The 288358-nt window shown below is 45.7% G+C and overlaps 6 protein-coding genes across 17 annotated transcripts in view; all 6 read left to right on the top strand.

Annotated features, from left to right (window-relative positions):
* The window catches only part of LOC129811300 (synaptojanin-2-binding protein-like), a 12392-nt gene extending 1337 nt beyond the window's left edge, over positions 1-11055 (top strand). Inside the window, exons 2-4 of the mRNA XM_055862495.1 lie at positions 5587-5723; positions 6063-6158; positions 6407-11055. Of these exons, the coding sequence (XP_055718470.1) occupies positions 5587-5723; positions 6063-6158; positions 6407-6559 (386 nt within the window). The 3' untranslated portion in view covers positions 6560-11055. The remainder of the gene's footprint in view (positions 1-5586; positions 5724-6062; positions 6159-6406) is intronic.
* Positions 11056-12260: 1205 nt separating this feature from the next.
* Positions 12261-40590, top strand: LOC129811299 (deubiquitinase DESI2-like). The gene is made up of 5 exons (XM_055862494.1): positions 12261-13598; positions 28577-28649; positions 31713-31806; positions 37691-37832; positions 38057-40590. Exons 1-5 carry the CDS (start codon positions 13560-13562, stop codon positions 38306-38308), a joined length of 600 nt encoding a protein of 199 aa, XP_055718469.1. The 5' UTR covers positions 12261-13559; the 3' UTR covers positions 38309-40590.
* An 836-nt stretch (positions 40591-41426) lies between these two features.
* LOC129811298 (serine/arginine-rich splicing factor 5-like) lies at positions 41427-47510 on the top strand. Its single transcript, XM_055862493.1, has 8 exons — positions 41427-41552; positions 42059-42193; positions 42654-42724; positions 43448-43594; positions 43944-44016; positions 45579-45652; positions 45925-46032; positions 46324-47510. Exons 2-8 carry the CDS (start codon positions 42068-42070, stop codon positions 46649-46651), a joined length of 927 nt encoding a protein of 308 aa, XP_055718468.1. The 5' UTR covers positions 41427-41552; positions 42059-42067; the 3' UTR covers positions 46652-47510.
* A 9329-nt stretch (positions 47511-56839) lies between these two features.
* Positions 56840-183938, top strand: pacs2 (phosphofurin acidic cluster sorting protein 2). Of its 10 annotated transcripts, none has more exons than XM_055862484.1 (25): positions 56840-57438; positions 130253-130340; positions 134917-135006; positions 136933-137058; positions 142619-142781; positions 145849-145922; positions 148689-148769; positions 149470-149526; positions 151960-152111; positions 152305-152395; positions 155551-155622; positions 156589-156722; positions 160135-160267; positions 161858-161980; positions 168772-168878; positions 169284-169438; positions 169908-170018; positions 170772-170880; positions 174130-174162; positions 177595-177637; positions 178058-178100; positions 178248-178380; positions 178599-178819; positions 180260-180373; positions 180741-183938. In XM_055862484.1, exons 1-25 carry the CDS (start codon positions 57323-57325, stop codon positions 180857-180859), a joined length of 2688 nt encoding a protein of 895 aa, XP_055718459.1. In that variant the 5' UTR covers positions 56840-57322; the 3' UTR covers positions 180860-183938. The 10 variants fall into 10 exon arrangements, with proteins under 10 accessions (XP_055718459.1, XP_055718457.1, XP_055718456.1 ...); XM_055862482.1 differs by having other exon boundaries at positions 56841-57438; positions 149467-149526; positions 156589-156719; XM_055862481.1 differs by having other exon boundaries at positions 56841-57438; positions 149467-149526.
* Positions 183939-184169: 231 nt separating this feature from the next.
* On the top strand, positions 184170-203761 carry LOC129811297 (DDB1- and CUL4-associated factor 5-like). Its single transcript, XM_055862492.1, has 10 exons — positions 184170-184656; positions 185353-185499; positions 186771-186807; positions 187643-187782; positions 190170-190299; positions 193053-193266; positions 196595-196661; positions 196757-196884; positions 200582-200728; positions 201059-203761. The coding sequence occupies exons 1-10, from the start codon at positions 184449-184451 to the stop codon at positions 202379-202381; spliced, it is 2541 nt and encodes an 846-aa protein (XP_055718467.1). The 5' UTR covers positions 184170-184448; the 3' UTR covers positions 202382-203761.
* A 32825-nt stretch (positions 203762-236586) lies between these two features.
* The window catches only part of actn1 (actinin, alpha 1), a gene marked incomplete in the record, with an annotated part of 133230 nt that continues 81458 nt past the window's right edge, over positions 236587-288358 (top strand). For all 3 annotated transcript variants that reach the window (XM_055862479.1, XM_055862478.1, XM_055862480.1), the window contains 3 exon segments: positions 236587-237023; positions 270886-271000; positions 280339-280458. In XM_055862479.1, the coding sequence (XP_055718454.1) occupies positions 236907-237023; positions 270886-271000; positions 280339-280458 (352 nt within the window).

Here is a 288358-nt window from a genome sequence, read left to right as displayed (position 1 = left end):
AGAAGAGACTTGCTTGGGCCAAGAAACACGAGCAATGGACATTAGACCGGTGGACATCTGTCCTTTGGTCTGATGAGTACAAATTTGAGATTTTTGGTTCCAACCGCCATGTGTTTACGAGACGCGGAGGTGGTGAATGGGTGATCTCTGCATTTATGGTTCCCACTGTGAAGCATGGAGGCGGAGGTGTGATGGTGTTGGGGTGCTTTGCTGGTGACACGGTCAGTGATTTATTTAGAATTCAAGGCACACTTAACAGGCATGTCTACCACAGCATTCTGCAGAGATATCCCATACCACTATCATTTGTTTTTCAACTGGACAATTACCCAACACACCTCCAGGCTGTGTAAAGGCTATTTGACAAAGAAGGAGAGTGATGGAGTGCTGCATCAGATGACCTGGCCTCCACATTCACCCAACCTCAACTCAATTGAGATGGTTTGGGATGAGTTGGACCGCAAAGTGAAGGAAAAAGCAGCCAACAAGTGCTCAGCGTATGTGGAACTCCTTCAAGACTGTTGGAAAAGCATTCCAGGTGAAGCTGGTTGAGAGAATGTCAAGAGTGCAAAGCTGTCATCAAGGCAAAGGATGGCTACTTTAAAGAATCTAAAATATATTTTGATTTTACACCTTTTAGGGGGGGGGGGGTTACTACATGTTTCCATATGTTATTTCATATGCCTTCACTATTATTCTACAATGTAGAAAATTGCAGAAATTAAGAAAAACCCTTGAATGATTAGGTGTGTCCAAACTTATAACTTGTACTATTATTATGCTATTATTTGTTAATTTTCTTTTTCTCTGCGTGGTTGGGAAGGGCGGGTTAGTATACACTTGTTGTTTATGAAGCATGTGACAAATACAAATTAGGTTTTTCTAGTCACCTCCAATGAGAATACCTTTATGTAGCTAGCTAGCTCGCCTCAATCTAAATGTATTGGTCACATACACATGGTTAGCAGATGTTGATGCGAGTGTAACGAAATGCTTGTGCTTCTAGTTTCGACCATGTAGTAATATAATAATAATATCTAACAAGTAATATCTAACAATTTCACAACTACCTTATTCACACAAGTGTAAATGAATGAATAAGAATATGTACATATAAATATTAGAGGTTGACCGATTATGATTTTTCAACGCCAATACCGATTATTGGAGGACCAAAAAAAGCCAACACCGATTAATCAGACGATTTAAAAAAAATACAATAATAATATAATAAAAAATAATAATAATAAAAAGAAAATAATAATTGTAATAATGACAATTACAGCAATACTGAATGAACACTTATTTTAACTTAATATAATACATAAATAAATTTAGCCTCAAATAAATGAAACATGTTCAATTTGGTTTAAATAATGCAAAAACAAACTGTTGGAGAAGAAAGTAAAAGTGCAATATGTGCCATGTAAAAAAGCTAACGTTTAAGTTCCTTGCTCAGAACATGAGAACATATGAAAGCTGGTGGTTCTTTTTAACATGAGTCTTCAATATTCCCAGGTAAGAAGTTTTAGGTTGTAGTTATTATAGGAATTATAGGACTATTTCTCTCTATACGATTTGTATTTCATATATCTTTGACTATTGGATGTTCTTATAGGCACTTTAGTATTGCCAGTAACAGTATAGCTTCCGTCCCTCTCCTCGCCCCTACCTGGGCTCGAACCAGGAACACAACGAGAACAGCCACCCTCGAAGCAGCATTACCCATGCAGAGCAAGGGGAACAACTACTCCAAGTCTCAGAGCGAGTGACGTTTGAAACGCTATTAGCGCGAACCCCGCTAACTAGCTAGCCATTTCACATTGGTTACACCAGCCGAATCCCGGGAGTTGATAGGCTTGAATTCAGAAACAGCAGAACTGCTGGCAAAACGCAGGAAAGTGCTGTTTGAATGAATGCTTACGAGCCTGCTGGTGCCTACCATCGCTCAGTCAGACTGCTCTATCAAATCATAGACTTAATTATAACATAATAACACACAGAAATATGAGCCTTAGGTCATTGATATGGTCAAATCCGGAAACTATCATCTCAAAAACAAAACATTTATTCTTTCAGTGAAATACGGAACCGTTCTGTATTTTATCTAACGGGTGGCATCCATCAGTCTAAATATTCCTGTTACATTGCACAACCTTCAATGTTATGTCATAATTACGTAAAATTCTGGCAAATTAGTTCACAATGAGCCAGGCGGCCCAAACTGTTGCATATACCCTGACTCTGCGTGCAATGAACGCAAGAGAAGTGACACAATTTGACCTGGTTAATATTGCCTGCTAACCTGGAATTATTTTAGCTAAATATGCAGGTTTAAAAATATATACTTCTGTGTATTGATTTTAAGAAAGGCATTGATGTTTATGTTTAGGTACAGGTTGGAGCAACGACAGTCCTTTTTCGCAAATGCGCACTGCATCGATTATATACAACGCAGAACACGCTAGATAAACTAGTAATATCATCAACCATGTGTACTTATAACTAGTGATTATAATTGATTGTTTTTTATAAGATAAGTTTAATGCTAGCTAGCAACTTACCGTGGCTTCTTACTGCATTCGCGTGACAGGCGGGCTCCTCGTGAGGCAGGTGGTTAGAGCGTTGGACTAGTTAACCGTAAGGTTGCAAGTTCAAATCCCCGAGCTGACAAGGTACAAATCTGTCGTTCTGCCCCTGAACAAGGCAGTTAACCCACCGTTCCTAGTCATTGAAAATAAGAATGTGTTCTTAACTGACTTGCCTAGTTAAATAAAGGTGTATAAAAATATTTTAAAAATCAGCGTCCAAAATTACCGATTTCCCATTGTTATGAAAACTTGAAATCGGCCCTAATTAATCGGCCATTCCGATTAATCGGTCAACCTCTAATAAATATATGGATGAGTGATGGCCGAACGGCATAGGCAGGATGCAGTAGATGGTATAGAGTACAGTATATACAAATGAGATGAGTAATTTAGGGTATGTAAACATTATATAAAGTGCATTGTTTAAAGTGACTAGTGATACATTTATTACATCCAATTTTTTATTATTAAAGTGGCTAGAGATTTGAGTCGGTATGTTGGCAGCAGTCACTCAATGTTAGGGATGGCTGTTTAACAGTATGATGGCCTTGAGATAGAAGCTGTTTTTCAGTCTCTCGGTCCTAGCTTTGATGCACCTGTACTGACCTCGCCTTCTAGGTGATAGCGGGGTGAACAGTCAGTGGCTCGGGTGGTTGTTGACCTATTTGTCCTTCCTGTGACATCGGGTGCTGTAGGTGTCCTGGAGGGCAGGTAGTTTGCCCCCGGTGATGCGTTGTGCAGACCTCACTACCCTCTGGAGAGCCTTACGGTTGTGAGCGGAGCAGTTGCCGTACCAGGCGGTGATACAGCCCGACAGGATGCTCTCGATTGTGCATCTGTAAAAGTTTGAGTGTTTTTGGTGACAAGCCAAATTTCTTCAGCCTCCTGAGGTTGAAGAGCACAACATGCTGTCTGTGTGGGCGGACCATTGTAGTTTGTCTGTGATGTGTACGTCGAGGAACTTAAAGCTTTCCACCTTCTCCACTACTGTCCTGTCGATGTGGATAGGGGGGTGCTCCCTCTGCTGTGTCCGGAAGTCCACGATTATCTCCTTTGTTTTGTGGACGTTGAGTGAGAGGTTATTTTCCTGACACCACACTCCGAGGGCCCTCACCTCCTCCCTGTAGGCCGTCTCGTCGTTGTTGGTATTCAAGCCCACCACTGTAGTGTCGTCTGCAAACTTGATGATTGAGTTGGAGGCGTGCATGGCCACGCAGTCATGGGTGAACAGGGAATACAGGAGAGGGCTGAGAACGCACCCTTGTGGAGCCCCAGTGTTGAGGATCAGCGGGGTAGAGATGTTGTTACCTACCCTCACCACCTGCGTGCGGCCCGTCAGAAAGTCCAGGACCCAGTTGCACAGGGCGGGGTCGAGAGCCAGGTTTTCGAGCTTAATGACAAGTTTGGAGGGCACTGTGGTGTTAAATGCTGAGCTTTATTCAATGGACAGCATTCTCACATAGGTATTCCTCTTGTCCAGATGGATTAGGGCAGTGTGCAGTGTGATGAAGATTGCGTCATCTGTTGACCTATTGGGGCGGTAAGCAAATTGTAGTGGGTCTAGGGTGTCAGGTAGGGTGGAATTGATATGGTCCTTGACTAGTCTCTCAAAGCACTTCATGATGACTGAAGTGAGTGCAACGGGGCGGTAGTCGTTTAGCTCAGTTACCTTAGCTTTCTTGGGTACAGGAACAATGGTGGCCCTCTTGAAGCATGTGGGAACAGCAGACTGGGATAAGGATTGATTGAATATGTCTGTAAACACACCAGCCAACTGGTCTGCGCATGCTCTGAGGTGGCGGCTAGGGATGCCGTCTGGGCCGGCAGCCTTGCGAGGGTTAACACGTTTAAATGTTTTACTCACGTTGGCTGCGGTGATGGAGAGTCCGCAGGTTTTGGTAGCGGGCCATGTTGGTGGCACTGTATTGTCCTCAAAGCGAGCAAAGAAGTTGTTTAGTTTTGTCTGGTAGCAAGACATTGGGAACCGCAACGGGGCTGGTAATTACAAGACGAGTTGAGTTAAACTAGCATTTCCATGACTTTTCCATTTTTTTCTTTTTTTTTGTGTGAGAAGTTGACCGCTCTACCGCACCTGCAATATTATTTTATGACAAGACTGACCGCGTGGAAGGGAATTTATAGGCTACTTCTGGAATGGTTCTGCTTGTACCTTGTCCCACATACATAACATTCTAATCAGCAAACTTCTCCTTCAGTCCACACCTCTCCTGACCTGTCTCCAACTAATACTAGCTGCGCTACCATAGTTACATAACTTACTCCATAGAGATAGAACACTTTATATTTCTCTATGGTCTTTTCCTCTTTGAATATCCAGACGGTAAATCATTTTATTTATTTATTTCACCTATATTTAACCAGGTAGGCTAGTTGAGAACAAGTTCTCATTTACAACAACACCTAGGTGTATATGTCCACATATTCTAAGTCAGAACCATCCAGAGTAGTGATGCTGTCAGGCAACAAATGTCCATATACTTAGTATGGAGTTCTCATTACCTCACCTGAGAACTTTCCCTTTCATTTCCTGTTCACTCTCTCTCTCCCCCACCCCCTCCCCACCTCTCTCTCACGGCCCCTTTCCCTCTCTCTCTCTCCCCCACCCCCTCCCCACCTCTCTCTCTCACTGCCCCTTTCCCTCCCCCTCTCTCTCTCTCCCACACCCCCTCTCCACCTCTCTCTCTCACTGCCCCTTTCCCTCCCCCTCTCTCTCTCTCCCCCACCCCCTCTCCACCTCCCTCTCTCACGGCCCCTATTCCCCCCCAACACCCCTCCCCACCTCTCTCTCACGGCCCCTTTCCCTCTCTCTCTCTCTCCCCCACCCCCTCCCCACCTCTCTCTCTCACTGCCCCTTTCCCTCCCCCCCTCTCTCTCTCCCCCACCCCCTCTCCACCTCCCTCTCTCACGGCCCCTATTCCCCCCCAACACCCCTCCCCACCCCCTCCCCTCTCTCTCACGGCCCGTTTCTCTCCAGGTCTGGGGTTTAACATCGTTGGGGGTCTGGACCAGCAGTATGTCCTGAATGACACTGGGATCTATGTGGCTAAAATCAAAGACAATGGCGCTGCAGCCCTGGATGGAAGATTACAAGAGGGAGACAAGATATTGGCGGTAAACATTGACTTTCACTTATTTTATTTTTTTTAGGTTTAGAGAAGATAATCTTGTCCCCACCGGCTCAATTGCTAGAGAGCCGACTGGTGGACTAGATTAGGGAGCAGAGGGTAAGAAGGGGGAATGTAAAATGTGATGTTTGAATCGACCAATCAATCGTCTATCTGGGAAATTTGTATTAGGCTTGAGATTCCAGCTATCTACTGTAGAAATTGTGGCTTTAATTACATGAGCCTTTTCTCTGCAAGGGCTATCCTAAATGATCATGGTACTGTCAATTATAGTCCTCGCAAATGTATCGAGCTCCATGATGTTATTTTCCTCTGTGTTATGTAGATTAACGGCCACAAGCTGGAGAACCTGTCACACAGTGCAGCGGTGGAGCTCTTCACGTCAGCAGGAGAGGACGTGCAGCTACGCGTACAGCAGAGGGTGTGTGGGACAACCGCAGGCTCTTTTATCACTTATCTGGGACTTCTCAATCAGCTGTCTTGGGGCAGGGCGGGTCATGTTCACTAGGGCACATTGTAGCAAAGTGTTTGGCAACTGATAACAAAAAGAAGCATTTCTTATTGGACACATTCAGATATACTATAGCCTAGCACTGAACACAACTCAGATATGGAATAAGATGTGTTATTTTGTTGCCCCTGAAGATTTCTCTCTCTCTGTCCCAACAGCCCACCATGGTCATGAATGTTCCCACCAGTTCCAGACCTGACGCTGACTCTTCTGTCTCCTCCTTGGGAATACTTGTGGCTGTCCTGGGAGCTGCTGCAGCCGTTACGTTCCTCTACATGCGCTTCCAGCCACAACTGAGGAGGCACTTTTAACACACTAACTTTCTCCTCAAAGCATTTTTTTTAAGAGCAAAAGCTGGGACTGAACTTTGCTGAAGGCAAAAAAAAAAGAGGAAGAAACAAACTAGGAAAGAAAAGTAAGCCACGTTTCCAATTTATAATTGTTCATATGGTTATAATTATAATTATTCACCCCCCCCCCCTGTGTATTTTGTGATTTATCATAGTTGCTTAATTAACCCAAATGCTAAAAGTACTTTGTTCTCTTGCCACAGGGATAACGCTCATGACGAGTTAACTTTGTCGTTGAATAACAAAGAAAGATGTAGGCTTCACAATAAACATGGCCATCCTACTGCTGAGCTGTGCTCTTCAGACAGAAGGACTTGGCGGTTAAAAAGCGTGTTTATTCCAAATTTATATAATTTTATATCCGTCAAGAGGGGAGAGATTTATTTGTAGAGTTTCTAGGCAGAGTTTGAGCCCTGACTCACTCTACCCGGCTCATTAGTCTCGTGTTCTCACAGGGAGTTTTTTTTGGAAAGACCATGTTGTGTTCAGTCAGAGGACCTTTGTAACTGAGTGGCTGATCTGTTTTGGGGGAGCGCGGCTATGAGAACTCACTCACTGTATTTTGATTTAGCTAGTCTGTTTATACAGATGCATATTAGCTATGTGTTTTTGTTTTCATATTTCTGTTTGTTTATGTTTTGTCCCCCCTGTCGTAAAACCGTCTCTAATGTAGCAAAAATACTTCCAGGTGCAGTAGCTGTAAATGTGTGAAGGTAACGTTTGGGCTCCTGGCGTTGGGAGGTGATTCAAACTGGTCACAATGACAAGGTGGATGTTCAATCAGTGATGTGCTGTGAACATAGTAGCCTGGTCCCAGATCTGGTGCCTCCTCCTGTAGCCTGGTCCCAGATCTGGTGCCTCCTCCTGTAGCCTGGTCCCAGATCTGGTGCCTCCTCCTGTAGCCTGGTCCCAGACCTGGTGTCTCCTCCTGTAGCCTGGTCCCAGACCTGGTGTCTCCTCCTGTAGCCTGGTCCCATACCTGGTGTCTCCTCCTGTAGCCTGGTCCCAGATCTGGTGTCTCCTCCTGTAGCCTGGTCCCAGATCTGGTGCCTCCTCCTGTAGCCTGGTCCCAGATCTGGTGTCTCCTCCTGTAGCCTGGTCCCAGATCTGGTGCCTCCTCCTGTAGCCTGGTCCCAGACCTGGTGTCTCCTCCTGTAGCCTGGTCCCAGACCTGGTGTCTCCTCCTGTAGCCTGGTCCCAGACCTGGTGTCTCCTCCTGTAGCCTGGTCCCAGACCTGGTGTCTCCTCCTGTAGCCTGGTCCCAGACCTGGTGTCTCTTCTTGTAGCCTGGTCCCAGACCTGGTGCCGCCTCCTGTAGCCTGGTCCCAGACCTGGTGCCGCCTCCTGTAGCCTGGTCCCAGATCTGGTGTCTCCTCCTGTAGCCTGGTCCCAGACCTGGTGTCTCCTCCTGTAGCCTGGTCCCAGATCTGGTTGTTCTCTTGCCTATTCCATTGCTGTCCCTATCAAGCCAAGGGGTTAGCATGATGGCACAAATAGACTGGCACTGAGGTTGATGTAAACCAGGCATCTCTTTAGAGTGTATGCCACGTTGTTGAGCATGTCACCTCCCACGTGTTATGTGTCTGAACGAGAGATGGCATTTTAAATGCTTCCAGGTTCACATTGAGGCTTAGGTTATTGTTAAAAGTATTGAAAGTATTTTCTGTTAATCTAATCCAGATGTGTGCATCACGTAAACAGTAATGGCCGTAGGCTACATGTTTTATGGAAAGGGACATATATGTTCGCTTAATCTATTGCTTTCGTTTGTTTGCAACTGGAAAAACTAAATATTGTGACTTTCAAAGGAATGACGAAAGGTCAAAGAACTCTATGGGAAGCCATTCTGTTGATCCAGTGCTCTGATAACGGCCTGATGCTGCCACCTAGTGAACGTTTAGCATTTCTGCAGCTCATCCAATCACTGTAACAGACACTGGACTAACTAGGTGTCATAGGGTGTGCAGCAGGCCCTGTTTGTCATAGTGTCTCCTCCTGTAGCCTGGTCCCAGATCTGGTGTCTCCTCCTGTAGCCTGGTCCCAGACCTGGTGTCTCCTCCTGTAGCCTGGTCCCAGACCTGGTGTCTCCTCCTGTAGCCTGGTCCCAGACCTAGTGTCTCCTCCTGTAGCCTGGTCCCAGACCTGGTGTCTCCTCCTGTAGCCTGGTCCCAGACCTGGTGTCTCCTCCTGTAGCCTGGTCCCAGACCTGGTGTCTCCTCCTGTAGCCTGGTCCCAGACCTGGTGTCTCCTCCTGTAGCCTGGTCCCAGACCTGGTGTCCTAAATGGCGCCATATTCCCTATCTAGTGCATTGCTTTTGACCAGGACCCAATAGGTAGTGCTGCTGGAGCGCGAGGGAGCAGCGCTCTTTTCAATTTGAGAATACACATAGCTGGTAAAAAATATTTCTGTAAAGTTACAACTGATAAATACTAAATATTTCAAATTTAATTACCGCAGAAATTACATGAAAAACCAAATAAATATATCAGCCTAAAGGTAACCAACTCGCTTAGTGCGCTGCCGAACTGCGGCAAAAAAATAGGGCGGGTATTGAGAACGGGCTAGGTGGCGTGTTCTTTCCTGGTCCAACACGCTCTGCGCTCACTTCGAGCGGGCCAAAACATAACAAGAACAGACAGAAAACTAGAGGTGGTTACTAAAACGACTGTCCTCAAAACCCTTGTAATGAACTCACCTTGTCTGAGTGTAGCCGATGTCTTGCAATATCACATAGGCCTAATGATTTAACTAGTATTTTATGTAAAATAACCAAATATAATAGCGTAGGCTATAGCATAGAAGAAGGCCTATATTACTGTAACACTAAAAAAAAAACTTAATTATACGCTTTTAGGATCCACATTAAAGCTGAGCAGTCACATTTCTTTCCGTCGTGCGCTGTTGAGTTTTGACCGCGTGTACCACTAGGCAGTATATAGCCTACGCTTTCTATGATCGAAAACAAAACACACGAAAGACTAATAGTTTAACACCGCCTGTTCTAATTCGCTCACGAAACAGTAATTCCTGAATATCTAAATGCCTATGGTATTGGGTTTCACCTGTATGTAGGTGTGTGACTCTGCTGAATTATAGAAAGTTCATGAGTTCAATAAGTAAGTGTGTCACTTGGACAGCGATAATATAGCGGCAATGTCAATGCTGTGTGTTTTTTTTTTGATGACGTTAGGGCACCTATTAAATTCATGTTGAATTTGCGTGCACCAGCATGAGTCATTTGTAATGTAAATTTAGACTGTTCTTGTGTCACCTTGGACTGGAGTCAGGACACTCAACTGGGCCTCAACCAGACTTGAGTACAGAATATCACCTCTCCAAACGGATTGTTTGTTTCAAATGGCATGAATGATTATTGGTGTAACAAATGAATTGCTGTGGAGTTTTAACCTAGTTTGGTTGCCAGATCTCTACACTTTGTCCATGCAACAAAAATCAAGCTAGTATGAAGATAGATGACATGTATACTAAAAAAAAAGCTGCCCTCTCTATGTTTATTCTGCTTCTATGTTGTCCACCAGTTTGGTGCAGTATAGTTCCCCTTTTGATCGAATGAAACCTTGCCGTAAATTGTATTTAATTTGGTTAGTGAACTTATGTGGAGCAGAAGACATTGTTGCCCTATTCTCACTTGACTTGACACTAAACGTTAGGGAACTAGAATGAACATTGGAATTGGACTTGTGATGTGGTGTAATGATTTTTATGGGAATATAAGATGAAAGATCAAATTTAAAAGCCTAACAAGTTATGTTTTGTACTAGATATTTTCTAGACAAGGAGGATGAATTTGTAGCTGCTTTTAGGGCAGCTAAGTGGGGTTAAACCTGAGTGACAGTGTCTCTGTGCTATCTTATCGTTCCATTGGCTCGACATCGCGCAATGGGATGCCATCGAGTAGAAGTATTGTGTATTTACTGTGGGCACTGACAAAACACTCGTAGAGCCCGTGGTGGGCAAGAATCTAAAGGGAAATAATGGTATTGTATGGAGTCACAGGGGTGACACTAACAATGACTAATCTAGGCTGTGTCCCAAATGGCTATGTGCCAAATGTGACCCTATTCCCTATGTAGTGCCTACATAAGCCTCTGATCAAAAGTAGTGCAGTAGATAGGGAATAGGGTGCCATTTGGGACGATACTATGTATTTGTTTTAATTTAAAACACATTAGGTGTCTGAAATAATGCGGCTTGAAATAACTCACTTCCATTATCTTCCCTTTTTTATTAATTTTCTGTAAGAGACATACTGAATGCAGTATTCAAGTTCACAATTCATGTACGTTTTGCCCTATATCGTTGTTAGCCAGTACTATATTTTTTTGGATTATCAATGTTATGCATTGTATAATTTTTTTGCCTTAAAATAAAGCAGTATTTTGTTTTCAAATTGAATAAAACAATCAAATAAATAAACCTCTTATGGTCAGCATAATGTTTCTCCTTTTTTCTTCTTGCAAGTACTTGTATGTCCTTGTCTCCTACTGTATATGTCCTTGTCTCCTACTGTATATGTCCTTCAAGCAAGTATTCATTTGTGTTGTAATGCACTGTACCTGGGGCGGCAGGTATCCTAGTGGTTAGAGCGTTGGGCCAGTAACCAAAAGGTTGCAGATCGAATCCCCAAGCTGACAAGGTAAACATCTGTCATTCTGCCTCTGAACAAGGCAGTTTAACCCACCGTTCCCAGGTAGGCTGTCATTGTAAATAAGAATTTGTTCTTAACTGACTTGCCTAGTTAAATAATTACCCTAATGCATGGCTCTCCCCTATGCTGATGTTCTGCACAATATAACATTGCTACTGATTCTGCTGTAAAGATTCCACCCTTGGCTTTGGATGATAAAACATTTTTAAAATGATCTCTTGGTAAAAGCTTTGTCGACTTCTGTAACCCCCACTCTTTCCCCATTTATGCAGCCCTTAATCAATTTGTGGTGGTGCATCTAGAGGCAGCACGATGATGGAATCAAACATTCACGCTTGATCCGAAAATGATGTTCGGAGGCGCCGAATTTGATGTGACTCAATTGCGGAGCCTCGGATGGCATGCAGAGGCCAGATTGAGCTCATTTTGTAACAACGCTGAGAGCTTCATATAGCTCAGCATTGACATAATTAGTGGCGGAAGGTCCTCTATAAACACAAATTCACTTCCTTGACAACAGCTCTGCACCCCCGAAGAGCAAGACGTATTAATATGTCCTGTCTTCTGCAAAGGCCGTATCGCCGTAAATGCGGCACGGACAATGCAGACACCAGGTTGACAATGCAGCGCCTTTACTCGTTCCCATTCGCAGAGAAGCATGCCCCCCCCCGGGCCGTACACAGGACGAGCTGCGACGCGCAGCACAGGTCATGGCTAGAAGGGATACAGCGTTTGTTAAATTAACATAAAAGTTTTAGCTTGTTTTCCTAATTATCTGAACCTGCTACGAAGGGCCAAATCTAACAAATACTGTATCAAATCTAGTCATAACCCGCACCACACGGTTCGGATGATTTCATTCACTTTCTTTTGAGCAGTTTCTCGAGACCGGAGGACACCTTTTTTTGTTGCGGCGAGAGATAATGCTGTGATGGGGAGGATATCATCGAACAGAGGACAGTAGCTAACTACAGCAAAACGACTCGACTCTCGATATGTCTGTGTGATGAAAGGGCCACACCATCCGCGACTGTTGTTAACGAACTCAACTACTTCACCAGCTACAATTCTCATGGTTTGGCTACGTCCTATTCCTGCGCTATTGCTAGCTTTTACCACCACAGCTGACAAGACAAAAATTAACCTTAAAACAATACGGAAATATATTGCCAGCTATCTATTTTTTTTTTGCATTATCGCCGCCTTTGAGATAAGTGATATTCCGCGGTTGATATCCCGGATTCATCACACAGATTAACCAGATACTCGAGTGATTAACCAGATACTCGAGTGATGCTCTGTTAAAAAGACTTGTCTTCAAAATGGAAATCAGTCGGTAGGAGGCAAGATGAGGTGGGACCATTCTAGCCAATGAGAGGACAGATCTCCGATATAAAGTTATTTTCTTCTCTCAAATGTTTCCGCGATGTCACGTGTCCTACTTATACCGGTACACTCTTTTAACAACTTAAGCAATACGAAACTTCTATTCGATCAAATAAGCCACACGTAGCAAATAAACCATTACTTTTTTTTGTTAACCAAATTCCACACTCATTGTAGGCCGTCATTGTAAATAAGAATTTGTTCTTAAACTGACTTGCCTAGTTAAATAAAGGTTTAAAATAAACTTTCAAAAACGCCACCTGCTGGATAAGACAGATTTTGGGCCCATTTCTCCATCTCGCTTCGCCTCAGCCTCTGATTATCATCATCCTCCCAGGCCAGCTGTGCTGTTTTTCCAACTGCTGTTTTAGCTTGTCAATGTACAGTCGATTGATCGCAGTTTATGCGATAACAGAGGCAACCGAAGGTTTGGTTTCCAGAGCCCTTATTTTTCTTGCTTGGTAATGGAAATGGACCGTGTTTAACAGTTCTGCTAGTTCGAGCTAGCTAGTGAGCTAACTAAACGGAATTGTGTGTGTGTGTGCCTGTGGTCTTTACAGCCAGAAAGCGAAATATAACGTTTCCCCCCCTTGATATTTAATACCTTTTTTTCGACCTCTAAAGTCTAGATAATCGTGGCTTTGGAACGGACAGAATTATTGGACATAATGTATTATTTTGGCTGAGGCCAGAGCATGACAGACTTTATATCCATCAATCATCTGACCTGGTGCTTCTTCCAGTCCAATACGCCGCGGTGTGAGTAGCCCATCCGGGAAGCGCACATTAAGCAGAGCACCATTCTATGCGCCTCTTGGGTGTCGGGGCGAGAGGTGCTAAGTAGTCCCAGAGCGATTACGTCGGAGGGAGAGGACGACGTTGCCTTGCCATCTCAGGATTAAACCATGGCTAATGAACCTGTCATCCTTAATGTGTATGATATGGTAAGATTGTGTGTTTTCACTCAGTGCCATTATTTTGCATGGGAATCATTGTAACATATTTAACCTACTATTGTCACACACACAATATATACAATATTTAGTCTCTTTGCTAACACACACACGATTTGTTCTATTTTTTGTGCGAACCTAAAATTAATTTCCGTTCAAAATCCTATTTTTCGTAACCCTAAACCTAACCACAAACCCCTAACCCTAATTCTAACCCCTTTGTCCTCAAGGGGATGTAGGAAATGTCACCACGACGGATTATTTTTCTTGTTTTACTATCCTTGTGGGGACTTTTGGGTGATTTTAGGTCCCCACAAGGATAGAAGAACCAACCAACACACACACACACACATATATACACACACACACATATATACACACACACACATATATACACACACACACATATATATATATATACACACACACACACACACACACATATAGATATATATACACACACACACACACACACATATATACACACACACACATATATATACACTGCTCAAAAAAATAAAGGGAACACTTAAACAGCACAATGTGACTCCAAGTCAATCACACTTCTGTGAAATCAAACTGTCCACTTAGGAAGCAACAATGATTGACAATAAATTGCACATGCTGTTGTGCAAATGGAATAGACAAAAGGTGGAAATTATAGGCAATTAGCAAGACACCCCCAAAAAAGGAGTAATTCTGCAGGTGGTGACCACAGACCACTTCTCAGTTCCTATGCTTCCTGGCTGATGTTTTGGTCACTTTTGAATGCTGGCGGTGCTCTCACTCTAGTGGTAGCATGAGACGGAGTCTACAACCCACACAAGTGGCTCAGGTAGTGCAGTTCATCCAGGATGGCACATCAATGCGAGCTGTGGCAAAAAGGTTTGCTGTGTCTGTCAGCGTAGTGTCCAGAGCATGGAGGCGCTACCAGGAGACAGGCCAGTACATCAGGAGACGTGGAGGAGGCCGTAGGAGGGCAACAACCCAGCAGCAGGACCGCTACCTCCGCCTTTGTGCAAGGAGGTGCACTGCCAGCGCCCTGCAAAATGACCTCCAGCAGGCCACAAATGTGCATGTGTCTGCTCAAACGGTCAGAAACAGACTCCATGAGGGTGGTATGAGGGCCCGACATCCACAGGTGGGGGTTGTGCTTACAGCCCAACACCGTGCAGGACGTTTGGCATTTGCCAGAGAACACCAAGATTGGCAAATTCGCCACTGGCGCCCTGTGCTCTTCACAGATGAAAGCAGGTTCACACTGAGCACATGCGCACATGTGACAGACGTGACAGAGTCTGGAGACGCCGTGGAGAACGTTCTGCTGCCTGCAACATCCTCCAGCATGACCGGTTTGGCGATGGGTCAGTCATGGTGTGGGGTGGCATTTCTTTGTGGGGCCGCACAGCCCTCCATGTGCTCGCCAGAGGTAGCCTGACTGCCATTAGGTACCGAGATGAGATCCTCAGACCCCTTGTGAGACCATATGCTGACACATGCACATTTGTGGCCTGCTGGAGGTCATTTTGCAGGCCGCTGGCAGTGCACCTCCTTGCACAAAGGCGGAGGTAGCGGTCCTGCTGTTGTGGAGGAGGCCGTAGGAGGGCAACAACCCGTCTCCTGATGTACTGGCCTGTCTCCTGGTAGCGCCTCCATGCTCTGGACACTACGCTGACAGACACAGCAAACCTTCTTGCCACAGCTCGCATTGATGTGCCATCCTGGATGAACTGCACTACCTGAGCCACTTGTGTGGGTTGTAGACCCCGTCTCATGCTACCACTAGAGTGAGAGCACCACCAGCATTCAAAAGTGACCAAAACATCAGCCAGGAAGCATAGGAAATGAGAAGTGGTCTGTGGTCACCACCTGCAGAACCAGTCCTTTATTGGGGGTGTCTTGCTAATTGCCTATAATTTCCACCTTTTGTCTATTCCATTTGCACAACAGCATGTGAAATTTATTGTCAATCAGTGTTGCTTCCTAAGTGGACAGTTTGATTTCACAGAAGTGTGATTGACTTGGAGTTACATTGTGTTGTTTAAGTGTTCCCTTTTATTTTTTTGAGCAGTGTATATATACACACACACAGGGATGGATTTGACAACCAGGAAGGTGCATAGTCCTCTGATGTCTCCAGGCCAGCAGTCACAGATGAGGACCCCGGTGGAGCTGGAAGTCACAGCTGCTCAAAGCGCCTGATTAAATCCCAGTGTTGCTCTGCTTTGCTGGGAGTAGGGACAGACTGGGACCATAAATCAGCCCGGGCAATTCTACCACACCGGCCTATTGTGATAACAGTATTTTGCTTGAAACCCCACAATTTAGACCGGCCCACTGGGCTAAAGATGTACCGGCCCATCTGGCATTTTCCCGGACTGCTCTATGTCTGAGACCCTCTGGTTGGCACACTACAGGTCATACAGAGGCTGCTGGAGAAGGGTGTGACCCCAGAGAGAGAGAGAGAAGGGTGCGACCCCTGAGAGAGAGAGAGAAGGGTGCGACCCCAGAGAGAGAGAGAAGGGTGCGACCCCAGAGAGAGAGAGAGAGAAGGGTGCGACCCCAGAGAGAGAGAGAGAGAGAAGGGTGCGACCCCAGAGAGAGAGAGAGAGAAGGGTGCGACCCCTGAGAGAGAGAGAGAGAAGGGTGCGACCCCTGAGAGAGAGAGAGAAGGGTGCGACCCCTGAGAGAGAGAGAGAAGGGTGCGACCCCTGAGAGAGAGAGAGAGAGAGAAGGGTGCGACCCCTGAGAGAGAGAGAGAGAAGGGTGCGACCCCTGAGAGAGAGAGAGAAGGGTGCGACCCCAGAGAGAGAGAGAGAAGGGTGCGACCCCTGAGAGAGAGAGAGAAGGGTGCGACCCCAGAGAGAGAGAAGGGTGCGACCCCAGAGAGAGAGAAGGGGTCGACCCCAGAGAGAGAGAGAGAAGGGTGCGACCCCTGAGAGAGAGAGAGAGAAGGGTGCGACCCCTGAGAGAGAGAGAGAGAGAAGGGTGCGACCCCAGTGAGAGAGAGAGAGAGAAGGGTGCGACCCCAGAGAGAGAGAGAGAAGGGTGCGACCCCAGAGAGAGAGAGAGAAGGGTGCGACCCCTGAGAGAGAGAGAGAGAAGGGTGCGACCCCAGAGAGAGAGAGAAGGGTGCGACCCCAGAGAGAGAGAGAGAGAAGGGTGCGACCCCAGAGAGAGAGAGAGAGAAGGGTGCGACCCCTGAGAGAGAGAGAGAGAAGGGTGCGACCCCTGAGAGAGAGAGAGAAGGGTGCGACCCCTGAGAGAGAGAGAGAAGGGTGCGACCCCTGAGAGAGAGAGAGAAGGGTGCGACCCCTGAGAGAGAGAGAGAGAGAGAGAAGGGTGCGACCCCTGAGAGAGAGAGAGAGAAGGGTGCGACCCCTGAGAGAGAGAGAGAAGGGTGCGACCCCAGAGAGAGAGAGAGAAGGGTGCGACCCCTGAGAGAGAGAGAGAAGGGTGCGACCCCAGAGAGAGAGAAGGGGTCGACCCCAGAGAGAGAGAGAGAAGGGTGCGACCCCTGAGAGAGAGAGAGAGAAGGGTGCGACCCCTGAGAGAGAGAGAGAGAGAAGGGTGCGACCCCAGTGAGAGAGAGAGAGAGAAGGGTGCGACCCCAGAGAGAGAGAGAGAAGGGTGCGACCCCAGAGAGAGAGAGAGAAGGGTGCGACCCCAGAGAGAGAGAGAGAAGGGTGCGACCCCAGAGAGAGGGAGAGAAGGGTGCGACCCCAGAGAGAGAGAGAGAGAGAAGGGTGCGACCCCAGAGAGAGAGAGAGAGAAGGGTGCGACCCCAGAGAGAGAGAGAGAAGGGTGCGACCCCAGAGAGAGAGAGAGAAGGGTGCGACCCCAGAGAGAGAGAGAGAAGGGTGCGACCCCAGAGAGAGAGAAGGGGTCGACCCCAGAGAGAGAGAGAGAAGGGTGCGACCCCAGAGAGAGAAAGAGAGGGTGTGACCCCAGAGAGAGAGAAAGAAGGGTGCGACCCCAGAGAGAGAGAGAGAAGGGTGCGACCCCAGAGAGAGAGAGAGAGAGAGAGAGAAGGGTGCGACCCCAGAGAGAGAGAGAGAGAAGGGTGCGACCCCAGAGAGAGAGAGAGAGAGAAGGGTGCGACCCGAGAGAGAGAGAGAGAGAGAAGGGTGCGACCCCAGAGAGAGAGAGAAGGGTGCGACCCCAGAGAGAGAGAGAGAAGGGTGCGACCCCAGAGAGAGAGAGAGAAGGGTGCGACCCCAGAGAGAGAGAGAAGGGTGAGACCCCAGAGAGAGAGAGAGAAGGGTGCGACCCCAGAGAGAGAGAGAGAGAAGGGTGCGACCCCAGAGAGAGAGAGAGAGAAGGGTGCGACCCCAGAGAGAGAGAGAGAAGGGTGCGACCCCAGAGAGAGAGAGAGAGAGAGAAGGGTGCGACCCCAGAGAGAGAGAGAGAGAGAGAGAAGGGTGCGACCCCAGAGAGAGAGAGAGAGAGAAGGGTGCGACCCCAGAGAGAGAGAGAAGGGTGCGACCCCAGAGAGAGAGAGAGAGAAGGGTGCGACCCCAGAGAGAGAGAGAGAGAAGGGTGCGACCCCAGAGAGAGAGAGAGAAGGGTGCGACCCCAGAGAAAGAGAGAGAGAGAAGGGTGCGACCCCAGAGAGAGAGAGAGAGAGAAGGGTGCGACCCCAGAGAGAGAGAGAAGGGTGCGACCCCAGAGAGAGAGAGAGAGAGAAGGGTGCGACCCCAGAGAGAGAGAGAAGGGTGCGACCCCAGAGAGAGAGAGAGAGAAGGGTGCGACCCCAGAGAGAGAGAGAGAAGGGTGCGACCCCAGAGAGAAAGAGAGAGAGAGAAGGGTGCGACCCCAGAGAGAGAGAGAGAGAGAGAAGAGTGCGACCCCAGAGAGAGAGAGAAGGGTGCGACCCCAGAGAGAGAGAGAGAGAGAAGGGTGCGACCCCAGAGAGAGAGAGAAGGGTGCGACCCCAGAGAGAGAGAGAGAGAAGGGTGCGACCCCAGAGAGAGAGAGAGAAGGGTGCGACCCCAGAGAGAGAGAGAAGGGTGCGACCCCAGAGAGAGAGAGAGAGAGAAGGGTGCGACCCCAGAGAGAGAGAGAGAGAGAAGGGTGCGACCCCAGAGAGAGAGAGAAGGGTGCGACCCCTGAGAGAGAGAGAGAGAAGGGTGCGACCCCAGAGAGAGAGAGAGAAGGGTGCGACCCCAGAGAGATAGAGAGAAGGGTGCGACCCCAGAGAGAGAGAGAAGGGTGCGACCCCAGAGAGAGAGAGAGAGAGAGAAGGGTGCGACCCCAGAGAGAGAGAGAGAGAAGGGTGCGACCCCAGAGAGAGAGAGAGAAGGGTGAGACCCCAGAGAGAGAAAGAGAGAGAAGGGGTGCGACCCCAGAGAGAGAGAGGGAGAGAGAAGGGGTGCGACCCCAGAGAGGGAGAGAAGGGTGCGACCCCAGAGAGTGAACGAGAGAAGGGATCATGGGTTGGGACTCGGGAGCACCTCATTGAAAAGCAATGAGTTGAATTGAAATGTAATTCACCCCAACCCTGGTTCGTAGAGCCCTAGTCCTAAACACTGTTTGAATAACAGCAATAAGGTTCAGACAACTGAAGACAGGAATACATTTGAATTACTGTACTCTGTGCCTGTGCATTGAGAGAACTGAAGGAGTGATTGGTTGATTTCTAAAAGACAGTGAGAGAGAGAGAGAGACAGAGAGATTGGAGGATGGGTCTGAAATGAGGCATGATATTTCTGCATGGAAAGACAGACAAATTGAATGTAATGTGGGAGTTCCTCAGAGACTGCGAGCATCATTCCAACTTTAGACTGCGTTTAGATGCAAGACACGGTTTTACCAAATACTAAGGGTGATTTTTTTCAGTGGTGTGCAGATGTCAAATTTAAAGACCAATAGCATAGCACTCCAGAACTCTAGTCCACAAAATAAAGTTCTCGTCTTTGCATTATCAGTTCACCAATTCGAATTAAGACCAAATAGTTGGCTGGATACCGTATGTGAGAGCTTGCAACAGTAAGCTTATAGATAGTGTTTCACTAGCACTGTGTCAGTCAGGAAAGTCTCTATTATTAATGGAGGGTCCAGCTGGTGGGCTGTGAATGTATTTTACCCCGCACAAGGGTACAAGAGGAGGTCTGATTGCTAGCACAGACTGGAATATGTTCCGGGATTTATCCGATGGCATTGAGAAGTTTACCACATCAGTCACAGGCTTCATTAATAAGTGCATCGACGACGTCGTCCCCACAGTGACCGTACGTACATATCCCAATCAGAAGCCATGGATTACAGGCAACATCCGCACAGAGCTAAAGGCTAGAGCTGCCATTTCCAAGGAGTGGGATGCTAATCCAGACTTTTGTGAGTAATCTCGCTACGCCCTTCGATGAACCATCAAACAGGCAAAGCGTCAATACAGGACCAAGATCGAGTCTTACGACACCGGCTCTGACACTCGTCGGGTGTGGTAGGGCTCGCAAACTATCACGGATTACAAAGGGAAACCCAGCCGTGAGCTGTCCAGTGACGCAAGCCTACCAGACGAGCTACGTACAGTCTATGCTCGCTTCAAGGTGAACCATGCATAAGACCACCAGCTGTTCTGGACGACTGTGTGATCATGCTCTCTGTAGCTGATGTAAGACCTTTAAACAGGTTAACGTTCACAAAGCCGCAGGGCCAGATGGAGCGTGCGTTGACCACCTGCCAAGTGTCTTCACTAACATTTCCAACCTCTCTCTGATCTAGTCTGTAATACCTACATGTTTCAAATAGACAACCATAGTCCCTTTGCCCAAGAACGCCAAGGTAACCTGTCTAAATGGCTATTGGCCCGAAGCACTCACATCTGTAGCCATGAAATGCTTTGAAAGGCTGGTCATGGCTCACATCAACACCATCATCCCAGACACCTTGGACCCACCCCAAATGCATATCGCCCCAACAGATTCACAGATGATGTAATCTCTATTGCACTCCACACTGTCCTTTCCCACCTGGACAGAAGGAACACCTACGTGAGAATGCTATTCATTGACTACAGCTCAGCATTCAATACCATAGTGCTCTCCAAGCTCATCACTAAGCTAAGGACCCTGGGCTTAAACACCTCCCTCTGCAACTGGATCCTGGACTTCCTGCTGGGCCGCCCTCAGGTGGTTAGAGTAGGCAACAACCTGCTGACCATCGGCATGGGGGCCCGTCAAGGGTGCGTGATTAGTACTCGCTGTTAACCCACGACTGCATGGCCACACATGACTCGGTGGTAGGCCTGATCACCGACGATGATGAGTTAGCCTACAGCAAGGAGGTCCAAGACCTGGCAGTGTGGTGCTAGGACAACAACATCTCCCTCAAAGTCAGCAAGACAATGGAGCTGATCGTGGACAACAGGAAATGGAGGGTCGAGCACGTTCACATCGACCGGGCTGTCGTGGAGCAGGTTTGAGAGCTTCAAGTTCATCGGTGTGTCCACATCACTAAGGAATTATCATGGTCCTACCACACCAACACAGTCGTGAAGAGGGCACAACAACACATTTTCCCCCTCCGGAGGCTGAAAAGATTCAGCATGGGCCCTTAGATCCTCAAAAAGTTATACAGCTGCAAGGATGAGAGTATCTAGACTACCTGCATCACCGCTTGGTATGGCAACTGCTTGGCACCCGACCACTAGGCGCTACAGAGGATATTGCATACCGCCCAGTCACTGGGGCCGAGCTCCCCGCCATCCAGGACCTCTACACTAGGCAGTGTCAGAGGAAGGCCCTAACAGTTGTAAAAGACTCCAGTCACCTAAGTGATAGACTGTTCTCTCTGCTGCTGCAGTAACAATGCACCAGGTCTGCAACCAACAGGACCCTGAACAGCTTATACCCCCAAGCGAAATACAGTGCATTCGGGAAGGATTCAGACCCATTGACTTTTTCCACAATTTGTTACGTTAGTCTTATTCTAAAATGTATTCAATTATATTTTCCACTCAACAATCTACACACAATACCCCATAATGACAAAGCAAAAACTGATTTTTAGAAATGTATGCACATTTATTAAGCATAAGAAACTGATATCACATTTACATAAGTATTCAGACCTTTTACTCAGTACTTTGTTGAAGCACCTTTGGCAGCGATTACAGCCTCGAGTCTTCTTGGGTATGACGCTACAAGCTTTTCACACCTGTATTTGGGGAGTTTCTCCCATTCTTCCCTGCAGATCCTCTCAAGCTCTGTCAGGTTGGATGGGGAGCATCGCTGCACAGCTATTTTCAATCTCTTAAGAGATGTTCAATCGGGTTGAAGTCGGGGCTCTGGCTGGGCCACTCAAGGACATTGAGACTTGTCCTGAAGCTGCTCTTGCATTGTCTTCGCTCTGTGCTTAGGTCCGTTGTCCTGTTGGAATGTGAACCTGCGCACCCCAGTCTGAGGTCCTGAGCACTCTGGAGCAGGTTTTCATCAAGGATCTCTCTGTACGTTTCTCCGTTCATCTTTGCCTCGATCCTGACTAGTCTCCCAGTCCCTGCCACTGAAAAACATCCCCACAGCATGATGCTGCCACCACCATGCTTCATCGTAGGGATGGTGCCTGATTTCCTGCAGACGTGACGCTTGGCATTCAGGCCAAAGAGTTCAATCTTGGTTTCATCAGACAATAACATCTCTGTTTCTCATGGTCTGAGAGTCCTTTAGGTGCCTTTTGGCAAACTCCAAGCGGGCTGTCATGTGCCTATTACTAAGGAATGGCTTCCGTCTGGCTACTCTACCATAAAGGCCAGATTGGTGGAGTGCTGCAGAGATGGTTGCCCTTCTAGAAGGTTCTCCCAACTCTGGAATTCTGTCAGTGACCATCGGGTTCTCGGTCTCCTCCTTGACCAAGGCCCTTCTCTCCCGATTGCTCAGCTTGGCCGGGCGGCCAAATCTAGGATGAGTTGGTGGTTCCAAATGTCTTCCCTTTAAGAATGATGGAGGCCACTGTGTTGCAGACATTTTTTGGTACCCTTCCCCAGATCTGTGCCTCGACACAATCCTGTGTCGGAGCTCTGGCAATTCCTTTGACCTCGTGGCTTGGCTTTTGCTCTGACATGCACTGTCAACTGTGGGATCTTATATAGACAGGTGTGTGCTTTTCCAAATCATGTCCAATCAATTGAATTTACCACAGGTGGACTCCAATCAAGTTGTAGAAACTCAAGGATGATCAGTGGAAACAGGATATATCTGAGCTCAATTTCGAGTCTCAAAGCAAAGGGTCTGAATACCTGTTTATTAATAAAAAATAAAAAATAAAGGTACTTTTTTTAACCCTTTTTTCTCCCCAATTTCATAGTATCCAATTGGTTGTTAGTCTGGTCCCATCGCTGCAACTCCCATACGGACTCGGGAGAGGCGAAGGTCGAGAGCCGGTGTCCTCCGTAACACAACCCAACCAAGCCTCACTGCTTCTTGACACAACGCCCACTTAACCCGGAAGCCAGCTGCACCAATGTGTCGGAGGAAAGACCATGCATTGCGCCCGGCCCGCCACAGGAGTCACTAGTGCATGATGGGTCCGGAACATCCCTGCCGGCCAAGCCCTCCCCTAACCCGGACGACGCTGGGCCAATTGTGCTCCGCCCCATGGGTCTCCCGGTCATCTTTAGTGACACAGGTAGCACTGCGATGCAGTACCTTAGACCACTGCCATGCAGTACCTTAGACCACTGCCATGCAGTACCTTAGACCACTGCGATGCAGTACCTTAGACCACTGCGATGCAGTACCTTAGACCATTGCGATGCAGTACCTTAGACCACTGCGATGCAGTACCTTAGACCACTGCGATGCAGTACCTTAGACCACTGCGATGCAGTACCTTAGACCACTGCGATGCAGCACCTTAGACCACTGCGATGCAGTACCTTAGACCACTGCGCCACTCGGGAGGCCGGCCTGAATGTTTTTATTTGTAATAAATTTGCACACATTTCTAAAAACCTGTTTTCGCTTTGTCATTATGGGAACCCCGGGTATATAGCCATGTTATTACCTGGTACTTTCTGTATATAGCCATGTTATTACCTGGTACTTTCTGTATATAGCCATGTTATTACCTGGTACCGTGGGTATATAGCCATGTTATTACCTGGTACTTTCTGTATATAGCCATGTTATTACCTGGTACCGCGGGTATATAGCAATGTTATTATCTGGTACCCCGGGTATATAGCCATGTTATTACCTGGTACCCCGTGTATATAGCTATGTTATTATCTGGTACCCCGGGTATATAGCCATGTTATTACCTGGTACCCCGGGTATATAGCCATGTTATTATCTGGTACCCCGGGTATATAGCCATGTTATTACCTGGTACCCCGGGTATATAGCCATGGTATTACCTGGTACCCCGTGTATATAGCTATGTTATTATCTGGTACCCCGGGTATATAGCCATGTTATTATCTGGTACCCCGGGTATATAGCCATGTTATTACCTGGTACCCCGGGTATATAGCCATGTTATTATCTGGTACCCCGGGTATATAGCCATGTTATTACCTGGTACCCCGGGTATATAGCCATGTCATTACCTGGTACCCCGGGTATATAGCCATGTTATTACCTGGTACCCCGGGTATATAGCCATGTTATTATCTGGTACCCCGGGTATATAGCCATGGTATTACCTGGTACCCCGGGTATATAGCCATGTTATTACCTGGTACCCCGGGTATATAGCCATGTTATTACCTGGTACCGCAGGTATATAGCCATGTTATTACCTGGTACCGCAGGTATATAGCCATGTTATTATCTGGTACCCCGGGTATATAGCCATGTTATTACCTGGTACCGCAGGTATATAGCCATGTTATTACCTGGTACCCCGGGTATATAGCCATGTTATTGTCTGGTACCCGGGTATATAGCCATGTTATTACCTGGTACCCCGGGTATATAGCCATGTTATTACCTGGTACCCCGGGTATATAGCCATGTTATTACCTGGTACCCCGGGTATTTAGCCATGTTATTATCTGGTACCCCGGCTATATAGCCATGTTATTACCTGGTACCCCGGCTATATAGCCATGTTATTACCTGGTACCCCGGCTAAATAGCCATGTTATTACCTGGTACCCCGGGTATATAGCCATGTCATTACCTGGTACCCCGGGTATATAATCATGTTATTACCTGGTACCCCGGGTATATAATCATGTTATTACCTGGTACCCCGGGTATATAGCCATGTTATTACCTGGTACCCCGGGTATATAGCCATGTTATTACCTGGTACCCCGGGTATATAGCCATGTTATTACCTGGTACCCCGGGTATATAGCCATGTTATTACCTGGTACCGCAGGTATATAGCCATGTTATTATCTGGTACCCCGGGTATATAGCCATGTTATTACCTGGTACCGCAGGTATATAGCCATGTTATTACCTGGTACGGCAGGTATATAGCCATGTTATTACCTGGTACAGCAGGTATATAGCCATATTATTACCTGGTACCGCAGGTATATAGCCATGTTATTATCTGGTACCCCGGCTATATAGCCATGTTATTACCTGGTACCCCGGGTATATAGCCATGTCATTACCTGGTACCCCGGGTATATAATCATGTTATTACCTGGTACCCCGGGTATATAGCCATGTTATTACCTGGTACCCCGGGTATATAGCCATGTCATTACCTGGTACCCCGGGTATATAATCATGTTATTACCTGGTACCCCGGGTATATAGCCATGTTATTACCTGGTACCCCGGGTATATAGCCATGTTATTACCTGGTACCCCGGGTATATAGCCATGGTATTACCTGGTACCCCGGGTATATAGCCATGTTATTACCTGGTACCCCGGGTATATAGCCATGTTATTATCTGGTACCCCGGGTATATAGCCATGTTATTATCTGGTACCCCGGGTATATAGCCATGTTATTACCTGGTACCCCGGGTATATAATCATGTTATTACCTGGTACCCCGGGTATATAGCCATGTTATTACCTGGTACCCCGGGTATATAGCCATGTTATTACCTGGTACCCCGGGTATATAGCCATGGTATTACCTGGTACCCCGGGTATATAGCCATGTTATTACCTGGTACCCCGGGTATATAGCCATGTTATTATCTGGTACCCCGGGTATATAGCCATGTTATTATCTGGTACCCCGGGTATATAGCCATGTTATTACCTGGTACCCCGGGTATATAGCCATGTTATTATCTGGTACCCCGGGTATATAGCCATGTTATTATCTGGTACCCCGGCTATATAGCCATGTTATTACCTGGTACCCCGGCTATATAGCCATGTTATTACCTGGTACCCCGGCTAAATAGCCATGTTATTACCTGGTACCCCGGGTATATAGCCATGTCATTACCTGGTACCCCGGGTATATAATCATGTTATTACCTGGTACCCCGGGTATATAATCATGTTATTACCTGGTACCCCGGGTATATAGCCATGTTATTACCTGGTACCCCGGGTATATAGCCATGTTATTACCTGGTACCCCGGGTATATAGCCATGTTATTACCTGGTACCCCGGGTATATAGCCATGTTATTACCTGGTACCGCAGGTATATAGCCATGTTATTATCTGGTACCCCGGGTATATAGCCATGTTATTACCTGGTACCGCAGGTATATAGCCATGTTATTACCTGGTACGGCAGGTATATAGCCATGTTATTACCTGGTACAGCAGGTATATAGCCATATTATTACCTGGTACCGCAGGTATATAGCCATGTTATTATCTGGTACCCCGGCTATATAGCCATGTTATTACCTGGTACCCCGGGTATATAGCCATGTCATTACCTGGTACCCCGGGTATATAATCATGTTATTACCTGGTACCCCGGGTATATAGCCATGTTATTACCTGGTACCCCGGGTATATAGCCATGTCATTACCTGGTACCCCGGGTATATAATCATGTTATTACCTGGTACCCCGGGTATATAGCCATGTTATTACCTGGTACCCCGGGTATATAGCCATGTTATTACCTGGTACCCCGGGTATATAGCCATGGTATTACCTGGTACCCCGGGTATATAGCCATGTTATTACCTGGTACCCCGGGTATATAGCCATGTTATTATCTGGTACCCCGGGTATATAGCCATGTTATTATCTGGTACCCCGGGTATATAGCCATGTTATTACCTGGTACCCCGGGTATATAATCATGTTATTACCTGGTACCCCGGGTATATAGCCATGTTATTACCTGGTACCCCGGGTATATAGCCATGTTATTACCTGGTACCCCGGGTATATAGCCATGGTATTACCTGGTACCCCGGGTATATAGCCATGTTATTACCTGGTACCCCGGGTATATAGCCATGTTATTATCTGGTACCCCGGGTATATAGCCATGTTATTATCTGGTACCCCGGGTATATAGCCATGTTATTACCTGGTACCCCGGGTATATAGCCATGTTATTATCTGGTACCCCGGGTATATAGCCATGTTATTATCTGGTACCCCGGCTATATAGCCATGTTATTATCTGGTACCCCGGGTATATAGCCATGTTATTACCTGGTACCGCAGGTATATAGCCATGTTATTACCTGGTACCGCAGGTATATAGCCATGTTATTATCTGGTACCCCGGGTATATAGCCATGTTATTATCTGGTACCCCGGCTATATAGCCATGTTATTATCTGGTACCCCGGGTATATAGCCATGTTATTACCTGGTACCGCAGGTATATAGCCATGTTATTACCTGGTACCGCAGGTATATAGCCATGTTATTATCTGGTACCCCGGGTATATAGCCATGTTATTATCTGGTACCCCGGGTATATAGCCATGTTATTATCTGGTACCGCAGGTATATAGCCATGTTATTATCTGGTACCGCAGGTATATAGCCATGTTATTATCTGGTACCCCGGGTATATAGCCATGTTATTATCTGGTACCCCGGGTATATAGCCATGTTATTATCTGGTACCCCGGGTATATAGCCATGTTATTATCTGGTACCGCAGGTATATAGCCATGTTATTATCTGGTACCCCGGGTATATAGCCATGTTATTATCTGGTACCCCGGGTATATAGCCATGTTATTATCTGGTACCGCAGGTATATAGCCATGTTATTATCTGGTACCCCGGGTATATAGCCATGTTATTATCTGGTACCCCGGGTATATAGCCATGTTATTATCTGGTACCCCGGGTATATAGCCATGTTATTACCTGGTACCCCGGTGTATATAGCCATGTTATTTTCTGGTACTAATTATGTATTTATTCCATGTGTTATTATTTTTCTGTAATTTTTCAATTTTTCTCTCTGCGTTGTTGGAAAAGTAAGCAGTTCACTGTTAGTCTACACCTGTTTTGTTTACGAAGCACGACAAATAAAAATGTATTTGATTTTTGTGGGAGGAGATAGGATCTGTGGTGATGGGGGTATTACCAAAGGTCAGGGTCCATATGTATAAAGTTGATCTCGGATCAGGTCTTCCCTGTCCCATGTAACCATATTAACTCTGATCTAAAAGGCTAAACTGAAAACAGCACTTCTAATCTGAGTCACTTGATTAGCCTTATTACAGGCCCCTGATTGGGAAGAGAGGGTTTCTGTAAGGGTGGGTAGGGAATAGGAGTGTTACCGCCACCGCATGTGTAGAGGAAATTATGAGTAGCATCCCTTAACTTTCCCCGTGCTTCTGTGAACATGTACTTGGTGGTCAGACATGCTTCTATTAACACCTTGATTACAATTTGACTGTGCATTTTAAATTTCAGGATTTGAAATTCAAAATCCAAAACGTACAATAATTTTTTTTTAAACACGCAAACTCACTCTCATATTTCAGTTTAAGGAGGATGATTTGAAGGGGGGAGAAAATGGCATTCCAACCGTTCCAGGACATCTAACTGTTGAATATCTCTCTCTCTCTCGCTCTCTCGCTCTCTCTCTCTCTCTCTCTCTAGTACTGGATCAACGAATACACTTCCACTCTGGGTGTTGGAGTCTACCACTCAGGCATTGAGATCTATGGCCGAGGTACAGAGGAAGACCTTCACTACTTTTTCATTCATCCAGCCATTCACTCACTCACTCATTCAGTCAGTGAGCTGTTGGCTAAATGGAATGTTCGATGTGGAATGTCTCTCCACAGCTTCTATCCCATTGAGATTCTGTCATTTTGTTGTTCTTTTCTCCTGAGTTACTCACCATTGAATCATAATGTGTGGAGAGAGAGAGTTTTAGCATCAACCCACAGACAGACAGACAGACAGACAGATGGGTCTTATTCATAATGCCCTCAGTCACAGGCTGTACCTAGAAGATAAGGTGGCTGCTACATCATACACTTAAAAAAAAAAAAACCTATAAAAGTGACATGTAATTTTCCAGGAAGTAGCCTTGTAGTTTAAAAAAAAACTTTTGTAGGCTTTTTAAATAGTCTTCAATGGGCAAAAACGTAGAGCAATGTTCTTCAGCGCAAACACTTCATGAAAGACATCTGGCAGAGGTAAATATACCCATAAATGCACATGTGATTTTTGTGTACAGTCGTGGCCAAAAGTTTATAGAATGACACAAATATTATTTCCACAAAGTTTGCTGCTTCAGTGTCTTTAGATATTTTTGTCAGATGTTACTATGGAATACTGAAGTATAATTACAAGCATTTCATACGAGTCAAAGGCTTTTATTGACAATTACATGAAGTTGATGCAAAGAGTCAATATTTGCAGTGTTGACCCTTCTTTTTCAAGACCTCTGCAATCCGCTCTGGCATGCTGTCAATTAACTTCTGGGCCACATCCTGACTGATGGCAGCCCATTCTTGCATAATTAATGCTTGGAGTTTGTCAGAATTTGTGGGGTTTTGTTTGTCCACCCGTCTCTTGAGGATTGACCACAAATTCTCAATGGGATTAAGGTCTGGGGAGTTTCCTGGCAATGGACCCAAAATATCGATGTTTTGTTCGCCGAGCCACTTAGTTATCACTTTTGCCTTATGGCAAGGTGCTCCATCATGCTGGAAAAGGCATTGTTCGTCACCAAACTGTTCCTGGATGGTTGGGAGAAGTTGCTCTCGGAGGATGTTTTGGTACCATTCTTTATTCATGGCTGTGTTCTTAGGCAAAATTGTGAGTGAGCCCACTCCCTTGGCTGAGAAGCAACCCCACAGATGAATGGTCTCAGGATGCTTTACTGTTGGCATGACACAGGACTGATGGTAGCGCTCACCTTGTCTTCTCCGGACAAGCTTTTTTCCGGATGCCCCAAACAATCGGAAAGGGGATTCATCAGAGAAAATGACTTTACCCCAGTCCTCAGCAGTCCAATCCCTGTACCTTTTGCAGAATATCAGTCTGTCCCTGATGTTTTTCCTGGAGAGAAGTGGCTTCTTTGCTGCCCTTCTTGACACCAGGCCATCCTCCAAAAGTCTTTGCCTCACTGTGCGTGCAGATGCACTCACACCTGCCTGCTGCCATTCCTGAGCAAGCTCTGTACTGGTGGTGCCCCGATCCCGCAGCTGAATCAACTTTAGGAGACGTCCTGGCGCTTGCTGGACTTTCTTGGGCGCCCTGAAGCCTTCTTAACAACAATTGAACCGCTCTCCTTGAAGTTCTTGATGATCCGATAGATGGTTGATTTAGGTGCAATCTTACTGGCAGCAATATCCTTGCCTGTGAAGCCCTTTTTGTGCAAAGCAATGATGACGGCACATGTTTCCTTGCAGGTAACCATGATTGACAGAGGAAGAACAATCTGTTATTCGAACCCAATCAGCATGACAGAGTGATCTCCAGCCTTGTCCTCGTCAACACTCACACCTGTGTTAATGAGAGAATCACTGACATGTCAGCTGGTCCTTTTGTAGCAGGGCTGAAATGCAGTGGAAATATTTTGGGGGGATTCAGTTCATTTGCATGGCAAAGAGGGACTTTGCAATTAATTGCAATTCATCTGATAACTCTTCATAACATTCTGGAGTATATGCAAATTGCCATCATACAAACTGAGGCAGCAGACTTTATGAAAATTTATATTTGTGTCATTCTCAAAACTTTTGGCCACGACTGCATTTTCTCGAATTTGATGATATAATTGTCAAGCCCATTCAAAAGATTAGGGGACATGACCCAGAAGTAACGCGGAAGATCGCGTAACTTTCACAGGGTAATTCATTGTTTTTTTTATATGAGGATGTTTTTCTGTGTTATCTGAGTTATAATAGGCTCCTCATGTCTACTTAACAATCTATCAGCTAGGATGACACATTGATCGAACTCCACACAATATATTCTCACACCACACGATATCTTCTCCCACCACACGATATCTTCTCCCACCACACGATATCTTCTCACACCACACGATATCTTCTCACCACATGATATCTTCTCACACCACACGATATCTTCTCACACCACATGATATCTTCTCACACCACACGGTATCTTCTCACGATATCTTCTCCCACCACATGATATCTTCTCACGGTATCTTCTCACACCACATGATATCTTCTCACACCACACGATATCTTCTCACCACACGATATCTTCTCACCACACGATATCTTCTCACACCACATGATATCTTCACACGGTATCTTCTCACACCACATGATATCTTCTCACGGTATCTTCTCACACCACATGATATCTTCTCACGGTATCTTCTCACACCACATGATATCTTCTCACAGTATCTTCTCACACCACATGATATCTTCTCACGGTATCTTCTCACACCACATGATATCTTCACACAGTATCTTCTCACACCACATGATATCTTCACACGGTATCTTCTCACACCACATGATATCTTCTCACGGTATCTTCTCACACCACATGATATCTTCTCACATCACATGATATCTTCTCACACCACATGATATCTTCACACGGTATCTTCTCACACCACATTATATATTTTCACCACACACAGTATCTTCTCACTTTCAGCTTGCTACACAGTTCCTTTGTTGGAAGGCGAGATGGTGACAGCATTTCTTTTTCTCTTTTCATTCCTCACCTGTAATGTGAGCGACGATACATCACCGATGTTCAATGTGTTCCTTTCTTCTCGTCTTTATTACAGAGTTTGCGTATGGAGGTCATCCGTACCCATTTAGTGGTATATTTGAAATAAACCCTGGAAACACCCCTGAATTAGGAGAGACCTTCAAATTCAAGTGAGTTTACATTATCACAGACAAACACACACACACACACACACACACACACACACACACACACACACACACACAGGGTTCTACAAAGTGCCTAGTCACATAAAGAAGTGGTCAATGGCCGCTGTTTCACAACAGAAGCTCAGAATGCAGTTTATTAAGAGATGTCATCAGAACTGAACATTCGATCCCGGGTCCGATCCAAGTCCGGTGAGCTGAAGCCCGAGCCCAGGCCTGGTCTGACATCACAGAAATTAAATGAGCTCAAACCCGGAAAAAAAGCCAGATTTCTAAAATAAAATTGTTCATTATTCTAGTTTGCTTATACATTTGGCCAATCAGAACATTTTGCTGACATGTTATACAAGTGTATATTTGGTTAATTGATCTCTGGCTGGACAAGTGGAAGTGGTAGCAAGTGTATTTGTTTGCTCATCGATCACTGATCAGAAACATTTAGCTAGCAACAATGTAACCTAAATCAAGAGTATTATGTATCTATTGACTCACGTAATAGCCTTCTATAGAGTCTAGGCTATTTTTCTATCATCCCAATCGCTAAATTCTGACTCCTGTCTCGCATAAATTACTAACTGTATTCTGTAATCCATAGGTTGCATTATCAAAGCACGTCTCTTGCCAATCCATGTAAAAAAATACTGCTTTTAACATTTCACCCGCTTCTCTGCGCTGTCTCGTATTGCTGCCCCTATGAGAGCTTCGGTAGAGAATGTGTGATCAACAAACCGTATGGGAGTAGATATGAATACTTGTTTTTAACAGAGTTGGTGCCAGTTAAGATATCTTGATATTTAAACTATTTCCACTCTCCATCTCCCCTTTATCTGATCTGCTATCTGTATAATCATCAACTTGATTTTGACAAATAGGAGATATTCTGTCATTCGTTGGAGGTTATCTAGTAAGCTTAGCAACTTCGGTCATTTGCCTTTTGTTTAATTGCGGTTACAAGTTTGTATGATTGGACAGATCGAGATAGACTAGGCCTACTGCTGAAATGCACTGAATTAATTGAGGAACATAACGCTCTGAATGTATGACTGGCTTGTTGCGCAATTCACAACAATCGAAGTTACTGTTTCACTTGCTCTGAAATCGTTACATAGTGGCGCAGCCAAGTTGGTAATGTGGCGCAGCGACAATCTTATTTTGGGATAACCCTGGCATAGTGACCATATTTTGGTTTTAAACGCTTTAAATTTGCATTTTTGCGGTATTTTGAATGTTAATTTCTCTACGTCGTTTAAGAGAATTTGGTAGTACGTCAGAGCAGATTTACAACCACGGACCACGTGTATGGAATCGTGTGGGCGAGCGATTTGCTGATGTCAATGTTGTGAGCAGAGTGGCCCATGGTGGCGGTGGGGTTATGGTAAGGGCAGGCATAAACTACAGACAACGAAATCAATTGCGTTTTATCAATGGCAATTTGAATGCACAGAAATACCGTGAAGAGATCCTGAGGCCAATTCTGAGGACCATTTTGTTTGTTTCTTTTTTTACCCCTTTTTTCTCCCCAAGTATGATCTTGTCTCATTGCTGCAACTCCCCAACGGGCTCCGGAGGCGAAAGTCGAGTCATGCATCCTCAAAAATATGACCCGCCAAACCGCGCTTCTCAGCAGCCGCCCGCTTAACCCGGAAGCACCTTTCACCTGACGACCCGCGGTCAGCCTGCAGGCCCACGACCCGGCTCGCTAGAACGCAATGAGCCAAGTCATGTGAAATCCGTAGATTAGTGCCTGCCGTCACTCATTTAAATTAGATCATTAAATTGACTGATTTCCTCATATCAATTGTAACTCAGTAAAAATGTTGAAAGTGTTGCTTGTTGTGTTTTTATATTTTTGTTCAGTATAGTTTATGCTTACATTAGGCCTATACAGTGGTGGGAAAAGTACCCAATAGTCATATTTTAAAAGTAAAGATACCTTAATAGAAAATGACTCAAGTTAAAGTGAAAGTCACCCAGTAAAATACTACTTGAGTAAAAGTCTACAAGTATTTGGTTTTACTTAAGTATAAATAAGGAATTAGAAATGATTTATACTTGTACTTTTATATATATATAATATAATTAAGTAAAACCAAATACTTTTAGACTTTTACTCAAGTAGTATTTTACTGGGTGACTTTCACTTAAGTATCAAAAATTACAAGTATAAATAATTTCTAATTCCTTATTTTAAGCAAAGCAGACAGACACATTTTCTTATTTACAGATAGGGGCACATTCCAACACTCAGACATCCTTTACAAACGAAGCACGTGTTTAGTGAGTCCTCCAGACCAGAGGCAGTAGGGACGACCAGGGATGTTCTCTTGATAAGTGTGTAAATTAGACCTTTTGGGTAATTTTGGGTGTCAGGGAAAATGTATGGAGTAAAAAGTACATAATTTTCTTTAGGAATGTAGTGAAGTAAAAGTTATCAAAAATATTTAAGTAAAGTACAGATACCACAAAAAACGACTTAAGTAGTACTTGAAAGTTTTTTTTAACTTAATAAGTACTTTACACCATTGGGCCTATATGAACCCAACCATTTGAAGCACATCTCACGAGAAGCAAATCTTTTCTCGTTCCTCCTGGGCCAATCAAACAACATTGTTTGTTACCATGTTGCTAGGTAACATGACTGAACAACGTTGTTTGTTACCATGTTGCTAGGTAACATGACTGAACAACGTTGTTTGTTATCAAACCAATAACTATATAATATGCACTCGAATCCCAACATCATTTTTTTGTAAAGCCACCTTCGGTAATATGGGTCATATTTTTAACCGTTTAGGCTAGAGACAAGTAGTTTTCTTTGCTGTAAAGCTGCAAACATGCCTGCCGATAAGCTGTATTCCACACCCACCCCCCCACCCGACACTCAAGAGGCTACATGACGGTAAACTTGCAAAGTCTACTCAGACTGGTTCTTGGTTTTAACAGGCGATTAAATTATACAAATGTATCAACGTTGCTAGCTTTGCGCTCTGCTCCAATGTAACGTCGTCTAACAACAGACAACTCAACAGGGTCTTGGTCTGCATCCCCGCTCACCATTACCACCAAATGATATATGTTTTTTTAAACTGACAGAGGTAGAGCAGACTCAGAGAGAAGCAGGTGAGTGAGGGCTGTAAGGGGATGTGAATAGCGGACAGAGAGGTGAGTGAGGCCTGGTAGGGGATGTGAAGAGCGGAACCGAGAGCAGGTGCTGGTAGGGGATGTCGCTGGATGAGTACAGCCGCCACACGTGATATGAGTATAAAAGTGAAGTGGATATTATTGGACCTGCTCATACAAGAGACTAGTGGCTGTTCGCTTCAATTCAACTGAATCTATAAACACAACAGACTTTATAAACACTTTATAACAGGTCCTAGCAGGTTCTTTAGATCGACAGGGCTGAAAAAGTCGGTAGTATCATATGAAACGGTACTACGCTATTCTAAAACGTTGGTATCATCAGTATCATTTTTGGTACCGTGATATTACCGTGGCAACTCTACACTGTACAGCATGATTGTAGCGGGTTTACTAACATGTTAGTTCTTGTAACTATGTTGACCGTGACATTAATATGGTGACAACGATGTACGCTGTATGTAGCGGTTAGTGGTTATGATATGAAGGTTTGGCTTGGAAAGTTTTTATTTTTTTGCACCTGGTCACAGAAAGCTGATGTGTTGTGCACTGAAGTCCACAATCGATGGGAAAAGGTGAGAGGAGGAGAGTGTGTCGATGCTAGAAGGAATACAACGAACAACAGGATCATGCTGTTTGTATGTGGCTGCAAAAAAAGTGAACTGTGTTTGCGTGTGATCAGGAGTGTATTCGTTCTGCCGATTCTGTTGAAAAACACCTGAATTTGTCCATTAGAAACTCTCGTTTGCAACAGTTTGGAGTAATGATTACACCCTAGATGAGCTAGATGCAGGTAAGATTGTGCAAGGAGTTATTGAATATGTCAATGTCTGTCACCTTGATTACTCAAATTTCTCTCGATCGGTGCACCTACGTTGTAAACTTTCATTCATCGGCTAGTTTGTAGCAACCTCATGATGGACATAAGGAAACGTTGAGTATCATGTACCCAACACATACAATTATCTCTAAGGTCCCTCAGTCGAGCAGTGAATTTCAAACACAGATTCAACCACAAAGACCAGGGAGGTTTTCCAATGCCTCCCAAAGAAGGTAATCTATTGGTAATCTATTGGTAGATGGGTCAACATAAAAAAAAGCAGACATTGAATATGCCTTTGAGCATGGTGAAGTTATTAATGACACTTTGGATGATGTATCAAAACACCCAGTCACTACAAAGATACAGGCGTCCTTCCGAACTCAGTTGCCGGAGAGGAAAGAAACTTCTCAGGGATTTCACCATGAGGCCAGTGGTGACTTTAAAACAGTTACAGAGTTGAATGGCTGTGATAGGAGAAAACTGACGATGGATCAACAACATTGTAGTTACTCCACAATACTAACCTAAATGACAGAGTGAAAATTAGGAAGTCTGTACAGAATACAAATATTCCAAAACATGCATCCTGTTTCCAACAAGGCACTAAAGTAAAACTGAAGAAAATGTGGCAAAGCAATTCACTTTTTGTCCTGAATACAAAGTGTGATGTTTGGGGTAAATCCAATACAAACACATTACTGAGTACCACTCTCCATATTGGTGGCTGCATCATGTTGCATCATGTTATGGGTATGTTTGTAATCGTTAAGGACTGGGGAGTGTTTCAGGATAAAAAATAAACGGAATAGAGCTAAGCACAGGCAAAATCCTTCGAGGAAAACCTGGTTCAGTCTGCTTTCCACCAGTCACTGGGAGATTAATTCACCTTTCAGCAGGACAATAACCTAAAACACAAGGACACATCTACACCGGAGTTGTTTACCAAGAAGACAGTGAATGTTCCTGAGTGGCCAAGTTACAGCTTTGACTTAAATCTGCTTGAAAATCTATGGCAAGACTTGAAAAGGGTTGTCTAGCGATGATTTTGAAAATAATAATGGGCAAATATTGTAGAATCAATGTGTGCAAAGTTCTTAGAGACTTACCCAGAAAGCCTCACAGCTCTTAGAGACTTACCCAGAAATCCTCACAGCTGTAATCACTGTCAAAGGTGATTCTAACTCAGGGGTGTGAATATTTATGTAAATTAGATATTTCTGCATTTCATTTTCAGTAAATTTGCAAAAATGTTTTTTTTTAAAACATGTTTTTACCTTGTCATTATGGAGTATTGTGCGTAGAGGGGTGAGAACATATTACATTCAGGCTATAACACAATATGGAATAAGTCAAGGGGTATGAATACTTTCTGAAGGCACTGTATATATTAATCAGATGGCACTAAATGTTCTCTAAACACCAGACTGAGACGCTTGTAGGAAGTCACAACATCAGCTGCTACAGAATCACACAGTGTGACAGATACATTATCAGTGTGTCCCAGACACAGAATGGAGCCAAACTTTAACCATAACATTCAACACTGGTAGACTTGTTATAGGTAGGATCCTCAGTACTTATAGGTAGGATCCTCAGTACTTATAGGTAGGAACCTCAGTACTTATAGGTAGGATCCTCTGTACCTATAGGTAGGATCCTCAGTACTTATAGGTAGGATCCTCAGTACCTATAGGTAGGATCCTCAGTACTTATAGGTAGGATCCTCAGTACTTATAGGTAGGATCCTCAGTACTTATAGGTAGGATCCTCAGTACTTATAGGTAGGATCCTCAGTACTTAAAATACAGGAGAGGAATTAATAAAATAATTCCCCGTTACACCCAGCACCGTTTTTTCCAAGTTTTGGTATGTCCATATCAGCTTTGTTTTCTTCATTCTACACAGGGAGGCTATCGCTTTGGGCACAACAGACTTTGCAGAGGAAGATATGGATAAAATAATGGAGGACCTGGGGACAGATTTTAAGGGCAACTCCTACCATCTAATGCACAAGAACTGCAACCACTTCTCATCCTCGCTGTCTGAGGTCAGTAGAAGAAACATTCATGCAATTATTCAACGTTTGTTTGTTTGATCACACGTACAGTATCTGAAATATATCTACGTTATTGTCGAATAACTTGATAACTGGATAATTTTATAAGAGCAATACAACCATTTATTTTTTATAAAGGAGTAATGCCTATTGAATATAAAATACATTTTTTGGTGGAGTATTATTATTTTTTTGTTGTACTCGTTCTATTCCAGCTGTTGTGTGGGCGTGAGATCCCTCGCTGGGTGAACCGCCTGGCCTATTTCAGTTCCTGCGTGCCCTTTCTCCAGACCTGCCTCCCTAAGGAGTGGCTGACCCCCGCTGCCCTCCAGAGCCACATCAGCATGGGTCTCCACAAGGAGGAGCGGGAGGCCGGGGAGTCCAGCGACGACGACCCCAACTCAGCCTCCGGGACCGCCGGGGCGGGCAGCGGATCCTCACACAGCTGTCGCCATACACGAGTCTGAACCAATAACTGTAGGGTCTGAAGAGAATAGCCAATAGGACTCTCTTTCAATGACCTTTGACCTCTGAACTCTGGACCAGAAGGTCACCAGCTCACCCCTGCAGGGGATGTAGTGATATAATATCTGTGGGCCTGACTGAATAACCACCTGACCTCATAGTACCACCCCTGAGAACAGAGACGGGGGACGGATGATTAGTTAGCCTGCTAGTACTAACTCATGAAGCCGCCGGGGCCAGGGGACCTGCAAAATCCCCTTGGATCCTTTCTCTGGTTTTCTCCCTTGTTAGAGTACGGTAGAAATATTCTGAAGGATTTGTTATAGGTGTTGACAAACTAACTCAGAGCATGGCATGGCTCTCTCAGATTGACCAGAGGGCTGGGGTACTTTCTAGTATTTGTCTTTTTCCAGGAATTTGTAAACCTTTGTCAGCCTTCATCCCTGATGCTCTCCTTCCAGAGCAGCTTCTTCTGTAGACTAGATATCTGACACCACAGAGATGCACCCTATGCCAATTTTGGGATGCCGACTAAGTATCTCTCAGTCTAAGACTACTGGTATTGTGGCATTTAGCAGGATGTTACTCTCTGCTAGTTTCAAGAGGTTCAATAACTCCCTTTACTTGGCCTTCAGTTGTAATCATCAGCGATGTTTGTTTTGTTGATGTGTTAGGGGTAAGTTAATATGCTGGCTGTTTTTTAGAAGTTGAAGGAGCAGAACCCAATACGGCGATATATATATTCTCTGTTTAGGAGTAACTACCTGTGGGTTGTTTTGAAATAGGACCTTAAAACGACATTCTTAAGTGAAAACAATGGATTCGACAAGAAGTGAAGACATCTAAATTTAATCTCTGATCATATTAATTTTATCATATGAATATTTATATTAGGGTGTTATTTGTCCATAGCATGGTCTCGTGCATTGTTTAACAAGATGGTGTCTGCAACCCCATGTAATTTGCCAATTTACCACTATCATGAATAACACTGTCAGAGGACTCTGAAAGTTGCATTTACACTCGTTCTTCCATGGAAATCTTTCATGATGAAACTCATAGTAACTGTTGAATCGCAGGCCTTGGTTGACACTCCCAGCGGCCTTCCCTACTGCCTTCCCGGCTGATTCCACAGAGTGATTGAGTTGGTGTGTCGGGGCTGGCTTACAGTGGGAGCATTGTGTGAAGGAAAAGTTTTTTTTTCTTTTTTCTAAATGTCTTTTGAATTGATGTGGAAATGTCTCTGAATGAGTCTGATTTACACATGTGCTTCCTGAAACAAGGGGGAAGTGGTCCTACCAGTCAAATCCTGGACTAGTGTACTACACTGACTACTATTCCATTTAAAAAAAACATAAATAATACTGTTTCCAGACGAGACAGACATGAGGATACATGTTATTCACCCTTTTCTGTTCATGCGTTTATAATGCTGCTCTTGTAAATTCAATAGTATTGCCTTGTAAAACCCACTCCATTGTATTCCATACATATTTCTGGAGAATAATATTGTCCTTTCTCTTCTCCTTGATTTACTGTCTGTCTGTCTGCCTCCACCCTTCTGTACCCCATCCCCCTCTCAGGAAGGAAATCACATGACCTGTGGTTGTTACACAGGTGTCTCATTACCATACATCATCTCCATGACAACTGGGTGGGGGAAAAACTATTTATTTGTTTATACTTATATTTTTAAATAATCTATATTTGTATTTATTTTTTAATGCGTAACTCCTTTTTTTGTTGTTGGCATTATCAGGAAGATTTTTTTTCTTCTTGTTGAAATGGGTTTTATAGAGGTCAGTGAATTGAACCCATGGATTTGAAATGGGTTCTATAGAGGTCAGTGAATTGAACCCATGGATTTGAAATGGGTTCTATAGAGGTCAGTGAATTGAACCCATGGATTTGAAATGGGTTCTATAGAGGTCAGTGAATTGAACCCATGGATTTGAAATGGGTTCTATAGAGGTCAGTGAATTGAACCCATGGATTTGAAATGGGTTCTATAGAGGTCAGTGAATTGAACCCATGGATTTGAAAGGGGTTCTATAGAGGTCAGTGAATTGAACCCATGGATTTGAAATGTGTTCTGTAAAGGTCAGTATTCCATGCTTTACCATTGAAATCATTTGTTGACACTTTCTACCGAGAAGAACAGTCCGATAACTTTTTCTATTGTGTCAATTTTAACCTCAATTGGTAATGTGCTTTTCCATGAATTGAAAGACGATGCCACAATTTTAAGAATGGTAATGGAATAAAGATACAAGAATAACACCAATATTTTTTTCCTGTCCTGTTGCATTGCATACAATAAGGCCACACAGAGTCTGATGTAAACCACATTGAATGGGAGGAAAATCGAACTATTAATCTATTTTATTTAACCTTTTATTTAACTAGGCAAGTGGGAGTGGAGTTGCTGGGCTAGGGATAGAATGATGGTCAAAGATAAAAGTGTAAAAAATAAAGTCAAAATTAAACATCAAAAAGTACGTTTTGAATGACACTGAGGGGCAGTGTTGTACACATGCATATACACACTCATTCAGTGTGGGAATGAGAGTGTGTGTGTGTATATATATGGGGGGTCTTGGAGTGGAATGGAATTATTTTACGGGGGGACTGTGGGGATCTCGGATGGTTGAGGGGCAGCTCTTAGGGAACTGTGGGTGGATCATGGATGGCAGGTGGCCTGGCGGTTGGGAGCTTGGGCCGGTGGCTGATGGATCGCTGGTTCGGGTCCCTGTTTTTGACCTTGTCGGAGATCTGTCGAGGTGCCCTTGAGCAGGGCGTTGACTCTGGTTGCTTCTATGTGTCGCCCTGGATGGGAGTCTGTCAGAGGACTAATGTGATGTAGTTGTTGAGCGGCTTCACTGCAAATATATTGTATGTTTTAAATATTAGAATAAAAAATAAAGTCGGTTAAGAACAAAGGCCTCCTGCAGGGACTGGGTTTGTATCTTTTTTAATAAAAAGTATAGGACGAGGGGGTATGAGTCCATTGAGATGAGATGGACAGCGGGAAATGTGTCGTAAAGATTGAATATTTTTATATGCATTTTCGCTTCATTTTTGTTAATGTTGAGGTTGTTCATTTACAGATTAGGGGTTTTGTGGAACTTTTTTGATACGTCTAGAACTCACCCATTCACCTTGGTGATGAAGTACATCCGGTTACCTCTCGCCATTTTGTATACACACAAGCAAGCAAGCAAGAAGTAACGAAGAGACGACAGAAAGGTGAGCTCCACGTTTATAATCATTTAGCAGATTGGCACACATATTTGGCAAATACATAATGTAATAATTAACAGTTAATCTGAATGCCGAGCTAGTATTGCAGCTAAGCTAGCAGAAAGCTAACTGCACGACATACAGTAACTAACGACTTTCAGTTAGCTGGCTAGTAACGTTATCTAGCTAACGTGTACATACCCACTCCTTATCGGTTGGGATTTATTTAATATAGAACGGTATATAACTGGTGTTGCTTATGTACGTGTGGTTAAATATACTGTTAACGTGGCCGAACCTAGACTTAACTTGCTGACTATTTGGCTAATATTAACTAACACGACTAACGGCTGCTTAACTTGGCAACGTATTGTTAGCGCTTGGCTAGTTAGCAACCACACTGGTCTGGGCCTTCTCAGTTAATGTTAGTTAGCTACGTGTTTGGCGGTAACGTTACTGTTTATTGTTGAATAACTTTTCCCGTTCCAAACATTTGCATTTTTGTAATGCAGAGTATCATCATGAGTGGATGTCGTGTGTTTATCGGTCGTTTGAGCCCCCACGCCCGTGAGAGGGACGTGGAGAAATTCTTCAAGGGATATGGACGGATCCGAGAAGTAAATTTGAAGAACGGATTCGGCTTTGTGGTAAGTCGGTCTTGCCAGTTGGCATTGTTAGGGGCAGGGATGGACATTTAGCTAACCTATAACTCTTACTTTTAAGACCGGGCTAGTAGAAAATGTTCCTAATTTAGCCCGCTGATTAGTGAAATTTATTTCCCCAAATATTACACGGCACAGATTTCAGACCCTGGTTAGTAAAAAATGAAAGACTACAAGCTCGGCTGACGAGTGCCCCAAAGCCCTGTCTAGGCGTGGTCAGTGAACGTTTGGATTGTTATGCCCTGTTCAAACCAACTGGGAACTCGGAAAAATACGAGGTCAAATATGACGCCAGAAACCTTCAGGTCGGAGCTCGATGAAGAGGCCGGAGTTGGATGACCTGATTTCAAATCGATTTTCAGTTCAAAGCTCGGTCCCCCCCCCCCCCAGCGAAAACAGCTTTGAATGCAGCCTTAATTAGATAACCCCATTTGTCTTTCATCAGGAGTTTGATGACCACAGAGATGCGGATGATGCCGTATACGAGCTGAATGGCAAGGAACTCTGTAGTGAAAGGTAAAGATTTGGATGCATTCTTGAAATTATTAAGAAAGATCAATGTGAAATTAGTTTTTGGGCGTTTACTCCATATAGTGCCAGCAGCATACCACCCTGCATACCACTGCTGGCTTGCTTCTGAAGCTAAGCAGGGTTGGTCCTGGTCAGTCCCTGGATGGGAGACCAGATGCTGCTGGAAGTGGTGTTGGAGGGCCAGTAGGAGGCACTCTTTCCTCTGGTCTAAAAAATATCCCAATGCCCCAGGGCAGTGATTGGGGTCACTGTCCTGTATAGGGTGCCGTCTTTCGGATGGGACGTTAAACGGGTGTCCTGACTCTCTGAGGTCATTAAAGATCCCATGGCACTTATCGTAAGAGTAGGGGTGTTAACCCCGGTGTCCTGGCTAAATTCCCAATCTGGCCCTCAAACCATCATGGTCACCTAATAATCCCCAGTTTACAATTGGCTCATTCATCCCCCTCCTCTCCCCTGTAACTATTCCCCAGGTCGTTGCTGCAAATGAGAACGTGTTCTCAGTCAACTTACCTGGTAAAAAAAATAAAACAAATAGTGGTGGTATTTACACAGAACTGCTACTCCTTTTCTCCGACTTGGGCCTAGCTGCATTTAGTGTGTGAATTTAATTTACTTTATCAGTAATTTCTGTAGACTCTGTATTAACTGTCTTGTACTTTATCAGTCATTTCTGTAGCCTCAGTATGAACTGTTTTGTCTCTATAGGGTGACGATAGAGCATGCCCGCTCCAGAAGAGGGAGGGGTGGTGGACCAGGGATGGGGGGTGGTGGCGGTGGTGGAGGAAGCGGACGCTTCTCACCTCGTTTCAGCAGCTACCGCCAGGGTTCTGGTGGTCATAGTGGTGGCTCCAGGTATAGACTCCTCAGACTTTCACAACCTCTTCGCGTGCAGTTTGGCCTTCCAACATTACATAAACTTCCTTAACTCCTAGTTGGAGGAGATCTGAATATCCTGCTTATCCCCTTATAATTCCATCCCAATCTTGCATATATGAATTCGGGGAAAACCGGGCAATTTTAGGAGCTTGGAAGTTTATTTAGCAGTGAATGGAGTTTAGTCAATGTGATTAGAGTTTAGTGTTCACCAGGTAAAAGTAAATAGGTTTCTGTAATTTTCTGAGTGTGGTTTTAAAGTTCCTATGGTAACTATAAGACACTATCTCTTCCACGTTACATACTTCGTTCTCTTCCACCCATGCAGTAGGTATGGTCCCCCGGTGCGAACAGAGCACCGAATCATCGTGGAAAACCTGTCGTCACGAATCAGTTGGCAGGTGAGCGGTTACACCCATCGGGTTCAATGTTTATACAAACAAAATTTCGTTTTACTTGATCTGGTACTGCCTTTTTAGTCTGTGTGAAGCAGCATTTTTTTTTATAGAAACATTAACATTTTTCATTTATTATTTAAAAAAACGTAGCAATATGCTCAATAGCCCATTAGGTGTATAGAACGGCAAGGACCCGTTTCGATGTTATGAATTCAGAATTGTTTATTTCTTGACTTCGTTTTACTGTTATCTTTCAATAATACGCACCTCCTTAGACTTAAAGGTAAATGTAACCGAACACATCTTAAACCCCCCCCCCCCTTTTTTTAGTGAGCATATTCTTATTCTGGTTATTAGTTTATGAAGGAGTTGCATGCACTGCCTCCCCTGGAGGTGTCTGATGTGCATAGCGCCCTCTGCTGGTTGTGTTTTCAATAGTGTCCATTTGGTGCCTCTCCTTACACGCAGTTGCCGCTGGTCTATATCTTGGCTGGGCCCCGTAGCTGGTGAAAGGGGCTCTAGCGCAGGATAGCCTTAGGATGGTCCCTCGTAAGCCCCAGTCTGGAGGTGGTCTGGTCTGGTGGAAACCCCCCCCCGACTGCAGCCAGCCTGTAACCCCCTCAATCCACTCCACGTTCCCTACACTCTCCCGTTTGGTTCTTTTATCTGTTGCTGATGGAGCTGGGGGGTGTTGACAGTTGGGCACACTGCACACACCCCCCTTCCTTCGTTCCTTCCCCTACTTGCTCTCTGGTGGTCCCTTGTGGAGGCTGGCCGGATTCCGGGTCTGTCAAGGCTGAGGGAGGTCGTTTCTCAAGGGCTTAACACTGTGACTGCATTGGTTCCCATTGGTCCGCTATTTGGACAAGTGGCTCTTTGCTAATGTCTCCCTGGGTATGGAACGGTAAGTAACATATAACTCATGTGATTGGGTTTAAGGGTTGGGAGGAACAGGGAGTAGAATAATATACCCTAGTCTTACTGGAGAACGCTGTCTATAAGTTTGTAAGCCCTTATGGAATTATACTAGTCTACCTAATAGGTTAATGAAAGAACCCCTTGATTAAAGTAGGAGCTTAAGATAAAATAAAAATACATTGCATAGAATTATTTTTAAGCAATGCCCCCTTAAAACACCGATAGTTGACAAATCTCAAACATTTCCAAGCCACCTCAACCCGGAAGGGATTTGTCACGTCTCACTGCCTTAATATCTTCTGTTAAATGAAATGTGTAGTCTCCGTCAATCCTAGTTGTCAACAAACATGAAACAAATACAATACCAAGGAACCACGTAGTGTTAACATGTTTCTCCTTTGGGTAAGATAGTTAACCAAGTTGCTCTACCTGTGAGGTTATTTCAGTGGCTCATCACTTAAACGCCCTCGTCTGAAAAAGCTAAAACATCACATGATTAGCGTGTTTTGTTGGAAGTCAGTATTACGGGGTGGGTGGATGTTGCTGTCGTGGTTTACTGATTAGTCTTTCACAGGTTCACAGAAAAGCCTCTCAGCCACATTATATAGTCTTGTTTCCTCGTCACTGACTCGTATGCTTCATCGTAGGACCTGAAAGACCTGATGAGGAAAGCCGGAGAAGTCACCTTTGTGGATGCACACAGAACCAACAAGAATGAAGGGTGAGTTGTCTGTCCGGTCGGCCCGGGATCTGGGCTTTATTCATTGGTTATATTCCGTTCCAAAACTTTTGGTCTCGTTGCAAGATGACCCATGTTCGTTATGGACTGAGAAAGGGAGAGACTACCTCTGGCTTGTCCGATAATAAACCCACATGTTCTGTTTACAAAATTAAAATGTTGTGCTCTGCTTGAAAACAAACCAAATATACCTTCGGTTGAATGGTTGCTATTATGAAATGAGCCTGTTGACTGAATGTGATTTGATTCGACAGGGTGGTGGAGTTCGCATCACACAGTGATATGAAGAACGCCATTGATAAGCTGGACGGAACAGACTTGAATGGACGCAAGTTGAAACTGTCTGAGGATCGCAAGAGCCGGTTAGTATCTCCTTTTCCAATTGCAACTTATAGTTTCACTGAGACTAGACAAACACAGGAACTTGACTGTCATTTTCCAGCTAGTTGTAAACCAGTGCTCTCATTATTTATGTTATTTATATTTTTAGTTTTGACAATTCTGACGATAAGGAAATGAGATGGAGACATGTGGGTCAAAGTGGGGACTGGCAAGTGTCCAGGTGGAGTGTTAGTAATATATTATGGCTCTGCACTAACTAATGCTCTTGGTGGTGGGGGGAAACAAAACTATTCATTCTTCTGTTCCAACAGCCACAGCAGGAGTCGTTCCCGTGGCTCTCGTAGCTACTCCCGGTCCCGTAGCCGTTCCCCCCGCTCCAAGTCCCGTAGCAGGAGTCATAACCGCTCCAGGAGCCCCCGATCTCGCTCGGACAGCCGTACCCCGGAGAAGAAGCCTTCCTCTGGGGTAGGGGGTAGGGCTGCACATCGCTCTCAGTCCCGTTCCAGATCCCCTGCCCCTCGCTCCCGTACCCCTCCCCCACGCTCCCGTTCCCGCACGCCTCCTCCCGTTTCCCCTGTCCCGGCCCGGAAGCAGTCTCCGTCCCGGTCTCGCTCCCCCTCGGTTGAGAGCCAGCACTGAGCCCCACTAGGGATGTGTGTAGTGCAGTGGTGGCTGGAGGGAGGACCGTCTCATTGGAATGGCTGGAATGGAATGAGAGGATCAGAATACTTCATAGCGTTCCATTTATTCCATTCTGTCTATTCCAATAAGCCCGTCCTCTTATTTTTTAAAGTAACCACCAGCTTCAAGTGGTATAGTGGTATGGACTGAAGAGTTGGCGTGCTGAGACCATGGCGCCTGGCTTTGTGGCGGCCTGCTTGCTTGCTAGTGTGGAATGAATGGAGAGGCTTGCCTTTGGTGACACACTCCCACAATCTCTCTTTTTATTTTTAAATCAGAGATTTGGTCGTTGTGCCAGTATCTTGGATGCCCTGTAATGTTTTTCTCTATTTTGGGAGCCTTTGTGTTATAGGTCGGATTGTGCTTCCCCAATTCAACTTCTAATTGTTTATTTTTTTTGCCATATGAATAATTCAACATTTTCCTTGGTGAAAAACTGAACCGTTTAAGGAAATGTACAGTGTGATTTTGAGATCTTTTGATTGGGTCGCATTCCTGTTGAGTATCGTTCTCGCTGCAGATGGTACGTCTCATTGTGATTTTAATGACTTCTGTACCATTTGAAGTTAAACTTTCTGTCCCAAGTTTTCTGTTACGAGTCTAATCAATACAATGTTATATTTCCACCACCACTTTTGCCCTGTCAGTGATTCCAATCTACACCTCAGACAGACCACATGTAAATTAAACCCAACATTATAATTTACGGGTGGGTATTGCAAAGACATTTTCCACAAGGTTTAGTTTTTAACATTTGCTGAAAAATTCTGTATATGCACTTCACAAATTCTTATTAAATGGATACTTCTACTTTAAATTTGACTCAACAATTTAATATTTATTTTCTACCAAGAGAACAATACTTGCAAATGTATCTTTTTATTAAGAAAGCCATTGTACAGAAAATTCGATTTGAAATGTCACGTTCTTCTAGCCTGTTTACCAGTCTGTTTGTCAGCCATTATATTTGGCAAGGAGTTGAATGAAATGGCACAAAGATCTGGACCAGGCTAATGTTCTATAGACGATTAACAAAACATGCACTCAACGGAAATCATACCTTGGTTTGTGGTGAATGTGGATAAAAGTTTGGATAATGGTTTCATACACAACTTGTCCGTATTGAAGAGATAAGGGAGGAGGATGGTGAATGTGATCTGCATAACTTACCAATTAACATCTTTTGTATGCCTCATCTGTATACCTACAGACACAAAAGTGAGCAGTTCAGTCATCTGCACCCAGTACAGCTAGCCTTCAACATATTCTTATAGCCTACGGTGGCAGGTAGCCTAGTGGTTAGGGCATTGGGCCAGTAACTGAAAGGTTGCTGGATCAGATCCCTGAGCTGACAGGGTTTTTAAAAAAATCTGTCGTTCTACCCCTGAGCAAGGCAGTTAACCCACTGTTTCCCGAAGACGTGGATGTCGTTTATGGCAACCCCCTTCACCTTTCTGATTCAGAGGCGTTGGGTTAAACGCGGAAGAGGTATTCGGTAGTGAAACTGACCCCTTTATTTGTACATACCCTTAGCTCTATTGATTGATATCCATTGAATTGTGTCCATTTTTTGTTTTGGAAAGATTTGAATAAATATGTTAAGATGGATGGTATTACCATAAAACAATATCAATTTAATTATAGAAGGGACAAACCTTGCCTTATCTGAAAAATGTAAAGATGTCAATTTAGGTGTCTGCACCTGCTGTCCTTTCAAATCCAAATGTTTCAGTCGGCCAGTTAGGTTCCCACAAGAACCCCCCCACCAACTAAGGAGGTTCCTCGATGAGCCCCAGCTCCTATGGGGTTGGGGTTCTAAGAACCTTAGAACCATAAGGTTCTTCAAAGAACTTTGAGGATCTTAGAACAACCATTGTTGAAATACATTTTTAGAGTGTAGTTATATTTAACGGTCTGACAACACGTTCTGATGAGAAGGCTTGACTTGAATTTTGTAATAACCCAGAGAGTGCATGATAACTGAATTTTAGAAAAGATTTTGGTTCCTTTCTCAACATAGCAATGTGAATGCAAAGAGGACTTGGACCCACAAAATAGGTGAAGTGAACAAAGGTCTTTAGCTTTTTTTATTTTTTCTTCCCAGAGTTCACTTTAAAGAGGACTGTGATCGGATCTTTTAAAGACGACAGATCGGATCTTTTATAAATGGACTATATGTGAGAACACTCGTAGTTAAACATTTCAAATATGGACAATCCAGGGATATTTTACCCCCCCCCCCCCCCGATCTTGATAAAATGTCTGGTTTGGTCATTTATTTTAAAGACGCTTTTCTTACTGGACACAAATAGGAAATAGATCAAATAGGCTACACCAACACTGTTTTCCATTCATACAAAGGGTTGGGTAAATTGCTACCGAAGATTTGCCGTGGCAACGAAAGGAAATCCATGATTTGTTCCAAGGTTTGCTGATAGTCCAAGTCATGTGAAATCCATAGATTAGAGCCTAATGAATATTTAAATTGACTGATTTCCTCATACGACTTGTAACTCAGGGAAATTATTGCATGTTGCGTTTATATTTTTTGTTCAGTATATCTTACAAGACTTTGGTTGCAAACAGAACGAAGAGAGGTAATGAGGTGACCAAGAATGGTTGCAAATCATTCTATAGGCTACCAGTTAGCCTATCCATTGTCACATAATGAAAGGTGTGAAAACGGATAATAGCCTACTGTTTGAGTTTCCCCCCGGCTCAGTTGATTGACAGATGTGGGCCGACTATAGAACGATCAACTTTACTCCAGTATGGACGCGCTCGTCTACGTTTTAAACTGTGGTTGACGCTGTTACTTCGGTAGTCTCTAAGTAAACTCCACATAACTAGAGGACTGGAAAATAAAGCATTACCATATATACTTGATATTGTCTATTTAACTAGGCAAGTCAGTTAAGAACAAATTCTTATTTTCAATGACGGCCTAGGAACAGTGGGTTAACTGTCTTGTTCAAGAGGCAGAACGACAGGTTTTTTTCCTTGTCAGCTCGGGGATTCGATCTTGCAACCTTCCGGTTACTAGTCCAACACTCTAACCACTAGGCTACCTGCCACTGTTCTATATCATAGTAACATTAACGTGCGTGATATGAGTGTAATGTGTTTAAAACGAAACACGTTTTTTTATGCATTGTCAGGTCTTTTAGATGAACTTGCTGAAGAGGAAGAGTGAAGGTGTGTTTTGAAATAATACCTAAAACAATGAAACCAAACACTACAGATCAATAGGGAGCTCTACGTCACAGAGGTCACAGGTCAATACAGAACATGAGGTAAGACAGATATGAGGCATCATCTAGAAGACCAGCGACATAAGAAACGTCAATCAAATGCATCGACATCTTGAAGCTTTTACCCGGACTAGACAAACAATCAGAAATGTGCTGACAAAAGGAGTCGCTGGCATCTTTAAAACACTAGTGACGTTCCTTTTGGCTGAAGGAAGAGAAAACGACGTGAAATTGATATTCTCTTTTTGGGAGTTGAATTATAATATATATTTTTTAAAGGAAATACAGTTTATTGTAACTTTTTTTTTGATCACTTCTCTATGGAAACCAACTTTGACACGTACAACGCTCTGTGTGTCTTCGATGGTCTGGATGAGTGCCTACTTCCTCTAGACTTCCAGAACAACAAGAGCTGTTGTGACGTCACAAGGGGATTCTGCCTACCTCTCCTCTCTTGTGGATAATCTCCCATTCTGCAGCAGCCAATCAACACCCCCCCCCCCCCCCCCCCCGAGTGTTCATCGACCCACAGAAGGGGAAGTACTTTAGGAACAGAATCAGTGATGAGAACCTGACCAGCAGAATCATCACACACATAAAGACATCAAGGAGCCCCTACGTCATGTGCAATCTTTAGTTGGATCTCTACCACTGTTATAGAAATACTTTTGGGAGAAGCAGAGAGAGGTAGCGGGAGAGATGAACAACACTCTGACTGAGATGTACTCACACTTCTTGAACTACCAACGTATTACACAAAACTCAGAAATATTCATGGGGGGGACAAGAGAAAGCCGAGACGGATTCACACATGAAAATGGATGAAGAGATTCTAAAGCTGGGGGGAAACTGGCCTTCCAACAGCTGGAGAAAAGCAATCTGATCTTCTATGAGGAAGACCTAAGAGAGTGTGGCATTGATGTGAGAGAAGTGTCGGTGTTCAGCTTTGTTCATCTGAGCATCCAGGAGTTTCTTGCTGCTGTGTTTGTGTTTGTCACATTCACCAAAGATAATGTAAATCTATTAATCAAGCAAGAAAACCCACCACCCCCAACCAGAAAACTTCAGATGTCTGAAGACACACCGCCTCAAGACATGGCCTTACAGAGTAAGAATGGACACCTGGACCTTTTCTTCCGCTTCCTTCTGGGCCTCTCACTGGAGTCCAAACATACTCTATTACAAGGCCTATTGACACAGACAGGAAGCAGCTCACAGACCAATGAGGAAACAGTGAACTACATCAAGGAGAAGATCAGGGAGAATCCCCTGTCTCCAGCGAGGTGCATCAATCTGTTCTGTCTGAACGAGCTGAATGACCATATTCTCTAGTGGAGGAGATAAAAAAAGGTCCCTGAGCTTCTCTCAGAAGCCAAAGTGTCACCTGCATATTGGTCAGCTCTGGGGGCTTTTTGTGTTGCTGATTTCAGAAGGGGAAGCTGTACATGTTTGACCCGAAGATAAACTCCAGATCAGAGGAAATGTTTTCTGAGTCTCCAACCTTGTCAGTAACACATAACAAACCAAGCTGCTGGAGATTTCAAATTGTCATTATGCTCATTGGTATCGATATGCCTTGACATGCACATGTATGTTCCTGGATTCATACTCCAATAATTGACCATCATCAAGGTAAAGATAATTGATCTTAGAATTCTGCAAGTTACGGTAATTTCTAAACAGCATCATTTTATTTTGTAGGCCAATAGTTTGTGAGATTCTGATCTCAGTTTAAACATTCTCCATTAAGGCCATGCTGTAGCGCTTGACATTTCAAGGTCATTTCCCGAGTGAGCCGACATCGCTTGCGTTTAACGTTAAGTCAATCACGCAGGAGCAGCGCTCAATGGATTGTATCCTGATACAAATACACTATGAACTATTGTTTTATAACCCCACATTGTCTGGATGGAGGGAACCTTACATAGATAGAGATGCTGTGAAGCGTTTACCTCCGCTCTCGGGTTCAAACACCTCACAAGAACTAGAGCTGGACCTGAGTGACAATAACCTACAGGATTCAGGAGTGGAGCTGCTCTCTGCTGGACAGGAAGGTCCACACTGTAAACAGGAGACACTGAGGTCAGTACTTCTCCCGTGTGTTGTATTTGACATGAATGGATATTATTCGGGTTCAGAGAGTACCAATGGGTCTATTTCTAAGAGTGAACTTCTTCGTGCAGGTTGTCATTCTGTGGAGTCAGAGGAAGGCTGTGTTCCTCTGAGGTCAAACCCCTCCCACCCGAGAGAGCTCTAGACCTGAGCTACAATCACCCAGAAGACTCAGGAGTGGAGCTGCTCTCTGCTGTACTGACGAATCTAGATGGTAATTTGGAGAAACTCAGGTAGATACTTGTTGAATCAAAACCCGGTGAATGAATTTTGACTGAATCTCTTTTTTCGGGAAATTTCTGTATAAAATATTATCAACCACAAGCTGTGGTATTCAGTTTTGTGTTCATATCTTTCACAGCTATTTCAAATGTTCTGATGATGTAATAATAACTTTCTGGGATGATGTAATAATGACTTTCTGAGATGATGTAATAATGACTTTCTGAGATGATGTAATAATGACTTTCTGAGATGATGTAATAATGACTTTCTGGGATGATGTAATGATTACTTTCCGGGATGATGTAATAATGACTTTCTGGGATGATGTAATGATTACTTTCCGGGATGATGCAATAATGACTTTCTGGGATGATGTAATAATGACTTTCTGAGATGATGTAATAATGACTTTCTGAGATGATGTAATAATGACTTTCTGAGATGATGTAATAATGACTTTCTGGGATGATGTAATGATTACTTTCCGGGATGATGTAATAATGACTTTCTGGGATGATGTAATGATTACTTTCCGGGATGATGCAATAATGACTTTTTGGGATGATGTAATAATGACTTTCTGGGATGATGTAATAATGACTTTCTGAGATGATGTAATAATGACTTTCTGGGATGATGTAATAATGACTTTCTGAGATTATGTAGATGCCATGCAGTTACATTTAATATCTTAAGCCTGGTATCATGGTCTGCTAGTACAAGTCAGAGTAACATCCACATATTCAGGGACATTACAAGTTCTTCATGTATGATATCAGATCTATCTATTAGTCTTGGTGAACATGGTGGCTAGTCACCTACATGCAAAATCATATGCACACATTGATTTATTGATTTTAGTTCTGCTTTCAATACAACGCAAAAAAATATCTCCCCAATTTGGTGATATCCAATTGGTAGTTATAGTCTTGTCCCATCACTGCAACTACTTCCCTACGTAAGGACTCGGGAGAGGCGAAGGTCGAGAGCCATGCGTCCTCTGAAACACGACCTCTCTCTGAGGACACGTCCCTGTGTTCAGGTCAGTTCATATGATGAACTGACCTGTGTTCAGTTCATCAGAGAGACCTGAACACAAGGGCATCCCAGGGGTGTGTCCTCTCTCTGAACACAGGGGCACCTGAGGGGCGTGTCCTCTCTCTGAACACAGGGGCACCTGAGGGGCGTGTCCTCTCTCTGAACACAGGGGCACCCCAGGGGTGTGTCCTCTCTCTGAACACAGGGGCACCCGAGGGGCGTGTCCTCTCTCTGAACACAGGGGCACCCGAGGGGCGTGTCCTCTCTCTGAACACAGGGGCACCCGAGGGGCGTGTCCTCTCTCTGAACACAGGGGCACCCCAGGGGCGTGTCCTCTCTGAACACAGGGGCACCCCAGGGGCGTGTCCTCTCTCTGAACACAGGGGCACCTGAGGGGCGTGTCCTCTCTCTGAACACAGGGGCACCTGAGGGGTGTATCCTCTCTCTGAACACAGGGGCACCTGAGGGGCGTATCCTCTCTCTGAACACAGGGGCACCTGAGGGGCGTGTCCTCTCTCTGAACACAGGGGCACCCGAGGGGCGTGTCCTTGCACCGCAGTTGTTTCTTTATCTATGCTGACCGGATGAAGATCCAAGGAAACAACGTGAGGCTTTTCAAGTACGAGGATGACACGGATCTGATGGGACTCTTTATTAAAGATGCTACGTCAGATGGGGACAGCTGTTTTAAAACAGACCAACAACCTTCAAGAATGGTGTCGATCAAATGTCCTCCACATCCATGTGGACAAGACAAATGAGCTGATCAACAATGGCAACAACCTGCCAATGTCCCAACCACTCTCACTGAACGACCAATCAGTGGAGGCGGTTAAGTGTTTTAAATACCTAGGGACACAAATGGATGACAGAGAACACAGACTGTTTTTCTCTTCTTTTTTTTAAAGCAAGCCAGCGCCTGCTTTTAGTTAGGAAATTGAAGGGGTTCGGGGTCAAACCAGGATGTTCTGGAGAGGGAATACAGAAGTCTGGTGGAGAGCATCCTCACGTTCAATATGACAGTCTGGTATGGTAATCTGAGCGTGAGGGAGCAAAAGAAAACTGTCCAGAATAGTAAACACAGTCAGCAAAGTAATTGGTCGACCACAGGCACAGTTGAGCATTCTGTTCCACAAGGCAACCAAAAAGAAGGCCCTGATTGTCGTTGGCGACCCCGCCAACCCTCAGTCCGTGAGACTTTCCTCTGGCCGGCGCTTCAGAATGCCCAGGGTCAAGAAGAACGTGTTCAAACATTTGTTTGTTCCTTGTGCTGTTGTTGGACTACTAAATACAAAGTATCGGTATGTGTACTTATCTATCTAGTGCAGTTGGGGCAGCGGAAAATTGTGAGGGAATGTATTAACGTCCTCTATGGTGTTCGGTTATGCAGTATGGTGGAATGTTTGTGGTGTGAAAATGCATGTAATCTTTTTAATGTAAGGTGATGCCAAAGAAAAAATGTCCATTCTGGATGGACAATAACGTTTTATTCTATATGACTCCCTGTCAAAATAAAGGTTAAATTAAAAATGATCTGTGCCAAGTAATGTGAAGTATTTTGGGAATACAATCTGCAATTTGAAAAATAAATACTGTAATTTACAACTGCTTCACGATTTATAAACTGGGTGGTTCGAGCCCTGAATGCTGATTGGCTGACAGCCGTGGTATATCAGACCGTATACCACGGGTATGACAAAACATTTATTTTTACTGCTCTAATTACGTTGGTAACCAGTTTATAATAGTAATAAGGTACCTCGTGGGGTTTGTGATATATGGCCAATATTCCCACGGCTAAAGGCTGTGTCCTAGCACTCCGCAATGCATCATGCATAAGAATGGTATATTGGCCATATACCACAACCACCCCGTGCCTTATTGCTTAAATATACCACTAGGTGGCATAATTGAGCTGTAAATGTAGACTGAACGTCCAAATTAGATTACCACACATTGATCGCTCTGAAGTGGTAATGATGTCATGAAGCTGTCTCAAATCAATGCATTTACTGGAGTTGTGCCACTGTTACACACAATATAAATGAAGCATTGGTGAAATGATTTAGATTGTGTGTGTTTTTTTTACCTCATTTGAATTGGCCTGCATAAATATGAATGAGGTAACCCATTATTATGGGGAAAAGCCTCCTTTCTGTTTCTCTTGTTAGTAACTATCTTGTCAATGGCAAATAAACTCCCACAAAATTAGTGCCGATTTGTCAAGGTCATACAAAGAAAACTTGTAAATGATGTACCGGGGGAAAAAATAACTGTGACAGTCCCAATCAGTGGTGTAAATACAGTACATATGTCCAAAGTCAGACAGTCCAGCTTCTTCTTTTCTGTTTGTCTTGTAAACTTTACAGTTCTGCAACAAAGCACCCAGTAAATTAGAACGCTGAATCGTCAGGGTTAACCCCTAGTCCTTGATCTCCTTGATCATGACTCATTACACATAAATCATTGGACGAAGATGTCTTCTGTAGGGGGGGGGGGGGGGGGTTTGTTAAGAGCCGCGACGCTTGGTCTTGAACATTAACACACATCGCTTTGCGGTACCTGTTTTGGAAGCATAAGGACCTTATCTTTCATATTAGCGAGAAATCTTTTTCCCCCCAAAAAACAGAAGTTTAAATGGATACTCACCTTAATAGGGTTAAGGTTCCCACACAGCCATATCTCCATGTTACAGCGTTTGTTTACAGACAACAGACAAGGAAGACAGAGTGGACTACCTGTGCTGTACTAATTAGCGATCTGCGTCTACAAAACACCTGTGTTAAAAAAGGAAGACAGATGCCACAAACATGTTGTCACTGAAAAATATTGTCTGCTGCAACTGTGTTAAAACCAGTTGAAACCGTGTACAGCATTGGCGGCTGGTGGGGGGAGCTATAGGAGGACGGGCTCATTGTAATGGCTGGAATAGAATAAACGGAACGGTATCAAACACATCAAACATATGGAAACCACATATTATGACTCCGTTTCATTGATTCCATTCCAGCCATTACAATGAGCCCATCCTCCTATAACTCCCCCCACCAGCCTCCACTGGTGTATAGTAAGTGTTTATTTTTGGGGGGCATTTCTGAAATTATTTTGATGTGATATGAAAGTAGATGGTAACGAGATTGAGAATCGATTCACCTTTAGATGGACTATTTCGTTGTTTTTGGCTTCCAGAGCCATTTCGCCCTTTAAACAGAACACGGACGGAAGGTCCTTCGACAAAGATGTAACGTTAGACTCCTTTGGTCCGATATTGGTCGAGGTCACCCGAAGCAAACTTGTAACGATGTAATGGAGAAAAAACAAACATCTGTACGACAGTCCGAATGATGTTTATATCTGTAGAGACAATCCTCAATGATACATTTTTTTACACATTTCAATGGGCTGATTAATGGGTTAATGCAGAAAATATGTGCACTAATCTTGGAAGCAGCAAAAAAATAAACATTTTGTTGAGAAGGTGCACCTGCAGACCGCGCCTAGTCGGTTGCTTGGAGACGAGTGAAGATGTAGCATGTCTGTGTGCTTGTAGTAACTCCACTTGTTTCAGAGCCTTCAAGCGAGATAACAATACATCTATTCATATACATTGCAAATTCTACATTTTCTTGACATATTTTTGCATGTAGGTTGGGATGAACCGCGCGGTTCAAGGACATTGCTTGCATACCACTTCGCCAGCCTGTGTCCTGATCTGAACGAATGCTGCGTTCATGGCCAGCAATGACGTTATTTCCTGGGGGTGGCAGTGGGAGCAAAGTACTGCAGTTCTAGGGAACAGTGTATGCGAGTCTGACATAGGAGCATTTGGTCCGGAACAACCTGCTGCACTAACTTCACATTGTACGAATATAATCGCATGAAGAACTGTTTTTTTTTTTTTTTTTTACCAACGCACTTCAAGACAAATTCATTTGATTCAGATAGGTATATATTTTGTACCGCCTCGGTTCGTGTGGACGTTTAGGCAGACTCATAACGAACCATGGCGGAGAGAAGTGGCCGGCTGAGCTTCGGTGGCGGGGCGCTCAACAGACCCGTGCCGATGAACCTGTTCGCCACATGGGAAATAGATGGCTCGTCCCCGAGTTGCATCCCGAGGTAAGTCGTGTTCCTCGTCTTGTCGCCACAGCATCTATACGTTGACATACTTGATAGTGCTAAGACAAGCAGGCAGTTTGCTCTGATGGATAATACAGCTGCTGAGCTGCAGTGATGGTTGTACTGTAGCATCAGAAGAACAGCCAGCACCATTGCATTGACTGTGTGACTAAATGTTTGACAATTACTATCCTATTCAATTGGACTTGCAGAACGTTTCTTCCTTAGTTAAACGGCTAGCTAGCTAACCACTGCTGTAGGCCTACTCTCTCTCTGCCAAAGTTTAGGCATAGCTAAACTAGCCAGTAGCCTTGTCCCAGGACCAATGAGTTTCAAACAGAGATGGATGCCACTCATCCAATTGAGTTTAAAGGTTTGGACCTTAGTAAAGATCTCTATGGTTTGGACTCCCTCATCTCTCTAACGTCCAAGTCAAGTGCCAAAGATGCTGTCCACATCTGCTGATGGTCAGCCGGGTCTGATAAGTATTAACATGTTTCCATGTTTGGCTGACGTGACAACGACCACATGGCTGGCATTTCCAGGACCATGAGAGTTGGCTATTCTTCCACCACTTATGGTTGTTGTCATGCCAAACATGAAAACATCTTCTGAAGAGGAAGTCAGATGTTATTTAGGGTAGAGGGAAGCCTGGTGCTGAAACCAGCCTGACTGATGGCTGCCTGATTCCTCCAGGCTAGGGGTGGTAGCCCACTGGAGGGCCAAGACATCACAGACCACCAGCCAGGCTAGGGGTGGTAGCCCACTGGAGGGCCAAGACATCACAGACCTCCAGCCAGGCTAGGGGTGGTAGCCCACTGGAGGGCCAAGGTAACACAGGCCTCCAGCCAGGTTAGGGGTGGTAGCCCACTCGAGGGCCAAGGTAACACAGACCTCCAGCCAGGCTAGGGGTGGTAGCCCACTGGAGGGCCAAGGCATCACAGACCTCCAGCCAGGCTAAGGGTGGTAGCCCACTGGAGGGCCAAGGTAACACAGACCTCCAGCCAGGCTAGGGGTGGTAGCCCACTGGAGGGCCAAGGCAACACAGACCTCCAGCCAGGCTAAGGGTGGTAGCCCACTGGAGGGCCAAGACATCACAGACCACCAGCCAGGCTAGGGGTGGTAGCCCACTGCATTGCCAAGGCAACACAGACCTCCAGTCAGGCTAGGGGTGGTAGCCCACTGGAGGGCCAAGGTAACACAGACCTCCAGCCAGGCTAGGGGTGGTAGCCCACTGGAGGGCCAAGGTAACACAGACCTCCAGCCAGGCTAGGGGTGGTAGCCCACTGCAGTGCCAAGGCAACACAGACCTCCAGCCAGGCTAGGGGTGGTAGCACACTGCAGTGCCAAGGCAACACAGACCTCCAGCCAGGCTAGGGGTGGTAGCACACTGCAGTGCCAAGGCAACACAGACCTCCAGCCAGGCTAGGGGTGGTAGCCCACTGGAGGGCCAAGACATCACAGACCTCTGAAACATAAAGCCAGTGTCACATGACGTAATCTGGTGCTGCAACAAGGGAGAACATATCAAGGGATTCTGATTTCTTTCAGGCACCTTATTGTGTTATATAGGCCTAGTCCAATGGCAGAACAGGAATATAGGCCTAGTCCAATGGCAGAACAGGAATATAGGCCTAGTCCAATGGCAGAACAGGAATATAGGCCTAGTCCAATGTGTCATATAGGCCTAGTCCAATGGCAGAACAGGAATATAGGCCTAGTCCAATGGCAGAACAGGAATATAGGCCTAGTCCAATGGCAGAACAGGAATATAGGCCTAGTCCAATGTGTCATATAGGCCTAGTCCAATGGCAGAACAGGAATATAGGCCTAGTCCAATGGCAGAACAGGAATATAGGCCTAGTCCAATGTGTCATATAGGCCTAGTCCAATGGCAGAACAGGAATATAGGCCTAGTCCAATGTGTCATATAGGCCTAGTCCAATGGCAGAACAGGAATATAGGCCTAGTCCAATGGCAGAACAGGAATATAGGCCTAGTCCAATGTGTCATATAGGCCTAGTCCAATGTGTCATATAGGCCTAGTCCAATGGCAGAACAGGAATATAGGCCTAGTCCAATGTGTCATATAGGCCTAGTCCAATGGCAGAACAGGAATATAGGCCTAGTCCAATGGCAGAACAGGAATATAGGCCTAGTCCAATGGCAGAACAGGAATATAGGCCTTGTCCAATGGCAGAACAGGAATATGGATTCCAAAATCTCAATCTAAATATTGAAACAAACAGAATGATTTAGCAGAAATCTCTTGAACGCTGATCGCGTCCCAAATGGCAACCTAAGTATTCCCGACACAGTGCGCTACTTTTGACCGGATCCTAGGGTGAACAGTACTACACCGTAGGGAACTGGGTGCCATTTGGTTGGACAACACACTCTCGACAGTTTCTCTGATGAAGCTGGAATGACTTTCAGCAACACTTGGTGCTAGAAGCTGTTTTTAATCACGTCATGCATGGCTTTATCCAGGCAGGCCGGCACTGTACTAAAGTAGGACAGCTGCTAGATCCATTCTCAGGGTTGGAGTGTTGATCTAGGATCAGTTTTGTTGAAACCTTTTTTAGATCATAATATTATAATAGAACACAGAGGGACCTGAGCCTAGGTCAGAACTCTTACTCTGAGACACTTAATGAATACAGACACTTCACTGTATTCATCTGCTTACAGGACGTTATTCGCCCTGCGTGTGTTTAGGCTTGTATACTAGTAAACCCATGGCATCATTTTCAGAGTTCATTCTTGAAAATCTTATTATAATTTTTTTTTTTTTTACAGCCTTTGTAAATTTGATCTCCTATTGGTCTCTCTTCTCTGACCCATAACGTCTTCATGACAGTATATTGGGGGTCAATTGAGAGTTGTTTCTGTATGGCACATGACTTCCATTGGACATACATACCGTAGGCTAATCAATATCATGCTCTGTGAGACGTCGTTAACAAACATGTTGGTGAAATGTCATTGGTGTTCATTACACAGCTTTCTTTCAACCCGTTAAAGGTTCACCATGCAGAAATCTCTCTGCCATTTCCTGGATGCTAAAATTTATAATAGTTTGCCTCAGTTCAGTTTATGTGTCAAAACAAGCAGTCTTTGTGTTGAGAATCATTGCACCATCTAATCCGCTGTGGAAATATATTTTCCAAACCAGAAATATTGTATTTTCAACCGTTTTTGAAGCTGCTATATAAAACCGAAAGGAAAAGATGCAAAAATTAAACTTAAGAATGGGAAGTATAGAAATAGCTCACGTAGAACAGATCTACTGCTTCTTAGACTGACTTACAATACAAATGACAGATCTATAACTTACATTTCTATGTGAATTCTGTCAGGTTGCCCCCCCCCCCCCCCCAAAAAGTAACATATTATAGCTTTTAAACAATTTGATTTATTTTTCACTGATCTACAGCGACGTATTTTGTCGAAAAGAGGAAGCTATAGGTAGTGTCGTTTAGATTGCTTATCTGCACTAGATTTACTCAAATACAGTTACGGTAGACACTTGATTTAGAGTTAGATCGACACACGCGGGACTGGCTCAGTGTGACTCTGTATTGATCCCACCTCCCTTATGTTTCTCTCTCTGCACCTCAGCTTCTGCTCCTCTCTTCAAGCTAGGCCTCTTGTCGCAAATGGTATCCTGTTTCTTACATGGGGCTCGCTCTAGTCAAAAGTAGTGCGCTGTGGGCCCTGGTGAAAGGTGTAGAGAATAGGGAACTATTTGGGACTCTGGCTAGCACGGCAGTGTCCCATTTTTATAAACGTGTCCAGTCCTATTCACTGAGGTGTGAAATGGTTAGTTCTGATATAACCATTTGAAAGTGTCATCGGTATTTATAACAGTACCCTGACTCTATAGGCCTGTATAACATCACCCTGACTCTATAGGCCTGTATAACAGTATCCTGACTCTATAGGCCTGTATAACATCACCCTGACTCTATAGGCCTGTATAACAGTAACCTGACTCTATAGGCCTGTATAACAATACCCTGACTCTATAGGCCTGTATAACATCACCCTGACTCTATAGGCCTGTATAACATCACCCTGACTCTATAGGCCCGAATAACATCACCCTGACTCTATAGGCCTGTATAACATCACCCTGACTCTATAGGCCTGTATAACATCACCCTGACTCTATAGGCCCGTATAACATCACCCTGACTCTATAGGCCTGTATAACATCACCCTGACTCTATAGGCCTGTATAACATCACCCTGACTCTATAGGCCTGTATAACACCACCCTGACTCTATAGGCCTGTATAACACCACCCTGACTCTATAGGCCTGTATAACATCACCCTGACTATATAGGCCTGTATAACACCACCCTGACTCTATAGGCCTGTATAACACCACCCTGACTCTATAGGCCTGTATAACATCACCCTGACTATATAGGCCTGTATAACACCACCCTGACTCTATAGGCCTGTATAACACCACCCTGACTCTATAGGCCTGTATAACACCACCCTGACTCTATAGGCCTGTATAACACCACCCTGACTCTATAGGCCTGTATAACATCACCCTGACTATATAGGCCTGTATAACAATACCCTGACTCTATAGGCCTGTATAACACCACCCTGACTCTATAGGCCTGTATAACATCACCCTGACTCTATAGGCCTGTATAACACCACCCTGACTCTATAGGCCTGTATAACATCACCCTGACTCTATAGGCCCGTATAACATCACCCTGACTCTATAGGCCTGTATAACACCACCCTGACTCTATAGGCCTGTATAACATCACCCTGACTCTATAGGCCCGTATAACACCACCCTGACTCTATAGGCCTGTATAACATCACCCTGACTCTATAGGCCCGTATAACACCACCCTGACTCTATAGGCCTGTATAACATTGCACTGGGTCCTGTTTAATATAACAGAGATCTGAGGGACTCCTCTGCGTTTTGATTTTGAGGTCGTTGTGTTTATTACATTGGTTTTATTGGATGACATTTCATTCCAAGTCATCGTCTCATCTCTATAGAGCTGCTTGCTGCCTGTGCCGAATACCAACTGTCAATCATGCAACTGCTCTCCGTCCCTCACCGTCACGCTTTCTTTCACTCTTCTCTCCGTTTTTTGTGTCTGCTCCACACAGACCCGGACAAGTTGATGAGCAATGGATTATGGTCATTGTAGTTAATTACCTGCGACTAAACTATACTGAACAAAAAAATATAATCGGCAACATGCAAGAATTTAAAAGATTTTACCGAGTTACAGAGTTCATATAAGGAAAACAGTCAATTTAAATAAATCCATTAGACCCTAATTTATGGATTTCACATGACTTGGGAAAACAGATATGCATCTGTTCACAGATACCTTAAAATAGGTAGGGCCGTGGATAGGGCTGTTGGTAGGTAGGGCCGTGGATAGGGCTGTTGGTAGGTAGGGCCGTGGATAGGGCTGTTGGTAGGTAGGGCCGTGGATAGGGCTGTTGCAGTGACCGTATTACTGCCACATCAGCTGTCACGAGTCATGAAGACAGTCAAATTCCACGTGACCGTTTAGTCACGGTATTTAGGCTTCTCCAAGCTCTGATGCTGCTCATGATCATTAGTAGCCGACCAAACTTGCTTAATTAACTGCCTGATACTCAGCACTCTATTGTCCCTCTAATCACTCTGACATCAATACAAAATGTAATCGGAAATCTAATCAAACACTTCATGAGAGCCGATGAGCTCATGTTGCTCAACATTTCTATCGGCTCTGCAATTGCGTGAGAAAACAGAGTGATGGCCTCTATTAAAAAGAGGAGGATGCCATCAGCGTCCTACAGGCTAAGCCTACTATATTTATTTCTCAACTTTTCTAATATTAAGCACATTGCTTATCTTTACAACAGGAGTATAGCATACCAGGCTGGCATGAAAATAAACCACAGAAAAGCATCCTCCATTCGCTATTTAAGTGCATAGATGACATGTCTTTCCCCCCCTCTCCCTGTTTTGAGACAAGGACAGAGATAATGGTCCATTCTAAATCAAAACAAATTTCACACATAGATATTATTTAGTTCATGTAAAGACAAGATTACATCAAGAATAGTCTGATGGCCGTCATTGTAAACAATAATTTGTTCTTAACTTACTTGCCTAGTTAAATAAAAAGATGGGTGACAATATTAGCCTATCACTTGTGAATGATATATTATCCCATGTGAATGATGCCCAGCATAAGAAACAGCCTTTTTTTCCTTTACATTTTTTCCGAATCATAGTTGCACACCTCATGTAGCCTAACCCATAGGCCTATATGTTTTGACAAGGTTTGTATCACAACTAAAGTGGCCAAATAACTTCTTAAAATTAAGCACATTAATCCGCTTTACAAGGGGTGTAGAGCCTAACTGGCATACATAAGCAGCGTGTGAGTTTCAAGTTTAAAAATGCACCTTTTAAAATAAAAGCATTACATGCATAATGGCATTTGCGGCCACTTTTAATAATGGTGTTGTCCCGCTAATGGAACATTCACACTTATATCCTACTGCCATGTGCGCATTGCTGCGTTTATAATGTGAAGAAATAGCCTAATAGTTTATCAACGTTTTAAGCTAAATGTTCTGATCTGTTGCGTCAGCCATATTGCGTAAAAATGTTTATTTTTTTCATGCTAAAGGTTGTATTAATTTGGGGATCTATCGCATCCCACAACTGTCCCAGACTATGTTTGGAATATTTATTTCTCACACAGAATAGAATAGGTCAAATGTTGTACTATGGGCGATTGTAGATTGACATAGGCTAGTGCTTTTGCTGTTCGTTAGGTTCGACTCATCTTGTTAGCTGACTAAATGTATATGTGGACAGTTCTTCCAATATCTCCAATATGCAGCTCGGAATTGGATAATAGACGTGCGCAGTTGAGTGCCCGATGTGTCTGTCTTCACTTGTAGCCTGTGAGAAAGACCCGATCACGTGATGGAGAGCCATGTGAGTGAGAGGTGCTTCGGAGCGCGCAGCACTCAGGGAGAAGGGCACAACGGCCACTGGCCACAAAAGGCATGGATGTTTTTTTAGGGTAATAAAAAAATAGAAAGGATATTTTCTCCAAAGGATTTGAGGGAGTGCGGACATGCGGCTATTCTGTGTACATTGTAAGGCTGCATGATGTGACACAAAGGGGATGCCGCCGTGAAATTAGAGGCATTATCAAGTGCTTGGCAAATTGCGAATGAGAGACTGATGAAGTGTGTACAGCCTGAGCAAAAAAACAAAGCAGAGCTCATGCCTTTCAAGCAACTATTTTCAAATCATCATTTGAGTCACATCATGCAGCCTTACAATGTATTACAAATCAGCACATATAGCCCAACGTAGAACAACTAAAGTTACATTAATAACTCTAAATGAAGCATATAGGAGTAACTATCTCTTTGTTAACCGCTCAACACAGAATAGCCGTATGTCCGCACTCCCTCAAATCCTTTGGAGAAAATATCCTTTCTATTTTATTCAGCTTTGTTCAATTGTATTCTTCATACTATAAAATACTACCACGAAATGCTAAGCAAATGAATTGTAGCCCGCAGCCATTTGGCATAGCCAGATCAGGACCCTAACACAAGGACAACTCACAGTATGCTATTCTGTTCTTCTGTAATAGACTACATTTTCTTCATATCATGTTTCTTTAGACCTGTCCAAAATAAATAATGGATTTATTGTGACGGTGCAGACTATATTACATGGATTTATTGTGACGGAGCAGACTATATTACATGGATTTATTGTGATGGTGCAGACTATATTACATGGATTTATTGTGACGGAGCAGACTATATTACATGGATTTATTGTGACGGTGTAGACTATATTACATGGATTTATTGTGACGGAGCAGACTATATTACATGGATTTATTGTGACGGTGCAGACTATATTACATGGATTTATTGTGACGGAGCAGACTATATTACATGGATTTATTGTGACGGTGCAGACTATATTACATGGATTTATTGTGACGGAGCAGACTATATTACATGGATTTATTGTGACGGTGCAGACTATATTACATGGATTTATTGTGACGGTGTAGGCAGACTATATTACATGGATTTATTGTGACGGTGTAGGCAGACTATATTACATGGATTTATTGTGACGGTGTAGGCAGACTATATTACATGGATTTATTGTGACGGAGCAGACTATATTACATGGATTTATTGTGACGGAGCAGACTATATTACATGGATTTATTGTGACGGAGCAGACTATATTACATGGATTTATTGTGACGGTGTAGACTATATTACATGGATTTATTGTGACGGTGCAGACTATATTACATGGATTTATTGTGACGGTGCAGACTATATTACATGGATTTATTGTGACGGTGCAGACTATATTACATGGATTTATTGTGACGGAGCAGACTATATTACATGGATTTATTGTGACGGTGCAGACTATATTACATGGATTTATTGTGACGGTGTAGGCAGACTATATTACATGGATTTATTGTGACGGTGCAGACTATATTACATGGATTTATTGTGACGGAGCAGACTATATTACATGGATTTATTGTGACGGAGCAGACTATATTACATGGATTTATTGTGACGGAGCAGACTATATTACATGGATTTATTGTGACGGAGCAGACTATATTACATGGATTTATTGTGACGGTGTAGACTATATTACATGGATTTATTGTGACGGTGCAGACTATATTACATGGATTTATTGTGACGGTGCAGACTATATTACATGGATTTATTGTGACGGTGCAGACTATATTACATGGATTTATTGTGACGGTGCAGACTATATTACATGGATTTATTGTGACGGAGCAGACTATATTACATGGATTTATTGTGACGGAGCAGACTATATTACATGGATTTATTGTGACGGTGCAGACTATATTACATGGATTTATTGTGACGGTGTAGACTATATTACATGGATTTATTGTGACGGTGTAGACTATATTACATGGATTTATTGTGACGGTGCAGACTATATTACATGGATTTATTGTGACGGTGTAGACTATATTACATGGATTTATTGTGACGGAGCAGACTATATTACATGGATTTATTGTGACGGAGCAGACTATATTACATGGATTTATTGTGACGGAGCAGACTATATTACATGGATTTATTGTGACGGTGCAGACTATATTACATGGATTTATTGTGACGGAGCAGACTATATTACATGGATTTATTGTGACGGTGCAGACTATATTACATGGATTTATTGTGACGGAGCAGACTATATTACATGGATTTATTGTGACGGAGCAGACTATATTACATGGATTTATTGTGACGGTGCAGACTATATTACATGGATTTATTGTGACGGTGCAGACTATATTACATGGATTTATTGTGACGGTGCAGACTATATTACATGGATTTATTGTGACGGTGCAGACTATATTACATGGATTTATTGTGACGGAGCAGACTATATTACATGGATTTATTGTGACGGAGCAGACTATATTACATGGATTTATTGTGACGGTGCAGACTATATTACATGGATTTATTGTGACGGAGCAGACTATATTACATGGATTTATTGTGACGGTGCAGACTATATTACATGGATTTATTGTGACGGAGCAGACTATATTACATGGATTTATTGTGACGGTGCAGACTATATTACATGGATTTATTGTGACGGAGCAGACTATATTACATGGATTTATTGTGACGGTGTAGGTAGACTATATTACATGGATTTATTGTGACGGTGCAGACTATATTACATGGATTTATTGTGACGGAGCAGACTATATTACATGGATTTATTGTGACGGTGCAGACTATATTACATGGATTTATTGTGACGGTGTAGGTAGACTATATTACATGGATTTATTGTGACGGAGCAGACTATATTACATGGATTTATTGTGACGGTGCAGACTATATTACATGGATTTATTGTGACGGTGCAGACTATATTACATGGATTTATTGTGACGGTGCAGACTATATTACATGGATTTATTGTGACGGAGCAGACTATATTACATGGATTTATTGTGACGGAGCAGACTATATTACATGGATTTATTGGGACGGTGCAGACTATATTACATGGATTTATTGTGACGGTGCAGACTATATTACATGGATTTATTGTGACGGTGTAGGTAGACTATATTACATGGATTTATTGTGACGGTGCAGACTATATTACATGGATTTATTGTGACGGTGCAGACTATATTACATGGATTTATTGTGACGGAGCAGACTATATTACATGGATTTATTGTGACGGAGCAGACTATATTACATGGATTTATTGTGACGGAGCAGACTATATTACATGGATTTATTGTGACGGAGCAGACTATATTACATGGATTTATTGTGACGGTGCAGACTATATTACATGGATTTATTGTGACGGTGTAGGTAGACTATATTACATGGATTTATTGTGACGGTGCAGACTATATTACATGGATTTATTGTGACGGAGCAGACTATATTACATGGATTTATTGTGACGGTGCAGACTATATTACATGGATTTATTGTGACGGTGCAGACTATATTACATGGATTTATTGTGACGGAGCAGACTATATTACATGGATTTATTGTGACGGTGCAGACTATATTACATGGATTTATTGTGACGGAGCAGACTATATTACATGGATTTATTGTGACGGTGCAGACTATATTACATGGATTTATTGTGACGGAGCAGACTATATTACATGGATTTATTGTGACGGTGCAGACTATATTACATGGATTTATTGTGACGGTGCAGACTATATTACATGGATTTATTGTGACGGTGCAGACTATATTACATGGATTTATTGTGACGGAGCAGACTATATTACATGGATTTATTGTGACGGAGCAGACTATATTACATGGATTTATTGTGACGGTGCAGACTATATTACATGGATTTATTGTGACGGAGCAGACTATATTACATGGATTTATTGTGACGGAGCAGACTATATTACATGGATTTATTGTGACGGTGCAGACTATATTACATGGATTTATTGTGACGGAGCAGACTATATTACATGGATTTATTGTGACGGAGCAGACTATATTACATGGATTTATTGTGACGGAGCAGACTATATTACATGGATTTATTGTGACGGAGCAGACTATATTACATGGATTTATTGTGACGGAGCAGACTATATTACATGGATTTAGTGTGACGGAGCAGACTATATTACATGGATTTATTGTGACGGAGCAGACTATATTACATGGATTTATTGTTGCGGGGCAGACTATATTACATGGATTTATTGTGAAGGAGCAGACTATATTACATGGATTTATTGTGACGGTGCAGACTATATTACATGGATTTATTGTGACGGAGCAGACTATATTACATGGATTTATTGTGACGGTGCAGACTATATTACATGGATTTATTGTGACGGTGCAGACTATATTACATGGATTTATTGTGACGGAGCAGACTATATTACATGGATTTATTGTGACGGAGCAGACTATATTACATGGATTTATTGTGACGGTGCAGACTATATTACATGGATTTATTGTGACGGTGCAGACTATATTACATGGATTTATTGTGACGGAGCAGACTATATTACATGGATTTATTGTGACGGTGTAGACTATATTACATGGATTTATTGTGACGGAGCAGACTATATTACATGGATTTATTGTGACGGAGCAGACTATATTACATGGATTTATTGTGACGGAGCAGACTATATTCCATGGATTTATTTTACTTTTAAAAAATGTAGATGTTCCACATCAGTGGCTTGTAGGCTAGGTGTGAATTTAACGGTCAATTACAATGAGCCCTGCGGTTATTTGCTTGACAATCACAGGATGGTGAAATTTCGTGACCGCCACAGCATTAGGCGTGGATCAGAAAACCAGTCAGTATCTGGCGTGACCATCCGTTGCCTCATGCAACGCTGGATATGAAGTTGCTGGATATTGGCGGGAACTGGAACGCACTGTTGTACACGTCGATCCAGAGCATCCCAAACAGGCTCAAATGGGTCATATGTCTGGTGAGTATGCAGGCCATGGAAGAACTGGGACATTTTCAGCTTCCAGGAATTGTGTACAGATCCTTGCGACATGGGGGTCGTGCATTATCATGCTGAAACATGAGCGGATGAATGGCACGACAATGGGCCTCAGGTTCTCTTCATGGTATCTCTGTGCATTCAAATTGGGATATATAAAATACATTTGTTTTCGTTGTCCGTAGCTTATGCCTGCCCCATACCATTAACCTCACCGCCATCATGGGGCACTCTGTTCACAACGTTGACATCAGTAAACGGCTCACCCACACGGTGCCATACATGCGGTCTGCGGTTCTGTGTCCATTTGGACGTACTGCCAAATTCTTTAAAACAATGTTGGAGGCGGCTTATGGTAGAGAAATGAACATTCAATAATCTGGCAACATCTCTGGTGGACATTCCTGCAGTCAGCATGTCAATGTGGCACGCTCCCTCAACTTAAGACCTCTGAGGCATTGTTTTGTGACAAATCTGCACATTTTAGAGTGGCCTTTTATTGTCCCCCAGGACAAGGTGCACCTGTGTAATCACGCTGTTTAATCAGCTTCTTGATATACCACACCTGTCAGGTGTTTTAATTAGCTTGGCAAAGGAGAAATGCTCACTAACAGGGATGTATTCAAATTTATGCTCAACATTTTGAGGGAAGATTTTTGTGCATTGTGGAACATTTCTTGGATCTTTTTATTTCGGCTCATGAAACAACATGTGGGTGTATATTCAGGCTTCATCATTGGTTTACTCCGAGTGATTCTTAGCCTATAGGCAACAGGAGAATGGCTGACAGGGGAATTGTCACTTCTACAACATCTGGCTGTCACCACTTTCCACTGACCCGGTCACTTTGTCAGAAGAGGCTTTCGTTCAGTGGATGGTTCTCCTTAGGCCCTTGATTTCTCAACATTAAATATTGTTCTGTACTCCACTCTACTGCAGAGCTGTGTGTGTGTCTGAACTGTCTGTCTGAACTGTCTGTCTGAACAGTCTGTCTGTCTGAACAGTTTGTCTGTCTGAACAGTCTGTCTGTCTGAACAGTCTGTCTGTCTGAACAGTCTGTCTGTCTGAACAGTCTGTCTGTCTGAACTGTCTCTGTCTGTCTGAACAGTCTGTCTGTCTGAACTGTCTCTGTCTGTCTGAACTGTCTCTGTCTGTCTGAACAGTCTGTCTGAACAGTCTGTCTGAACAGTCTGTCTGAACAGTCTGTCTGTCTGAACAGTCTGTCTGTCTGAACAGTCTGTCTGTCTGAACTGTCTCTGTCTGTCTGAACTGTCTCTGTCTGTCTGAACTGTCTCTGTCTGTCTGAACTGTCTCTGTCTGTCTGAACTGTCTCTGTCTGTCTGAACTGTCTCTGTCTGTCTGAACTGTCTCTGTCTGAACTGTCTGAACAGTCTGTCTGAACAGTCTGTCTGAACAGTCTGTCTGTCTGAACAGTCTGTCTGTCTGAACTGTCTCTGTCTGTCTGAACTGTCTCTGTCTGTCTGAACTGTCGCTGTCTGTCTGAACTGTCTCTGTCTGTCTGAACTGTCTGTCTGAACAGTCTGTCTGTCTGAACAGTAGTGCTGTGCTGTCGTGAACCCTGTGTGTGTTTATTTGTATTTAACTAGGCAAGTCAGTTAAGAACAAATTCTTATTTACAATGAAGGCCTAGGAACAGTGGGTTAAACTGCCTTGTTCAGGGGCAGAACGACAGATTTTTACCTTGTCAGCTCGGGGATTCGATCTAGCAACCTTTTGGTTACTAGTGCAACGCTCTAACCGTGTGTGTGTGTGCTATCGTACACCCTGTGTGTGTGTGTGTGTGCTATCGTGAACCCTGTGTGTGTGTGTGTGCGTGTGTGCGTGCTATCGTGAACCCTGTGTGTGTGTGTGTGTGTGTGTGTGTGTGTGCGTGCTATCGTGAACCCTGTGTGTGTGTGTGTGCTATCGTGAACCCTGTGTGTGTGTGTGTGTGTGTGTGTGTGTGTGTGTGCGTGCGTGCTATCGTGAACCCTGTGTGTGTGTGTGTGTGTGTGTGTGTGTGCGTGCTATCGTGAACCCTGTGTGTGTGTGCGTGCTATCGTACACCCTGTGTGTGTGTGTGTGCTATCGTGAACCCTGTGTGTGTGTGTGTGTGTGTGTGTGTGTGTGTGTGTGCGTGCTATCGTGAACCCTGTGTGTGTGTGTGTGCTATCAGTGCTGTGCTGTAGTGAACCCTGTGTGACCCCCCTGACACACAGAGCAGGGTGTGTGTTGAGACAGAGGAGGGGTTGAGTGGGCCCTCGAACAGTAGCAGCTGGCCCCCAGTAGGCTGACTAACAGTCCTATTCTGTCCTGTGTGTTGGAGGTCTGAGAATGCTGAGATGTCACTTTACCACCGTACCAAATGGCACCCTGTTCCCGATGTAGTGCACTACTGTTGACCAGGGCCCTGGTTAAAAGTAGTGCACTAAATAGGGAATAAGGTGCCATTTGGGACACTAACTCTTGGAGTCCCTGGTATCTGAACACTCAGCTCTTTGTCCCCTTTTCCTGCAGCTCCCTCGCACCGATCGCACCGCACAGGGAATGTAGAGTAGGACGACTGGCAGTCTGATGGTGGTGGTGCTGGCAGCAGTCCGCTAAATGGGTAGCATTGTTGATGTTGGGAATCCACACATCAAAATGAAGGCTAACCAGCCCATAGATGTCCTGTAATTCATTGTTTTATTGAATAATGTGTGCTAGACATGATGTAGTATCCCCAAGCTGAGGAAGATGCTAGAACTAACTAGTATAATACTATGTATATCTAACTAGTATAATACTATGTATATATGTAACTAGTATAATACTATGTATATCTAACTACTATAATACTATGTATATCTAACTACTATAATACTATGTATATCTAACTACTATAATACTATGTATATCTAACTACTATAATACTATGTATATCTAACTACTACACTGCTCAAAAAAATAAAGGGAACACTAAAATAACACATCCTAGATCTGAATGAATGAAATATTCTTATTAAATACTTTTTTCTTTACATAGTTGAATGTGCTGACAACAAAATCACACAAAAAAGATCAATGTAAATCAAATTTATCAACCCATGGAGGTCTGGATTTGGAGTCACACTCAAAATTAAAGTGGAAAACCACACTACAGGCTGATCCAACTTTGATGTAATGTCCTGAAAACAAGTCAAAATGAGGCTCAGTAGTGTGTGTGGCCTCCACGTGCCTGTATGACCTCCCTACAACGCCTGGGCATGCTCCTGATGAGGTGGCGAATGGTCTCCTGAGGGATCTCCTCCCAGACCTTGACTAAAGCATCCGCCAACTCCTGGACAGTGGTGCAACGTGGCGTTGGTGGATGGAGCGAGACATGATGTCCCAGATGTGCTCAATTGGATTCAGGTCTGGTTAACGGGCGGGCCAGGCCATAGCATCAATGCCTTCCTCTTGCAGGAACTGCTGACACACTCCAGCCACATGAGGTCTAGCATTGTCTTGCATTAGGAGGAACCCAGGGCCAACCGCACCAGCATATGGTCTCACAAGGGGTCTGAGGATCTCATCTCTGTACCTAATGGCAGTCAGGCTGCCTCTGGCGAGCACATGGAGGGCTGTGCGTCCCCCCAAAGAAATGCCACCCCACACCATGACTGACCCACCCCCAAACCGGTCATGCTATAGGATGTTGCAGGCAGCAGAACGTTCTCCACGGCGTCTCCAGACTCTGTCACGTCTGTCACATGTGCTCATGTGCTCAGTGTGAACCTGCTTTCATCTGTGAAGAGCACAGGGTGCCAGTGGCGAATTTGCCAATCTTGGTGTTCTCTGGCAAATGCCAAACGTCCTGCACGGTGTTGGGCTGTAAGCACAACCCCCACATGTGGACGTCGGGCCCTCATACCACCCTCATGGAGTCTGTTTCTGACCGTTTGAGCAGACACATGCACATTTGTGGCCTGCTGGAGGTCATTTTGCAGGGCTCTGGCAGTGCTCCTCCTTGCACAAAGTCGGAGGTAGCGGTCCTGCTGCTGCGTTGTTGCCCTCCTACGGCCTCCTCCACGTCTCCTGATGTACTGGCCTGTCTCCTGGTAGCGCCTCCATCCTCTGGACACTACGCTGACAGACACAGCAAACCTTCTTGCCACAGCTCACATTCATGTGCCATCCTGGATGAACTGCACTACCTAAGCCACTTGTGTGGGTTGTAGACTCCATCTCATGCTACCACTAGAGTGAGAGCACCGCCAGCATTCAAAAGTGACCAAAACATCAGCCAGGAAGCATAGGAACTGAGAAGTGGTCTGTGGTCACCACCTGCAGAACCATTCCTTTATTGGGGGGTGTCTTGCTAATTGCCTATAATTTCCACCTTTTGTTTATCCATTTGCACAACAGCATGTGAAATGTATTGTCAATCAGTGTTGCTTCCTAAGTGGACAGTTTGATTTCACAGAAGTGTGATTGACTTGGAGTTACATTGTGTTGTTTAAGTGTTCCCTTTATTTTTTTGAGCAGTGTATATCTAACTACTATAATACTAAGTATATCTAACTACTATAATACTATGTATCTAACTACTATAATACTATGTGTATATAACTACTATAATACTATGTATATATAACTACTATAATACTATGTGAAGGATTACTAGACCGTGGAGATGTATGATGTCATGGTTTAGTGTCCAGAAGATGATGTAACTGCTGGAATGTGTCAGTCATTCACTAAGCGTTGCTGCTGTTATATAAGAGACATCCAACACCACCGTGAGTACACACACACACACACACACACACACACACACACACACACACACACACACACACACACACACACACACACACACACACACACACACACACACACACACACACACACACACACACACACACACACACACACACACACACACACACACACACACACACACACACACACCAGGTTGCTGAGACTGCAGGTCCTAGAGGGCAGGCAGGACAGGACTGGCGAGAGCAACCGTTACCTTACTAGTGTGCGTCCCAAATGGCTCCCTATTCCCTATATCGTGCACTACTTTAGACCAGAGCCCTATTCCCCATGTAGTGCACTACTTTAGACCAGAGTCCTATTCCCTATACAGTGCACTACTTTAGACCAGAGTCCTATTCCCTAATATAGTGCACTACTTTAGACCAGAGCCCTATTCCCTATATAGTGCACTACTTTAGACTAGAGCCCTATTCCCTATGTAGTACACTACTTTAGACCAGAGCCCTATTCCCTATTATAGTGCACTACTTTAGACCAGAGCCCTATTCCCTAAATAGGGAATAGGGCACTATATAGGGAATAGGGTTCCCTTTGGGATGTAGATGTCCACCCGTCACCTCCTGATGTGCTTTGATACCCTCTCTCTCTGCAGGCCGATCAATCCTGCTTTCAGCTGATTCTACTAAGCGTCACTGCACAACACCGCCACGCCTTATTGGCTGCCTGCCTCGCCGCCACGCCTTATTGGCTGCCTGCCTTCGTTCCATCTCCTTATTCACTCACTCTTCTCATTTTTATTTTCACCACTCGTATTTTACTGGTAGTTTATGTGCTGCCTCGAGACCTCACCACTCATATTATACTGGTAGTATGTGCTGCCTCGAGACCCCACCACTCGTATTATACTGGTAGTTTATGTGCTGCCTCGAGACCCCACCACTCGTATTATACTGGTAGTATGTGCTGCCTCGAGACCCCACCACTCGTATTATACTGGTAGTTTATGTGCTGCCTCGAGACCCCACCACTCGTATTATACTGGTAGTATGTGCTGCCTCGAGACCCCACCACTCGTATTATACTGGTAGTTTATGTGCTGCCTCGAGACCCCACCACTCGTATTATACTGGTAGTATGTGCTGCCTCGAGACCCCACCACTCGTATTATACTGGTAGTTTATGTGCTGCCTCGAGACCCCACCACTCGTATTATACTGGTAGTTTATGTGCTGCCTCGAGACCCCACCACTCGTATTATACTGGTAGTTTATGTGCTGCCTCGAGACCCCACCACTCGTATTATACTGGTAGTTTATGTGCTGCCTCGAGACCCCACCACTCGTATTATACTGGTAGTTTATGTGCTGCCTCGAGACCCCACCACTCGTATTATACTGGTAGTTTATGTGCTGCCTCGAGACCCCACCACTCGTATTATACTGGTAGTTTATGTGCTGCCTCGAGACCCCACCACTCGTATTATACTGGTAGTTTATGTGCTGCCTCGAGACCCCACCACTCGTATTATACTGGTAGTTTATGTGCTGCCTCGAGACCCCACCACTCGTATTATACTGGTAGTTTATGTGCTGCCTCGAGACCTCACCACTCGTATTATACTGGTAGTTTATGTGCATCACAGATCCCTGCTAGCCTGGTCCCAGTCTGTCTTCTGGCATCACAGACACCTGCTAGCCTGGTCCCAGTCTGTCTTCTGGCATCACATATCCCTGCTAGCCTGGTCCCAGTCTGTCTTCTGGCATCACATATCCCTGCTAGCCTGGTCCCAGTCTGTCTTCTGGCATCACAGACCCCTGCTAGCCTGGTCCCAGTCTGTCTTCTGGCATCACAGACCCCTGCTAGCCTGGTCCTGGTCTTCTGGCATCACAGACCCCTGCTAGCCTGGTCCCAGTCTGTCTTCTGGCATCACAGATCCCTGCTAGCCTGGTCCCAGTCTGCCTTCTGGCATCACAGACACCTGCTAACCCAGTCCCAGTCTGTCTTCTGGCATCACAGACCCCTGCTAGCCCAGTCCCAGTCTGTCTTCTGGCATCACATATCCCTGCTAGCCTGGTCCTGGTCTGTCTTCTGGCATCACATATCCCTGCTAGCCTGGTCCCGGTCTGTCTTCTGGCATCACATATCCCTGCTAGCCTGGTCCCGGTCTGTCTTCTGGCATCACAGACCCCTGCTAGCCTGGTCCCAGTCTGTCTTCTGGCATCACAGACCCCTGCTAGCCTGGTCCCAGTCTGTCTTCTGGCATCACATATTCCTGCTAGCCTGGTCCCAGTCTGTCTTCTGGCATCACATATCCCTGCTAGCCTGGTCCTGGTCTTCTGGCATCACAGACCCCTGCTAGCCTGGTCCCAGTCTGTCTTCTGGCATCACAGACCCCTGCTAGCCTGGTCCCAGTCTGTATTCTGGCATCACAGACCCCTGCTAGCCTGGTCCTGGTCTTCTGGCATCACAGACCCCTGCTAGCCTGGTCCCAGTCTGTCTTCTGGCATCACAGACCCCTGCTAGCCTGGTCCCAGTCTGTCTTCTGGCATCACAGACCCCTGCTAGCCTGGTCCTGGTCTTCTGGCATCACAGACCCCTGCTAGCCTGGTCCCAGTCTGTCTTCTGGCATCACAGATCCCTGCTAGCCTGGTCCTGGTCTTCTGGCATCACAGACCCCTGCTAGTCTGGTCCCAGTCTGTCTTCTGGCATCACAGATCCCTGCTAGCCTGGTCCCAGTCTGTCTTCTGGCATCACATATCCCTGCTAGCCTGGTCCCAGTCTGTCTTCTGGCATCACAGACCCCTGCTAGCCTGGTCCCAGTCTGTCTTCTGGCATCACATATCCCTGCTAGCCTGGTCCTGGTCTTCTGGCATCACAGATCCCTGCTAGCCTGGTCCTGGTCTGTCTTCTGGCATCACAGACCCCTGCTAGCCTGGTCCCAGTCTATTTGTGCTGTCTTGTCAAACTCCTGTTTGGCGTGTCAATGACCATAAGACATGAATCCAACAGATCTGAGACCAGGGCAGGCTAGAGAGTCTTCTGTAAGTGTCCCAAGTAAAAAATGTAATTGTATGTAAAAAAAAAAGAGTGATTTTTAGGGTTGAACTTTGAGAGAGCCTGGTTGCTTTTGGAAGGTTAATTTCACCAGTGTAATGTACTTGTTTGACTCTCACCAACTGTTATTATGCAACTCATTCACTTATCATCTGAGTATTTAACCATTTAACCACCATTCATACTCCAGAGTGACAAGCAATTAAGGATTAGCTGACATGAGGAGGAACCTTTTTGTCTGAAGGGGAATTACTGTTGGGAGCGTGATTTAGACATTTTGTGCGTCTCAAATGGCACCCTATTCCATATATATAGTGCACTAACAAGTAGTACATTATACAGAATAGGATGCCATTTGGCATGGGACCTTTGGTTCAACAATCTAATTAACTGTCATTTCGTCAGACTGATTAGGGTGCAACTCAAATAGAGAGTAATGTGTTTTTTACATTTTTTAAATGATTTCTTGATTTGAAAAAAATGCTAAGAAACAAAGCGGAAACAGGTTTTTAGAAATAAAAAAAAAGAAGACCTTATTTACCTAAGCATTCAGACCCTTTGCTAGGAGACTCGTGTTTCGATGTTTCTGCAACTTGATTGGAGTCCACTTGTGGTAAATTCAATTGATTGGACATGGATTTGGAAAGGCACACACCTGTCTATATAATGTCTCACAGTTTCTCACAAGAACCAAGCCATGAGGTCGAAGGAATTGTCCGTAGAGCTCCGAGACAGGATTGTGTCGAGGCACAGATCTGGGGAAGGGTACCCAAAACATTTTTGCAGCATTGAAGGTCCCCAAGAACACAGTGGCCTTCATTATTCTTAAATGGAAGAAGTTGGGAACCACCAAGACTCTTCCTAGAGCTGGCCGCTCGGCCAAACTGAGCAATCGGGGGAGAAGGGCCATGGTCAAGTGACCAAGAACCCAATGGTCACTCTGAGAGCTCCAGAGGTCCTCTGTGGAGATGGGAGAACCTTCCAGAAGGACAACCATCTCTGCAGTACTCCACCAATCAAATCGGGGCAGAAGGGCCTTGGTCAGGGAGGTGACCAATGAAAATGTGTTCCTTTACATGTTATTCAATGTATCATTTTTCTTTTAGTTAACATTGAAAAGGGTTCCCACAGGCCTGAACACCACACAAGGGTTAAATACACCACCGCACTAGAGTGCATAATAATGATAGGCCATTATTCACCTCTAAACAGATGACAGTGAATGATGCACTTCCAGGCACTCACACATTTTATTTATTTATTTATCATTATTATTTTAACTATTTCCTGTCAATGATGTACTAAGTGACTTGCAAAACATTTTATAAATATATATTTTTTAAATCCACTGCAGCTGATTCACTTGATCCCTTTCTTCTGCAGCTTACCCCCCCCCCCCCCCCCCCCCCCCCCCTCTAATTGTTTAACCTTATATTTAACAATTGCTTCTGGTGCTGTCCCTAAGACACCTGGTAGGTGTGTCCTCCCCCTTTAGGAAGGACGACTTCCTTCTGACCTGGAATAACTACCGCCAAATTTCTAATCTAGCTTGTCTTGCTAAAATATTAGAATCACTGGAAATCTCTCAGCTAAGAATTATATATATATTTTTTAAATTTCTCATTCTATTCTTAATGTGTACCAGTCTGCTTTTCGACCTGGACATAGGACTCTTTTAGCAGCTGCGCTCATAATATATAAAAGACGATATATAGGAGAGGGGCAGAGAGGTTCTCCTTCTGGGTGTCGTAGTAAATACACGAGGAGAGAGAGAGAGGTGGCAACTTCCTGTCCGTCGCGTGCTGCCAATGTGGTGCAGTGCTTTGTGTCTCAGCTCAGACACCGTGAGGTCCCGGTGCAGAGCAGAAGTCTGCCTAATAGCCCTCTATATTAATAAATGATAAGAAGTAAATTATTGAGCTGTCGGCATGACGACAGAGACCCGCCACCGAGGGGAGGGGAGGTTCGGCACGTGTTGTGAATTTCACGCTTCATTTTTATTAGAGGTGGTGGGGTCTCTCTCTCTCTCTGTTCCTCTCTCTCTGTTCCCAGGCCTTTTAGCCACAGTCCCAAGAGGACCCCTTTCAGTGACTCTCTCTAATACACACACAGCTGATACACATGCACACTCACACAGCTGATACACATGCACACTCACACAGCTGATACACATGCACACTCACACAGCTGATACACATGCACACATGCACACTCACACAGCTGATACACATGCACACTCACACAGTTGATACACATGCACACTCACACAGCTGATACACATGCACAAACACACAGCTGATACACATGCTCTCACACACACACACACACACACACGCACACTCACACAGCTGATGCACATGCTCTCACACACAGCTGATGCACACGCACACTCACACACACAGCTGATACACACGCACACTCACACACACAGCTGATACACACGCACACTCACACACACAGCTGATACACACGCACACTCACACACACACAGCTGATACACACGCACACTCACACACACAGCTGATACACACGCACACTCACACACACAGCTGATACACACGCACACTCACACAGCTGACGCACACTCACACACACACACACGCACACACACACACACACACACACACACACACACACACACACACACACACACACACACACAGCTGACACACACACACACAGCCTTTGTGCTAACCTTTTTTTCTCCACCTAAGCGATAAGTTATGGCCCGGGAGGGAGGAGTTATGGCCCGGGAGGGATGAGTTGTGGCCCGGGAGGGATGAGTTGTGGCCCGGGAGGGATGAGTTGTGGCCCGGGAGGGATGAGTTGTGGCCCGGGAGGGATGAGTTGTGGCCCGGGAGGGATGAGTTGTGGCCCGGGAGGGATGAGTCGTGGCCCGGGAGGGATGAGTCGTGGCCCGGGAGGGATGAGTCGTGGCCCGGGAGGGATGAGTCGTGGCCCGGGAGGGATGAGTCGTGGCCCGGGAGGGATGAGTCGTGGCCCGGGAGGGATGAGTCGTGGCCCGGGAGGGGGGAGTTACGGTCCTATGACGCCAGAAGAGGAATATTTAGTGGGGTTGTTCCTCATGGAGCAGCCTGATTGGCCCTCTGCTCTGCAGCTCACACATACGTTTGTTTTACTATCCTTGTGGGGACTTCTAACTTTCCCCACACGTATAGTAAAACCTCAAACACACACACACACACACACACACACACACACACACACACACACACACACACACTCCAAAGCTTAATGATCTACTGACCCATATTTAAGAGCTTGTAAGGAAGCATTTTACTAATGTTTACACCTGTTGTATTTGGCGACTGTGAAAAATTTGATTTGACATTTAGTGAGCTAGTTTCTATATGATTTATATGATTTATATGCAGAGGGCAGTCAGTGTGCTGGCTGGCTTCCTGGCTGGCAGGCAGTTAGACTTGGATGCTTTACACACAAACACACAGCCTTTGCTACTTCGTATTGTCTGTTTATGATGTAGAAGTACTATCAGAGGAAGGATTCTGGCTCGTCACTCCTGTCTCTTGGGGATATTGTGTGTATGTGGAAGGTGGGGGGGGGGTATTGTGTGTATGTGGAAGATGGGGGGGGATATTGTGTGTATGTGGAGGGGGGGGATATTGTGTGTATGTGGAAGGTGGTGGGGGGGGGGGTATTGTGTGTACGTGGAAGGTGGGGGGGATATTGTGTGTATGTGGAAGGTGGGGGGGGGGATATTGTGTGTATGTGGAAGGTGGGGGGGATATTGTGTGTATGTGGAAGGTGGGGGGGGGTATTGTGTGTATGTGGAAGGTGGGGGGGGATATTGTGTGTATGTGGAAGATGGGGGGGGATATTGTGTGTATGTGGAGGGGGATATTGTGTGTATGTGGAAGGTGGGGGGGGGGGTATTGTGTGTATGTGGAAGGTGGGGGGGATATTGTGTGTATGTGGAAGGTGGGGGGGGGGGGTATTGTGTGTATGTGGAAGGTGGGGGGGATATTGTGTGTATGTGGAAGGTGGAGGGGATATTGTGTGTATGTGGAAAGTGGGGGGGGATATTGTGTGTATGTGGAAGGTGGGGGGGGGAGGATATTGTGTGTATGTGGAAGGTGGGGGGGATATTGTGTGTATGTGGAAGGTGGAGGGGATATTGTGTGTATGTGGAAGGTGGGGGGGGTATTGTGTGTATGTGGAAGGTGGGGGGGGGATATTGTGTGTATGTGGAAGGTGGGGGGGGGGGTATTGTGTGTATGTGGAAGGTGGGGGGGATATTGTGTGTATGTGGAAGGTGGGGGGGGGGGGGATATTGTGTGTATGTGGAAGGTGGGGGGGGATATTGTGTGTATGTGGAAGGTGGGGGGGGGATATTGTGTGTATGTGGAAGGTGGGGGGGGATATTGTGTGTATGTGGAAGGTGGGGGGGGGATATTGTGTGTATGTGGAAGGTGGGGGGGGATATTGTGTGTATGTGGAAGGTGGAGGGGATATTGTGTGTATGTGGAAGGTGGGGGGGGGATATTGTGTGTATGTGGAAGGTGGGGGGGGGATATTGTGTGTATGTGGAAGGTGGGGGGGGGGGGGATATTGTGTGTATGTGGAAGGTGGGGGGGGGATATTGTGTGTATGTGGAAGGTGGGGGGGGGATATTGTGTGTATGTGGAAGGTGGGGGGGGGGGGGATATTGTGTGTATGTGGAAGGTGGGGGGGGGATATTGTGTGTATGTGGAAGGTGGGGGGGGATATTTTGGGTTGGGATGTCCTGACGCCTTCACTGGGTTTTCTAACAGGCATCAGTGTGTGTGTGTTTTTCTGGTTATGTTATATATTATACTCTGTCACATGGAGTCCCCATCTCCGACCGGGGTTATAATATTGTCTGAGATGCTAAGTGCCGGAGGAGAAGAGCTGGGGACTCCTGGAGCATCCTGCACGCAGACATCATTGTCAAACTGGACAGTTTTATCTCCATCTCTTCATTCAAAGACTCAATCATGGGACACTCTTACTGACAGTTGTGGCTGTTTCACGTGATGTATTGTTGTCTCTACCTTCTTGTCCTTTGTGCTGTTGTCTGTGCCAAGTAATGTTTGTACCATGTTTTGTGTTGCTACCATGTTGTGTTGCTGCCATGCTGTGTTGTTGTGTTGCTGCCATGCTGTGTTGTCATGTGTTGCTGCCATGCTGTGTTGTCATGTGTTGCTACCATGCTGTGTTGTCATGTTGTGTTGCTGCCATGCTGTGTTGTCATGTGTTGCTGCCATGCTGTGTTGTCATGTGTTGCTACCATGCTGTGTTGTCATGTGTTGCTACCATGCTGTGTTGTCATGTGTTGCTGCCATGCTGTGTTGTCATGTGTTGCTACCATGCTGTGTTGTTGTGTTGCTACCATGCTGTATTGTCATGTTGTGTTGCTACCATGCTGTGTTGTCATGTGTTGCTACCATGCTGTGTTGTCATGTGTTGCTGCCAGGCTGTGTTGTCATGTGTTGCTGCCAGGCTGTGTTGTCATGTGTTGCTGCCATGCTATGTTGTCATGTGTTGCTGCCATGCTGTGTTGTCATGTGTTGCTACCATGCTGTGTTGTCATGTGTTGCTGCCATGCTGTGTTGTCATGTGTTGCTGCCATGCTGTGTTGCTGCCATGCTGTGTTGTCATGTGTTGCTGCCATGTTGTGTTGTTGTCTTTGTTCTCTCTTTATGTAGTGTTGTGGTGTCTCTCTTGTCGTGATGTTTTGTCCTATATTTGTATTTTTAATCCCAGCCACCGTCCCCGCAGGATAATGTAGTCCACGCACGCAGACAGGAGCGTCATGAGTAATGTAGTCCACGCAGGCAGGGAGCATCCTGGGTAATGTAGTCCACGAATACAGGAGCATCCTGGGTAATGTATTCCGCGCAGACAGGAACATCCTGGGTAGTGTAGTCAAACGCAAACAGGAGTATCCTGGGTAGTGTAGTCCACGCAAGCGCACAAGCACGCCTGCACGCAGACAGGAGCCTCCTGAGGTCTGCTGACTTCCTGATTGGCTGTCTGGCACATCAGGGGTATGGTTATACTTGGTTAACCTTCTATCACGAGGTGGCTGTTAAATAACTGTCTGACAAACAGCATCAGTGGCAGTGCTGAGTTACTCTGGTCTAAAGTAGTGTACTACATAGGGCTCTGGTCTGAAGTAGTGCACTATATAGGGCTCTGGTCTAAAGTAGTGCACTATATAGGGCTCTGGTCTAAAGTAGTGCACTATATAGGGCTCTGGTCTAAAGTAGTGCACTATATAGGGCTCTGGTCTAAAGTAGTGCACTATATAGGGCTCTGGTCTAAAGTAGTGCACTATATAGGGCTCTGGTCTAAAGTAGTGCACTATATAGGGCTCTGGTCTAAAGTAGTGCACTATGCAGGGAATAGGGCTCTGGTCTAAAGTAGTGCACTATGCAGGGAATAGGGCTCTGGTCTAAAGTAGTGCACTATGCAGGGAATAGGGCTCTGGTCTAAAGTAGTGCACTATATAGGGAATAGGGCTCTGGTCTAAAGTCATGCACTATGCAGGGAATAGGGCTCTGGTCTAAAGTAGTGCACTATATAGGGAATAGGGCTCTGGTCTAAAGTAGTGCACTATGCAGGGAATAGGGCTCTGGTCTAAAGTAGTGCACTATGCAGGGAATAGGGCTCTGGTCTAAAGTAGTGCACTATGCAGGGAATAGGGCTCTGGTCTAAAGTAGTGCACTATATAGGGAATAGGGCTCTGGTCTAAAGTCGTGCACTATGCAGGGAATAGGGCTCTGGTCTAAAGTAGTGCACTATATAGGGAATAGGGCTCTGGTCTAAAGTAGTGCACTATGCAGGGAATAGGGCTCTGGTCTAAAGTAGTGCACTATGCAGGGAATAGGGCACCATTTGAGATGCAGTCAGATCTCCTCTCTTGCTGGGCGATGTTCAGTCAGAGGAGGGGCAGGAGACCAGCAGGATAACTCACTGCACAGCGGAGCTCTGCACAGCAGGGTGTCTGTCTGGGCTCTGGCCCAGACTGCTGCTACTTCTGACTGCCTTTCTGTCAGCTCTACTCTCCTCTCTCCAGTGCCTGCCTGCCTCTCTTTGTAACCAGAGACTGACAGCATCCATCCGGAGTAGAGGAGAATAACAGATGAAGGAGAAAGAGAGAGAGAGAGTCCGGAGAGAGTGTGGTGCCAGGACAACAACCTCTCCCTTAACGTGATCAAGACAAAGGAGATGATTGTGGACTACAGGAAAAAGGAGGACCGAGCACGCCCCCATTCTCATCAACGGGGCTGCAGTGGAGCAGGTTGAGAGCTTCAAGTTCCTTGGTGTCCACATCACCAACAAACTAGCATGGTCCAAACACACCAAGACAGTTGTGAAGAGGGCACGACAAAACCTATTCCCCCTCAGGAGACCGAAAAGATTTGGCATGGGTCCTCTGATCCTCAAAAGGTTCTACAGCTGCACCATCGAGAGCATCCTGACGATTTGCATCACTGCCTGGTATGGCGCAAGGCACTACAGAGATTTTCATACTAAGACCTCACTCGCACATTTTTACTGAACTAAGAATCATATTAGTAGTAACTATGAATCCCTACGGCAAATGCTCGGCTTCCGACCGCAAGGCACTACAGAGGGTAGTAAGTACAGCCAAGTACATCACCGGGGCCAAGCTTCCTGCCTTCCAGGACCTCTATACCAGGCGGTGTCAGAGGAAGGCCCTGTAAATGGTCAAATACTCCAGCCACCCCAGTCAGACTGTTCTCTCTGCTACCGCATGGCAAGCGGTACCGGAGCGCCAAGTCTAGGTCCAAGAGTCTTCTAAACAGCTTCTACCCCCCAGCCATAATAATTCCCGAACATCTAATGAAATGGCTACTTGCTATTTGCATTGCCGCCCCACCTCTTCTACACTGCTGCTACTCTCTGTTATTATCTATGCATAGTCACTTTAATAACTCTACCTACATGTACATATTACCTCAATTACCTAGACTAACCGGTGCCCCCACACTTTGACTCTGTACCGGTACCCCCCTGTATATAGCCTCCACATGGACTCTGTACCGGTACCCCCCTGTATATAGCCTCCACATGGACTCTGTACCGTAACACCCTGTATATAGCCTCCACATTGACTCTGTACCAGTACCCCCTGTATATATAGCCTCCAAACTGACTCTCTACCGGTACCCTCCGTATATAGCCTCCACATGGACTCTGTACCGGTAACCCCTGTATATAGCCTCCACATTGACTCTGTACCGGTACACCCCTGTATATAGCCTCCACATGGACTCTGTACTGGTACCCCTTGTATATATAGCCTCCAAACTGACTCTCTACCGGTACCCTCCGTATATAGCCTCCACATGGACTCTGTACCGGTAACCCCTGTATATAGCCTCCACATGGACTCTGTACCGGTACCCCCTGTATATAGCCTCCACATTGACTCTGTACCGTAACACCCTGTATATAGCCTCCACATTGACTCTGTACCATAACACCCTGTATATAGCCTCCACATTGACTCTGTACCATAACACCCTGTATATAGCCTCCACATTGACTCTATACCGTCACACCCTGTATATAGCCTCCACATTGACTCTGTACCGGTACCCCCTGTATATAGCCTCCACATTGACTCTGTACCGGTACCCCCTGTATATAGCCTTCACATTGACTCTGTACCGTAACACCCTGTATATAGCCTCCACATTGACTCTGTACCGTAACACCCTGTATATAGCCTCCACATTGACTCTGTACCGTCACACCCTGTATATAGCCTCCACATTGACTCTGTACCGTAACACCCTGTATATAGCCTCCACATTGACTCTGTACCGTAACACCCTGTATATAGCCTCCACATTGACTCTGTACCGTAACACCCTGTATATAGGTGTATAGGAGAGAGAGAGAGAGTGAGAGTTGTTCTAGAATTCAGTAGTAGTTCTAGTGCTCGACGCTCATTAGGAGGACCTTAATGTAACTTATTGTCATCTCACTAAATGTTGACTCTTTCCCCACATCTTACTTACTGGTTTATTGGGCATATCTATCAAAGTACCCACGAGCACCAACATGTAAAAGGACCCACGAGCACCAACATGTAAAAGGACCCACGAGCACCAACATGTAAAAGGACCCACGAGCACCAACATGTAAAAGGACCCCGAGCACCAACATGGTAAAGGACCCACGAGCACCAACATGGTAAAGGACCCACGAGCACCAACATGGTAAAGGACCCACGAGCACCAACATGGTAAAGGACCCACGAGCACTAACATGGTAAAGGACCCACGAGCACCAACATGGTAAAGGACCCACGAGCACTAACATGGTAAAGGACCCACGAGCACCAACATGGTAAAGGACCCACGAGCACTAACATGGTAAAGGACCCACGAGCACCAACATGTTAAAGGACCCACGAGCACCAACATGTAAAAGGACCCCGAGCACCAACATGTAAAAGGACCCACGAGCACCAACATGGTAAAGGACCCACGAGCACTAACATGGTAAAGGACCCACGAGCACCAACATGGTGAAGGACCCACGAGCACCAACATGTTAAAGGACCCACGAGCACCAACATGTTAAAGGACCCACGAGCACCAACATGTTAAAGGACCCACGAGCACCAACATGTAAAAGGACCCACGAGCACCAACATGTAAAAGGACCCACGAGCACCAACATGGTAAAGGACCCACGAGCACCAACATGGTAAAGGACCCACGAGCACCAACATGGTAAAGGACCCACGAGCACCAACATGGTAAAGGACCCACGAGCACCAACATGGTAAAGGACCCACGAGCACCAACATGGTAAAGGACCCACGAGCACCAACATGGTAAAGGACCCACGAGCACCAACATGGTAAAGGACCCACGAGCACCAACATGGTAAAGGACCAACATGTAAAAGGACCCACGAGCACCAACATGTTAAAGGACCAACATGTTAAAGGACCCACGAGCACCAACATGGTAAAGGACCCACGAGCACCAACATGGTAAAGGACCAACATGTAAAAGGACCCACAAGCACCAACATGTTAAAGGACCAACATGTTAAAGGACCCACGAGCACCAACATGGCAAAGGACCCACGAGCACCAACATGTTAAAGGACCCACGAGCACCAACATGTTAAAGGACCCACGAGCAGCAACATGTAAAAGGACCCACGAGCACCAACATGTAAAAGGACTCACGAGCACCAACATGTAAAAGGACCCACGAGCACCAACATGTTAAAGGACCCACGAGCACCAACATGTTAAAGGACCCACGAGCACCAACATGTAAAAGGACCTCGAGCACCAACATGTTAAAGGACCCACGAGCACCAACATGTTAAAGGACCCACGAGCACCAACATGTTAAAGGACCCACGAGCACCAACATGGTAAAGGACCCACGAGCACCAACACGTTAAAGGACCCACGAGCACCAACACGTTAAAGGACCCACGAGCACCAACACGTTAAAGGACCCACGAGCACCAACACGTTAAAGGACCCACGAGCACCAACACGTTAAAGGACCCACGAGCACCAACACGTTAAAGGACCCACGAGCACCAACACGTTAAAGGACCCACGAGCAGCAACACGTTAAAGGACCCACGAGCACCAACATGTTAAAGGACCCACGAGCACCAACATGGTAAAGGACCCACGAGCACCAACATGGTAAAGGACCCACGAGCACCAACATGGTAAAGGACCCACGAGCACCAACATGGTAAAGGACCCACGAGCACCAACATGTTAAAGGACCCACGAGCACCAACATGGTAAAGGACCCACGAGCACCAACATGGTAAAGGACCCACGAGCACCAACATGGTAAAGGACCAACATGTAAAAGGACCCACGAGCACCAACATGTTAAAGGACCCACGAGCACCAACATGTTAAAGGACCCACGAGCACCAACATGTAAAAGGACCCACGAGCACCAACATGTTAAAGGACCCACGAGCAGCAACATGTTAAAGGACCCACGAGCACCAACATGTTAAAGGACCCACGAGCACCAACATGTTAAAGGACCCACGAGCACCAACATGGTAAAGGACCCACGAGCACCAACATGGTAAAGGACCCACGAGCACCAACATGGTAAAGGACCCACGAGCACCAACATGTTAAAGGACCCACGAGCACCAACATGATAAAGGACCGACGAGCACCAACATGGTAAAGGACCCACGAGCACCAACATGGTAAAGGACCCACGAGCACCAACATGGTAAAGGACCCACGAGCACCAACATGTTAAACGACCCACGAGCACCAACATGTAAAAGGACCCACGAGCACCAACATGTTAAAGGACCCACGAGCACCAACATGTTAAAGGACCCACGAGCACCAACATGGTAAAGAAGCCACGAGCACCAACATGGTAAAGAAGCCACGAGCACCAACATGTAAAGTTAATAGGAGGATATTAAATTAGGTGTCAAAGTAAAGGTATTATGTGGAATGAAGACAGAGATACATTTTTCAACCATTTACCATCTTAAAAATGAGGCATAAAGTAAAATGCTTTGATTTCTGGGTAAATGGACGGAGAAGAGGTCTTACAGAACGTCTACCAGAAAAAGTCGTAAGGTATTAGAAATACAGAAACACAACGTTGACGTCAAGGCCAAATAATATCAACACTTATATTTAGTTTTGGAAGAACTGTTTATCTTCTGTCAGTTTATGACATGACCCTGTAATTACGTTACCAAAAACTATCTTCTAAGATATTTTCTAGTTTCTCTCCCTCATTAGGAGTGAGAATACTGAAAGTTTAGTAATGGACGTACCAATTTTGTTTATGATTTTATTAAGTGACTAAAACTCGTAGGGACAGAGAGAGGACCGGGGACAGAGAGAGGACCGGGGACAGAGAGAGGACCGGGGACAGAGAGAGGACCGGGGACAGAGAGAGGACCGGGGACAGAGAGAGGACCGGGGACAGAGAGAGGACCGGGGACAGAGAGAGGACCGGGGACAGAGAGAGGACCGGGGACAGAGAGAGGACCGGGGACAGAGAGAGGACCGGGGACAGAGAGAGGACCGGGGACAGAGAGAGGACCGGGGACAGAGAGAGGACCGGGGACAGAGAGAGGACCGGGGACAGAGAGAGGACCGGGGACAGAGAGAGGACCGGGGACAGAGAGAGGACCGGGGACAGAGAGAGGACCGGGGACAGAGAGAGGACCGGGGACAGAGAGAGGACCGGGGACAGAGAGAGGACCATTGACCAGGGACAGCACTCCGGCAGTACTGCTTGCCGTGCGGTAGCGGAGAGAACAGTCTATGACTATAGCTGTTGTCGTGCCCTCTTCACAACTGTCTTGGTGTGTTTGGACCATGTTAGTTTGTTGGTGATGTGGACACCAATAAACTTGAAGCTCTCAACCTGCTCCACTACAGCCCCTTCGATATCAATTGGGGCGTCCTCGGTCCTCCTTTTCCTGTAGTCCACAATCATCTCCTTTTGTCTTGATCACGTTGAGGAAGGGCTTGTTGTCCTGGCACCACACGGCCAGGTCTCTGACCTCCTTTCAAAAGGCTGTCTCATCATTGTCGGTGATCAGGCCTATCACTGTTGTGTCATTGGCAAATTGAATGACGGTGTTGGAGTCGTGCCTGGCCGTGCAGTCATGAGTGAACAGGGAGTACAGGAGGGGACTGAGCACGCACCCCTGAGGAGCCCCCGTGTTGAGGATCAGCATGGTGGCTGTGTTGTTACCTACCCTTACCACCTGGGGGCGGCCCGTCAGGAACTCCAGGATCCAGTTGCAGAGGGAGGGGTTTAGTCCCAGAGTCCATAGCTTAGTGATGAGCTTTGAGGGCACTATGGTGTTGAACGATTAGCTGTAGTCAATAAATAGCATTCTCACATAGGTGTTCCTTTGTCCAGGTGGGAAAGGGCGGTGTGGAGTGCAATAGAGATTGCATCATCTGTGGATCTGTTGGGGCGGTATGCATTTGGAGTGAGTCTCTAGGGTTTCTGGGATAGTGGTGTTGATGTGAGCCATGACCAGCTTTTCAAAGCATTTCATGGCTACATTCGTTAGTCATTTAGGCAGGTTACCTTAGTGATCTTGGGCACAGGGACTATGGTTGTCTGCTTGAAACATGTTGGTATTACAGACTCAGACAGGGAGAGGTTGAAAATATCAGTTAAGACACTTGCCAGTTGGTCAGCGCATGCTCGGAGTACACATCCTGGTAATCTGTCTGGGCCTGCGGCCTTGTGAATGTTGACCTGTTTAAAGGTCTTACTCACATGCCAACTGTACAGTTTGGTGGAGGAGGAATAATGGTCTGGAGTTGTTTGTCTGCGGAGAGCGTGATCACACAGTCGTCCGGAACAGCTGATGCTCTCATGCATGTCTCAGTGTTACTTGCCTCGAAGCGAGCATAGAAGTTATTTAGCTCGTCTGGTAGGCTCGTGTCACTGGGCAGCTCTCGGCTGTGCTTCCCTTTTGTAGTTTGTAATAGTTTGCCAGCCCTGCCACATCCGACGAGTGTCGAAGCCGGTGTAGTACGATTCGATCTTAGTCCTGTATTGATGCTTTGCCTGTTTTGATGGTTCGTCGGAGGGCATAGCGGGATTTCTTATACGCTTCTGGGTTAGAGTCCCGCTCCTTGAAAGCGGCAGCTCCACCCTTTAGCTCAGTGCTGATGTTGCCTGTAAATAATGGCTTCTGGTTGGGGTATGTATATTGACAGTCACTATGGGGATGACTTCATCAAGGAACTTATTGATGAAGTCAATGACTGATGTGGTGTACAACTCAATGCCATTGTAGGAATCCCAGAACATATTCCAGTCTGTACTAGCAAAACAGTCCTGTAGCTTAGCATCTGCTTCATCTGGCCACTTTTTTTATTGATCTAGTCACTGGTCCTTTCTGCTTTCATTTTTGCTTATAAGCAGGAATCAGGAGGATAGAATTAAGGTCAGAGTTGCCAAGTATGACCCTACGACCCTAAAATGGAGGGCGAGGGAGAGCTTTGTACACGTCTCTGTGTGTGGAGTAAAGGTGGTCTAAAGGTTTTTTTCTCTCGGGTTGCACACGTGACATGCTGATAGAAATGAGGTAAAACAGATTTAAGTTTTCCTGCGTTAAAGTCCCCGGCCACTAGGAGCGCCGCCTCTGGATGAGCGTTTTCCTGTTTGGTAATGGCCCTATACAGCTCATTAAGTGCTGTCTTAGTGCCAGCATCAGTCTGTGGTGAAATGTAGATAGCTACTAAAAATACAGATGAAAACTCTCTAGGTAGATCGTGTGGTCTACAGCTTATCATGAGATACTCTACCTCAGGCTCCCAAAACCTTGAGACTTCCTTAGATACCGTGCACCAGCTATTGTTTACATAAATGCATAGGACCCCACCCCGTGTCTTACCAGAGGCTGCTGTTCTATCCTGCCGATAGAGTGTATAACCAGCCAGCTGTATGTTCTCAATGTCGTTGTTCAGCCACGACTCCGTGAAACATAAGTTATTACAGTTTTTAATGTAATGTACGTGCTTTCAGTTCGTCCCATTTATTTTCCAACGATTGAACGTTAGCTAACGGTACGGATGGCAAAGGCAGATTATCCACTCGTTGCATGATCCTCACAAGGCACCCTGATCTCTTTCCGCGTAATCTCAGTTTTTTTCTCCAGCGAATGATGGGGATGAAGGCCTGTTCGAGTGTTTTGGAGTATATCCTTCCTGTCCAACTCATTAAAGAAACATTCTTTGTCCAATTCGAGGTGAGTAATCACTGTTCTGATGTCCAGAAGCTCTTTTCGGTCATAAGAGACGGTAGCAACAACATTATGTACAAACAATGTGAACAAACTTACAAAATAGCACAGTTGGTTAAGAGCCAGTAAATCTGCAGCCATCCCCTCCGGTGCCATCTCTCATATGTTTTTTAGTTTTTTAAAATTGAACCTTTATTTAACTAGGCAAGTCAGTTCAGAACAAATTCTTATTTACAATGACAGCCTACCTGGGAACAGTGGGTTAACTGCCTTGTTCAGGGGGCAGACCGACAGATGTTTACCTTGTCAGCTCTGGGATTCGATCTAGCAACTTTTTGGTTACTGGCCCAACGCTCTAACCACTAGGCTACGTGCCGCTCCCATGTGAGTTATAGATCTGTCATTCTTATTGAAGCAGTAGATCTGTTCTATATGTGCCATTTCTATGCTTCCCGATCTTAAGTTCTTGTATCCTTTTAGTTTCGGTTTTGTACACCAGCTGAAAAATACAATATTTTTGGTTATGGAAAATATATTCAAAAGCGGTTTAGATGGTGCAATGATTCTTTACTATTTTCTTTTCTTTAACCTTTTATTTTTGTAAATTGCTTGTTTTGTCAAATAAACTGAAATTAGGGTAAACTATTAGAATTTTAGCAACCAGGAAATGGTGGAGTGATTTCTGCATATTGCACCTTTTTAAGGGCTATACAGTAGAAAGAGTCTCTGGTCACCACGGAGACCTGATTCACTGAGTGAAGACTAGGAGAATACAGAAAAGGAACTACCAGATGTGTCATAATAGTCCGAGTCGATATTGAGGTTAGTTAAGAATAATCCCTCGACCACGCCCACAAATTGTGTAAAACAAACAATTCAATTCCCATTGACTCCCCCTGAAATAACAAAACATACTGAAAAGCTGCTGTTATTCAATGTACGTGTAACCAGGTCAAAAATCCCCGCCTACGGTTCACAAAGCTCCCACGTGGGAAATGTGTTTAAGTAGCTACAGCGCCTTCAGAAAGTATTCAAACACCTTGATTTTGTCCCCCCACATTTTGTTGTTACAGCCTGAATTTAAAATGTTTTTAATTGAGATTGTTTTGTCACTGGCCCTACACACAATACCCCATAATGTCAAAGTGGAATTATGTTTTTAGACATTTTTTTTTTTACAAATGAATTAAAAATGATCAGCTGAAATGTATTGAGTCAATCAGTATTCAACCCCTTTTGTTATGGCCTCAAGCCTAAATAAGTTCAGGAGTAAAAATGTGCTTAAGAAGTCACATAATAAGTTGCATCGATTCACTCTGTGTGTAACATGATTGTTTTATGAATACCTCATCTCTGTACCCCACACATACAATACAATGATATGTAAGGTCTCTCGGTTGAGCAGTGAATTTCAAACACAGATTCAACCACAAAGACCAGGGTATTTTTTCCAATGCCTCGCAAAGAAGTTGGTAGATGGGTAAAAAATAATGTTTTGAATATGCCTTTGAGCGAAGTGGTGAAGTTATTAATGACACTTTGGATGGTGTATCAAAACACCCAGTCACTACAATACAGGAATCCTTCCTAACTCAGTTGCCGGAGAGGAAGGAAACTGCTCAGGGATTTCACCATAAGGCCAAAGATGACTTCAACAACATTGTAGTTACTCCACAATACTAACATTGACTGAGTGAAAAGAAGGAAGCCTATACAGAATGCAAATATTTGAGAACATTCATTGTATTTTCAACAAGGCACTAAAGTATTACAGCAAAAAAAAAGGTGGCAAAGCAATTCACTTTTTGTCCTGAATACACATTTTTATGTTTGGGGAAATCCAATACAACACATTACTGAGCATAGTGGTAGCGGCATCATGTTATGGGTATGCTTGTTAATCGTATAGGACTGGGGAGTTTTTCAGGATAAAAATGGAATGGAGCTAAGCACAGGCAAGACGTGGATAGGTGAAATGTCTGGTTTCCACCCGTCACTGGGAGATGAATTCACCTTTCAGCAGGACAATAACCTAGAACACAAGGCCAAATCTACACTGGAGTTGCTTACCAAGAGCACAGTGAATGTTCCTGAGTGGCCGAGTTTTGATTATAAATCAACTTAAAAGTCTGTGGCAAGACCTGAAAATGTTTGTCTAACAATGGTCAACAACTATTTTGACAGAGCTTGAAGAATTTTGAAAAGAATAATGGGTAAATGTTGTACAATCCAGGTGTGGAAAGCACTTAGAGACTTACCCAGAAAGACCCACAGCTGTAATCACTCTTAGAGACTTACCCAGAAAGACTCACAGCTGTAATCACTCTTAGAGACTTACCCAGAAAGACTCACAGCTGTAATTGCTGCCAAAGGTGCTTCTACAAAGTATTGACTCAGGGGTGTGAATACTTATGTAAAATAGATATTTATGCATTTCATTTTCAATACATTTGCAAAAAAAAAATCTAAAAACATGTTTTCACTTTGTCATTATGGGGTAATGTGGAATAAGTCGAAGAGTATTAATATTTTCTGAAGACACTATGTGGAAAACATTTGAAGACAGGTAAGACATTTAACTTGTCCGTTTGTAATGCCACTCATTACTTTGTAGCTGTATAGTCTGTGTTGATGGTCTTGGCTAACTTCATATTCCGGTTGGTAACTAGTTAGCAATCACTCACATGGCTGCTAGCGCCTTCCTGAAAAGGGGCACGAGGGAAAACCTACAACACTCTGGAGCAGGCAATGTTGAAAAGTTATATTTTTTGTTTTTGACTAAAAGAAGCAGACACTGAGAACCAAATTTGAATTGGAATAACATTGGAGCAGGATGTAAACAATCACATTAAAACACGATTTAGAATGTATTTTCAGAAGGGCTGTGGTCACCATTCAATTAATACATTAAATATATAATATCTCATTGTCATGATGTGCCCTTGGAGGGAGGACCATAGGCGCCCCCCCCCCCCCCCCCCCTCTCTCGTGCGCCACAGTTTTATGATGGTCATAAATACCTGCAGGAAAACTCTCTCCTCGCTCTCAGAAATGGAAGTTAAATCCCTTTGTTACCACAGAGAGAGACGTTGCAGTACGGTAACATCAAAAGGTTGAATAATTAAACAGTATTTCTATATTCCAACCAGTTGGAATTGTCCATGGGTATTTAAAGAACAATCCTGTGGAATTTGTTCATAATTTGTGATATAACTAAAGATGGTAGGACAACATAACTGAATATCTTAATGTATATATTTCCCAGATGTCAGGATAACATCCAAATGTGGGTGAAACGTTTATGATTAAATATGAAACTATTTGTGAGAAGATGTGATGTTAGCCTTCTAAATGAGAGATTTGTTTTTCATATGAAGTCTTAACCATGTCAGTGGCCACGCCCTTGTGAGCACAGACATTACATCGGCGTCATGGAACGCCCCCTTTTCCCAGAAGGGTATAAAACCCACTTCTGACATGATGTACATTTAGACCAGTTACGTACAGCTGAATACGTTACAAATGGTTAAGAAATCTACCGCTCTAGCAGACTAAGGCGTGAGCAGGATGTTGCAAAATGGTTTAAAACTACCAAAGGACAAAACCAAAGAATGTGAGGGTCATCCCCGCGTTGAAATGGCTACCACTCTATAGACCAATATACGGACGGTGTGAACCGGACGTCACGAATGGTTAAGAAATCTGCAAAACTAAAGACTACACATTCAGTCTGCAGCTATTTAAGTACTTTCGTCTGGTAAACGCGATCGATCGGACGACCGAATGGCACTCTGAAAGATCCATTCTGGAGAACATTTCCCTATCAAACGACCATTGGTACGCCTGACGTAGCCATTATACCAGACACTTACAGAACAAAGGGAACAAGCTACAACTACAAAATACTTTGACCTCTGGTGGACAAATCAGAGACTTTCTGTTGACTGACTCTCCAGCAGACGGACCGGCGATCACAGAGAGAGACAACAAAGGCCTACACTCGTAAATATGTAAATTGCAATTCCTTTCGAATGAGCAGCTGTTCATGTGCAAAGTATTAGCATTTCCATGAGCATAGTTATCAGCTGTGTGTACGATAGTGAAGTTTTTTTCTCCCGCTCTCTCCCTTTTCATTTGGTGTAACGAGCCATCATATCGTTTTGGTCCACTTGGGACTTTTCATTGTTCATGTTAGTAACCAATGTATAACCTATCCTGTGTGTGTTTATGTACTTCTGTGTGTTTTGATTTAGTTAGTTAATAAATAGTTAAGCCAATTGTTATATCGCTAATTCATAATTTATGCTAGGGTTCATGCACATATCCAAGAGTTGGCAACATTCAGAATATGACTGAGGTGATAATACATTAATAAGTGACTGTAATCGATATGATATGAAAATATCTGAAGAGTTAAATTCGGGAAATAGTAACTCTCTTAAACAACATTTTCCCGTGGTGCCCCTACTTCCTAGTTAGTTATTGTTTACGTGATTAGTTTAATCAGGTAATAATTACACCTAGAGAATTGATTTGATAATATAAGTCTTCACATTAATGATAGTCCAAAAGACACGACGACATCATGGTAGTAGGGAGTTATTTTATATATTTTTTCACGGGTCCATTATTTTACAATTTGCGTCTTACAGTAACCCTATATTCGTTGGCAGCCCTGGTGTGAAAGGGAAGGAATGACAGAGCAGACCATCATACGACCCTAAATCCTTTTGATGTGTAACTTGGAATTAAGCCTGAAACACATAGAACATCTGACTGCTGATAGACTGCCGATAGGTAGTTTTGCTAGAACAAAAGTGATACCTACTGCTTGCCGTCACCGGTAGCGACGAACGTACCGATTCGAACGTACCGAATTTGATTTTGAGCCAATCATAGAGCACACACTCCACCCCCCCCCCCCCCCCCCCCCCCCCCCGTGTCGGTTCCAACAAAAAAATAAGGACAGAAAAGGGCATTTTCTCTGTACATCCACGGAGATCTGACCACGGATCAGCCAGTCACACTTCATATGCAAATGTAGGGATGGTAGCCGATGCAATGCACACAACATCAAGTACTTCCTCCGAGCTAGCTAACCACAGTAGCTAGATTTGACATTACAATTAAATCACAATGGATTAGTTTATATGAAACAGCTGCCTGTGTTAGCTGTTGAGTTACTGCAATGTCCCTAGCTAGCTAGCTACACTACGTGACCAAAAGTATGTAGACATCTGCTCATTGATCCGGGCGCCTATTTAAAAAAATACATATTTTTTTAATTTTTATTTTTATTTTAAATCGCCCAGATGATAATTGTTGTATTGATTACTTCAGTGTACCGCAGTCCTGCCGATAGACAGTCCTCAGTGTCACGGGGGAATACACTGAGCGCAGATTCATGACCGCCATGCCTGCAGCATTAACTACAAAGAAAACTGCTTGTTATCTAAACATGTTTTGGGAGCTTCTACATTTTTCATCTTAGTTGCTCTCTGTTCATCCATGTGCTCCTTGTAAAATAGAAAAGAATGGTATGTGTAGAGCCCTGCTGTTTTACGTTGACAGAGAGAGGAGCGTGAGGAACTGACCTGACAGGGAGAGGAGCGTGAGGAACTGGCCTGACAGGGAGAGGAGCGTGAGGAACTGGCCTGACGGAGAGAGGAGCGTGAGGAACTGGCCTGACGGAGAGAGGAGCGTGAGGAACTGGCCTGACGGAGAGAGGAGCGTGAGGAACTGGCCTGACGGAGAGAGGAGCGTGAGGAACTGGCCTGACGGAGAGAGGAGCGTGAGGAACTGGCCTGACGGAGAGAGGAGCGTGAGGAACTGGCCTGACGGAGAGAGGAGCGTGAGGAACTGGCCTGACGGAGAGAGGAGCGTGAGGAACTGGCCTGACGGAGAGAGGAGCGTGAGGAACTGGCCTGACGGAGAGAGGAGCGTGAGGAACTGGCCTGACGGAGAGGAGCGTGAGGAACTGGCCTGACAGAGAGAGGAGCGTGAGGAACTGGCCTGACAGAGAGAGGAGCGTGAGGAACTGGCCTGACGGGGAGAGGAGCGTGAGGAACTGGCCTGACGGAGAGAGGAGCGTGAGGAACTGGCCTGACAGAGAGAGGAGCGTGAGGAACTGGCCTGACGGAGAGAGGAGCGTGAGGAACTGGCCTGACGGAGAGAGGAGCGTGAGGAACTGGCCTGACGGAGAGAGGAGCGTGAGGAACTGGCCTGACGGAGAGAGGAGCGTGAGGAACTGGCCTGACGGAGAGAAGCGTGAGGAACTGGCCTGACAGAGAGAGGAGCGTGAGGAACTGGCCTGACAGAGAGAGGAGCGTGAGGAACTGGCCTGACGGGGAGAGGAGCGTGAGGAACTGGCCTGACGGGGAGAGGAGCGTGAGGAACTGGCCTGACGGGGAGAGGAGCGTGAGGAACTGGCCTGACGGGGAGAGGAGCGTGAGGAACTGGCCTGACGGGGAGAGGAGCGTGAGGAACTGGCCTGACGGGGAGAGGAGCGTGAGGAACTGGCCTGACGGGGAGAGGAGCGTGAGGAACTGGCCTGACGGGGAGAGGAGCGTGAGGAACTGGCCTGACGGGGAGAGGAGCGTGAGGAACTGGCCTGACGGGGAGAGGAGCGTGAGGAACTGGCCTGACGGGGAGAGGAGCGTGAGGAACTGGCCTGACAGAGAGAGGAGCGTGAGGAACTGGCCTGACAGAGAGAGGAGCGTGAGGAACTGGCCTGACAGGGAGAGGAGCGTGAGGAACTGGCCTGACAGGGAGAGGAGCGTGAGGAACTGGCCTGACAGGGAGAGGAGCGTGAGGAACCATTCCATACTGAATGAAGCAGTTACGGAGCCTCGTGGGCATCCTTCACTTTTTCCCCCCACTTCATTTAAGGTGGAACTTCGCCTTAAAATGTTTTGTGCAACGGACCGAAGTTACGGAAAAGATGAGGAGAAAATGTACTTAAGATGTTGGGAGGTGTGACGTTCGTCGTCGTAGTAATCATTGGACCAAGTGCGTTATGGTTTCCGCATATTTAATTAGTGAAACACACAAAAGAATAAACAAAACGTGACAACAATGGAGTGCTAACATGCAACTACACATAAACAATATCCCACAAAACACCGGTGGAAAAAATGCTACTTAAAATATGATCCCCAATTTAGAGACAACGATAGCCAGCTGCCTCTAATTGGGAATCATACCAAACACCAACGTAGAAAACAAAACTAGAACCACACATAGAAAATATAAACTAGACTAACCCCCCAGTCACACCCTGACCTACTCTACCATAGAAAATAAGGACTCTCTATGGTCAGGACGTGACAGGAGGTTGCTTCCTGAAGTTCCTGAAAACCATCTACAGGTTACTAAAGACCGATAGACCAGTTGTTCAGATAGACTCTCACTCAGTCCCCTTTTAGATTCTACTGAACGGCTTGTGGGATGGATATAGAGCTTCAGGAGCCAATTAGATTCCACTGAACGGCTTGTGGGATGGATATAGAGCTTCAGGAGCCAATTAGAATCCACTAAACGGCTTGTGGGATGGATATAGAGCTTCAGGAGCCAATTAGATTCCACTGAACGGCTTGTGGGATGGATATAGAGCTTCAGGAGCCAATTAGAATCCACTAAACGGCTTGTGGGATGGATATAGAGCTTCAGGAGCCAATTAGATTCCACTGAATGGCTTGTGGGATGGATATAGAGCTTCAGGAGCCAATTAGATTCCACTAAACGGCTTGTGGGATGGATATAGAGCTTCAGGAGCCAATTAGAATCCACTGAACGGCTTGTGGGATGGATATAGAGCTTCAGGAGCCAATTAGATTCCACTGAACGGCTTGTGGGATGGATATAGAGCTTCAGGAGCCAATTAGATTCCACTAAACGGCTTGTGGGATGGATATAGAGCTTCAGGAGCCAATTAGATTCCACTAAACGACTTGTGGGATGGATATAGAGCTTCAGGAGCCAATTAGATTCCACTAAACGGCTTGTGGGATGGATATAGAGCTTCAGGAGCCAAATCCTCCATCTCTCTCTAATGGACTCGGCAACCCTAGAAAACTGATGCTGAGGTCAAGATCTAGCCTAGCAGTTAGTTAGAGGAAACTCAGGCCGTGTCCCAAATCTGTCTTGCCTACTACTTACTAAAACTGCATACTGCATACTGTGTACAAATCGTACTATATACTACTTACTATTTAGAACGTACTGTTTACTAATGTACTACTATCCTTCCAGACTCACATTAAGCATCTCCAATCCAAGATTAAATATAGAATAGGCTTCCTATTTCGCTACAAAGACTCCTTCACTCATGCTGCCAAACATACCCTCGTAAAACGGACTATCCTACCGATCCTTGACTTCGGCGATGTCATCTATAAAATAGCCCCCAACACTCTACTCAGCAAATTGGATGCAGTCTATCACAGTGCCATCCGTTTTATCACCAAAGCCCCATATACTACCCACCACTGCGACCTGTACGCTCTCATTGGCTGGCCCTCGCTTCATATTCGTCGCCAAACCCATTGGCTCCAGGTCATCTATAAATCTTTGCTAAGTAAAGCCCCGCCTTATCTCAGCTCACTGGTCACCATAGCAACACCCACCCGTAGCACGCGCTCCAGCAGGTATATTTCACTAGTCACCCCCAAATCCAACACTTCGTTTGGCCACCTTTCCTTCCCGTTCTCTGCTGCCAATGACTGGAACGAATTGCAAAAATCACTGAAGTTGGAGTCTTATATCTCCCTCACTAACTTTAAACGTTCGGCTGTCAGAGCAGCTTACCGATCGCTGCAGCTGTACACAGCCCATCTGTAAATAGCCCATCAAACCAACCTCATCCCCATATTTTGTTTTTCTGCTCTTTTGCACACCAGTATTTCTACTTGCACATCCTCATCTGCATATCTATCACTCCAGCGTAAATTGCTAAATTGTAATTACTTCGCCACTATTGGTCTATTTATTGCCTTACTTCATTTGCACACACTGTATACAGACTTTTCTATTGTGTTATTGACTGTACGTTTGTTCATCCCATGTGTAACTCTGTGTTGTTGTTTGTGTCACACTGCTTTGCTTTATCTTGGCCAGGTCGCAGTTGTAAATGAGAATTTGTTCTCAACTGGCCTACCTGGTTAAATAAAGGTGTTCTCAACTGGCCTACCTGGTTAAATAAAGGTGAAATATAAAAATACATACTATTTAGAACATACTGTTTACTAATGTACTACTTACTAAAGCTGTTTACTAATGTACTACTTACTAAAGCTGTTTACTAATGTACTACTTACTAAAGCTGTTTACTAATGTACTACATACTAAAGCTGTTTACTAATGTACTACTTACTAAAGCTGTTTACTAATGTACTACTTACTAAAGCTGTTTACTAATGTACTACATACTAAAGCTGTTTACTAATGTACTACTTACTAAAGCTGTTTACTAATGTACTACATACTATTTAGAACATACTGTTTACTAATGTACTACTTACTAAAGCTGTTTACTAATGTACTACTTACTAAAGCTGTTTAATGTACTACTTACTAAAGCTGTTTACTAATGTACTACATACTAAAACTGTGTACTGATCGTTCTACACACTATTTAGAACAAACTATTCAGTACAAACGTAGGCAGTAAGCGACATATATCAACATACTACTCATCCATACAGAGAAGGCGTCATCAAACAGGCTGGTTCCCCCGCCATTCATTCATTTTTGTAGAGCGTGTGTGTTCTGACACACACACACACACACACACACACACACACACACACACACACACACACACACACACACACACACACACACACACAGTGTTGTTCCACACTGCTCGGTTGATTATTGTACAAAAGGTTGGTTGGTTCATGTCTGTCTCGAAGGACCAGTGTTTGTGAGATGGACTCAATTTGTTTTGTAGGATTATGTTAAATTCTGTACAGGATGGGCCTCCCGTGTGGCGCAGTGGTCTAAGGCTGTGCCACCAGAGAATCTGGGTTCGAGCACAGGCTCTGTCGTAGCCGGTCGCTACCGGGAGGCCCATGGGGCGAAGCACAATTGGCCCAGCGTCGTCCGGGTTAGGGAGGGTTTGGCCGGTAGGGATATCCTTGTCTCATCGCGCACTAGCGACTCCTGTGGCGGCCCGGGCGCAGTGCACGCTGACAACGTCGCCAGGTGTACGGTGTTAGCTATTCTGCTGAAGACCTTTTTTGGTACAGGGATGTGCGCCATCACTCAAACGTCTCTATAGGTTAGCGTTCAATGTCTCCTATAGGCTAGAGTTCAATGTCTCCTATAGGTTAGCGTTCAATGTCTCCTATAGGTTAGCGTTCAATGTCTCCTATAGGCTAGAGTTCAATGTCTCCTATAGGTTAGCGTTCAATGTCTCCTATAGGTTAGCGTTCAATGTCTCCTATAGGCTAGAGTTCAATGTCTCCTATAGGTTAGCGTTCAATGTCTCCTATAGGTTAGTGTTCAATGTCTCCTATAGGCTAGCGTTCAATGTCTCCTATAGGCTAGCGTTCAATGTCTCCTATAGGCTAGCGTTCAATGTCTCCTATAGGCTAGCGTTCAATGTCTCCTATAGGCTAGCGTTCAATGTCTCCTATAGGCTAGCGTTCAATGTCTCCTATAGGCTAGCGTTCAATGTCTCCTATAGGCTAGCGTTCAATGTCTCCTATAGGCTAGCGTTCAATGTCTCCTATAGGCTAGCGTTCAATGTTTGCAGCCTATGTGTTGAAAGAGATCCAGAGCATCATGTTCGATTTAGAAACGGCTAAAAGCTTCTCTATCCATGCCAGCTCCACTGCGTTACAAAGCCCTCTCCTCTCCCCACATCCCTCTCTCCTCATCCTTCTACCCTACCCTCATCCTTCTCCCCTCATCCCTCTCCTCTCCCCTCATCCCTCTCTCCTCATCCTTCTACCCTACCCTCATCCTTCTCCCCTCATCCTTCTCCACTCATCCCTCTCTCCTCATCACTCTCCTCTCCCCTCATCCTTCTCCCCTCATCCTTCTCCTCTCCCCTCATCCTTCTCCCCTCATCCTTCTCCTCTCCCCTCATCCCTCTCCTCTCCCCTCATCCCTCTCCTCTCCCCTCATCCCTCTCTCCTCATCCTTCTACCCTACCCTCATCCCTCTCCCCCATCCCTCTCCCCTCATCCTTCTCCTCTTCCCTCTCTTCTCCCCTCATCCCTCTCCTCTCCCCTCATCCCTCTCCTCTCTCTTCATCCCTCTCCTCTCCCCAGGAAGACACAGTCTGTGTCTCAAATGACACCCTATATACTACATAGTGCACTACTTTCTACCAGATCTCTATGGGCCCTGGTCTAAAGTAGTGTACTACATATGGAATAGGGTTCCATTTGGGATACTGTCACTGATCCTCACTTCCTATCCTAACCATGTTACCATGTTCACATTTTGTGAGGACAGAAACAGTGCATAGAGAGAGGGATAATATGATGCACACACACTACCAAGTGAGACAGAGGGATGTGAGGGGAGTGAAGAGAGAGCAGATCAGTTAAGACGGTGTGCAGTGTACTGAATTGATTTTCTTCTCTGTCTCGCACGCACTCACTCTGTCTCCCTCTGTGTCTGTCTCTCTCTCTCTCGCTCTGTCTCCCTCCCTTTCTCTCTCTCTCTCTCTCTCTGTCTCTCTCTCCCTCTCTTTCTCTCGCTCTCTGTCTCCCTCCCTTTCTCTCTGTCTCTCTGTGTGTGTGTTGAGCCTGAAATAATGACTCAGGATTTCTCTAGCCGTGTTTAACGTTTTCATTTTCAAGCTGTTCCCTTCAGTCTAGTGCCTGCTGGCTGCTGAATGTGCTTTTAGATAACACCTGTTTTCCCCTCTCCTGTACCGGGCATCTGACCAGAGGTGTCCTGCAAGCTAAACACTCACTAACGTATAATTAACTCCCCTCTCCTGTACCGGGCATCTGACCAGAGGTGTCCTGCAAGCTAAACACTCACTAACATATAATTAACTCCCCTCTCCTGTACCGGGCATCTGACCAGAGGTGTCCTGCAAGCTAAACACTCACTAACATATAATTAACTCCCCTCTCCTGTACCGGGCATCTGACCAGAGGTGGCCTGCAAGCTAAACACTCACGTATAACCAAGAGGAATATTATGTTATCCCAGGATGCTCTCTGTTCTGTTGAACACTCCATATGGATATTACTGAGTGTTGATATCCTCTTCGATATAAAAGCAAGACAAGACTTCCATAACAAATTCCGTTAATGTGTTCTCATCACCTCCACCTCCCGGATTTCACGGCAGGATTTACACAATAAAGATCCACTCCATCTGACTCATCAAATTAATGGCTGATCCAGGAAATGGAATATGTTTGTTGAATCACTTCTTATAGTTCTGCTCTATTTTCTCTGTGTGTTTTAGTGTCTCTGTGAAGGTATAGAGAGGAAGTGGGTGGCAGTGTAATGTGTTAGTAGACTAGTTAGTGCGGACGGACAGTCGGGACGGACAGTGCAGACGGACAGTCACAGTACACAGTGTCTCTTATTGTCGGCAGCAAATTCAGGAGTTGAAATCTAACCTCAGGAAGGTCTGCAGGGAGTGCTCTCCTATACTGCCTCCCAAATACCACCCTCGTCCCCATGGGCCCTGGTCAAAAGTAGTGCACTACATAGGGAATAGGGTTCCCTTTGGAATGCATGGCCCCAGCCAGCCTGCTCACAGCTCTGCAGCAGTACCATTGTGTTTGTGTCCTTGCATCTGTTTGGTGATGGAGTAGGGACACACACACACACACACTCACGCACGCACGCACACACACACACACACACACACACACACACACACACACACACACACACACCCACACACACACCCACACCCACACCCACACCCACACCCACACCCACACCCACACCCACACTCACACTCACACTCACACTCACACACAGACAGAGAGAACAGAACATTCAGAGAGATGTTGCTGTGCAGCTGGGGGGAAATATAAGCTGGCCTTTTGAGTGCGTAATATGGGTGTGTGTCTATACATACCTGAAGGGTGTGTGTGTGTCTGCATAATTCATGTTCGTACTGTATACGTGTGTGTGTTTGTATGTGAGTAAGTGTGCCTTCAAGTTGAGCTAAGGCGGTGAACAGATAGCGTCTGTTGACCAACACCTGAAGACTCACAATGTTCTCCAAATAATCACTCTATGAGAGCCAGGCTGTGTTTCTGTCGGACACTTCTAAACATTCTGAGGGTCCCAGCTCTGAGCATTCTGAACATTCTGAGGGTCCCAGCTCTGAGCATTCTGACCATTCTGAGGGTCCCAGCTCTGAGCATTCTGACCAGCATTCTAAACATTCTGAGGGTCCCAGCTCTGAGCATTCTAAACATTCTGAGGGTCCCAGCTCTGAGCATTCTAAACATTCTGAAGGTCCCAGCTCTGAGCATTCTAAACATTCTGAAGGTCCCAGCTCTGAGCATTCTGAACATTCTGAGGGTCCCAGCTCTGAGCATTCTGACCAGCATTCTAAACATTCTGAGGGTCCCAGCTCTGAGCATTCTGACCACTCTGAGGGTCCCAGCTCTGAGCATTCTGACCAGCATTCTAAACATTCTGAGGGTCCCAGCTCTGAGCATTCTCAACATTCTGAAGGTCCCAGCTCTGAGCATTCTAAACATTCTGAAGGTCCCAGCTCTGAGCATTCTGAACATTCTGAGGGTCCCAGCTCTGAGCATTCTGACCAGTATTCTAAACATTCTGAGGGTCCCAGCTCTGAGCATTCTCAACATTCTGAAGGTCCCAGCTCTGAGCATTCTAAACATTCTGAAGGTCCCAGCTCTGAGCATTCTAAACATTCTCAGGGTCCCAGCTCTGAGCATTCTAAACATTCTGAGGGTCCCAGCTCTTAGCATTCTAAACATTCTGAGGGTCCCAGCTCTGAGCATTCTAAACATTCTCAGGGTCCCAGCTCTGAGCATTCTAAACATTCTCAGGGTCCCAGCTCTGAGCATTCTAAACATTCTGAGGGTCCCAGCTCTGAGCATTCTAAACATTCTGAGGGTCCCAGCTCTGAGCATTCTAAACATTCTGAGGGTCCCAGCTCTGAGCATTCTAAACATTCTGAGGGTCCCAGCTCTGAGCATTCTAAACATTCTGAGGGTCCCAGCTCTGAGCATTCTAAACATTCTGAGGGTCCCAGCTCTGAGCATTCTGAACAGAATTCTAAACATTCTGAGGGTCCCAGCTCTGAGCATTCTAAACATTCTGAGGGTCCCAGCTCTGAGCATTCTAAACATTCTGAGGGTCCCAGCTCTGAGCATTCTGACCAGTATTCTAAACATTGAGGCTCCCAGCTCTGAGCATTCTGACCAGCATTCTAAACATTCTGAGGGTCCCAGCTCTGAGCATTCTGACCATTCTGAGGCTCCCAGCTCTGAGCATTCTGACCAGTATTCTAAACATTCTGAGGCTCCCAGCTCTGAGCATTCTGACCAGCATTCTAAACATTCTGAGGCTCCCAGCTCTGAGCATTCTGACCAGCATTCTAAACATTCTGAGGCTCCCAGCTCTGAGCATTCCAAACATTCTGAGGCTCCCAGCTCTGAGCATTCTAAACATTCTGAGGCTCCCAGCTCTGAGCATTCTAAACATTCTGAGGCTCCCAGCTCTGAGCATTCTGACCAGCATTCTAAACATTCTGAGGCTCCCAGCTCTGAGCATTCTAAACATTCTGAAGGTCCCAGCTCTGAGCGTTCTGACCAGCATTCTAAACATTCTGAGGCTCCCAGCTCTGAGCATTCTAAACATTCTGAGGCTCCCAGCTCTGAGCATTCTAAACATTCTGAGGCTCCCAGCTCTTGGCATTCTGACCAGCATTCTGACCAGCATTCTAAACATTCTGAGGGTCCCAGCTCTGAGCATTCTGACCAGCATTCTAAACATTCTGAGGGTCCCAGCTCTGAGCATTCTGACCAGCATTCTGAACATTCTGAGGCTCCCAGCTCTGAGCATTCTGACCAGCATTCTGACCACTCTGAGGGTTCCATGGTCTCCGGTTTAGTGTAGATTAGTAGTCACCTACTCTAGGGGAGTGTGTGTGTGTGTGTGTGTGGGGGGGGGGGGGGGGGGGGGGCATACCAGGGAAATGGGTCAACCCAGGTATTATTCATTTAATAAGAGGATCACATTTGTGTTTGGCACAGAGAGTATTTAATTGTGTATTTTACTTATAAGCCTTGCTGAGAGGGAAAACCGGAAACCTGAAATGATATTGGATGTGATGACAGGGCTTGACGTTCACTTTTTTTTTAGTCAAGTAGGACAGATTTTTTTTGTTTTGTTTTTTTGTTGCCTGAAAACTCAAGTCACTTTAATAACATATTATAATGCATCGTCATCATTATTACCATAGAAAATCTGACAAAAATGGAGGCTGCACTCTGTCTATTGGTTTCTTTGCCAAGTCAGGCCTGTCTCAAAAATACAACTCTGCCCCTTTTAAGGCTCTCCTGGAGGATGATTGGCTGACCTTAGTAGCCTATATAAATATGGCAACATTACAATTACAATCCAAATACTTTCTCTTTATAAAATAATTCCCTCATTCAATGAATCAGGGATCAAATGGCTAACGTAGGCTCTGGCTTCAAAGGTAACTAACTAGACATGTTTATCTATAATCATGTCAGGATAAAATACTCTGTGGGAATTGATAGCACTGAATTATGACCATTTTTGAATAATGTAGGCTAATGCAATCGAAAGGCATATATCAAATTGTTTCTTAATGAAAGTCACCCAACGGTTAATACATGACAGCAATAGTCACGTGTGGATGTTAAGGTTATACAAACCGGTACTGTAATGGCAGGTTATACAAACTGGTACTGTACCGGCAGGTTATACAAACCGGTACTGTACCGGCAGGTTATACAAACTGGTACTGTACCGGCAGGTTATACAAACTGGTACTGTACTGGCAGGTTATACAAACTGGTGCTGTACCGGCAGGTTATACAAACTGGTACTGTAATGGCAGGTTATACAAACTGGTGCTGTAATGGCAGGTTATACAAACTGGTACTGTAATGGCAGGTTATACAAACTGGTACTGTACTGGCAGGTTATACAAACTGGTACTGTACTGGCAGGTTATACAAACTGGTACTGTACTGGCAGGTTATACAAACTGGTGCTGTAATGGCAGGTTATACAAACTGGTACTGTAATGGCAGGTTATACAAACTGGTACTGTACCGGCAGGTTATACAAACTGGTACTGTACTGGCAGGTTATACAAACTGGTACTGTACTGGCAGGTTATACAAACTGGTACTGTACTGGCAGGTTATACAAACTGGTACTGTAATGGCAGGTTATACAAACTGGTACTGTACCGGCAGGTTATACAAACTGGTACTGTAATGGCAGGTTATACAAACTGATACTGTAATGGCAGGTTATACAAACTGGTACTGTACCGGCAGGTTATCCAAACTGGTACTGTAATGGCAGGTTATACAAACTGGTACTGTACCGGCAGGTTAAACAAACTGGTACTGTACCGGCAGGTTATACAAACTGGTGCTGTACCGGCAGGTTATACAAACTGGTGCTGTACCGGCAGGTTATACAAACTGGTGCTGTAATGGCAGGTTATACAAACTGGTACTGTAATGGCAGGTTATACAAACTGGTACTGTAATGGCAGGTTATACAAACTGGTACTGTAATGGCAGGTTATACAAACTGGTACTCTAATGGCAGGTTATACAAACTGGTACTGTAATGGCAGGTTATACAAACTGGTACTGTAATGGCAGGTTATACAAACTGGTACTGTAATGGCAGGTTATACAAACTGGTGCTGTAATGGCAGGTTATACAAACTGGTGCTGTAATGGCAGGTTATACAAACTGGTACTGTAATGGCAGGTAATACAAACTGGTACTGTACTGGCAGGTAATACAAACTGGTACTGTAATGGCAGCACCAAGAATCACCTTAAGCCAAAACTCACCAGAAGCGAGCGGCGCGGGCGAGCTGAGTGGACAGGACAGGCAGAACAGTGACTGTATGCTAGTAGGATAGTCCATATCTCCAATCATCTTTGCTGTGAATAACAACAACAATTTGTATTGTTTTCGTTAAAATAGAGACCTGTTCTAATTGTGCGAGGAGATAAAACACTAAAATAGAGACCTGTTCTAATTGTGCGAGGAGATAAAACACTAAAATAGAGACCTGTTCTAATTGTGCGAGGAGATAAAACACTAAAATAGAGACCTGTTCTAATTGTGCGAGGCGATAAAACGTTAAAATAGAGACCTGTTCTAATTGTGCGAGACGATAAAACGTTAAAATAGAGACCTGTTCTAATTGTGCGAGGAGATAAAACACTAAAATAGAGACCTGTTCTAATTGTGCGAGGCGATAAAACGTTAAAATAGAGACCTGTTCTAATTGTGCATCGGCGATAAAACGTTAAAATAGAGACCTGTTCTAATTGTGCGAGACGATAAAACGTTAAAATAGAGACCTGTTCTAATTGTGCGAGGCGATAAAACGTTAAAATAGAGACCTGTTCTAATTGTGCGAGGCGATAAAACGTTAAAATAGAGACCTGTTCTAATTGTGCGAGGAGATAAAACACTAAAATAGAGACCTGTTCTAATTGTGCGAGGAGATAAAACACTAAAATAGAGACCTGTTCTAATTGTGCATCGGCGATAAAACGTTAAAATAGAGACCTGTTCTAATTGTGCGAGACGATAAAACGTTAAAATAGAGACCTGTTCTAATTGTGCGAGGCGATAAAACGTTAAAATAGAGACCCGTTCTAATTGTGCGAGGCGATAAAACGTTAAAATAGAGACCTGTTCTAATTGTGCGAGGCGATAAAACGTTAAAATAGAGACCTGTTCTAATTGTGCGAGGAGATAAAACACTAAAATAGAGACCCGTTCTAATTGTGCGAGGCGATAAAACGTTAAAATAGAGACCTGTTCTAATTGTGCGAGGCGATAAAACACTAAATTAGAGACCCGTTCTAATTGTGCGAGGAGATAAAACACAAAAATAGAGACTCGTTCTAATTGTGTGAGGCGACTAAGCGGACAGCCCACCCGGCTTTGGTTGGGTTCTTTTTAATTCAACACATTCTGAAATAAATCACACACACACGCCCCCTTTCACACTCGACAAAATAACCGGTAACCAAAGTTCTGGAAATCCTGGTTGAAGGATTGAAGGATTTCCAGATGGCCTGTTTATACCCTACTAATTCCAGGAATCTTCTGGAACACTTGGACATTTTTGAGAATTACCAGAATTTTGCAACCCGAATCAGCTTGTTTCACAACGAGGATAAATGTAGGTTTGTGATCGGCATGCAACCGTGTCGGGAGACCGGTTTTAAGAATATAAAACAGTTAGATATAAGAACTAAGCCCATTGTTCCTCTGTGTGTGTGTGTGTGTGTGTGTGTGTGTGTGTGTGTGTGTGTGTGTGTGTGTGTGTGTGTGTGAGAGAGATGACAGTGACAGGACTGAGGATGATGCAGACAGGCAGGCAGCTGAATAGATGTCTTTCTCAACACTAACATTAAGCTGTGTTCCAAATCGAACCTCATCACCTATGTAGTGCACTATTTTGCCCAGGGCCTCATTTGAATGTTCCAAATGTCTCAGTATTTAAAAAGAAGATGGAGAATAAGCTATAGGATTAAAAATACCAGAGTTTTGGCACAAGGTGCAGCCAACTAGTACTATCTACCAATAATAAATATATTTGTTGTTTTGTTAATACAAATCTATACTTGGATCGCTATATTATCGTCCCAAAATATCACTATCACCCATGGTCAAAAGTAGTGCACTATATCGGGAATGGGGTGCCATTGGGTACGCAAACAATGTCTTTCTCTTCAACACAGCCTCAGGAACTACAGCAAGGCGCAATAGACAAACTACCCAAGAAAGGCTCACATTGTCTTAAACTCTACACTGCTCAACACACACACACACACACACACACACACACACACACACACACACACACACACACACACACACACACACACACACACACACACACACACACACACACACACACGTTTGTTTTCGTATCCTTGGGGGGACCAAACCAATTGATAACCATTCAAAATCCTATTTTCCCTAACCCTTGACCCCGAACTCCTAAACCTAGCCTGAACCCCTAAACCTAACCCGAACTCCTAAACCTAACCCCGAACTCCTAAACCTGACCCGAACTCCTAAACCGAACTCCTAAACCTAGCCTGAACCCCTAACCCTAACCCAAACTCCTAACCCCGAACTCCTCAACCGAACCCGAACTCCTCAACCTAACCCGAACTCCTAAACCTAACCCCTTAGCCTAAAATAGCCTTTTTCCTTGTGGGGACCAGCGAAATGTCCCCACTTGTCTGAATTGTCCTTATTTTGACTGTCCTTGTGAGGTCTTCTGGACTTCTGATCCCCACACGGATAGTAGAAACATACACATCCTCCAAGGTTGTCTATTTCAACAATGGCTGACTTGCTTGTTTAGCCTCCTCCTCTGTTGCCGTTAGAGACTGTCACTCAACCTAACGATGGGATTGAGCTTCAAAAGACTTTTGCGCCATTGACTACATTTAGTTAAGAATTTGTTTAACTGACTTGGCTGGGTTGAAGTTATATCAGCCCAACTACTTTATTACCTTGCTACTTTAGGCTGTTGTCTAAAGTCTAATCTTTTTTCTCTGTTATTAAAATAGTTGTTTTATTTATTTATTGCAGTGGTATTTCAAAAGGCTTTGAGCCAAGACTTCAATTTTTGTTCATAACGGACTTGGTGAAGTAAAAGTATAAATAATTTAAATCATATGTTCTCCTGTTATGTGTTACTGGAGTCTTTTTGACCTACTTCCTGTTTTTCAATATGGTTGTATTTATTGGTGTTATGTCCTGTCCTCCATCGGTTATTCTAGGAATCAACATCAATCCCAGTTAAAGGACAATTTGGTAACTGGACTCCCCGTGTGGTCTCTCCCGAGTCTCTAGGGTTCCCTAGTACCGGGCTATTTCTGCATCTGAAATGGAGACCTGATTCCTATATGACGTAGTGCACTACTTTTGGCCAGAGCACTATATAGAGAATAGGGTGCCATTGGGGACTCAGACGCTAGTTCTATTACTGTCCCCTGACAGCCCCCTCCCCCTTAGCCCACAGCTCTTTGTATCCCCCCCCCCCCTTAGCCCACAGCTCTCTGTATCCCCCCCCCCCCCCCCTTAGCCCACAGCTCTCTGTATCTCTCCCCCTTAGCCCACAGCTCTCTGGATCTCTCCCCCTCCCCCTTAGCCCACAGCTCTCTGTATCTCTCCCCCCCCTTAGCCCACAGCTCTCTGTATCCCCCCCCCCCCCCCCCTTAGCCCACAGCTCTCTGTATCTCCCCCCCCCCCCTTAGCCCACAGCTCTCTGTATCTCTCCCCCTTAGCCCACAGCTCTCTGTATCTCTCCCCCCCCTTAGCCCACAGCTCTCTGTATCTCTCCCCCCCCCCTTAGCCCACAGCTCTCTGTATCTCTCCCCCCCCCCCTTAGCCCACAGCTCTCTGTATCTCCCCCCCCCCCTTAGCCCACAGCTCTCTGTATCTCTCCCCCCCCCTTAGCCCACAGCTCTCTGTATCTCTCCCCCCCCCCCTTAGCCCACAGCTCTCTGTATCTCTCCCCCTTAGCCCACAGCTCTCTGTATCTCTCCCCCTCAGCCCACAGCTCTCTGGATCTCTCCCCCCCCCTTAGCCCACAGCTTTCTGTATCTCTCCCCCCCCATTAGCCCAAATCTCTGTATCTCTCCCCCCCCCTTAGCCCACAGCTCTCTGTATCTCCCCCCCCCCTTAGCCCACAGCTCTCTGGATCTCCCCCCCCCCCCCCCAGCCCACAGCCCTCTGTATCTCTCCCCCCTTACCCCACAGCTCTCTGGATCTCCCCCCCCCCCCCCTTAGCCCACAGCTCTCTGTATCTCTCCCCCCCTTAGCCCACAGCTCTCTGTATCTCTCCCCCCCTTAGCCCACAGGTCTCTGGATTTCTCCCCCCCTTAGCCCACAGCTCTCTGGATCTCTCCCCCCCTTAGCCCACAGCTCTCTGTATCTCTACCCCCCTTAGCCCACAGCTCTCTGGATTCTATGTCTATAGGGCAGCAGCCTCTAAGGTGCAGGGTTGAGTAACCGGCTAGTGATGGCTATTTAACAGTCTGAGGGCCTTGAGATAGAAGCTTTTGTTCAGTTTCTTGTCCCAGCTTTGATGCAACTCTACTGACCTCGCCTTCTGGATGATAGTGGGGTGAACAGGCAGTGGCTCGGGTGGTTCTTGTCCTGGATTATCTTTTTGGGTTGTTGTCCTTGATTATCTTTCTGGCCTTCCTGTGCCATCGGGTGCTGTAGGTGTCCTGGAGGGCAGGCAGTGTGCCCCGGTGATGCTTTGGGCCACCGTACCACCCTCTGGAGAGCCCTGTGGTTGCGGGCGGTGCAGTTGCCCTACCAGGCGGTGATACAGCCCGACAGGATGCTCTCAATTGTGCATCTGTAAAAGTTTGTGAGGGTCTTAGGGGCCAAGCCACATTTCTTCTGCATCCTGAGGTTGAAGAAGCACTGTTGCGTCTTCTTCACCACACTGTCTGTGTGGGTGGACCATTTCAGATTGTCAGTGATGTGTACACCGTGAAACTTGAAGCTTTTCACCTTCTCCACTACGGTCCCGTTGTGGATAGGGGGGTGCTCTCTCTGCTGTTTCCAGAAGTCCACGATCAGTTCTTTTGTTGTTGTTGAGGGAGAGGTTATTTTCCAGGCACCTCTCCGCCAGGGCCCTCACCTCCTCCCTGTAGGCTGTCTCATCATTGTTGGTAATCAGGTCTATAACTGTTGTGTCGTCTGCAAACTTGATGATTGAGTTGGAGGCGTGCGTGGCCACGCAGTTGTGGTTGAACAGGGGGTACAGGAGTGGGCTGAGAACGCACCCTTGTTGGGCCCCTGTGTTGAGGATCAGCGAAGTGGAGATGTTGTTTCCTACCCTCACCACCTGGGGGCGGCCCGTCAGGAAGTCCAGGACCCAGTTGCACAGGGCGGGGTTCAGACCCAGGGCCCCGAGCTTAATGATGAGCTTGGAGGGTACTATGGTGTTGAATGCTGAGCTGTAGTCAATGAACAGCATTCTGACATAGGTATTCCTCTTGTCCAGATGGGATAGGGCAGTACGCAGTGTGCAGTGCGATGGCGATTGCATCTTCTGTGGAACTATTGGGGTGGTAATCAAATTGAAGTGGGTCTAGGGTGTCGGGTAAGATGGAGAGGTGATATGATCCTTAACTAGCCTCTCAAATCACTTCATGATGACAGAAGTGAGTCCTACGGGGCGATAGTCATTTAGTTCAGTTACCTTTGCTTTCTTGGGGCGCATGAGTGGCGCAGTGGTCTAAGTCACTGCATATCAGTGCTAGAGGCATCACTACAAACACCCTGGGTTGATTCCAGGCTGTATCACAACCGGCTGTGATTGGGAGTCCCGTAGGACGGCGCACAATTGGTCCAGCGTCGTCCGGGTTTGGCCGGAGTAGGGCGTCATTGTAAAGTCAAATAAAGGTTAAATAAATGTAAAAAACAATGGTGGACATCTTGAAGCAAGTGGGAACAGCAGACTGGGATAGGGAGAGATTGAATATGTCCGTAAACAGCCAGCTGGTCTGCGCATGCTCTGAGGTGCTGTCTGCCTTGCGAGGGTTAACACGTTAAAATGTCTTATTCACATCGGCCACGAAGAATCAGAGCCCATAGTCCTTGGGAGCGGACCGCGTCGGTGGCACTGTGTTATCCTCAAAGTGGGCGAAGGTGTTCAGCTTGTCCGGGAGCAAGTTATCGGTGTAAGCTACGTGGCTGGTTTTTGGCAGCGTTTACAGCCTCGGGTCTTCTTAGGTATGATGCTACAAGCTTGGCACACCTGTATTTGGGGAGTTTCTCCCATTCTTCTCTGCAGATCCTCTCAAGCTCTGTCAGGTTGGATGGGGAGCGTCACTGCACAGCTATTTTCAGGTCTCTCCAGAGATGTTCGATTGGGTTCAAGTTCAGGCTCTGGCTGTGCCACTCAAGGACTTCAGAGACTTGTCCCGAAGCCACTCCTGCGTTGTATTGGCTGTGTGTTTGGGGTTGTTGTCCTGTTTGAAGGTGAACCTTCACCCCAGTCCGAGGTTCTAAGCTCTCTGGAGTAGGTTTTCATCAAGGATCTCTCTGTACTTTGCTCCGTTCATCTTTCCCTCGATCCTGACTAGTCTCCCAGTCACTGTCGCCGAAAAAACATCCCCACAGCATGATGCTGCCACCACCATGCTTCACCGTAGGGATGGTGCCAGGCTGCCTCCAGACGTGATGCTTGGCATTCAGGCTAAAGAGTTCAATCTTGGTTTCATCAGACCAGAGAATCTTGTTTCTCATGGTCTGAGAGTCCTTTAGGTACCTTTTGGCAAACTCCAAACGGGCTGTCATGTGCCTTTTACTGAGGAGTGGCTCCCGTCTGGCCACTCTACCATAAAGGCTTGATTGGTGGAGTGCTGCGGAGATGGTTATCCTTCTGGAAGGTTCTCCCATCTCCACAAAGGACCTCTGGAGCTCTGTCATTAGTGACCATTGGGTTCTCGGTCACATTCCTGACCAAGGCCCCTCTCCCCTAATTGCTCAGTTTGGCCGGACGGCCAGCTCTAGGAAGAGTCTTGGTGGTTCCAAACGTCTTCCATTTGCGAATAATTAAGGCCACTGTGTTCTTTGGGACCTTCAATGCTGTAGCCATTTTTTGGTACCCATCCCCAGATCTGTGCCTTGACACAATCCTGTTTCGGAGCTCTACGGACAATTCCTTCAACCTCATGGCTTGGTTTTTCCTCTGACATGCACTGTCACATGTGAGACATTATATAGACAGGTGTGTGCCTTTCCAAATCATGTCCAGTCAATTGAATTTACCATAAGTGGACTTCAATCAAGTTGTAGAAACATCTCAAGGATGATCAATGGAAACAGGATGCACCTGAGCTCAAATTTGAGTCTCATAGCAAATTCTTATGTATATAAGGTATTTAAGTTTTTTGTTTTTAATAAATTAGCAAACAAAATTAAAAACCTGTTTTTCGCTTTGTCATTGGGGGGTATTGGGGGGGGGTCGGCGAAGAGGTTCGCGAGGAATATCCAGAATATTTTGGTGTGTCATTCGTTACACCGGTGTAGACAGTTGTGGCTGGATCCACAGTGAATGAATGTTTGAGCATCTGTTGTTGTCGGCTTGATTTACAGCATGGTCTCGAGTGGATTTAACAGAGACAGCATCAAGGTAATGATTTTTGTGTTCATACCATTTTAGAAATGTTGATCCCAATGTCACACATTGGCCCCATTTTATTTACAGGAAGACCCACATTGAGATTCAAGCCTCTTTTTCAAATGAGCCTTGTATTGTTATGTGGAAACGTCCCCCCCCCCCCCCCCCCCCCTACCTAGAATGTGTACTGTACTTCAAAATATAACAAAGTTTAGAGTAGAATCATCACAGCTAGAAGGATTTTAAACGTACAGTTCCTTCAGAAAGTTTTCACGACCCTTGACCTTTTCCACATTTTGTTGTCACAGCCTGAAATTTACAATCGATTTAAATTGACCCCCCCCCCCCCCCCCCTTCACTGGTCTACACACAATTACCCCATAATGTCAAAGTGGAATTATGTTTTTCAAAAATGTTTACAAAATTTAATACAAAATGAAAAAAAAGGAGATGTCTTGAGTCAATAAGTTTTCAACCCCTTTCATTGTTCTATCCCAGAGCTGGAGTAAATGACACTACTAAGCTGCTCCCGAATGTACTACGCCAGGACTTCGCCAGAAATCGATTCTATCGTTGTTCATGTGGGTTTTAATGACATTATGAAGGGCAGCTCTGAACAGTTGAAGCTGGATTTTTAAAGAGCTGATTGACTCTCTGCTAGACACTAATATAAGACCCATCATATTCGGCCCTGTGTCCTCTCTGAATCGTGGCATTGAACGCTTTAGCAGGATTCTCTCTCTTAACAAATGGCTGAAGTAATTCTGCTTTCAACGTTGATGAACTTGTAACCTCTCTTTTGACAAAATGGCTCTGGAATGTTTTGGTACCTACTGGAGAGCTCTTCTTTGTCTACACCCATTCAAGCATCTCTCACACCCTGTTAAGATTTACCCCCACCCATCTCATTAAGGATTCACATGTGAGGCCGTGTACTAAACAACCACAGATGTCAAGTGTCTGGATAACATGTGTGAAATGCTTGATAACTTATGTGATATCAACAGAGAGGTATATTTTCTGGGTGATTTTTAAATATTGACTGGCTTTCATCAAGCTGCCCACTCAAGAAAAGGCTTCACACTGTAACCAGTGCCTGCAACGTGGTTCAGGTTATCAGCCAACCTACCAGGGTAGTTACAAACAGCACAGGAATGAAATCATCAATATGTATTGATTACATCTTTACTAATACAGCAGAAATGTGCTTGAAAGCAGTATCCAGATTCATCGGATGAAGTGATCACAATATAACAGCCATATCTAGAAAAACCAACGTTCCAAAGACTAATATAGCCTAATATAGTGTATACGAGGTCATACAATAAGTTCTGTAGTGATTCCTATGTTGTTGATGTAAATAATATTTGTTGGTCTGTGGTGTGTCATGAGGAGCAACCAGACGTGGCACTTGACACATTTATGCAATTGCTTATCCCATGTTACTAATAAGGCATGCACTCATTAAGAAAATGACTGTAAAAACTGTTAAATCCCCATGGATCGATGAGGAATTAAAAAAAGTATATATAGTTGAGAGGGATGAGGCAAAAGGAATGGCCAATAAATCAGGCTGGACAATCGACTGGCAAAACGTACTGCAAACTGAGAAATCATGTGACTAAACTAAAGAAGAAGAAACTACACTATGAAGCAAAGATAAATTATATAAAGAAGGATTGATGACATTTTGGGGAAAAAAGGCAAACTCAGCTCCATCATTCATTGAATCAGATGGCTCGTTCATTACAAAACCCACTGATAATGCCAACTACTTTTAATGATTTTTTTCATTGGCAAGATTAGCCGATTTAGGCATGACATGCCAGCGACGAACGCTGACACTACACATCCAAGTATATCTGACCAAATTATGAAAGACAAGCATTGTAAGTGAGTGTGGAAGAGGTGAAAATATTATTGTTGTCAATTAACAATGACAAGCAATCGGGGTCTGACAACTTGGATGGAAAATTACTAAGGATAATAGTGGACGATATTGCCACTCATATTTGCCATATTTTCAATTTAAGCCTACTAGAAAGTGTGTGCCCTCAGGCCTGGAGGGAAGCTAAAGTCATTCCGCTACCTCAGAATAGTAAAGCCCCCTTTACTGGCTCAAATAGTCGACCAATCAGCCTGTTACCAACCCTTAGAAAAGTTTGGTAAAAAAATGGTGTTAGACCAGATACAATGCTATTTTACAGTAAACAAATAATAGTGTTTAACATGAGTTTTGAATGACTACCTCATCTCTGTACCCCCACACATACAATTATCTGTAAGGTCCCTCATTCGAGTAGTGAATTTCAAACACAGATTCAACCACAAAGACCAGGGGAGGTTTTCCAATGCCTCGCAAAGAAGGGCACCGATTGGTAGATGGGTACATTTTTAAAACCAGACATTGAATATCCCTTTGAGTATGGTGAAGTTATTAATTACACTTTGGATGGTGTATCAATACACCCAGTCACTACAAAGATACAGGCGTCCTTCCTAACTCAGTTGCCGGAGAGGAAGGAAACCGCTCAGGGATTTCACCATGAGGCCAATGGTGACTTTAAAACAGCTACAGAGTTTAATGGCTGTGATAGGAAGAAACTGAGGATGGATCAACAACATTGTAGTTACCCCACAATACTAACCTAATTGACAGAGTGAAAAGAAGGAAGCCTGTACAGAATACAAATATTCCAAAACATGCATCCTGTTTGAAACAAGGCACTAAAGTAAAACTGAAGAAAATATGGCAAAGCAATTAATTGTCCTGAATAGAAAGTGTTATGTTTGGGGCAAATCCAATACAACACATCACTGAGTACCACTCTCCATATTTTCAAGCATAGTGGTGGTTGCATCATGTTATGAGTATGCTTGTAATCTTTAAGGACTGTGGAGTTTTTCAGGATGAAAAATAAATTGAATGGAGCTAAGTACAAGCAAAGCACATGGTTGAATAATCAAGATATAGTAGTCTTTTTTTCATTTATTCATTCATATTTTGTGTAGATCCATTTTAATCCCACTTTGTAACACGGTGGTGATGTTGACGTGGGGTCTTTCGAATAAAACTGCTAGCCCATTCTTATTTATATTTATAAACTGGTCATGTTGACTTGAAGGAAAACGCTTGGGGCGATAACCAAAAGGTTACGGGTTCAAATGCCGGAGCCGACAAAGTAATAAAAATAAAAAAAGACAATCTGTAACTATGCCCTTGAGCAAGGCACTTAACCCTGATTGCTTCAGGGGCGCTGTACAATGGTGACCCTGGCCGTGACCCCACTCCCTGCAGGTGTCTCAGGGGGTGTTGGGATATGGTGCCCCTGGCCGTGACACCACTCCCTGCTGGTGTCTCAGGGGGTGTTGGGATATGGTGACTCTGTCCGTGACCCCACTCCCTGTGGGTGTCTCAGGGGGAGTTGGGATATGGTGACCCTGGCCATGACCCCACTCCCTGCAGGTGTCTCAGGGGGTGTTGGGATATGGTGACCCTGGCCGTGACACCACTCCCTGCAGGTGTCTCAGGGGGTGTTGGGATATGGTGACCCTGGCCGTGACCCCACTCCCTGCAGGTGTCTCAGGGGGTGTTGGGATATGGTGACTCTGTCCGTGACCCCACTCCCTGCAGGTGTCTCAGGGGGAGTTGGGATATGGTGACCCTGGCCGTGACCCCACTCCCTGCAGGTGTCTCAGGGGGTGTTGGGATATGGTGACCCTGGCCGTGACCCCACTTCCTGCAGGTGTCTCAGGGGGTGTTGGGATATGGTGACCCTGGTCGTGACCCCACTCCCTGCAGGTGTCTCAGGGGGTGTTGGGATATGGTGACCCTGGTCGTGACCCCACTCCCTGCAGGTGTCTCAGGGGGTGTTGGGATATGGTGACTCTGGCCGTGACCCCACTCCCTGCAGGTGTCTCAGGGGGTGTTGGGATATGGTGACCCTGGTCGCGACACTGGCTGTGACCCCACTCCCTGCTGGTGTATCAGGGAGAGTTGGGATATGGTGACCCTGGTCGCGACCCTGGCTGTGACCCCACTCCCTGAGGGTGTCTCAGGGGGATATGCAAGAAACATTTTCATTACGCACTTGTGTGTAACAGGACAAATATAAACAACCCCCAAATTATTATTATTATTATTACATGGCAGGCAGTTGTTTAGGCTACAATCTACAACTAGGCACCGTGCTCTCAGTGTTACAACCTACAACTAGGCACCATGCCCTCAGTGTTACAACCTACAATCAGGCACCATGCCCTCAGTGTTACAACCTACAATCAGGCACCATGCCCTCAGTGTTACAACCTAAAACCAGGCACCATGCTCTCAGTGTTACCACCTCCAACCAGGCACCATGCTCTCAGTGGTACAACCTACAACCAGACACCATGCTTGCAGTGTTACAACCTACAACCAGACACCATGCCCTCAGTGTTACCACCTACAACCGGGCACCATGCCCTCAGTGTTACAACCTACAATCAGGCACCATGCTCTCAGTGTTACAACCTACAACCGGGCACCATACCAATCAATCAATCAATCAATTTTATTTTATATAGCCCTTCGTACATCAGATAATATCTCGAAGTGCTGTACAGAAACCCAGCCTAAAACCCCAAACAGCTAGAATGCAGGTGTAGAAGCACGAGAGCATGCCCTCAGTGTTACAACCTACAACCAGACACCATACCCTCAGTGTTACCACCTACAATCAGGCACCATGCCCTCAGTGTTACAACCTACAACCAGGCACCATGCCCTCAGTGTTACAACCAGACACCACACCCTCAGTGGTACAACCAGACACCATGCCCTCAGTATTACAGCTAACAACTAGGCATCATGCCCTCAGTGTTACAACCTACAACCAGGCACCATGCCCTCAGTGTTACAACCTACAACCAGGCACCATGCCCTCAGTGTTACAACCAGACACCATGCCCTCAGTGTTACAACCTACAACCAGACACCATGCCCTCAGTGTTACAACCAGACACCACGCCCTCAGTGTTACAACCAGACACCACGCCCTCAGTGTTACAACCAGGCACCATGCCCTCAGTGTTACAACCTACAACCGGGCACCATGCCCTCAGTGTTACAACCTACAACCAGACGCAATGCCCTCAGTGTTACAACCAGGCACCATGCCCTCAGTGTTACAACCTACAACCAGACACCACGCCCTCAGTGTTACAACCAGGCACCATGCCCTCAGTGTTACAACCTACAACCAGGCACCATGCCCTCAGTGTTACAACCTACAACCAGACACCATGCCCTCAGTGTTACAACCAGACACCACGCCCTCAGTGTTACAACCAGACACCACGCCCTCAGTGTTACAACCAGGCACCATGCCCTCAGTGTTACAACCTACAACCAGGCACCATGCTCTCAGTGTTACAACCTACAATCAGGCACCATGCCCTCAGTGTTACAACCTAAAACCAGGCACCATGCTCTCAGTGTTACCACCTCCAACCAGGCACCATGCTCTCAGTGGTACAACCTACAACCAGACACCATGCTTGCAGTGTTACAACCTACAACCAGACACCATGCCCTCAGTGTTACCACCTACAACCGGGCACCATGCCCTCAGTGTTACAACCTACAATCAGGCACCATGCTCTCAGTGTTACAACCTACAACCGGGCACCATACCAATCAATCAATCAATCAATTTTATTTTATATAGCCCTTCGTACATCAGATAATATCTCGAAGTGCTGTACAGAAACCCAGCCTAAAACCCCAAACAGCTAGAATGCAGGTGTAGAAGCACGAGAGCATGCCCTCAGTGTTACAACCTACAACCAGACACCATACCCTCAGTGTTACCACCTACAATCAGGCACCATGCCCTCAGTGTTACAACCTACAACCAGGCACCATGCCCTCAGTGTTACAACCAGACACCACACCCTCAGTGGTACAACCAGACACCATGCCCTCAGTATTACAGCTAACAACTAGGCATCATGCCCTCAGTGTTACAACCTACAACCAGGCACCATGCCCTCAGTGTTACAACCTACAACCAGGCACCATGCCCTCAGTGTTACAACCAGACACCACGCCCTCAGTGTTACAACCAGGCACCATGCCCTCAGTGTTACAACCTACAACCAGACACCATGCCCTCAGTGTTACAACCAGACACCACGCCCTCAGTGTTACAACCTGACACCACGCCCTCAGTGTTACAACCAGGCACCATGCCCTCAGTGTTACAACCTACAACCAGGCACCATGCCCTCAGTGTTACAACCTACAACCAGACGCAATGCCCTCAGTGTTACAACCAGGCACCATGCCCTCAGTGTTACAACCTACAACCAGACACCACGCCCTCAGTGTTACAACCAGGCACCATGCCCTCAGTGTTACAACCTACAACCAGACACCATGCCCTCAGTGTTACAACCAGACACCATGCCCTCAGTGTTACAACCAGACACCACGCCCTCAGTGTTACAACCAGACACCACGCCCTCAGTGTTACAACCAGGCACCATGCCCTCAGTGTTACAACCTACAACCAGGCACCATGCTCTCAGTGTTACAGCCTACAACCAGACACCATGCCCTCAGTGTTACAACCAGGCACCATGCCCTCAGTGTTACAACCTACAACCAGACACCATGCCCTCAGTGTTACAGCCTACAACCAGACGCAATGCCCTCAGTGTTACAACCTACAACCAGACGCAATGCCCTCAGTGTTACAGCCTACAACCAGGCACCATGCTCTCAGTGTTACAACCTACAACCAGGCACCATGCCCTCAGTGTTACAACATACAACCAGGCACCATGCTCTCAGTGTTACAACCTACAACCAGGCACCATGCCCTCAGTGTTACAACATACAACCAGACACCATGCCCTCAGTGTTACAACCTACAACCAGGCACCATGCCCTCAGTGTTACCACCTACAACCAGGCACCATGCCCTCAGTGTTACAACCTACAACCAGGCACCATGCCCTCAGTGTTACCACCTACAACCAGGCACCATGCCCTCAGTGTTACAACATACAACCAGACACCATGCCCTCAGTGTTACAGCCTACAACCAGGCACCATGCACTCAGTGTTACAACATACAACCAGACACCATGCCTTCAGTGTTACAACCAGACACCATGTCCTCAGTGTTACAGGCTATTAACATGTTACATGGCCCCTCAGTGTTACAGTCTGTTAACATGTTACATGGCCCCTCAGTGTTACAGCCTGTTAACATGTTACATGGCCCCCTCAGTGTTACAGTCTGTTAACATGTTACATGGCCCCTCAGTGTTACAGGCTGTTAACATGTTACATGGCCCCCCCAGTGTTACAGCCTGTTAACATGTTACATGGCCCCTCAGTGTTACAGCCTGTTAACATGTTACATGGCCCCCTCAGTGTTACAGCCTGTTAACATGTTACATGCCTCCAAACCTGGCACCATGCCGTCAGTGTTACAACCTACAACCAGACACCATGCTCTCAGTGTTACAACCTACAACCAGGCACCATGCTCTCAGTGTTACAACCTACAACCAGGCACCATGCTCTCAGTGTTACAACATACAACCAGGCACCATGCTCTCAGTGTTACAACCTACAACCAGGCACCATGCCCTCAGTGTTACAACCTACAATCAGGCACCATGCTCTCAGTGTTACAACCTACAACCAGACACCATGCCCTCAGTGTTACAACCTACAACCAGGCACCATGCCCTCAGTGTTACCACATACAACCAGGCACCATGCCCTCAGTGTTACAACCTACAACCAGACACCATGCCCTCAGTGTTACAACCTACAACCAGGCACCATGCCCTCAGACACTGAGTGTCTGAGGGCACCTAACTCTCGAAGTGCGCTCCTTGTACTCCATTTCATTGCGAAACACGACAAGAGTGACAAGGATTGGAATGATGACGCGTACAGACTGGATTTCTCTTTAAATCTCGGATTTCTGTTTGAAAGTTACTAGAATTGTGCCGCCCTGGAAGCCAGTTTGTTTCCCCAAGCAGCTTAAACTTCTCGTATTGGAGACGAAGATGTGGTGAAAAGTTAAACGGAGCAGTTCGTCACTTAGAAGGAACGATATCCTTTATTTTCCCAGGAAAAGTGAGTGAAAACACAGTGAGGGCCTTATTAAACCCCCCCTCCAGTAATAACAATGCCCGCCGCCCACTTCCCCTTTACCCCCTTTTTAGTCGGAGTCCCAAATGGCATCATATTCACTATATAGTGCACTATTTTTTTTATTTATTTTATACAAAAGCCCTATTGTGGAATATGGTGTCATTTGTGACAAAAAAAGGTATTAGTCTGCCCAGTCTGAGATGTTGGCAGCTTACCCTCTTCTCCTTCTCTAGCCAGAACTAGACAGAGTAGAGATAAGTGAAAGAGGATTTAGCCTTTTGTCTCAGACACCCTTAGTTAGTATCAAGTAACACTATCAAGTCCAGCTTTTTGAACAAGGTCTGTGTACTTTAGCCAATTTCTGTTGTTGTGTTTCTCTCTCTCAGAAAGACCAGTCTGGCATCTCTTTAGACAACTCAGTTTCTTAGTTTAAAAAAATTATAATTGTTGATCAAAAAATATATATATTTTTTCTCCATTTAACAGCTGTGGCTTTTGGATGTGAATTGGAGAGTTAGCCTATCGCAGTGAATTCATGCAATAAGTCGGATTCAAAAATGACTCACGAATCGAAGTCTTGTTAAGTAGAGAGTTGATAACACCAGACTACTTGTTAAGTAGAGAGTTGATAACACCAGACTACTTGTTAAGTAGAGAGTTGAGATAACACCAGACTACTTGTTAAGTACAGAGTTGATAACACCAGACTACTTGTTAAGTACAGAGTTGAGATAACACAGACTACTTGTTAAGTACAGAGTTGATAACACCAGACTACTTGTTAAGTACAGAGTTGAGATAACACAGACTACTTGTTAAGTAGAGAGTTGAGATAACACCAGACTACTTGTTAAGTCGAGAGTTGAGATAACACAGACTACTTGTTAAGTAGAGAGTTGAGAACACAGACTACTTGTTAAGTAGAGAGTTGAGATAACACCAGACTACTTGTTAAGTCGAGAGTTGAGATAACACCAGACTACTTGTTAAGTAGAGAGTTGAGATAACACAGACTACTTGTTAAGTAGAGAGTTGAGATAACACAGACTACTTGTTAAGTCGAGAGTTGAGATAACACCAGACTACTTGTTAAGTAGAGAGTTGAGATAACACCAGACTACTTGTTAAGTACAGAGTTGATAACACAGACTACTTGTTAAGTAGAGAGTTGAGATAACACAGACTACTTGTTAAGTAGAGAGTTGAGATAACACCAGACTACTTGTTAAGTACAGAGTTGAGATAACACCAGACTATTTGTTAAGTAGAGAGTTGATAACACCAGACTACTTGTTAAGTACAGAGTTGATATAACACCAGACTACTTGTTAAGTAGAGAGTTGAGATAACACCAGACTACTTGTTAAGTAGAGAGTTGAGATAACACCAGACTACTTGTTAAGTAGAGAGTTGATAACACCAGACTACTTGTTAAGTAGAGAGTTGAGATAACACCAGACTACTTGTTAAGTACAGAGTTGAGATAACACCAGACTACTTGTTAAGTAGAGAGTTGATAACACCAGACTACTTGTTAAGTACAGAGTTGATATAACACCAGACTACTTGTTAAGTAGAGAGTTGAGATAACACCAGACTACTTGTTAAGTCGAGAGTTGAGATAACACCAGACTACTTGTTAAGTAGAGAGTTGATAACACCAGACTACTTGTTAAGTAGAGAGTTGAGATAACACCAGACTACTTGTTAAGTATAGAGTTGATAACACCAGACTACTTGTTAAGTAGAGAGTTGAGATAACACCAGACTACTTGTTAAGTAGAGAGTTGAGATAACACCAGACTACTTGTTAAGTACAGAGTTGATAACACAGACTACTTGTTAAGTAGAGAGTTGAGATAACACAGACTACTTGTTAAGTCGAGAGTTGAGATAACACCAGACTACTTGTTAAGTAGAGAGTTGAGATAACACCAGACTACTTAGCCTTTTCCATGACGTGATCAGTATCAGCACAGAGTGACTTCTGAAGACTTGTGGGTTGAGATGTGACATCCTCTGATTCATGTCTTCTGGGTTATTGGTAAACACAGTTGATGACGGCATGATGGGTTACACAGGTTTACAGGGTTTGACTGTCAATCATCCCGTTACCCAACATGATAATATTAAATTATTTAGACAGCTTTCCCCATTACTGACAGACTAATAGACTTGATGAAGGTTTGGGTTTCTATGTTTATGGGCGGTAAACAGGGATGTGTTTTGACTGTGAGGCTAACAGGGATGTGTTTTGACTGTGAGGCTAACAGGGATGTGTTTTGACTTTGAGGCTAACAGGGATGTGTTTTGACTGTGAGGCTAACAGGGATGTGTTTTGACTGTGAGGCTAACAGGGATTTGTTTTGACTGTGAGGCTAACAGGGATTTGTTTTGTCTGTGAGGCTAACAGGGATGTGTTTTGACTGTGAGGCTAACAGGGATGTGTTTTGACTGAGGCTAACAGGGATGTGTTTTGACTGTGAGGCTAACAGGGATTTGTTTTGACTGTGAGGCTAACAGGGATTTGTTTTGACTGTGAGGCTAACAGGGATTTGTTTTGACTGTGAGGCTAACAGGGATTTGTTTTGACTGAGGCTAACAGGGATGTGTTTTGACTGTGAGGCTAACAGGGATTTGTTTTGACTGTGAGGCTAACAGGGATGTGTTTTGACTGTGAGGCTAACAGGAATGTGTTTTGACTGTGAGGCTAACAGGGATTTGTTTTGACTGTGAGGCTAACAGGGATTTGTTTTGTCTGTGAGGCTAACAGGGATGTGTTTTGACTGTGAGGCTAACAGGGATGTGTTTTGACTGAGGCTAACAGGGATGTGTTTTGACTGTGAGGCTAACAGGGATTTGTTTTGACTGTGAGGCTAACAGGGATTTGTTTTGACTGTGAGGCTAACAGGGATGTGTTTTGACTGAGGCTAACAGGGATGTGTTTTGACTGTGAGGCTAACAGGGATTTGTTTTGACTGTGAGGCTAACAGGGATGTGTTTTGACTGAGGCTAACAGGGATGTGTTTTGACTGTGAGGCTAACAGGGATTTGTTTTGACTGTGAGGCTAACAGGGATTTGTTTTGACTGTGAGGCTAACAGGGATTTGTTTTGACTGTGAGGCTAACAGGGATGTGTTTTGACTGTGAGGCTAACAGGGATTTGTTTTGACTGTGAGGCTAACAGGGATTTGTTTTGACTGTGAGGCTAACAGGGATGTGTTTTGACTGTGAGGCTAACAGGGATTTGTTTTGACTGTGAGGCTAACAGGGATGTGTTTTGACTGTGAGGCTAACAGGGATTTGTTTTGACTGTGAGGCTAACAGGGATGTGTTTTGACTGTGAGGCTAACAGGGATTTGTTTTGACTGTGAGGCTAACAGGGATGTGTTTTGACTGTGAGGCTAACAGGGATGTGTTTAGACTGTGAGGCTAACAGGGATTTGTTTTGACTGTGAGGCTAACAGGGATTTGTTTTGACTGTGAGGCTAACAGGGATTTGTTTTGACTGTGAGGCTAACAGGGATTTGTTTTGACTGTGAGGCTAACGGGGATGTGTTTTGACTGAGGCTAACAGGGATGTGTTTTGACACTGAGGCTAACAGGGATGTGTTTTGACTGTGAGGCTAACAGGGATGTGTTTTGACTGAGGCTAACAGGGATGTGTTTTGACTGTGAGGCTAACAGGGATTTGTTTTGACTGTGAGGCTAACAGGGATTTGTTTTGACTGTGAGGCTAACAGTGATTTGTTTTGACTGTGAGGCTAACAGGGATGTGTTTTGACTGTGAGGCTAACAGGGATGTGTTTTGACTGTGAGGCTAACAGGGATTTGTTTTGACTGTGAGGCTAACAGGGATGTGTTTTGACTGTGAGGCTAACAGGAATGTGTTTTGACTGTGAGGCTAACAGGGATTTGTTTTGACTGTGAGGCTAACAGGGATTTGTTTTGTCTGTGAGGCTAACAGGGATGTGTTTTGACTGTGAGGCTAACAGGGATGTGTTTTGACTGAGGCTAACAGGGATGTGTTTTGACTGTGAGGCTAACAGGGATTTGTTTTGACTGTGAGGCTAACAGGGATTTGTTTTGACTGTGAGGCTAACAGGGATGTGTTTTGACTGAGGCTAACAGGGATGTGTTTTGACTGTGAGGCTAACAGGGATTTGTTTTGACTGTGAGGCTAACAGGGATGTGTTTTGACTGAGGCTAACAGGGATGTGTTTTGACTGTGAGGCTAACAGGGATTTGTTTTGACTGTGAGGCTAACAGGGATTTGTTTTGACTGTGAGGCTAACAGGGATTTGTTTTGACTGTGAGGCTAACAGGGATGTGTTTTGACTGTGAGGCTAACAGGGATTTGTTTTGACTGTGAGGCTAACAGGGATTTGTTTTGACTGTGAGGCTAACAGGGATGTGTTTTGACTGTGAGGCTAACAGGGATTTGTTTTGACTGTGAGGCTAACAGGGATGTGTTTTGACTGTGAGGCTAACAGGGATTTGTTTTGACTGTGAGGCTAACAGGGATGTGTTTTGACTGTGAGGCTAACAGGGATTTGTTTTGACTGTGAGGCTAACAGGGATGTGTTTTGACTGTGAGGCTAACAGGGATGTGTTTAGACTGTGAGGCTAACAGGGATTTGTTTTGACTGTGAGGCTAACAGGGATTTGTTTTGACTGTGAGGCTAACAGGGATTTGTTTTGACTGTGAGGCTAACAGGGATTTGTTTTGACTGTGAGGCTAACGGGGATGTGTTTTGACTGAGGCTAACAGGGATGTGTTTTGACACTGAGGCTAACAGGGATGTGTTTTGACTGTGAGGCTAACAGGGATGTGTTTTGACTGAGGCTAACAGGGATGTGTTTTGACTGTGAGGCTAACAGGGATTTGTTTTGACTGTGAGGCTAACAGGGATTTGTTTTGACTGTGAGGCTAACAGTGATTTGTTTTGACTGTGAGGCTAACAGGGATGTGTTTTGACTGTGAGGCTAACAGGGATGTGTTTTGACTGTGAGGCTAACAGGGATTTGTTTTGACTGTGAGGCTAACAGGGATGTGTTTTGACTGTGAGGCTAACAGGGATGTGTTTTGACTGTGAGGCTAACAGGGATGTGTTTTGACTGTGAGGCTAACAGGGATGTGTTTTGACTGTGAGGCTAACAGGGATGTGTTTTGACTGTGAGGCTAACAGGGATTTGTTTTGACTGTGAGGCTAACAGGGATTTGTTTTGACTGTGAGGCTAACAGGGATTTGTTTTGACTGTGAGGCTAACAGGGATTTGTTTTGACTGTGAGGCTAACAGGGATTTGTTTTGACTGTGAGGCTTACAAGGATGTGTTTTGACTGTGAGGCTTACAAGGATGTGTTTTGACTGTGAATTATCTGTTTAATCAACATTGTAATATTATAAAGGTAGTTCTAGTAGTGTTGTTCTTTAAGTCTGTCTCTGTCTCTGTGTCTGTTATGTCTGTTCTGTCTGTCTTTTGTGGGGGTTCTGTGTGTGTGCATTAGACCAGTTGTAATTTATCTCCTGTCTTCTGTGTGCAGGTTGTGCAGTCTGACTCTGAAGAGGTTGGTGGTCCTGAGGGAGTTGGATAAGGAGCTCATCTCTGTGGTCATCGCTGTCAAGATCCAGGTATGACTATCGCGTTCCCCTTCAGAAACACCTCACATGGCTGGAGGTGCGACAGGAACACACCCGAATGCAATATCTACACATACTGTACACACAATCTAAATGCTGCATTCACACACAGCTTACACATACAGCGCATTCAGAAAGTAGTCAGACCCCTTGACTTTTCCCACATTTTGTTATGTTTTACAGCCTTTTCTGAAATGGATTAAATTGTTTTTTCCCCTTATCAATCTATACACAATACTCCATAATGACATCACAACACCCCATAATGACATCACAATAGCCCATAATGACATCACAATAGCCCATAATGACATCACGATACCCCATAATGACAAAGCAAAAACAGGTGTTTAGAAATGTTTTCAAATAAAAAAACAGAAATATCACATTTACATAAGTATTCAGAACCTTTACTCAGTACTTTGTTGAAGCAGCTTTGGCAGCGATTACAGCCTTGAGTCTTCTTGGGTATGACGCTACAAGCTTGGCACACCTGTATTTGGAGAGTTTCTCCCATTCTTCTCTGCAGATCCTCTCAAGCTCTGTCAGGTTGGATGGGGAGCGTCGCTGCACAGCTATTTTCAGGTCTCTCCAGAGATGTTTGATCTCTTGTCCCGAAGCCCTCATGCGTTGTCTTGGCTGTGTGCTTAGGGTCGTTGGAAATTGAACCTTCACCCCAATCTGAGGTGCTGGGCGCTTTGGAGCAGGTTTTCATCAAGGATCTCTCTGTACTTTGCTTCTTTCATCTTTCCTTCGATCCTGACTAGTCTCCCAGTCCCTGCTGCTGAAAAACATCCCCACAGCATGATGCTGCCACCACCATGCTTCACCGTAGGGATGGTGCCAGGTTTCCTCCAGACGTGACGCTTGGCATTCAGGCCAAAGAGTTCAATCTTGGTTTCATCAGACCAGAGAATCTTGTTTCTCATGGTCGGAGAGTCCTTTAGGTGCCTTTTCGCAAACTCCAAGCGGCCTGTCATGTGCTTTTTACTAAGGAGTGGCTTCTGTCTCGCCACTCTACCATAAAGGCCTGATTGGTGGAGTGCTGCAGAGATGGTTGTTCTTCTGGAAGGTTCTCCCATCTCCATAGAGAAACTCTGGAGCTCTGTCAGAGTGACCATTGGGTTCCAAACGTATTTAATTTAAGAATGATGGAGGCCACTGTGTTCTTGGGGACCTTCAATGCTGCAGACATTTTTTGGTACTCTTCCCCAGATTTGTGCTTCGACACAATCCTGTCTCGGAGCTCTACGGAGAATTCCTTCGACCTCATGGCTTGGTTTTTGCTCTGACATTCACTGTCAACTGTGGGACCTTTATATAGACAGGTGTGTGCCTTACCAAATTCATCACAGGTGGACTTCAATCAAGTTGTAGAAACATCTCAAGGATGATCAATGGAAGCAGGATGCACCTGACCTCAATTTGGAGTCTCATAGCAAAGGGTCTGAATACTTATGTCAATAAGGTATTTCTGTTTTTGAATTTTCGATACATTTGCAAACATTTCTAAAAACCTGTTGTCGCTTTGTCCTTATGAGGTATTGTGATGTCATTATGGGGTATTGTGATGTCATTATGGGGTATTGTGATGTCATTATGGGGTATTGTTATGTCATTATGGGGTATTGCGATGTCATTATGGGGTATTGTGATGTCATTATGAGGTATTGAGTGTTGATTGATGAGGATATCATTTAACTGAATCCATTTTAGAACAAGGCTGTAACGTAACAAAATGTGGAAAAAGTCCAGGGGTTCTGAAATACATTCTGAATGCGCTGTACTGTATATCCTGTATGTACACTGCACATCCTCTCAGACAAATGCTATTCAACCTGGCTCATGTTTTTTTCCCCGCGCATCATTTGCCCCCGCTTCCTCTACTGGTACCTGCTGGTTGAATATTGGAGCTTTGTAGAGCATTGCTTAATGTATAATGCAACCAGAGATAATACCGCTCAGATTTTTTTTTGAACATGACTTAAAAACGTAATCCTATGCAACATTAAGCTATTAAAACAAGTTCTGTAGCAGTGAGGTTTGTGCAGTAGGCTATAGGCCCAATACATTATCGCCGCATATTGTCTTTGCTTGAATTGCTCTGCCAATTCATTGCTGTTTGGAACCATTTAAAAAAAAAAAAAGAAGATATTAAAATATATGAGGGGGTGTAACGGCTTTCGTCGGTGGAAGAAGGAGAGGACCAAAGTGCAGCGGGATTAGTGTTCATCTTAATTTAACGATAATCAAAAACTAAACACTACAAATTACAAAACAACAAAAGTGAAAGCCGAAACAGTTCTATCTGGTGCAGACACACAAAGACTGAAGACAACCACCCACAAAACCCAACAGAAAACAGGATACCTAAATATGGTTCCCAATCAGGGATGCGACGACCCTCCCACTCTGTCTGCCGTATTCTCTCTTTGTTCTTGTCTCCTTATTAGGATGCCGGTGGGCGGAGTTGGGAGGGTCGTCAGCTACATGGGAAACACCTGGGCCTACTGTCATAGGATAAATGCACCACTACCCCATTCATGGGGAGACTCTCTCCAGGCAGACACCTTGATAGATTTGTTTGTGTTTCTTGGTGGTTTTTTGGTTGTTTGTTTTAGCATCTTTCAACACCTTGCCTTATCACATTCATGCATGCAAAACACTCACTTACACTACTGATTACACACACCATTGTATATTATACTTAGTTACTTTAGTTAATAAATATATATTTTGTTACTCCTTTTCTCCACGTTGTCTCCCTTTTGTTACGGGCTTTGAGCCGGTTCGTGACAGGGACAACGACTGACAGCTGCCTCTGATTGAGAACCATATCAGGCCAAACACAGAAAACCAAACACAGAAATAGAAAACATAGATTACCCACATAACTCACGCCCTGACCACACTAAAACAAAGAAAATACAAAAGAACTATGGTCAGAACGTGACAGGTAGGCTGTATTTTATTGTACGATCACACCGGTAGTCGATCAGTTGTTGTATTAGTGCAGGCACAGCTGAGTGAGCATACATATAAATATTTTACTGGGCTGTTGAAGCCTGCATCTGATGGTCAATCTCAGCGGTACCCGTCCACATCCCTCCGCTCTCACTTTCCTCTGCAGACACTGACCCAAAAGGGACACCGTCTTCCAGCTGATGGGCGAAACTCGACTTGGGCGAAACTCGAATTTGCCTCATGGACAAATTCATGTTGTTACTCTTATGAAAAGAGGAAGTGAAATATTTAGCGATATTAAAGAAGATCCAAGCCGCTAATACCAACGTAATTCTATAGATACACCTTCCTACTCATTCATTACTGCTGCAGTGCTGGTTGTAGTCATTCATTACTGCTGCAGTGCTTGTTGTAGTCATTCATTACTGCTGCAGTGCTGGTTGTAGTCATTCATTTACTGCTGCAGTGCTGGTTGTAGTCATTCATTACTGCTGCAGTGCTTGTTGTAGTCATTCATTACTGCTGCAGTGCTGGTTGTAGTCATTCATTACTGCTGCAGTGCTGGTTGTAGTCATTCATTACAGCTCCAGTGCTTGTTGTAGTCATTCATTACTGCTGCAGTGCTGGTTGTAGTCATTCATTACTGCTGCAGTGCTTGTTGTAGCGCTGAGTGGAAATAGGGAGAACACACATTTTGATGGTTTATTAAAGTGTTTGAATACAAAAGTGTTGACAGAGATGAGTGAGAACTTAAACATGAACTCACTCATAAAAACAGCAGCTCTTTGCCGTATTAGTTGACAGTCTCTCTTTAGTCAGGGTTTTAAACGTTTTTTTTTAAATCTCACCTTATCAACTTTGCTGTAGCTTTCTTTCACACCTACTGCAGACATGATCATCTGAGCCATCCGATTGGCCAGCGGTAGGCCTTATAGTGCACTTGATTTGCTCTCAGGGACCGCGGCGAAGGAAGGGGTTTCGTGCCTTCAGACACGTTAAATGGTTCAAAATGGGAACACTTAGCCTACTCGGCTTGCAGAGCAGAACCGGGTGCACCGACCGTCAACAGCGTGAGACGAATAAAAAAACAACAATAGGAATAGCAATAGCAATGCTTAATCATAGTTGTTTTTTGTTTTTTTAACAGAAATGTTTGGCGACTATGAATGCCTTGGAGATCGACCACGATCGCGATCGACCAGTTGGTGACTGACCACTGTTATAGAGCATTGATTATGTTGTAAAGTATTGCTAAATTTACTTTGTCAAGCATTTGCTTATTGCCGTCATGGTATCGCTGCCAAAATCATATCACTGACTTCTAAATCAATGCTCTGCAAAGAACCACACGGGGGTTGTTTACACCTGCTTTAGTTGAATGCACAGATTGCAAGTCACTGTGGATAACGGGCGTCTGCTAAACTAAATTATTTTAATCAGTCCTTCTAAGATTTTGCGATTTCTGCCATCGCAACGTCACAATTTTCCCGCGTTTTATGCGAGGGCATGCAAATGTGTCTCATCACTGCATTAAAACAGTCAAATCCTGGACTGGATAATGGAAATGAGTACTGGTCTGATGTGATGTGATTCATTTCCCTAGGGTTCCAAGAGGATCCTGAGGTCCCATGAGATAGTGCTGCCCCCTAGTGGCTCAGTGGAGACTGACCTGGCTCTCACCTTCTCACTGCAGGTAAACACTAGACAGACTGACCTGGCTCTCACCTTCTCACTGCAGGTAAACACTAGACAGACTGACCTGGCTCTCACCTTCTCACTGCAGGTAAACACTAGATAGACAGACCTGGCTCTCACCTTCTCACTGCAGGTAAACACTAGACAGACTGACCTGGCTCTCACCTTCTCACTGCTGGTAAACACTCTAGATAAACTTGTCTGTTGGCTTTTCTGCATGTTCAGTAGCAGTCAAAAGTTTGGACACACCTACTCATTCAAGGGTTTTTCTTTACTTTTACTATTTTCTACATTGTAGAATAATAGTGAAAACATCAAAACTATGAAATAAAACATATGGAATCATGTAGTAACCAAAAAAGTGTTAAACAAATCAAAAATGTTTTCATATTTTAGATTCTTCAAAGTAGCCACCCTTTACCTTGATGAAAGCTTTGCAAACTCTTGGCATTCTCTCAACCAGCTTCATGAGGTAGTCACCTGGAATGCATTTCAATTAACAGGTGTGCCCTGTTAAAAGTTCATTTGTGGAATTTATTTCCTTCTTAAGAGCCAATCAGTTGTGTTGTGACAGGGTAGGGTTGGTATACAGAAGATAGCCCTATTTGGTAAAAGACCAAGTCCATATTATGGCAAGAACAGCTCAAATAAGCAGAGAGAAACAACAGTCCATCATTACTTTAATACATGAAGGTCAGTCAATACGGAAAATGTCAAGAACTTTGAAAGTTTCTTCAAGTGCAGTCGCAAAAACCATCAAGCGCTATGATGAAACTGGCTCTCATGAGGACCGCCACAGGAAAGGAAGACCCAGAGTTACCTCTGCTGCAGAGGATACGTTAATTAGAGGTAACTGCACCTCAGTAATTGCAGCCCAAATAAATGCTTCACAGAGTTCAAGTAAAAGACACAACATCAACTGTTCAGAGGAGACACCAATAAGAAGAAGCAACTTGCTTGGGCCAAGAAACACGAGCAATGGACAATAGACCGGTGGAAATCTGTCCTTTTGGTCCAAATTTGAGATTTTTGGTTCCGTGTCTTTGTGAGACGCGGAGTAGGTGAACGGATCATCTCCGCATGAGTGGTTCCCACTGTGAAGCACGGAGGAGGTGGTGTGATGGCGTGGGGGTGCTTTGCTGGTGACACTGTCTATGATTTATTTAGAATTTAAGGCACACTTAACCAGCATGGCTACCACAGCATTCTGCAGCGATTCCATCTGGTTTGCGCTTAGTGGGACTATCATTTGTTTTTCAACAGGACAATGACCCAACACACCTCCAGGCTGTGTAAGGGCTATTTGACCAAGAAGGAAAGTGATGGAGTGCTGCAACAGATGACCTGGCATCCACAATCACCTGACCTCAACCCAATTTGAGATGGCTTGGGATGAGTTGGACTGCAGAGTGAAGGAACAGCAGCCAACAAGTGCTCAGCATATGTGGGAACTCCTTCCAGACTGTTGGAAAAGCATTCCTCGTGAAGCTGGTTGAGAGAATCCCAAGAGGTTGCAAAGCTCTCATCAAGGCAAAGGGTGGCTACTTTGAAGAATCTCAATTCTAAAAAGAAAATTGATTCAACACTTCTTTTGGTTGCTACATGTTTCCGTATGTGTTTTTTCATAGTTCTGATGTCTTCACTATTATTCTACAATGTAGAAAATAGTAAAAATAAAGAAAAACCCTTGAATAAGTAGGTGTGTCCAAACTTTTGACTGATACTGTATGTCAGAGTCAGCATGGGTTCGAATCCAGCCCACTGCCCTTTGACTCACCCTCACCCTCACCCTCACCCCTCACCCCTCACCCCTCACCCCTCACCCTCATCCTATCTTCCCTGTCATGCCAACACTGTTCTATGCTTCAAAAAAAATACCTGGCTAATTCTATTCTCTATTTTTTGTTTTTCCATCCATCCTCAGTACCCTCACTTCCTGAAGAGAGAGGGTAACAAGCTCCAGATCCTGCTGCAGAGGAGGAAGAGATACAAGAACAGGACTATCCTGGGATACAAGACCCTGGCTGTAGGAACCATCGATATGGCTGAGGTAGGAACACAATGAGACAGGACCCTGGCTGTAGGAACCATCGACATGGCTGAGGTAGGAACACAATGAGACAGGACCCTGGCTGTAGGAACACAATGAGACAGGACCCTGGCTGTAGGAACACAATGAGACAGGACCCTGGCTGTAGGAACACAATGAGACAGGACCCTGGCTGTAGGAACACAATGAGACAGGACCCTGGCTGTAGGAACCATCGATATGGCCGAGGTAGGAACACAATGAGACAGGACCCTGGCTGTAGGAACACAATGAGACAGGACCCTGGCTGTAGGAACCATCGACATGGCTGAGGTAGGAACACAATGAGACAGGACCCTGGCTGTAGGAACACAATGAGACAGGACCCTGGCTGTAGAGACCATCGACATGGCTGAGGTAGGAACACAATGAGACAGGACCCTGGCTGTAGGAACACAATGAGACAGGACCCTGGCTGTAGGAACACAATGAGACAGGACCCTGGCTGTAGGAACCATCGACATGGCTGAGGTAGGAACACAATGAGACAGGACCCTGGCTGTAGGAACCATCGACATGGCTGAGGTAGGAACACAATGAGACAGGACCCTGGCTGTAGGAACCATCGACATGGCTGAGGTAGGAACACAATGAGACAGGACCCTGGCTGTAGGAACCATCGACATGGCTGAGGTAGGAACACAATGAGACAGGACCCTGGCTGTAGGAACCATCGACATGGCTGAGGTAGGAACACAATGAGACAGGACCCTGGCTGTAGGAACCATCGACATGGCTGAGGTAGGAACACAGCCGTATTGGTAGTGCGTAGTCTCTTTGGCATCAATGTTGTTTGTTGTGTGTACTGGGGTGCATTTATGAATTAATTCTTCTCAGAAGTCTTTCTCCGTCCTCTCCTCATCCCCAGTCATCCTCTGGGGGACTGCGTCTGTGTCTGGCCTTCCCATTCCTCTGTAACTACCTCCTAACTCTCAGCTTAACGCCATCTGTCTGAACAAAACACACAGCTGCACGAAGCATTAAAATGGCCGCCGCCGGCTCTGTGTGTCTCTAACTTCAAACCATTCTAGACCATCTCTGTTTTTCACCCAGGTCCCATGGGGGGGGGGGGGGGGGGCTGAGAGTTGAACTGTTACATCAAGGAACAGAGAGACGGAGAGGGAGCGAGAGAGAGAGACACTTAATTGCCTCCACATGAGAGACGGAGAGGGAGCGAGAGAGAGAGACACTTAATTGCCTCCACATAATAGTGATAGTTACTCCGCGGGGGGGGGGAGCTGAACTACGAAGCGACCCAGAACCCCCCACCGTCAAAGAGAAAACACTCCCATTCATATTCTCTCCATCTGTATCTCTTGTATTTGGACATGTCGTATCTGCTTTGATAGTACATACTACGAGATGGAGAGTCAGGTTATATGTGCTATTATTATTACGACTAAAATAAACTCCCATTTCATTATCCTCATTGTATTGGATTTACTGAAATGATCTACCACTGTACTGCTTTGGCAATATCTACTAATTGTATTTCATGCCAATAAAGCAATTTGAGAGAGACACACACACACACACACACGCAGAGAGAGACACAGAGAGAGACACAAAAACACACAGAGAGGGAGAGAGACACAGAGAGAGACACAGAGAGAGACACAGAGAGAGAGAGAGAGACACTCTCTCTGCTCTTCTTCCTGAGGCCTTCAGTGCCCCCCCCTCTGAGTGCAAAGAACCTTGGCGTGACCCTGGACAACACCCTGTCGCTCCTGGACAACACCCTGTCGCTCCTGGTTCAACACCCTGTCGCTCCTGGTTCAACGCCCTGTCGCTCCTGGTTCAACGCCCTGTCGCTCCTGGTTCAACGCCCTGTCGCTCCTGGTTCAACGCCCTGTCGCTCCTGGTTCAACGCCCTGTCGCTCCTGGTTCAACGCCCTGTCGCTCCTGGTTCAACGCCCTGTCGCTCCTGGTTCAACACCCTGTCGCTCCTGGTTCAACACCCTGCCGCTCCTGGTTCAACACCCTGCCGCTCCTGGTTCAACACCCTGTCGCTCCTGGTTCAACACCCTGTCGCTCCTGGTTCAACACCCTGTCGCTCCTGGTTCAACACCCTGTCGCTCCTGGACAACACCCTGTCGCTCCTGGTTCAACACCCTGTCGCTCCTGGTTCAACACCCTGTCGCTCCTGGTTCAACACCCTGTCGCTCCTGGTTCAACACCCTGTCGCTCCTGGTTCAACGCCCTGTCGCTCCTGGTTCAACGCCCTGTCGCTCCTGGTTCAACGCCCTGTCGCTCCTGGTTCAACGCCCTGTCGCTCCTGGTTCAACGCCCTGTCTCTCCTGGTTCAACGCCCTGTCGCTCCTGGTTCAACGCCCTGTCGCTCCTGGTTCAACGCCCTGTCGCTCCTGGTTCAACGCCCTGTCGCTCCTGGTTCAACGCCCTGTCGCTCCTGGTTCAACGCCCTGTCGCTCCTGGTTCAACGCCCTGTCGCTCCTGGTTCAACGCCCTGTCGCTCCTGGTTCAACGCCCTGTCGCTCCTGGTTCAACGCCCTGTCGCTCCTGGTTCAACGCCCTGTCGCTCCTGGTTCAACGCCCTGTCGCTCCTGGTTCAACGCCCTGTCGCTCCTGGTTCAACGCCCTGTCGCTCCTGGTTCAACGCCCTGTCGCTCCTGGTTCAACGCCCTGTCGCTCCTGGTTCAACGCCCTGTCGCTCCTGGTTCAACGCCCTGTCGCTCCTGGTTCAACGCCCTGTCGCTCCTGGTTCAACGCCCTGTCGCTCCTGGTTCAACGCCCTGTCGCTCCTGGACGACACCCTGTCGCTCCTGGACGACACCCTGTCGCTCCTGGTTCGACACCCTGTCGCTCCTGGTTCGACACCCTGTCGCTCCTGGTTCGACACCCTGTCGCTCCTGGTTCGACACCCTGTCGCTCCTGGACGACACCCTGTCGCTCCTGCGGGTTCAGCCTCTACACCTGTGGTTCTCATCCTCTACACCAGGGGTTCTCATCCTCTACACCAGTGGTTCTCATCCTCTACACCAGTGGTTCTCATCCTCTACACCAGTGGTTCTCATCCTCTACACCAGTGGTTCTCATCCTCTACACCAGTGGTTCTCATCCTCTACACCTGTGGTTCTCATCCTCTACACCTGTGGTTCTCATCCTCTACACCTGTGGTTCTCATCCTCTACACCTGTGGTTCTCATCCTCTACACCTGTGGTTCTCATCCTCTACACCAGTGGTTCTCATCCTCTACACCTGTGGTTCTCATCCTCTACACCTGTGGTTCTCATCCTCTACACCAGTGGTTCTCATCCTCTACACCAGTGGTTCTCATCCTCTACACCAGGGGTTCTCATCCTCTACACCAGGGGTTCTCATCCTCTACACCAGTGGTTCTCATCCTCTACACCAGGGGTTCTCATCCTCTACACCTGTGGTTCTCATCCTCTACACCTGTGGTTCTCATCCTCTACACCTGTGGTTCTCATCCTCTACACCAGTGGTTCTCATCCTCTACACCAGTCCTTACTGTGCCTCCAATTGAATTTTGCTCTGTCCGGAGTATCCCTGAAGTACCCCCTCATATACATTTTACCAGGAGGCTTATAGTCTCATGAGTCTTCTCAAGTACCCCTTGTTGATAGGTCAGGTACCCCCAATGGTCCTTGTACCCCTGGTTGGGAACCACTGCTCTACAACATCTGTAGAGTACCACCTTTTCTGACACAGAAAGCAGGTTCTTAACCAGGCACTTGTCCTCTCCCGTCTGGACTACTGCACCTCTCTGTTGGCTGGGCTCCCTGCTTGTGCCATCAAACCTCTGCAACTTATACAGAACTCTGCAGCACGGCTGGTGTTCAATCTTTCCAAGTTCACTCATGTCACCCCCCCACCCGCCGGCTCCTCAGCACACTCCACTGGCTTCCAGTCAAAGCTTGCCTACGCACTACCCCCCCCCCCCCCCCCTACTTTCAGGCTATGCTCAAACCCTACTGCTCGTTTCTGCTGACGAAGAGAGACAGAGAGAGACAGGGAGGGAGAGAGAGAGACAGGGAGGGAGAGAGAGAGACAGGGAGGGAGAGAGAGGGACAGGGAGGGAGAGAGAGAGACAGGGAGGGAGAGAGAGAGACAGGGAGGGAGAGAGAGAGACAGGGAGGGAGAGAGAGAGACAGACAGGGAGGGAGAGAGAGAGACAGACAGGGAGGGAGAGAGAGAGACAGACAGGGAGGGAGAGAGAGAGACAGACAGGGAGGGAGAGAGAGAGACAGACAGGGAGGGAGAGAGAGAGACAGACAGGGAGGGAGAGAGAGAGACAGACAGGGAGGGAGAGAGAGAGACAGACAGGGAGGGAGAGAGAGAGACAGACAGGGAGGGAGAGAGAGAGACAGACAGGGAGGGAGAGAGAGAGACAGACAGGGAGGGAGAGAGAGAGACAGACAGGGAGGGAGAGAGAGAGACAGACAGGGAGGGAGAGAGAGAGACAGACAGGGAGGGAGAGAGAGAGACAGACAGGGAGGGAGGGAGGGAGAGAGAGAGACAGACAGGGAGGGAGAGAGAGAGACAGACAGGGAGGGAGAGAGAGAGACAGACAGGGAGGGAGAGAGAGAGACAGACAGGGAGGGAGAGAGAGAGACAGACAGGGAGGGAGAGAGAGAGACAGACAGGGAGGGAGAGAGAGAGACAGACAGGGAGGGAGAGAGAGAGACAGACAGGGAGGGAGAGAGAGAGACAGACAGGGAGGGAGAGAGAGAGAGAGACAGACAGGGAGGGAGAGAGAGAGACAGACAGGGAGGGAGAGAGAGAGACAGACAGGGAGGGAGAGAGAGAGACAGACAGGGAGGGAGAGAGAGAGACAGACAGGGAGGGAGAGAGAGAGACAGACAGGGAGCGAGAGAGAGAGACAGACAGGGAGCGAGAGAGAGAGACAGACAGGGAGCGAGAGAGAGAGACAGACAGGGAGCGAGAGAGAGAGACAGACAGGGAGGGAGAGAGAGAGACAGACAGGGAGGGAGAGAGAGAGACAGACAGGGAGGGAGAGAGAGAGACAGACAGGGAGGGAGAGAGAGAGACAGACAGGGAGGGAGAGAGACAGACAGGGAGGGAGAGAGACAGACAGGGAGGGAGAGAGACAGACAGGGAGGGAGAGAGACAGACAGGGAGGGAGAGAGACAGACAGGGAGGGAGAGAGACAGACAGGGAGGGAGAGAGACAGACAGGGAGGGAGAGAGACAGACAGGGAGGGAGAGAGACAGGGAGGGAGAGAGAGACAGGGAGAGAGAGAGAGAGAGAGGGAGAGAGAGAGAGAGAGAGGGAGAGAGAGAGAGGCGGTGGGAGAGAGAGGCGGTGGGAGAGAGAGGCGGTGGGAGAGAGAGGCGGTGGGAGAGAGAGACGGAGGGAGAGAGACGGAGGGAGAGAGACGGAGGGAGAGAGACGGAGGGAGAGAGACAGCGAGACGGAGGGAGAGAGAGGGAGAGAGACACAGACCGACAGACAGATTTAGAAACACATGCCAGAAAAATCTCCTTTTGGTCTTGCTCCCCCCCTCCCCCCTCCCACCAGGTGATGCAGCACCCTACGGAGGGGGGCCAGGTTCTGTCTCTGTGCAGTAACCAGAAGGAGATGCTGGGTAAAGTAGCTGAGATCTGGATCTTCTCACTGTCCAGTCAGCCGATAGACCACGAAGAGGCCGCTCTGCAGGAAGGAACCAAGATCAAATGTTCAGGTACGCTGTTACACAACATAGGGGGTTCTACTGAGGTATTCAGGTACGCTGTTACACAACATGGGGGTTCTACTGAGGTATTCAGGTACTCTGTTACACAACATGGGGGTTCTACTGAGGTATTCAGGTACGCTGTTACACAACATGGGGGTTCTACTGAGGTATTCAGGTACTCTGTTACACAACATGGGGGTTCTACTGAGGTATTCAGGTACGCTGTTACACAACATGGCGGTTCTACTGAGGTATTCAGGTACGCTGTTACACAAAGCTCTGCAGGGGGGGGGGGAGGGGGACTAGATTAAATGCACAGGTAGGCAGCTGTGACCCAATACGGTGCTTCTACCCGTGCATGGCTACTGAGGTAGGCAGCTGTGACCCAATACGGTGCTTCTACCCGGGCATGGCTACTGAGGTAGGCAGCTGTGACCCAATACGGTGCTTCTACCCGTGCATGGCTACTGAGGTAGGCAGCTGTGACCCAATACGGTGCTTCTACCCGTGCATGGCTACTGAGGTAGGCAGCTGTGACCCAATACGGTGCCTCTACCCGTGCATGGCTACTGAGGTAGGCAGCTGTGACCCAATACGGTGCTTCTACCCGTGCATGGCTACTGAGGTAGGTAGCTGTGACCCAATACGGTGCTTCTACCCAGGCATGGCTACTGAGGTAGGCAGTTGTGACCCAATACGGTGCTTCTACCCAGGCATGGCTACTGAGGTAGGCAGCTGTGACCCAATACGGTGCTTCTACCCAGGCATGGCTACTGAGGTAGGCAGCTGTGACCCAATACGGTGCTTCTACCCGTGCATGGCTACTGAGGTAGGCAGCTGTGACCCAATACGGTGCTTCTACCCGTGCATGGCTACTGAGGTAGGCAACTGTGACCCAATACGGTGCTTCTACCCAGGCATGGCTACTGAGGTAGGCAACTGTGACCCAATACGGTGCTTCTACCCAGGCATGGCTACTGAGGTAGGCAGCTGTGACCCAATACGGTGCTTCTACCCGTGCATGGCTACTGAGGTAGGCAACTGTGACCCAATACGGTGCCTCTACCCGGGCATGGCTACTGAGGTAGGCAGCTATGACCCAATACGGTGCTTCTACCCGTGCATGGCTACTGAGGTAGGCAACTGTGACCCAATACGGTGCTTCTACCCAGGCATGGCTACTGAGGTAGGCAGCTGTGACCCAATACGGTGCTTCTACCCAGGCATGGCTACTGAGGTAGGCAACTGTGACCCAATACGGTGCTTCTACCCAGGCATGGCTACTGAGGTAGGCAGCTGTGACCCAATACGGTGCTTCTACCCGGGCATGGCTACTGAGGTAGGCAACTGTGACCCAATACGGTGCTTCTACCCGTGCATGGCTACTGAGGTAGGCAACTGTGACCCAATACGGTGCTTCTACCCAGGCATGGCTACTGAGGTAGGCAACTGTGACCCAATACGGTGCTTCTACCCGGGCATGGCTACTGAGGTAGGCAACTGTGACCCAATACGGTGCTTCTACCCGGGCATGGCTACTGAGGTAGGCAGCTGTGACCCAATACGGTGCTTCTACCCAGGCATGGCTACTGAGGTAGGCAGCTGTGACCCAATACGGTGCTTCTACCCGGGCATGGCTACTGAGGTAGGCAACTGTGACCCAATACGGTGCCTCTACCCGGGCATGGCTACTGAGGTAGGCAACTGTGACCCAATACGGTGCCTCTACCCGGGCATGGCTACTGAGGTAGGCAGCTGTGACCCAATACGGTGCTTCTACCCGTGCATGGCTACTGAGGTAGGCAACTGTGACCCAATACGGTGCTTCTACCCAGGCATGGCTACTGAGGTAGGCAGCTGTGACCCAATACGGTGCTTCTACCCAGGCATGGCTACTGAGGTAGGCAGCTGTGACCCAATACGGTGCTTCTACCCGTGCATGGCTACTGAGGTAGGCAGCTGTGACCCAATACGGTGCTTCTACCCGTGCATGGCTACTGAGGTAGGCAACTGTGACCCAATACGGTGCTTCTACCCAGGCATGGCTACTGAGGTAGGCAACTGTGACCCAATACGGTGCTTCTACCCGGGCATGGCTACTGAGGTAGGCAACTGTGACCCAATACGGTGCTTCTACCCGTGCATGGCTACTGAGGTAGGCAGCTGTGACCCAATACGGTGCTTCTACCCGGGCATGGCTACTGAGGTAGGCAACTGTGACCCAATACGGTGCTTCTACCCGGGCATGGCTACTGAGGTAGGCAACTGTGACCCAATACGGTGCTTCTACCCGGGCATGGCTACTGAGGTAGGCAGCTGTGACCCAATACGGTGCTTCTACCCGGGCATGGTTACTGAGGTAGGCAACTGTGACCCAATACGGTGCCTCTACCCGGGCATGGCTACTGAGGTAGGCAGCTGTGACCCAATACGGTGCTTCTACCCGTGCATGGCTACTGAGGTAGGCAACTGTGACCCAATACGGTGCTTCTACCCAGGCATGGCTACTGAGGTAGGCAACTGTGACCCAATACGGTGCTTCTACCCGTGCATGGCTACTGAGGTAGGCTTTGACACAGTACAGCTCTCTGCTCTAGTTTGGGTTAACAGTTTGTAACACAGCATGGCTCCGTTCCATCAGAATCAGCCTTTTCTGGCAGCCTGGTAAAACGGTAGATGTAATGGTCAGATGCGTATCGACACAGTCTGAGACCATGGTTCCATCGGAATCCATTATTCGGCCAGCCGGGCAGAGCACTGAGCAGAGGGTATAAAAGAGGCTCGTAGTTAATCTTGTCAGGTACATTTTCTCTGCATAAAACAGGCGCCAATTATGATCAAATTGTATCAAAGAGCTCTTTACCAAAGTGCCATGTAGTATTCTGAACTGCATTACTGCTTGTGAAATCTGAAGACCACAATTTAAAAAAAAAAAAAAACGGATGAATGATTTAACAACCCTGGCAGCCTGTGATGTGATATTCTCCTGCTTTCAGCAGCATTAGGTTAATGTGTGTGTGTGTGGTGTGTGTGGTGTGTGGGGTGTGTGTGTGTGTGTGTGTGTGTTTTCTAGATACCTACTCGGAGGAGGAGTATGAGAGTTTCTCTTCAGAGCAGGAGGCCAGCGATGACGCTGTTCAGGGTCAGGTCAGTACAAATAAAGTCCAAGACATTGTCCTCGCTGAGGCCGAACAGACAGGAGAAACACATCAGGGGTGTGTATTCATTAGTTTTGCAACGTAACAAAACATTTAGCAACGGAAAAACCTTTTTGCAACAAAACCAAGTTTATATTAGACAAATTCAGGTAGTCCTTCCACATTTCATTATTTTTTGCTTCTGTTTGGTTCTGTTTGTTGGCTTCTGTTTGGTTCTGTTTGTTGGCTTCTGTTTGGTTCTGTTTGTTAGCTTCTGTTTGGTTCTGTTTGTTAGCTTCTGTTTGGTTCTGTTTGGTTCTGTTTGTTGGCTTCTGTTTGGTTCTGTTAGGTTCTGTTTGTTAGCTTCTGTTTGGTTCTGTTTGGTTCTGTTTGTTGGCTTCTGTTTGGTTCTGTTTGGTTCTGTTTGTTAGCTTCTGTTTGGTTCTGTTTGGTTCTGTTTGTTAGCTTCTGTTTGGTTCTGTTTGTTAGCTTCTGTTTGGTTCTGTTTGGTTCTGTTTGTTGGCTTCTGTTTGGTTCTGTTTGTTGGCTTCTGTTTGGTTCTGTTTGTTGGCTTCTGCTTGGTTCTGTTTGTTAGCTTCTGTTTGGTTCTGTTTGGTTCTGTTTGTTGGCTTCTGTTTGGTTCTGTTAGGTTCTGTTTGTTAGCTTCTGTTTGGTTCTGTTTGGTTCTGTTTGTTGGCTTCTGTTTGGTTCTGTTTGGTTCTGTTTGTTAGCTTCTGTTTGGTTCTGTTTGGTTCTGTTTGTTAGCTTCTGTTTGGTTCTGTTTGTTAGCTTCTGTTTGGTTCTGTTTGGTTCTGTTTGTTGGCTTCTGTTTGGTTCTGTTTGTTGGCTTCTGTTTGGTTCTGTTTGTTGGCTTCTGCTTGGTTCTGTTTGTTGGCTTCTGCTTGGTTCTGTTTGTTGGCTTCTGTTTGGTTCTGTTTGTTAGCTTCTGTTTGGTTCTGTTTGTTGGCTTCTGTTTGGTTCTGTTTGTTGGCTTCTGTTTGGTTCTGTTTGTTGGCTTCTGTTTGGTTCTGTTTGTTGTCTTCTGTTTGGTTCTGTTTGTTGACTTCTGTTTGGTTCTGTTTGTTGGCTTCTGTTTGGTTCTGTTTGTTGGCTTCTGTTTGGTTCTGTTTGTTGGCTTCTGCTTGGTTCTGTTTGTTGGCTTCTGTTTGGTTCCTAGTGAATACACCCCTGGAGTTGGTTGTTATACTGTACAGTCGTGGCCAAAAGTTTTGAGAATGACACAAATATAAATTTTCACCAAGTCTGCTGCCTCAGTTTGTATGATGGCAATTTGCATATACTCCAGAATGTTATGAAGAGTGATCAGATGAATTGCAATTAATTGCAAAGTCCCTCTTTGCCATGCAAATGAACTGAATCCCCAAAAAACATTTCCACTGCATTACAGCCCTGCCACAAAAGGACCAGCTGACATCATGTCAGGGATTCTCTCATTAACACAGGTGTGAGTGTTGACGAGGACAAGGCTGGAGATCACTCTGTCATGCTGATTGAGTTCGAATAACAGAATGGAAGCTTTAAAAGGAGGGTGGTGCTTGGAATTATTGTTCTTCCTCTGTCAACCATGGTTACCTGCAAGGAAACATGTGCCGTCATCATTGCTTTTTACAAAAAGGGCTTCACAGGGAAGGATATTGCTGCCAGTAAGATTGCACCTAAATCAACCATTTATCAGATCATCAAGAACTTCAAGAGGTTCAATTGTTGTGAAGAAGGCTTCGGGGTGCCCAAGAAAGTCCAGCAAGTTCCAGGACCGTCTCCTAAAGTTGATTCATCTGCTGGATCGGGGCACCATCAGTACAGAGCTTGCTCAGGAATAGCAGCAGGCAGGTGTGAGTGCATCTGCACTCACAGTGAGGCGAAAACATCAGGGACAGACTGATATTCTGCAAAAGGTACAGGGATTGGACTGCTGACTACTGGGGTAAAGTCCTTTTCTCTGATGAATCCCCTTTCCGATTGTTTGGGGCATCCGGAAAAAAGCTTGTCCGGAGAAGACAAGGTGAGTGCTACCATCAGTCCTGTGTCATGCCAACAGTAACACATCCTGAGACCATTCATGTGTGGGGTTGCTTCTCAGCCAAGGGAGTGGGCTCACTCACAATTTTGTCTAAGAACACAGCCATGAATAAAGAATGGTACCAACACATCCTCCGAGAGCAACTTCTCCCAACCATCCAGGAACAGTTTGGTGACAACAATGCCTTTTCCAGCATAATGGAGCACCTTGCCATAAGGCAAAAGTGATAACTAAGTGGCTCGGGGAACAAAACATCGATATTGTGGGTCCATGGCCAGGAAACTCCCCAGACCTTAATCCCATTGAGAACTTGTGGTCAATCCTCAAGAGGCGGGTGGACAAACAAAACCCCACAAATTCTGACAAACTCCAATCATTAATTGTGCAAGAATGTGCTGCCATCAGTCAGGATGTGGCCCAGAAGTTAATTGACAGCATGCCAGGGTGGATTGCAGAGGTCTTGAAAAAGAAGGGTCAACACTGCAAATATTGACTCTTTGCATCAACTTCATGTAATTGTCAATAAATGCCTTTGACACTTATGAAATGCTTGTAATTATACTTCAATATTCCATAGTAACATCTGACAAAAATATCTAAAGACACTGAAGCAGCAAACTTTGTGGAAATTAATATTTGTGTCATTCTCCAAACTTTTAGCCACGACTGTATATGTTTGACAACCTGCCCTGGCTGTGTTTTAACCCTGTGTACTGTTTACATGTTTATCCCCAGGACCTTGAGGATGATGAGTATGATGTGAGGAAGCCTAAGAAGCACAGGAGGTCTATCGTGAGGACTGCCTCAATTACCAGGGTAAGAGATTGGCAGTAAAGTCATCCAGACATCTTGTTGCATTCTCATTAAGCTTAGCCAAGCTGAGGCTTTATGGATATTTTTTATCTTATTGAATCTGAAATAAGATTAGATACAATGGTTTTGTTTGAGATTTTTGTTTCCTGCTAAAACCAAAAAAAAGCATTCAGTGGTAAATCACAATGTCCCAGTGTGTTTTTTTTCTGCCTAAGATGCTACCTGCTGGTCAAACGGCAGCGTTGCCATGGTTTTCATTTCAACTTTATTTAACATGGTCCCACTTCCTTCAGGGTATTTTTTTAAAGGTGCAATATTTCAGAAATATTTCTGCCATTGCCTGGTTGTGAATCATTATTTGCAATAAAAAAAAACACAAAAAACTAACTGAAGGACAGGACGCATAGAAATAGAGCACACACTGTAGAACAGATCTGCCTTCTCAGACATCCTTTCAATGAGAACGACAGATCTATAACTCACATTTCTATGTTAATTTAGTTCGGTTCGCCCCCCCAAAAAAGCGACATGTTTGTTGTTGGAAATCCTTTAGGCAACTGATTACTGTCCCGGTTGTTGTTAGCCTGGGTACCAGTCTGTGTGTGTCTGTGCTATTATTCCACGCGTAAACAGACCCAGGCTAGGTCTTTGTGATGGGTCTGTCTGTTTGATGAGCAGTTGTTTCTGTGTCCTCTTTTAGCAGCAGAACTTTAAACAGAGACTGGTGGCCCTGATCAAGAGGTTCCGAGTCTCAGACGAGGTTAGTCCAACTGTTTTACTAACCAGGGTTGGGGTCAATGAGGTAACACCTGTCCAACTGTTTTACTAACCAGGGTTGGGGTCAATGAGGTAACACCTGTCCAACTGTTTTACTAACCAGGGTTGGGGTCAATGAGGTAACACCTGTCCAACTGTTATACTAACCAGGGTTGGGGTCAATGAGGTAACACCTGTCCAACTGTTATACTAACCTGGGTTGGGGTCAATGTGGTAACACCTGTCCAATTGTTATACTAACCAGGGTTGGGGTCAATGAGGTAACACCTGTCCAATTGTTATACTAACCAGGGTTGGGGTCAATGAGGTAACACCTGTCCAATTGTTATACTAACCAGGGTTGGGGTCAATGAGGTAACACCTGTCCAACTGTTAAACTAACCAGGGTTGGGGTCAATGAGGTAACACCTGTCCAACTGTTATACTAACCAGGGTTGGGGTCAATGTGGTAACACCTGTCCAACTGTTTTACTAACCTGGGTTGGGGTCAATGACATTTCTATTCCAGTCAATTCAGAAAGTAAACCCAGTTCTAATGGTTCCTCATTGAAAAGCATTGAAGAGAATTGGAATGTCAGTGTACTTTCTTAATTGACTGGAATTTAAATGGAATTGACCCCAACCCTGATACTGATACTGTTTAAAACGAGGTAACCCAACCCTGATACTGTTTAAAACGAGGTAACCCAACCCTGATACTCTGTTTAAAACGAGGTAACCCAACCCTGATACTGTTTTAAACGAGGTAACCCAACCCTGATACTGTTTAAAACGAGGTTACCCAACCCTGATACTGTTTTAAACGAGGTAACCCAACCCTGATACTGTTTTAAACGAGGTAACCCAACCCTGATACTGTTTTAAACGAGGTAACCCAACCCTGATACTGTTTTAAACGAGGTAACCCAACCCTGATACTGTTACTGTTTAAAACGAGGTAACCCAACCCTGATACTGTTTAAAATGAGGTAACCCAACCCTGATACTGTTTAAAACGAGGTAACCCAACCCTGATACTGTTACTGTTTTAAACGAGGTAACCCAACCCTGATACTGTTTTAAACAAGGTAACCCAACCCTGATACTGTTACTGTTTTAAACGAGGTAACCCAACCCTGATACTGTTTTAAATGAGGTAACCCAACCCTGATACTGTTTTAAACGAGGTAACCCAACCCTGATACTGTTTTAAACGAGGTAACCCAACCCTGATACTGTTTTAAACGAGGTAACCCAACCCTGATACTGTTACTGTTTTAAACGAGGTAACCCAACCCTGATACTGTTACTGTTTTAAACGAGGTAACCCAACCCTGATACTGTTTTAAACGAGGTAACCCAACCCTGATACTGTTTTAAACGAGGTAACCCAACCCTGATACTGTTTTAAACGAGGTAACCCAACCCTGATACTGTTACTGTTTTAAACGAGGTAACCCAACCCTGATACTGTTTTAAACGAGGTAACCCAACCCTGATACTGTTACTGTTTTAAACGAGGTAACCCAACCCTGATACTGTTACTGTTTTAAACGAGGTAACCCAACCCCGATACGGTTTTAAATGAGGTAACCCAACCCTGATACTGTTTTAAACGAGGTAACCCAACCCTGATACTGTTACTGTTTTAAATGAGGTAACCCAACCCTGATACTGTTTTAAACGAGGTAACCCAACCCTGATACTGTTTAAATCGAGGTAACCCAACCCTGATACTGTTTAAAACGAGGTAACCCAACCCTGATACTGTTTAAAACGAGGTAACCCAACCCTGATACTCTGTTTTAAACGAGGTAACCCAACCCTGATACTGTTTTAAACGAGGTAACCCAACCCTGATACTGTTTTAAACGAGGTAACCCAACCCTGATACTCTGTTTTAAACGAGGTAACCCAACCCTGATACTGTTTTAAACGAGGTAACCCAACCCTGATACTGTTTTAAACGAGGTAACCCAACCCTGATACTCTGTTTTAAACGAGGTAACCCAACCCTGATACTGTTTTAAACGAGGTAACCCAACCCTGATACTGTTTTAAACGAGGTAACCCAACCCTGATACTCTGTTTTAAACGAGGTAACCCAACCCTGATACTGTTTTAAACGAGGTAACCCAACCCTGATACTGTTTTAAACGAGGTAACCCAACCCTGATACTGTTTTAAACGAGGTAGCATTAAGCATTTGTCATAAGTGTCATATCACTTACTTCAAACTGCTAGGGTCATTTTCATTTATTTTGCTCAGTAGATGTATGTAACTGTTAAACATCTGTTATCTTGTGTGATAACTTTCTTTCTTACTTCTTGTCTCTGTGTCTTTCTATCTGTGTGCGTTTTCCGCGTGTGTGTGTGTGTGTGTGTTCCCCTGCATGCTCCTGCTCCTGCTGTGTTCTCCTGCCAACACCGAGTCCAGGTGTTGGACTCGGAGCAGGACCCGGCTGAGCCCCCTCCAGAGGTAGAGGAGGATCTGGACCTAGAGAGTCTGGAGTTTGAGAACCCCAGTGACAGTGGACCAGAACTAGACGATGACGACAGTGTCCTCAGCACCCCGAAACCTAAACTCAAGTGAGTGGGAGGAGAGCTATCAGTGTGTGTATTTTGTGTGCCTTTGCCTCGTGTATTAAGTGATTTTTGCCCAGAGATATGGCTGTAGACTCTTGTAACACCATAGCAGTCTACACTACAGAAATATTTCAGGGTAATGAGTGACTCCAGTACTCTTTTCAGATGTATTTATTTCTGATGCTTTCTCTTTCAGGCCATATTTTGAGGGTCTCTCCCTCTCCAGTTCGCACACAGATATTGGCAGCATCCACAGCAGCCGGAGTCACAGAGAACCACCAAGTCCGGTGAGAACACTATTCCCTGGCTGAGACTGTCACCCTCCCAGGACACTATTCCCTGGCTGAGACTGTCACCCTCCCAGAACACTATTCCCTGGCTGTCACCCTCCCAGAACACTATTCCCTGACTGTCACCCTCCCAGAACACTATTCCATAATATACCCTGGATGAGACTGTCACCCTCCCAGGACATAATATACCCTGGATGAGACTGTCACCCTCCCAGGACCATAATATACCCTGGCTGAGACTGTCACCCTCCCAGGACCATAATATACCCTGGCTGAGACTGTCACCCTCCCAGGACCATAATATACCCTGGCTGAGACTGTCACCCTCCCAGGACCATAATATACCCTGGATGAGACTGTCACCCTCCCGAACACTATTCCCTGAGACTGTCACCCTCCCAGAACACTATTCCCTGAGACTGTCACCCTCCCAGAACACTATTCCCTGGCTGAGACCGTCACCCTCCCAGAACACTATTCCCTGGATGAGACTGTCACCCTCCCAGGACCATAATATACCCTGGCTGAGACTGTCACCCTCCCAGGACCACACTATGCCCTGGCTGAGACTGTCACCCTCCCAGAACACTATTCCCTGGATGAGACTGTCACCCTCCCAGGACCATAATATACCCTGGCTGAGACTGTCACCCTCCCAGCTCAGGACCACACTATTCCCTGGATGAGACTGTCACCCTCCCAGGACCATATTATACCCTGGCTGAGACTGTCACCCTCCCAGCCCAGGACCATAATATACCCTGGATGAGACTGTCACCCTCCCAGGACCATATTATACCCTGGCTGAGACTGTCACCCTCCCAGCCCAGGACCATAATATACCTTGATGAGACTGTCGTCCTCCCAGCTCAGGACCATAATATTCCCTGGATGAGACTGTCACCCTCCCAGGACCATAATATTCCCTGGATGAGACTGTCACCCTCCCAGGACCATAATATACCCTGGCTGAGACTGTCACCCTCCCAGGACCATAATATACCCTGGACGAGACTGTCGTCCTCCCAGGACCATAATATACCCTGATGAGACTGTCACCTTCCCAGGACCATAATATACCCTGGATGAGACTGTCACCCTCCCAGGACCATAATATACCCTGGCTGAGACTGTCACCCTCCCAGGACCATAATATACCCTGAATGAGACTGTCACCCTCCCAGGACCATAATATACCCTGGATGAGACTGTCACCCTCCCAGCCCAGGATCATAATATACCCTGGATGAGACTGTCACCCTCCCAGGACCATAATATACCCTGGACGAGACTGTCACCCTCCCAGGACATAATATTCCCTGGATTAGATCCATCAGACAACCTAGCTATTCTGTTCTAGCTATACTGTTAGCTATACTGCTAGCTATACTGTTGTAGCTATACTGCTAGCTATACTGTTAGCTATACTGCTAGCTATACTTTTGCAGCTATACTGTTAGCTATACTGCCAGCTATACTGCTCTAGCTATACTGCTACCTATACTGCTCTAGCTATACTGTTAGCTATACTGTTGTAGCTATACTGTTAGCTATACTGCTAGCTATACTTTTAGCTATACTGTTGTAGCTATACTGTTGTAGCTATACTGTTAGCTATAGTGTTGTAGCTATAGTGCTGTAGCTATACTGTTCTAGCTATACTGTTAGCTATACTGTTAGCTATACTGCTAGCTATACTTTTAGCTATAGTGTTGTAGCTATAGTGTTGTAGTTATAGTGCTGTAGCTATAGTGTTGTAGCTATAGTGCTGTAGCTATACTGTTAGCTATACTGCTAGCTATACTTTTAGCTATAGTGCTGTAGCTATAGTGTTGTAGCTATAGTGTTGTAGCTATAGTACTGTAGCTATAGTGCTGTAGCTATAGTGCTGTAGCTATAGTGTTGCAGCTATAGTGTAGTAGCTATAGTGCTGTAGCTATAGTGTTGTAGCTATAGTGCTGTAGCTATAGTGCTGTAGCTATAGTGTTGTAGCTATAGTGCTGTAGCTATAGTGCTATAGTGTTGCAGCTATAGTGTTGTAGCTATAGTGTTGTAGCTATAGTGCTGTAGCTATAGTGCTGTAGCTATAGTGTTGTAGCTATAGTGTTGTAGCTATAGTGCTGTAGCTATAGTGCTGTAGCTATAGTGCTGTAGCTATAGTGCTGTAGCTATAGTGCTATAGTGTTGTAGCTATACTGTTGTAGCTATAGTGCTGTAGCTATAGTGCTGTAGCTATAGTGCTGTAGCTATAGTGTTATAGTGTTGTAGCTATACTGTTGTAGCTATAGTGTTATAGTGTTGTAGCTATAGTGCTGTAGCTATAGTGTTATAGTGTTGTAGCTATACTGTTGTAGCTATAGTGATATAGTGTTGTAGCTATACTGTTGTAGCTATAGTGTTATAGTGTAGTAGCTATAGTGCTGTAGCTATAGTGTTGTAGCTATAGTGATATAGTGTTGTAGCTATAGTGCTGTAGCTATAGTACTGTAGCTATAGTGCTGTAGCTATAGTGCTGTAGCTATAGTGCTGTAGCTATAGTACTGTAGCTATAGTGCTGTAGCTATAGTGCTGTAGCTATAGTGTTGTAGCTATAGTGTTTTATCTATAGTGTTATAGTGCTGTAGCTATACTGTTGTAGCTATAGTGCTGTAGCTATAGTGCTGTAGCTATAGTGCTGTAGCTATAGTGCTGTAGCTATAGTGCTGTAGCTATAGTGCTGTAGCTATAGTGCTGTAGCTATAGTGCTGTAGCTATAGTGTTGTAGCTATAGTGTTATAGTGCTGTAGCTATAGTGCTGTAGCTATAGTGCTGTAGCTATAGTGCTGTAGCTATAGTGTTGTAGCTATAGTGTTGTAGCTATAGTGCTGTAGCTATAGTGTTGTAGTGCTGTAGCTATAGTGTTGTAGCTATAGTGTTGTAGCTATAGTGCTGTAGCTATAGTGCTGTAGCTATAGTGCTGTAGCTATAGTGCTGTAGCTATACTGTTGTAGCTATAGTGCTGTAGCTATAGTGCTGTAGCTATAGTGTTATAGTGCTGTAGCTATAGTGCTGTAGCTATAGTGTTGTAGCTATAGTGCTGTAGCTATACTGTTGTAGCTATACAACTCCCTCGCAAATTGTAATCCTCCTCTCTTCCCTTTTCCCTCCAGATGGACCCAGACAAGACTACGAACAGAGGCGACAAGTTCCAGGTGGACAATGTCTCAGATAACGCTTCTCTTGTAAGTATCCTCAACCAGCTGCCATCCATCCAGTTGATGGTAGATACAGTGGCACTATTATAACCCAGGTCACTGGGTCGTGGTCACTGTCGTTCTGATTTGAAGTTTATTTTTTATTTTTTATCTCACTCAACATTTTTATGCCAGTAAAGTACATGTCGGAGTAAAACATTTCACGACAGACCTGATGTAAACAGAACATTTCTGTCGGTAAACTTTCCAAATGTCGACAAAACAAAAAATACGCTGGACAAGGTGGGATCTTTTTGTGTCTGTGAAATTAATAATGCGATAAAATTGCGGTGGATTCTCCTTTTATGCGCAAATATTGATATATATATATATTTTACCGACATATCGAAGTAAACTTGGAGTCACTCGTTATGTTGTGATGAACTTTACAGGGTGGTGAAAAGTGTACGATGAGCTTCATGCTCATTTCCAATAAATATTGCGGGTGTTATTCTGGTGACATGAAGGATCGATGCTTGGCTGCCGTTTGAGAAATGTAAAACGATCTCAGTCTTTAGTCCACAATAATCTCAGTCTTTAGTCCACAATAATCTCATTATGTAGGCTATACCTGCGCTGTATCTACGAGCTGATAGCTAGAGCACAGGAACCAACACCAGTGTAGACACATTCGCTATATAACACAACATTCATTGTGACAAAAACCATCAGTAAAGTAGAATTTATTTATTTTTATTTACTGCAAAATGTATTTTTATGTGCACTATGTCATCATGCACTTTTATCCACACAAAAAAAAGACATTTGATGGAAACGCATCTCTAGTGGGAAAATGTGCAAATTGTTGTCATGCAGATTGTAGAATATTCACATGAAAATCTGTCACCAATTGGATGGAAACCTAACTAGTGAGAGTAACCTGTATAAATGACAAAAGAAACTAGATACTACCAACTGCCGTTGTGTCTCATCCCTGTCTTTGCACCGTCCCAGCAGGAGGAGCAACAAGAGGCAGTAACCCCCACTACAGAGTTGGAGATGGACAACATGGACACCTTCCTGGAGAAGCTGCCCCCTACTGGCAAGATGAAGAAGACCGAGTCCCTCATCATCCCTTCCAACAGGTGGTAAATACTGGCTAACACCTTGTCCAAACCCGGCTGCGCGCGTGCGCCATCGTGTGCAATTGTGCATAAATGTATTTTGCACCAAATGCGATCATGACACGCAGGTTAAAATATCAAAACAAACTCTGAATCAATGACATTAATTTGGGGACAGGTCGAAAAGCATTAAACATGTATGGTAATTTAGCTAGTTAGCGTGCACTTGCTAGCTAACGTTAATTTGTCCTATTTAGCTAGCTTGCTGTTGCTAGCTAATTTGTCCTGGGATATAAACATCGAGTTGTTATTTTACCTGAAATGCACAAGGTCCTCTACTCCGACAATTAATCCACACATAAAACGGCCAACCGAATCGTTTCTAGTCATCTCTCCTCCTTCCAGGCCTTTTCATCGTTTAAATTATATGGTGATCGCATCTAAACTTTCATTCTATTACCACGACTACTGGCAAAACAGTTTGTCTTTCTATCACCCACGTGGGTATAACCAATGAGAAGATGGCATGTGGGTACCTGCTTCTATAAACCAATGAGGAGATGGGGGAGGCAGGACTTGCAGCGCGATCTGCGTCAGAAATAGGAACGACATCTATTTTAGCCCTTGGCATCGCAGGCGCTCGTTGGCGCGCGCAAGCAGTGTGGGTGCAATAATTGAATAACATGGATTTCTAAATTTATTTTGCGACGCACGCGACGTGTTCGGTCTGGTCAGCGTGTAACTCTTTCAGTTAATCTTTCAATGATTCCTCGCATATTATCTCCTCCTTCTCAAGCGTATTGGAGTGAGACGGTCCATGGTCCCTCTCTTCAGACCTTCTTATCCAGTGTGTTTTGAGGAGGTGAGAAGACGAGGAATCGAGGAAAGATGAGAAAGAGCCTCTGATTCCCTCTCTCAAAACCTCTGCTAGATACAGCATCTTCTCACCTTCAGCTTGGTTCAGTCCACCTTGGTAGGAAAGAAAGGTGGCGACGGCATTTATTTTTCTCTCTAATCCACTCTCACCCTCTCTGGGATTATTAAAGTATGACAGGTCCACTCTCACCCTCCTCCATCCAGCCGACCGTGCTCTCTGGGATTATTAAAGTATGACAGGTCCACTCTCACCCTCTCTCCATCCAGCCGACCATGCTCTCTGGGATTATTAAAGTATGACAGGTCCACTCTCACCATCTCTCCATCCAGCCGACCATGATCTCTGGGATTATTAAAGTATGACAGGTCAACTCTCACCCTCTCTTCATCCAGCCGACCATGCTCTCTGGGATTATTAAAGTATGACAGGTCCACACTCACCATCTCTCCATCCAGCCGACCGTGATCTCTGGGATTATTAAAGTATGACGGGTTCACTCTCACCCTCTCTCCATCCAGCCGACCATGCTCTCTGGGATTATTAAAGTATGACAGGTCCACACTCACCATCTCTCCATCCAGCCGACCTTGCTCTCTGGGATTATTAAAGTATGACAGGTCCACACTCACCATCTCTCCATCCAGCCGACCTTGCTCTCTGGGATTATTAAAGTATGACAGGTCCACACTCACCATCTCTCCATCCAGCCGACCTTGCTCTCTGGGATTATTAAAGTATGACAGGTCCACACTCACCATCTCTCCATCCAGCCGACCGTCATCTCTGGGATTATTAAAGTATGACAGGTCCACTCTCACCCTCTCTCCATCCAGCCGACCATGCTCTCTGGGATTATTAAAGTATGAAAGGTCCACACTCACCATCTCTCCATCCAGCCGACCATACTCTCTGGGATTATTAAAGTATGACAGGTCCACACTCACCATCTCTCCATCCAGCCGACCTTGCTCTCTGGGATTATTAAAGTATGACGGGTCCACTCTCACCCTCTCTCCATCCAGCCGACCGTGCTCTCTGGGATTATTAAAGTATGACAGGTCCACACTCACCATCTCTCCATCCAGCCGACCTTGCTCTCTGGGATTATTAAAGTATGACAGGTCCACACTCACCATCTCTCCATCCAGCCGACCGTGCTCTCTGGGATTATTAAAGTATGACAGGTCCACTCTCACCCTCTCTCCATCCAGCCGACCATGCTCTCTGGGATTATTAAAGTATGACAGGTCCACTCTCACCCTCTCTCCATCCAGCCGACCATGCTCTCTGGGATTATTAAAGTATGACAGGTCCACACTCACCATCTCTCCATCCAGCTGACCATGCTCTCTGGGATTATTAAAGTATGACAGGTCCACACTCACCATCTCTCCATCCAGCCGACCATGCTCTCTGGGATTTTTAAAGTATGACAGGTCCACACTCACCATCTCTCCATCCAGCCGACCTTGCTCTCTGGGATTATTAAAGTATGACGGGTCCACTCTCACCCTCTCTCCATCCAGCCGACCGTGCTCTCTGGGATTATTAAAGTATGACAGGTCCACACTCACCATCTCTCCATCCAGCCGACCTTGCTCTCTGGGATTATTAAAGTATGACAGGTCCACACTCACCATCTCTCCATCCAGCCGACCGTGCTCTCTGGGATTATTAAAGTATGACAGGTCCACTCTCACCCTCTCTCCATCCAGCCGACCATGCTCTCTGGGATTATTAAAGTATGACAGGTCCACTCTCACCCTCTCTCCATCCAGCCGACCATGCTCTCTGGGATTATTAAAGTATGACAGGTCCACACTCACCATCTCTCCATCCAGCTGACCATGCTCTCTGGGATTATTAAAGTATGACAGGTCCACACTCACCATCTCTCCATCCAGCCGACCATGCTCTCTGGGATTTTTAAAGTATGACAGGTCCACACTCACCATCTCTCCATCCAGCCGACCTTGCTCTCTGGAATTATTAAAGTATGACGGGTGACATTATTAAAGATGTCACATGAAGCTTACCTCATTATTATTTTTTTTACTGCATCGGGGTAGCATACACAAACGTTTCGTCTTAAGTGTTCTTCAGGTTATAGGTTCCTTGCTCTTGAGAATTCCCTCACACCTCCCAACTTTTTGTCTTCCATAATGTCTAGCTCAAACACCACACATGTTCTTCTCTCTTTTCTCCAATTGAAGAAACAATAGCTCCTTTTCCCTCTTTCCTATGGCTGTTTCTAGGATGACATTTCTGGTGGGCAGACAGAACTTTTGTCTTTCTGAGCTAATATCCTGGATTTTTTTGGGGTTAACATGACTCGACCAGAATCATTTGGGTGGCAACGCCCTAACCCGCATCCCCCCTTAGAGCCGGCCCTGCTCTCTACTCATTTAGGGTCACACCTCACGCCCGTCTACCTGTGTCATTCCATACGCCCTAATTCAAATCCATCATCTTCCTTTTTTTTTTCTCCTCTACCTGAAGAAAACCAGCCCCCTTTTCCTCCCTTCTGTCCTCACTTTAGTGTTCTGGTGTCTTCTCCAGGCAGGAAGCTAAGTTGGCGGGGAGGAGAGGGAGAAGTACTTCCCTAAAGGAGCGCCAGCCCAACAGACCACAGAATGAGAGAGCCAACAGCCTGGATAACGAACGCTTGCTCGACACACGCTGCCATCTACAGGTAGGAGGAGCACACTGCAAGCAAAACAGATCGCTAGCCACTTTAAACAATGCCACTTAATATAATGTTTACATACCCTACATTACTCATCTCATATGTATATGTATATACTGTACTCTATATCATCTACTGCATCTTGCCATCTTTATGTAATACATGTATCACTAGCCACTTTGAACTATGCCCCTTTATGTTTATATACCCTACATTACTCATCTCATATGTATATGTACAATCTCCTAACCATGTGTATGTGACAAATAAGATTTGATTTGATCAGTGGCTGTATGTATCAGGCATCACAGCGTAGGAGTGCTGATGTAGGATCAGTTTTTGCCTTTTTAGATCACAATGCATAACATTACTAGATTAGCACAGTGAAGCAGAGGGGCATGCTGGTCTATAATTCTCTGAGAGGCTCTGTCTAAGTGGTAGCCTCGTTGTTAGAAAGGTGGGCCAGTAACCAGATCGTTTATGGTTTGAATCCAGAGGAGAACCAGCTGCTCCTTCTCATTGAAGCCACGGTAGTTCAAGGCCGACTGCGGTACTGCAGGCATTGTTTGCAGAAAACAGGATACCCCATTAGAGTGAATGGGAAAAATGTCAATCTTCGTGGGAATAAAAAATATGTTTTGAAGACTAGCATGGTACCAATAATTGCTTCTAATACACCAGATGTATGTCCTTGAACCGATCATTTTTTAAATCGCACACAGAAGAAGTTGTAAGGATAATTTAGTTGCTAATGGCAGCCTGCAGTACCCGGGTCGCTCTTCAACTTGAGTTACTCAATGAGAGGGGACACTGAGCTAGCCTGCAAAGTCACTTCCCGTGGCTCTGTGGCTGATAGGCTCCAGGGGCGTGGCTCTGTGGCTGACCGGCTCCAGGGGCGTGGCTCTGCGGCTGATCGGCTCCAGGGGTGTGGCTCTGTGGCTGATTGACTCCAGGGGCGTGGCTCTGCGGCTGACCGGCTCCAGGGGCGTGGCTCTGCGGCTGATCGGCTCCAGGGGTGTGGCTCTGCGGCTGATCGGCTCCAGGGGCGTGGCTCTGTGGCTGATCGGCTCCAGGGGCGTGGCTCTGCGGCTGATCGGCTCCAGGGACGTGGCTCTGCGGGGCTGATTGGCTCCAGGGGTGTGGCTCTGTGGCTGATTGACTCCAGGGGCGTGGCTCTGCGGCTGATCGGCTCCAGGGGCGTGGCTCTGCGGCTGATCGGCTCCAGGGGCGTGGCTATGTGGCCGATCGGCTCTAGGGGCGTGGCTCGGCGGCCGATCGGCTCCAGGGGCGTGGCTCTGCGGCCGATCGGCTCCAGGGGCGTGGCTCGGCGGCCGATCGGCTCCAGGGGCGTGGCTCGGCGGCCGATCGGCTCCAGGGGCGTGGCTCGGCGGCCGATCGGCTCCAGGGGCGTGGCTCGGCGGCCGATCGGCTCCAGGGGCGTGGCTCGGCGGCCGATCGGCTCCAGGGGCGTGGCTCTGCGGCTGATCGGCTCCAGGGGCGTGGCTCTTCCAGTGTCTGCATCTCGGCTGTGTGTGATGAATTTCTATTTCGATGCACAATAACCATTTTTTTATTATTTTCTATCTATTCTATAAGTGTATTCCCCCTCCACAGATCCCCAGGAAGACCGTGTATGACCAGCTGAACCACATCCTAGTGTCTGACCACCATCTACCTGACAGCATCATCCTCATCAACACATCTGATTGGCAGGGCCAGGTAAGAGACAGAAAGTGATATACAGGAAGTGACCGGTTCAGTGACCCCTCTCTGGTCTGTCTCCATGACGACCAGAAGGAAAAACAATAGATACAATTATGAATTACTCAACTTCTCTTTACACCGTCGTATTCTCACATTTCCACATTATATTTTTCTCTGTCCATTTCTTTTTCTAATTTTACCTTTCTCAAACTGTTCGCTTGCCTGCAAACAATGCCTTCGGGGTGTCTTTGTTACTTCCTGTTGAATGGGGAACGAGGGAGAGCTCGGTTTGTTGTTTTGGAAAGTCTATTGAAGAAGTTTGGTTACTAGCTATCTACATTTTGAGTTTAGATCCAGTGACATGGTTAGCATCAGTTGCTGGGACCGCTACTATCTGTCCAGTGATCCTGCTGACCAAGGCTGGGTCTGAGGAGCTGTTTGGCGTAGCAGCTAGCCTAGCTGCTAGCTAGCTGCTTATCAAGCTAGTAGGGTTTTCTTGAGGGCTTGAACGCAGCCCGCGACACGGTTAGCCATTGTGACTGGGACCGAGGATTGTCCCGGTTCTAGATCCCTGCTGTTTGTTGTTGTTTTACATCTTCCCTGCAACCTGTCTGGAACTGAGAGGAGTAACCTACGTTGCTATCATGACATTGACTAAAGCCGGCGGGAATTTCTGTTGAGGACAGTGGTGTCTCTCTCTGTCACAGGTGAAGGATCTTTTTAAATGAAAATAGTTCTACAAGTAGTTGTTACAACTACAGGAAAATAGCTTTGAGTGTTTTGTTCAAAATACTGGTGGATTCAACTAATAAAATAATGGATGACCTGACCAGAGCGGTCCAGGACCTGAAGAACAGTTTGCAGTTCTCCCAGGGTCAGCTCGATGAGTTGAAACAGGAGAACAGAGAGGTCCAGGACCTGAAGAACAGTTTAAAGTTCTCCCAGGGTCAGCTCAACGAGTTCAAACAGGAGAACAGCAAGATGACAGCAATCTGTAAGTCATTGAGAGAGGACATCAGTTCTGTGTGTGAATCCATGATAACAATGACGGATGAATCCGATTATCTCGAGGGACAATCAAGGCGGAACAACATGGCTGTGGACGGAATTGCAGAATCTCCACATGAGACCTGGGCGGAGTCTGAGGACAAAGTGAGGGAAATGATCTTGGAGAAACTGAAGATGGATCACAGGAAGATTGAGGTGGAGTGCGCACACAGGACTAGAAAACCCACCACCGGCCCAGGTGACAGGCCCAGGTGACCGGCCCAGGTGACAGGCCCAGGTGACAGGCCCAGGTGACAGGCCCAGGTGACAGGCCCAGGTGACAGGCTCAGGTGACAGGCCCAGGTGACAGGCCCAGGCCGATAGTGGTCAAGTTCCTGAGGTTCAAGGACAAGGTAGCTGTTCTGGAAAGAGCAAAGACCTTGAGAGGAACGTATATCTTCCCCCAACGAGGACTATCCTGAAGCTGTGTGCCAGAAGAGGAAATAACTTTTCCCAGCCACGAAAGCTGCCGGAGCGCATGGGCACATTGCTTACATCTGCTATGACAGGCTCATTGTCCACCCTCCCTCCCAGAAGCCTGGATGGGATGAGAGAGCCAAGCCTGTGGGTTCGTAGCTTCAAAGCACACACATACACCAATTCATTAATGGACTGCTGAATGTATATATTTTTCTCTTGCTTTGTCTGCTCTGTTCCATATTATGTCTATCTCTGATAAGCTACCCAGGAAAGAGCTGAAAATAGCCCATATTAATATACCCTACCGGTCCAAAGTTTGGACACACCTACTCATTCAAGGGTTTTTCTTGATTTTTTACTATTTTCTACATTGTAAAATAATAGTGAAGGAATCAAAACTATGATATAACACATATGGAATCATGTAGCAACCAAAAAAGTGTTTAACAAATCAACATATATTTGAGATGCTTCAAAGTAGCCCCCCCCCCACCCCTTTGCCTTGATGAGAGCTTTGCACACTCTTGGCATTCTCTCAACCAGCTTCATGAGGTAGTCACCTGGAATGCATTTCAATTAACAGGCGTGCCTTGTTAAAAGTTAATTTGTGGAATTTCTTGACGCCTTAATGTGTTTGAGCCGATCAGTTTTTTTGTGACAAGTTAGGGGTGTTATACAGAAGATAGCCCTATTTGGTAAAAGACCAAGTCCATATTATGGCAAGAACAGCTCAAATAAGCAAAGAGAAACAACAGTACATCATTGCTTTAAGACATGAAGGTCATATACCTGCCTTTCATACCTATACACCATTCCTGTGTGTGTTCAATAAAAATATTTGAACAAGACATGAAGGTCAGTCAATTTGGGAAATTTCAAGAACTTTTAAAGTTACATAAAGTGCAGTTGCAAAAACCATCAAGCAATATGATGAAACTGGCTCTCATGAGGACCGCCACAGGAAAGGAAGACCCAGAGTTACCTCTGCTGCAGAGGAGAAGTTCATTAGAGTTACCAGCTTAAGTAATTGCAGCCAAAAATAAATGCCTCACAGAATTCAAGTAACAGACACATCTCAACATCAACTGTTCAGAGGAGACTGTGTGAATCAGGCCTTCATGGTCGAATTGCTGCAAAGAAACCACTACTAAAGGACACCAATAATAAGAAGAGACTTGCTTGGGCCATGAAACACGAGCAATGGACATTAGACCGGTGGAAATCTGTCCTTTGGTCTGATGAGTCCAAATGTTTGATTTTTGGTTCTTTGTGAGACGCAGAGTAGGTGAACGGATGATCTCTGTATGTGTAGTTCCCACCGTGAAGCATGGAGGAGGTGGTGTTGGGGTGCTTTGCTGGTGACACTGTCAGTGATTTTCTTTTTTATTCAAAGCACATTTAACCAGCATGGCTACCACAGCATTCTGCAGCGATACTCCATCCCATCTGGTTTGGCGCTTAGTGGGACTATAATTTGTTTTTCAACAGGACAATGACCCAACACACCTCCAGGCTGTGTAAGAGCTATTTTACCAAGGAGAGTGATGAGTGCTGCATCAGATGACCTGGCCTCCACAATCACCCGACCTCAACCCAGTTGAGATGGTTTGGGATGAGTTGGACCGCAGAGTGAAGGAAAAGCAGCCAACAAGTGCTCAGCATATGTGGGAACTCCTTCAAGACTGTTGGAAAAGCTGGTTAAGGGAATGTGGTGAATTTCTTCAACAGATGATCAGGTCTACATAATTATCAAACATACATTAGTAATGGAAATGAATTATTAAAATATTATTAAAATTAATTTTAATAATTCCTTTCCATTACAGTATTAAAATACTCCTTTTAGTAATACAATTGTAGGCAGAAGTTGATACAGAGTACAAAATAACAGTATATGATAGCTCTCCTGTAAAGACATCCTGTAACTCATATAGTATCTCCCAGTCTAAACACACTAATTGCGTGTGTTTCCCTGGCAACAACATTTTAATAAATCTAACCTCCCCCTGACAGCAGCAACCGTCTTGTCAGCAATTAAAAGCACAGAAGTGGATTTGACCAAAACTTGACCTTTCATCACAAGTATCGGATCATAACAAGGTGGACGAGTCCAAGCATCTTCTGACAGGTGTCTGGTTTCATCAGGCCTGTGGCAGCCTTGTGTTCTTAGACAACCAGTCGTATTCTCAGAACCTCAGATAGACAGGTGGGGTCCAGACAGGAGGAGTATGAGCGTAGTTTGGTTTCTACCTTCTGATAGTGTCTGAAGGGCACAACACTCAAAACAGGTGTTAATACACACACAGAGGTCTCCTAGAAGAAGAGACCTTACAGTTTATCATAACACCATTTTTTAACCCTTTAAAAGGTATGAAGCCTTGGTTTAACCCTTCAAATGCCCAGAGTGTGCAAAGCTTTCATCAAGGCTTTGGGGCTTCCGAGTCGCGCTGCGGTCTAAGGCACTGCATCTCAGTGCTAGAGGCGTCACTACAGACCCTGGTTCGATTCCAGGCTGTATTACAACCGGACCGTGATTGGGAGTCCCATAGGGCGGTGCACAATTGGCCCAGCGTCGTCCGGGTTTGGCCGGTGTAGGCCGTCATTGTAAATAAGAATATGTTCTTAACTGACTTGCCTAGTTAAATAAATGTTCAATTAATTTACATTTAAAAAATAAAAAATAAAAAAAAGGCAAAGGGTGGCTGCTTTGAAGAATCTAAAATCTAAAATATATTTAGATTTCTTTAACACTTTTTTGGTTAATATATATTCCATATGTGTTATTTGATAGTTTTGATGTCTTCACTATTATTCTACAAAGTAGAAAATAGTAAAAATATAGAAAAACCCTTGAATGAGTAGGTGTGTCCAAACTTTTGACTCGTACTGTATGTAAATAAAGTATTTCTGTTTATTATTTTTAATACATTTGCAAATATTTCAAAAACCTGTTTTCGCTTTGCTTTGTAATGCAGCAGGGAGGAGAGAGAGACAACGGGTGCTAGTCACTTGCAGTCTTTAAAACACATTTTTTTTAACACAGCACAGCAAGTCAGAGAACGGCCCGGCACATTCAAATCAAATGTATTTATAAAGCCCTTCTTACATCAGCTGATGTCTCAAAGTGCTGTACAGAAACCCAGCCCTAAAACCCCAAACAGCAAGCAATGCAGGTGTAGAAGCACGGTGGCTAGGAAAAACTGCCTAGAAAGGCCAAAACCTAGGAAGAAACCTAGAGAGGAACCAGGCTATGAGGGATGGCCAGTCCTCTTCAATCAAATCATTTGCTGGTCGCTCTTGTCATTTGTGTGTCTTAAGGATTTAATCAAACAGTGTGCTTAAAGCATCAGACAAGCTCAGTGAATATAGTTGATTTGATTTAAAACACATACGATATGTCAATATATGGAAAAAATACACGTTTTAACATTTCGACCAAAGAATTGGTCGAAAGGACAGATTACTATTGGTCAACGAAGATGTTTTTTTAGTCTGGGACATCACCCATTGGATGCAGTGATCACAATATAGTGGCTATATCCAGGAAAGACAAAGTTCCAACAGCTGGACCTAAAATAGTGTTTTAAGAGATCATACAAAAGATTTTTGCTGTGGCTCTTCTGTGGATGATGTTAAAAACATTTGTTGGTCTGATGTGATTTAATAAGGAGCATCTAGAATCTGCACTTGATGAATTTATGAAATTGCTCCTTACAATTATTGGTACAATTATTGGTACTGTTAATTAAGAAACTGACTGTTAGAACTGTTAAGGCTCCATGGATTGATGAGGAATTGAAAAACTGTATGGTTGAAAAAGATGGGGCAAAAGGAGTGGCTAATAAGTCTGGCTGCACGTCTTTCATTGAATCAGATGGCTTATTCATCACAAAACCATTTGATGTTGCCAATTATTTTAATGATTACTTTGTTGGCAAAGTGGGCAAATTTAGGCTGAAAATGCCAACCACTAACAGTGAGCCATTGTACTCATGCATAAAAAAACTATAACGAAAGTTAGAATTTTGTGACGTTTGTGTGGGAGGTGGGAAAATGATTGTTATCGATCAATAATGGCAAACCTCCTGGCATTGACAACTTAGATGGAAAGCTACTGAGGATGGTAGCTGACTCTATAGCCACTCCTATCGGTCATATCTTTAATCTGAACCTAGAGGAAAGTATTTGTCTTCAGGCCTGGAGGGAAGCCAAAGTAATTCCTCTACCCAAGAGTGGTAAAGCGGCCTTTACTGGTTCTAACAGCAGACCTATCAGCTTGCTGCCAGTTCTTAGCAAACTGTTGGAAAGAATGGTGTTTGACCAAATACAATGCTATTTCTCTGTAAACAAATTAACAACAGCATGCTTATAGAGAAGGGCACTCAACATGTACTGCACTGACACAAATGACTGCTGATTGGTTGAAAGAAATTGGTAATAAGACGATTGTGTGAGCTGTACTTTTAGATTTCAGTGCAGCCTTTGATATTATTGACCAAAGATATTATTGAGAAAAAACTGTTGTTGAGAAAACGCATGTGTCAAATATGTAAAGTGAGGTGTACCGCAGGGCAGCTCTCTAGGCCCTCTACTCTTTTCTATTTTTGACAATGACCTACAAACTGGCATTAAACAAAGCATGTGTGTCCATGTATGCTGATGATTCAACCATATATTAATATTATGCATGTCAGTCTCTCTTGGCTAAGAGTTGAGGAAAGACTTACTGCATCACTTCTCTTTTTATTTATTTTTAGAAACAATGTGTTGAAAATTCCAAATTGTTTGCATCGTCAATTTACACATAACACCGACACACACACTTACTCCACCAGACGTCTTTATTTATTTTAATCTTTATTTAACTAGGCAAGTCAGTTAAAGAACAAATTCTTCTTTTCAATAACGGCCTACCGGGGAACAGTGGGTTAACTGCCTTGTTCAGGGGCAGAACGACAGATTTTTACCTTGTCAACTCGGGGATTCGATCTTGCAACCTTTCGGTTACTAGTCCAATGTTCTAACCACTAGGCTACGCTGCCACCCCGGGTCCCCAGGTCCAAACAAAGCAAATTCAAGGCAACACCTCACGGCTCAACACTTCTCCACATGTTGTGTGTATGTGCTGACATGTATGTGTAACTGGTAGATGCACACACACACACACACTACATGTCAATGTTTTTAAACGTGTGTAAATTGTAAAGTCTTTTGTCTGTCATGTCTTTTTCGTTATGTGTCTGACCCCAGTAAGACTAGCTGTCACCATTGGCGTCGACTAACGGGGATCCTAATAAAACAAAATAATAAAATCATTCCCCCATCTGTTTTTTTTTCAGTATCTGTCAGGTGTTCTCCAGAGCCAGCACCTCCCGGTGGTGTGTACCTGTACTACAGCAGACATCCAGGCTGCCTTCAACACCATCGTCTCACGCATACAGAGATTGTAAGCCTCTCACCCATCCCTCTCTTTTTCTCTTCAGTCATTGTAGTACACTAGATTTAGATTTCTGAAAAGCTGTACTGTAACTCAATTAACCAGTTAGAGATGGAGCTGTAATTCAACCAACATATATTGTATACATCGAATACAGAGATTGTAAGCCTCTCACCCATCCCTCTCTTTTTCTCTTCAGTCATTGTAGTACACTAGATTCAGATTTCTGAAAATCTGTACTGTAACTAAATTGATTAACCAGTTAGAGATGTAGCTGTGTACATCGAATGCAGGAATCGGTTAATTACAAAGTACATATGGGAGTCAGCTTGGGCTATACAATAACAATATTACAATAACAGGACATGAGTCTTATGCCATTACCCTCTTATATGTTTCTGTTGTGTCTCGTAGCTGTAACTGTAACAGCCAGACACCCATCCCCATAAAGATAGCTGTGGCTGGGGCCCAACACTACCTCGGAGCAGTCCTCAGGCTGTTTGTAGACCACCTCTCTTACAAGACCCCTGATTGGCTGGGCTACATGAGGTTTCTCATCATACCACTAGGTGAGTTTTTGGCACTAAACTACTGACATACAATGCCTTCGGAAAGTATTCAGACCCCTGGACTTTTTCCACATTAATGTTACGTTACAGCCTTATTCTAAAATTGATTAAATTGGGTCTGAATACTTATGTAAATAAGGTATTTCTGTTTTTTATTTTTTTATTTTAATAAACATTTCTTAAAGCCTGTTTTCACGTGGTCATTTTGGGGTATTGTGTGTAGATTGATGAGGGAAAACAATTCTGAAATCCATTTTAGAATAAGGCTGATGTGGAAAAAGGGAACGGGGTCTGAATACTTTCCGAAGACACTCTACTTCATTCATGTTTTAATTCATTCAGACATTACCGTTTGGAAGTTACTGTATAAATGTATATTGTTTTAAGTGACACATTTCTCTATATATACATGCTTTTCTAAAGGCTCTTATTGTGTATAATGTGTTGTCTACTCTTTGATTCTATTCAGGATCTCATCCAGTTTCCAAGTACCTGGGTACCATCGACTATCAATACAACAGTTTATTCCAGGATACAGCGTGGACGGACCTGTTTCACAAGCCAGAAGCACCAGTCATGGGTACGACAGACTTCACACACACTTAACACAGCTACAGTACTACCAGATGTATCGAGGGACGCTGTATATAGCTAGCCTGGTACCAGATCTGTTGGTGCTATCATGAGAACAGATCTGAGACCAGAACAATGAGTTGACATGATGGCAGCAACAGATCTGGGACCAGAACAATGAGTTGATATGATGGCAGCAACAGATCTGGGACCAGAACAATGAGTTGATATGATGGCAGCAACAGATCTTGGACCAGAACAATGAGTTGATATGATGGCAGCAACAGATCTGGGACCAGAACAATGAGTTGATATGATGGCAGCAACAGATCTTGGACCAGAACAATGAGTTGATATGATGGCAGCAACAGATCTGGGACCAGAACAATGAGTTGACATGATGGCAGCAACAGATCTGGGACCAGAACAATGAGTTGACATGATGGCAGCAACAGATCTTGGACCAGAACAATGAGTTGATATGATGGCAGCAACAGATCTTGGACCAGAACAATGAGTTGATATGATGGCAGCAACAGATCTGGGACCAGAAGAAATTAGTTGACACCAACAGATCTGAGACCAGAAGAAATGAGTTGCCACCAACAGATCTGAGACCAGGCATAGCTATAGCGAAAACAGCAGAGTACCAGAGTCCTTGTGTTTATGTATCCTGTAAACTGTAGAAAGAATTTCCTCTTGAACGACAATAAATGCCATCAATCAATCAATCAACCACATCCTGTCATGTGGTGTACAGTGCAGGAGAGTCCAGATGTGGTTTCCAGGGTAACCCAGTATATGGTCGCGGCCAATGGAGCTCACCAACTACCCATCGCAGAGGCCATGCTCACATACAAACAGAAGAGGTAAGGGCAACATATGTACACACACACACACACACACATTTAGTTATCTCACATCTTTATGGGCAGAATTTTCTTATTGCACAGGTAATGTGCTGTTAAGTGCATAAGTTACCACATCTCGTAATCTGGCAGCGTGATTTAATTTGAAACTTTTCTTTAACAATGTGGATTTATTAAGAGGCGCAGTGCCGTGAAAAAGTATTTGCCCCCTTTCTGATGTTCTCTATTTTTGTATGTTTTTGACACTGAATGTTATCAAATCTTTTATTTGACATGTTTACCACTTTTTCTACCCAATTTCATGATATCCAAATTGGTAGATACAGTCTTGTCCCGTCACTGCAACTCCCGTACGGACTCGAGAGAGGCGAAGGTCGAGAGCCGCGCGTCCCCTGAAATACGACCCTTTCAAGCCGCACTGCTTCTTGACACAATGCTCGCTTAACCCGGAAGCACCAATGTGTGGGAGGAAACACCGTACACCTGGCGACCGTGTCAGCGTGCACTGCACCCGGCCCGCCACAGGAGTCGCTAAAGCGCGATGGGACAAGGACATCCCGGCCTTCCGAACCCTCCCCTAACCCGGACGATGCTGGGCCAATCCGCCTCATGGGTCTCCCGGGTCGCGCCCAGCTGCGACACAGCCCGGGATTGAACCTGAATCTGTAGTGACGCCTCAAGCACTGCACCTCTGCACCACTCGGGAGGCGTCATCAGATCTTCAACCAAAACCAATATTAGACAAAAGAAAATCAGAGTGAACAAATAACAAATTTCTATGCTTATTTAATTAATTTAATCAACAATGTTATGCAACGCCCAGTGCCCCTGTGTGGAAGACTAATTTCCCCCTTTACACTCAATAACTGGTTGTGCCTCCTTTAGCTGCAATGACTCCAACCAGACACTTCCTGTAGTTATTGATCCGTCTCTCACGTCGCTGTGGAGGAATTGTGGCCCACACTCTTCCATGCAGAACTGCTTTAACTCAGCGACATTTGTGGGTTTTCATGAATGAACTGCTCGTTTCCAGTCCTGCTATAACATCACCATCGGGTTTAAGTCTGGTATTTGTACCAGGCCAAATCCGGGGCGTTATAGGTGCTCATTTACAAGCCATATTGCTGTTGTGTTTTTAGATCCTTGTCTTGCTTCATGACCCAGCTGTTCTTCAGCTCACTGACGGATGGCCTGACGTTTGTCCTGTAGAATTATCTGATAACAGAGCAGAATTCATGGTTCCTTCATGTCGTTTAAAATAAAAGTTCCACTTTTTGAGTCTTGACAGGTGCATTTTGGCAAACCCGGAGTGGACCTTGTTGGATGACATGGGTCTCGTTATATCTGCCGGAAACCAAACACTGCATTCCACAGGAAGAACTTCATAGCAACGGTCAAGCATGGTGCTGGTAGTGTGATGGTTTGGGGATGCTCTGCTGCCTCGGGACCTGGACGACATGTCCTCACTGAATATTAATAAATAATAATTCTGCTCCCACTCAGAGAATTAAAAAAAATATATACTTTTTTCACGCCACTGTATTTATGTAATAATTACTAAACTCGAGTTAAATATTCACCTCCTTTATAAACGCACATTGTTGAATACAAGTTTCTAATTAAATCATCGCTGCCAGATTATAATGAGATGTACGGTAATTATTTGGCACGAGGAACGTATAGTCCTTTTATGTGCGTCTATTAACAGCTGCTTTAATGAACAGCTAATAGCATTCCTGGGGACGTGCTGTGATTATTATGCATCAGTTTCTCTTTCACTTGGAGATATACCTTTTTTAGCTCGTTTATTATAGTGTCACAGGTCACGTTGGAGTAGGGTTGTACTGTGGTTAGGGTACTGACATAGGTCACGTTGGAGTAGGGTTGTACTGTGGTTGACATAGGTCACATTGGAGTAGGGTTGTACTGTGGTTATGGTACTGACATAGGTCACATTGGAGTAGGGTTGTACTGTGGTTATGGTACTGACATAGGTCACATTGGAGTAGGGTTGTACTGTGGTTATGGTACTGACAGGTCGCATTGGAGTAGGGTTGTACTATGGTTATGGTACTGACATAGGTCACGTTGGAGTAGGGTTGTACTGTGGTTAGGGTACTGACATAGGTCATGTTGGAGTAGGGTTGTACTGTGGTCATGGTACTGACAGGTCACATTGGAGTAGAGTTGTACTGTGGTTATGGTACTGACAGGTCACGTTGGAGTAGGGTTGTACTGTGGTCATGGTACTGACAGGTCACATTGGAGTAGGGTTGTACTGTGGTTATGGTACTGACATATGTCACGTTGGAGTAGGGTTGTACTATGGTTATGGTACTGACATAGGTCACGTTGGAGTAGGGTTGTACTGTGGTTATGGTACTGACATAGGTCACGTTGGAGTAGGGTTGTACTGTGGTTATGGTACTGACATAGGTCACGTTGGAGTAGGGTTGTACTGTGGTTATGGTACTGACATAGGTCACATTGGAGTAGGGTTGTACTGTGGTTATGGTACTGACATAGGTCACATTGGAGTAGGGTTGTACTGTGGTTATGGTACTGACAGGTCGCATTGGAGTAGGGTTGTACTGTGGTTATGGTACTGACATAGGTCACGTTGGAGTAGGGTTGTACTGTGGTTAGGGTACTGACAGGTCACGTTGGAGTAGGGTTGTACTGTGGTTATGGTACTGACATAGGTCACGTTGGAGTAGGGTTGTACTGTGGTTATGGTACTGACATAGGTCACGTTGGAGTAGGGTTGTACTGTGGTTAGGGTACTGATAAGTCACGTTGGAGTAGGGTTGTACTGTGGTTATGCTACTGACATAGGTCATGTTGGAGTAGGGTTGTACTGTGGTTATGGTACTGACATAGGTCACGTTGGAATAGGGTTGCACTATGGTTATGGTACTGACATAGGTCACGTTGGAATAGGGTTGTACTATGGTTATGGTACTGACATAAAATTCCCAAGTTCTCCAGAAAACCTGGTTAGAAGATTCCGGATTTCCTGCCAATTCCCTTCTCTGATTCCAACCAGGATTTCTCAAGAACTTGGTAATTTTGGAAAGTTACTCGAATGCAGCTCTACCTGGGAGCCTGTTCATTTCAGAGAGAGAGACGTTGGTCTGTTGAGAGCAGAACCCTGTTAACCAATGCCATTGTCTCTGTCCATCACTGTGTGTTTCTCAATAACATGTTCTTTTTTTTTATGTTTTCTTTGTTCTTTTTCTATCTTTGAAGGAAAAAGAGCTTTCATTTTGATTTTGCAATAAGGTATTGTGGTCTGCTTCAGTCTGTTTCTCCTGGTGATTCATCCACCTGCCCTCCCTCTCTGTCTCCCCCTCTGTCCCTCTCTGTCTCTCTCTCTCTCTGTCTCTGTATCCCTCTCTGTCTCTCTGTCTGTCTCTGTCTCCATCTCTGTCTCTCTCTCTCTGTGTGTCTCTGTCCCTCTGTGTGTCTCTCTCTCTCTCTCTCTCTCTTTCTCTCTGTCTCTGTCCCTCTGTCTCTTTCTCTCTCTCTCTGTTTCTATCTCTGTTTCTCTCTCGTTCTCTCTCTCTGTCTCTCTCTCTCTCTCTGTCTCTCTGTGTTTTAGACCAGATCTATCCATCTCCTCTCCCCTCCTCTCCTCAGCAGTCTGTATCTATCTGTAACCTGACCCTTTAACAGCCAGCTGCTAACAAACACACAATCCTTACCTGGTTAGCATTACTCTAGAAATGATCATATGACATTTAGCCAACGCTTTTATACAAAGCGACATACAGTATTGTGTGCATTTTCATTTGGGTGGCCCCAGCGGGATTCAAACCGACAACGATCCTGACATGGCATGCTTCATTGTCTATCAAGTTAAGTCACACATGACTAACAAGCTATGTAGCTAAATATGGTATAATATTTGTCATGCACAATCCCTGACAAATAAACTAAAACAAGAAAAAAGTGAATCTATGGGAAGTGTACTGATAAAGTGGCAGGTTGTCAGTTACAGCTGCTGTTCTCTGGATCCTCTTCCTCCCTTCCTTTACTTTCTCCTCTTCCTCCTCCCCTCCTCTTCTTTCCCGCTTCCTCCCCTCCTCTTCCTCCCCTCCTTTACTTTCTCCTCTTCCTCCTCCCCTCCTCTTCTTTCCCGCTTCCTCCCCTCCTCTTCCTCCCCTCCTTTACTTTCTCCTCTTCCTCCTCCCCTCCTCTTCCTCCCCTCCTTTACTTTCTCCTCTTCCTCCTCCCCTCCTCTTCTTTCCCGCTTCCACCCCTCCTCTTCCTCCCCTCCTTTACTTTCTCCTCTTCCTCCTCTTCATTCCCGCTTCCTCCCCTCTTCCTCCCCTTTTCTTTTTCTTTCTCCTCTTCCTCCCCTCTTCCTTTTCTTTCACCTCTTCCTTCTCTTCCTCCTCCCATCCTCTTCCTCCCTTCTTCCACCCCTCCTCGTCCTTTTCTTTCTCCTCTTCCTCCTACCCTCCTCTTCCTCTCTCTTCCTTTTCTTTCTCCTCTTCCTTCTCATCCTCCTCCCATCCTCTTCCTCCCTTCTTCCTACCCTCCTCTTCCTTTTCTTTCTCCTCTACTCCCTCTCTTCTTCCTCCCCTCTTCCTTTTCTTCCTCCTCTACTCACTCCTCTTCCTCCCTTCTTTCTGTTTCATACCATTCCATTATCTCTCCCTGTGTGTGATGTAATCAAGCTTCCTGCTAGATTGATTGCCCTTTTGTTCTACCATGGTCTAATGGAACATTAATGCATGTACATTGGCCATACATCTGGGTTGCGTGCCAAATGGCACCCTATTCCCTATATAGTGTGCTACATTTGACCAGAGCCCTATAAGGGGGTGGGAAGGAGTGGGTGGTGGATAGCAGTTCCCTAGCCTAGCTGGTAGGGTTGGGGTCAATTCCATTCTGATTCCAGTCAATTCAGAAAGTTAACACGATTCCAATTCAAAACTTTACTCATTGAAAAGCATTGAAGGAATTGTCATTTTAGTGTACTTCATGAATTGAATGGGAGTTGAATGGGAGTTGAATGGGAGTTGAATGGAAGTTGAATGGGAATTGAATGGGAATTGAATGGGAATTGAATGGAAGTTGAATGGGAGTTGAATGGGAGTTGAATGGGAGTTGAATGGGAGTTGAATGGGAGTTGAATGGGAGTTGAATGGGAGTTGAATGGGAATTGACCCCGACCCTACTAGCTGGTGCTGTGACATACCTTTTCCTAAAACCTTCCTGTGTCCTGTTGGTGTGGTGGTGTCTGATTGGCTGCAGCAGGAATGATGGGATGGCTTGGTGCAGGCCAGTGATTGGCTATGCAGCATGCATGTCTTGCTCCCTGCTTCTCCGCCACCAATCAGGTGTTGGGTTGTTGGGTACTAGAGGGCAACCCGGGGGCATATGATTGGTTCAGATTTTTTAGTAGTGGGTTCCAAAGCAGAACCTGACAAACTGGTATGTAGTGAATTTATACTTGTTCTATTACAAAGACAATATGATCATCAATGTAACGGGTCAGACTGTTTGTTTCTCCAGGATTTGTTTTGGACCTTTAAAAAGGATTTGATGAAACTTGGAGACCATTGAAACAACAAACATCTACACATGTACATCAGTTACACACCCAACAATTATAATGATTTAATCAAATTAAAGCCATGCCATTCAAAGACTACAAAACCAAAACGTGTTTGTGTATAAAGTATAAATAAAATAAAAAATGATTGGTCTTTTTTAAATTTATTTTTTATTTTTGAACGGCTCGTCGTTTAAAAATGGTTCCTGCTTCAGGAGACTGTTGATCTATAGCTGTAGCACTAGTTAGTAGTTACTAATTATCATGTGACTTTCTCTGTCCAATAGCATGGCATTATTGTAGTAAAGTTGGTCAGAGTGGTATTAACCAATAGAATCTCTCCTCCCTCGGTTCCCAAGGAGCCTCTACAGTTCCATTGTATCAATATAGACCCATACTATAGGTTAAATAGAAAAGTGAAAAATATAATTTCTTAAATCTGTCTCAAAGGACCATGAAAATATGATAAAAGTTATATTTTGTTGCTATTAACCACCAAGCTTTTTCATTTTCATAAATTCTGATATGACTGTAGCAAGTTGACCCTCGATACTGTGTATTTAATATATTTCTTAATGAACTAAGAGAATCACGTGGTTAAATCTGGGTTGTTTTTAGGTCGTTTACTCACCCACCCTTCATTTCTTTACACACTTTGTCCTCACTCTTCTTGATGAACCCCCAGACTCTCAAACAAGGTCGGTGTCAATTCCATTTAAATTCAGTTAAGCCGTGAGTAAAATTGGAATTTGAAATCTCTGTTAACTTCCTGACTTGACTGGATTGAAATGCAAATTGACCCCAACCCTGGTCTCAAAACGATATTTCCTTCAAACCGCACAAAGATTTTCACGGTTAAGAAACACTCTGGCTGTTTTGTGTTCAAGCTGATCTATCTGTCTCCTGGGATCTGTAGCAACAAGCAACATTAACACATAAGATGAAGGCTTTACCCAACCCTGGGGGCAACTGACTGTCTGGTTAGAAACCAACCATTCTATTTGAGTGGAGCACATGACAGCTCTAACCATCCTTGAAGCCTCTAGTCTCAATACTAGACCCACCCTCCATCCTGAATCTATTCTATTCTGCACATGCTCATTCTATTTCCTGTTTCCCTATGTTTGGCTTCTGCCCTGGTCTCTCTACAGCCCTGATGAGGACTCGTGTCAGAAGTTCATTCCCTTTATCGGAGTAGGTATCTTTCTCTTAATGTAGACAGATCTGTTTATCGGAGCAGGTATCTTTCTGTTAATGTAGACAGATCCGTGTGTCAGAGTAGGTATCTTTCTGTTAATGTAGACAGGTCCATTTATCGGAGTAGGTATCTTTCTCTTAATGTAGACAGATCCATTTATCAGAGTAGGTATCTTTCTCTTAATGTAGACAGGTGCATTTATCAGAGTAGGTATCTTTCTCTTAATGTAGACAGGTCCATTTATCAGAGTAGGTATCTTTCTCTTAATGTAGACAGATCCATTTATCAGAGTACGTATCTTTCTCTTAATGTAGACAGATCCATTTATCAGAGTAGGTATCTTTCTCTTAATGTAGACAGATACATTCTTTATCCTGGAATTTGACCTAAAATAACTTGAACCCTCTTAACCCCAGATGGTGAAAGTTGGCATCGTGGACCAGTCATCTGCAACATCAGGTGAGACATTAGTTGTGGACAAAGTACCACCGTTATTGCATGTACTTCCATGTCATCAGTGAGAATTAGTTTCTATGTCATTCTGTAGTATTCTATGATATATATATATACAGCTTGTTGTAATATTATCCCACTCTGTATTATCAGGTGACTCTGACGATGCGTCCCCCATGGGAATGGTTTTCCACTCCTCCACCCCTCAGGTGTCCCCCGCCCTGAAGGAAGCCTCACCCACACCTCCCTCTTCCCCCTCAGTCAACACAAGCTTCAGTTCATACAGGTACGTGTTCATCCAGAGAATTACATTTGAAAATAGAAATAAAAATATAGATGAATGTAATAAAACAATAAAATAGACTGTGGAAAATTACTAAATTTGGCAAATGATGGTTTCATATATTGTACATTTTAACTGATCTTATCGTCTTGTTTCTACCGATCAATTTGTTCCTTATTCTCTTCCTCCCTCTGTGGTGTGATGTCTGCTGGGTGTTGTAGTTCTCCCCAGGGGGAGCTGATGGGACTACAGGTGGACTACTGGGTGGCTCCCTCCCCGGCTGACAGGAAGAGAGACATGGAGAAAAGGGACTCGTCCTCCTCTAAGAACACTCTGAAGTGTACGTTTCGCTCGCTGCAGGTCAGCAGGCTCCCCCAGCCCGGGGCCCAGCCACAGCCCGCCATGTCCATGACCGTCGTCATGAAGGAGAAGAACAAGAAAGGTAAGGGCTTGTACTGATCGTACCAGTGGAGGCTCCTCGGAGGAGGAAGGGGAGGACCGTCCTCCTCAGTGAATTTCATAAAAATAGTGAAACACTAAAAAAAGTTATCCTTTTTAGATAAAACTATACTAAATATATTCACGTCACCAAATAATTGATTAAAACACTGTTTTGCTATGAAGGTCTACAGTAGCCTCAATAGTCTGGTGAGTAGTTGACTCACAAAGAGAAAGACAAGAGTTTTTAAAGGTCTATATTTTCCATTTACCTACTCAAACACCCGTTTCAACCAGACAGAGACGCTATGTTAGCTAGCTGGCTATGGCTATCCAACACTGTAACTCCTCCAAGTCAAGGTAAGCTTTTGGCTTTATTAATTTATTGCCATTAGGCCTGCCGGTGCTTGCTGTACACCGGGCCTGCTAAACTGCTTGCTGTACACTGTACTGCACGATTGTTGTGGGTTTATTAACTGGTTAGTTCTTGTAGCTAGCTATGTTGACTATGACGCGCTAGCTAATAGGGTGACAACGATGTAGGCTGTGTAGCGGTTATGGTATGAAGGTTTGGCGTGGATTTTTTTTCTTTTTGCGGCCTGGTCACAGAAAGCTGTTGTGTTGGGCACTGAAGTCCACAAGCTAAGGGAAAAGGTGAGAGGAGAGGGCGTATAGTACGAGAAGGAATTATACAACGAGCAAAATGTTCATGCTCTTTGTATGCGGCTGCTATTAAAGTGAACTGTGGGATTGCCTTGATCAGGTGTGTATTCATCGCACCGATTCTGTTTGAAAGCAAAACGGGGATAAACACACCTAAATGTGTCCAATAGAAACTCTTGTTTGCAACTGATTATATCCTATATCAGCTAGATGCAGGCAAGATTCTCGTCATGTGCACCTACATTGTAAACTTTCATTCATAGGCTAGGTTGTATCAACCTCATGATGGGTATAGGGGAAATTACAGTATCATGTAGCAGTCTAAACCTATGGATGTTACATTGAACTGAGTGAATGGAATATGAATGACAGTCATCCAATACGCTGTAATAGAAGGCCATGTTTATAAAAAGAAAAAAACCAAATTGGCCTCCCTCGTCTTAAACGTCACCAACCGCCACTGGACCGTATTGTAGGTAACACTACCTTTTTTAAGAGTTAGTTAAAATGTCTACATTTTGTTTCCTTTCAATATATCTCTTACTTTTAAAGCAGTATGTGGACAAGGAACGACTTCCATAGGCATTCTTTGGTTTTGTCAAACAAACCACTGCACTCCTAAGGTTACAACAACAACAAAAAACACTGCAACAACAACAAAAAACACTGCAACGACAACTTGAGTTTTCGCAAACAACAAAAAAAGACGATAGTTGATCGTCATGATTAGCACTCGCATTTGAAGTTAGGAATTCTGATTATTTCTGTTCCCTCTTACCAGTCATGTTCCTGCCAAAGAAGACTAAAGACAAGGATGTGGAGTCTAAGAGCCAGGTGATCGATGGCATCAGTCGACTGATCTGCACTGCCAAGCACCAGCAGACTATGCTGAGGGGTAAGACTCCTTCATAAGACTCCTTCCTACCTCCTAAGGTTACAAAACTCTGGTCACTTTCCCAGATTTTCCAGAAATCCTGGTTGGAAGATTCCTAATGTCAGAAGGGAATAAGCAGGAAATCCAGGAATCCTCATATCCAAGATTTCTGGGAATTTGGGGAACGTTACTGGAATTTTGCTGCCCTCCAACCTCCATGCTGTGTCCTCATTTCACCCTCCATAGAGTAGGGGTCTGCAACTGGCGGCCCACGGCCCAAATCTGGCCCCTAGTATTAGTGAGCCTGGAATTACATGAATTATGAAGAACTAGTAATTCAACAGGTAAAGTTTATTTTTAATTTTTTTTATTCTCTCTTTTCTTCCAGTGCTGATTGACGGCGTGGAGTGGAATGATGTCAAGTTTTTCCAGTTGGCGGCACAGTGGTCGTCACACGTCAAACATTTCCCCATCGGGATCTTTGGACACACTAAAGGGCCTTACTAGCAGGCCCCGCAGGCAGCGACTAGAGCTAGTATCCATAGAGACCGTTACCATAGTAGCGACCATTACCATAGTAGCGACCGTTACCATAGTAGCGACCGTTACCATAGTAGCGACCGTTACTATAGTAGCGACTTTTACCATAGACACTCATCTGGAACTGAGGACGACGCCCCCGCTCTCATGTGCCAATAGCCTTTAACCTCCTAGCTCCGCTCTTTGCACTGCCCCGCCCCCCCAGTCTGCACTGCCCCGCCCGCACATCATAGCCTGGTCCCAGGTCTGTTTGTGTTGTCTTGTCAACGATTTGCTTGACAATGACCATAGGAGTTGGCAAGACAGCACAAACAGACCTGGGACCCAATGTCTTAATTTAAGCTCCAGCTTTCCCTTGTGTTTTATGTTAATACGTTTTTGTGTTTTTTTTCTCTTCTATATGTATATTATAAACCTTCCCGAGGCAAGGCTGTCAAGGGGACATTTTGTTTTCTCACCAAGCTTTAAAAATGTTTAAAAAAAAATCCTGCTGATATTTTGAAAAACAAATAGCAGAAACCTAATGAAATAATCATTTGATAAATTAACTAATTAACTCCTAAAAAGCAAGTGCTCAACTTTTCAGCCCCCTCCCTCCCTCTCTTTTTTTTATGTGGCGAAGATGGATCGTTTCAAACACTTTGCCAGGCACAAATTAGCTAGATAACTCTTTGTCAAGATCACTTCGTAACCAAAGGCCCTGAAACGATGGCTGGTGGAGAAGGGAGGATGGAGGGTGGTAGAGGATGACAACACAGAAGAGATTGCTTATCTTGTAAGGCTGGAAGAAGGAGTGGTCTGGATCCTCAAATTAAATGACTTTAAGCCTAGACATCCCTAGTCCTGGGGTGTATTCACTAGGAACTAAATAGAAGCAAACGGTACGGAGAGGGACCTACCTGAATTTGTCCAATAGGAACTCTTGTTTTCGTTACGAAACATTTTCCATTGTGAAACGTTTTTGCTACAGTGTGCACTTATGAATACTCCCCTAATGACAGTGGCTCCTGTTATAGCCGGCTACTGAGACTCTCTGCACTAATCGGATGTAGCCGGCCGCTGAGACTCTCTGCACTCATCGGATGTAGCCGGCCACTGAGACCCTCTGCACTCATCGGATGAAGACTGAAATGTGCAATAAAATTAGCCTGAAATCCAGACCTGTTTTTTGCTAACATTCCACACCTTGTACTCCATGTCATATGTTTGCCAATCACAAGGAGTGGCAAGGAGTGGAATGATAGCACAAACAGAGAGGTACCAGGCTACAATATACTATATACGTCCTGTACATCCAATCAATTAAATGTAAATGCAGCTCATTGAGATGGCACTGACCCTGCAATGACAAATGGTTGATGCATATCTAGCACTCTATCCTGCCCTCTCCCTCTTTTTCCCTCTTCCCATCCCTCTCTCTATCCTGCCCTCTCCCTCTTTCCCTCTTCCCATCCCTCTCTCTCTCTATCCTGTCCTCTCTCTCTCTATCCTGCCCTCTCCCTCTCTTTCCCTCTTCCCATCCCTCTCTCTTCCCCTCCCTCTCTTTCCCTCTTCCCATCCCCCTCTTTTTCCCTCTTCCCATCCCTCTCTCTTTCCATCTTCCCCTCTATTTCCATCTTCCCCTCCCTCTCTATTTCCATCTTCCCCTCCCTCTCTATTTCCATCTTCCCCTCCCTCTCTCCTTCCCTCTTCTCCTCCCTCTCTCTTTCCATCTTCCCCTCTCTTTCCCTCTTCCCCTCTCTTTCCCTCTTTCCCTCTTTCCATCTTCCCCTCCCTCTCTCTTTCCCTCTTCTCCTCCCTCTCTCTTTCCATCTTCCCCTCTCTTTCCATCTTCCCCTCCCTCTCTCTTTCCCTCTTCCCCTCCCTCTCTCTTTCCATCTTCCCCTCTCTTTCCATCTTCCCCTCTTTCCCTCTCTCTCCTCTTTCCCTCCCCACCTTCCCCTCTTTCCCTCTCCCCCTCCCTCTCTCTTTCCCCCTCCCTCTCTCTTTCCCTCCCCATTTTCCCCTCTCTTTCCCTCTCCCCCCCTCTTTCCCTCTTCCCCTCCCTCTCTCCCTCTCCCCCTCTCTCTCCCCCCTCTCTATTTCGCTCTCATTCCATCCATCCTTCTACCCTATCCTGTTTCTCACAACAACCACGACAACACTCCTCTCGACACTCCACACACCTTCTGTCAGAATACTAGACATACATTTAAACTTCAACCCACTCATTATCGGAGTCATATATCTAGTGAGATGGGACATTGAGGTTTCTGCATTTTACATAACATGGCTGCCATAGAATGTTGTAGCGTCATCTCCCCCATTAACATGACATGGAGAATATTTAAACAATGATATGTCACTGAATGTCTAGAATTTAGAACAATATTCAACCTTCTAAAAGTTGTCCCAACTCCACATATATGGCTCTGGTCATTTGATAAGATCCCCAACGCTCGGTCTGAACATTAATTGGCATCGCTTGCGGTGCGGTTTTGGAAGTATAAGGGCCTTATCTTTCATATCAGCGAGAAATAATGATCAAAAAACCAAAGGTTAAATTGATACACACCTTTATAGGGTTAGTGTGCCCACACGGCCATATCTAACTTTTTTAAACAGGTGTGTTCTAGAAATGTGTTGTCACTGAAAAATACTGTTGCTGCAACTGTGTTAAAATCGGTTAAAAAAAAAAGGGTACAGTAAGTAGAGGGATTTATGTTTCTAGAACCGTATCGCAATTGAGAATCGATTCACGTTTAGATGGGGTATTTTTTGGTCGTTTTGGCTGCCAGAGAAAGTCTACCTTTCCCAAAAAAACATAGATTAAATTTGCTTTGTGAAGCCTGGAATGATTTTCACGTTGAACTGGCAACTTGTAGTTTTCTCCTCTACAAGGATATAAGTATTTTAAGTTCTGTACTATAAATATATCCTGTTTATCTTGGAAAAGTGGATTGTAATGAATGGAGGGTTCCCTTATTAAAATATGTAGCCTATTGTTAAAAAAAAAAGACTACCACTGTAATCCTAATGTTGGGGATAATAAAACTAGACTCTTAAATGTCTGCTTTTGATTGACTTATTTAATGTGATATTAATATTTTGTTATTTGTGTTTTTTTCGGTGCAAATTTCAAGTGACAGCTAGCCTAAATGTGTTATGGTGAGGTAACTTTGCCAAATGTTATACCATAACACATTTTGTGTTAATGCATGGTGCAACTTCAAATTCTGGGGAGGCCAACTTTGCCTAAGTTGATAACTAGCTAATTGATTGATTTGCGGGTCAGCTGGGGGGGTTTGACGATGTTTGTGCCAGGCAGATCGAGAAGCTTGCAGCAGAGCAGGAAGCGACTGCTACAGAGCGGGGACCTGCAATCAACGACGACATCAACAGCACTGCGCTCGGGAATATCTTTCTTCACCATCATGTAGCTTCGAGACAGAACGATTGCAGATATACACTTCTATAATAGCTGGTAAAATAGTGGCTGTGCATTGTGCAACAAAAAAATAAAATTGATGAGGAATCGCAAGCTGGCTGGCTAGGCTAGCTAACTGCTCCAGGAAAAATGAAGGAGGTGAAGGGTTGCGGTATGCGGTCTTCCGTGGGCTTTCTGTCCCAGAGAAGGCTTTTCGGGAACCCGCTGATGAAGGAAGAATTTCAGAGGCTTAGGTTGGCAGGATGCACAAGCCTTTACAAGAAAGATATGCTGGGACATTTCGGGTGTGTAAACGCCATAGAGTTTTCCAACAATGGAGGGGAGTACCTTGTGTCCGGTAAGTTGGTAGCTGTAGATCATCCCTAGTTAGCATAGTTGCTAGCCTAGCGGCTACTGTGTTGTTGACAAATTACAGCTAACTAGCTAAACTTGCACGTCAGCTTGCAAGCTTAGTTGGCTGGTCGAGACAGCATATGCACATTTGGCTCCCTAGTCATCCATTTCCAAAATGTAAGTTGTCAATTACGAACAAGAAAATAATGAAATGTGCAGGTCATGCCTACATAGGTTAAATCATTTTGGCTAACCAAACCTGTCTAGGTTAGCATGCTATCCAGCTGACAGAACTAGCTAGCTAGCTACACAGTTCTGCATTCCTGCACCTTCCTTTGATATAGGCTGACATTAGGTACCGGTAGCTAACTAGTTATCGTTTTAATAACATTATGCAGTTAGCTAACTATGCAACTTTTAACCAGTCTTTTCACTACAGTTTTGGCGTAGAATAGGGAGAGTTTGTATTTAGAAGAGTAATTACTCTGGTGTGTTAAACTGCTGGTGGGCCTTGCAAGCTGAGTAAGCCCTTCAGAGCAGTGTAGAACAACTTGGCCTGTGTTTACAATGTCTTGTCTGTCCACCCATCTCTTTCTATCTCTGTTCTCTTTTTGCGCTCTCTCTCTCTGGCTCTTTCTCTCTCCCCCTCTCTTTCTTGCTCTCTCCCCTGCCTCTCCATCTCTCTCCTTCCCTGCCACAGGAGGGGATGATCGCAGGGTGTTACTATGGAACATGGAGAGAGCACTTCATGCCCGCTCAGCCAAGCCTCTCAAACTGAAGGGAGAACACCTCTCCAACATCTTCTGTCTGGCATTTGACAGCACCAACAAGAGGGTGTTCTCTGGGGGTAAGTGAACAGACCATCACCCATTAATCTGTCATTCAGTCAGTTTCATTAGTTAACATAGAGTAGGAATTCAGACACCGGGGTTTTTCCTGGATCTAAATGGGGCTTTGGTGGTGGGAGCGTGGCCAATGGGGCATCGCTGACCGAAAATGTCCGAGGCCCTCCTGTTGGCTGCAGAGGTAGCATATCTAGTTCTAAAGCACATTTCCTGCTCTGCTACACTTTCCCGTGACTTATGCTGTCTGAGTGACTGTAACATAACACAATCATCCCGACAATTTACCCCCCCCCCCCCCCCCCCCCCCCCCAATTAAAAAACAAACAAACATATGCACCCTGAAAAACACACAGGCCGCCCACCCAAGACTTTTCTATGCAGGAAAAACCCTGGACTTGAGTGATTAGATCAAGGTTTGAGTGACTATCTGTGGGTGGAGGCTACTGGCCGAGTTCCAAATCTGATCCTGTCAACTTCTTTTCACACACGCGAAGGCAGCATTTTAAGGTACCTTGGGATTGGAACACGCCAATGTTAACGTCCTTCCTCTAAAAAAAAGGCAGCATTTCTTATCGATTGGTACACAGCCGTTGTCATGTCAACCACCGACCTACACATTGACCTGTTTGCCATAACAATGACATGTGATTTGGCAAGATAGCACAAACAGATCTGGGCCTAGATTAGGTGACTAGTACTTGCTATTGTGGGTTAGTGGTTCATTTGTTCTGTAGAGGGCTAGAGTTACCTGACCTCGGCTGTTTTTACAGCAATAGTTATGTTCCTGAGACCCCCTGTTTAGAATTGACAGTTAACACCATATACGTAACCAATTACAAAACAGCTGTGCATAATCATTTGTCTTAACCCCCCGTAAAGTTTATACCCTGCTCAAAAAAATAAAGGGAACACTTAAACAACACAGAAGTGTGATTGACTTGGAGTTACATTGTGTTGTTTAAGTGTTCCCTTTATTTTTTTGAGCCGTGTATATTTGTTGTGCTATCAGTAATGTCACATGCTGCAATGAAAACCAAAACATGCAGTGGTTGACGTCAGTATGTGGTATGTGTACTTACTGGAAAGCATGGCTTATCAATGGTCTCATCTACTATGAATTTATGAATGTGTCATGCTGTCTTTCCGGACCTAGTTTTACCCTACTACCGTTTTGAAAGTGAGTGTTTCTATCAGGATTTGAGTTGACACGTGCTTCCCTTTTTTCCCCCCTTTTTTTCCCCCTCATATGTTTGATTTATCTCTCGTTTCAAAGGCAACGATGAACAGGTCATCCTTCATGATGTAGAGCGGTGAGTATATTTATTTATCTTCATCGTCAACTGCATTGTGTACTTATTTACTTACTTAGGCCCGTCACTTCTTCACGAGTATAGGCCATTGTGACGACTCTTCTCCATCGCGGTCTGTTCTGGGTAGTCTTCTCCAGCTCCTTCTATATGGGGCGGCAGGGTTGACTAGTGGTTAGAGCGTTGGACTAGTAACCGAAAGGTTGAAAGATTGAATCCCCGAGCTGACAAGGTAAAAATCTGCCTTTCTGCCCCTGAACAAGGCAGTTAACCCCACTGTTCGTAGGCCGTCATTGTAAATAAGAATTTGTTCATAACTGACTTGCCTAGTTAAATAAAGGAAAAAATATGGCATGCCGGTTTTCCTTGTATCTGCTGCTCCCGCAGATGTTTCCTCTTGTCTGAAATACTCCTCAGCAGGGTTTTGGGCTCAATTATTTTTTAGTTTCAGTCAATTTAAGGAAGTACACTGAAATTATTATTCTCTTCAATGCTTTTCAATTAGAAATATTTTGGAATTTGGTTTACTTTGTGAATTGAAATGGAATTGACCTCAAACCAGCTCGTTGTGCATTTAGCTGCAGGTTAATTCATGTATTATTCACAATGACATTACAACTTCTCTGTCAGCGAGACATTAATACAGACATCTGTACCAATAGCAACTATAGCTTACTACCTAGAATTCCAATACATTTCTTCATTCTAAGTGGAATGTTAGTATGAATATATGGACATTGGAACGTATTCTTTTTAAAAGAGTATGTCAAGATGTCTTGTTGTTTTGGTTTTTATAAAAACAACATTTCAATACAGCTGTATTCTGTTTCCCTCCCAGAGGTGAGACTCTGAACGTGTTCCTCCACGATGATGCGGTGTACGGCCTGTCAGTCAGCCCCGTTAACGACAACGTGTTCGCCAGCTCCTCTGACGACGGACGGGTCCTCATCTGGGACACACGGGAGCCGCCACACGGAGGTACTTAACGTGCATGCATATACAGTGCATTCAGAATGTATTCAGACCCCTTCACTTTTTCCACATTTTGTTATATTACAGCCTTATTCTAAAATATATTAAATAAATAAAATGTCCTCATCAATCTACACACAATAACTCATGATGACATCACAATACCCCATGATGACATCACAATACCCCATAATGACAAAGTGAAAACAGGTTTATAGAAATGTTGTCAAATGTATTTATATAGTCTCACCTATAACACCTTATTTACATAAGTATTCAGACCCTTTGTTATGAGACTCTAAATTGAGCTCAGGTGCATCCTGTTTCCATTGATCATCCTTGAGATGTTTCTACAACTTGATTGGAGTCCACCTGTGGTAAATTCAGTTGATTGGACATGATTTGGAAAAGCACACACCTGTCTATATAAGGTCTCACAGTTGACAGTGCATGTCAGAGCAAAAACCAAGCCATGAGGTCGAAGGAATTGTCCATAGAGCTCAGAGACAGGATTGTGCCGACGCACAGATCTGGGGAAGGGTAACAAAAAATGGCTGCAGCATTGAAGGTCCCCAAGAACACAGTGGTCTCCATCATTCTTAAATGGAAGAAGTTTGGAACCACCAAGACTCTTCCTAGAGCTGGCCGTCCGGTCAAACTGAGCAATCGGGGGAGAAGGGAATTGGTCAGGGAGGTGACCAAGAACCCGACGGTCACTCTGACAGAGCTCCAGAGGTCCTTTGTGGAGATGGGAGAACCTTCCAGAAGGACAACCAACTCTGCAGCATTCCACCAATCAGGCCTTTATGGTAGAGTAGCCAGACAGAAGCCACTCCTCAGTAAAAAGCACATGACCAGCCCGCTTGGAGTTTGCGAAAAGGCACCAAAAGACTATCAGACCATGAGAAACAAGATTCTCTGGTCTGATGAAACAAAGATTGAACTCTTTGACCTGAATGCCAAGCGTCACATCTGGCGGAAACCTGGCAAACTCCAAGCGGGTGATTTCGCAAAGGAAAACCCTGGAATGAGTAGGTCTGTCCAAACCTTTGACTGCTTTCTGTATATACATACACGTACACATGCAGTACACATGCAGTACACATGCAGTACACATGCAGTACACATGCAGTACACATGCAGTACACATGCAGTACACATGCAGTACATATGCAGTACATATGCAGTACACATGCAGTACACATGCAGTACACATGCAGTACACATGCAGTACACATGCAGTACACATGCAGTACACATGCAGTACACATGCAGTACATATGCAGTACATATGCAGTACATGCATACAAACTTAATTTACCCTACTACACCATTTTCATTTCGTTACAAATTACTTTCAGATTTACAAGTTAATCTCGGCACAGTGGTGTTATTAACATTTGATGGGGCTGGTTTCCCACGTAAACATGGATGATACCAAGACATGATCTGCACAATGCCTTCAAGGGGATGTGACTCAGTGATTCTGCACACAGTGGTATTGCTCAGGCCTTTCCTGTCAAACGGACACACTGACCCACTTCCATACGAGTACTGTTCATCTCGAAGCAAGACAGTCAGTGGTGTTTTTGAAGATGATCACGGAACGGTTTCCTGTATGACCCAGATTAACCTTCTCCTGGACTAGAACGCATGTCCTAAAAGGGAGACTCCATTTGAGATAGCTTTTAGTCCAGGAATAGGCTTAATCTGTGTGCGGAAACCAAAGTAGTCTTAATCTGGGGGTCTGTAAACCCAGGTACTTCCTGGTCACAGATAAAAGTCTGTTCCTGTATTCATTGTCGCTCTTTAACTGGTAGACCTATATCAGGAGACTGATCTCGGTATATTACAGTATATACTACACAATAGGCTTCCTACCATCAATAAACATTTTATTGGTTGTGCTTGAAGAGCGGAATCTTACCATACATAATGTCCCCCTCCCCCGTGTTCTAGAGCCCTTATGTCATTGGCTAAATATTTACAACAGCAGACTGTTTTCAAAGTATTACTGTATGTAAAGCTATATATTCAGAGTATTCCTGTATATAAAGCTATGTATTCAGAGTATTATTGTATATATAGCTATGTTTTCAGTGTATTATTGTATATAAAGCTATGTATTCAGAGTATTCCTATATATAAAGCTATGTTTTCAGAGTATTACTGTATATAAAGCTATGTATTCAGTGTATTCATGTATATAAAGCTATGTTTTCAGTGTATTCATGTATATAAAGCTATGCTTTCAGTGTATTCCTGTATATAAACTTGTATTATTGTATGTAAAGCTATGTTTTCAGAGTATTGCAGTATATGAAACATGCAATAGGCTTCCCCTTGATCAATAACCATGTCATCCGAGTTAAATACTTCCCTGTGTATTTCAGAGCCCTTCTGTCTGGCCAACTACCCATCAGCCTTCCACAGTGTGATGTTCAACCCGGCAGAGCCCCGACTGCTGGCTACGGCCAACTCCAAGGAGGGCGTGGGGCTGTGGGACATACGCAAACCTCGCACGTGAGACAACATGGCCGCCGTTAAACTGTCACTCTCAGAAACTTCAGAAACTTCATCCCTCTTAACTCTCAGGCTGTGAAATCCAGCAGATGTCTGACCCAATTTGTCCACCAGAGGGCAATGTTGTTTTATTATTGAGTCGTTGCTTCTAGTGTTGCACGGTATACCCGTACCTGCAGTAATATTACGGTACCAAAAAGTCACGATACCAACGTTTTAGAAAACCATAGTACCGTTTCATATGTTACTACCAACTTTTTTTCAGCCCTGTCGATCTAAAGAACCTGCTGGGACCTGTTATAAAGTGTTTATAAAGTCTGTTGTGTTTATAGATTCAGTTGAATTGAAGCGAAACAGCCACTAGTCTCTTGTATGAGCAGGTCCAATAATATCCACAGCACTTTCATGCTCATATCACGTGTGGCAGCTAGTCATGAGCTTCACAACTAGGGTTCATATAGGCCTCATGTACGCCTAACTCTATCAAAAATATTTTTCTTTCTGGTGCTCCTTAAATTCTGTTTGTTTCATAACGTTGTAGATGTTGGGAGCTGTGTGTGTGTGTGTGAGAGAGAGAGGTGGGTGTGTGAGAGAGAGCTGGGTGTGTGAGAGAGAGGTGGGTGTGTGAGAGAGAGGTGGGTGTGTGAGAGAGAGGTGGGTGTGTGAGAGAGAGGTGGGTGTGTGAGAGAGAGGTGGGTGTGTGAGAGAGAGGTGGGTGTGTGAGAGAGAGGTGGGTGTGTGAGAGAGAGGTGGGTGTGTGAGAGAGAGGTGGGTGTGTGAGAGAGAGGTGGGTGTGTGAGAGAGAGGTGGGTGTGTGAGAGAGAGGTGGGTGTGTGAGAGAGAGGTGGGTGTGTGAGAGAGAGGTGGGTGTGTGAGAGAGAGGTGGGTGTGTGAGAGAGAGGTGGGTGTGTGAGAGAGAGGTGGGTGTGTGAGAGAGAGGTGGGTGTGTGAGAGAGAGGTGGGTGTGTGAGAGAGAGGTGGGTGTGTGAGAGAGAGGTGGGTGTGTGAGAGAGGTGGGTGTGTGAGAGAGAGGTGGGTGTGTGAGAGAGAGGTGGGTGTGTGAGAGAGAGGTGGGTGTGTGAGAGAGAGGTGGGTGTGTGAGAGAGAGGTGGGTGTGTGAGAGAGAGGTGGGTGTGTGAGAGAGAGGTGGGTGTGTGAGAGAGAGGTGGGTGTGTGAGAGAGAGGTGGGTGTGTGAGAGAGAGGTGGGTGTGTGAGAGAGAGGTGGGTGTGTGAGAGAGAGGTGGGTGTGTGAGAGAGAGGTGGGTGTGTGTGAGAGAGGTGGTGTGTGTGTGTGTGTGTGAGAGAGGTGGTGTGTGTGTGTGTGTGTGAGAGAGGTGGTGTGTGTGTGTGTGTGTGAGAGAGGTGGTGTGTGTGTGTGTGTGTGAGAGAGGTGGTGTGTGTGTGTGTGTGTGAGAGAGGTGGTGTGTGTGTGTGTGTGTGAGAGAGGTGGTGTGTGTGTGTGTGTGTGAGAGAGGTGGTGTGTGTGTGTGTGTGTGAGAGAGGTGGTGTGTGTGTGTGTGTGTGAGAGGTGGTGTGTGTGTGAGAGAGGTGGTGTGTGTGTGTGTGTGTGTTTGAGGGAGACAGAGGAAGGGAGGGAAGATTGTCTCTGTGTTAACTGAACAGTATAGAAGGGTTTCATGCAGTGTGCCCCCCCCCCCCCCCCCCCCCCTCCTTACTGACACGATGACATGCAGATCATTATACAGGTATATTAACCAATCAGCCATTCTATGCAACATTCTATTTATACACTGAAGTTAAATTAAATGTTCTGTATTGAGTAGAAGTGTAAATTTCAGTGACAGGTTTTTAGTGTCCGTGGCCAACAGGATGTTCTTTGTTTTTTTACTTTGGTGTCTCGATACTACTCGGTATCGTGATACTTGGCATGGTATCGTTTGGAATATGTTGGTATCGTGATACTTGGCATGGTATCGTTTGTAAAATTTTGGTATTGTGATACTTGGCATGGTATCGTTTGTAAAATGTTGGTCTCGTGATACTTGGCATGGTATCGTTTGTAAAATGTTGGTATCGTGATACTTGGCATGGTATCGTTTGTAAAATGTTGGTCTCGTGATACTTGGCATGGTATCGTTTGTAAAATGTTGGTCTCGTGATACTTGGCATGGTATCGATTGTAAAATGTTGGTCTCGTGATACTTGGCATGGTATCGTTTGTAAAATGCTGGTCTCGTGATACTTGGCATGGTATCGTTTGTAAAATGTTGGTATCGTGATACTTGGCATGGTATCATTTGAAATGTTGGTATCGCGATACTTGGCATGGTATCATTTGAAATGTTGGTATCGTGATACTTGGCATGGTATCGTTTGTAAAATGTTGGTATCGTGATACTTGGCATAGTATCATTTGAAATGTTGGTATCGTGATACTTGGCATGGTACCGTTTGTAAAATGTTGGTATTGTGACAACACTAATTGCTTCTATTCTGACCATATAACACTGAAACTGCCTCTAAATGTAATCAGACCTGCTAAGTACCTTCCCTCTGTCTTGCTGTTCTTTATCTACGCGGTTTATCAATCACATTTATAAAGCCCTTTTTTTTACATCGGCAGCTGTCACAAAGTGCTTTAACAAACAGTCAGCCGAGACCCCAAAAGAGCCAGACCTTTCCTTTCTAATCCACCACCTCTCATTTCTCTTTCCTTGTCTCTCGCTCTCTCGCTCTCTCGCTCTCTCGCTCTCTCTGTCTCTCTGTCTCTCTGTCTCTCCCTCTCCCCCAGTTCTCTGCTGCGGTATGGCGGCAGCATGTCCCTCCAGAGTGCCATGTCGGTGCGTTTTAACAGCGCAGGGACCCAGCTCCTGGCATTGCGTCGCAGGCTACCCCCGGTCCTCTACGAGCTACACTCTCGCCTACCCAGCTTCCAGTTCGACAACCAGGGCTACTTCAACTCCTGTACCATGAAGAGCTGCTGCTTCGCTGGAGACGAGGACCAGGTGAGGTAGACCCTGTCGTTCGTGTAAAAAGCCCAGGAAGGTGGCGGTTTCTGAGATACTGGATCCTGGCGTGCCTGGCGCCGACCGTCATACCACGCACAAAGTTGCTTAGCTCAATTGTTTTGCCCATTCTAATATTTTATATAGCAAGCCACATGACTCACTGTCTGTAGGAAGGGGATGGTGTACCTAATATTTAGGCCGGTGAGCCGCATGTGTATATACACTACATGACCAAAAGTATGTGGACACCTACTCGTCGAACATCTCATAACAAAATCATGGGCATTAATATTGAGTTGTTCCCCCCCCTTTGCTGCTATAACAGCCTCCACTCTTCAGGGAAGGCTTTCCACTAGATGTTGGAACATTGCTGCTATAACAGCCTCCAGTCTTCTGGGAAGGCTTTCCTCTAGATGATGGAACATTGCTGCTATAACAGCCTCCACTCTTCTGGGAAGGCTTTCCATTAGATGTTGGAACATTGCTGCAGGGGACTTGTTCTAAGTCCATGTCGATGCTTAAATCACATCAGAAGAGCCTAGAATTGTGTGAATCATCTTTAATTGTGCGTTATAAGAGAGGGGAATGTGCTGGTCTAGAATTGTGTGAATCATCTTTAATTGTGCGTTGTAAGAGAGGGGAATGTGCTGGTCTAGAATTGTGTGAATCATCTTTAATTGTGCGTTGTAAGAGAGGGGAATGTGCTGGTCTAGAATTGTGTGAATCATCTTTAATTGTGCGTTGTAAGAGAGGGGAATGTGCTGGCCTAGAATTGTGTGAATCATCTTTAATTGTGCGTTGTAAGAGAGGGGAATGTGCTGGCCTAGAATTGTGTGAATCATCTTTAATTGTGCGTTGTAAGAGAGGGGAATGTGCTGGTCTAGAATTGTGTGATACATCTTTAATTGTGCGTTGTAAGAGAGGGGAATGTGCTGGTCTAGAATTGTGTGATACGTCTTTAATTGTGCGTTGTAAGAGAGGGGAATGTGCTGGTCTAGAATTGTGTGATACGTCTTTAATTGTGCGTTGTAAGAGAGGGGAATGTGCTGGTCTAGAATTGTGTGAATCATCTTTAATTGTGCGTTGTAAGAGAGGGGAATGTGCTGGTCTAGCCAGGTTTTTGCTGCTGCGTATGTCATGACAGAGTTAACGAAACAAACGCCCACCCGATTTGATACAAATAATCATGATACATTTCAGACAGGAAAGCCTACTTTGCAGTTAATGTTTAATTGAGAAAGTTTTTTTTGGGGGGGGGGGGGGGGGGGGGTGTTTGTCTACCCAGAAGACAGTTCTCATCATCGACGGTAATGGTAGACACATTCCCGCACCATAAAGACATACAGGGGAAATATTGGCAGATGTTTGTCTTTTTTTTTTTAAGCCAATTGTGGCTAACTAGGGGTGGGATAATGTGGATTTGATTGGATATTAGCCGGGAGCTTGAGGTGTCTCCGTACATTTTGAGATTTCTTTGACAATTTGTGTTGGAACTTGTTTCAGAATTTATTGTCGAGTTACTCATATTTATGCTGCGAGCTACTCAACCTGTTGGAGACCTCTACCCTAGTGAAACAGAGAAGATGTTGGGTTATTTTTCTCTTCTGGCTTGGTTTGACTCCTAGTTGGCTGGCACCAGACGGCAAACATATTTCTGCTCAGTGTGTTTTGTACAAGTTACACCACGTCTCAAGTTCTATCTTCCCCCAGAGAAGAGATTTTTAAATCTCTACTGTACTGAACTTGCTGCTTGTTTTACACTGAGATTCGAGTCCAGACGCTTTATGAATAGGCGGAGTGATGATCTAGGATCAGGTCCCGTCTGTCCATCTAATCTGATGACGATCTAAAAGATGAAACTAAACTGATCTTAGATCAGCGCCCTTGGAGACAATTTAACGCTTGATCCTAAAATGTGGTCGGCGGCGCCGGTATAGATGGTGTGACGCGATTGTGGAGACTACGGAGGCACGGAGAGGCCAAATATGAGCTCCGCGTCGCCCTGCGTCTCTCAAATGTGGTAACAATGCGGAGGGATCCGAAGAGCGCCACATTGACATGATTGGTTGATGATAGCTGGGGGCGGGTCCTCTATAAACACAAACTCACTTCCTTGACAACAGCTCTGCACCCCCGAAGAGCAAGACGTATTAATATGCCCTGTCTTCTGCAAAGGCCGTATCACCGTAAATGCTGCATGAATATAGGCCCTTGACTGAAAAAGTCCTGGGCCTGATGTTTCTGTTGTCCCGTCTGTCTGGGTTCTGTTGTCCCGTCTGTCTGGTTCTGTTGTCCCGTCTGTCTATATCATCGTCCCAAATAGAACCCTATTCCCTATATAGTGAACTATTTTTTGAGGAGCCCATAGGAGGTAGGGAGCCATTTGGAATGTGTCCTATGTCTCTACTGAAATGGAATAATCACATATTTCTTTAAGGAATCCAAAGGTCGATGTTCCCTTGACTCTCGAGACAGTTTTGGTGATTTATTGTCTGGTATCAACTTCTCTTTTTTATCAAGATGGCGCAGAGAATATTACCTGATGTTTCTGTTTTTAACCTCATATTACCTGATAGTTGTTTGGGACAACGTGATAATGTGTTTATTCAGAGGACTTTTAACTCGTATCCTCTGTCCCCAATGGACCCTATTCCCTATGTAGTGTACTACTTTATTCCCTACACAGGGAATAGGGCTCTGGTCTAAAGTAATGCACTATATAGGGAATAGGGCTCTGGTCTAAAGTAGTGTACTATGTAGGGAATAGGGCCCTGGTCTCAAGTAGTATACTATGTAGGGAATAGGGCCCTGGTCTCAAGTAGTGTACTATATAGGGAATAGGGCTCTGGTCTAAAGTAGTGCACTACATAGGGAATAGGGCTCTGGTCTAAAGTAGTGTACTATATAGGGAATAGGGCTCTGGTCTAAAGTAGTGCACTATATAGGGCTCTGGTTTAAGTAGTGCACTATATAGGGAATAGGGCTCTGGTCTAAAGTAGTGCACTATATAGGGAATAGGGCCCTGGTCTAAAGTAGTGCACTATATAGGGAACAGGGTGCCATAGGGCTCTGGTCTAAAGTAGTGCACTACATAGGGAATAGGGTGCCATTGGGGGTTGACATATCTTAATCTCTGTCTTCTTCCTCCAGTACATATTGTATATAGGGAATAGGGTGCCATTTGGGACTGATTATTATGGTAGATGCCTCTGTTAATCTCTGTCTTCTTCCTCCAGTACATATTGTATATAGGGAATAGGGTGCCATTTGGGACTGATTATTATGGTAGATGCCTCTATGTTAATCTCTGTCCTTTTTCCTCCAGTACATCCTGTCTGGATCGGATGACTTCAACCTGTATATGTGGAGAATCCCAAAGGATCCTGAAGCAGGTAAGTGGGTGTGTTTCTTATCGGTGTGTCCATCTGTGTCCGTACGATTTATAATCTCTCTCTCTCTCTTATTCCGCCCTGCTGCTCCTCTCCAGGAGGCCCGGGTCGCGTGGTGAACGGAGCGTCCATGGTCCTGAAAGGTCACCGTTCCATCGTGAACCAGGTCCGGTTTAACCCCAGCACCTATATGATCTGCTCCTCCGGGGTCGAGAAGGTCATCAAGGTACGTTAGTGGTGATGTCGTCATCAGTGACCTCACCATTACGTCATCGTTGGGTCATGATTTAGTTTTTCTTCTCTCCATGGTTAAATTTTCACATTTTCATTTGACATTGAGTTTTTTTTTTCTTTCACTTTATTTACATAATAACAGTTTAAGTCTGGGTGTGTGACTTAGTTATTTGTAAAATGACTTGGTACATGATTGATTCATGTCGTTACAACATCATGTCAATACATTGCATCACAATTGAATTTCCTCTCCGCTCAATTGTCTTGGAACTTACTTTTTGAAGGGACGGTAGCATTGAGTTTTACCCAAAGTAACAGCGTAGTGGAGTCATAGACATAGTAATTTAGTTGTAGTTGGTTACCTATAACTCAACAAAAATAGTTATGTTTTTAAATATTTATTAACTTATTTTAACTATATAGAATGCACTATTTCTCAACGTCATGTGGAGATTCTGGTTCATCTTAGCCAGCCATGAGCTACAATCCACCAATCACAAGGAGATGTGACGTAAAACAACCAATCAGATTTCCCTCATGATCCTGCTCGGCAGGCAGCTCGGGCTTCTCCTGCACCAGAAGGCTTGCCCCTGCCTCAAAAGGAAAGTGGAAGATAATTCCGGCCTGCTCTAATATTTTAGTACCGTGTCTGTTTTTCTTATCCATGTTTGGTCAACTTTTTGACCTGTTCTCTGAAGTAGGGAACCAGGGATTTTCAACCTTGGCTTAGTGCTGCTGTTGTGACGATTTCCATCTGCCTGGAGCTTTCCCCCGATCGCCACCTCTGGGTTATTGCCTCAGGAATCTATCTACTTCAGATTTACCTCGCGATTGGGTTAGCTATCCTCACTGACTCCTTCCTTGGCTGGTAAAATGGCCTCTCCCTCTGAAGCGTCTCTCTCCTTGGCTCTTCTTTGGTTGCAAACTCATCCACTTTACCATTGGATGGGCATCAGCTGTTCATCTGTAAGTCTCCGCTCTCTTTTTGATTTTTTTTTTCTGATGGATTTGTTTTAGTAGTTCTGTGGGTTCCTGCTTGTGCTCGTTGGTCTCGTTGTTGTTATTTGTCATTACTACTTAGCTTTGTCAACTGTGGTGGTTGGCTAGCGAGGCTAGTTTGCTGGATGGCTTTAGGTAATTCGAAAAGGTTGGTTTACTTTAATGTGGCTCAATTTGCTATTGAAGCTGTACATTAGCTTCAACTCAATGCATTCAACTGAAATGTCTTCCGCATTTAACCAAAACAAATGTATTTATAAAGCCCTTCTTATGTCAGCTAATATCTCAGTGCTGTACAGGAACCCAGCCTAAACCCCCAAAGCAGGAAGCAATGCAGGTGTAGAAGTAACCGAATCCCCTCAGAGAGGTGCGGAGTGCTGCCATAATCGACATCCACGTATTCGGCACCCGGGGAACAGTGGGTTAACTGCCTTGCTCAGGGGCGGAACGACAGGTTTCTACCTTGTCAGCTCGGGGATTCGAACCAGCAACCTTTCGGTTACTGGCCCAATGCTCTAACCCTAGGCTACTTGCCGCCCACAGCTAAGTGTCGGTAACCTACTGACTCTGCAGTGCTACAGGCTGGTAGGGCTAACGTTAGCAGGCTAGTTAGATAGCAACCTTGCAAGCTTATTTGCAAATTCACAGTGTTTTCTTGTAAATGCGCAGATGAAACCAGTAGTCATGAGTGCATAAGATTTGGTTTAATTTCAAGTTATACGCTTGAAGATATTTATGTCGGAGTTTACATTGTAGGGCAAGGCTGCCCAACCCTCTTCCTGGAGATCTACTGTCCTGTAGGTTATCAGTCCAACCCTCTTCCTGGAGATCTACCGTCCTGTAGGTTATCAGTCCAACCCTCTTCCTGGAGATCTACCGTCCTGTAGGTTATCAGCCCAACCCTCTTCCTGGAGATCTACCGTCCTGTAGGTTATCAGTCCAACCCTCTTCCTGGAGATCTACCGTCCTGTAGGTTTTCAGTCCAACCCTCTTCCTGGAGATCTACTGTCCTGTAGGTTATCAGTCCAACCCTCTTCCTGGAGATCTACCGTCCTGTAGGTTATCAGTCCAACACTCTTCCTGGAGATCTACCGTCCTGTAGGTTTTCAGTTCAACCCTCTTCCTGGAGATCTACTGTCCTGTAGGTTTTCAGTTCAACCCTCTTCCTGGAGATCTACTGTCCTGTAGGTTATCAGTCCAACCCTCTTCCTGGAGATCTACTGTCCTGTAGGTTTTCAGTTCAACCCTCTTCCTGGAGATCTACTGTCCTGTAGGTTTTCAGTTCAACCCTCTTCCTGGAGATCTACTGTCCTGTAGGTTTTCAGTCCAACCCTCTTCCTGGAGATCTACTGTCCTGTAGGTTTTCAGTCCAACCCTCTTCCTGGAGATCTACCGTCCTGTAGATCATTTTGCGGCATGACTTCGGTATTCCGATCGATTTTATGTTAGAACTCGATAAAATTGAAAAGTGAGTTTTAATAACCACATGTAACATATGAGTTTCTATTGGTTTATGTTAAATACACAAACTAAACTTCTAGTTAAGGCAACAAAGTGGGTGCTCATTCAAAGTGTCATCAGAATATCTGGTGATCGTCTGGCATGAATGAATGAGCTGTTTTTACTCAAACCTCCTGAAAGGTAAAGCCAGCCACATTCTTCTCTAGATGATTCCCCACCCTGTATGGGTCTCTGTCCCTTATGAATCAGAGGGCTCTAGGTGATTCCCCACCCTGTATGAGTCTCTGTCCCTTATGAATCAGAGGGCTCTAGGTGATTCCCCCACCCTGTATGAGTCTCTGTCCCTTATGAATCAGAGGGCTCTAGGTGATTCTCCACCCTGTATGAGTCTCTGTCCCTTATGAATCAGAGGGCTCTAGATGATTCCCCACCCTGTATGAGTCTCTGTCTCTTATGAATCAGATGGCTCTAGGTGATTCCCCCACCCTGTATGAGTCTCTGTCCCTTATGAATCAGATGGCTCTAGATGATTCCCCACCCTGTATGAGTCTCTGTCCCTTATGAATCAGAAGGCTCTAGGTGATTCCCCACCCTGTATGAGTCTCTGTCCCTTATGAATCAGAGGGCTCTAGATGATTCCCCCACCCTGTATGAGTCTCTGTCCCTTATGAATCAGAGGGCTCTAGATGATTCCCCACCCTGTATGAGTCTCTGTCCCTTATGAATCAGAGGGCTCTAGATGATTCCCCCACCCTGTATGAGTCTCTGTCCCTTATGAAGGCTCTAGGTGATTCTCCACCCTGTATGGGTCTCTGTCCCTTATGAATCAGAGGGCTCTAGATGATTCCCCCACCCTGTATGAGTCTCTGTCCCTTATGAATCAGAGGGCTCTAGATGATTCCCCACCCTGTATGAGTCTCTGTCCCTTATGAATCAGAGGGCTCTAGATGAGACAACTCAGTCTCTTCACCACTATCCACTGTCTGTCTCTGCCACTCTCCAGCCCAGACAAACGTAGTGGCCTGAGCTTGTGAAAAGAAAGGATGTAGTGTTAGTTCCTCATAACCTCAGCTCCTCCAGGTGTTCCCAAGGCTGCTGTTGGTACATCGTCTTCTTCAACATACCAGAGGTGTGAGAGCTGGTACATGCCCAACCAGGTGTTCAATCTAAACTGTAACCCTCCTCTCCTGTCCTTCTCCTCTCCCCCTGAAACCTCTCCGTTCCCCCAGGCCTGGAGCCCCTACCAGCAGCCGGAGTGTCTGGGTGACCTGGATGGTTTTGTGGAGGATAAGTCCAGGAGTCTGTACAGCCATGAGGAGTACATCAACTTGGTCCTGAACAGCGGTAGCGGCCTGAGCCACGACTACGTCTCACAGGTAACATCGGTTCACATCCCAAATGACCCCCTATTCCATATGTAGTGCACTACTTTTCTATATATAGTGCACTACTTTTCCATATATAGTGCACTACTTTTCCATATATAGTGCACTACTTTTCCATATATAGTGCACTACTTTTCCATATATAGTGCACTACTTTTCCATATATAGTGCACTACTTTTCCATATATAGTGCACTACTTTTCCATATATAGTGCACTACTTTTCTGTATATAACACCCCCCCCCCCCCCCCCCCACACACACACACACACACACACACACTTTGTGGGGATTGATTAAGAACTGTTGCCTGTCATCTCAGTCCATCCAGGAGGATCCTCGTATGATGGCGTTCTTTGACTCTCTGGTGCGTCGGGAGATCGAGGGCTGGAGTTCGGACTCAGACAGTGACCTGAGTGAGGGGGCCATCCTGCAGCTCCACGCCAGGGGACGACGCTCCACACGGGCTATAAGAGACGGCGCCGGGGTCCTGGTTGGGAGTGGAGTCGCCACGCCTCTACCGCCCGCTGCTGCTGCTACTGCCGACTCAGACCACTCCTCTTCGTCCTCATTGGCTGCCCCCGAAGCCTCGGGGGCGGAGCATCCTGAAGGGGTGGAGCCACCGCAGCCGAGGAGGCGTGGCAGCAGATATCAGCAGTCTGTGTTCTTATTGGACCTGGTGGGAGAGGACTCTGACTCCAGTGGGTTCTGGCCGGACCCCATGCCCCGGCCTCGCTCTCCCAGCCCCCGAGACAACTCCACCCTCTCCAGCCCCACCTCCTCCCCCGCCGGCGCCTCCTCTAGCTCCTCCTCTTCCACCTCCTCCACCAGCTCTGAGGACGAGGAGCAGAGGAGAGCCAGTAGGAGACAACGTACTGCAGCTCGGTGGCGACGCATGCACTTCCCCCGCCTGTCCAGTGGGGGGCGCCCCGAGTCCGCCCAGGCCTTGTACCCCGGTGGGGTCGACTCCTGCTCCTACCCCAAGATCTCAATCGACGAGGCCTCATCCTCCTCCGCATCCTCCACGGAGCTTCAGCAGAACCAGGACTCGGTCCAGATTGGACCCCACAGGAGTGGCTCTAAAACGGGGAGACACAAGTCGCACACCCGCCCTGGTTCTAGTCCTGCAGTGTCCCTGGACAGCCAGGACGACCGAGCAGAGCAGGAGGGGCTCCTCATCGCCTCCCTTCTGTCTCAAGACGCCCTGCAGCAGAGGAACGAGTCCCGGGCAGGGAGGGGTGGAGAGAGGAGGGCTGCTTTAGAGAGAATGGCCGAGGGCTTAGATAGTCCTGAAGAGGCCGACGAGTCGGATCATAGTCGCTGGATCTCCCCTAGTTCCAGACACCACAGCCCTGGGCTGAACGGGCTGCAGCACCTTGACATGACTGAGGTGCCAGTAGGCTGTAGGGGTCGTCTGGCTTCAGACCTATTTGAATCATCAGACTCAGAGGGAGAGAGAGACACCTTAGAGTTGAAATCAGCAGGCACTAGGACCCTGGTGGAGGAGGGGGAGGAGGGGGGCTCATCGTCTCAGAGAGGCCCAGCCCAGGGTGCGCTGAAACGGACTCACCTGGGGTCAAGAGGTCAAGGGTCAGGGGAGGGGTCAGGGGGGTCAGAGACCTCAGAGAAGAAGTTCAAGACATGATGATTACACCTGAGGTGCCAGGTGATCATTTGGTTTAGGACCAGTTACATCTGAAATGACACCCTGTTCCCTACGGTGTACTACTTTAGGGCTACAGTAACCCGTAGACTTTAGGGCTACAGTAACCCGTAGACTTTAGGGCTACAGTAACCCGTAGACTTTAGGGCTACAGTAACCCGTAGACTTTAGGGCTACAGTAACCCGTAGACTTTAGGGCTACAGTAACCCGTAGACTTTAGGGCTACAGTAACCCGTAGACTTTAGGGCTACAGTAACCCGTAGACTTTAGGGCTACAGTAACCCGTAGACTTTAGGGCTACAGTAACCCGTAGACTTTAGGGCTACAGTAACCCGTAGACTTTAGGGCTACAGTAACCCGTAGACTTTAGGGCTACAGTAACCCGTAGACTTTAGGGCTACAGTAACCCGTAGACTTTAGGGCTACAGTAACCCGTAGACTTTAGGGCTACAGTAACCCGTAGACTTTAGGGCTACAGTAACCCGTAGACTTTAGGGCTACAGTAACGCGTAGACTTTAGGGCTACAGTAACCCGTAGACTTTAGGGCTACAGTAACCCGTAGACTTTAGGGCTACAGTAACCCGTAGACTTTAGGGATAGGGTGTCATTTCAGAAGCCTTAGACTCAATTTAAGGTGGCTTTTCTATGGATTTTTACAATCCAGTTTCTTGGTTTGGCGTCACTCTAAAAAGGGTGTCGCAATTTTGAGACATTGGGCGAGTTTGATTTGCGTGGCCCAGGTGGGCGGAGTGAGCACATTTTTTTAGACCATTCCATTGGTCCTTAAGTGAAATCTCCACCCACCGCCCATTGGGACACGTATTCTTTTGTGAGCAAAACACAGTGACATCATCACTTCTGTGGTCAAACCACAAAGAGGACATAGTATACTAACATATAAGTAATCATATTGACAGTAATGGTATTGTTAATTCATTTGCTAGTCATTTAGTCTTAAGGCAGAAATGTTGTGTTTTTTTTTTTTATGTTCATGTTTTGAAACAAATACATTGAGTTTTCATTTTAAGAGAACACTCCTTGGGGGGGGGGGCTCAAAATCAGGACTAACGCGTTCAGACGGTGTATTTCAATTGGAGTTAATGAGACTAGATTCATTTAGATTTTTTTCCCCCAGTGGGATTCTCTGCTTAGCTTGGTGAAGTTTCTGCGTTTCCATGGCAATCTGGTGCATCCAGCCCAACCAGCTGTTTTGAGTTTTGAGCATTTAAAATAAGATATTATTTCAGTGTTAAAAGGAATTGATTTGCTCTTGTCTCCTCTCCTTCCTGTTACCAGCAGCAGCAAATGTATTTTTGTTGTTGTTGCTTTCTTCAATTAAAGAATCATTCGTTATCAATGATTTCACTGCCATTTCTGAGCCTCTATTCGTTGTAAGGAATGTTTTATCCATTTTACAATAATAATTAGGGGTGTTCACCATACCCACAGTCGGGTACGTATTAAGGTTTTTTGGGGTCACCGTTCGCTTCGGTTTCGGTACAGCGGGGAAATGTAAAAATTAACCCAGCAATAGATCACTAGCCTTATAATATAGGGCCCTATTAACTCTGTTTTCTTTTTTTGCCTAATTCCGTTTTCTGAAATTGAGTTTTTCCTGGTTTCAGTTTTTTCCCCTGTTTTGCAGGTTTTCACTCAAAATCCCATTTAGAGTTTCTTTATTTTTAATAGAAGCTGCAATTTAGTCCAGAACAATCCTTAAAGCACATCAGAAGACCATTGGAGGTAAAAAAATAAATAAAAAAAAATAACAGATTTTTTAATTTTTTATTCACAGTCACAAGTTTGGACACACCTACTCATTCCAGGGCTTTTCTTTATTTTTGCTATTTTCTACATTGTAGAATAATAGTAAAGACATCAAAACTATGAAATAACACATATGGAATCATGTAGCAACCAAAAGAATGTAAAAAAAAAATCAAAATATATTTTATATTTGACATTATTCAAAGTAGCCACCCTTTGCCTTGATTACAGCTTTGCACAGTCTTGGTATTCTCTCAACCAGCTTTCAATTAACAGGTGTGCCTTGTTAATTTGTGGAATTTCTTTCAATAATGCATTTGAGATAATCATTTGTGATGTGACAAGGTAGCGGTGGTATACAGAAGATAGCCCTATTTGATAAAAGACCAAGTCTGTATTATGGCAAAAACAGCTCAAAAAAGAGAAAGAACAGTCCATCATTACTTTAAGACATGAAGGTCAGTCAATATGGAACATGTCAAAAACTTTGAAAGTTTCTTCAAGTGCAGTCACAAAAACCATCAAGCGCTATGATGAAACTGGCTCTCATGACGACCGCCACAGGAAAGAAAGACCCAGAGTTACCTCTGCCGCAGACGATAAGTAACAGACACATCTCAACATGAACTGTTCAGAGGAGACTGTGTGAATCAGGCCTTTGTGGTCGAATTGCTGCAAAGAAACCACTACTAAAGGCCACCAACAAGAAGAAGAGACTTGCTTGGACCAAGAAACACGAGCAATGGACATTAGACTGGTGGAAATCTGTAGTCACCTGGATTTTTGGTTCCAACCGCTGTGTCTTTGTGAGACACAGAGTAGGTGAACGGATGATCTCTGCATGTGTAGTTCCCACCATGAAGCATGGAGGAGGAGGTGTGATGTTGTGGGAGTGCTTTGCTGTTGACACGGTCTATGATTTATTTAGAATTCAAGGCCCACTTAACCAGCATGGCTACCACAGCATTCTGCAGCAATACGCCATCCCATCTGGTTTGTGCTTAGTGGAACTATCATGTGTTTTTCAATAGGACAATGACCCAAGGGCTATTTGACCAAGGAGAGCGATGGAGTGCTACATCAGATGACCTGGCCTCCACAATCACCCGACCTCAACCCAATTTTGATGGTTTGGGATGAGTTGGACCGCAGAGTGAAGGAACAGCAGCCAACAAGTGCTCAGCATATGTGGGAACAACGTCAAGACTGTTGAAAAAGCATTCCTCATGAAGCTGGTTGAGAGAATGCCAAGAATATGCAAAGCTGTCATCAAGGCAAAGGGTGGCTACTTTGAAGAATCTGAAATAATACCCTTGAACTTTTGACTGGAAGTGTGTGTAACACAGTGAATTCGGAAAGTATTCAGACCCCTTGACTTTTTCCATATTTTTATTACGTTACAGCCTTATTCTAAAATGGATTAAATTGAAGACACAGTAACCTCTAATGACATCACAATACCCCAGAATGACAAAGCAAAACGCTTTTTTTATTTTTAAATTTGTGCAAATGTATAAAGAACTGAAATATCACATTTACATAAGTATTCAGACCCTTTACTTTGTGGCCTAGCCAGAGCCCGGACTTGAACCCGATCGAACATCTCTGGACAGACCTGAAAACAGCTGTGCAGCGACGCTCCCCATCCAACCAGACAGAGCTTGAGAGGATCTGCAGAGAAGAATGGGAGAAACCCCCCCCCAAATTCAGGTGTATTTGTATTTATTATGGATCCCCGTTAGCTGCTGCCAAAGACTATTTTGTAGTTAACATTTTAATGTTAGGTAAGCCTTTTCATCTATCAGAAGACGGTCGTCATTAGCATCATCGCTAACGGCTACATAGTGGCAGACAAACACATGTACACAGAAGGGTTTTTCCTGTTGCCTCTTCAGAAAGTTGAAAGAAAACACGATTCACTCATGCATTTTGTTCATGCCTTATCATTTTAGGCTAATTTAATTGTTCTAATAAGTTCAATACCTTCAGTTGATTTCCGACTAATAAGTTCAATACATTTTTGCTTCTACTGGGAAGACAAATGTTCCCAAACTGGTTTATCCACCTCCCACCACTTGCCCTCGTACAGAACCAGGCATATAACCTATCAACTCTTGCTCACGTGGGGTGAGGGGCATGACCTTGCAAAGTGTGCATGCTAAATCGATTGTTTAAAGAGCCACCGTGTGGCCCTTTTACCATCATGCCAGGTTTCACCCGCCTAGGCCTCACCGTCTCACGGGAATTTGTCGTTTTATTTTCCATTACGGAAAGAAGAGTAGTAATAAACAGGAACAAATACAGTAACACCAATTTGTAAGTCGCTCTGGATAAGAGCGTCTGCTAAATGACTTAAATGTTAAATGCAGTAAGGCTTTGCTGCTTGAACCCCTAATAATAATAATAACAACAATAATAATAATAACAATAACAATAATAACAACATAATAATAATAATAATATTAACAATAATAATATTACCAATATTAACAATAACAACAACAATAATAATAATAATAACAATAATAATATTACCAATATTAACAACAGCAATAATAACTAACAATAACAACAATAATAATATTACCAATATTAATAATAATAATAACAACTATATTAATAATAACAATAACAACCATAACAACAATAATAATATTACCAATAATAATAGCAATAATAATAACTAACAATGATAACAATAACAGCTAACAATAACAGCAATAATAATAACTAACAATAACAATAATAATAACAACAATAGTAATAACAATAATAACAAAACATTTTACTCCTACCTTTCAAGATACACAAGCACACTTACAGAGTAAAAATAGAATAAAATAGTTCCCATAAACAGGACATAAGACAACACACTACCTCACATGTTCTTCTGTCTTTAGTAGACCCTGTGATTTATATAATCGAAGAGAGGAAATATCAGATGTTTCTGCACACACACACACACACACACAGTACCAAGTCACCGTGGCAACTAATCTTCAACACTGCAGTGAAAGAAACATGACCCTTGAACAGACAATAGACTGTAGCATGGCAGAACAGCACACTAGACCAAATCAATCTATAGACTAAATCAACAAAACCAATCTATGGTTGGATGGGCTAGACAAAACCAATCTATGGTTGGATGGGCTAGACAAAACCAATCTATGGTTGGATGGGCTAGACCAAACCAATCTATGGTTGGATGGGCTAGACCAAACCAATCTATGGTTGGATGGGCTAGACCAAACCAATCTATGGTTGGATGGGCTAGACCAAACCAATCTATGGTTGGATGGGCTAGACCAAACCAATCTATGGTTGAATGGGCTAGACCAAACCAATCTATGGGTGGATGTGCTAGACCAAACCAATCTATGAACTAAACCAGGGCACTCCTGGAGAGCTGCCCTTCTGTCGGTTTTCACTCCAAACCCAGTTGTAACTAACCAGCATATCAACTAGTTAATTATTAGAATCAGGTGCGCTAGATTAGGGTTGGAGTTAAAACCTACAAGACAGTATCTCTTCAGGAACAGGGTTGGAGAGCCCTGGACTAAAGATGACAGTATCTCTTCAGGAACAGGGTTGGAGAGCCCTGGACTAAACTAAAGATGACAGTATCTCTTCAGGAACAGGGTTGGAGAGCCCTGGACTAAACTAAAGATGACAGTATCTCTTCAGGAACAGGGTTGTAGAGCCCTGGACTAAACTAAAGATGACAGTATCTCTTCAGGAACAGGGTTGGAGAGCCCTGGACTAAAGATGACAGTATCTCTTCAGGAACAGGGTTGGAGAGTCCTGGACTAAACTAAAGATGACAGTATCTCTTCAGGAACAGGGTTGGAGAGCCCTGGACTAAACTAAAGATGACAGTATCTCTTCAGGAACAGGGTTGGAGAGCCCTGGACTAAACTAAAGATGACAGTATCTCTTCAGGAACAGGGTTGGAGAGCCCTGGACTAAACTAAAGATGACAGTATCTCTTCAGGAACAGGGTTGGAGAGCCCTGGACTAAAGATGACAGTATCTCTTCAGGAACAGGGTTGGAGAGCCCTGGACTAAACTAAAGATGACAGTATCTCTTCAGGAACAGGGTTGGAGAACCCTGGACTAAACTAAAGATGACAGTATCTCTTCAGGAACAGGGTTGGAGAACCCTGGACTAAACTAAAGATGACAGTATCTCTTCAGGAACAGGGTTGGAGAGCCCTGGACTAAACTAAAGATGACAGTATCTCTTCAGGAACAGGGTTGGAGATCCCTGGACTAAAGATGACAGTATCTCTTCAGGAACAGGGTTGGAGAGCCCTGGACTAAAGATGACAGTATCTCTTCAGGAACAGGGTTGGAGAGCCCTGGACTAAAGATGACAGTATCTCTTCAGGAACAGGGTTGGAGAGCCCTGGACTAAAGATGACAGTATCTCTTCAGGAACAGGGTTGGAGAGCCCTGGACTAAACTAAAGATGACAGTATCTCTTCAGGAACAGGGTTGGAGAGCCCTGGACTAAAGATGACAGTATCTCTTCAGGAACAGGGTTGGAGAGCCCTGGACTAAACTAAAGATGACAGTATCTCTTCAGGAACAGGGTTGGAGAGCCCTGGACTAAAGATGACATTATCTCTTCAGGAACAGGGTTGGAGAGCCCTGGACTAAACTAAAGATGACAGTATCTCTTCAGGAACAGGGTTGGAGAGCCCTGGACTAAAGATGACAGTATCTCTTCAGGAACAGGGTTGGAGAGCCCTGGACTAAACTAAAGATGACAGTATCTCTTCAGGAACAGGGTTGGAGAGCCCTGGACTAAACTAAAGATGACAGTATCTCTTCAGGAACAGGGTTGGAGAGCCCTGGACTAAAGATGACAGTATCTCTTCAGGAACAGGGTTGGAGAGCCCTGGACTAAAGATGACAGTATCTCTTCAGGAACAGGGTTGGAGAGCCCTGGACTAAACTAAATATGACAGTATCTCTTCAGGAACAGGGTTGTAGAGCCTTGGACTAAAGATGACAGTATCTCTTCAGGAACAGGGTTGGAGAGTCCTGGACTAAACTAAAGATGACAGTATCTCTTCAGGAACAGGGTTGGAGAACCCTGGACTAAAGATGACAGTATCTCTAAAGGAACAGGGTTGTAGAGCCCTGGACTAAACTAAAGATGACAGTATCTCTTCAGGAACAGGGTTGGAGAGCCCTGGACTAAAGATGACAGTATCTCTTCAGGAACAGGGTTGGAGAGCCCTGGACTAAACTAAAGATGACAGTATCTCTTCAGGAACAGGGTTGGAGAGCCCTGGACTAAACTAAAGATGACAGTATCTCTTCGGGAACAGGGTTGGAGAGCCCTGGACTAAAGATGACAGTATCTCTTCAGGAACAGGGTTGGAGAGCCCTGGACTAAACTAAAGATGACAGTATCTCTTCAGGAACAGGGTTGGAGAGCCCTGGACTAAAGATGACAGTATCTCTTCAGGAACAGGGTTGGAGAGCCCTGGACTAAAGATGACAGTATCTCTAAAGGAACAGGGTTGGAGAGCCCTGGACTAAACTAAAGATGACAGTATCTCTTCAGGAACAGGGTTGGAGAGCCCTGGACTAAAGATGACAGTATCTCTTCAGGAACAGGGTTGGAGAGCCCTGGACTAAAGATGACAGTATCTCTTCAGGAACAGGGTTGGAGAGCCCTGGACTAAACTAAAGATGACAGTATCTCTTCAGGAACAGGGTTGGAGAGCCCTGGACTAAACTAAAGATGACAGTATCTCTTCAGGAACAGGGTTGGAGAGCCCTGGACTAAAGATGACAGTATCTCTTCAGGAACAGGGTTGGAGAGCCCTGGACTAAACTAAAGATGACAGTATCTCTTCAGGATCAGGGTTGGAGAACCCTGGACTAAACTAAAGATGACAGTATCTCTTCAGGAACAGGGTTGGAGAACCCTGGACTAAACTAAAGATGACAGTATCTCTTCAGGAACAGGGTTGGAGAGCCCTGGACTAAACTAAAGATGACAGTATCTCTTCAGGAACAGGGTTGGAGATCCCTGGACTAAAGATGACAGTATCTCTTCAGGAACAGGGTTGGAGAGCCCTGGACTAAAGATGACAGTATCTCTTCAGGAACAGGGTTGGAGAGCCCTGGACTAAAGATGACAGTATCTCTTCAGGAACAGGGTTGGAGAGCCCTGGACTAAACTAAAGATGACAGTATCTCTTCAGGAACAGGGTTGGAGAGCCCTGGACTAAAGATGACAGTATCTCTTCAGGAACAGGGTTGGAGAGCCCTGGACTAAACTAAAGATGACAGTATCTCTTCAGGAACAGGGTTGGAGAGCCCTGGACTAAAGATGACAGTATCTCTTCAGGAACAGGGTTGGAGAGCCCTGGACTAAACTAAAGATGACAGTATCTCTTCAGGAACAGGGTTGGAGAGCCCTGGACTAAAGATCACAGTATCTCTTCAGGAACAGGGTTGGAGAGCCTTGGACTAAAGATGACAGTATCTCTTCAGGAACAGGGTTGGAGAGCCCTGGACTAAACTAAAGATGACAGTATCTCTTCAGGAACAGGGTTGGAGAGCCCTGGACTAAACTAAAGATGACAGTATCTCTTCAGGAACAGGGTTGGAGAGCCCTGGACTAAAGATGACAGTATCTCTTCAGGAACAGGGTTGGAGAGCCCTGGACTAAAGATGACAGTATCTCTTCAGGAACAGGGTTGGAGAGCCCTGGACTAAACTAAATATGACAGTATCTCTTCAGGAACAGGGTTGTAGAGCCTTGGACTAAAGATGACAGTATCTCTTCAGGAACAGGGTTGGAGAGTCCTGGACTAAACTAAAGATGACAGTATCTCTTCAGGAACAGGGTTGGAGAACCCTGGACTAAAGATGACAGTATCTCTAAAGGAACAGGGTTGTAGAGCCCTGGACTAAACTAAAGATGACAGTATCTCTTCAGGAACAGGGTTGGAGAGCCCTGGACTAAAGATGACAGTATCTCTTCAGGAACAGGGTTGGAGAGCCCTGGACTAAACTAAAGATGACAGTATCTCTTCAGGAACAGGGTTGGAGAGCCCTGGACTAAACTAAAGATGACAGTATCTCTTCAGGAACAGGGTTGGAGAGCCCTGGACTAAACTAAAGATGACAGTATCTCTTCAGGAACAGGGTTGGAGAACCCTGGACTAAACTAAAGATGACAGTATCTCTTCGGGAACAGGGTTGGAGAGCCCTCGACTAAACTAAAGATGACAGTATCTCTTCAGGAACAGGGTTGGAGAGCCCTGGACTAAACTAAAGATGACAGTATCTCTTCAGGAACAGGGTTGGAGAGCCCTGGACTAAAGATGACAGTATCTCTTCAGGAACAGGGTTGGAGAGCCCTGGACTAAAGATGACAGTATCTCTAAAGGAACAGGGTTGGAGAGCCCTGGACTAAACTAAAGATGACAGTATCTCTTCAGGAACAGGGTTGGAGAGCCCTGGACTAAAGATGACAGTATCTCTTCAGGAACAGGGTTGGAGAGCCCTGGACTAAAGATGACAGTATCTCTTCAGGAACAGGGTTGGAGAGCCCTGGACTAAACTAAAGATGACAGTATCTCTTCAGGAACAGGGTTGGAGAGCCCTGGACTAAACTAAAGATGACAGTATCTCTTCAGGAACAGGGTTGGAGAGCCCTGGACTAAAGATGACAGTATCTCTTCAGGAACAGGGTTGGAGAGCCCTGGACTAAAGATGACAGTATCTCTTCAGGAACAGGGTTGGAGAGCCCTGGACTAAACTAAAGATGACAGTATCTCTTCAGGAACAGGGTTGGAGAGTCCTGGACTAAACTAAAGATGACAGTATCTCTTCAGGAACAGGGTTGGAGAGCCCTGGACTAAAGATGACAGTATCTCTAAAGGAACAGGGTTGGAGAGCCCTGGACTAAACTAAAGATGACAGTATCTCTTCAGGAACAGGGTTGGAGAGCCCTGGACTAAACTAAAGATGACAGTATCTCTTCAGGAACAGGGTTGGAGATTCCTGGACTAAACTAAAGATGACAGTATCTCTTCAGGAACAGGGTTGGAGAGCCCTGGACTAAACTAAAGATGACCATATCTCTTCGGGAACAGGGTTGGAGAGCCCTGGACTAAACTAAAGATGACAGTATCTCTTCAGGAACAGGGTTGGAGAGCCCTGGACTAAACTAAAGATGACAGTATTTCTTCAGGAACAGGGTTGGAGAGCCTTGGACTAAAGATGACAATATCTCTTCAGGAACAGGTTTTCAGAGCCCTGTACTAAACTAAAGATGACAGTATCTCTTCAGGAACAGGGTTGGAGAGCCCTGGACTAAAGATGACAGTATCTCTTCAGGAACAGGGTTGGAGAACCCTGGACTAAACTAAAGATGACAGTATCTCTTCAGGAACAGGGTTGGAGAGCCCTGGACTAAACTGAAGATGACAGTATCTCTTCAGGAACAGGGTTGTAGAGCCCTGGACTAAACTAAAGATGACAGTATCTCTTCAGGAACAGGGTTGTAGAGCCCTGGACTAAACTAAAGATCACAGTATCTCTTCAGGAACAGGGTTGGAGAGCCCTGGACTAAAGATGACAGTATCTCTTCAGGAACAGGGTTGGAGAGCCCTGGACTAAAGATGACAGTATCTCTTCAGGAACAGGGTTGGAGAGCCCTGGACTAAAGATGACAGTATCTCTTCAGGAACAGGGTTGGAGAGCCCTGGACTAAAGATGACAGTATCTCTTCAGGAACAGGGTTGGAGAGCCCTGGACTAAAGATGACAGTATCTCTTCAGGAACAGGGTTGGAGAGCCCTGGACTAAACTAAAGATGACAGTATCTCTTCAGGAACAGGGTTGGAGAGCCCTGGACTAAACTAAAGATGACAGTATCTCTTCAGGAACAGGGTTGGAGAGCCCTGGACTAAACTAAAGATGACAGTATCTCTTCAGGAACAGGGTTGGAGAGCCCTGGACTAAAGATGACAGTATCTCTTCAGGAACAGGGTTGGAGAGCCCTGGACTAAACTAAAGATGACAGTATCTCTTCAGGAACAGGGTTGGAGAGCCCTGGACTAAAGATGACAGTATCTCTTCAGGAACAGGGTTGGAGAGTCCTGGACTAAACTAAAGATGACAGTATCTCTTCAGGAACAGGGTTGGAGAGCCCTGGACTAAACTAAAGATGACAGTATCTCTTCAGGAACAGGGTTGGAGAGCCCTGGACTAAACTAAAGATGACAGTATCTCTTCAGGAACAGGGTTGGAGAGCCCTGGACTAAAGATGACAGTATCTCTTCAGGAACAGGGTTGGAGAGCCCTGGACTAAACTAAAGATGACAGTATCTCTTCAGGAACAGGGTTGGAGAACCCTGGACTAAACTAAAGATGACAGTATCTCTTCAGGAACAGGGTTGGAGATTCCTGGACTAAACTAAAGATGACAGTGTCTCTTCAGGAACAGGGTTGGAGAGCCCTGGACTAAAGATGACAGTGTCTCTTCAGGAACAGGGTTGGAGAGCCCTGGACTAAAGATGACAGTATCTCTTCAGGAACAGGGTTGGAGAGCCCTGGACTAAAGATGACAGTATCTCTTCAGGAACAGGGTTGGAGAGCCTTGGACTAAAGATGACAGTATCTCTTCAGGAACAGGGTTGGAGAGCCCTGGACTAAACTAAAGATGACAGTATCTCTTCGGGAACAGGGTTGGAGAGCCCTGGACTAAACTAAAGATGACAGTATCTCTTCAGGAACAGGGTTGGAGAGCCTTGGACTAAAGATGACAGTATCTCTTCAGGAACAGGGTTGGAGAGCCCTGGACTAAAGATGACAGTATCTCTTCAGGAACAGGGTTGGAGAGTCCTGGACTAAACTAAAGATGACAGTATCTCTTCAGGAACAGGGTTGGAGAGCCCTGGACTAAACTAAAGATGACAGTATCTCTTCAGGAACAGGGTTGGAGAGCCCTGGACTAAACTAAAGATGACAGTATCTCTTCAGGAACAGGGTTGGAGAGCCCTGGACTAAACTAAAGATGACAGTATCTCTTCAGGAACAGGGTTGGAGAGCCCTGGACTAAACTAAAGATGACAGTATCTCTTCAGGAACAGGGTTGGAGAGCCCTGGACTAAAGATGACAGTATCTCTTCAGGAATAGGGTTGGAGAGCCCTGGACTAAACTAAAGATGACAGTATCTCTTCAGGAACAGGGTTGTAGAGCCCTGGACTAAACTAAAGATGACAGTGTCTCTTCAGGAACAGGGTTGGAGAGCCCTGGACTAAAGATGACAGTGTCTCTTCAGGAACAGGGTTGGAGAGCCCTGGACTAAAGATGACAGTATCTCTTCAGGAACAGGGTTGGAGAGCCCTGGACTAAAGATGACAGTATCTCTTCAGGAACAGGGTTGGAGAGCCTTGGACTAAAGATGACAGTATCTCTTCAGGAACAGGGTTGGAGAGCCCTGGACTAAACTAAAGATGACAGTATCTCTTCGGGAACAGGGTTGGAGAGCCCTGGACTAAACTAAAGATGACAGTATCTCTTCAGGAACAGGGTTGGAGAGCCTTGGACTAAATATGACAGTATCTCTTCAGGAACAGGGTTGCAGAGCCCTGGACTAAACTAAAGATGACAGTATCTCTTCAGGAACAGGGTTGGAGAGCCCTGGACTAAAGATGACAGTATCTCTTCAGGAACAGGGTTGGAGAGCCCTGGACTAAAGATGACAGTATCTCTTCAGGAACAGGGTTGGAGAGCCCTGGACTAAACTAAAGATGACAATATCTCTTCAGGAACAGGGTTGGAGAGCCCTGGACTAAACTAAAGATGACAGTATCTCTTCAGGAACAGGGTTGGAGAGCCCTGGACTAAACTAAAGATGACAGTATCTCTTCAGGAACAGGGTTGGAGAGCCCTGGACTAAAGATGACAGTATCTCTTCAGGAACAGGGTTGGAGAGCCCTGGACTAAAGATGACAGTATCTCTTCAGGAACAGGGTTGGAGAGCCCTGGACTAAAGATGACAGTATCTCTTCAGGAACAGGGTTGGAGAGCCCTGGACTAAAGATGACAGTATCTCTTCAGGAACAGGGTTGGAGAGCCCTGGACTAAACTAAAGATGACAGTATCTCTTCAGGAACAGGGTTGGAGAGCCCTGGACTAAAGATGACAGTATCTCTTCAGGAACAGGGTTGGAGAGCCCTGGACTAAAGATGCCAGTATCTCTTCAGGAACAGGGTTGGAGAGCCCTGGACTAAAGATGACAGTATCTCTTCAGGAACAGGGTTGGAGAGCCCTGGACTAAAGATGACAGTATCTCTTCAGGAACAGGGTTGGAGAGCCCTGGACTAAAGATGACAGTATCTCTTCAGGAACAGGGTTGGAGAGCCCTGGACTAAAGATGACAGTATCTCTTCAGGAACAGGGTTGGAGAGCCCTGGACTAAAGATGACAGTATCTCTTCAGGAACAGGGTTGGAGAGCCCTGGACTAAAGATGACAGTATCTCTTCAGGAACAGGGTTGGAGAGCCCTGGACTAAACTAAAGATGACAGTATCTCTTCAGGAACAGGGTTGGAGAGCCCTGGACTAAACTAAAGATGACAGTATCTCTTCAGGAACAGGGTTGGAGAGCCCTGGACTAAAGATGACAGTGTCTCTTCAGGAACAGGGTTGGAGAGCCCTGGACTAAAGATGACAGTATCTCTTCAGGAACAGGGTTGGAGAGCCCTGGAATAAAGATGACAGTATCTCTTCAGGAACAGGGTTGGAGAGCCCTGGACTAAACTAAAGATGACAGTATCTCTTCAGGAACAGGGTTGGAGAGCCCTGGACTAAACTAAAGATGACAGTATCTCTTCAGGAACAGGGTTGGAGAGCCCTGGACTAAACTAAAGATGACCATATCTCTTCGGGAACAGGGTTGGAGAGCCCTGGACTAAACTAAAGATGACAGTATCTCTTCAGGAACAGGGTTGGAGAGCCCTGGACTAAACTAAAGATGACAGTATCTCTTCAGGAACAGGGTTGGAGAGCCTTGGACTAAAGATGACAGTATCTCTTCAGGAACAGGGTTGCAGAGCCCTGGACTAAACTAAAGATGACAGTATCTCTTCAGGAACAGGGTTGGAGAGCCCTGGACTAAAGATGACAGTATCTCTTCAGGAACAGGGTTGGAGAACCCTGGACTAAACTAAAGATGACAGTATCTCTTCAGGAACAGGGTTGGAGAGCCCTGGACTAAACTGAAGATGACAGTATCTCTTCAGGAACAGGGTTGTAGAGCCCTGGACTAAACTAAAGATGACAGTATCTCTTCAGGAACAGGGTTGTAGAGCCCTGGACTAAACTAAAGATGACAGTATCTCTTCAGGAACAGGGTTGGAGAGCCCTGGACTAAAGATGACAGTATCTCTTCAGGAACAGGGTTGGAGAGCCCTGGACTAAAGATGACAGTATCTCTTCAGGAACAGGGTTGGAGAGCCCTGGACTAAAGATGACAGTATCTCTTCAGGAACAGGGTTGGAGAGCCCTGGACTAAAGATGACAGTATCTCTTCAGGAACAGGGTTGGAGAGCCCTGGACTAAAGATGACAGTATCTCTTCAGGAACAGGGTTGGAGAGCCCTGGACTAAACTAAAGATGACAGTATCTCTTCAGGAACAGGGTTGGAGAGCCCTGGACTAAACTAAAGATGACAGTATCTCTTCAGGAACAGGGTTGGAGAGCCCTGGACTAAAGATGACAGTATCTCTTCAGGAACAGGGTTGGAGAGCCCTGGACTAAAGATGACAGTATCTCTTCAGGAACAGGGTTGGAGAGCCCTGGACTAAACTAAAGATGACAGTATCTCTTCAGGAACAGGGTTGGAGAGCCCTGGACTAAAGATGACAGTATCTCTTCAGGAACAGGGTTGGAGAGTCCTGGACTAAACTAAAGATGACAGTATCTCTTCAGGAACAGGGTTGGAGAGCCCTGGACTAAACTAAAGATGACAGTATCTCTTCAGGAACAGGGTTGGAGAGCCCTGGATTAAACTAAAGATGACAGTATCTCTTCAGGAACAGGGTTGGAGAGCCCTGGACTAAACTAAAGATGTCCATATCTCTTCGGGAACAGGGTTGGAGTGCCCTGGACTAAACTAAAGATGACAGTATCTCTTCAGGAACAGGGTTGGAGAGCCCTGGACTAAACTAAAGATGACAGTATTTCTTCAGGAACAGGGTTGGAGAGCCTTGGACTAAAGATGACAGTATCTCTTCAGGAACAGGGTTGCAGAGCCCTGGACTAAACTAAAGATGACAGTATCTCTTCAGGAACAGGGTTGGAGAGCCCTGGACTAAAGATGACAGTATCTCTTCAGGAACAGGGTTGGAGAACCCTGGACTAAACTAAAGATGACAGTATCTCTTCAGGAACAGGGTTGGAGAGCCCTGGACTAAACTGAAGATGACAGTATCTCTTCAGGAACAGGGTTGTAGAGCCCTGGACTAAACTAAAGATGACAGTATCTCTTCAGGAACAGGGTTGTAGAGCCCTGGACTAAACTAAAGATGACAGTATCTCTTCAGGAACAGGGTTGGAGAGCCCTGGACTAAAGATGACAGTATCTCTTCAGGAACAGGGTTGGAGAGCCCTGGACTAAAGGTGACAGTATCTCTTCAGGAACAGGGTTGGAGAGCCCTGGACTAAAGATGACAGTATCTCTTCAGGAACAGGGTTGGAGAGCCCTGGACTAAAGATGACAGTATCTCTTCAGGAACAGGGTTGGAGAGCCCTGGACTAAAGATGACAGTATCTCTTCAGGAACAGGGTTGGAGAGCCCTGGACTAAAGATGACAGTATCTCTTCAGGAACAGGGTTGGAGAGCCCTGGACTAAACTAAAGATGACAGTATCTCTTCAGGAACAGGGTTGGAGAGCCCTGGACTAAACTAAAGATGACAGTATCTCTTCAGGAACAGGGTTGGAGAGCCCTGGACTAAAGATGACAGTATCTCTTCAGGAACAGGGTTGGAGAGCCCTGGACTAAACTAAAGATGACAGTATCTCTTCAGGAACAGGGTTGGAGAGCCCTGGACTAAAGATGACAGTATCTCTTCAGGAACAGGGTTGGAGAGTCCTGGACTAAACTAAAGATGACAGTATCTCTTCAGGAACAGGGTTGGAGAGCCCTGGACTAAACTAAAGATGACAGTATCTCTTCAGGAACAGGGTTGGAGAGCCCTGGACTAAACTAAAGATGACAGTATCTCTTCAGGAACAGGGTTGGAGAGCCCTGGACTAAACTAAAGATGACAGTATCTCTTCAGGAACAGGGTTGGAGAGCCCTGGACTAAAGATGACAGTATCTCTTCAGGAACAGGGTTGGAGAGCCCTGGACTAAACTAAAGATGACAGTATCTCTTCAGGAACAGGGTTGGAGAACCCTGGACTAAACTAAAGATGACAGTATCTCTTCAGGAACAGGGTTGGAGAGCCCTGGACTAAACTAAAGATGACAGTGTCTCTTCAGGAACAGGGTTGGAGAGCCCTGGACTAAAGATGACAGTGTCTCTTCAGGAACAGGGTTGGAGAGCCCTGGACTAAAGATGACAGTATCTCTTCAGGAACAGGGTTGGAGAGCCCTGGACTAAAGATGACAGTATCTCTTCAGGAACAGGGTTGGAGAGCCCTGGACTAAAGATGACAGTATCTCTTCAGGAACAGGGTTGGAGAGCCCTGGACTAAACTAAAGATGACAGTATCTCTTCAGGAACAGGGTTGGAGAGCCCTGGACTAAACTAAAGATGACAGTATCTCTTCAGGAACAGGGTTGGAGAGCCCTGGACTAAACTAAAGATGACAGTATCTCTTCAGGAACAGGGTTGGAGAGCCCTGGACTAAACTAAAGATGACAGTATCTCTTCAGGAACAGGGTTGGAGAGCCCTGGACTAAAGATGACAGTATCTCTTCAGGAACAGGGTTGGAGAGCCCTGGACTAAACTAAAGATGACAGTATCTCTTCAGGAACAGGGTTGGAGAGCCCTGGACTAAACTAAAGATGACAGTATCTCTTCAGGAACAGGGTTGGAGAGCCCTGGACTAAACTAAAGATGACAGTATCTCTTCAGGAACAGGGTTGGAGAGCCCTGGACTAAAGATGACAGTATCTCTTCAGGAACAGGGTTGGAGAGCCCTGGACTAAAGATGACAGTATCTCTTCAGGAACAGGGTTGGAGAGCCCTGGACTAAAGATGACAGTATCTCTTCAGGAACAGGGTTGGAGAGCCCTGGACTAAAGATGACAGTATCTCTTCAGGAACAGGGTTGGAGAGCCCTGGACTAAACTAAAGATGACAGTATCTCTTCAGGAACAGGGTTGGAGAGCCCTGGACTAAACTAAAGATGACAGTATCTCTTCAGGAACAGGGTTGGAGAGCCCTGGACTAAAGATGACAGTATCTCTTCAGGAACAGGGTTGGAGAGCCCTGGACTAAAGATGACAGTATCTCTTCAGGAACAGGGTTGGAGAGCCCTGGACTAAAGATGACAGTATCTCTTCAGGAACAGGGTTGGAGAGCCCTGGACTAAAGATGACAGTATCTCTTCAGGAACAGGGTTGGAGAGCCCTGGACTAAACTAAAGATGACAGTATCTCTTCAGGAACAGGGTTGGAGAGCCCTGGACTAAAGATGACAGTATCTCTTCAGGAACAGGGTTGGAGAGCCCTGGACTAAAGATGACAGTATCTCTTCAGGAACAGGGTTGGAGAGCCCTGGACTAAACTAAAGATGACAGTATCTCTTCAGGAACAGGGTTGGAGAGCCCTGGACTAAACTAAAGATGACAGTATCTCTTCAGGAGCAGGGTTGGAGAACCCTGGACTAAACTAAAGATGACAGTATCTCTTCAGGAACAGGGTTGGAGAACCCTGGACTAAACTAAAGATGACAGTATCTCTTCAGGAACAGGGTTGGAGAGCCCTGGACTAAAGATGACAGTATCTCTTCAGGAACAGGGTTGGAGAGCCCTGGACTAAAGATGACAGTATCTCTTCAGGAACAGGGTTGGAGAGCCCTGGACTAAAGATGACAGTATCTCTTCAGGAACAGGGTTGGAGAGCCCTGGACTAAAGATGACAGTATCTCTTCAGGAACAGGGTTGGAGAGCCCTGGACTAAACTAAAGATGACAGTATCTCTTCAGGAACAGGGTTGGAGAGCCCTGGACTAAACTAAAGATGACAGTATCTCTTCAGGAACAGGGTTGGAGAGCCCTGGACTAAACTAAAGATGACAGTATCTCTTCAGGAACAGGGTTGGAGAGCCCTGGACTAAAGATGACAGTATCTCTTCAGGAACAGGGTTGGAGAGCCCTGGACTAAAGATGACAGTATCTCTTCAGGAACAGGGTTGGAGAGCCCTGGACTAAAGATGACAGTATCTCTTCAGGAACAGGGTTGGAGAGCCCTGGACTAAACTAAAGATGACAGTATCTCTTCAGGAACAGGGTTGGAGAGCCCTGGACTAAAGATGACAGTATCTCTTCAGGAACAGGGTTGGAGAGCCCTGGACTAAAGATGACAGTATCTCTTCAGGAACAGGGTTGGAGAGCCCTGGACTAAACTAAAGATGACAGTATCTCTTCAGGAACAGGGTTGGAGAGCCCTGGACTAAACTAAAGATGACAGTATCTCTTCAGGAACAGGGTTGGAGAACCCTGGACTAAACTAAAGATGACAGTATCTCTTCAGGAACAGGGTTGGAGAACCCTGGACTAAAGATGACAGTATCTCTTCAGGAACAGGGTTGGAGAGCCCTGGACTAAAGATGACAGTATCTCTTCAGGAACAGGGTTGGAGAGCCCTGGACTAAAGATGACAGTATCTCTTCAGGAACAGGGTTGGAGAGCCCTGGACTAAAGATGACAGTATCTCTTCAGGAACAGGGTTGGAGAGCCCTGGACTAAAGATGACAGTATCTCTTCAGGAACAGGGTTGGAGAGCCCTGGACTAAACTAAAGATGACAGTATCTCTTCAGGAACAGGGTTGGAGAGCCCTGGACTAAACTAAAGATGACAGTATCTCTTCAGGAACAGGGTTGGAGAGCCCTGGACTAAAGATGACAGTATCTCTTCAGGAACAGGGTTGCAGAGCCCTGGACTAAACTAAAGATGACAGTATCTCTTCAGGAACAGGGTTGGAGAGCCCTGGACTAAACTAAAGATGACAGTATCTCTTCAGGAACAGGGTTGGAGAGCCCTGGACTAAAGATGACAGTATCTCTTCAGGAACAGGGTTGGAGAGCCCTGGACTAAAGATGACAGTATCTCTTCAGGAACAGGGTTGGAGAGCCCTGGACTAAACTAAAGATGACAGTATCTCTTCAGGAACAGGGTTGGAGAGCCCTGGACTAAACTAAAGATGACAGTATCTCTTCAGGAACAGGGTTGGAGAGCCCTGGACTAAAGATGACAGTATCTCTTCAGGAACAGGGTTGGAGAGCCCTGGACTAAAGATGACAGTATCTCTTCAGGAACAGGGTTGGAGAGCCCTGGACTAAAGATGACAGTATCTCTTCAGGAACAGGGTTGGAGAGCCCTGGACTAAAGATGACAGTATCTCTTCAGGAACAGGGTTGGAGAGCCCTGGACTAAACTAAAGATGACAGTATCTCTTCAGGAACAGGGTTGGAGAGCCCTGGACTAAACTAAAGATGACAGTATCTCTTCAGGAACAGGGTTGGAGAGCCCTGGACTAAAGATGACAGTATCTCTTCAGGAACAGGGTTGCAGAGCCCTGGACTAAACTAAAGATGACAGTATCTCTTCAGGAACAGGGTTGGAGAGCCCTGGACTAAACTAAAGATGACAGTATCTCTTCAGGAACAGGGTTGGAGAGCCCTGGACTAAAGATGACAGTATCTCTTCAGGAACAGGGTTGGAGAGCCCTGGACTAAAGATGACAGTATCTCTTCAGGAACAGGGTTGGAGAGCCCTGGACTAAACTAAAGATGACAGTATCTCTTCAGGAACAGGGTTGGAGAACCCTGGACTAAAGATGACAGTATCTCTTCAGGAACAGGGTTGGAGAGCCCTGGACTAAACTAAAGATGACAGTATCTCTTCAGGAACAGGGTTGGAGAGCCCTGGACTAAAGATGACAGTATCTCTTCAGGAACAGGGTTGGAGAGCCCTGGACTAAAGATGACAGTATCTCTTCAGGAACAGGGTTGGAGAGCCCTGGACTAAACTAAAGATGACAGTATCTCTTCAGGAACAGGGTTGGAGAACCCTGGACTAAAGATGACAGTATCTCTTCAGGAACAGGGTTGGAGAGCCCTGGACTAAACTAAAGATGACAGTATCTCTTCAGGAACAGGGTTGGAGAGCCCTGGACTAAAGATGACAGTATCTCTTCAGGAACAGGGTTGGAGAGCCCTGGACTAAAGATGACAGTATCTCTTCAGGAACAGGGTTGGAGAGCCCTGGACTAAAGATGACACTATCTCTAAAGGAACAGGGTTGTAGAGCCCTGGACTAAACTAAAGATGACAGTATCTCTTCAGGAACAGGGTTGGAGAGCCCTGGACTAAAGATGACAGTATCTCTTCAGGAACAGGGTTGGAGAGCCCTGGACTAAACTAAAGATGACAGTATCTCTTCAGGAACAGGGTTGCAGAGCCCTGGACTAAACTAAAGATGACAGTATCTCTTCAGGAACAGGGTTGGAGAGCCCTGGACTAAAGATGACAGTATCTCTTCAGGAACAGGGTTGGAGAGCCCTGGACTAAAGATGACAGTATCTCTTCAGGAACAGGGTTGGAGAGCCCTGGACTAAAGATGACAGTATCTCTTCAGGAACAGGGTTGGAGAGCCCTGGACTAAAGATGACAGTATCTCTTCAGGAACAGGGTTGGAGAGTCCTGGACTAAACTAAAGATGACAGTATCTCTTCAGGAACAGGGTTGGAGAGCCCTGGACTAAACTAAAGATGACAGTATCTCTTCAGGAACAGGGTTGGAGAGCCCTGGACTAAACTAAAGATGACAGTATCTCTTCAGGAACAGGGTTGGAGAGCCCTGGACTAAAGATGACAGTATCTCTTCAGGAACAGGGTTGGAGAGCCCTGGACTAAACTAAAGATGACAGTATCTCTTCAGGAACAGGGTTGGAGAGCCCTGGACTAAAGATGACAGTATCTCTTCAGGAACAGGGTTGGAGAGCCCTGGACTAAACTAAAGATGACAGTATCTCTTCAGGAACAGGGTTGCAGAGCCCTGGACTAAACTAAAGATGACAGTATCTCTTCAGGAACAGGGTTGGAGAGCCCTGGACTAAAGATGACAGTATCTCTTCAGGAACAGGGTTGGAGAGCCCTGGACTAAAGATGACAGTATCTCTTCAGGAACAGGGTTGGAGAGCCCTGGACTAAAGATGACAGTATCTCTTCAGGAACAGGGTTGGAGAGCCCTGGACTAAAGATGACAGTATCTCTTCAGGAACAGGGTTGGAGAGTCCTGGACTAAACTAAAGATGACAGTATCTCTTCAGGAACAGGGTTGGAGAGCCCTGGACTAAACTAAAGATGACAGTATCTCTTCAGGAACAGGGTTGGAGAGCCCTGGACTAAACTAAAGATGACAGTATCTCTTCAGGAACAGGGTTGGAGAGCCCTGGACTAAAGATGACAGTATCTCTTCAGGAACAGGGTTGGAGAGCCTTGGACTAAAGATGACAGTATCTCTTCAGGAACAGGGTTGGAGAGCCCTGGACTAAAGATGACAGTATCTCTTCAGGAACAGGGTTGGAGAGTCCTGGACTAAACTAAAGATGACAGTATCTCTTCAGGAACAGGGTTGGAGAGCCCTGGACTAAACTAAAGATGACAGTATCTCTTCAGGAACAGGGTTGGAGAGCCCTGGACTAAACTAAAGATGACAGTATCTCTTCAGGAACAGGGTTGGAGAGCCCTGGACTAAACTAAAGATGACAGTATCTCTTCAGGAACAGGGTTGGAGAACCCTGGACTAAACTAAAGATGACAGTATCTCTTCGGGAACAGGGTTGGAGAGCCCTGGACTAAACTAAAGATGACAGTATCTCTTCAGGAACAGGGTTGGAGAGCCCTGGACTAAACTAAAGATGACAGTATCTCTTCAGGAACAGGGTTGGAGAACCCTGGACTAAACTAAAGATGACAGTATCTCTTCGGGAACAGGGTTGGAGAGCCCTGGACTAAACTAAAGATGACAGTATCTCTTCGGGAACAGGGTTGGAGAACCCTGGACTAAACTAAAGATGACAGTATCTCTTCAGGAACAGGGTTGGAGAGCCCTGGACTAAAGATGACAGTATCTCTTCAGGAACAGGGTTGGAGAGCCCTGGACTAAAGATGACAGTATCTCTTCAGGAACAGGGTTGGAGAGCCCTGGACTAAAGATGACAGTATCTCTTCAGGAACAGGGTTGGAGAGCCCTGGACTAAACTAAACTAAAGATGACAAGAAATTGAGTTTTTTTTTCTCCATTCAATGAAAAACACCTGTGGATCCACACATTGCTGTTTCACAGTTTAAGAATCCAATGTACTGTATTAATCCACCTTTATTTTCAGATTGAATACAATTTCCGTCTCGATATTGAGTAACATTTCTAAAAATGCTACTATGTATAGTATCAACTAACAGCAGCTAGCAATTTCAGTGTAATTGATGGGCGAGGAATTCATTCCACAGGGTTGATGTAGGCTAGGTCTGTACCAAAAGAAGACTTCGTTCACAGTGACTAACAGTGAGCTGAATAACCATAAAAGGACTAACTTCTTGTGATCAGATAAGAACGAAGCCACACCCTCTCAGATAGAAACCAACTGTGTCTCAAATGGCACCCTATTGCCTATATAGTGCACTACAAGCCCTATGGGCCCTGGTCAACAGTAGTTCAATCGAGTACAGGCGTAAGTGAATGAACAGAGACTGAATGCGATATGGAATCGTATTACATAGTTTGGGGAATGTCCTCGTCTCCGAGGGAAGATCCTCAGAGCCTGACGACGTGATGGCAGGTTGCCCTATCCGTTGCTGCTGCTATCGAGACTGTAAACTGTTGTTGAAAAACAGCAAGTGAGAGAATAAGGATAAGTTCACGTCAACATTTATGCCCATTGGTTGGGAGAGAGGAAGTTGAAGCCCATAGGTTAAACGGCAAGCGGGGAGGAATGTTTGTTATTGTGGCCAGTGCTTATAGGTCACAAGGTCAATAGGTGAATGACATACTGCACGTGGCTAATAAGAAAGCAGAGGAGAAACATTATGCAATGCTGATGATCATACTGTTCGTTTTTTTTAAAAATTCATTCCCACTATGCCCATAGAATATGAAACAGAGTGAATTATGTCATACTTCCTGGATGAAGTTAAAGCAGCATTCAGACCAAATCAAAGTTTATTTGTCACGTGCGCCGAATACAACAGGTGTAGGTAGACCTTACAGTTTCTAGCCTTCCTGATTTGAATCTTAGAGGTAGAGAGGTGCCATTTGGAACAGACTCCTTCACAGTGGAAGAGGGGTGAATTATGTCATCGACTATGGCTGGTTGTCTTGAAAACCACGATGCCGAAGAGTTGTCTTTAAGACAAGTTCACAGAGCTACTGTCTGTCATCCTGGCTGTACTGTCTAGTAGTCTATATCATCCTGGCTGTACTGTCTAGTAGTCTATATCATCCTGGCTGTACTGTCTAGTATTCTATCATCCTGGCTGTACTGTCTAGTAGTCTGTCATCCTGGCTGTACTGTCTAGTATTCTATCATCCTGGCTGTACTGTCTAGTAGTCTATATCATCCTGGCTGTACTGTCTAGTAGTCTGTCATCCTGGCTGTACTGTCTAGTAGTCTATATCATCCTGGCTGTACTGTCTAGTAGTCTGTCATCCTGGCTGTACTGTCTAGTAGTCTGTCATCCTGGCTGTACTGTCTAGTAGTCTGTCATCCTGGCTGTACTGTCTAGTAGTCTATATCATCCTGGCTGTACTGTCTAGTAGTCTATCATCCTGGCTGTACTGTCTAGTAGTCTATCATCCTGGCTGTACTGTCTAGTAGTCTGTCATCCTGGCTGTACTGTCTAGTAGTCTATCATCCTGGCTGTACTGTCTAGTAGTCTGTCATCCTGGCTGTACTGTCTAGTAGTCTATATCATCCTGGCTGTACTGTCTAGTAGTCTGTATCATCCTGGCTGTACTGTCTAGTAGTCTGTATCATCCTGGCTGTACTGTCTAGTATTCTATATCATCCTGGCTGTACTGTCTAGTAGTCTGTCATCCTGGCTGTACTGTCTAGTAGTCTATATCATCCTGGCTGTACTGTCTAGTAGTCTCTGTCATCCTGGCTGTACTGTCTAGTAGTCTATATCATCCTGGCTGTACTGTCTAGTAGTCTGTCATCCTGGCTGTACTGTCTAGTAGTCTGTCATCCTGGCTGTACTGTCTAGTAGTCTGTCATCCTGGCTGTACTGTCTAGTAGTCTATATCATCCTGGCTGTACTGTCTAGTAGTCTATATCATCCTGGCTGTACTGTCTAGTAGTCTATCATCCTGGCTGTACTGTCTAGTAGTCTATCATCCTGGCTGTACTGTCTAGTAGTCTATATCATCCTGGCTGTACTGTCTAGTAGTCTATATCATCCTGGCTGTACTGTCTAGTAGTCTATATCATCCTGGCTGTACTGTCTAGTAGTCTATATCATCCTGGCTGTACTGTCTAGTAGTCTATATCATCCTGGCTGTACTGTCTAGTAGTCTATATCATCCTGGCTGTACTGTCTAGTAGTCTATCATCCTGGCTGTACTGTCTAGTAGTCTATCATCCTGGTTGTACTGTCTAGTAGTCTATATCATCCTGGCTGTACTGTCTAGTAGTCTATATCATCCTGGCTGTACTGTCTAGTAGTCTATCATCCTGGCTGTACTGTCTAGTAGTCTATATCATCCTGGCTGTACTGTCTAGTAGTCTATATCATCCTGGCTGTACTGTCTAGTAGTCTGTCATCCTGGCTGTACTGTCTAGTAGTCTATATCATCCTGGCTGTACTGTCTAGTAGTCTGTCATCCTGGCTGTACTGTCTAGTAGGCTGTCATCCTGGCTGTACTGTCTAGTAGTCTATATCATCCTGGCTGTACTGTCTAGTAGTCTATCATCCTGGCTGTACTGTCTAGTAGTCTGTCATCCTGGCTGTACTGTCTAGTAGTCTGTCATCCTGGCTGTACTGTCTAGTAGTCTATCATCCTGGCTGTACTGTCTAGTAGTCTATATCATCCTGGCTGTACTGTCTAGTAGTCTATATCATCCTGGCTGTACTGTCTAGTAGTCTATCATCCTGGCTGTACTGTCTAGTAGTCTATATCATCCTGGCTGTACTGTCTAGTAGTCTATATCATCCTGGCTGTACTGTCTAGTAGTCTGTCATCCTGGCTGTACTGTCTAGTAGTCTATATCATCCTGGCTGTACTGTCTAGTAGTCTCTGTCATCCTGGCTGTACTGTCTAGTAGTCTATGTCATCGAACACCCTGAAATCACAGTGATGCCGAAATATTGCTGATTTACCAAATAAACTACTGGGAGTTGATATATAGTGTTTATTTTCATAGTTTATAGTTTGTTCGCAGGAAGTCAGCACCTACACACAAAATATTAATTTCTGGGTGTGCGCCAGCTCATGTTTAAAAAAAAATCGTACATAGTCTACCATATATTACGCACAGCAGAAAAGCAATTAAAAAACGTATTTAATATGTATTTCGTACCTACATAATTGGTCTAGCCTATTACTAGAGTTAGGAACACATAATTATTTACAATGATGGCCTACACCGGTCAAACCCTCCCCTAACCCAGACGACGCTGGGCCAATTGTGCGCCGCCCTATGGGACTCCCGATCGCGGCCGATTGTGACACAGCCTGGGAACGAACCAGGATGTCTGTAGTGACGCCTCTAACACTGAGATGTAGTGCCTTGTGCCACTCGGGAGTCCTTACACTCCAAACTTGTTATTCATGAGTCTGGGCGATGTTGTTGGTTTGTTGATTGTGCAGAGCGGCTAAGCCTACAATTATAGTGATTTTGCATAGCCTAGGCTGACACGTTACCTGTAGCTACAGAATATCTCACCACCATGCGTTTCCATCTCTCATTCGTTCCTTTCTCCAGCGCGCAGAGAGTGGGGCTGTATACAGTTTCTGAAATAGATTTCCTTGATATCATGTTTCTGTAGATCTTTTATTGTGATGATGTATATTACGTTTTATTTATTAAACTTTATTTATTTAAATGTCGATGTTCCGACGGGCGCGCATCAGCAGCTTGTGTGTGTGGAGGCCTGGACATGCTAAACGGGTTTTTGTTAATTAATGGTCAATTACGGTGAGACCAGCAGGCTTTTGCATGACAATAACCGGCTGACAAAATGTCATGACTGCCACAACCCTAGTCCTGAGTCCCTCCTGGACTAGTTATGTGAAACCTGATCCTCATTGAAAAGGAAAAGGCACAAAGCTCGCTCACTAATAAAAACCATACGATGTATTTGATCAATTAGTAAAAGCTTGACGTTTCGCCCTTCATCAGAACAATGACGCAGCGAGACATTCTGAACCTCGCAGACAGAAATAGAATCGTTTCACAGATAGAATTAATTCTATCTGACAATCATATATATTCTATACCTCACATGACATCGTGCATAGATATAGAAACTAGTCTAATCATTCTATTTCTATGTCCGCATGGGCCTAGCCTGGACCCGGATCTGTTTGTGCTTCATTAAACTGCTGTGGTTCCATATGGTCCGTTGGGAGCTGGATAGAGCACAACCAGATGTGGGACCAGGCTATGATGAGGACCAGGCTATGATGGGTCTGTGATGAAGGGGTGGGGATCTGAGAACAGATCAGACATACATATGGGTGGAGGTTATCACCACAGGTTATCCTGGTCTAGAGCACCTGCTAGTCATTTGATATCTTTGTCTTCCTGGTCATGTGATGATCTGAGGCCAGACTGACAAACAGATTTGTTAAGGGTAATCAAGCTACTTCTCTAGTCTCCACTTAGTGCTGCTGGCCACAGCAAGCCAAGCGGTCACTCTGTTTGAGTCCCAAATGGCGCCCTATTCCCTATATAGTGAACTACTTTTGACCAGAGCCCTATGGCACCCTTTTCCCTAAATAGTGAACTACTTTTGACCAGAGCCCTATTTGGAATGCATAGTTTATCTATGAGAAATAGACACACCGCTCACTACTCTCTCACTTCCCCTGTCGGCTTTGTTCTTAATAATTCCTCTTAAGGATCGGACACTTTTTTTCAATTTCCTCCTAAAATGACATACCCAAATCTAACTGCCTGTAGCTCAGGACCTGAAGCAAGGATATGCATATTATTGGTACCATTTGAAAGGAAACACTTTGAAGTTTGTGGAAATGTGAAATTAATGTCGGAGAATATAACACATTAGATCTGGTAAAAGACGTGTTTTTTTTGTATTTTTTTTGTACCATCATCTTTGAAGTGCAAGACAATGTATTATTCCAGCCCAGGTGCAATTTAGATTTTGGCCACTAGATGGCAGCAGTTTATGTGCAAAGTTTTAGACTGATCCAATGAACCATTCCATTTATGTTAACATTTTTGTTTCAGGACTGCCCAAATGTGCCTAATTGGTTTATTAATAACTTTTCAAGTTCATAACTGTGCACTCTCCTTAAACAATAGCATGGTATTCTTTCACTGTAATAGCTACTGTAAATTAGACAGTGCAGTTAGATTAACAAGAATTTAAGCTTTCTGCCAATATCACATATGTCGATGTCCTGGGAAATGTTCTTGTTACTTACAACCTCATGCTAATCACATTAGCCTACGTTAGCTCAACCGTCCCGCAGGGGACCCACCAATCCTGTAGAGGACTTGTTTTAACTGACTTCTAAATAAATACAACTTCCTCTGATGGCTTTTCAGCAGAATTGGTCTTGTTTTGTTTTTGTGGTTAACAGGATCTTCTTAGAAATTAGAATTGGGAAATATCTAGTTTTTTTTTTTTTTTTTTTTTACAAAGACGAAGTCATGTTTTAAAACATAGGGCACTAAGGCCACACACATTATGCTCTCCATTGTTTTGAGAAGGGACACACACAACTCTAGTAATATTTAATAAAACTATTAAAAACATTGTCATTGTTTCCCCAGTTACTTATCCCATACAAGGAATTGATCTCTGCAACTGAAAGCAGAGGATGGCTGCATCATTTGTATTCACTACAACATGGTTGGAATGTCTTGTGTAGAGGCCAGAGAGTGATCAAACACACACACACACACACAGCTTCATTCCAAGCCCCTTTTCTTACTACTCTATTGTCTTCAGGTGTTGTGTGTTTTGTGATCAGATCCACCTGATCAGGAGAACATCATCTAGGGTCGACTCGATAGTGGGTCTTCCGGAGATGCCTGTCCTTCCTTGCAGACACAATCTCTTCCTCCTCCTCCTCCTCCAGGACAGAAATGACCAGGTATTTACTGGTAATATAGTAATACTTTACTAGTACATAGTAAAAACCTATATGTTTCTTTGAGAAATAATAACGAACGTGGAAAAAAATGCTCCTTCCCTGCCTGCGTCCCTCCCCTTCACTCTCCCTACCTGTGAAAAAAACTGATTTTAGGAATACGTGACCTGTCTTAACTTAACCCTGTTACAAAACTGTAGGCTACACTGTCTTTCCTTGTTTCGTTGAGGTTCTCTCCTCTCTTGGTCTACACAGTAGTAACACTCGCGCCTTGCTGTGAAAGATACTCTGTCTCTTTAAACACACGCCGTTCAGTGAGTTGGCAGCCTTATAGCCTGCTCTTAATCTGTGACATCACTTTCCCAAACATTCACCCGCTTGGAAGTTTGTCCATATATGGAAGAACGCTCCTGTTTCATGTAGTCAAGAAATATTTCAGACCTACCAGGGCTACCCGGCATAGGCTATGCAGTTTAGATTTAGCTGGCAGAGAGGGGGAGCAGAGCAGGGAGAAGGGAGGTAGTGATTGAGGAAGAGGAGAGAGGCCTCCCACGCAGCGAGGAGTTCCGGTATGTGGTTTTACCTTACAAGGTAGATAGACCGTTGCCACGGGAAGCCGCCCGGGGACACGGTACATCAAATCAAATGCCCTTTTCCGTGAAATGCTTGCTTGCGAGCTCCTTCCCAACGATGCAGAGATTAAAAGTAAAATAGTAACACAAAGAAAACAATACAGAAAAATGGAGATACTTCGGTATATACACATAGTGTGAACAGGGGATAGACACATAGTGTGAACAGGGGATAGTCATACAAAAGTATGTGGACACCCCTTCTAATGAGTGGATTCAGCTCTTTCAGACCGACCCGTTGCTTACAAGTGTATAAAATCGAGCTCACAGCCATTGCAATCTATATAGACAAACATTGGCAGTAGAATGGCCTTAGTGAAGAGCTCAGTGACTGTCAACGTGGCACCGTTATAGGATGCCACCATTCCAACAAGTCAGTCTGTCACATTTCTGCCCTGCTAGAGCTGCCCCGGTCAACTGTAAGTGCCGTTATTGTGAAATGGAAACGTCTAGGAGCAACAACGGCTCAGCCGTGAAGTGGTAGGCCACACAAGCTCACAGAACGGGACCGCTGAGTGATGAAGTGAGTAAAAATAGTCTGTCCTCGGTTGCAACACTCACTACCGAGTTCCAAACTGCCTCTGGAAGCAACGTCAGCACAATAACTGTTTATCGGGAGCATCATGAAATGGGTTTCCATGGCCAAGCAGCCACACACAAGCCTAAGATCACCATGCGCAATGCCAAGCGTCGGCTGGAGTGGTGTAAAGCTCGCCACCATTGGACTCTGGAGCAGTGGAAACACGTTCTCTGGAGTGATGAATCATGCTTCACCATCTGGCAGTACGACGGACAAATCTGTGTTTTGAGGATGCCAGGAGAACACTACATGCCCGAAAGCATATTGCCAACTGTAAAGTTTGGTGGAAGAGGAATAATGGTTTGGGTCTGTTTTTCATGGTTCAGGCCCCTTAGTTCCAGTGAAGGGAAATCTTAACGCTACAGCATACAATGACATTCTAGAAAATTCTGTGCTTCCATCTTTGTGGCAACAGTTTGGGGAAAGCCCGTTCTTGTTTCAGCATGGCAATGCCCCCGTGCACAAAGCAAGGTCCATACAGAAATGGTTTGTCGAGATCGTTGTGTAAGAACTTGACTGGCCTGCACGGAGCCCTGACCTCAACCCCATCGAACTCCTTTTTTTAATAAATTTGAACGCAGACTGCGAGCCAGGCCTAATCGCCCAACATTAGTGCCCGACCTCACTAGTGCTCTTGTGGTTGAATGGAAGCAAGTCCAACATGTAGTGGAAAGCCTTCCCAGAAGAGTGGAGGCTGTTGTAGCAGAAAAGGGGGGGGACCAGTTCCATATTAATGCACATGATTGTGAAATGAGATGTTCGACGAGCAGGTGTCCACATACTTTTGTTCATGTAGTGTATATACAGGGAGTACCAGGATCAGATCAATGTGCAGAGTTACGAGGTATTTGATGTAGATGTGTACATGAAGGCAGGGTAAAGGCCTTCCTCTGACACCGCCTGGTATAGAGGTCCTGGATGGCTGGAAGCTCAGCCAAAGTGATGCACTGTCCACACCACCTTCTGTAGCGCTTTGCGGTCAAAGGCAGTACCTTTTCCGTACCAAGCAGTGATGCAGCCGGTCAAGATGCTCTCGATGGTGCAGCTGTAGAACTTTTTGAGGAACTGAGGGCCCACGCAAAATCTTTTCAGCCTCTTGAGGGGGAAGAGGTGCTTCCTCTGTGCAAGTGTGTGTGGACACCATGGAACTTGAAGTTTGCTTTTTATGTGGCTTTTTCTTTGTAACTCTGCCTAGAAGGCCAGCATCCCGGAGTCGCCTCTTCACTGTTGACGTTGAGACTGGTGTTTTGCGGGTACTATTTAATGAAGCTGCCAGTTGAGGACTTGTGAGGCGTCTGTTTCTCAAACTAGACACTCTAATGTACTTGTCCTCTTGCTCAGTTGTGCACTGGGGCCTCCCACTCCTCTTTCTATTCTGGTTAGAGACAATTTGCGCTGTTCTGTGAAGGGAGTAGTACATAGTGTTGTATGAGACCTTCAGTTTCTTGGCAGTTTCTTGCATGGAATAGCCTTCATTTCTCAGAACAAGAATAGACTGACGAGTTTCAGAAGAAAGGTCTTTGTTTTTAGACATTTTGAGCCTGTAATCGAACCCACAAATGCTGATGCTCCAGATTCTCAAGTAGTCTAAAGAAGGTCAGTTTTATTGCTTCTTTAAATCAGGACAACAGTTTTCAGCTGTGCTAACATAATTACAAAAGGGTTTTCTCATGATCAATTAGCCTTTTAAAATGATAAACTTGGATTAGCTAACACAACGTGCCATTGGAACACAGGAGTGATGGTTGCTGATAATGGGCCTCTGAAGATATTCCATAAAAAGATCTGCTGTTTCCAGCTACAATAGTCATTTACAACATTAGCAATGTCTACACTGTATTTCTGATCAACTTGATATTATTTTAATGGACAATTTTTGTTATTTTCTTTCAAAATCAAGGACAGTGACCCCAAACGTTTGAAAGGTAGTGTATATGTAAACTTGGAGTCACGTGATAACACGTCGTCCCACTATGACTCAGCAGAGCATGCAGTTTATTAGGCTACAGATTAAATCAATTACGATGCATTTCACAGGGTGGAGAAAGTGCACAGTGATTAGTCTGATGATTCAAATAAATATCAAGGGTCTTGTTCTGGTGACGTGATAATCGATGATTGGCAGCTATTTGACAAATAAAAATAATCTGTCTCTTTTGTGCATAATAATCTCATTATGTAGGCTTTACCTAAACGTTATCTGTGAGCTGTTGGTGTAACGGATGTGAAATGGCTAGCTAGTTAGTGGGTACGCGCTAGTAGCATTTCAATCAGTTACGTCACTTGCTCTGAGACTTAAGTAGTGTTGCCCCTTGCTTTGCAAGGGCCGTGGCTTTTGTGGAGCGATGGGTAACGCTGCTTCGTGGGCGACCGTTGTCGATGTGTGCAGAGGGTCCCTGGTTCGCGCCCGTGTCGGGGCGAGGGGACGGTTTAAAGTTATACTGTTACATTGGTGCCGTGACCCGGATCACTGGTTGCTGCGGAAAAGGAGGAGGGTGAAAGGGGGGTGAGTGTAACGGATGTGAAATGGCTAGCTAGTTAGTGGGTACGCGCTAGTAGCATTTCAATCAGTTACGTCACTTGCTCTGAGACTTAAGTAGTGTTGCCCCTTGCTTTGCAAGGGCCGTGGCTTTTGTGGAGCGATGGGTAACGCTGCTTCGTGGGCGACCGTTGTCGATGTGTGCAGAGGGTCCCTGGTTCGCGCCCGTGTCGGGGCGAGGGGACGGTTTAAAGTTATACTGTTACATTGCTCTGCACACATCAACAATCAATCAATCAATCCGGGTCAACAGCATCAATGTAACAGTATAACTTTAAACCGTCCCCTCGCCCCGACACGGGCGCGAACCAGGGACCCTCTGCACACATCGACAACGGTCGCCCACGAAGCAGCGTTACCCATCGCTCCACAAAAGCCACGGCCCTTGCAAAGCAAGGGGCAACACTACTTAAGTCTCAGAGCAAGTGACGTAACTGATTGAAATGCTACTAGCGCGTACCCACTAACTAGCTAGCCATTTCACATCCGTTACACTGGCATAGAGCCCAGGTGTTAATACTAGAGTAGGCACACTGGCTATACAATGCAAAGTTTTTTTTGTGACAAACCCATCAGTAAAGTTGCAGAATAAGATGGAAATCCATCTAACTTGTATTTTTTTAAATTTAGTACATGGAAATGTAAACACAGAAGTTATTTGTATGTGCACTGTGTCATCACACACATCCTTCTATTAGGGGCACTATGTCATCACACACATCCTTCTATTAGGTGCACTATGTCATCACACACATCCTTCTATTAGGTGCACTGTGTCATCACACACATCCTTTTATTAGGTGCACTGTGTCATCACACACATCCTTTTATTAGGTTTTTATTTATTTATTTATTTTATTTAACCTTTATTTAACCAGGTAGGCAAATTGAGAACACATTCTCATTTACAATTGCGACCTGGCCAAGATAAAGCAAAGCAGTTCGACACATACAACAACATATAGTTACACATGGAGTAAAAACAAACATATAGTCAATAATACAGTGAAGAAAATAAAAAAATAAGTCTATATACAATGTGAGCAAGTGAGGTGAGATAAGGGAGGTGAAGGCAAACAGATATATGTCTAAATAAATAAAAATATAAAAAGGCCATGGAGGCGAAGTGAGTACAACACAGCAAGTAAAATAAAAACAAAAAAAAAACACTGGAATGGTTGGTTTGCAGTGGAAGAAAGTGCAAAGTAGAGACAGAAATAATGGGGTGCAAAGGAGCAAAATAAATTAATAAATAAATAAATGCACTATGCACTATGTCATCACACACATCCTTTTATTAAACAAGTCAATTTGATGGATTAACATCTCTGGTGAGAAATTGTTTTTATGCAGATTTTAGAATATTTGCATAAAGATCTGTCCCCAATTGGATGGAAACCTAGCTACTGAAATAAAACATTTCCCAAATGCTGGAAGAGAGGGGGGCTTAGTGAAAAGGTTTGGGAGCCCCTGGCCTAGAGGACGTCTGTCTATCTGTCTGTCTGTCTGTCAACAAGTTACATAGATGTCTGTCTGTCAACAAGTTACATAGATGTCCTGTGTCTGTCTGTCTGTCTGTCTGTCTGTCAACAAGTTACATAGATGTCCTCTGTCTGTCTGTCTGTCTGTCTGTCTGTCTGTCTGTCTGTCAACAAGTTACATAGATGTCTGTCTGTCTGTCAACAAGTTACATAGATGGCGCAACTCCTATCCATCTCTTTCTGACAGATGAAGGGGAGGATGGGTGTGGTCTTCTGAAACAGAAAATAGCCTCCAGCTACAGGTAGGCTAGGGGGGATGTGCGCTTTTGGCGTAGGTATACACAGACTAAATTACCCTTATACGGGTGGTAGAATTTGCGCGCGTTACGCATTTATGTCTAGATTTGCATTGTTTCAAACTACATGAAACACATTAGAACGTATCGAATCGAAGTATCCGATCGTCTACACCACCCAATTTATACTAATACAATCACACAGCCTACGTTAAGTCTCTGCACTGACAGCTGCTACAGCCAATTATGCTGGACTTGGTGGTGGTGGGCGGGCCATAGAACTCCTGTGTATCCAATGTCGTAGTATTTTTCTTTTTTTCCAGAAAAGTTTTGCTTCTATCGCCACCAGTGTTCAAGGACCTGCCTACTTACCCGTTATAGATCGGTGGGTGAAAAAAAAAATAGTTGGATAAAAAAAGAAAGACAGAAGGTGAGGGGTTTTGTGTGAGTTTAGCGGAGAGAGCGAGAGCGAGAGAAAAAGAGTCAGCAGCAAGAGAGATACAGTGAAGTCCGGAAGACCGTTAATTTCATCCACACCGTCTTGATCGTGCGCGAGTGCGATAAACGGTAACAACATACTGCTGCAACATAACCTCCGGTCCACCGCCTAGTACCGTACCGGTAAAACACAGGAACGCGAGGAAGTATAATTCATGCCTACTTTCGACATGGACCCGTATGACGGAGATGAAAACGATTATATGCCTCAGGAAGATGACTGGGACCGGGATATGCTGTTGGACCCGGCGTGGGAGAAGCAGCAGAGAAAGGTGAATAGAATACATTTTACGGTGTGATCTATCTAGCTCCGAGTCCTTCCTGGTGGGTAAAGGTGTTTCTACCTCTACCTCCACCTCTGAATGCTGCAGAGATGAGAGGGACATAAACGCAGCAGTCTACCTGAAGGCTACTTTGACATTGATACGGCTCTTTGATGGTTGGAACTTGGAAACATTATTATTGTCCAAAATATATTGGACCATGACTTCTTTAAACTCAGAGTTAGATACGCAATTTTTTTTGAAAATTCCTCAACTTAAAAAAATAAATAAGGGTTTAGCCTACTAGAACCACTGGAAGATTTGAACTAGCATAAACATTACGTGAAGGATTTGTGTTTTATCATCACGCGTAAAAGCAGCCGGCTAGCCTGTAATTGAAGCAGCATATTGTCTGTAGCCCGGACGAGTGGCCTAATCTCCCGTATACCCATCCCCCCTAGAAACAAACTATTAGTACTGGAAATAGTCCGCCCACCTCGCAGAGCAACAGATGTCAGACATGCGCTCCTACATTCAACTGCTGTATGGTGTCCCCTCTTCCCGTCTCCTCTCCTTCTATTGTAGACCTTCCTATCCGCCGAATGTCTGCTGATGTCAACCATATTATAATGGTCCGTGTGAGGATTCAGGCATACTTTATCATACAATTACACAACAGAACATACTTGTGTTGATGATACGGTTAGTGTTTTAGGTCGTCATTGTAAATACGAATGTGTTCTTTAACTGACTTGCCTAGTTAAATAAAGGTTAAATTAAAATACATTGGATTGATATGCCTATAATATAATGAGAGTGCAGTATAACAGCAGTACACTACAAATCCTGCATCCAAAATTAGACGTTATTTTTGCTGCAATACTTTTGCAGTATAACTGAAGTTATAGTGCAGTATTACTGCGTCCAAAATACCACAGTCGACTGCAGTTACTGCAGTTTTAAAACTGCTATCTTTTTTTTGTAAGGGGAGTGATTGGTTCAGATCAGAGCTATTTGCCCAAGTATGACTGGAGAAGACTTCGCAATGGAGTCGTTCAAATGAAAGTATATCGAGAATGGATGAAAAAAAGTTTGCATATATCATTTGAGCGCTCTCTTTTTCTCTCCCACACGTAAAAAAAATAATTGTTTTGCTTTGGAAAAAAAGAGGGAAGAAAATGGGGTGGTATCTGAGTAAGCAGTGTGGTTAGAAGGGTAGGGCTTGGATGTGAGCGAGCGTGCCCTAAAATGGTAATACTCGTCCCCCTTCTCATGCAGCAGCAGTTGGAAAAGCGTTTTCTTTTCCTCATTTTTTTTTTTTCTTCTTCCCCTTACTTGGAAACCTTCAGTTTCTAGTTTCCTGAATTATGCCGTCACCGCCAGACGGCTACCGGTGAGAGCACCGGGGGGCGGCGGCTAGGTATGCGAGGTTAGGGGGTCGCACGTAAATAATTACAGATGCTGGGAGACAACAACTAAGCACAAGCCTGTTTGCCTACCTCAAGATAGTATCTTCTGGAGGCACTGACTACAGCAGTTGGTGCTGTTAGAGTAGTTATGATAGTAGCCAACTACCATGGAATACATGAGAATCCACCGGGACTGTTGCTGACACTTTATTTAAACAATACGACAGTTTGTTTAGAGCAAAGGAAGGGACCTCTAAATAGACCCTCAAGCCATGTTCCCAGATTATGACAAGATGTTCCTTTAGATATTTACAGGAAGTGCATTCAGTAGAGGGGACATATAAACTAGACCATACAAGGATTTACAGTAGAGGTGGTATATAAACATACTAGACCAAACAAGGACTTTACAAGTTGTAATGCGATGCGTTATAGCTGTTTATACCATGGCATTGTTGAATACTCGTTTTTGATTGGCTTGAAGGGCATTCTAGAGCGTGCATTATTTCCCTATAACGCATGGTATATCAGCACGGTAGAATTCAATGGCTATAGTTAATTCTTACAGGGGCGAATTGGTTCTCGAAGCCAAAAAAAACAGTCCAAAATACTCCCATCTTAAACGTGAAACGATTCTCAACTGCGATACGGTTCTAGAAACATAAATCCCTCTACTTTCATACCACATCAGCAGACCGAGAAAGAGAGGCCTCGGCCGCCCACAGACATGTAAACAATGGGACAAAAGGCATCCGGTGAGAGTTCAGACTAGCACTTGATTCGAGTGATATATCAGTAGTTGGGAAGGAATGACAACAAATCATATGACAACCAAAACATTAACAGTGAGTGGAGTCATACTCTGATGGAGTTTGTGCTTTTGAGTGAGTGGAGTCATACTCTGATGGAGTTTGTGTTTTGAGTGAGTGGAGTCACACTGATGGAGTTTGTGTTTTTGAGTGAGTGGAGTCATACTCTGATGGAGTTTGTGTTTTGAGTGAGTGGAGTCATACTCTGATGGAGTTTGTGTTTTGAGTGAGTGGAGTCATACTCTGATGGAGTTTGTGTTTTTGAGTGAGTGGAGTCACACTGATGGAGTTTGTGTTTTTGAGTGAGTGGAGTCACACTGATGGAGTTTGTGTTTTTGAGTGAGTGGAGTCACACTGATGGAGTTTGTGTTTTTGAGTGAGTGGAGTCATACTCTGATGGAGTTTGTGTTTTTGAGTGAGTGGAGTCACACTGATGGAGTTTGTGTTTTTGAGTGAGTGGAGTCACACTCTGATGGAGTTTGTGTTTTGAGTGAGTGGAGTCACACTGATGGAGTTTGTGTTTTTGAGTGAGTGGAGTCACACTGATGGAGTTTGTGTTTTTGAGTGAGTGGAGTCACACTCTGATGGAGTTTGTGTTTTGAGTGAGTGGAGTCACACTGATGGAGTTTGTGTTTTTGAGTGAGTGGAGTCACACTGATGGAGTTTGTGTTTTGAGTGAGTGGAGTCACACTGATGGAGTTTGTGTTTTGAGTGAGTGGAGTCATACTCTGATGGAGTTTGTGTTTTTGAGTGAGTGGAGTCACACTGATGGAGTTTGTGTTTTGAGTGAGTGGAGTCACACTGATGGAGTTTGTGTTTTTGAGTGAGTGGAGTCACACTGATGGAGTTTGTGTTTTGAGTGAGTGGAGTCATACTCTGATGGAGTTTGTGTTTTGAGTGAGTGGAGTCACACTCTGATGGAGTTTGTGTTTTGAGTGAGTGGAGTCACACTGATGGAGTTTGTGTTTTGGGGGGGGGAGAACCCCCCCTCTTCAGTGGCTTGACTGCTGTATGGTCACACATAACCAGAATCCTAATTGTATCATGTGCTTCTGAATGTGAGGACGCAGAGAGAGGGAGAAGTGGGTTATTGTGTTGAGCTCTGACTAGAAACGTTATGGAACGGGAGCAAGCTGGGAGGAATGGGAGCACACTGGGAGGGGTGGGAGCACGCTGGGAGGAATGGGAGCACGCTGGGAGGGGTGGGAGCACGCTGGGAGGAATGGGAGCACGCTGGGAGGGGTGGGAGCACGCTGGGAGGGGTGGGACCACGCTGGGAGGAATGGGAGCACGCTGGGAGGGGTGGGAGCACACTGGGAGGGGTGGGAGCACACTGGGAGGGGTGGGAGCACGCTGGGAGGGGTGGGAGCACACTGGGAGGGGGTGGGAGCACACTGGGAGGGGTGGGAGCACGCTGGGAGGGGTGGGAGCACACTGGGAGGGGTGGGAGCACGCTGGGAGGGGTGGGAGCACGCTGGGAGGGGTGGGAGCACGCTGGGAGGGGTGGGAGCACGCTGGGAGGGATGGGAGCACACTGGGAGGGGTGGGAGGAATGGGAGCACAGTGGGAGGGGTGGGAGCACGCTGGGAGGAATGGGAGCACAGTGGGAGGGGTGGGAGCACGCTGGGAGGAATGGGAGCACAGTGGGAGGAATGGGAGCACGCTGGGAGGAATGGGAGCACGCTGGGAGGAATGGGAGCACGCTGGGAGGAATGGGATCACGCTGGGAGGAATGGGATCACGCTGGGAGGAATGGGAGCACGCTGGGAGGAATGGGAGCACGCTGGGAGGGGTGGGAGCACGCTGGGAGGAATGGGAGTACGCTGGGAGGAGTGGGAGCACGCTGGGAGGGGTGGGAGCACGCTGGGAGGGGTGGGAGCACGCTGGGAGGAATGGGAGCACACTGGGAGGAATGGGAGCACGCTGGGAGGAATGGGAGCACGCTGGGAGGACGCTGGGAGGGGTGGGAGCACGCTGGGAGGAGTGGGAGCACGCTGGGAGCACGCTGGGAGGAATGGGAGCATGCTGGGAGCACGCTGGGAGGAATGGGAGCACGCTGGGAGGAATGGGAGCACGCTGGGAGGAGTGGGAGCACGCTGGGAGGAGTGGGAGCACGCTGGGAGGAGTGGGAGCACGCTGGGAGCACGCTGGGAGGAATGGGAGCACGCTGGGAGCACTCTGGGAGGGGTAGGAGCACACTGAGAGGGGTGGGAGCACGCTGGATGAGGTGGGAGCACGCTGGGAGAGATGGGAGCGGGATGGGAGCACGCTGGGAGGGATGGGAGCACACTGAAACAGTAAAAGCAGGAAATGCATCACTTATGACTCCACTGCCATTCATTCCAATCAGACTGTTTTTTGGATTTTTCCCTGAACAAGACGGCTGCCATTTTTCACCCCGTTCTGGAACTTTGAGGGTTTTATGACAGAGCCCATCTAGTAATTGAATGGGATGTCTATGGTTTCCTCTACCAGGGTTGTTTTTCTGACTGAGGGATATAGTGTTGTTGACCAAGCATGTCTGAACCTGACCCCCTCAGGTATAAAGGTTCTCTCTCTCTCCTTATCTCTATCTCCTTATCTGTGAATGCCTCTCCTCTCCAAGTTCCCCTCTCTGAGGCACATGGGGCGGGGTCGGCTGTGGGCGGGACACACCTTTTCATTGGTTCTAACAGAGCAGCTAGTTAGTTGGTTAACATTGTAGGTTTATACAGAGTCATGTCTAACAATAAAATCATTGATTTCTAATTTCTGTTGCCTGTAACTACTTTTTATGCATGCATATGGCAATTTCACACATGGAAAAAACATGTTTACTCTGTTGCTATGGTCACCATCATTGTCATCCTGTGTGTGGAGTTTGCGGTTCGCCTTCAAAATGAAAGTCCCCCATTGAAAGTTCTGTTGGGACTTTAAGACTGTATAAAAAATATCTTTGTAGTAGATACTTATATATGATTATAACTTAATAATGACACCTTAGTTTCATTCTCTCGCTCTCGCTCTCGCTCTCGCTCTCGCTCTCGCTCTCGCTCTCTCTCTCGCTCTCTCTCTCTCTCTCTCTCTCTCTCTCTCTCTCTCTCTCTCTCTCTCTCTCTCTCTCTCTCTCTCTCTCTCTCTCTCTCTCTCTCTCTCTCTCTCTCTCTCTCTCTCTCCTCTCTCTCTCTCTCCTCTCTCTCTCTCTCCTCTCTCTCTCTCTCTCTCTCTCTCTCTCTCTCTCTCTCCTTCCCTTCTCTCTCAGTCTCTCTCTCTCTCTCTCTCTCTCTCTCTCTCTCCTCCCTTCTCTCTCTCTCTCTCTCTCTCTCTCTCTCTCTCTCTCTCTCTCTCTCTCTCTCTCTCTCTCTCTCTCTCTCTCTCTCTCTCTCTCTCTCTCTCTCTCTCTCTCTCTCTCTCTCTCCTTCCCTTCTCTCTCTCTCTCTCTCTCTCTCTCTCTCTCTCTCTCTCTCTCTCCTTCCCTTCTCTCTATCTCTGAATTCAATTTCAATTCAAGGGGCTGTATTGGCATGGTAAACATATGTTTACATTGCCAAAGCAAGTGAAGTAGATAATAAACAAAAGTGAAGTAAACAATAAAAATGAACAGTAAACATTACACTCACAGAAGTTCCAAAAGAATAAAGACATTTCAAATGTCATATTATGTCTGTATACAGTGTTGTAATGATGTGCAAATGGTTAAAGTACAAAAGGTAAAATAAATAAACATAAATATGGGTTTCATTTACAGTGGTGTTTGTTCTTCACTGGTTGCCCTTTTCTTGTGGCAACAGGTCACACATCTTGCTGCTGTGATGGCACACTGTGGTATTTCACACAATAGATATGTGAGTTCATCAAAATCGGTTTGTTTTCAAATTCTTTGTGGGTCTGTGTAATCTGAGGGAAATATGTGTCTCTAATATGGTCATACATTGGGCAGGAGGTTAGGAAGTGCAGCTCAGTTTCCACCTAATTTTGTGGGCAGTGAGCACATAGCCTGTCTTCTCTTGAGAGCCAGGTCTGCCTACGGCGGCCTTTCTCAATAGCAAGGCTATGCTCACTGAGTTTATACATAGTCAAAGCTTTCCTTAAGTTTCTGTCAGTCACTGTGGGCAGGTATTCTGCCACTGTGTACTCTCTGTTTAGGGCCAAAAAGCATTCTAGTTTGCTCAGTTGTTTAGGGCCCAGGTCTGACAGAATCTGTGCAGAAGATCTAGGTGCTGCTGTAGGCTCTCCTTGGTTGGGGACTTAAGCACCAAATCATCAGCAAACAGTAGACATTTGACTTCAGATTCTAGTAGGGTGAGGCCGGGTGCTGCAGACTGTTCTAGTAGGGTGAGGCCGGGTGCTGCAGACTGTTCTAGTAGGGTGAGGCCGGGTGCTGCAGACTGTTCTAGTAGGGTGAGGCCGGGTGCTGCAGACTGTTCTAGTGGGGTGAGGCCGGGTGCTGCAGACTGTTCTAGCGGGGTGAGGCCGGGTGCTGCAGACTGTTCTAGTAGGGTGAGGCCGGGTGCTGCAGACTGTTCTAGTAGGGTGAGGCCGGGTGCTGCAGACTGTTCTAGTAGGGTGAGGCCGGGTGCTGCAGACTGTTCTAGTAGGGTGAGGCCGGGTGCTGCAGACTGGTCTAGTAGGGTGAGGCCAGGTGCTGCAGACTGTTCTAGTAGGGTGAGGCCGGGTGCTGCAGACTGTTCTAGTAGGGTGAGGCCGGGTGCTGCAGACTGTTCTAGTAGGGTGAGGCCGGGTGCTGCAGACTGTTCTAGTAGGGTGAGGCCGGGTGCTGCAGACTGTTCTAGTAGGGTGAGGCCAGGTGCTACAGACTGTTCTAGTGCCCTCGCCTATTCGTTGATATATATGTTCAAGAGGGTATATAAACTCAGCAAAAAAAGAAACGTCCTCTCACTGTCAACTGCGTTTCTTTTCGGAAAACTTAACATGTTTAAATATTTGTATGAACACAAGATTCAACAACTGAGACATAAACTGAACAAGTTCCACAGACATGTGACTAACAGAAATGGAATAATGTGTCCCTGAACAAAGGGGGGTCAAAAAAGGGGGGGTCAAAAGTAACAGTCAGTATCTGGTGTGGCCACCAGCTGCATTAAGTATTGCAGTGCATCTCCTCCTCATGGACTGCACCAGATTTGCCAGTTCTTGCTGTGAGATGTTAACCCACTCTTCCACCAAGGCACCTGCAAGTTCCCAGACATTTCTGGGGAGAATGGCCCTAGCCCTCACCCTCCGATCCAACAGGTCCCAGATGTGCTCAATATGATTGAGATCCGGGCTCTTCGCTGGCCATGGCAGAACACTGACATTCCTGTCTTGCAGAAAATCACGCACAGAACGAGCAGTATGGCTGGTGGCATTGTCATGCTGGAGGGTCATGTCAGGATGAGCCTGCAGGAAGAGTACCAAAAGAGGGAGGAGGATGTCTTCCCTGCAACGCACAGTGCTGAGATTGCCTGCAATGACAACAAGCTCAGTCCAATGATGCTGTGACACACCGCCCCAGACCATGACGGACCCTCCACCTCCAAATCGATCCCGCTGCAGAGTACAGGCCTCGGTGTAACGCTCATTCCTTCGACGATAAACGCGAATCCGACCATCACCCCTGGTGAGGCAAAACCGCGACTCGTCAGTGAAGAGCACTTTTTGCCAGTCCTGTCTGGTCCAGCGACGGTGGGTTTGTGCCCATAGGCGACAATGTTGACGGTGATGTCTGGTGAGGACCTGCCTTACAACAGGCCTACAAGCCCTCAGTCCAGCCTCTCTCAGCCTATTGCGGACTGTCTGAGCACTGATGGAGGGATTGTGCGTTCCTGGTGTATCTCGGGCAGTTGTTGTTGCCATCTTGTACCTGTCCCGCAGGTGTGATGTTCGAATGTACCGATCCTGTGCAGGTGTTACCCGTGGTCTGCCACTGTGAGGATGATCAGTAACTATCAATCAATCAAATGTATTTATAGAGCCCTTCTTACATCAGCTGATATCTCAAAGTGCTGTACAGAAACCCAGCCTAAAACCCCCAAACAGCAAGCAATGCAGGTGTAGAAGCACGGTGGCAAGGAAAAACTCCCTAGAAAGGCAGGAACCTAGGAAGAAACCTAGAGAGGAACCAGGCTATGAGGGGTGGCCTGTCCTCTTCTGGCTGTGCCGGGTGGAGATTATAACAGAACATGGCCAAGATGTTTAAATGTTCATAGATGACCAGCAGGGTCAAATAATAATAATCACAATGGTTGTCGAGGGTGAAACAGGTCAGCACCTCAGGAGTAAATGTCAGCTGGCTTTTCATAGCTGATCATTAAGAGTATCTCTACTGCTCCTGCTGTCTCTAGAGAGTTGAAAACAGCAGGTCTGGGACAGGTAGCACGTCCGGTGAACAGGTCAGGGTTCCATAGCCGCAGGCAGAACAGTTGAAACTGGAGCAGCAGCACGGCCAGGTGGACTGGGGACAGTAAGGAGTCATCAGGCCAGGTAGTCCTGAGGCATGGTCCTAGGGCTCAGGTCCTCCAAGAGAGAGAAAGAGAGAGAGAATTAGAGAGAGCATACTTAAATTCACACAGGACACCGGATAAGACAGGAGAAATACCCCAGATATAACAGAATGACCCTAGCCCCCGACACATAAACTACTGCAGCATAAATACTGGAGGCTGAGACAGGAGGGGTCGGGGAACACTGTGTGTGTTGTTACACGTGGTCTGCCACTGCGAGGACAATCAGCTGTCCGTCCTGTCTCCCTGTAGCGCTGTCTTAGGCGTCTCACAGTATGGACATTGCAATTTATTTACATTGCAATTTATTGCCCTGGCCACATCTGCAGTCCTCATGCCTCCTTGCAGCATGCCTAAGGCACGTTCACGCAGATGAGCAGGGACCCTGGGCATCTTTCTTTTGGTGTTTTTCAGAGTCAGTAGAAAGGCCTCTTTGGTGTCCTAAGTTTTCATAACCGTGACCTTAATTTCCTACCGTCTGTAAGCTGTTAGTGTCTTAACAACCGTTCCACAGGTGTATGTTCATTATTTGTTTATGGTTCATTGAACAAGCATGGGAAACAGTGTTTAAACCCTTTACAATGAAGATCTGTGAAGTTATTTGGATTTTTACGAATCATCTTTGAAAGACAGGGTCTTGGAAAAAGGGATGTTCTCTTTTTTTATGCTGAGTTTAAGTTTCTGTCTCGATACCTCTCTGTATTTCCATCTACAGATTCATAATGTCATCATCTAGAATAGACTTCCTGTGTAGCTGTAGCCAGGGCTGTGGTGAGTGCAGGTGTTTACAGACGGGCTGGCTGGATGACTGGCTGATCGACTGACTGGTTTGCTGAGGGCTGATTTTGTCCAGGCTTGTCCTTATAAGGAAACGACTGAGTTGTTGTACCTTCAATTTGCCCCTCCCCCCCCTTCCAAGCCCCGCCCCTTCTCCCTCTGCAGCCTTGGCACCTCCTACATTCCCCAGCCCAACCTGTCTCCTTTGTGCTATGGGGAAGATAAGGTTTGAATTGATTCCACAATCCATTAAATTCCAGGAGAAATTATTGTTCATTGCATTCCAACCATGGCTGAGTCTGAGCCTGAAGGAAATAGCAAGGCAAGCACTAATCTGGCTGACATTACAGTCCTGAACACGGCTCCGTTCTCTAGGGTTAGAGGCTAGGGGTTAGAGGCTAGGGTTTAGGGGCTAGGGTTAGAGGTTACAGGCTAGGGGCTAGGGGTTAGAGATTAGGGGCTAGGGTTAGTGGTTTGGGGTTATGGTTAGAGGCTTGGGTTAGGGGCTAGGGGTTAGAGGCTAGGGCTAAGGGTTAGGGGATTAGGGTTAGAGGCTAGGGTTAGGGGTTAGAGGCTATGGTTAGGGGTTAGGGACTAGGGGTTAGGGGTTTGGGGCTAGGGTTAGGGTTAGAGGCTAGTGTTAGGGGCTAGGGATTAGAGGCTACGGTTAGGGGTTAGGGTTAGAGGCTACGGTTAGGGTTAGGGGTTAGGGTTAGAGGCTAGGGTTAGGGGCTAGGGGTTAGGGTTTAGGGTTAGGGGCTTGGGGCTAGGGGTTTGGGGCTAGGGTTAGAGGCTAGGGTTAGAGGCTAGGGTTAGGGGCTAGGTGTTAGAGGCTAGGGTTTAGGGGCTAGGGGTTAGAGGCTAGGGGTAAGAGATTAGGGGCTAGGGTTAGGGGTTAGAGGCTAGGGTTAGGGGCTAGGGTTAGGGTTTAGGGTTAGAGGCTACGGTTAGGGGTTTGAGGCTAGGGTTAGGGGTTAGAGGCTAGGGTTAGAGGCTAGGGTTAGGGGCTAGGGTTAGGGGTTAGGGTTAGAGGCGACGGTTAGGGGTTAGGGGTTAGTGGTTAGGGTTAGGGGTTAGAGGCTAGGGTTTGTGGTTAGGGGCTAGGTTTAGGGGTTAGGGCTAGGGGTTAGAGGACAGGATGCAGAGGTTAGGGTTAAGGGCTAGGGTTAGAGGCTACGGTTAGGGTTAGAGGTTAGGGTTAGGGGCTAGGGTTAAGGGCTAGGGTTAGAGGCTACGGTTAGGGTTAGAGGTTAGGGTTAAGGGCTAGGGTTAAGGGCTAGGGTTAGAGGGTAGGGTTAGAGGGTAGGGTTAGAGGATAGGGTCAAAGGCTAGGGTTAGAGGGCGGGGTTAGAGGGTAGGGTTAAAGGCTATGTTTAGGGTTAAAGGCTAGGGTTAGGGTTAAAGGCTAGGGTTAGGGTTAGAGGCTATGGTTAGGGTTAAGGGCTAGGGTTAGGGTTAAGGGCTAGGGTTAGAGGACAGGATGCAGAGGTTAAGGTTAGGATGAGGGTTAGGAGCTAAAATTAGAGGTAGGGTTTAGATTTAAGAGGGTTAGGGTTAGGGTTAGGGGTTAGGGTTAGGGGTTAGGGTTAGGAGCTAAAATTAGAGGTAGGGTTTAGATTTAAGAATAGGGTTCCATTTTGTATTCAGCAGAGCCCAAGAGGAGCGCCGTGGTCCCATATGAGGAGTCATTTGTCACTGTGGTAGGAAGACCCCCCATGCAGTATCCGAAGAAATTAAATATAAAAACAAAAGTGAAAATAAGTGCTGAAAGTCTTAAATGAGGGAATCGGTAGTAATAAGCACTGCATGCCGTACATGCCGGGGGTAGAGGTATTCAACCAATCCAGCCACAAGGTCTTTCCAGGGGCCTTATTTAAGGGGGAGAAGGGGGAGGAGTCAGTGTCTCTCTACTCTACCCAGGATGGAAGGGGGAGGAGTCAGTGTCTCTCTACTCTACTGAGGATGGAAGGGGGAGGAGTCAGTGTCTCTCTACTCTACTGAGGATGGAAGGGGGAGGAGTCAGTGTCTCTCTACTCTACCCAGGATGGAAGGAGGAGTAGTCAGTGTGGTTGAACGAAGAAACAATATAGAGCTGGCAGGATTTTCCATGAACAGAGACTCTACCTCTGGTAAGGGTGGGGTGGGGGTGTGTCTTTTTGTCAATAACAGCTGGTGTGCGATGTCAAATATTTAAGAAGTCTCGAGGTATTGCTCGCCTGAGGTAGAGTACCTTATGATAAGCTGTAGACCACACTATCTACCAAGAGAGTTCTCATCTATATTATTCGTAGCCGTCTATTTACCACCACAAAGCAAAGCTGGCACTGAGACCACTCTCAACCATCTCTATAAGGCCATAAGCAAAGAAGAAAATGCTCACCCAGAAGCTGTGCTCCTAGTGGCCGGGGACTTTAATGCAGGCAAACTTAAATCAGTTTGACCAAATTTTTACCAGCATGTCACATGTGCAACCAGGGGGGAAAAAACATCCTAGAGCACCTTTACTCCACACACAGAGATGCATACAAAGCTCTGCCACTTTGGAGCCCCACGTGTCGTGCACATAAACATGGCCTGATTGTAACTGATAACATTAGTCAGTGAAAGCGCCAACTATGCTGTTTCCATGTAATGCCGGGGAAAACCCTGGAAACATGCAGACAACAATGCAGACAGATTGCCTACCCACAGCCCCCCCCCCCCCCCCCCCCACCCACACAGACCCCCCCCCCCCCACCCACACAGATCCCGCTCACCCACACAGATCCCCTCCCCCCACACACAGACCCCCCACCCACACACACACAGACCCCCCCCCCCACCCACACAGATCCCCCCCACCCACACAGATACCCCCCCCCCCACACACACAGATCCCCCCCCCCCACACACACACAGATCCCCCCCCCCCACACACACACAGATCCCCCCCCACACACACAGATCCCCTCCCCCACACACAGATCCCCCCCCCCACACACAGATCCCCTCCCTCCACACACACAGATCCCCTCCCCCCCACACACAGATCCCCTCCCCCCCACACACAGATCCCCTCCCTCCACACACAGATCCCCTCCCCCCCACACACAGATCCCCTCCCTCCACACAAAGATCCCCTCCCCCCCACACACAGATCCCCTCCCCACACACAGATCCCCCCCCCCCACACACAGATCCCCCCCCCCCACACACAGATCCCCTCCCCCCACACACACACAGATCCCCTCCCCCCACACACACACACACAGATCCCCCCCCCCCCCACACACAGATCCCCTCCCCACACACACACAGATCCCCTCCCCCCCACACACAGATCCCCTTCCTCCCACACAGATCCCCCCCCACACACAGATCCCCCCCCCCACACGCACCCCTCCCCCCCACACACAGATCCCCCCACACACACCCCTCCCCCCCACACACAGATCCCCCCACACACACACCCTCCCCCCCACACAGATCCCCCCCACACACACAAGCTAGTTCCTGGAGTACAGTACCGTTCACTATGGATGAGCTAGTTCCTGGAGTACAGTACAGTTCACTATGCATGAGCTAGTTCCTGGGGTACAGTACAGTTCACTATGGATGAGCTAGTTCCTGGAGTACAGTACAGTTCACTATGGATGAGCTAGTTCCTGGAGTACAGTACAGTTCACTATGGATGAGCTAGTTCCTGGAGTACAGTACAGTTCACTATGCCTGAGCTAGTGGACAAACATTCCAAGTCGTCACAAAATAGTCCCAAGTAAGTCCAACAAAAGTTGGACTAGTTCTGAATGAGCTAGTTCCTGGAGTACAGTACAGTTCACTATGGATGAGCTAGTTCCTGGAGTACAGTACAGTTCACTATGGATGAGCTAGTTCCTGGAGTACAGTACCGTTCACTATGGATGAGCTAGTTCCTGGAATACAGTACAGTTCACTATGGATGAGCTAGTCCCTGGAGTACAGTACAGTTCACTATGGATGAGCTAGTTCCTGCAGTACAGTACAGTTCACTATGGATGAGCTAGTTCCTGGAGTACAGTACAGTTCACTATGGATGAGCTAGTTCCTGGAGTACAGTACCGTTCACTATGGATGAGCTAGTTCCTGGAGTACAGTACCGTTCACTATGGATGAGCTAGTTCCTGGAGTACAGTACAGTTCACTATGGATGAGCTAGTTCCTGGAGTACAGTACAGTTCACTATGGATGAGCTAGTTCCTGGAGTACAGTACAGTTCACTATGGATGAGCTAGTTCCTGGAGTACAGTACAGTTCACTATGAATGAGCTAGTTCCTGGAGTACAGTACAGTTCACTATGGATGAGCTAGTTCCTGGAGTACAGTACAGTTCACTATGGATGAGCTAGTTCCTGGACTACAGTATAGTTCACTATGAATGAGCTAGTTCCTGGAGTACAGTACAGTTCACTATGGATGAGCTAGTTCCTGGAGTACAGTACAGTTCACTATGGATGAGCTAGTTCCTGGAGTACAGTACAGTTCACTATGGATGAGCTAGTTCCTGGAGTACAGTACAGTTCACTATGGATGAGCTAGTTCCTGGAGTACAGTACAGTTCACTATGAATGAGCTAGTTCCTGGAATACAGTACAGTTCACTATGGATGAGCTAGTTCCTGGAGTACAGTACAGTTCACTATGCCTGAGCTAGTGGACAAACATTCCAAGTCGTCACTAAATAGTCCCAAGTAAGTCCAACAAAAGTTGTTTACAGCCTGCTTGTTTACACCCCTGCTTGTTTACACCCTTGCTTGTTTACACCCCTGCTTGTTTACACCCCTGCTTGTTTACAACCCATTACTAATATATGTCTAAATATGGACCTGAGAAAAGGACTGAGGTGAATATTTGCATCAATGTCCTGGTGGCATTACAGCAACTCTCCAGTCAGATAACAGAATGCACTGTTTAAAGAGTCAAATGTGTGCACTGTACACACTGACTGTGCAGCTGTAACTTAAGGAAGACATGTCCTTCTCTCTCACCACCACCAAAGGAACAGAGTTTACATGTAACTACAAAGAAACTCTTTCCAGATCACTCAATAAAAACATTTTCCTCTGTGTTTTGGCGAGGAGGTATGGGTAGCTTGGCGAGGAGGTATGGGTGGCCTTGGCGAGGAGGTCTGGGTAGGCTTGGCGAGGAGGTCTGGGTAGGCTTGGCGAGGAGGTCTGGGTAGCCTTGGCGAGGAGGTCTGGGTAGCCTTGGCGAGGAGGTCTGGGTAGCCTTGGCGAGGAGGTCTGGGTAGCTTGGCGAGGAGGTCTGGGTAGCTTGGCGAGGAGGTCTGGGTAGCTTGGCGAGGAGGTCTGGGTAGCTTGGCGAGGAGGTCTGGGTAGCTTGGCGAGGAGGTTTAGGTAGCTTGGCGAGGAGGTTTGGGTAGCTTGGCGAGGAGGTTTAGGTAGCTTGGCGAGGAGGTCTGGGTAGCTTGGCGAGGAGGTCTGGGTAGCTTGGCGAGGAGGTTTAGGTAGCTTGGCGAGGTGGTTTAGGTAGCTTGGCGAGGAGGTCTGGGTAGCTTGGCGAGGAGGTCTGGGTAGCTTGGCGAGGAGGTTTGGGTAGCTTGGCGAGGAGGTCTGGGTAGCTTGGCGAGGAGGTCTGGGTAGCTTGGCGAGGAGGTTTGGGTAGCTTGGCGAGGAGGTTTAGGTAGCTTGGCGAGGAGGTTTGGGTAGCTTTGTAAATACTTGGCACTACATCTTGAGGAGAGGAGAAAAACCTTTCACATTCTAAAACCAATAAATAAATGCATCCGTTTAATAAATGCATCCGGCTGGGCTGACTAGCTAGCTACAGTAGTATTGTCACTAGAGGCAGTCGTGTATATAGCTGTACCTTCGCCAAAACGCCGGTATATTTCCATGTTGTGGCAACAGTAGTACTCACAGAACTAGAATGAGGAGAATGGGTCTCTCCATTCAAGTCAATAATGCTCTATTGTAGGGCTTTACATTTACATTTACATTTAAGTCATTTAGCAGACGCTCTTATCCAGAGCGACTTACAAATTGGTGCATTCACCTTTTGACATCCAGTGGAACAACCACTTTACAATAGTGCATCTAAATCTTTTAGGGGGGGGTTTGACTCGCCGCTGTACAATGTAGACAAAAAACGGGACAGTTCAAAGACGGTGCTTCAAAATTAATGTCACGATGTAGTTTTCTTTGTCCTATGTTATTATATATTACATAGAACTAATCATTTGATTGTCCTCTACAATATTTTAACCTTGTTATATTTGCCACTCTACCATAAAAGCCTGATTGGTGAGAGTGCTGCAGAGATGGTTCTCCCATCTCTCTGCAAAGCTGTCATCAAGGCAAAGGGTGGCTACTTTGAAGAATCTCAAATATAAAATATATTTTGATTTGTTTAACACTTTTTTTGGTTACTACATTATTCCATATGTGTTATTTCAATGTTTTGATGTCTTCACTATTATTCTACAATGTAGAAAATAGTAAAAATAAAGAAAAACCCTTGAATGAGTTGGTGTGTCCAAACTTTTGACTGGTACTGTACATGTAGACTGGAGTAATAGTGACCAGTAGGAGGATTAACACATACTAATGGTAATGACAATCAATAATCAATGTGTAATGGTGGTAGAAGTACATCTAATCAATAATCAATGTGTAATGGGTCCTGTGTAATGGGTGGTAGTGGTACATCTAATCAATAATCAATGTGTAATGGGTCTTGTGTAATGGGTGGTAGAAGTACATCTAATCAATAATCATGGGTTTGTGTGTGCGTTTTGATGTGTGTGTGACCCATCAGTCTTAACGAGGCAGGGGCAAGGCAGCGTGACTGGGGGGGGGGTCGGGGGCCCAGTGAGATTTACACCTGGACTGGGTTCACACACACACACACTAAACACACAAACCTAACCCTGTATTAATATAGAGATCGGGAGCTAAAGGCAGTGGAAATCAGGTTGTCATGTAATACAATGGAGTATGCAGTGTGTGTTTGTGTGTGGTAATGAATATGCATTACGTTATGAATAGGGTGGCGAATCAGGGCACTAGTTCTGGAAGGAGACAGACAGACAGACAGACAGACAGACAGACAGACAGACAGACAGACATGACACATCTAAAGGTCACATGACAGAGCAGAGCATCTCTCTCACAGTCAGAGGAAATGCACTGGTTGTACATTCCTGTCTTTGTTACCGGCCTGCCTGTCTGTCTGCCTGTCTGCCTGTCTGCCTGCCTGTGCCTGCCTGCCTGTCTGTCTGCCTGTCTGCCTGCCTGTCTGTCTGCCTGTCTGCCTGTCTGCCTGTCTGCCTGCCTGTCTGCCTGCCTGCCTGTCTGCCTGCCTGCCTGCCTGCCTGTGCCTGCCTGCCTGCCTGTCTGCCTGCCTGCCTGTCTGCCTGCCTGCCTGTCTGCCTGCCTGCCTGTCTGTCTGCCTGCCTGTCTGTCTGTCTGTCTGTCTGTCTGTCTGTCTGTCTGCCTGTCTCTGTTCTGTTTCTCTTTTGTTGAGAGTGGACCGTGTGTTTTGATGAGAGTGGACCGTGTGTTTTGTTGAGAGTGGACCGTGTGTTTTGTTGAGAGTGGGCCGTGTGTTTTGTTGAGAGTGGACCGTGTGTTTTGTTGAGAGTGGGCCGTGTGTTTTGATGAGAGTGGGCCGTGTGTTTTGATGAGAGTGGACCGTGTGTTTTGATGAGAGTGGACCGTGTGTTTTGTTGAGAGTGGACCGTGTGTTTTGTTGAGAGTGGACCGTGTGTTTTGATGAGAGTGGACCGTGTGCTTTGTTGAGAGTGGGCCGTGTGTTTTGTTTGTGTTTTGTTGAGAGTGGACTGTAGCCAGGACAGAACAGAGAGCATTGTGGGAAATCAGCGACCGAGGGGAGGAATACGATGACGGGGGGATTCTTTGAGGTGTACTAACTCCTCTCCTGAGTGGAGCAGACCGAGTGAGGCCCCCCTCCTCTCCAGAGTGGAGCAGACCGAGTGAGGCCCCCCTCCTCTCCAGAGTGGAACAGCCCGAGTGAGGCCCTCCTCCTCTCCTGAGTGGAACAGACCGAGTGAGGCCCTCCTCCTCTCCTGAGTGGAGCAGACCGAGTGAGGCCCTCCTCCTCTCCAGAGTGGAGCAGACCGAGTGAGGCCCCCCTCCTCCTCTCCAGAGTGGAGCAGACCGAGTGAGGCCCCCCTCCTCCTCTCCAGAGTGGAGCAGACCGAGTGAGGTCCCCCCTCCTCCTCTCCTGAGTGGAGCAGACCGAGTGAGGTCCCCCTCCTCTCCAGAGTGGAGCAGACCGAGTGAGGTCCCCCTCCTCTCCAGAGTGGAGCAGACCGAGTGAGGTCCCCCTCCTCCTCTCCAGAGTGGAGCAGACCGAGTGAGGTCCCCCTCCTCCTCTCCAGAGTGGAGCAGACCGAGTGAGGTCCCCCTCCTCCTCTCCAGAGTGGAGCAGACCGAGTGAGGCCCTCCTCCTCTCCAGAGTGGAGCAGACCGAGTGAGGTCCCCCTCCTCCTCTCCTGAGTGGAGCAGACCGAGTGAGGTCCCCCTCCTCCTCTCCTGAGTGGAGCAGACCGAGTGAGGTCCCCCTCCTCCTCTCCAGAGTGGAGCAGACCGAGTGAGGTCCCCCTCCTCCTCTCCAGAGTGGAGCAGACCGAGTGAGGCCCTCCTCCTCTCCAGAGTGGAGCAGACCAAGTGAGGCCCTCCTCCTCTCCAGAGTGGAGCAGACCGAGTGAGGCCCTCCTCCTCTCCAGAGTGGAGCAGACCGAGTGAGGCCCTCCTCCTCTCCAGAGTGGAGCAGACCGAGTGAGGCCCTCCTCCTCTCCAGAGTGGAGCAGACCGAGTGAGGCCCTCCTCCTCTCCAGAGTGGAGCAGACCGAGTGTGGCCCTCCTCCGCTCCAGAGTGGAGCAGACCGAGTGAGGCCCCCCTCCTCTCCTGAGTGGAGCAGACCGAGTGAGGCCCTCCTCCACTCCAGAGTGGAGCAGACCGAGTGAGGCCCTCCTCCACTCCAGAGTGGAGCAGACCGAGTGAGGCCCTCCTCCTCTCCAGAGTGGAGCAGACCGAGTGAGGCCCCCCTCCTCTCCTGTTCTGGCTACACTGGCACCGACATAACCTTAGATTGGAACCAAATGGAACCTATGTAGTGCACTGCTTTTGACCAGTGTTCCCTGTAGGGTTCTGTTTGGGACACCACCCAGAAGGAGTTAGTGTGAAGGCACTAATTGTTATTATCCATTGTCTGCATCGCAAACCTATTCCCTATATAGTGCACTACTTTGCACCCTATTCCCTATATAGTGCACTACTTTGCACCCTATTCCCTATATAGTGCACTACTTTGCACCCTATTCCCTATATAGTGCTCTACTTTGCACCCTATTCCCTATATAGTGCACTACTTTGCACCCTATTCCCTATATAGTGCTCTACTTTGCACCCTATTCCCTATATAGTGCACTACTTTGCACCCTATTCCCTATGTAGTGCACTACTTTGCACCCTATTCCCTATGTAGTCTCTCAGAAAGTTTCTCTATTCTACTGAAACTTAAAAGAACCACAGGTTATTTGTTCTGGAGCTCTCTCTCTCTCTCTCTTTCTCTCTGTTTCTCTATCTGTTTCTGTCTGTCTCTGTCTCTCTCTCCCTCTCTCTCCCCACCTCTCTCTCTCTCTCTCTCTCTCTCTCTCTCTCTCTCTCTCTCTCTCTCTCTCTCTCTCTCTCTCTCTCTCTCTCTCTCTCTCTCTCTCTCTCTCTCTCCCCGCCTCTCTCTCTCTCTCTGTCTCTCTCTCTCTCTCTCTCTCTCTCTACCTCTCTCTCTCTCTATCTGTCTCTGTCTGTCTCTCTCTCTTTCCACATCTCCAACTCTCTTTCTCTCTCCCCACTCCTCGCTCGTTCTCTCTCTCAAATCAAATCAAATCATATTTTATTGGTCACATTTACATGTTTAGCAGATGTTATTGTGGGTGTAGCGAACTGCTTGTGTTTCTAGCTCCAACAGTACAGTAATATCTAACAAGTAATATCTAACAGTTTCACAGCATATAAACACACAAATCTAAGTAAAGGAATGTAATTAAGAATATATAAATATTTGGATGAGCAATGTCAGAGCGGCATAGACTTAAGATACAGTAGAATAGAATACAGTATATACATATGAGATGAGTAATGCAAAATATGTAAACAGTATTAAAGTGACCAGTGATTTCAAGTCTATGTATATAGACACAGCCTCTAGTGCACTATTATTATTATTATACTATTATTGACCAGTCTGACGGCCTTGAGAGAGAAGCTGTTTTCCAGTCTCTCGGTCCCAGCGTCGATACACCGGTACTGACCTCGCCTTCTGGATGATAGCGGGGTGAACAGGCAGTGGCTCGGGTGGTTGTTGTCCTCGATTATATATTTTTTTTTAGGCCTTCCTCTCTCTTTCTAAACTGGGACAACGCTCGGTTGTCTGTGTGTTTGTCTGTCTGTGTGTGTGTGTGTGTGTGTGTGTGTCTCTGTGTGTGTGTGTGTGTGGGGCTCAATCAGCACATTGATCGTCTGATCCACTCAGTAGTGTAGTTGTGGCAGTGAGTTAGAGTAGAGTTCAGACAACTCTATAGGCTTCAGCTCATATTATTGGATTCTCCGTAGATGGATGGCTCTGTGGTGATACTTAGGCACCCATTAGTACTACGACTGTAGAGTAGTAAACAGCTAGTTTTGTTTTATAGTATATTTAAGCAATAAGGCAACTCCAGGGTTTGTGGTATATTGGCCATTATACACTGGTTGGTTTTGAGCCCTGAATGCTGATTGGCTGACTGCCGTGGTGTATCAGACGGTATACCACAGGTATGACAAAACCATTTATTTATACTGCTCTAATTACGTTGGGGGGTTTGGGGTATATGGCCAACATACCACGGTTAAGGCCTGTATCCAGGCACTCCGCGTTACATCGTGCCTAAGAACAGCCATTATCCGTGGTATATGGCCAATATACTAGACCTCCTTATTGCTTAAATATATTATTGTGATAAAAGCTGTTGGCTCACAGGGGACTGTTATCAGAGCTTTACTGATGAATCACTGTTCAACACCCTCTACAATCTCCTCCTCCACAATCACCTCCTCTACAATAATCTCCTCTACAATCCCCTCCTCTACAATCACCTCCTCTACAATCCCCTCCTCTACAATCACCTCCTCTACAATCACCTCCTCTACCATCACCTCCTCTACAATCCCCTCCTCAACAATCACCTCCTCTACCATCACCTCCTCTACAATCCCCTCCTCAACAATCACCTCCTCTACCATCACCTCCTCAACCATCACCTCCTCTACCATCACCTCCTCTACCATCACCTCCTCTACCATCACCTCCTCTACCATCACCTCCTCTACCATCACCTCCTCTACCATCACCTCCTCTACCATCACCTCCTCTACCATCACCTCCTCTACCATCACCTCCTCTACAATCACCTCCTCTACAAACACCTCCTCAGACCACCCAGCCCTCAACAATCTCCTCCTCTACAATCACCTCCTCTACCATCACCTCCTCTACAATCACCTCCTCTACAATCACATCCTCTACCATCACCTCCTTTACCATCACCTCCTCTACAATCACCTCCTCTACCATCACCTCCTCTACAATCACCTCCTCTACAATCACCTCCTCCACAATCACCTCCTCTACCATCACCTCCTCTACCATCACCTCCTTTACAATCACCTCCTCTACAATCACCTCCTCAGAACACCCAGCCCTCAACAATCACCTCCTCTACAATCACCTCCTCTTCAATCACCTCCTCCACAATCACCTCCTCCACAATCACCTCCTCTACAATCACCTCCTCTACAATCACCTCCTCTACAATCACCTCCTCCACAATCACCTCCTCCACAATCACCTCCTCCACAATCACCTCCTCTTCAATCACCTCCTCTACAATCACCTCCTCTTCAATCACCTCCTCTACAATCACCCCCTCTTCAATCACCCCCTCTTCAATCACCTCCTCCGCAATCACCTCCTCTGCAATCACCTCCTCTACAATCCCCTCCTCTACCATCACCTCCTCTACAATCCCCTCCTCTACAATCCCCTCCTCTACCATCACCTCCTCTACCATCACCTCCTCTACCATCCCCTCCTCTACAATCCCCTCCTCTACAATCCCCTCCTCTACAATAACCTCCTCTACAATCACCTCCTCAACAATCACCTCCTCTACAATCACCTCCTCTACAATCACCTCCTCTACAATCACCTCCTCTACAATCACCTCCTCTACAATCCCCTCCTCTACAATCCCCTCCTCTACAATCCCCTCCTCTACCATCCCCTCCTCTACCATCACCTCCTCTACCATCACCTCCTCTACCATCACCTCCTCTACCATCACCTCCTCTACCATCACCTCCTCTACAATCACCTCCTCTACAATCACCTCCTCTACAATCACCTCCTCTACAATCACCTCCTCTACAATCACCTCCTCTACAATCACCTCCTCAGAACACCCAGCTCTCTACAATCACCTCCTCTACAATCACCTCCTCTACAATCCCCTCCTCTACAATCCCCTCCTCTACAATCCCCTCCTCTACAATCCCCTCCTCTACAATCCCCTCCTCTACAATCCCCTCCTCCACAATCACCTCTACAATCACCTCCTCTACAAACACCTCCTCAGACCACCCAGCCCTCAACAATCCCCTCCTCTACAATCCCCTCCTCTACCATCCCCTCCTCTACCATCACCTCCTCTACAATCACCTCCTCTACAATCACCTCCTCTACAATCACCTCCTCTACCATCACCTCCTCTACCATCACCTCCTCTACAATCACCTCCTCTACCATCACCTCCTCTACCATCACCTCCTCTACCATCACCTCCTCTACCATCACCTCCTCTACAATCACCTCCTCTACAATCACCTCCTCTACAATCGCCTCCTCTACAATCACCTCCTCCACAATCACCTCCTCTACCATCACCTCCTCTACAATCACTTCCTCTACAATCACCTCCTCTACAATCACTTCCTCTACAATCACCTCCTCAGAACACCCAGCTCTCTATAATCACCTCCTCTACAACCCCCTCCTCTACAATCCCCTCCTCTACAATCCCCTCCTCTACAATCCCCTCCTCTACAATCCCCTCCTCTACCATCCCCTCCTCTACCATCACCTCCTCTACCATCACCTCCTCTACCATCACCTCCTCTACCATCACCTCCTCTACAATCCCCTCCTCTACAATCACCTCCTCTACAATCACCTCCTCTACAATCCCCTCCTCTACAATCCCCTCCTCTGCAATCACCTCCTCCGCAATCACCTCCTCCGCAATCACCTCCTCCTCAATCACCTCCTCCTCAATCACCTCCTCCTCAATCACCTCCTCTACAATCACCTCCTCTTCAATCACCTCCTCTTCGATCACCTCCTCTACGATCACCTCCTCTACGATCCCCTCCTCTACAATCACCTCCTCTACCATCACCTCTACAATCACCTCCTCTACAATCACCTCCTCAACAATCACCTCCTCAGAACACCCAGCTCTCTACAATCCCCTCCTCTATAATCCCCTCCTCTACAATCCCCTCCTCTACAATCCCCTCCTCTACAATCCCCTCCTCTACAATCCCCTCCTCTACAATCCCCTCCTCTACAATCCCCTCCTCTACAATCCCCTCCTCTACAATCCCCTCCTCTACAATCCCCTCCTCTACAATCCCCTCCTCTACCATCCCCTCCTCTACCATCCCCTCCTCTACCATCACCTCCTCTACCATCACCTCCTCTACCATCACCTCCTCTACAATCCCCTCCTCTACAATCACCTCCTCTACAATCACCTCCTCTACAATCCCCTCCTCTACAATCCCCTCCTCTGCAATCACCTCCTCCGCAATCACCTCCTCCGCAATCACCTCCTCAGGCCAACCATCCTCTCCATTATTTTATGCTCCAGTTCTTATGGCTGCTGATCTGACACAGCAACAGGGAAGTGTGTGTGTGTGTTGCGAGGGCCCTTGGCTAGCCAGTCAGCCGGTCAGGCCCTGCTCCACTGCTGTGGTGTTGCGAGGGCCCTTGGCTAGCCAGTCAGCCGGCCAGGCCCTGCTCCACTGCTGTGGTGTTGTGAGGGCCCTTGGTCAGCCGGCCAGGCCTTGCTCCACTGCTGTAGTGTTGTGAGGGCCCTTGGTCAGCCGACCAGGCCCTGCTCCACTGCTGTAGTGTTGTGAGGGCCCCTGACTAGCCAGCCAGCCAGGCCAGGCCAGGCCCTACGTCTGTGTAAAGTGCTGGCAGGGGTTTTAGTTATTTGTTGCTGGCCCTGTTCTTACTGAAAATGCATGTGAAGCTTCTATTTTTCACTCATCTGCTTGTGAAACCACCCAATTCGTGTCAGTTGTCATTTCTCACTGAACTGGAATGAAGTTTGTAATATGTGAAGCTGACACTGTGCTGCTTCCTGTATGTGGTGACACATCTGCTGGTGGTTCCTAATAGAGTTGTATTGTGAAGGGGGCAGCAGCCATGTGTGGAAGTACTGCTGAGTCCAGTCTGTAAGAACACAATGTTGTCGTGGCTAAACCTCTCCTGAGGGTTCCTGCTATCTGGGATCCTTGGGAAGTCCCTAACCTTAACTCCTACCCTTACATTAAACATAACCCTTAGCTTAATCGACATTCACGTCTTCGGCAATCCAGCAGTGGGATGTAGGGTGGTATGCTGCTGTACAACAATACTGCTTTAGAGGAGGGTTTCTAAAACTACGGGTCGGGTCCCAAAGTGGGCCCTGGGCATGCTAGAGCTTGGGCCGGTCGCGAGTTATGAGAATACATCTATAATCACATACTATTTATTACACATTTTGGTCGTTGGAGGACGATTTTGGGTCACGGGAGGACGGTCAATTTCTAATTTGGGACTCGAGCTGAAAACGTTGAAGAACCTCTGCTGTGGTGCATTAGACCACCTTAGCACCGCCACATCCCACCGTAGCACCGCCACATCCCACCGTAGCACCGCCACATCCCACCGTAGCACCGCCACATCCCACCGTAGCACCGCCACATCCCACCGTAGCACCGCCACATCCCACCGTAGCACCGCCACATCCCACCGTAGCACCGCCACATCCCACCGTAGCACCGCCACATCCCACCGTAGCACCGCCACATCCCACCGTAGCACCGCCACATCCCCCCGTAGCACCGCCACATCCCACCGTAGCACCGCCACATCCCCCCGTAGCACCGCCACATCCCACCGTAGCACCGCCACATCCCACCGTAGCACCGCCACATCCCACCGTAGCACCGCCACATCCCACCGTAGCACCGCCACATCCCACCGTAGCACCGCCACATCCCCCCGTAGCACCGCCACATCCCACCGTAGCACCGCCACATCCCACCGTAGCACCGCCACATCCCACCGTAGCACCGCCACATCCCACCGTAGCACCGCCACATCCCACCGTAGCACCGCCACATCCCACCGTAGCACCGCCACATCCCACCGTAGCACCGCCACATCCCACCGTAGCACCGCCACATCCCACCGTAGCACCGCCACATCCCACCGTAGCACCGCCACATCCCACCGTAGCACCGCCACATCCCACCGTAGCACCGCCACATCCCACCGTAGCACCGCCACATCCCACCGTAGCACCGCCACATCCCACCGTAGCACCGCCACATCCCACCGTAGCACCGCCACATCCCACCGTAGCACCGCCACATCCCACCGTAGCACCGCCACATCCCACCGTAGCACCGCCACATCCCACCGTAGCACCGCCACATCCCACCGTAGCACCGCCACATCCCACCGTAGCACCGCCACATCCCACCGTAGCACCGCCACATCCCACCGTAGCACCGCCACATCCCACCGTAGCACCGCCACATCCCACCGTAGCACCGCCACATCCCACCGTAGCACCGCCACATCCCACCGTAGCACCGCCACATCCCACCGTAGCACCGCCACATCCCACCGTAGCACCGCCACATCCCACCGTAGCACCGCCACATCCCACCGTAGCACCGCCACATCCCACCGTAGCACCGCCACATCCCACCGTAGCACCGCCACATCCCACCGTAGCACCGCCACATCCCACCGTAGCACCGCCACATCCCACCGTAGCACCGCCACATCCCACCGTAGCACCGCCACATCCCACCGTAGCACCGCCACATCCCACCGTAGCACCGCCACATCCCACCGTAGCACCGCCACATCCCACCGTAGCACCGCCACATCCCACCGTAGCACCGCCACATCCCACCGTAGCACCGCCACATCCCACCGTAGCACCGCCACATCCCACCGTAGCACCGCCACATCCCACCGTAGCACCGCCACATCCCACCGTAGCACCGCCACATCCCACCGTAGCACCGCCACATCCCACCGTAGCACCGCCACATCCCACCGTAGCACCGTAGCACCGCCACATCCCACCGTAGCACCGCCACATCCCACCACACACCCTCCTGCCAAGGCAGCAGCTACTCTTCCTGGGGTTTATTATGGATCCCCATTAGTTCCTGCCAAGGCAGCAGCTACTCTTCCTGGGGTTTATTATGGATCCCCATTAGTTCCTGCCAAGGCAGCAGCTACTCTTCCTGGGGTTTATTATGGATCCCCATTAGTTCCTGCCAAGGCAGCAGCTACTCTTCCTGGGTTCCATCAAATTAAAGGCAGTTATGCAATTTTAAAAACATTACACATAACAGATTTTACAACACACTGTGTGCCCTCAGGCTCCTACTCCAATACCACATATCTACAACATGTGTTATCGTGTGTGTATGCATGTGTCTGTGCCTGTGTTTGTGTTGCTTCACAGCCCCTCCATACACTGTGCCACCCAGGCATCTAGCCACCGTGCCACCCAGGCATCTACCCACCGTGCCACCCAGGCGTCTAGCCACCGTGCCTCCCAGGCATCTAGCCACCGTGCCACCGTGCCGTCTACTCACCGTGCCACCCAGGCGTTTAGCCACCGTGCCTCCCAGGCGTCTAGCCACCGTGCCTCCCAGGCGTCTAGCCACCGTGCCACCCAGGCGTCTACCCACCGTGCCACCCAGGCGTCTACCCACCGTGCCACCCAGGCGTCTAGCCACCGTGCCACCCAGGTGTCTACTCACCGTGCCTCCCAGGCGTCTAGCCACCGTGCCACCCAGGCGTCTACCCACCGTGCCACCCAGGCGTCTAGCCACCGTGCCACCCAGGCGTCTACCCACCGTGCCACCCAGGCGTCTACCCACCGTGCCACCCAGGCGTCTAGCCACCGTGCCACCCAGGCGTCTACCCACCGTGCCACCCAGGCGTCTAGCCACCGTGCCACCCAGGCCTCTAGCCACCGTGCCACCCAGGCGTCTAGCCACCGTGCCACCCAGGCGTCTACCCACCGTGCCACCCAGGCGTCTAGCCACCGTGCCACCCAGGCGTCTAGCCACCGTGCCACCCAGGCGTCTAGCCACCGTGCCACCCAGGCGTCTAGCCACCGTGCCACCCAGGCGTCTAGCCACCGTGCCACCCAGGCGTCTAGCCACCGTGCCACCCAGGCGTCTAGCCACCGTGCCACCCAGGCGTCTAGCCACCGTGCCACCCAGGCGTCTAGCCACCGTGCCACCCAGGCGTCTAGCCACCGTGCCACCCAGGCGTCTAGCCACCGTGCCACCCAGGCGTCTAGCCACCGTGCCGTCTACCCACCGTGCCACCCAGGCTTCTAGCCACCGTGCCACCCAGGCGTCTAGCCACCGTGTCACCCAGGCGTCTAGCCACCGTGCCACCGTGCCGTCTACCCACCGTGCCACCCAGGCTTCTAGCCACCGTGCCACCCAGGCGTCTACCCACCGTGCCACCCAGGCGTCTAGCCACCGTGTCACCCAGGCGTCTAGCCACCGTGCCACCCAGGCGTCTAGCCACCGTGCCACCCAGGCGTCTAGCCACCGTGTCACCCAGGCGTCTAGCCACCGTGCCGTCTACCCACCGTGCCACCCAGGCTTCTAGCCACCGTGCCACCCAGGCGTCTAGCCACCGTGTCACCCAGGCGTCTAGCCACCGTGCCACCCAGGCGTCTAGCCACCGTGCCGTCTACCCACCGTGCCACCCAGGCTTCTAGCCACCGTGCCACCCAGGCGTCTAGCCACCGTGTCAGTCTGTATGGATATTTTTTTCAGACAGATATTTGTCTGGTCATGGCATTAAGAGAGATATGCTGCATTGTCATGTAAAAGAGTAATGAAATGAAAATGTTAAAAGATTGAAAACATTTAGCTTCCCACCCTGAAGATCAGTAAAGTTCAATTCAATAGAGATCACGGTTGAGTGTTCTCCTCTGTCCCACTTGTGATTCCAGATGAAAACAGGACCCCAAAAAATACCATCATTTTGGGGGATTTTCATGAAATTGAATCCAGTCAAAGGAAGAGTTGGCTTTGGGGGTGACCAGTGAGATATACCTGCTGGAGCGCGTGCTACAGGTGGGTGCTGCTATAGTGACCAGCGAGCTGAGATAAGGGGGGGCTTTACCTAGCAGAGACTTGTAGATGACCTGGAGCCAGTGGGTTTGGCGATGAGTATGAAGCGAGGGCCAGCCAACGAGATCATACAGGTCGCAGTGGTGGGTAGTATAAGGGACTTTGGTGACAAAACGGATGGCACTGTGATAGACTGCATCCAATTTGTTGAATAGAGTGGTATATAGAACACCTTTGATATATAGAACCCCTTTGATATATAGAACCCCTTTGATACATAGAACCCATTTGATACATAGAACCCATTTGATATATAGAACCCCTTTGGTATATAGAACCCCTTTGATATATAGAACCCCTTTGATATATAGAACCCCTTTGATATATAGAACCCCTTTGATATATAGAACCCCTTTGATATATAGAACACCTTTGATAAATATAACCCCTTTGATATATAGAACCCCTTTGATATATAGAACCCCTTTGATATATAGAACCCCTTTGATAAATATAACCCCTTTGATATATAGAACCCCTTTGATAGATATAACTATAAATAACTACTTTGATAAATAGAACCCCTTTGATAAATAGAACCCCTTTGATATATAGAACCCCTTTGGTATATAGAACCTCTTTGGTATATAGAACCCCTTTGATAAATAGAACCCCTTTGATAAATAGAACCCCTTTGATATATAGAACTCCATTGATATATAGAACCCCTTTGATATATAGAACCCCTTTGATATATAGAACCCCTTTGATATATAGAACCCCTTTGATAGATATAACTATATATAACTACTTTGATATATAGAACCCCTTTGATAAATATAACCCCTTTGATATATAGAACCCCTTTGATAAATATAACCCCTTTGATATATAGAACCCCTTTGATAGATATAACTATATATAACTACTTTGATAAATAGAACCCCTTTGATAAATAGAACCCCTTTGATATATAGAACCCCTTTGGTATATAGAACCTCTTTGGTATATAGAACCCCTTTGATAAATAGAACCCCTTTGATAAATAAAACCCCTTTGATATATAGAACTCCATTGATATATAGAACCCCTTTGATATATAGAACCCCTTTGATATATATAACTCATTTGATATATAGAACCCCGTTGATATATAGAACCCCTTTGATATATAGAAATTCTTTGATATATAGAACCCCTTATATATATAGAACCCCTTTGATATATAGAACCCCTTTTATATATAGAACCCCTTTTATATATAGATCTACATAGAACCCATTTGATATATAGAACCCCTTTGATATGTAGAACCCCTTTTATATATAGAACCCCTTTTATATATATATCTACATAGAACCCATTTGATATATAGAACCCCTTTGATATGTAGAACCCCTTTTATATATAGAACCCCTTTTATATATAGATCTACATAGAACCCATTTGATATATAGAACCCCTTTGATATATAGAACCCATTTGATATATAGAACCCCTATGCTTTTATTGAACACAGTATTTCCTTGTGCTTCTAGCTAGCATTTCATTTGCAACGGCGCAGGTTTGTATGAACCTTCCCATTTGCATATCCGAACCTCGGCAACGATGTTGAAAAACATGAATTCGATCTCCCCCCCCCCCGATATAGTAGAGTTAACGTTGTCGTTAATCAGCCATTTTTCTGAGCAGGTTAAATCATGCAGCAGCATCGTTAATATGGAAAGAAATGTCAATGCAAAACAGATGAAACAAATGGAAAGGGAGCTAGTTATTTGTCATTCAGAGTTCACAGTTCAGAGTTTGATGTGACTAGGTTAGCTTTTGTTAGCTGTTGTTTTCTAAAATCTCCATTACTCTTTGGGGTAGAACCCTCAAGGTTATTGGCCTTCACATATAGAACCTTCTTTTTTAGTAATGGATTCTTTTAATCTCATCCAAAGAACCAAAAGGGCCTATATAGAACCTCAAAGAACCAAAAGGGTCTATATAGAACCTCAAAGAACCAAAAGGGTCCATATAGAACCTCAAAGAACAAAAAGGGTCTATATAGAACCTCAAAGAACCAAAAGGGTCCATATAGAACCTCAAAGAACCAAAAGGGTCTATATAGAACCTCAAATAACCCTTTTTTCCCCCTAAGAGTGTATGGTATTTTGTGCCTTCTGCTACTCCGACTACACTTTACTACTTACTTAGTCCTCTCTGCTTCCCGTGGAGCATAAGGCCTCAACCAGCCCAGCTGGACGGCCCTTGGAACCGACTGCACCGTCAGGCCAGGAGAACGCTGACCACAACACTCAGTCATGTGATCGTGAGGATGGCTGCCAGGCCAGGGGTGGTTTGATGTCTGTTGCTGCTGCCAAACGGCCTGAGTGACCTACAGAGGGGGAGACTGAGAGAGACAGAGGGGGAGAGAGCGACGGAGAGAGACAGAGGGGGAGAGGGAGAGAGAGCGACGGAGAGAGACAGAGGGGGAGAGGGAGAGAGAGGTGCAGTGCGAGAGGGGGAGAGAGACAGAGGGGGGGAGAGACAGAGGGGGGGAGAGAGCAACGGAGAGAGACAGAGGGGGGAGACAGAGAGGGAGAGAGAGCGACGGAGAGAGACAGAGGGGGGAGACAGAGAGCGACGGAGAGAGACAGAGGGGGGGAGAGAGACAGAGGTGCAGGGCGAGAGGGGGAGAGAGCGACTGAGAGGGGGAGAGAGCGACTGAGAGGGGGAGAGAGACAGAGAGGGAGAGAGAGCGACGGAGAGAGACAGAGGGGGGGAGAGAGACAGAGGGGGGGAGAGAGACAGAGGGGGAGAGAGCGACTAAGAGGGGGAGAGAGACAGAGGGGGAAAGAGAGACAGAGGAAGAGAGAGAGATAGCGGGTGAAGCTTGAGGAAGGCAGCAGGCTACAGACAAGTCTTTGTAGCAGTTGCTCAGAAGTAGTATCAAGCTGCTCAGCAGTAGCATAGCTCTCTTTACCCCAACACAGGACACGGCCTCTCCAGTGGCTTCTCCTTTTACATTTTGTTGACATCTTCAGGGACTGTCCATGCCACCGCTCCTCTCTTTCTCCAGAAGAGCTGGGCTTGGTTGGTTAGCTGCTCCCAGCACAGCCGTGTGATGTTGACACACACACACACACACACACACACACACACACACACACACACACACACACACACACACACACACACACACACACACACACACACACACACACACACACACACACACACACACACACACACACACACACACACACATCTGTTTATGGATAGGCTATATGTTATAATTAGCCACTCCCTTTCCGTTGAGGTGAGTTCCACTCCCGACCAGCCAACTCACCAGCCACCAGGGCTTTCAAGTGCCTTATCCTCTTCTATGGAACACATGTAACAGGCTGGTTCTGCTGGCTTTCATAAAGGCTGGGGTTTCTCTGCTCTCTCTGCTCTGCTGGTTTTTATAAATGCTGGGGTCTCTCTGCTCTCTCTGCTGGCTTTCATAAAGGCTGGGGTCTCTCTGCTCTCTCTGCTCCAGTCCTGCAGATTGACCTCGCGTGTGTATATGTGTGTGTGTATGCCTGCCAGCCGTTGGGCCCTGTGTGTAATTAACACGGGTTCTCATAAAGAATTGGCTCTCAGCGGGGTGCACAGTGTTATGGCGGGGCTAGTACTCATGCCAGCTCCTGTTTGGTCGTTCGTGTGTTGAGCTGATGGCTGTTGTAGGCAGGGAGGGAAGGAGAAAGAGAGAGCAAGAGAGGGCAGGGGAAGGAGGGAGGGATTGTGGGATGCAAGGGCAGATGAAGGGAGGAAAGGAGGGAGGGAGGGATAGAAGGATGAAGAGGGAGAGGGAGAGAGAGTGGGAGAGGGATGGAAAGAGAGAGGGGAAGCAGAGGCAGGGAGAGAGAGAGGGGGATGGAGGGAGGGAGGGAGAGGGAAGGAGGGATAGAAGGATGAAGAGGGAGAGTGGGAGAGAGAGAGAGGGGGAAGGAGGGAGGGAGGCAGGGAGAGAGAGAGAGGGGGAAGGACGGGGGTGGGGGGGTGGGAGAGGGATGGAAAGACAGAGGGGGAAGGAGGGAGGCAGGGAGAGAGAGAGAGGGAAGGATGGAGGGGGGGAATGCAAGGGCAGATGGAGGGAGGAAGTGAGGGAGGGAGGGAGGGAGGGATGGAGAGAGGGCCCAGCCCAGATGTTTCCCATCAACAGGTAGTTATCTTACTAACATGTCAGCATGCCTGGGAATTCTCTGGAACCGCTGCAGCTCAACTACAGCACACAGACAGGCTCAATGTTCTGCTCTACTCTGTTCTGCTCTACTCTGTTCTACTCTACTCTGTTCTGCTCTACTCTACTCTGCTCTGCTCTGTTCTGCTCTAATCTGTTCTACTCTACTCTGTTCTGCTCTGCTCCACTCTGCTCTGTTCTACTCTGCTCTACTCCGCTCTGCTCTGTTCTACTCTGTTCTACTCTGCTCTACTCTGCTCTGCTCTGCTCTACTCTGTTCTGCTCTGCTCTACTCTGCTCTGCTCTGTTCTGTTCTGCTCTACTCTGTTCTGCTCTAATCTGTTCTACTCTGTTCTACTCTGTTCTACTCTACTCTGTTCTGCTCTACTCTACTCTACTCTGTTCTGCTCTACTCTACTCTGTTCTGCTCTACTCTGTTCTACTCTACTCTGTTCTGCTCTACTCTGCTCTGCTCTACTCTGCTCTGCTCTACTCTGTTCTGCTCTGCTCCACTCTACTCTGTTCTACTCTACTCTGCTCTGTTCTGTTCTGCTCTGTTCTGCTCTACTCTGTTCTGCTCTGTTCTGTTCTGCTCTAATCTGTTATACTCTACTCTGCTCTGCTCTACTCTACTCTGCTCTGCTCTGCTCTACTCTGTTCTGCTCTGCTCTACTCTGTTCTGCTCTACTCTACTCTGTTCTGCTCTACTCTGTTCTACTCTACTCTGTTCTGCTCTACTCTGCTCTGCTCTACTCTGTTCTGCTCTGCTCCACTCTACTCTGTTCTACTCTACTCTGCTCTGTTCTGCTCTGTTCTGTTCTGCTCTACTCTGTTCTGCTCTGTTCTGTTCTGCTCTAATCTGTTATACTCTACTCTGCTCTGCTCTGTTCTGTCCTGCTCTGCTCTACTCTGTTCTGCTCTAATCTGTTCTACTCTGTTCTACTCTGTTCTACTCTACTCTGCTCTACTCTGCTCTGCTCTGCTCTACTCTGTTCTGCTCTACTCTGTTCTGCTCTACTCTGCTCTACTCTGCTCTGTTCTGCTCTACTCTGCTCTACTCTGTTCTGCTCTGCTCCACTCTACTCTGTTCTACTCTACTCTGTTCTGCTCTGCTCTGTTCTGTTCTGCTCTACTCTGATCTGCTCTACTCTGCTCTGTTCTGTTCTGCTCTAATCTGTTATACTCTACTCTGTTCTGCTCTAATCTGTTATACTCTACTCTGTTCTGTTCTACTCTGCTCTGTTCTGTTCTGCTCTAATCTGTTATACTCTGCTCTGTTCTACTCTGCTCTGTTCTGCTCTGCTCTACTCTACTCTGCTCTGTTCTACTCTGCTCTGTTCTGCTCTGTTCTGCTCTACTCTACTCTGCTCTACTCTGCTCTGTTCTACTCTGCTCTGTTCTGCTCTACTCTACTCTGCTCTACTCTACTCTGCTCTGCTCTGCTCTACTCTGCTCTGCTCTACTCTGCTCTGCTCTGCTCTACTCTACTCTACTCTGTTCTGCTCTGTTCTACTCTGCTCTGTTCTACTCTACTCTGCTCTACTCTGCTCTGTTCTACTCTACTCTGCTCTGTTCTACTCTACTCTGCTCTGTTCTGCTCTACTCTACTCTGCTCTGCTCTGCTCTGCTCTGCTCTATGCCTGACTGGACACCATGGTAACTAACTCATGTCTCCTCTCCTCCCCAGACGTTCACAGCCTGGTGTAACTCCCACCTGAGGAAAGCAGGAACGCAGATCGAGAACATCGAGGAGGACTTCAGGGACGGACTGAAACTCATGCTGCTGCTTGAGGTCATATCAGGTGAGGAGGAGAGGCCTGGTGCCCACATGATGTATCTCTAATGGTGCCCACATGATGTATCTCTAATGGTGCCCACATGATGTATCTCTAATGGTGCCCACATGATGTATCTCTAATGGTGCCCACATGATGAATCTCTAATGGTGCCCACATGATGAATCTCTAATGGTGCCCACATGATGTATCTCTAATGGTGCCCACATGATGAGTCTCTAATGGTGCCCACATGATGTATCTCTAATGGTGCCCACATGATGAGTCTCTAATGGTGCCCACATGATGAGTCTCTAATGGTGCCCACATGATGAATCTCTAATGGTGCCCACATGATGAATCTCTAATGGTGCCCACATGATGTATCTCTAATGGTGCCCACGTGATGAATCTCTAATGGTGCCCACGTGATGAATCTCTAATGGTGCCCACATGATGAATCTCTAATGGTGCCCACATTATGTATCTCTAATGGTGCCCACATGATGAATCTGTAATGGTGCCCACATGATGTATATCTAATGGTGCCCACATGATGTATATCTAATGGTGCCCACATGATGTATCTCTAATGGTGCCCACATGATGAATCTCTAATGGTGCCCACGTGATGAATCTCTAATGGTGCCCACATGATGAATCTCTAATGGTGCCCACATGATGTATCTCTAATGGTGCCCACATGATGAATCTGTAATGGTGCCCACATGATGTATATCTAATGGTGCCCACATGATGTATCTCTAATGGTGCCCACATGATGTATCTCTAATGGTGCCCACATGATGTATCTCTAATGGTGCCCACATGATGAATCTATAATGGTGCCCACATGATGAATCTCTAATGGTGCCCACATGATGTATCTCTAATGGTGCCCACATGATGTATCTCTAATGGTGTCCACATGATGAATCTCTAATGGTGCCCACATGATGAATCTCTAATGGTTCCCACATGATGTATCTCTAATGGTGCCCACATGATGAATCTGTAATGGTGCCCACATGATGTATATCTAATGGTGCCCACATGATGAATCTCTAATGGTTCCCACATGATGTATCTCTAATGGTGCCCACATGATGAATCTGTAATGGTGCCCACATGATGTATATCTAATGGTGCCCACATGATGAATCTCTAATGGTGTCCACATGATGAATCTCTAATGGTGCCCACATGATGAATCTCTAATGGTGCCCACATGATGTATCTCTAATGGTGTCCACATGATGAATCTCTAATGGTGCCCACATGATGAATCTCTAATGGTGCCCACATGATGAATCTCTAATGGTGCCCACATGATGAATCTCTAATGGTGCCCACATGATGAATCTCTAATGGTGCCCACATGATGAATCTCTAATGGTGCCCACATGATGTATCTCTAATGGCAGAGAACAGAGATTTTCACAGCGGAGTGCAGTCCATGTATTTCAATGAAGGTGAACATATGGGTATGCGCTGGAAAAACTTCCCAGAACTTTTCCCGAATTCAAACTTTTGTCAGACTTGGCATTGATGCCAGGATGTGTGTATGTGATCTAGTAACACTGTACCCTACTAATAGTATACCCACTGTACCCTACTAATAGTATACCCACTGTACCCTACTAACAGCATACCCACTGTACCCTACTAACAGTATACCCACTGTACCCTACTAACAGCATACCCACTGTACCCTACTAACAGTATACCCACTGTACCCTACTAACAGCATACCCACTGTACCCTACTAACAGTATACCCACTGTACCCTACTAACAGTATACCCACTGTACCCTACTAACAGCATACCCACTGTACCCTACTAACAGTATACCCACTGTACCCTACTAACAGTATACCCATTGTACCCTACTAACAGTATACCCACTGTACCCCACTGTAGCCTACTAACAGTATACCCACTGTACCCTACTAACAGTATACCCACTGTACCCTACTAACAGTATACCCGCTGTACCCTACTAACAGCATACCCACTGTACCCTACTAACAGTATACCCACTGTACCCTACTAACAGCATACCCACTGTACCCTACTAACAGCATACCCACTGTACCCTACTAACAGCATACCCGCTGTACCCTACTAACAGCATACCCGCTGTACCCTACTAACAGCATACCCGCTGTACCCTACTAACAGCATACCCACTGTACCCTACTAACAGCATACCCGCTGTACCCTACTAACAGCATACCCACTGTACCCCACTGTAGCCTACTAACAGTATACCCACTGTACCCTACTAACAGTATACCCACTGTACCCTACTAACAGCATACCCACTGTACCCTACTAACAGTATACCCACTGTACCCTACTAACAGTATACCCACTGTACCCTACTAACAGCATACCCACTGTACCCTACTAACAGCATACCCACTGTACCCTACTAACAGCATACCCACTGTACCCTACTAATAGTATACCCACTGTAGCCTACTAACAGCACCCTACTAATAGTATACCCACTGTACCCTACTAACAGCATACCCACTGTACCCTACTAACAGCATACCCACTGTACCCTACTAACAGCATACCCGCTGTACCCTACTAACAGCATACCCACTGTACCCTACTAACAGCATACCCACTGTACCCTACTAACAGCATACCCACTGTACCCTACTAACAGTATACCCACTGTACCCTACTAACAGTATACCCACTGTACCCCACTGTAGCCTACTAACAGTATACCCACTGTAGCCTACTAACAGTATACCCACTGTACCCTACTAACAGCATACCCACTGTACCCTACTAACAGCATACCCACTGTACCCTACTAACAGCATACCCACTGTACCCTACTAACAGTATACCCACTGTACCCTACTAACAGCATACCCACTGTACCCTACTAACAGCATACCCACTGTACCCCACTGTAGCCTACTAACAGCATACCCACTGTACCCCACTGTACCCTACTAACAGCATACCCACTGTACACCACTGTAGCCTACTAACAGTATACCCACTGTAGCCTACTAACAGTATACCCACTGTAGCCTACTAACAGTATACCCACTGTACCCTACTAACAGTATACCCACTGTACCCCACTGTAGCCTACTAACAGTATACCCACTGTAGCCTACTAACAGTATACCCACTGTAGCCTACTAACAGTATACCCACTGTACCCTACTAACAGCATACCCACTGTACCCTACTAACAGCATACCCACTGTACCCTACTAACAGCATACCCACATGAACATAGTAACAGGTACATAGTAACAGGTACATAGTAACAGGTACATAGTAACAGGAACATAGTAACAGGTACATAGTAACAGGAACATAGTAACAGGTACATAGTAACAGGAACATACCCACAGGTACATAGCAACAGGTACATAGCAACAGGTACATAGCAACAGGAACATAGTAACAGGAACATAGTAACAGGAACATAGTAACAGGTACATAGTAACAGGAACATAGCCACAGGTACATAGCCACAGGTACATAGCAACAGGTACATAGCAACAGGTACATAGCAACAGGAACATAGTAACAGGTACATAGCAACAGGAACATAGCAACAGGAACATACTCCCAGGAACATAGCAACAGGTACATAGTAACAGGTAAATACCCACAGGAACATAGTAACAGGAACATAGTAACAGGTACATAGTAACAGGTACATAGTAACAGGAACATAGTAACAGGTACATAGTAACATGAACATAGTAACAGGTACATAGCAACAGGTACATACCCACAGGAACATAGCAACAGGTACATAGTAACAGGAACATAGTAACTGGAACATAGTAACTGGAACATAGCAACAGGAACATAGCAACAGGAACATAGCAACAGGAACATAGCAACAGGAACATAGCAACAGGAACATAGCAACAGGAACATAGCAACAGGTACATAGCAACAGGAACATAGTCACAGGAACATAGTAACATGTACATACCCACAGGAACATAATAACAGGTACATAGTAACAGGAACGTAGTAACAGGAACATAGCAACAGGAACATAGTAACAGGAACATAGTAACAGGTACATAGTAACAGGTACATAGTAACAGGTACATAGTAACAGGAACATAGTAACAGGAACATACCCACAGGTACATAGCAACAGGTACATAGCAACAGGAACATAGCAACAGGAACATAGTAACAGGAACATAGTAACAGGAACATAGTAACAGGTACATAATAACAGGAACATAGTAACAGGTACATAGTAACAGGTACATAGTAACAGGAACAGGAACATAGTAACAGGAACATAGTAACATGTACATACCCACAGGAACATAGTAACAGGTTCATACCCACAGGTACATAGCAACAGGTACATAGCAACAGGAACATAGCAACAGGAACATAGTAACAGGAACATAGTAACATGTACATACCCACAGGAACATAGTAACAGGTACATACCCACAGGAACATAATAACAGGTACATAGTAACAGGAACATAGTAACAGGAACATAGTAACAGGTACATAGTAACAGGAACATAGTAACAGGAACATAGTAACAGGTACATAGTAACAGGTACATAGTAACAGGTACATACCCACAGGAACATAGTAACATGTACATACCCACAGGAACATAGTAACAGGTACATACCCACAGGTACATAGCAACAGGTACATAGTAACAGGAACATACCCACAGGAACATAGCAACAGGTACATAGTAACAGGAACATAGTAACAGGAACATAGCAACAGGAACACAGCAACAGGAACATAGCAACAGAAACATAGTAACAGGTACATAGTAACAGGTACATAGTAACAAGGACATAGCAACAGGAACGTAGCAACAGGTACATAGCAACAGGAACATAGCAACAGGAACATAGCAACAGGAACATAGCAACAGGAACATAGCAACAGGAACATAGCAACAGGTACATAGCAACAGGTACATAGCAACAGTACATAGCAACAGGAAAGGAACATAGCAACAGGAACATAGCAACAGGAACATAGCAACAGGAACATAGCAACAGGAACATAGCAACAGGTACATAGCAACAGGTACATAGCAACAGGTACATAGCAACAGGTACATAGCAACAGGAACATAGCAACAGGAACATAGCAACAGGAACATAGCAACAGGAACATAGCAACAGGTACATAGCAACAGGAACATATTAACAGGAACATATTAACAGGAACATATTAACAGGAACATATTAACAGGAACATAGCAACAGGAACATAGCAACAGGAACATAGCAACAGGAACATAGCAACAGGAACATACCCACAGGGGCATTGCTCTGCGAGGTGTTCCTGTCAGAGGGAAACAGATGATGGTGAAAGTTAGAGGGTGTTAGCTAAACAGACTCAGGTCTAGAGTAGTCACCAGCTTTCTCCAACACTGACTTTACGATACACACCTAGAATATCATCCTGTGACAGGAAAGGGGCCTGAATGCCAAGTGTCACGTCTGGAGGAAACATGGCACCATCCCTACGGTGAAGCATGGTGGTGGCAGCATCATGCTGTGGGGATGTTTTTCAGTGGCAGGGACTGGGAGACTAGTCAGGATCGAGGGAATGATGGACAAAGTACAGAGAGATCCCTGATGAAAACCTGCTTCAGAATGCTCAGGACCTCAGACTGGGGCGAAGTTTCACCTTCCAACAGGACAACGACCCTAAGCACACAGCCAAGACAACGCAGGAGTGGCTTCGGGACAAGTCTCTGAATGTCCTTGAGTGGCCCAGCCAGAGCCTGGACTTGAACCTGATCGAACATCTCTGGAGAGACCTGAAAATAGTTGTGCAGCAGCTCTCCCCGTCCAACCTGACAGAGCTTGAAAGGATCTGCAGAGAAGAAACTCCCCAAATACAGGTGTGAAAAGCTTGTAGCGTCATACCCAAGAAGACTCAAGGCTGTAATCGCTGCCAAAGGTGCTTCAACAAATTACTGAGTAAAGGGTCTGAATTCTTATGTAAATCAGTTTTCTATCTTTAATAAATTGTACCAGATTGCATACCAGAGAGAATACTATAGACATCAAGAAAGCTAGTCAGTTTATTATTGACAAGTTTTCCCAACACTTTTGTTAAACCTATAACAATTAGGACCAGCTTGATCTCCCCCTTTAAATAAAGGACGAACCGTGGCTGCCTTCCAAGCAATGGGAACCTCCCCAGAAAGGAGAGACAGGTTAAAAAGGTTGGATATAAGCTAGGCGATGATAGGGGTTGTAACCTAAACCATCTGACCAAGATGTGTTTTTGGGGTCAAGTTTCAGGAGCTCCTCTAGCACCTCGGACTGAGTGACCGCCTGCAGGGAGAAACTTTGTAGCGGGGCAGGGGAAAAAGAGGGAGGAGCTTCGGGGACAGTCGCATTAAAAGGGGTGGGAGAAGAGGAAATATTGAACGGGCAAGGAGGCTGAGTCCAATAGGAATCCAGACTTAATGAAGTGGTGATTAAAGAGCTCAGCCATGTGCTCCTTGTCAGTAACAACCACATCAACATTAAGGGACATGGGCAGCTGTGAGGAGGAGGGTTTATTCTCCAGGTCTTTAACCGTATCCCAGAACTTCTTGGGGTTAGACCCACAGAGAGAGAACTGCTCCTTAAAGTTACTAACTTTGGTCTTCCGGATAGCCTGAGTGCACTTATTTCTCATTTGCCTGAACGAGAGCCAGTCAACCTGAGTATGCGTGTGCCGAGCCTTTCGCCAAATGCAATTCTTGAGGTGGAGTAACTCTGCCAGATCACGGTCGAACCAGGGGCTGAACCTGTTTTTAATTGTCATTTTCTTTATGTGGGCGTGTTTGTTAACAATACCACTGAAAATATTTAAAAAATAAGGTCCAAGCGTCTTCGACAGAGGGGATCAAGCCGATTCTATACCATTTTACAGCTATGACAGTCTATTATTACAAATCAGTCTGACAGTACTTTCAATCTGAAGGAAGTATGTTTTTGAAGTGACAGAAATGATTTAGAAAGGTATTGGGAAGTGACAAGAAAATCACCAGGCAATAATTAATCTTCTGTGTAGAAAATATAATTGCTTTCAATGATGTGGTGCTTTTCCCCCCCAGTCTGATTATGCATGGTTCTATCCACTCTCTTCTCTAACGAGTCATGCACAGCTTGTGAGCAGCTCGTGTTTCTGACAATCTTAGCTTTCAGGAATTGGGTCATAATAGCTCCAACTGTTTAAAAGTTAGAGACGCATTTTTGCAGGAGATAAAACAGAAACCAACTGCGTTCTATGAACAGTTCTATTGCCTTAGTAACACATTTTTATTTTATTCAGAGCTTGTCTCGCGACCTCATTTTCAAATCAGGCGAACCCTTTGGGGACACGCGGCGAGGCAGACGTGAACGAATAAATAAAAAAAAATGTACGTGACATACATTTAATAAGGTACCTGTACATAATAAAGCAATGTTAGAATTGCAAACATAGCTAAGTGTCACATCAGCTAATTGCCGTCGAAGTTAGCTAACTACCTAGCTCTCGAAAACCCTTCTTACTGTATTATCCGTAGGGTTTTCTGCGGTTAGCTTCTCCCATGGTTGGCTGCATCTGAACTACAATCCAAGCGCTCTGTTTTAACATTTAGAAACATCAATAATCATCACTTGCTAAACGGTTTTGCGAAACATATGTTGATATGCCCCTTATCTTCCATATCAGCGAGAATGCCAGGTGGTGGGCTATGTCTTCCGTCTGTCTTCCGTAAAAAAAGCGATGTAACGTGGAGATATGGGAACACTATAAACCTAACTCTTTTACCCTTTTTGTTTTTTGAAAATTATTTCTCGCTGATATGAAAGATGTATTTGTTTTGTATTTGTTTTGTTTGTGTTTCTAAAATCCCCTATGGCAAAAATGAATGATGGAAACATTATTGGAACCATTTCCCTGTTTGACCGCTAGGTTTTATGGGTATTATGACCCGTACTGTGGTACTCTATTGTAGGAGGCAACGTCTGCTAGGCCCTAACTTTCTATGTTGATAGCTACAGGTACCTACAGTGGGGAGAACAAGTATTTGATACACTGCCGATTTTGCAGGTTTTCCTACTTACAAAGCATGTAGAGGTCTGTCATTTTTTTAATCATAGGTACACTTCAACTGTGAGAGACGGAATCTAAAACATAAATCCAGAAAATTACATTGTATGAATTTTAAGTAATTAATTTGCATTTTATTGCATGACATACGTATTTGTGAATTTATTTTTCAACTCTCACAGGACATTTCTGATCCCCAGCAACATGGGCTCTCCCACAACTGCAACAGACTAGTTTTTCCTCCAAAACGACACACTTCCTTTGTCCCTCCTGCACACTTCCTTTGTCCCTCCTGCACACTTCTCACACCTCGGTATCTCCCTCCTACACTCTAATGCAACGTGACCATAACCGTTGCACCTAAAAGACTGTAGCGGGTTCGGAAAACAAACGGGATAGCTAACATATCTTAGCATGACTCTATCAGGCAAACACTCAATATCGAAACTGAAAAGTATAGATAGGGTCTCCTCAGTCTCGTGCTCGGCACCGGATCTGCGTCTCACCAAATGGTGTGCTTCAGAGACACCAGGAATTTTCATCGTCAGTTGATCCATCTCCACACTCAAAGCCACCATAATAATCACTCCCTTCATCCGGAGAGCAAAGCTAGACACAGCTGTTTTCCCGAGGTGCGTGACACAGAGAGTCCACTCCCAACACGAACTCTTCCTCTTCACTTTTGTCAGATTTGATTTCTGAACTTCCATAGAAACCCCCCCCCCCCCCCCCCCCCCCCCCCCCCCCCCGGTGTCAAAGGCATCCTGAAAAGTAGCTTAAAAGTCGCTGGAAGAGTCTGCGAACTCGCTAAATATAGCGACAAAGTTGCTAAGTTGTCAACACTGGTACCAATTTGACTGGGCGGGACCGGCAGCAGTAAGAGGAGATATTCAAATCAAAGAAGAACTTTCATTGGTCAATTTTATCAGACCGCTAGGTGGCGTTATGCGCCAGGCCAAAAACATCAACCCACCTGACATTACACAAAAAGGGCATTATCATAATTTTCACAATTTCAGAGTGTTATTTTGACATCTTAGTGTGGAAGTATCATGTTTTTAACTACAGTGGGCCTTTAAATATTGAATACACTACAAGTTAGCATTTCCTGCTGTGATCATCTTGCAACAACAGGATGATCAAATTATGATACTGCACCTGTAGATATTCTATATAAAGGTAAAGGATACAGGTGTTGTTTAACATCTCACTCCACAGTGTCATAAGTCTGACCCCTGACCCCTTCTGTCTGTTTCCTGTCCAGGAGAGCGCTTGGCCAAACCAGAGAGAGGCAAGATGAGAGTCCACAAGATCTCCAACGTCAACAAAGCTCTCCACTATATCACCAGTAAAGGAGTCAAACTGGTGTCCATCGGAGCTGAGGGTGAGTTGAAAACCTTAAAAAGACTGTAAAAATAAGTGACTGACACACTTCTGCATTCATTTAGATAGAGTGAAGACCCTGGTCACATGATACTGGACTGTCTTATATACACAGTAACAATGAAAGAAATGCCTGAAATTAGATCCCCCTACATACTGTTTTTCACGAGAAAGAGGTGCTCTTTTGCACTGTTAAAACAATCTAGTAAAATGTGGAGGAGGAGTTAAGACGAATGCAGAAGATGACGCCGGAGGGGATGGCTGCCGTGTCACGGGCTCCTAACCAATCGTGCTATTCGGTGTGTTTTTTACCCCCGGTGTTTGTAACTTTTTTTTGTACATAATGTTTCTGCCACCGTCTCTTATGACCGAGAAAAAAAAAGAGCTTCTGGATATCAGAACAGAACTCATCTCGGACTGGACAAAGATTTTTTCTTTAACGAATTGGAGGCGAAAGATTAACGGCTCCTCCCGGACCAAATCCCTGTCATTCGCATGAAGACGCCTTTGCGAGAATTCGTTGGCGTGTGGATCATTTGCCTTTACCATCCGTCCTACTGGCGAACGTGCAATCACTGGAGAATAAACTGGATGAGCTCCGTTCGAGACTATCCTACCAATGGGACAGTAAAAACTGTAATATCTTATGTTTCACCGAGTCATGGCTGAACGAGGACAGTTGGCTGGGTTTTCCTTGCATCGGCAAGACAGAACAGCAACCTCCAGTAAGACGAGGGGTGGTGGTGTGTGTCTATTTGTCAACAACAGCTGGTGTGCAACGTCTAATATTAAAGATGTCTCGAGGTTTTGCTCGGCTGAGGTAGAGTACCTCATGATAAGCTGTATACCACACTATTTACCAAGAGTTTTCATCTATATTTTTTGTAGATGTCTATTTACCACCACAAAATGATGCAGGCACTATGACCACACTCAACGAGCTGTATAAGGCCATAAACAAACAAGTGGCCGGAGACTTTAAAGCAGAAAAACTGTTTTACCTAATTTCTACCAGTATGTCACATGTGCAACCACAGGGGAAAAAAACTCTAGACCACCTTTACTCCACACACAGAGACGCATACAAAGCTCTCCCTCACCCTCCATTTGGCAAATCTGACCATCATTTTTTCCTCCTAATTCCTGCTTACAAGCAAAAACTCAAGCAGGAAGTACCAGTGACTTGCTCAATACAGAAGTGGTCTGATGACACGGATGCTAAGCTACAGGACTGTTTTGCTAGCACAGACTGGAATATGTTCCGGGATTCATCCGATGGCTTTGAGGAGTATACCACATCAGTAACCCCACAGTGACCGTACGTACATATCCCAACCAGAAGCCATGGATTACAGGCAACATCCGCACTGCGCTAAAGGCTAGACCTGCCATTTTCAAGGAGAGGGACACTAATCCGGACGCTTCTAAGAAATCCTGCTATGCCATCTGATGAACCATCAAACAGGCAAAGCGTCAATACAGGACTAAGATTGAATCCTACTACACCTGCTCTGACGTTCGTCAGATAAGGCAGGGCTTGCAAACTATTACAGATTACAAAGGGAAACCCAGCCGCGAGCTGCCCAGTGACACGAGCATACCAGACGAGCTAAAACCTTCTATGCTCGCTTCACGGCAAGCAACACTGAACCATGCATGAGAGCACCAGCTGTTCCGGATTACTGTGTGATCCCGTAGCCGATGTGAGTAAGACCTTTAAACAGGTCAACATTCACAATGCCGCAGGGCCAGAAGGATTACCAGGACGTGTACTTAGAGCATGCGCTGACCAACTGGCAACTGTCTACACTGACTTTTTCAACTCTCCCTGACCGAGTCTGTAATACCTACGTGTTTCAAGCAGACCTCCATATTCCCTGTGCCCAAGAAATCCAAGGTAACCTGCCTAAATGACTATTGCCCCGCAGCACTCACGTCTGTAGCCATGAAGTGCTTTGAAAGGCTGGTCATGACTCACATCAACACCATCATCCCAGAAACCCTACACCCACTCCAAACTGATACCACCCCAACAGATCCACAGATGACGCATTCCACTCCACACTGCCTTTTCCCACCTAAAAAAAAAAGGAACACCTACGTGAGAATGCTGTTCTTTGACAACAGCTCAGCATTCAACACCGTAGTGCCATCAATGCTCATCACTAAGCTAAGGACTGCAACTAGATCCTGACCCCCCCCCCCCCCCCCCCCCAGGTGATAAGTCTGACACACAGATTCTCAACATAAGTCTGACACACAGATTCTCAACATTGGGCCCCACAGGGGTTTACGCTTAGTCTTCACCCATGACGGCAACACCATCATTACGTTTGCTGACAACACAGTGGTGATAGACCTGATCACCGACAACAATGAGAACAGCGGGGATGAGATCAGAGACCTGTCAGTGTGGTGCCAGGACAACCAACTCTCCCTCAACGTGAGCAAGACAAAAGAGCTGATTGTGGACTACAGGAAAAGGGGGGCCGAGTACGCCACCATTCACATCGACGTTACGTTACTGTCGTGGAGTGGGTCGATCACTTCAAGTTCCTTGGCGTTCACGTCACTAACAAACTATCATAGTCCAAACACACCATGACAGTCGTGAAGCAGGCACGACAAAGCCTATTCCCCCTCAGGAGACTGAAAAGATTTGGTATGGGTCCCCAGATCCTCAACAAGTTCTACAGCTGCACCATCGAGAGCATCCTGACAGGTTGCATCACAACAGCGCCTATTCCCCCAAGCCTTTAGTTAATCAGCTAATCGAATGCTACCCAGACCCCCTTTTTTACACTTTACTATTTTGGTATTTCATTAGGACTAGGATTGCAAAAAGGATTGCAAAAGCAGTAGCTACTCTTCCTGGGTTCCACACAAAACATGAAACATAATACAGAATGACATAATACAGAACATCATTAGACAAGAACAGCTCAAGGACAGAACTACACACATTTAAAAACATCACACATCACACAGCCTCCATATCAATACACACACAAACTATCTAGGTCAAATAGGGGAGAGACGTTGTGCCGTGAGGTGTTGCTTTATCTGTTTATTAAAACCAGGTTTGCTGTTTATTTGATCAATATGAGATGGAAGGGAGTTCCGTGAAATAAGGGCTCTATATGATACTGTACGCTTTCTTGAATTTGTTTTGGATTTGGGTACTGTGAAAAAAACCCTGGTGGCATGTCTGGTGGGATAAGTGTGTGTGTCAGAGCTGTGTGTAAGTTGACTATGCAAACATTTTGGGATTTTCAACTCATTAAAGTTACTCATAAAAAGAAGTGATGCAGTCAGTCTCTCCTCAACTCTTAGCCAAGAGAGACTGGCATGCATAGTATTAATATTAGCCCTCTGATTATAATTAAGAGCAAAAAGACACTCAGACCATGAGAAACAAGATTCTATGGTTTGATGAAACAAAGATTTAACTCTTTGGCCTGAATGCCAAGCGTCACGTCTGGAGGAAACCTGGCACCATTCCTACGGTGAAGCATGGTGGTGGCAGCATCATGTTGTGGGGATGTTTTTCAGTGGCAGGGAGACTAGTCAGGATCGAGGGAAAGATGAACAGAGAAAAGTACAAAGAGATCCTTGATGAAAACCTGCTCCAGAGCGCTCAGCACCTCAGACTGGGGCGAAGGTTCACCTTCCAATAGGACAACGACCCTAAGCACAGAGCCAAGACAACGCAGGATTGGCTTTGGTACAAGTCTCTGAATGTCCTTGAGTGGCTCAGCCAGAGCCCAGACTTGAACCCGATTGAGCATCTCTGGAGAGTCCTGAAAATAGCTGTGCAGCGACGCTCCCCATCCAACCTGACAGAGCTTGAGAGGTTCTGCAGAGAAGAATGGGAGAAACTCCCCAAATACAGGTGTCCCAAGCTTGTAGCATACCCAAGAAGACTCAAGGCTGTAATCGCTGCCAAAGCTGCTTCAACAAAGTACTGAGTAAAGGGTCTGAACACTTATGCAAATGTAATATTTCAGTTTTTTTTAATAATTAATTTGCAACATTTTCTAAAAACCTGTTTTTGCTTTGTCATTTTGGAGTATTGTGTGCAGATTGATCAGGGGGGAAAAATATTTAATCAATTTTAGACTAAGGCTGTAACGTAACAAATTGTGGAAAAAGTCAAGGGGTCTGAATACTTTCGGATTGTACTGTATGTTGAAGAGATTGGAGCTCAATCTTAATCCCTGCCTCACCCCACGGCCCTTTGGAAATAACTGTGTGTGGTTTTTTCCAATTTTAACTGCACACTTGTTTTGTTTTTTAAATCAACAAAGCATGAGAAGACTTTGCCTTTGTTTTGGTTTGTTTGTTTGTCAATTAGTGTGTGCAGGGTGAATACGTGGTCTGTCGTACGGTCATTTGGTAAAAAGCCAATTTGACGTTTGTTCAGTACATTGTTTTCACTGAGGAAATGTACGAGTCTGCTGTTAATGATAACGCAGAGGATTTCCCCAAGGTTGCTGTTGATGCATATCTCACGGTAGTTATTGGGGTCAAATTTGTCTAAAGCTTTGTGGATTGGGGTGATCAGTCCTTGGTTCCAAATACTGGAGAAGATGCCAGAGCTGAGGATGATGTTAAAGAGTTTAAGTATAGCCAATTGGAATTTGTGGTCTGTATATTTTATAATTTCATTGAGGATACCATCAACACCACAGGCCTTTTTTGGTTGGAGGGTTTTTATTTTGTTCTGTAGTTCATTCAAGGTAATTGGAGAATCCAGTGGGTTCTGGTAGTCTTTAATAGTTGATTCTAAGATTTGTAATTGATCATGAATATGTTTTTGCTGTTTGTTCTTTGTTAAAGAGCCAAAAAGATTGGAGAAATGATTTATCCATACATCTCCATTTTGGATAGATAACTCTTCGTGTTGTTGTTTGTTTAGTGTTTTCCAATTTTCCCAGAAGTGGTTAGAGTCTATGGATTCTTCAATTACATTGAGCTGATTTCTGACATGCTGTTCCTTCTTTTTCCGTAGTGTATTTCTGTATTGTTTTAGTGATTCACCATAGTGAAGGCGTAGACTCAGGTTTTCCGGGTCTCTATGTTTTTGGTTGGATTGGTTTCTCAATTTCTTTCTTTGGTTTTTGCATTCTGTTATCAAACCATTTCTCTTTTTTTCTTAAGTTGTCTGCTTGACATTTTTAGATTTCAGAGGGTAGCAGAAAAGTCAAATATACTGTTTATTGACATCATTTGAGTCAATTGGAGGTGTACCTGTGGATGTATTTCAAGGCTTACCTTCAAACTCAGTGCCTCTGCTTGACATCATGGGAATATCAAAAGAAATCAGCCAAGACCTCAGAAAAAACATTGTCGACCTCCACAAGTCTGGTTCATCCTTGGGAGCAATGTCCAAACGCCTGAAGGTACCACGTTCATCTGCACAAACAATAGTATGCAAGTATAAACACCACGGGACCACGCAGCCGTCATACCGCCTAGGAAGGAGACGTGTTCTGTCTCCTCGAGATGAACGTACTTTGGTGTGAAAAGTGCAAATCAATCCCAGAACAACAGCAAAGGACCTTGTGAAGATGCTGGAGGAAACAGGTACAAAAGTATCTATATCCACAGTAAAACGAGTCCTATATTGACATAACCTGAAAGGCCGCTCAGCAAGGAAGAAGCCACTGCTCCAAAACCGCCATAAAAAAGCCAGACTACGGTTTAGAACTGCACATGGGGACAAAGATCGTACTTTTTGGAGAAATGTCCTCTGGTCTGATGAAACAAAAATAGAACTGTTTGGCCATAATGACCATTGTTATGTTTGGAGGAAAAAGGGGGATGCTTGCAAGCCAAAGAACACCATCCAAACCGTGAAGCACGGGGGTGGCAGCATCATGTTGTGGTGGTGCTTTGCTGCAGGAGGGACTGGTGCACTTCACAAAATAGATGGCATCATGAGGTATGTGGATATATTGAAGCAATATCTCAAGACATCAGTCAGGAAGTTAAAGCTTGGTCGCAAATGGGTCTTCCAAATGGACAATGACCAAAAGCATACTTCCAAAGTTGTGGCAAAATGGCTTAAGGACAACTAAGTCAAGGTATTGGAGTGGCCATCACAAAGTCCTGACCTCAATCCTAAAGAAAATTTGTGGGCAGAACTGAAAAAGCGTGTGCAAGGGGGCCTACAAACCTGACTCAGTTACACCAGCTCTGTCAGGAGGAATGGGCCAAAATTCACCCAGTTTATTGTGGGAAGCTTGTGGAAGACTAACCGAGACGTTTGACCCAAGTTAAACAATTTAAAAGCAATGCTACCAAATACTAATTGAGTTCATGTAAACTTCTGACCCACTGTGAATGTGATGAAATAAATAAAAGCTGAAATAAATCATTCTCTCTACTATTATTCTGACATTTCAGATTCTTAAAATAAAGTGGTGATCCTAACTGACCTAAAACAGGGATTTTTACTTTGTGAAATTGTGAATAACTGAGTTTAAATGTATTTGGCTAAGGTGTATGTAAACTTCCGACTTCAACTGTACATACCCAGCGTGCGACAGAGGTGCAGGAGTTGTGACCCATTTTTGTTGGTTGTTTTGTCATAGTTGTGCCTAGGGGGGCATATGGGGGGGGGGGGGGGGGGGGATCCTGACACCACCAGGTGGGTGTTTGTCCCCCTGTGTGCTGAGGGTGTCAGGTTCTTGTCCAGTTCTGGCATTTAGCTCTCCACAGACTAGTGCATGTCCCTGGGCCTGGAAATGATTGATCTCCCCCTCTAGGATGGAGCTGTCATAGTTAAAGTATGGGGATTCTAGTGGGGGGGATGTAGGTAGCACACACAAGGACATTTTTCTCTGTTGAGATAATTTCCTTATTAATTTCTAGCCAGATGTAAAATGTTCCTGTTTTGATTAATTTAATAGAGTGAGTTAGGTCTGCTCTATACCAAAGTTGCATACCCCCTGAGTCCCTTCCCTGTTTCAGACCTGGTAGTTTGGTGGATGGGACTACCAGCTCTCTGTAAACTAGAGGGCAACCAGTGGGTCATGCTCCTCTATACCATGTTTCTTGTAGGATGGCAATTCCTCTATTTCTTATTTCCTTGATGAAGTCTTGGTGCCTCTCTCTCCCCATCTTTCTCTGTCTCACTCTCTCTGTCTCTCTCCCCCCTCTCGCTATGTTTTTCTCCCTCTCTCTCCTCCCTCCTCTCTCCCCATCTTTCTCTCTCTCTGTCTCACTATCTCTCTCCTTCTCTCTCTCTCCCTCCCTCTCGCTATGTTTTTCTCCCTCTCTCCTCCCTCCTCTCTCCCCATCTTTCTCTCTCTCTGTCTCACTATCTCTCTCCTTCTCTCTCTCTCCCTCCCTCTCTCTCTCTGTTTCTCCTTCTCTCTCTCTCTCTCTCTCTCTCTCTCTCTCTCTCTCTCTCTCTCTCTCTCTCTCTCTCTCTCTCTCTCTCTCTCTCTTTCTCCCTCCCCCTATCTTTCTCGATCTCTTTCTGTCTCTCTCTCTCTCTCTCTCTTCTTCTCCTGGAGTTAATCCACAGCAAAGCCAAAATAAAAGAGCCTAAACCAGACTTGCATTCCAGACAGATTAGCCGATTGGAATCCCCTCTTGGACGCACGGCCCTGCTGCCCTGGGACTGGGAGGGGGGGGGGGGGCAGGACAGGGGGGGGCTGGATACAGTTAGCCTAGGCTTGTTAGAAGGCTAACAGGCAGGCTGAAGGCAGCTTGACTGGACGAGGGGTGGGGCTTGGGGGCGGGGGCAGGAGTTCAGGCGGTGGAAACTAATAACAGAGGCTACAGCTCATGGAAGGCGGCAGGGCAGGCAGAGGGCCATATGAGGTGATGGGGGTAAGGGGTTAGTGACAGGAGACAGGAGACAGGGTGGGCAGGCAGAGGGCCATATGAGG

Source organism: Salvelinus fontinalis, chromosome 15 (assembly GCF_029448725.1).
Source record: "Salvelinus fontinalis isolate EN_2023a chromosome 15, ASM2944872v1, whole genome shotgun sequence".
Taxonomy (NCBI): domain Eukaryota; kingdom Metazoa; phylum Chordata; class Actinopteri; order Salmoniformes; family Salmonidae; genus Salvelinus; species Salvelinus fontinalis.
This window is presented reverse-complemented; position numbering and strand designations above follow the sequence as displayed.

Bases quoted from the DNA above. Each gene is read 5' to 3' on its own strand.
- LOC129811299 (XM_055862494.1), top strand. From the start codon at position 13,560: ATGGCTAATGAACCTGTCATCCTTAATGTGTATGATATG. The intron at 28,650-31,712 runs GTACAGAGGAAG...TCTTTATTACAG, and splicing joins CATTGAGATCTATGGCCGAG to AGTTTGCGTATGGAGGTCAT. The intron at 31,807-37,690 runs GTGAGTTTACAT...CATTCTACACAG, and splicing joins GGAGAGACCTTCAAATTCAA to GGAGGCTATCGCTTTGGGCA.
- LOC129811298 (XM_055862493.1), top strand. From the start codon at position 42,068: ATGAGTGGATGTCGTGTGTTTATCGGTCGTTTGAGCCCCCACGCCCGT. The intron at 42,194-42,653 runs GTAAGTCGGTCT...GTCTTTCATCAG, and splicing joins AGAACGGATTCGGCTTTGTG to GAGTTTGATGACCACAGAGA. The intron at 44,017-45,578 runs GTGAGCGGTTAC...GCTTCATCGTAG, and splicing joins CGTCACGAATCAGTTGGCAG to GACCTGAAAGACCTGATGAG.
- pacs2 (XM_055862481.1), top strand. From the start codon at position 57,323: ATGGCGGAGAGAAGTGGCCGGCTGAGCTTCGGTGGCGGGGCGCTCAAC. The intron at 145,923-148,688 runs GTCAGTACAAAT...GTTTATCCCCAG, and splicing joins ATGACGCTGTTCAGGGTCAG to GACCTTGAGGATGATGAGTA. The intron at 180,374-180,740 runs GTAAGACTCCTT...CTTTTCTTCCAG, and splicing joins CCAGCAGACTATGCTGAGGG to TGCTGATTGACGGCGTGGAG.
- LOC129811297 (XM_055862492.1), top strand. From the start codon at position 184,449: ATGAAGGAGGTGAAGGGTTGCGGTATGCGGTCTTCCGTGGGCTTTCTG. The intron at 196,885-200,581 runs GTACGTTAGTGG...CCGTTCCCCCAG, and splicing joins GGGTCGAGAAGGTCATCAAG to GCCTGGAGCCCCTACCAGCA. The intron at 200,729-201,058 runs GTAACATCGGTT...CTGTCATCTCAG, and splicing joins GCCACGACTACGTCTCACAG to TCCATCCAGGAGGATCCTCG.